Below are 288358 nucleotides of genomic sequence, written 5' to 3'. Positions count from 1 at the left end.
GAATTAACAAAATTGATAAACTCCTAGCCAGTCTGATCAAAAATAAAAAAGGACCCAAATAAATAAATAAAATCAAGAATGAAAGAGGAGAGATCACAACCAACACTGCAGAAGTACAAACAATAATAAGAGAATATTGTGAGCAATTATACACCAATAAAATGGGCAACTTGGAAGAAATGGACAAATTCCTAGAAACATATAAACAACCAAAACTGAAACAGGAAGAAATAGAAAATTTGAACAGACCCATAACCAGAAGAGAAATTGTATTAGTAATCAAAAATCTCCCAAAAAACAAGACAGGACCAGATGGGATTCCAGGGCGAATTCTGCTAAACATTTAAAGAAGAGTTAACACCTATTCTCTTGAAGCTATTTCAAAAAATAGAAATGGAAGGGAAACGTCCAAACTCTTTCTATGAAGCCAGCATTACCTTGATTCCAAAACCAGACAGAGACCCCACTTTCACTCTTCACAGATGACATGATACTCAATATGAAAAACCCAAAAGATTCCACCAAAAAGCTGCTAGAACTGATACATGAATTCAGCAAAGTCGTAGGGTGTAAAAACAATGCACAGAAATCCGTTGCATTCCTGTACACCAACAATGAAGCAACAGAAAGAGAAATCAAGATCAATCCCATTTACAATTGTCCCCAAAACCATAAAATACCTAGAGATAAATATAACCAGAGGTGAAAAATCTATACATTGAAAACTATAGAAAGCTTATGAAAGAAATCGGAGAAGACACAAAAAATAATCCATCCTCCTGGATTAGAAGGATAATCCATCCTCCTGGATTAGAAGAACAAATATTGTTAAAATGTCGATACTACCCAAAGCAATGTACATATTCAATGCAATCCCTATCAAAATAACACCAGCATTCTTCACAGAGCCAGAACAAACAATCCTAAAATTTGTATGGAACCAGAAAAGACCCCGAATAGCCAAAGCAATCTTGAGAAAGAAAACCAAAGCAGGAGGCATCACAATCCCAGACTTCAAACTGTATTACAAAGCTGTAAGCATCAAGACAGTATGGTAGTGGCATAAGAACAGACACTCAGATGAATGGAACAGAATAGAGAACCCAGAAATGGACCCAAAAATGTATGGCCAAATAATCTTTGACAAAGCAGCAAAGAATATCCAATGGAATAAAGACAGTCTCCTCAGCAAATGGTGCTGGAAAAAGTGGACACCGACATGCAGAAAAATGAACCTGGGCCACTTTCTTATACAATACACAAAAATAAACTCAAAGTGGATGAAAGACCTAAATGTACGACAGGAAGCCATCAAAATCCTTGAGGAGAAAGCAGGAAAAAACCTCTTTGACCTCAGCTGCAACAATTTCTTACTCAACATGTCTCCAGAAGCAAGGGAAACAAAAGCAAAAATGAACTATTGGGACCTCATCAAAATTAGAAGCTTCTGCACAGCGAAGGAAACAATGAGCAAAAGTAGAAGACAACTGACGGAATAGGAGAAGATATTCACAAATAACATATCAGATAAAGGGTTAGTAAGCAAAATCTATAAAGAACTTATCAAACTCAATACCCAAAAAAACAAATAATCCAGTGAAGATACGAGCAAAAGACATGAATAGACACTTCTCCAAAGAAGACATCCAGATCGCTAACATACCCATGAAAAAATGCTCAACATCAGTCATCATCAGGGAAATACAAATCAAAACCACAGTGAGATACCACCTCACACCTGTCAAAATGGCTAACATTAACAACTCAGGCAACAACAGATGTTGGTGAGGATGCAGAGAAAGAGGATCTCTTTTGCACTGCTGGCGGGAACGCAAACTGGTGCAGCCACTCTGGAAAACAGCATGAAGATTGCTCAAAAAATTAACAATAGAACTACCCTATGACCCAGCAATTGCACTACTAGGTATTTATCCAAGGGATAAAGGTATGTTGTTTCGAGGGGCACATATACCCCAATGTTTATAGCAGCACTATCAACAATAGCCAAAGTATGCAAAGAGCCCAAATGTCCATCGCCGGATGAATGGATAAAGAAGATGTGGTGTATATATACAATGGAGTATTACTCGGCAATCAAAAAGAATGAAATCTTGCCATTTACAACTATGTGGATGGAACTATAGGGTATTATGCTAAGTGAAATTAGTCAGTCAGAGAAAGACAAATATCATGACTTCACTCAAATGAGGACTTTAAGATACAAAACATATGAACATAAGGGAAGGGAAGCAAAAATAATATAAAAACAGTGAGGAGGACAAAACATAAAATACTTAAATATGGAGAACAGAGGGGTTGTGGGAGGGAGGATGGGCTACATGGATAAGGGGCATTAAGGAATCTACTCCTGAAATCATTCTTGCACCATATGCTAACTAACTTGGATGTAAATTAAACAATGAATAAATTTTTAAAAAGTACTTCACATCCCCAGTAACCTGATATGTGAAAAATAAACTATAATGAGATAGTACTACACAGCCACTCAAATGGCCAAAATAAAATACAAAGAAAAACTGACAATACCAGTTGTTGATGAGGATGTAAGTGAAACTCTCATACATTACTAATGGGAATATAAAATAATACCACTTTTCATAAGTTTTGGCAGTTTCTTATAAAATTAAATATATGCCTAAATTTCATCTAAGAATTCAATGCCTAGCTATTTCCCCAAGAGATGTGAAAATATAAATCAACAGCAATAGCTTATATAATGTTCATACCAGATTTATTTATAGAAGTCAAAAACTAGAAACAATTTTGCTCTCAACAAGAAAATATATAAATAGTAAACTGTACTGTATTCACCTCATGGAATATTACTTAGCAAGATGTTATAGATGTTAACAGACTTTACTTAACTATACTGTATATATACTTGAAAATTACTAAGAGAGTAGATATTAAAAATTCTCATCACACACAGAAAAAGGCAGCTATGTGAGGTGATGGATGTGTTAACTAACCTTATTGTAGTAATCATTTTGAAAATCATCACATTGTGCATCTTCAGCTTATGTAAAGTTATATGTCAATTATGTCTCAAGAAATCTGGATATAATGGCACTAGAGAAGAAAAAAAAGATACTGGTAAAATTTGTAGACAATATACCAGGAGAAAGAAATGAAAAACAAAAGAATACATTCTCTATGATCCCATTTATATGCAGTGTTACAGTGAGTACAGATATTCAAGGGAGAGAAATAATTACAAAAGCAGGGAAGAGAAAACACACTGGGAAAGGAGATGAAGAAAACTTCCAAGGTGAGGAAAATTTCTAGAGCTTGAAAAATTTGTGTGTCACAATGCAATGTATATACATATCACCTTAAAAACTATAAAAATAATAACCAAGTGGGTGGAGGATATAGATGAAACAAGAATGGTATAGTATCAATAGTTGTTGAAGTTGGGTAGATATATAGGGGTTCCTTACACCATTCTGATTTTTTTTGTTTAAAATTTCTGTCAGCCAAAGTGGTTTTTTTCTATTGTTTTCTTTGTATATATGTGTATCTTTCAAAGAAAGGCTGAAAATTTCCTTGAAGTTACAAATCAAATTTGTCCAATTTTGAGTAAGAATTTGAGTTTTTATGCATCTGAACTCCACTTAGATTATAATATTTTGTACATAAATTTTCCACTGCAATTAAATAGATAATATCATAATTCAAATTTATAAAGCATGACTGATGTTTAAGAATTTTTGACCCATTCACAAAACCATGAAAGAGCTCAAGTTTTTGAGTTAAGACTTGAATTTTTAATCCTAACTAGTGACCTTGGATAAAGCCACTTCATGACTCTGAGTATCAGTTTCCCTGTTTGTAAAATTGAGGTGGGACTATCATTAGTGCTCTCATTTAATATTCCCAATGTCTCTGCATAGAAAGTAAGTGAAATAAATATTCAATGTGTTGGGAACATTATAAATACTTAACAAATTTTGTTTTTTCAAAATTATCAGTGTTTCCATCATTAACTTATTTTCATTTTAACAATATACATTATGCTCAATTATATATATTGTATTATATATTTACAAAATATTATATTTTGAGATGGGAAGTTCTTGACATGACCCTGATTTTTATCAGTTATATTATATATTCCATTTCTCCAAGTGGTAAAAGAAAATTTTCATGATTTACTTTTTCTGTACCTGATTAAAAATATATATCCATGTATCATTTATAGGTATTTTCCTTTTAATAAACAAGATCCTTGAATTTTAAATTATAAATATCTATTTTTATACTTTACTGTATTTACATATGCAGTTTATGAAAGATGTTGACCCGAAAATATAAACTCATTTTTCCAATTTAATAAGATAATTGATAAAGATAATTTGAGGAGATATATAAATGATAAAAGTAAGTGTTATTTGGGATATGTTAAAGAACTGCTTCTCTTTTAAACAAAATCTTATGCTGTAGAATAAGAAATTTATTGTCTATAAAAATGTGGTCTATTTGAATATTAATAAAGTTAAATATTTAATTTAATTTGTAATAATTTAAAAAAATCTTTTAAATGGCATGAAAAAATTTCCCTAAGGTGTGGCAAATTTTGGAAAATATAAATCAGATCATGTTGATAGCTTAGAATTATTTTAATAATATATGTAAGTGATGAATATATTTCCAGTGTTTAATCTTCTGCAAAATCAACTATTTTCAAGTTTCTGTTACCATGAATATTTATCTTCATAAGTAAATGATGCACTGTCTATAATATCTGCTGAAATAATTTTATATGCACTTTTTCTTTTCCTTCTAATAATAACTTCATAAATCATTACCACCATATTATTTAGCATTTCACTGTTTTTCTAACTTTATATTATTTTTATTTTTTATTTTTGAGTTCATCGCTATTACTGATCATTTTCTTCTTAAGGATATCTTTTTCAGAGGAAATGTACAGTTTATGATTTTGACAGCTGTGGCAAAATCAGTAAATAGTGGTAGAAAACTTCTGAAATGATGGCCAATGATCTCTGCCTTCTGGTAAGTAATGCCTTATGTAATATTTGTTATTTAAGTGTGGGCTAGACCTAGTGACTCTCTTCTAAGGAACACAATACAGCAAAAGTGATGTAATGCCACGTTTTAGATAGGGCTAAAAACAACCAGGACATCCATTTTGCTTGGTCATTTTGTATCAGTATATTTATGTCTTAGAATACAATCCATGGGGAAAGTTGCTATACTATAGATGGTCCTATAAAGATCATATAGATGTCTTTGGCCAATAACCAGTAAGGACCTGAGGACTGTCAATAGCCACATGAATGACTACAGCATCTGCAGACACCTGGATTACAGCCTCATGAAAGACTCTGAGACCGAGGCAGCCAGCTAAGTCACCACAGATATTTCGAGATAACAAAGTGTGATGTTTTCCTCAGCTGTGTCTTACAGTAATTTATTATGAGACTAAATAGATAACTGAGACAAAGGATAAGAAAGTTGTATTGACATGCAATGGTGATAAATCAAGTACTCTCAATCACTAGCTGGTGACTAACTTCTAACACTAGCCTCTAGTATCTCCCACTCAAAAGTAAGTGTGGAGAAACAAATTAAAGTTTGAGTAAATTTACAAACTACCTCAGTTATTAACTTTTAGAAAACATAAGAAAAACATTTAGTTAGGAGTACCTGGGTGGCTCAGGCGGTTAAATGTCCGACTTCTGCTCAGGTCATGATCTCATGGTTTGTGCTGACAACTCAGAGTCTGGAGCCTGCTTCAGATTCTGTGTCTCCCATTCTCTCTGCCCCTCCCCCACTTGCGATCTGTCCCTCTCTGTCTCAAAAAATGAATAAAAACTATTTTTTTTAATTTAAACCATTAAAATATTTAACTATCACATGTCTAGCTTATTCAAAAAAAGTATAAATCTTTTCTCATATTTGTTTTTAGAATACTAAATATAAATGATAAAAATGGAACTCAAATAACTTTCTCATATCATAAATAGTTCCTCAACTTCAGCTATGATACATTTTAACTACAATGCCACATATTGGGATTAAAGTCTTTTTATCAAGATTTATTGGCTACTAAAAGTGAATTAGGATGTTCTGTTCAATCTCACTTGTCTGTGCTTCCTTCAGTCATGGATACTGGTTATCATTTACTGCAAGCATAATGCTCTGTGCTTCATGTGTTTCTGGTATGCTTGCCTTTAAAACAGAATAACCGCACTACAAGTAGTTGTATCATGATGAACGAGGAAATTTCCTTCAGTGTTTGCTTTGCTCATGCATTCTCTATCCCTGGGAGTGTTACCACATGCAATAATTTCATGCAAATGACCTTAACCCAAAAGATATACTTTTTTTCCAGAAGGATTACAATATTATAATTGTCAAAACTAATTTAAAAATCAAAACAAAAACAAATTACAACAAATATTTGAAAGTAGAATGGTTTTGACATTAAAATACTTGAAGTTTTTTGTTATTGTAGAAAAACAACAGAACAGGTTTAGGCATTAATGCAATTTTTCCACCAAGCAAATTCCAAATTCTTCTCTGTGTGGTACTGCCATCTAGTGGGCATTTCGGTGGGGCTAGCTAATAAATCCTTAGTTTGGATTGGTATTGGTGAGCAGAACCAGTTCCTTCCACATTTATTGAGCATCTGCTATGGGCAAGACACTGTCTTATTAACTGTGGGAGTTTTCTTTAATGATTAAAATTAAAAACTTAGACCTTGAGTTCAAATATTCATTTACTATTTTATCTAGAATTTTATTTTTTTAATTTTTTTTAATGTTTATTTTTGAGAGACAGAGCACTAGCAGAGGAGGGACAGAGAGAGGAGATACAGAATTCAAAGCAGGCTCCAGGCTCTGAGCTGTCAGCACAGAGCCCAATGTGGGGCTCAAACTCACAAACCATGAGATCATGACCTGAGCTGAAGTCAAACGCTTAACCTACTGAGTCACCCAGATGTCCCATATGACTTTAAAACCACAAGTCAACACAGTTATGTTTTGTCTCAGGGAACTGATATTATTTTAAAGGGACTGTTATATTAAAAAAGCCTCTGTTGCCTTTCAAACCCTATTCCCTCCTTCTATCACCTAGTCTGTCATGAATTTAAAAGAAATGAGAGAAAACAAAGAGTTACTTTGAATCAAACCAGAGTTTTGGAGAATTAGTGTGTAATGTAAATGCTACTAACATTGTAATTTCTACTGATATCTTTCATCAATGATTAACAAATTTCCTCAAGCTAGTTTTTCCCTAAGCAAAAAATCAGACATGATATTTATTGTGTATGCTCAAGATTCATTTTTATCTACAGAGTTTAAATATATTAAAGAAAATTCAGACACCTGGGAAGATGGCACCATAGGAGGACTCTGGGCTCACCTCATCCTGCTGATCGCTTAGATTCCACCCACATTTGCCTAAATAACCAAGAAAAATGCCAGAAGACTAGCAGAACGGACTCTCCAGAGCCAGGCCCACAGAAGAGGGTAGGAAGGGCAGAGAGACGGTGCGTGCTACACGGACTGGTGGGAGGGAGTCAGGGCGGTGGATGGGCAGCCCGCTGGGCAAGGCAGAGCCCCCGAAGTCTGGCTTGCAAAAGCAGTGGGGCCGGACTCCATGAGTTCTGACAGCCAGCAGGACTTAACATCTGGAAAGTTAAAAGTCAACAGCTCTATGCTTGGAGAGCAGGGAGGGCAAGAGGACGCAGCGAGGGAGAGCTGTTGAGCCCCGGGAGACAGAGCTCAGCTCAGCAGCACTGGCAAGTACCGTCTCCCTCTCCCATTCCCCAGCCAAAATTCCAAAGGGAACCAGTTCCTGTCACCAAACTTGCACCATGAAAACACCCAATGCTTTGCTTCTGTGGATCCATCCCTCTAATGGGCCTGCCTCCCTCCTGGTGCTGCAGGAGCCCTCCTGCAGATGACCACCTATGGCAAAGCAAGTTAAGCCTGCCCATCTCACCACTGTGCACCTTGCGGATCCACCCTGGCTAATACGCCCTTGGCCAGATCCCAACAAAGCAGCACCACAAGCCTGGCAGTGTGTAAGCAGCCCAGACAGGGACCACACCACTCCACAATGAGTCCTGCTCCTGGGAGAGGGGAAGATAAGGTACACACCAGTCTGACTGTGGCCCCAGTGGTGGGCTGGGGGCAGACATCTGGTCTGACTGTGGCCCCGCCCACCAACACAAGTTACTCTGGACAGCACAGTGGAAGCGCCCTGCAGTTTGGAGCTACCACTAGGACTACCTAAAATGACAAAACGGAAGAATTCTCCTCAAAAGAAACTCAAGGACATAGCAACAGCTAATGAATTGATAAAAAACGATTTAAGCAATATAATGGAACAAGAATTTAGAATAATAGTCATAAAATTAATTGCTGGGCTTGAAAAAAGCATAGAGGAAAAGAGAGAATCTATTGCTACAGAGATGAGGGGACTAAAAAATAGTCATGAGGAGCTAAAAAATACTATAAATGAGGCAAAATAAATGGAGGCAGCCATAGCACGGATACAGAGGCAGAGGAAAGAATAGGTGAAATAGAAGATAACATTATGGAAAAAGAGGAAGCTGAGAAAAAGAGAGATAAAAAAAAAAATCCAGGAGTATGAGGGGAGAATTAGAGAACTAAGTGATGCAATCAAACGGAACAATATCCATATCATAGGAATTCCAGAAGAAGAAGAGGGAGAGAAAGGGGATGAAGGTGTACTTGAACAAATCATAGCTGAGAACTTGCCTGATCTAGAGAAGGAAAAAGGCATTGAAATCCAAGAGGAACAGAGAACTCCCATCAGACGTAACTTGAATGGATCTTCTGCAAAACATATCATAATGAAACTGGCAAAATACAAGGATAAAGAGAAAATTCTGAAAGCAGCTAGGGATAAACATGCTCTAACATATAAAGGGAGACCAATAAGACTAGTGACGGATCTATCTACTGAAATTTGGCAGGCCGGAAAGGAATGGCAGGAAATCTTCAATGTGATGAAGAGGAAAAATATGCAGCCGAGAATCCTTTATCCAGCAAGTCTGTCATTCAGAATAGAAGGAAAGGTTAAGGTTTTCCCAAACAAACAAAAACTGAAGGAATTCATCACCACTAAACCAGCCTTACAAGAGGTCCTAAGGGGGACTCTGTGATTGAAATGTTGCAAGGACTACAAAGTACCAGAGACACCACTACAAGCATGAAACCCACAGATATCATAATGACTCTAAACCCATATCATTCAATGATAACACTGAATGTAAATGGACTAAATGTGCCAACCAAAAGACATAGGGTATCAGAATGGATACAAAAACAAGACCCATCTATTTGCTGTCTACAAGAGACTCATTTTAGACCTGACGACACCTTCACATTGAAAGTGAGGGGATGGAGAATGATTTATCATGCCACTGGAAGTCAAAAGAAAGCTGGAGTAGCCATACTTACATCAGACAAACTAGACTTTAAATTAAAGGCTGTAACAAGAGATGAAGAAGGGCATTATATAATAATTACAGGGTCTATCCATCAGGAAGAGCTAACAATTATAAATGTCTATGCGCCAAATACCGGAGCCCCCAAATATATAAAACAATTACTCATAAACATAAGCAACCTTATTGATAAGAATGTGGTCATTGCAGGGGACTTTAACACTCCACTTACAGAAATGGATAGATCATCTAGACACACGGTCAATAAAGAAACAAAGGCCCTTAATGATACATTGGATCAGATGGACTTGACAGATATATTTAGAACTCTGCTTCCCAAAGCAACAGAATATACTTTCTTCTCAAGTGCACATGGAACATTCTCCAAGATAGATCATATACTGTGTCACAAAACAGCCCTTCATAAGTATAAAAGAACTGAGATCATACCATGCACACTTTCAGACCACAATGTTATGAAACTTGAAATCAACCACAGAAAAAAGTTTGGAAAACCTTCAAAAGCATGGAGGTTAAAGAACACACTACTAAAGAATGAATGGGTCAACCAGGCAATTAGAGAAGAAATTAAAAAATATATGGAAACAAATGAAAATGAAAATACAACAATCCAAATGCTTTGCGATGCAGCAAAGGCAGTCTTGAGAGGAAAATGCATTGCAATCCAGGCCTATCTCCAGAAACAAGAAAAATCCCAAATACAAAATCTGACAGCACACCTAAAGGAAATAGAAAGCAGAACAGCAAAGACACCCCAAACCCAGCAGAAGAAGAGAAATAATAAAGACCAGAGCAGAAATAAACAATATAGAATCAAAAACAAAACAAAACAAAACAAAACAAAACAAAACAAAACAAAACTGTAGAGCAGATCAATGAAGCCAAAAGTTGGTTTTTTGAAAAAATAAACAAAATTGACAAACCTCTAACCAGGCTTCTCAAAAAGAAAAGGGAGATGACTCAAATAGATAAAATCATGAATGAAAATGGAATTATTACAACAAATCCCTTGGAAATACAAGCAATTATCAGAGAATACTATAAAAAATTATATGCCAACAAACTGGACAACCTGGAAGAAATGAACAAATTCCTAAGCACCCACACACTTCCAAAACTCAAACAGGAAGAAATAGAAAACCTAAACAGACCCATAACCAGCAAAGAAATTGAATCAGTTATCAAAAATCTCCCAACAAATAAGAGTCCAGGACCAGATGGCTTCCCTGGGGAATTCTACCAGACATTTAAAGTAGAGATAATACCTATCCTTCTCAAGATGTTCCAAAAAATAAAAAGGGAAGGAAAACTTCCAGACTCATTCTATGAAGCCAGTATTACTTTGATTCCTAAACCAGATAGAGACCCGGCAAAAAAAGAGAACTACAGGCCAATATCCCTGATGAACATAGATGCGAAAATTCTCAACAAGATACTAGCAAATCAAATTCAACAGCATGTAAAAAGAATTATTCACCATGATCAAGTGGGATTCATACCTGGACTGCAGGACTGGTTCAACATTAGCAAATCAATCAATGTGATACATCACATTAATAAAAGAAAAGAACCATGTGATCCTGCCAATTGATGCATAAAAAACATTTGACAAAATTCAGCATCCTTTCTTAAAAAACCCTCAAGAAAGTCGGGATAGAAGGAACATACTTAAAGATCATAAAAGCCATTTATGAACAGCCCACAGCTCATATCATCCTCAAAGGGGAAAAACTGAGGGCTTTCCCCCTGATATCGGGAACATGACAGGGATGTCCACTCATACCGCTGGTTTAACGTAGTGTTGGAAGTGCTAGCATCAGCAATCAGACAACAAAAGGAAATCAAAGGCATCAAAATTGGCAAAGATGAAGTCAAGCTTTCACTTTTTGCAGATGACATGATACTATACATGGAAAACCAGACGGACTCCACCAAAAGTCTGCTAGAAGTGATACATGAATTTGGCAAAGTCGCAGGATACAAAATCAAAGTACAGAAATCAGTTGCATTCTTATACACTAGTAATGAAGCAACAGATAGACAAATAAAGAAACTGATTCCATTCACAATTGCACCAAGAATCATAAAATACCTATGAATAAACCTAAAGATGTAAAAGATCTGTATGCTGAAAACTGTAGAAAGCTTATGAAGGAAATTGAAGAAGATATAAAGAAATGGAAAAATATTCCATGCTCATGGATTGGAAGAATAAATATTGTTAAAATGTCAATGCTACCCAAAGCTATCTACACACTCAATGCAATCCCAATCAGAACTGCACCAGCATTCTTCTCGAAGCTAGAACAAGCAATCTTAATATCTGTATGCAACCACAAAAGATTCTGAATAGCCAAAGTAATATTGAAGAAGACCAAAGCGAGAGTCATCACAATCCCAGACTTTAGCCTCTACTATAGCTGTAATTATCAAGACAGCATGGTATTGGCACAAATACAGACACATAGACCAAATACAATACAGACTCCAGAATACAATAGAGACTCCAGAATTGGACCCACAAATGTATGGCCAACTAATCTTTGACAAAGCAGGAAAGAATATCCAATGGAAAAAAGACAATCTCTTTAACAAATGGTGCTGGGAGAACTGGACAGCCAACATGCAGAAAGATGAAACTAGACAATTTTCTTACACCATTCACAAAAATAAACTCAAAATGAATGAAGGACCTGAATGTGAGTCAGGAAACCATCAAAACCCTAGAGGAGAAAGCAGGAAAAAACCTCTCTGACCTCAGCCATAGCAATTTCTTACTTGACACATCTCCAAAGGCAAGGGAATTAAAAGTAAAAATGAACTTTTGGGACCTCATGAAGATAAAAAGTTTCTGCACTTCAAAGGAAACAATCAACAAAACTAAAAGGCAACCGATGGAATGGGAAAAGATATTTGCAAATGACATATCGGACAAAGGGCTAGTATCCAAAATCTATAAAGAACTCACCAAACTCCACACCCGAAAAACAAATAATCCAGTGAAGAAATGGGTAGAAAAACATGGATAGACACTTCTCTAAAGAAGACATCCGGATGGCCAACAGGCACATGAGAAGATGCTCAACATCACTCCTCATCAGGGAAATACAAATCAAAACCACACTCAGATATCACCTCACGCCAGTCAGAGTGGCCAAAATGAACAAATCAGGAGACTATAGATGCTGGCAAGGATGTGGAGAAACAGGAACCCTCTTGCACTGTTGGTGGGAATGCAAACTGGTGCAGCCACTCTGGAAAACAGTGTGGAGGTTCCTCAGAAAATTAAAACAGACCTACCTTATGACCCAGCAGTAGCACTGCTAGGAATTTACCCAAGGGGTACAGGAGTACTGATGCCTAGGGGCACTTGTACCCCAATGTTTATAGCAGCACTCTCAACAATAGCCAAATTATGGAAAGAGCCTAAATTCCATCAGCTGATGAATGGATAAAGAAATTGTGGTTTATATACCCAATGGAGTACTACATGGCAATGAGAAAGAATGAAATATGACCTTTTGTAGCAACATGGGTGGAACTGGAGAGTGTTATGCTAAGTGAAATAAGCCATACATATGTTTGTTGGCTTATACCATATGTTTTCACTCTTATGTGGATCCTGAGAAACTTAACAGAAGACCATGGGGGAGGGGAAGGAAAAAAAAAGTTAGGGAGGGGGCCAAATCATAAGAGACTCTTAAAAACTGAGAATAAACTGGGGGTGGGATTGGGGGTGGGAGGGAGGGGAAAATGTGTGATGAGCACTGAGGAGGGCACCTGTTGGGATGAGCACTGGGTGTTGTATGGAAACCAATTTGACAATAAATTTCATATTAAAAAAAAGGAAGAAAATTCTAACTAGACCACCTTATATGAAAACGTACATAAACCTTGCAAATGTAGTAAATGCTAAAAGATGAAATAAATGTATACGTGGGTTCAACATAGTGATAATGTTGAAGAACCATTAAAAAGCAGATATTTAAGCTAACATCTTAGGGAAAGCATTGTCCCTGGTGATTTTTGTAACAGCCTGCTAGATTACAAAAAATCATACATTTTTAAGACAGACATAGACACACATTTAAAATTAACATAATTATAAAAACAGTATGGCATACATTTCTTTAATTGTATTTGTTGCAGTTTTAAGACTGTCAGTGGCAGAAATAAAAACCTCCTAAAGACCAAAAATAAGAATACTTAATGGACTCAGAATGAATAACTAAAAATCATTGCATTTATTCATGAGATTATAATGATATATTTCTGAAGAGAACATTAGAAAAACTTAATTTCTAATATATCTCCATATCACAGCTAACTGAAAACAATAGCAATGGATATGTATAGTGCTTTGTGGGTCATAAAATGATTTTACAAACCTCATTTTATTGACGCATATGTGAACAGATATTTGTTTCTAATTTGACACAGGTGATATTTAGATTTTACAAAGCTGGCAGACCAGTACTTCTCTTTTGGTCAATCATAGGTTATTATCTGGAAAGCTGTTGCAAGATTTTCACTAAAAGATGTGATTAATCCTCTTTTTAGTATAATCAATGGCCTTATCCAAGAATCAGAGGGAAAATCTAAATCTAATTATAAGTACATCCTTCTTTATATTTGATAAAAAATCAAGCTTTACTGTCCGAAGCTGTATATATTGTATAGAAGAGAAAAGCTAGCTTTGGCAATTTACTTCTTATTGCAAATCCCTCTTTTCATCTATCCTTGTTTAGTTCATCGTGTGTGCTGGAAAATTTGTATAAATACATTTCACCTGAATTTCCTGAAATAGTTCTGTGATCTCAAACCCACCAAGTCTTGCCTTTGAAAGGCTTTATTTAGATTTTCATTCAAGTGCATGCACAGTTAAATTCAGCTCATCAATTAGTAGCAATTTGCTAACATAACTACATTGCGGTGTTTGCTTGTTTTGGTTTTGGTTCATTGGGCTTTTTGCTTCTTGGGTTTTAGTCCCATGCATGTTCCAACATGAATTTTAGGTGGCACATGACCTGGATTACTTTTCTACTGTACTATCAGCCAGTTTTTCTCCTCACTACCACTATCACTAGAAGCACTACAAGTTTTATGAAAACATCATAAAATATTGCAATCAAAGATCTTTCGAATACAAATATAGTAATAATAATGCAGCATTTTCTTTTTCATTGGCCCTGTTTATTTGTAAGTTTGGTGCCAGGAGACACACTCACTGTCTGTGTGGCCTCTTGTAAGTTATTTTCTCCTCTTCTACTCACAGGTTCCTCATTTACAAATAGAAGATGATAATAGAACATAGGACTTCTAGGAGAGAAAACTTAAATTATGTCTCAATGCTTAAAATGGTATACAAAACTTGGCCTAACAAAATAGTTGATATAAGGTGTATACCTTTCAGATTATTCATGTATAAGTTTTGGAAATATTTACCACACTTACATTGTGATTTGGGGGAAAATGGGGAGTTCCAAAGTATGCATAAGTACCTTTATTTTTCATTCTTTTGAATTATTCTTAAGGTATAATGTTTGCTTGTTAAGAGTCAAGCATTCCTTTCTTCTTGCTTAAAAATGATAGTCCACTTTGAAAGTAAAGATTTATACAACAGACTCTTCATTTAAACCTTATGTAAAGAAATAAAATCTTTATGTCCACACATTTTGAACTCCTACCTTCATGCATTTATAGTGTGTTACATTTCCCAGCTTTCTCATATTTAATGTTTTATGGCCTGTTCTCCAGATTCAGGTAGTAAAAGGTTAGAAGGTACATTTAAATAGACAGAAGGCCTACAGAAACATATTTTAATTAAAAATAGCTTGGAATAGAAATCTTTGCCTGGTTTCAAAATAGTTTGCACCAAAAGCTAATGAGCAAATAAGAAATCTGATCTGTTCTCCAATGAAACCCCAAGTGATATGCCTGTGCAGTCACATATTGACTTAAAAATGGCTGCCTGGAATTCAGCCAACTTCAACCAAGTTTGTCTAATCACTGATGAGCAGTTTTTCATTTGCACAGGTGGCAATAAGTTTGGGAAAATAAAGGCTGAACATTGGAAGAATAATATCTGAAAAATCTTTAGCAGAAGTTGTATACCAAACTAGGATATTTTCTCTCCTTTAATAAATCAACCTTCCTTTGTGCTCAGATATCTTGTGGCAAGTTTCAAAAGTGATTGTACAAACAAATTAGAAGTATATCTCAGAGTGGGCATAGGGCTAGATAGTTTGCATGCCTTGGCCCACAGTGACCTGTATTAGATGCTTAAAGATCAAAATATTAGGTACTTAAATGTCCCAGCCCCATGCCCATATCCCTTTTCTCTACTTACAAAATAAGAAGGCTGCAACTTCCCAATAGCCAGTTAGAGCCAGCTAGCAAATGAAGAAAAGGCATTTCAATATGAAACTATATCACGCTTTGGGCAGTTAGTCCAAACTCTCCAAGACTATCTCCTGTCCTGAAAGATGGATTGGTGACTCACTCATGGGTGAGAGTAAGTTTAAGTTAGATAGCAAGTTTAAGCAGGATACTTACCAAGTTTATCTCCTGGATGGTGGCAATCTAAAAACTTAGGATTTGGGGGCAGCCATTTGCTGCCATGTAAACCAAGTAATAGAGAAAACTCATCTGCAGGGAGAAAATTAAGCAGCAATGAGAGAGAGAACATAGATGAGAATCAGGGGGTGTTCATTTTACATTCCACATGGTTTTTTCATTCCTGTTCCTAGTTCCACTTCCTGTCGGTAATGTCTACGTCTGTACTTGAGTTTCATGTAAGAACTTCACAAAAACTCAACATCCTTAAAGCAGATTTCTTTGTTGGTCTGTTGAAGCTGGCTTGAGTTGACCTCTGATATTTACAACTAGGAAACATTCATACAGCAAACCATGAGGTAGAATTGTAAAGGGCTGGGGAATGAAACAGCCTGTTCTACAATGTAAAGTTCCATTGTAAAAGAAAATCATCCATAACACAAGGTATTTAAAAAAACACAATATTTTCTCAGGAAATTGATATTAGTTTAAGAGATGCATCTTCCCACTATTGTATTTTTTAACCTATTTTGTGGAAGCTCTGCTTTCCTCTCATTCTCATTCCACCAAAACCCCATTGAACATTTCTACTTCATAAGTAGCACATTTTAAATTATTAAATAGTTGATGTAATATTAATTATTATTATAATATGTTAATTAGATTTGGGTTAAACAGAGCAAATCATTCACTTACATTACCAGTAATACTGGCAAAGTTTTTGGTATCTATGTGGCCTGTATAGTAACTAGATGTGATATAGGCTTTTTCAAACACAGGAACATGATTTGACAATACTGCATAATGCAATCTTTTGTAAAAGGACATTAAAAAGTAATGGGATTTGCTTGAACTTAATGCCCAAGGAGACCGAATACCCAGTGCTCCAAGGTTTGATATTTACATTTTGTTTTAATCTGAATATCAATTATGCATGTGTCTTATGCAGTGTCAAACTTAATTGAAGAATGTGCATAATTTATTAATATAACCTTTAGAATTTTCAAATGACCAATATTCTCAATAATATAATTCACTCTTTAAGAAATATAAAGCCTTCTTTTATTTAAAACATTACTACATCTACATCATCTGGCAAGGGAAGTTGAGTCCTGTTCTTTAAGTAGGACACTGGATTTTTTTTTTCAAATAATCAAGAATTCTAGAAACATTCTGAGAAATAATTATATTGCTTAAGTTTACTTTCTACTACATAACCATTTTTAATATTACCTTACTTATTTCAATTTTGTTTTCTATAATTGTCCCTTTTCAGATTTCAAAATATATGTTTAATAACACATTTTAGAATTTTTACAATGAGGTTTTCAGTAATGTGCTCCTACATACAGAAACACACACATAAATATTCTTTGTTATTGAAATAAATTTGAGGTAATATGAATATTTTGTTTTCACATTCATGAAAATATATTTCTGGAGAATTATTAATTCCAGAGTAATGTGTTCTATATTCAGTAATAAACGCATATTTCATATAAAAAATCAAATTTTTCATTCATGAAATGTCACTTGAAAATTGGTCTTATCCAGTGCTAAGAATTTTCCATTGTGATGGAAATTCTCCCTCTGTGCTGTCCAGTGTATAGCCAGTAGCCACATTTAGCTATTAAGCATTTGAAATATACCTGGTGTGACTGACAAGCTGAATTTTAGTTTCATATAATTTTAAATAATTTAAATGTAAAGTTAGATAGCTACAATCTAATGAGAAGTGGGGACACAGAATGAATGCAGGACGTCTAATCAAGAATATTAGTTAATTTTGGGTGCCTGGGTGGCTCAGTCGGTTGAGCATCCCACTTTGGCTCAAATCATGATCTCATGGTTGGTGAGTTCAGCCCTGCATCGGGCTCTGTGCTGACAGCTCAGAGCCTGGAGCCTGCTTCAGATTCTGTGTCCCCCTCTCTCTCCGCCCCACCCCTGCTTGTGTTGTGTCTCTCTCTGTCTTCCAAAAATGAATAAAACATTTAAAAAAAAAGAATACTAGTTAATTCAAAAGAAAAAAGTTTGGAAAGAACTTTGGAAGGCAAAGCCCATGGTCTACAAAGAGTGTGTGTATGTGTGTGTGAGTGTGAAAGATGATCGTACTTGAAATATTCAGAGGAAGGAAGAATATGAAGACATTCATTGGAAAAAAATATTTTAGGTATAAAAATACACTCTTTTTTAAAAGATTGTTCTAACGTTTATTTATTTTTGAAAGCAAGAAAGTGCACAAGCAGGGGAGAGGCACAGAAAGAGGGGGACAGAAGATCTGAAGCGGGCTCTGTACTGACAGCTGAGAGGCAGATAGAGAGCTGGAACTCACAAACCATGAAATCATGACCTGAGCCAAAGGCAGACACTCACCCACATGCCCCAAAAAGACACTATTTCTGATGTGGCAAAAATCTAAAATCACTAGGGAGGAACAAAATCTATAGTAAAATAAATTATTTCCCTTGGAATTGTCTGAACTTTTCTTAATGCATCGAAGAGTTAGAATAATTAAGGCATGTGGTTTTGAAGATAGAGGGAAGGTCATGGAAGAGAACTAATGTTGGGTTCTTCTACCTTCTTATCTCCTAAAAGTAAGGAAACTAAGGCTAGCATTAAAGATTTAAGACTAGTATTCCATAGACATGTTGGTGCCTGTATTCTAGGAATTGCATATGAAGATGGATCATAAAGAAAACCTTTTTACTGCCCTTCAGGGACTTGTGGTCCAATGACGAGACAGATACCACACAGCAAAATACACTGGGAATCACAATAGGAAATCATATAGAGTGTGAGATGGGCAGAGAGGAAGATGAAATTTACTTTCTTTTGGGGAAGTAAGATTAGGTTAATAGTTAAAATTAAGAAGTTTAACAGAAGAGGAAACATAAACCTCCAGGAAAGACAAATCAAGAAAAGCAATTCTTACAGTATTAAATAATATGTACAAAGGCATGGTATAAAGGTTCTTAAATTTTGTATAATAATAAATATCTGTGAAGTTTGTAAAAACATGGGTATTCCCAAGCTTTGACGAGATTTAGTTTAGTATTTGTATAATTAAAACTGAATATAGCAATCACCATTGATATTTACTAAATAAGCCCTCACAATATTTTGACATGTACTGTTATTATATTCATTTTACAGATTCATAAATTTCTCCAATCCTGATTCAGTAGATCAAAGATGAGGCCTAGTCAGTGGTAGTTTTTTTAAAGCTCCCTGTGTAATTGTGCTATATATACCAATTGGGATTTTTTTTTTAATCAAAGGAAAAATTATAGCTGGCTGTTTCAGTAAAAAAATTAGGGAGCTGCTCTAAATTCAGGAAAATGAGTGGACCTCAGGAACCTCTAAATCATGCTATCATTGATTCATTCAATCATTCTTCCACTGACATACTATGTGCTTGTTCGGCTACAAAACTAGGCAAGACATTAGCAGAAAATCAAAAGAAATAAAATGCTATCTTTGGTTTCCATGCATGTATATTACACTTTAAAAGAAAACATTACAAAGTTTCCAAGAATTCGTCTGCCAATATGTGCCCAAGTGGGTACATGATACAACCCAGCATTTAAATTACAGAAAATAAGAGATGTCTGAATATTCATGATGGAGACAGTTGGACTTGGGGAAGACCTTAAAAAAAATCAATGGACTTTAAGCAAACTGATATATATGTGCAGGCCATTTCATTCATTGCAAGGAATGATAACAAGAGCCATGAAGAAACTGGTTTGGTAAAATAACGGATTACTTAAAATAAGAAATATATATACCTAAAAATGGGAGATAATTTTAGGTTGATAGATTGGGACCACATTGTGGGGTGCCTTGAGTGTGGGGCTGAAGAATTAGGATTTATCTTCTAGACGATCACACACAAACACATAGAACAGGATCACAGAACCATAGCTACAACACAATTTTTCAGAGTGTTGGTTTAGAGTTAACAAAATATTAAAAATATCATTGGAAGTATACACTTACTTTGGTACACTGCCCATATTCAACCTACAATCAGTCTACACTCTAAGTCTTCACCTTCCTAGGTGAAGAATTTGTGATTCTGAGGGTTTTTTTTCTGACAACCAATCTTTGCTAGCCTTTCGCATGGAATAGGCCACAATGCCAAGGAGTCAATACCCAAGAGCAACTCTCAGCCAATTACAAAAAGTGGTAGATGAAAACCCCAGCTTCCACAATCCTCCAGAAGAACAATTTTGTGTCGCACTCAGTACAGTTTCAACAGAAGGCCCCAGAAAGACGGATGTTTTTAGTACTACTAGTAGTAACCCCCTCAATGATGTATCCTGTATTGGATTTCATCTCTAACCTGCTTCACTTCCCCACCCCACTACAGATGCCTTCTGGGACAAACTACAAAAAAAAAAGCTATCTTTCACTCAAGCTCTTATCTCACGGGCAGTTTCTGGGACCAACGAGCCTACCATAATTATTACCAGAAGCATTTCCCAGAAGCAGATCGTGGAATGAGGGTGAGGAATTGAATTGCTTATCACTCATATGGCCACAAGTACCCGATTGCTGGTGATAAGTAGGGTAGAAAACACAGAGCCATTTTTTAACCATTTCTGTTAAGTCATAAAGTATTACACACCATAGATTTTTGTATGAAGTCTTATGTGTTAGGTTAGGCTAGATTTTGCTATGGTAACAATCTCAAATCACAGTGGCTTAAAAGAACAAAAGTTTGTTTTCCACTCATGCTACAGGTCTACAACTAGGTGTCTTCATTTTGGAAGTTAGATTAATAGTTAGAGCAATATAGGAAGTAGAGTAATAGAGCATTCAGCATCCCAAATGTTGCTGGTCACCATGACATAGGGAAAGGAAGAATGGAAAAATACTCAGTGGCTCTTAAAGCTTTCTCTCTAACAACAAATATTACTTGTATTCACATCTCATTGACCAAATTAATTCATCTGTCCATCACTAACTTCAAGAAGGTATGAAAATGCAATCGTACCTTGTGCCTTATGGAAAAGCCAAAACTATTTTTTTTCTATGACTCCAGTGACCATCACACCTCACTCCTGACTATATTATCTTTTCTTTTTGTTTAATCCCTCTCTGCCTCTATTTAATCATTCACTTATTTTTCCATCTTTAAAAGTTCTTTTTTTAATCTTTACTTTCAGACAGTTCCCAGTTGAGATTTATTCCTTTCCAGAATGAGGCTTAGTAAAAAATATATATATTTAAAGAGAGACATCAAACGTATTACTTAGATATTCATCTAGTTTTTCCATCCATTAAAAATGATCAAAAATATTTAATTATTTTTTTTCCATATACATTTCAACATTCTTTTCCAAGTCCAGTCGTGAGCAGTAAATATAAGAGGTTCTTTTTCACTTAGGAATTGACCTTCTTTGTGAGCAAATGTCAAGCAGCAATGCCAGTACAGCAGTATTACCATTACAATAGGGTTTGCTCACATAATTTGACAATCTTTTGTCATAATATTGAGATCTATTAACTCGAGACTTTTTATTTCTTGACTTTGCTCAACCCCGGGAGAATAAGTTTAGATATAGTTTTCTGAAAGTAATAACACAATGGTTTGCATTTGTGTTACTAATAAATACATTGCTCAGAGGGGAAAAGAACAGGCACCCTCTTCATATTTATGCTTTGTTATGTTTTTTTGTTCACTTGGAATCCATTTTATTCATTTTTACTAAAGTAATTCAAATGAAAATTTCAAATTGCAGCTGGCTAGCTGTCTCTCTTAAAAGGTGGCTTTATTCCATGCCTAGGTGCATAAAGAACTTGAGGTGATAAAAATTTGGAGCACTTACTATGATGGGTATGAGTAGATGATCCCATTTTAGCCTTAAGACATATGAGGTGGACACTAATCAATGTTGGAATCACAACTCAAACCAATGTTATGACTCCTGCCTCTTCTCACATTCATATCACTTTCCTTCACCTGTTTCCAATGCATATGTTAATTCATTGGCTGCATACCAGTGGGGTATTATCATAATGCATTTTTGTATTTTTGGACAAAACATTTCTAAGAATAGGAAAGAAAAGGAAGCGATGGCTTGGTACAGGAAAGAACCATGCAAATTGCCATCACTATCCACAGCTTAAGATTTAAATGATAAAATAGAAATTGTCACTCTGCAGATGTTTGTAATGTCATTACTGCTATAAGCTAGAAGGATGATTGCAAAGACTGTAGTTATCATTCAAAGGATAAACACGCACAATAGGGTTGAATGTATATGGTGACAATTACAAAAAAATAAAAAGTGTGTGTTGAGTTGGGATGGAGCTGAGGAGCTAGAAATAAGCAATCAAGGAACGAATGCATTATGCTGACAGTAATGGCTACACTTTGAAGTTTAAAAAAAAACACATTTTTCCAGAACATAGAAATGCCCGTAAGGACTGCTGTTTACCGGTTGATTAAACAACAAGCACATGAAGACAAGTGATGGAGAAAGGCGAGCTCCCAAACTCTAAGAAGACTCTCACACATGAAAGGTAAAGCATTCCAGAAAATCATTTTGAAATCATATTTTAGTTTTTATCTGTAGTTCTGTTCTCTTGGGTACTTTTTGAAAATTGCATAGGGATTTTTATAGGTCAACCATTACTTGATACAGTTACGTTCAGTTGGATCACAGTGAAACATAAATGAAAGTGGTTATTAGGATTTCACAGGCAAACTCAGGGTTCTAAGAGAGGCAGCTGTGTACCAGGAACTTTATATTCCTAAAAGAATGGAACTCCACCTGCTCCAATCAAGTGTCCAAGTAGTATGCACAAAAGAAATCCAAAAGAAAGCACATTAAGTTTAAATGTTTTGAATATTTTATTTTTGTTTGATGATCTCAAGTATCCATTCATGTCTTCAGAGTAATTCCGTATGCTGTTTCATCCCTGACTGAAATAAATCTTCAAAGGAACAAATTATTTGTAAAATCATACTTTTAGTTAATCTTATGGCTTTTACAGTATCCTACCTTTCCTGTGTGTGTGAACTAGACACATACAAGAAACTCCAATGCAAGTAATTATTTAAATAACAACACATAAACTATTTGCTACTGTCTTCTGGGTTAATATGCATAATATTCCTTTCTAAGCTGAGTATGCTTCTGCTTTTCTTTGAGATTCACACATACTTAATTTCTAGCAAAGATTTTTTTTTCACACATATGGCGATCTGTCCACTTTAGTTAGGGTCTTTCTAAGCCTCCAGAAAAAATTTTAATAATGGCATTTTAAAACTAAAATTTCTATCATAAAATTCTGCAATGTTTATAGAGAGACAGGATATCTGCTGAATTGATGAATACCCTTGTTAAGTATGATGAGGCAATTATATGAATTCTAACTAAGTCAAATGTCAAATACAAATATAGTTTTGTATCTGGTCAGTCAAGCCTGTGTGTGTGTGTGTGTGTGTGTGTGTGTGTGTGTATTCTTATGAAAGTTAATAGAGAACACTGAATGCATGCACTGAGGGCATTAACTCTGTTCTGACTTAGCTTGGGCTGGCTAACTACACCCCACGCTGTATTTCTTCAATAAATTCCCAGATGCTTACATTGTGTACTTTCAGACTTTTAAACACGGAGTGGTAACAAAGACTCTGCTATCCACTACAAAAACAGAAAAGATGTTCAGTTTGCTCCTCTCTGCCAAAAATAAATAAATAAATAAATAAATAAATAAATAAATAAATAAATAAATAAAAATTTTTAAAAAAGAGTTCATGGACTAATAACTAAAAACCTCCTCTTATCTTTCAATTGCACACTGGTTTACATAGTTAAAAAATGTAAAGCACTTAAAAATGCTTGGTGCATAGTGAGCATTCAGTGTTTCTTAGCATTATTAAAGTAGCTGTACCTAGTTTATAGAAATAAATCCATCAGAAATTAAAATGGTGAATTCCTCCACAGTACACAACTATCTCTTCCGAGCCAAGGCTGTGTATTATCTATACTAGAGGTGTCTCTTCATCAGGGCCTGGCATAATTTCAACAAATCTTCAATGGATGGTAATGGAGATAATTCATAGTCATATTGTGTTTCTCTTTTTCCAACCTTCATCAGAGGGTGGTGAAAAGAAATTCCTGGTTGTGCTCCAGACTGTTCCAGGTATGCAAGGTGAAACTGGTGGGTATTTCCCTAGGCCTACCCCAAAGGGCATGGCAATGTCTACCAAAAGGACATCTTTATACTATTACATGATTCCACCTAGGAAATGTTCAAAACAGGCAAAGAAAAATAATACTTTAATGATGTATATGTAGATGTTAAAACTATTTTAAAAACAAAATGATTTTACAAGAGCCACTAGAAGGGTTGGGATCCTGGAGAATTTGATATTCTTTATATATTTTTTTATTTAGTTTTTGTTGTTGTTTTGTTTTGTTTTTATCCTTGAGAGAGAGAGAGAGACATAGCGTGAGCCAGGGAGGGGCAGAGCGACAGAGGGACACAGAATCTTAAGCAGGATCCAGGCTCTGAGCTGTCAGCGCAGAGCCCGACTCAGGGCTCGAAGTCACAAGCTGTGAGATCATGACCTAAGCTGAAGTCAGATGTGTAACCAACTGAGCCACCCAGGCACCCCTTTTTAATGTAATATTTTTAATGTCAGTGGTAGTTAGATAGATATTTTCTCTATAATTATCTTTCAAGTATACATATATGTTTCATGCAATCTTCAATTTCTATGTTATATTTCACTGTAAAAAAAAAAACAATGTGGAGATAAAAAACACATTACTTAAACATCAGTAATGTTTAAGTATTAAACATTTGCCTATTTGCCAGAAAGATTAGCCAGTTCTTCTAATGTGTAACCATAATCTTTGTCTATACCCCCACCACAAAGCCCTCACCTTGTAGTTTATTCTATGTCTTCTCCACTAGACTGTAAGCTTCTTCTAGGAAACAATTATATTTTGACACCTTTGTAACTCTGCAGGCTAAAGAATAGCATCTTGTAGCCATTAAATAAATGCTTCTTGTAAAGTGCATTAATCAATCAAGCAATCATTCAGTTTAAAGGAAAAACCGTGATAAAGGTTTAGTGGAAATATTATAGAGTCAATACTTCCACCACCCGTACTCCAATTTATAATAAATACCTTACAGCTTTTGGCAAGTTATTTATTGTCTATGAGTATTAATTTTCCCACAAGTAAAATATATGTAATATGTTTACCTCATTGCATCTAGCCATTTTAAATAAAAATATTTCCATATTTTATAAATATAAGATACTTTAAGAGTAAAATGAGACATTTTTAAAAATATTAAATTATATACTTTTGAAATATTGATTTACAAGATATTTACTACATTGTTGGTGTTACACAATAGTCCCATTTTAAACTAATTCCAAATTAATGTTGCATGTAAATATGTACACTACAGTAAAAAATTTAAAAACCTATTTTTATTTTAACACAAAATAGAAGAAAAAGTTATCCCTTAAATGTATTTATGTATTTTAATAAGTTTCTTAGCCACCTGTCATTAATACTGTCACCAGTACTGTTTGGAAGAATGTATTACTTCCAGGCAACAATACACAATGGAGAAAAGATAGTCCCTTTAATAAATGGTGTTGGGAAAACTGGACAGCTATACACAAAAGTATGAAACTGAACCACTTTCTTACACTGTACACAAAAAATAAACTCAAAATGGATGAAAGACATAATATGAGACATGAAACCATAAAACTCCCAGAAGAAAACATAGGCAGTAACTTATTTGACAGGGGCCTTAGCAACATTTTTCTAGGTATGTCTCCTCAACCAAGGGAAATGAAAGCAAAAATAAACTATTGGGACTATACCAAATAAAAAGCTTTTGCCCAGAAAGAAGCCATCAACAAAACAAAAAGACAACCTACTGAATGGGAGAAGACATTTGCAAATGATATGTCCAATAGGGGGTTAATATACAACATATACATATATATATATATATATATATATATATATAACTTAACACCAAAACAACAACAACATTAAATCATGACCAAATATTCTGATTAAAAAATGGGCAGAGGACCTGAATAGACATTTTTCCAAAGACACACAGATAGCCAACAGACCCATGAAAAGATGCTCAACATCACTAGTCATAAGGAAAATACAAACCAAGACCACAATGAGCTATCACCTTACACCTGTCAGAATGGCTAGAATAAAGAAAAAAGGTATTAGCAAGGATGTGGAGAAAAATGAACACTCATGCACTATTGATGGGAGTGTAAGTTGGTACAACCACTGTGAACAACAGTATGGAGTTTCCTCAAAGAATTAAAAACAGAAATACCATTTGATTCAGTAATTCCACCACTGGGTATCTACCCAAGGAAAATGAAAACACATATTCAAAAAGATACTTGTACCCCTAAGTTTCTTGTAGCATTATTTAAAATAGCCAAAATATGAAAGCAACCCTAGTGTCCATTGATAGACGAATGGTAAAGAAGATGTGGTGTGCACACACACACACACACACACACACACACACACACAAATATGGACTATTACTCACCCATAAAAAGGGATGAGCTCTTGCCATGTGCAACAACATGGGTGGACCTAGAGGGTATTATGCTAAGTGAAATACATCAGACTGAAAAAGACAAACACTATGTGATTTCACTTATATGCAGAATCTAAAAAATAAAACAACCAAATAAAAAAACAAAAGGCAGAAACAGACCCATAAATACACAGAATTAATGGTTGCCACAGAGGAAAAGTTTGGGCAAAGTAGGTGAAAGAGGTGGGGGAGATACAGGCTTCTAGGTATGGAGAAAAAAAGTCACAGGGAAAAAACATATGGCATACAAAATATATTTGATGATATTGTGGCGGTGTCATATGGTAAAAGATGGTAGCTACACTTGTGTTAAGCTTCACATAATATACAGATTCGTTGAATCATTATGTATCAATTATAGTTCAATTTTTAAAAAGTGTATTACTTCCTTTTAGAAATGTCATTTTTTATCAAATGATGTGAATGTATTTTCATATAACACCTTTTTTTTTTTAAATTTATGTTTATTTTATTTTTGAGAGAGAGACAGAGCACAAGCAGGGGAGGGGCAGAGAGAGAGGGAGACACAGAATTTGAAGCAGGCTCCAGGCTCTGAACTGTCAGCACAGAGCCCAACGTGGGGCTCAAACTCACGAACTGTGAGATCATGACCTGAATCGAAGTTGGTGTTTAACCAACTGAGCCACTCAGGCATCCCTCATATAAACCGCATCTATTGAACATTTAATATTTTATTTTTATGTGCCAATATCAATTGTACATCCCAATACTGATACACACACACACACACACACACACACACACACACACACACCATATGTAACCTCCTCCTCATCAAGATACAGAATATTCCCATCACCCACTTTGTCTGTTCCTACTCAACTGACCTTTCAACCCAGATGCAGATACTATTCTATTTATATCACCATAAATTAGTGCTATCTGATCTTGAGCTTCCTAACAAGGAAATCATACTCTTTTATGTCTGTCTGTATTGTTTTTATGTTTGGTTCCCTTCATTCAGAATTATGTGTGTGACATTCATTCATATTGTTACTTATACCATTCACTCATCTTTTTTTAATTGCAGGAAGGAATTTCTCTGTTTGATGGATCACATTTTTCTTTTTACCCATTTTCTTGTTGACTGACATTTAAGTTGTTTGCAGTTTCAGCCTTTAAGAATAAAGCTGCTGTAAATGTTATTTTGAAAGTCTTTTAGGGAACATATTACATTCAATTATTTCTCTTAGATATACACTTAGAGTAGAATTACTGGGTCAGGGGGCAAGTGTTTAACATTATTAGAAACTGCAAACAAATTTTTACAATGTGATGGAATCATTTTATACTCCACACACAGTATATGGGAATGCCTGTTGTGCCACATTTTTAAAACAACTATGCTTAACAAAATCATATTTTGTCTAAATGTTTATATAATATTTATACAGTTTGAAAACTAGAGCCTTTTTCTGATTGGTAGAATATTACAACTTGTTTGACAATAATTACAAATTATGTATATACTGAAACTGATTCCAAGTCTTCCAGTTGAGTAAGAACATGATTATTTTACCACAACATCATGCTCTGCTATCAACGTACCTGCACTATCACTGCAAACACATGTCATTTGTCCTAATGTGAAATCTTTAACTAGATTTATGATAGCACATACAATAATGTGATATTTTACAAAAGTAAAGGCTTGATTCTATGATTTGGAATTGGAAAATTTTAATTATTGTTTTAATTAATGATCTGATTTCTACTGGAAGCATCTAACGATGCGGGTGTAAAACTTGGCAAGTTCTCCTGTTAATGAGTTCACAACTGTGGCATCAATTTATGTATATCCACACATAAAATCTTTAAATAGAAAATGAGTAAAATTAATTTAAAAAAGTTATTTTATCTACACCAAAAGTCATGCAGACAGAATGCTACTTAAATATACCTTCTGAAGCAGGCCATGTTAAATTGTTGCTATGATCTTCTCTAAATAATTACTAGCATTTAAAGGGCTGGCTCCTGCCTCTTAGGAAGCATCTAGATTTTTATGTTGTTCAGTATAGCCCCTCTATTGGTTGATTAGCATCAACAAATATTTTGTCAAGTTATACAAATAATTATCAACTTCCTTAAAAACCTGAATTTCATTATTGTGTTTTTCATTACATAGGCATTTAGATTTTGAGCATTTTATTGGGGAAAAGATTTATTGCAATATTAAAAAATGCTACTAAGTAATAAATACACACATATACATATATTACAAAGGGGGATGGGGAGTACTGGTCAGTTCACATATATTTATGTGTTAAAATAAGAAACCTGTTTATTGCCTATACATCTCACATTTTACCAGTTGAAATTATGACAGAAGCTCAAAGAACAATGTGGTAGTTACCAAGCCTATTCTTTTTAATGTTTATTTATTTTTGAGAGAGAGAGAGAGAATGAGCTAGAATGCACACATGTGGGGGAGGGGCAGAGAGGGAGACAGAGAATCTGAAGTGGGCTCTGCACTGACAGCAGAGAGCCCGACATGGGGCTTGAACTCACGAACCATGAGATCATGACCTGAGCTAAAGTCAGACACTTGACCAACTAAGCCACTCAGGCACCCCTACCAACCCCCACCAAGCCTACTTTAATACAAATTAATTCTTTGTTAAGACTGAAAAATCTAGGACAAATGATAAATACCAGGATAATTAGCAAAAATATGGAATACCAGAGCATACCCAGTTGTAAAGTTACTACGTGTGTGTACATATATGTGTGTGTGTGTGTATGTATGTATATATATATATATATATATATATATATATATATATATATGTTTATGTATATATATGTACACGCACTACTACAGGTTTACCTAATACAAAATATAAGCATATGACTACAGCAAGAATGTTCAAAATATTATTTGTGAGTTAGACAGCAGAACTGCTCAACCCCCATTTATCACACATATTCTTATATACTTAACCTGTAATTTCCCACACTTCCCTTCATTATGATTACTGGCAACTGATGCCTTCATGATTTCTCAGTCAATAGCACATGCTCATATTCTCAAGGGTTGCCTTTATATCATGTTCTTTAGAAATTAAATACTGAGTGTCTTGGCAGCCCAGGCCCTTTATCCTGGACCCTTCATTACTAGAGTGTCCTGGCTTTTCCTCCCCATACATCTGGATGGGACTATTTACCCCCCTGCTAGTGCTCTTCATCCCCACATACCCTCTCCATGTGATCCCAGCCTCAAGACTAGGGAGGCATTTTAATGACCACAACAGCCTCACCAGTGCTTTGACTCAGACACCATAACCCTGTGTTGGTGGGGGATTGAGGACTGTGACAGTATACAGGTGTCACTTTCTCACCTTGGGTTAGTTACCCTGGACTAAAAGGTGACCAGGACATCTAACAGTCTGGGTTCCAGTCTTCCTACAAGAGCACAAATCCCAAGTTACCTTGACCTGTCTTATTCCCTCTTCTCTTCAACCCACTTATGAGGGGCTGCCTACCTCCCTCCAACCCACCAACAGGTATACATATTTTTGTAGATATTAGAGAAGTTTTCCAGTCTCAATCACTGTGAAGGCGAAGGGACATTTGTTGTTTTCTCTTTATTTGTTTTTGTCTAACCAATGTCACATCTTGTTGACTGTAAATAGTTTGTCTTTTTTTTTTTTTTTTTGGTAGCAAATGCTCCCTCCCCATACTTTATGGGTTCCTGCAGCAACAAGGAACTCCAGGTTCTCTGTATTTGGAGGTGTGTGGAAGGACTGTATATAAGAGCAAGTCCTGCTTAGCTGTCAATATAGGACACATTTTTGGTGATGTGCTAAAAATAAACAGTACAATAGGGTTTATTTTTGTGGTCTAAGGAGGAAGGAATCCACGTGGCAGTATTGGGTGTGATAAATGGATTTCTGGCATTTTTCCATCAGGAGTGCCTGTCAGGCAGCTGGGGTCCTCAGTTCTTTCCTTCCTAATAAAATAAAAACAGATCACCAACAAACAAAACACACCTCTCACAACCACCAGGAATCAGAAGGGTTAACTATCTCTAGCCACCTGCAGCTGAGCGCACTTAATTTTATCAGCAAATATTCAGCGTTTCCTTTGAAATAGGTCAGTTACTTTGTATCTACAAAGGGCTGGGGGAGGGGGAGTGAGACTGGTCAACTGCACAAGTTAACTACACATTAAAACAAGAACTCTGTTTACTGCCAATGCATCTCAAAATTACCATTTGAAACTGTAACAGAAGCTCAAAGAATAATTTGGGAATTACTAAATCCATCCAAGCTAACCTTAATACAAATTAATACTTTGAGGTTGAAAAATATAGGAAAAATGATAAGCTAATAGGATACCAGGGTAAGGGACAAAAGTAGGGATCACCAGGGCAAACAAATACAGTTGTAAACTTACTCTATGCATATATCCTCTAGCTTCTGCCTGGTAAAAAGCTCATACTTTCTTTCCATTTCCTATAAAGACAAAAAATAGTCCTCATTAATGAAAGCCTATTTTGACTATCTCCTCTAATACCCCCAAGACAAATGTATGCTAAATAGCTTGTCTTAAAATACACAATTTGAGTTAAGGTAACTACTAAGTCAAAATAAGCCTAACTAGCCAGTTCAGTGTCTGACCACTACAATGGATTGCTTGGATGGACATTCTCAGAGACAGATTAAAAACTAATGATAAATAGATTGTTGCATGTTTTAAAATGACCTCGGTATAGAACATGAGGTCCATGAAGACTAGAGGTGGAATGATATCTGGCCATTTTCAACATTAGCTTGAATTGCGTAACCCTTTTTTGTTGAACAGAGCCACAAAGGAAAGTTTGCCATTTGCCAGAAGTTACACCAGTTAAGAAAATCATTTTGAATGTTCTAATGTTGCAAGGAATTTGTTACACAGAAAAAAAAAGTTATTTTCGACTACTCCTTCCAACTAGCCAAGGAGCTCTGTGATGCATCAGCACTGCCCCATCATGTCTGGGATGTGCAGACAGCTCTCTGTAAGTCTTTGGCAGCAGGCTGCAAATCTGTGCTGAAGGGGGATTGTTTCAAAGTAGCTTTCTCTTTATTTTTGTTGTTGTTTCTCCAAATACTCAGTTTGCAGCAGCGTCTGCTATCTCAGCTTAGACAGTCCAAACAGATGTGCCATTACCTCATGTGATGAGCAAGCCCTCTGAACAAAAGCATTGCTCCTCCTTGGCAGGTAGTCCTGGATGCTCTGTTGAAACCCAGTTGTAAAAATAGCCTGAATCCACCAGGGAATGGGAACGAATGAGAGGCAATTTCTCTGCAAACTTGGTGAGGAGGATAATGGACTCCTTCTGAGTCCCTAGTTTTATTAGTATTTCCATTTCAACAAAATGTGCTTTCGACACAGCTTTCAAATTATCACTGAATTTATCAAGCCCGTTTTACTTGATGTGGATGCTCTTGGTGAAGCAGATCATGAGATGACTTCAATGGCTCTAAATACATAGTGAGTGTGAAGTGTGAGCCGTCAGACTGTGGTATCTTCAGTCTCTGTATCCTGTTGCATAAAGTAAGCAAGCAAGCAGGGCTCCAGACACATGCACTAGGTATAAGATGCAGCTCTACACCGAAGGTGCTGTATTGCCCATGGAATGTCACTTCTCCTGGAGAACAACGCTGTCAATGAGTGCAGTAAAAACCTTGGTTTGCGAGCAGGATTCATTCTGGAAACATGCTTGTAATCCAAAGCACTTGTATATCAAAGTGAATATCCCCATAAGAAATTATAGAAACTCAGATGATTAGCTCCATAACCCAAAAATATTCATATAAAAATGATTACAACACTGTAATAGAATACAAAGTAATAAATAAAATACAAAATATAAATATGAAAAATACACAAATTAACCTGCACTTACCTTTGAAAAGGGAGACGAGAGGAGGGTTATTGTGTAGGACGACTTTCACTATCACTAACAGAATCACTGCTATCTATTGGCTTAACGGAATCTTTTTCTGCATGGGGGCCATTGTATACGCTTGCACAGATGTTGACTACAGTACAGTATTGATAAACTCTTGTCATGTACTGTATTTAATGTAACTGGCAACAAGGCAGCAGAGGAAAGGGCCTATATCTGCAGGCAGCGTGACCTAGAATGAAGCAAAGCATTCTGAAGCTTACTCTTGTATGGAAAAACAAAGGGCTGTCCATAGGTGCTTTGCAGTGACAAAAACACACTAGCGCCAGTTGTGAGCACCTTCCAACATTCTGAAAAATACTGATTTCTGCAGAAAATTGTGGCCTGAGACCAAGTATCCAAGCATGGGAGAAAATTACCAACAATACCGCAGCAACAGAGAGAGAGAGAGAGAAGGAGAGAGAAAGAGAGAGAGAGGAAACACCAGTAGCTCGGTGGTGATCAGGTGACATTTGGGGCCATGTACTACTCATATTGCAAGACATCACTCATTTATCAAGTTAAAATTTATTAGAAATGTTTGCTCTTCTTGTGGGACACTCACAGACCACGTTACTCACAATCCAAGGTTTTACTGTACAATGATAACTTTCCACATAAACTAACTGTTGAGGAATTAATTTATTACCACCACTGTTCTATCTGGCTGTAAGCCTTTGCTACAAATGTCCTGAGTATACTGAGAAGATAAACTTATTTGCTCATCCTTTTGAAGGCAGAGTAGTTGGACTTGGGCAATGTGGGAAAAATGTTTACTCTCTGTAGGCAATGTACTATGTGATTTTATATAGATTTTGTCACTTAAATTTTATACAACCTAACCAAGTTATATATTAAAAGTTTTACTAATGTGGAAACTGATATTAAGTGTCTTCTATAAGTTCATATTAGAAAATGGCAGAGAAATATTAAAATTCACTTATATCTAACTTCAAATTACATTTTTTTTCCTAACATGCCATCAGGTAGGCAAGGAAGTTCTGGCATAGTACTTACAAATTCTGTGTTCTATTTTTTTTCCTCTATGAACTGGTTATTTATAGACAGAATGAAAATACAAACATTCACACAGACACATGTACACACAAATGCAAAAAACACAGGCTCACACTCATGCATAAAACATATTGCTTAGCATAGAATCTGAGGCATAAGTGATCGATATATGGTAGCTAATTTCATGTTTATAGTATTTGTAAAGTGTTAATGACTACGAACCACCTAACATTTACCCATCCTAATGGTTATCTGAACTTAAAACAAGTGACCTAAAAAGAGAACTATTTATCTCCAAATAATAATACTACTTTAATGATGGTCTCTTTGGTCACTTGGTTATTGAGTACCCAAGATTTTTGGAATAAGGATGCTGACCTCTAGGGGGTCCACTGAATACTCACCACGACTGCCTTCACATTGGCACAGCACCAACAACGGACCTAAGCAGTGAGGCTCATTCCGGACAGATGAACTGAGGTTGCCTCCAGTTGATGGGATAGTGGAAAACTTTCTCGTTTTGTTTCTTTAGCATGGTGGTGTTGATCATGGACTCTAAAGCAATTTAGTTGCTGTATAATCTTGAAGAGGTTATTTAACAATGCTAAGCTAAAACTTCTCTTTTTTACATTGATAGCAGAAAACTACTTGTCCATATAAAATGTCTAACATAATAGTACCTCAAACATAACCAGTATTCAATAAATGTTACCTATTATTTTTGTTTACTAATACAATTATCACTATTACTAACAATGATGAAATGATTATTTTAATGATACTTGTTCCTCTTACAGCTGTGGAGATTTCAAAGTAGGTCAATATTTACAATAATTCAGTTTAAATTACCCACAAAAGACAGAAATAAGGATTTTTTTTATGATAGCAGGCATAATTGAGACATAATTGTTTGTAATATTTTAAAAGTATATATCCTATGGCAAAAGGCCTAAACATTGCTGGAAGCAACAAAAATCATATAATAACACATATTCAATAATGAGAGTTTTAAAAATTAAAGTTATTGAATGTGAAGATTTTTCCTTCACTTGGTCAATGAGAGTATGCTAGAATAAAAATAAGGAAGGAGGGAAGGAAGGAAGGAAGGAAGGAAGGAAGGAAGGAAGGAAAGAAGGAAGGAAGGAAATACAATTAACTTTTTTCTTCGGTTTCTTTGATGTCTTGACAATGTGTTTTGAATGATTTGAAGTTGTGTCTTCTAGAACTTCAGACACCTCTGGAAGGTATCTGAGTAATTATTCAGTTTAAGATCATCTTTTTATGAAATATGACATAACCGAAGCCCAAGGAATTAATTGATTTTCCCAAGATATTTGTTGAAGGTATGGGAAAGGCAAAGAGATTTAGCAGGGTGAAGAGATTTGGGCTAAATCTAATTTTTAAAATTATTTTCAAAATAATGTATTTTTTTTTTCTGTTTTCATTACCAAAGAGTGACACACATACCCAGTTTAAATATACATTTATACCCACACTACTGAGATATTTTGAGTTAAATTGAGAAAATACAGTTTTTTTGATTGATATAATATGATACATATTTCACTATCAAGAATTTGATTTTGTGTAGAGAACAGTATGAAGCCAGTGTTTTAGGTTTTGTTTTATAACATGTCTGGGGCAAGTTTTCTTCCACATACAGTAAATAGAAGCATTGTCAAAATTTATCAGTAGTCAATAGACAATTTCACACTTCAAAAATATTTTTTAGCTAAAAAAGCCACCTACATTACATTTTCCTCCATTGAATATACCCATTTATTGTTTTGTTTCTTTGAGCCACAGTGTTGTGCTGAGTTATGGACATGGAATATAATCACAACTTTTTAAAAAAAAAATTATTGTGTTTGGGCACTTGGGTGGCTCAGTGCATTAAGCATCCCACTTAGGTTCAGGACATGATCTCATGGTTCATGAGGTTGAGCCCTATGTGTGCTCTGTGCTGACAACTCAGAGCCTGGGGCTTGCTTCAGATTCTGCCCCTTTCCCGCTTGTGCTCTCTCTCAAAAATAAATAAGCATTAAAAAAATTATTGTGTGAAATGAATGAAATCTTACAAAGCACGTTTTTCCTTATTGTAATATGTGAAGAAAAAACTGCCACCCCCACCCCTCAGAAATAAGAGAAAAGTAGTCAATAAATAGTATGGTTTTTACAAAGAATCCTGACATAAACAGTTCCACCAATTATTATTTCATGATGAATTTTGTTTGACTTGATTTTTCCATTTTCCATTTAGTAGAGTTTTAAAGATGAAGAATTTGTCACCTTAGAAAATATGGCATTTTGTCCCTACATTTCAGTATGCAAGATTAACAGCCTCTATTTTGGCTCCTTATAAACTTTTTCCGTAATGCAATAACAAAAACATATTTAATATACGTATTCATATTTGTAAATGTAACACTTCTCTTCCTTTAAAGATCACACAGAATTCCAAAACCTGGTTTGGTCATGGGTCTCACTCATTATGAGCAAAAATAAAAAGGAAAAACTTGTACTCAATTCAGAACAAAAATAAAAACATTTAACATTAAATGATCTGTATCACTTTCTCCAAGAAATTTAAAAGGAAAATATGGGGTAAATAATTGTAATGGATAAACATGGTAGAAATGAAAAAAATAAATAAAAGAAGGAGAGATAAGGAAATTCAAGTCTTGGTCAAAGTTAAGAAAGGGAAAAGGCCTGGCCGAACTTGTAGCAGCAAATTCATGGATACAGGACAAGTTTTCTAAATAGTCTTTATTATGAGGAATAAAGCTTGAAAGAGATTTTTCCTTTCTGGTACTTGATGGTGGCAGAAAACTTTCCTTCTCCTTGAAGTTTGCTGGAATAGTCATGAAAATAATTTGTTTCCAGTCATCACACAGAGTATTTTCTTTCTAAAAAGAGCACAAGACTCTCTGCTCCATTTTGACCTGAATAGTTTGATTTTTTCTTCTTTAACTGATCTTTCCTAGGGCTCTGCTTTGTCTTCCATAAATAAGTGCCCTCCTCCAACAAGCAAGGATCCCTTCCTGGCAATACACCATTTTCTATAACAGCTTCTAATAAGCTACCAAGATTTTCCTTTAGAGTAAATACAGGCTAGAACAAACTTATCATGATATAATGGGAAGTCAGCAAGACTTTTGTTGAAGTTCCACTTCCAGACTTGTCATTTGTATGATTGTGGGCTAGCTATTTAAGCTGTTTCATTTTTCTCATCTGAAAGTTAAAAATTCTACATTAAAATATATATAAAGGCTAAGACCAGTGTACATCACACAGTGTGTATCATAATATAGCTCCCGAAAAGCAGTAATTGCTAGTAATAATGCATTACTACCACCATCACAAACATAGCAATTAAAAACAAAATTCTCTTGCCCATGCATTGAAAAAGAGAAATAATATTTTTCTGGTTAACTACAAGAATTAAGTGGTTTATACAACACACCTGAAATTATTCGTTGTCCCATAAGTTTTGTTTTTATTTTAAAGTATGTTATAGCTACTATTAGTATTACTTTCCAGTAATATTTCTCTAAAAAATTACTTTATTCTCCATGAAAACTTCTCCTAGGAGGGAGGAAAAAATGTAGGCAAAATCTTAGTCCTCCTCTTATTGAGCTCCCAACAGCAGATAGCCAGTGTTCCTTGCTTTCCTAGCTTCACTCATTAATAAAAATTAACCACATTCATACTTCACTTTAAGAACCAAAAATAATGTCTTTCTCATGCACCATGCTCTACAATTGTCTCAATAACTCAAAGGTAGTTATCTTAATTTTTTGAGATTGTTTTAACAACTTACCATAGACTTGGTAGTATAAAAACAAGAGAAATTTATTATCTTAAAGTTGTAAAGGCCATAAATCTAAAGTCAAGGTGTTGGTAGGACCATGGTCCTTCTGGATACTCTAGGAGAGAATCTTTCCTTGCTTTCTTTCAGCTTCTAGTGATTCCAGGCATTCTTTGGTTTGTGACTACATAACTCTAATCTCTGTCCCCTTTTACACATGACCTTCTCCTCCAGGTCTATATTTTCTCTTTTCTGTTTCTTATAAGGACACTCCTTATTGTATTTTAGACCCACTTGGGTAATCCAGGATGATCTTATCTCAAGATGCTTAACTCAATTATATCTGAAAAGATCCTATTTCCAAATAAGATCACATTCATAGATGCTGGGAGTATGGCATAGATCCGTTAAAAAGCCACCATTCGACCCATTACTGCAGGTCAGGTAATATTGCAGAAGACAACTGATCACATAGAAGTTTCATAAATTTTCATAGTTTAAGGTAACATGGTTAGTAAAATGGTAGAAATTGAGTTATATACCTGTCAGAATGGCTAACATTAACAACTCAGGAAACAAAGATGTTGGTGAGGATGCAGAGAGAGGGGAACATTTTTTTCACTGTTGGTGGGAATGCAAACTGGTGCAGTCACTCTGGAGAAAGAACAGTATGGAGGTTCCTCAAAAAAATTAAAAATAAAGCTACTCTACAACCTAGCAATTGCACTACTAGATATTTGTCCTAAGGATAAAAAAATGGTGATTCGAAGGGGCACATGCACCCCAATGTTTATAGCAGTGCTATCAACAATAGCCAAATTATGGAAAGAGCCCAAATGTCTATCAACTGATAAATGGATAAAGAGGGGATATATATATATATATATATATATATATATATATATATATATATATAATGGAAGATTACTCGGCAAACAAAAAGGATGAAATCTTGCCATTTGCAACAACCTGGATGAAACAAAGTATATTATGCTAAGCAAAATAAGTCAGAGAAAGACAAATATCATATGAGTTCAGTTATATGTGGAATTTAAGCAACAGAACGATGAACATAGGGGAAGGGAAGGAAAAAGAAGATAAAAACAGAAAAGGAGACTTAAATATTGTGAACAGAATAGGTAATTAATAAATATTTGTTGCATTGTCTGTAGCGAGATCCTCTTCTCTCTTTTCTCACTGGGGACTTCTCTTTCCTACATGGCCTTAGTGAGGCCATAAGAGACTTAAATACTGAGAACAAATTGAGGATTGCTGGAGGGGTGTTGGGTAGGGGGATGGGCTAAATGGGTGATAGGCATTAAGGAGGGCATTTGTTGGGATGAGCACTGGGTGTCATATATATATGATGAATCACTAAACTCTACTCCTGAAAACATTATTACACTATATGTTAACTAACTTGGATTTAAATTAAAAAAAAAAAAAAGAAATGGGATTAGTATCTAGATTGTGATTACTAGATACTTATGTGTGCTGATGGGAAAGATTCTGGATCCAAATAGGTAAATGATGTTGTTTAACTCAACCTTTCTCCAAAATGATGTTTTGTGACATAATTCTTCTGTAATATGTTACGAAGAACTCATGGAGAATGGGTTTTCAGTGTAATAAGCCTATAAAATGGTGGACTAAATGTTCAGTGGTTTTCTTTATTTCAGAATGTAGAGAGTTTGACAGCTTAAAGTACATTTTATATTAAAAAAAATTCTAGCTAATACGCAATGTTTTCCATACCTATTTAGCCCTGGAATTGTTTTTTCTTCCCAGAATATCTTTTAAGACTATTTTTGTAGTACATATTTTTTGGACAAGTTGGTCTAACCAAAACAAACAAACAAAACGAATTGTAGGATTGCAATGTCTGAAATTTTGGGCCACGTAGGAAACAGAAATCCTCAGTGAGAAAAGAGAGAAGAGCATCCCACTACAGACAATGCAACAAATGTTTATTGATCACCTACTCTGTTTGGTAAAGGGCCTTCTTGAGGCTTAAAATGTATAAAGAACAATCATCAAGCAATCAATTTAAAAGAAGTATGATGAACTTTATGCCAACAAAAATACATTGCAGTATGGGTATATATAACTGGGAACATTACCTACTTTGGGAATTAAAGAAGTGACATTTAGACTGATCACCTGAGTGGCTCAGTTGGTTAAGCATCTTACTTTTGCTCAGGTCATGATTTCACGGTTCGTGAGTTTGAGCCCCACATCAGGTTCTGTGCTGACAGTTCAGAGCTTGGAGCCTGGAGCCTGCTTTGGATTCTGTGTCTCCCTTTCTCTCTCTCTGCCCCTCCCCTGCTTGCGCTCTGACTCTCTCTCAAAAATAAATAAACATTAATTTTTTTTAATTAAATAAACAAACAAATTGATCCCCGGGGTGGGGGAAAGGACTTCTGGTCATGTCATGACCTTGTGGTTCATGAGTTCAAGCTCCACATTGGGCTCTGCTGACAGTGCAGAGCCTGCTTGGGATTCTCTCTCTCTCTCACTCGCTCCCTCTTTCTCTCTGCCCCTCTTCTGCTTGCTCTCTCTTTCCTATGAGCAAATAAACTTTAAAAAATAAATAAACTGATCCCTGGAAAAGGATAGGATACAACAAAGTGAAAAGGAAAGAAAATCAAGTTCCTATTTGCCAAAATTCAAAGTTAAAATAGGCATTTATATTCTCAGCCAAACCCAGGAGAAAATAAAATTTAATTGTTACTCATTCGACTTGGGGGATGTTAATAAACCTTAAACTAAAACTTTAAATTCACTTTTACTGTAAGTAAGGAATGAAACACAATTTCACTCCAACTTTGGGCCATCACCCCTTCCTGACTGCCATGCCCTTGCTCCCCATTTCTGTGCTTCAGATTATCCTTCACCACATTCCTAAACCTTGTCCTTCCTTCCTCAACTCTCATTCCTCTATTACTATAGTGGAAGACGCCACTGTTTGCTTAAGTAAAACAAAAGGTTTTTGTAAAAAATTACTAAGAATTTGCATTACAATTTACACTCAAAGTTGCCACTCCAATCTTTATGTCCACACAAATTGTTGTAAACAACAGAAATGGCTACATTTCTAAAAGAATGACATAGTTATAAGCATTTTGTTAGAATATTTTCCTTAGAGGTAGCCAGGGTGAAAAGATATAAGGCATAAAAGGTTTAGAACTCACAACTAAATAAGAATTTTAAATGACTTTTTTCTATGTCAGATTATAAATATGTAAGTCAACAATCAGATCTATATTAAATCTATCATAATTTCATGATTTTTTTTAAAAACTCTAAAATGGCCCAGTTTGCCTATTTCTCATTCTTTCACTGCACTCTGCTTACTCTATTCTCTATTATGCCATCATGGTTTACTGCCTACATATTTTTCTACCAGATTCATAAACAGTACTGCTGAGCAAATTAGACTTTCCTACCATTAGCATAAGCCAAGAATTAAAAACAATAAGAACAACTTTGGGCCAAAAGTATGATTCCCCGGTGAAAGTAATACCCAAATGATATTTTCCAAAAATTCTCAGCTTGGAAAACCAAGAAAAATGCAAAGTAATTTATGGAAAGAAGAATCTCTAGTACTTGACATTGAACATTTTAATTAGAAATGCACATGGGCCATATGTTAAAACTATATTTCAGTGTCTATCCAGAGAAACCACAGTATCTACCAGGATATAAGTTGAAAAGAGGGATAAATTGTCTTTGCATCTTTTAAAAATTCTTTAGGATCTCTAGAGAGGACATATACAATCCAAGCAGATTTGAGTTGATATAGTTAGACCCTTACATCTATATATTATCTCAAGCTTTCATGTTTCAAGTAAGGCTCTTCTATTCATATCTCCAAGAGGTTACTAAAGAATACATGCAGCAAGATTTTTTTCACATACAAAATTCTATGGAGACATGTAATGATATTTCTACCTATCAAAGTATCTCTTAGAAAATTAAGAATCTATGTTAATATGTTTATACCAACATAACCACACAGTAATTACAGATTTAAACCTTTTTAATATTTATTTATTTTTGAGAGATAGAGTGCGCACGAGAGAGTGAGCAAGCAGGGGAGGGGCAGAGAGAGAGAGAGGGAGACACAGAATCCAAAGCAGGCTCCAGGCTCTGAGATGTCAGCATAACTCCTGACGCTGGGCTCGAACACAGGAACTATGAGATCATGATCCAAGCTGAAGTTGGACATTTAACTGATGAAGCTACCCGGGCACCCCATAATCACACAATAATTAAGGTGAAAAGGATTCAAATTTTTCATCATCATCATAGTAAAACTTATGGAATTCAGCAAAGTTTTTGGATCTGAATTCTGTCAAACCAACCTTGCATCTATTTGATGACATGCTACTTACAAGGTGATTATGGAAAGAACGTTGGCTTGGGTCCTGGCAGTGACTTCAAGGGGAAGGACTTTGAGATTCTCATTTATCATCTTTGAGATTATGATGTTATACACAGTTGTTTGCCAAAATTCCTTTCTTCTAACAATATCAACCAACTTATGAACATAAAAGTTTTTTTGTCATAACTCTCTAAGTGATGACTGCTCACCACTTGCATCAAAATTATGTAGTGTGGTTTCTAAAAATACCAATTCTTGAACCCCACCCAATCCTACTGAATTGGAGTCTTGAGAAATAGGTTCAAAAAAATCTACATTATATAAACACTCCAGGGGATTCTTCCCTATAGTTCAATAACTACAAATATATGGCAGATTATTTTGATACTTATAGAGCATTCCATTAACAGTTTTATGTTTATTTTATAAATCTAAACAATAAGAAAAAAGAAACTTTCATTTATATAGAGATTTATAATTGTAACTTCATGGGTTTTTTTCACCTCAATGCCAGGAACTCTTTTCTACTTCATATTAGAAGAGAAACTGAAAAGAAGAAACAGGCCACAGGACTCCTTGAAGTCCATCAGAAATATTTATATTAGGAAATTAGGAACAAATGTTTTTAGAATAATAGAAGCTCAGGTGAGAAAAATTCTGTTCTTGGCATCTAATGTTGAAGTAGTTATTGTCAGGGAAAATTAGTTTGTGTTGTTAGTATAAAATATTTGATCCATCAAATATTCATTGTGATGCAAACCAGGACAGTGTAAAAATGATAAGTGGACAGGAAAGAAGAGAGTGGATCACAACCAAGCACAGAACAGAGACTCTTCCATTCATCATGTTTGGTTAAAAGTTCTACCTGCATCATAGTGAAATGATAGATCTCCAAAATTTATTCTATATTAACAATAGGTTTTGCATTGTATCCATTTTATGGCTAGTGTATGGAAAGAGATGTAATATCCTAATCTTCAAAATCAGACAATAGTTCCCCCTAGTGTTTTTGTCATTGCTCTGGACAAAAAAAGCCTACTACATGTCAGAAAATCTTTAGGATTCATAACTGTCATGAAATATTGGAGAACACATAACTCAGGTATCTGGTCATGGTCTGTGATTTCAAACTGCCATAATAAAATTAAAAAAATAAACAAACACTAGGGGCACCTAGGTGGTTTAGTAGAGCATCCAACTCTTGATTTCAGTTCAAATCATGATCTCACAGTCATGAGATTGAGCCACACCTAGGGCTCCGTGAGGAGTGTGGAGCCTGCTTGGCATTCTCTTTCTCCCTCTGCCCTCTCCCCCCAGACTCATGCTCGCTCACTACTCTCTCATAATAAATAAACATTTAAAACCACAAATAACAAACACTGAACCCACAAATGGAGGTTTAGTTCTCCTACAAACATGATAGAGTACATTGGTATATGTATATTTTGGAGAGATAGTAGGAGAGCAGTTTGCAAAACCAGACAACATATGAGCCAAATCTCCATCAGGGAGCCAGTGAGAGAAGCCAGACATATTTGGTTCAGCTGATAGAAGGGTTAAGCCAGGATGTCAAAATGAACTATGGTTGTTTGACACCTGCTTAACCTTCACACATAAGCACGCACACACACACACACACACACACACACACACACACACAGGAACACATGCCCAACTACACAGGTGTATGCTAAAATGAAGCCTGTGTGCTCTGAGAATTAATGTGTTGAGAGGGCTATGGTACATGCTAAAAGCTCATGCCTAATGAAATCCAGTCATCTTCTTTATGTTCCTCCACTTTGAAAGTCCTGGACTCTAGAGGGAAAGCTATTTCCTTTCTTGATAGAGAGAGAGGTTCAAGAATATTGAGGATTCAGTGCAGAGATGAACATATTAAAAGATGTTGGTAGTGGTGTGAGCAATAGCTCAAGCCTCCAAAGTGCATACTTTATGAGAAAACAGAAACAAAAACAAAAACAAACAAACTCCTAAGTAGAGAGTAGCGAGACCGCATGTCAGAAGATACCCATGGAATGATGAGGTGCATGAATCCATGGGATGTAGCCACTCGCCTCCCTTCATGCCTCTTCCTCAGGACAATTTCCACAGTTGAGTACCAGAGTGAACCCCAGACCAAAGAGGCCCTCTTCCTTGTATTGACTTCAGAAGGCCTAGCTTGTTGCAGCAAGAATTTCAGCAGCCACATAGCTGCAGCTACCTCAGTCAGTAGCCACACCAGCAGCGCTCACACTCTCATGGCTGCTCAGTTTTGGGAACCCTTGACAATGAATCCGTCTTGCCAGCCTCTTTGCCACACGGCTACCAAGCAGAGGCCTTCCCCCACCCACCTCACTACTGCCTTACTACTACTAGGAAGGTAAAGAAACACACAACTTGCTCTCCCAGCCTCCTGGACCCCAGGCCAAGTCGATCTGGGAGAGAACAGTATGGGGCTCTCACTGCAGAAGTCACATGGTAGAGCCTTCTGATCCTAGGAGGCCTCAAGTGAGGAGATGCCTAGTCTCTGGGTCTTGGACTTATTCTCAGAAATTTCCATGAGCATAAGAGACCACTCAGAGAACATCACATCACATCAGGATCAGAAGTGCTGGGTCATATGATCATGATCAAGGTGTGGTTACCCATGACTCAATACCTGTGCCAGTTGGGCACAGGTAAATCCTAAAGATTACGGAGTCATCCCTACTTTATGTTTTGTACTGATTGTTCATTAAAATGACCGATGTGAAGAGGGGGGGAAAAACCTCTGGAATACTTATTGGTAACCTATGATAATGACAATAGTTTTGATGGACAAAAAGAAGGACTTTCAAAATCTCATTTCATGGACGAATTTGTTTCCCTGGCTGCAGGGACTGCTATCAGCAGACATCCTTCATCTGTCAATCCTTTTAGGGATTGCCTCAGCTACAGAGAGCTGTCTTATCCAAGGTCACATCATTGTGAAGGTGAACTACATCCAGTGACTGCTGGAGCCAAGAGTAAAAATATCCAGCCATCTGAACTAATGAGTCATTAAAATGACTAATGTAAAGATCAAATAAATCTCTGCTTACCTAGGACGTATTCTGTGGTAGCCAATAGTAATCAATGATAGCTGCTTTGGTGGATACTCTAAATGGCCACTTGTATCTTCAGAGCTCCAGCTTGTCGGGCTGAGCTATCAGACTTTTGTTACTGCTCATCTTCTTCTGCCCAACACTGCTTCTTTTGCCTACCTTCCAAAAGTATTAATTTCTAGGACTGTTCCCTAGAAAATATCTGCACATTTCATTTCATCTCAGAGTCTAGTTCCTACAGTTCCAAACCCAGACCATTGATAACAAGAGTGGTCCAAGTAAGCAGGCAGTCAGATGGGTTTCAGAGCTGGATCGTTTGTCACCAGTTGGCATCAAAGACCCATCACTTAAGATAGGTAAGCACAGGATATTCCTTGGCTCAAGGCATTGGTCCAAGTTGTTAAAAATTCACTGTGAATCAGAATTAAATGCCAAAAGAATGCACAATTTTTCAGTTGTTTGAAACATATGCAGAAAATAGTAAAATAAACAAAAATAGCACTGAGTTGGGCTAAACTCAATGTATCCTTTAAGGGAAAATAATAAAAAGCTGGAATCAACTAACAGTCACCTAAAAGCCAGTGACAGCATCAGAAACTGCCCAAATACACCCTCAGGCCATAGAGTATATCAAAAACAGTACTGCCTTAGAGGAGGAGGAGAGTGGTGGAAATTTGTGCTACCATTAAGGATTTTAAAAATTCAGGAGTGTAGGTTCCTACACATCTCTATTTCACCTATTTCCTACTTACATTAGGAAGATACTGTATAATAAAAATAGACCACTTCAAACTTAACCAGTAATAGCTACAATTACAGCCACCTAATCAAGTATATTTTCTAGACAGACAGAGTCTTCTGGAAATGGCATATAACCATTGATTTGGTGAATGTATTCTTTTCTATCTATAAATCTATCAGTAACAGAGCCTCACTAAAACTTCATAATACCAGGGAAGAGACAACAGACTACATTTAGAGTTCTGCCCCAGAGCAACATTAACTTCCCAGCAGTGTGCCATAATCTAGTCCAAAGAGATCTGAACTACCTGGACAGTAGACTATTACATTGATCCACTAATAGGGGCTCTGTTGGGACACGTGTATTAACAGAGGTGAGACATATAAACATGATGACAATTCAGGGTCTGCCACATCAATAATATTTTTTTTAATATACATCCAAATTAGTTAGCATATGGTGCAACAATGATTTCAGGAGTAGATTCCTTAATGCCCCTTACCCATTTAGCCCATGTCCCCTCCCACAAACCCTCCAGTTACCCTCAGTTGGTTCTCCATATTTATGAGTCTCTTCTGTTTCATCCCCCTTCCTGTTTTTATATTGATTTTGTTTCCCTTCCCTTAAGTTCGTCTCTTTTATCTCTTAAAGTCCTCATATGAATGAAGTCATATGATTTTTGTCTTTCTCTGACTGACTGATTTCACATAGCATAATACCCACCAGTTCCATCCACATAGTTGCAAATGGCAAGATTTCATTCTTTATGATGGCCGAGTAATGCTCCATTGTATATTTATACCACATTTTCCTTATCTATTCATCCATCGATGGACATTTGGGCTCTTTCATACTTTGACTATTGTTGATAGTGCTGCTATAAACATGGGGGTGCACGTGTCCCTTCAAAACAACACACCTGTACATCGTGGATAAATGCCTAGTAGTGCAATAGCTGGGTCATAGGGTAGTTCTATTTTCAGTTTTTTGAGGAACCTCCATACTGTTCTCCAGAGTGGCGGCACCAGTTTGCATTCCCACCAACAATGCAAGAGATCTTCTTTCTCCACATCCTCGCTAACATCTTCTGTTGCCTGAGTTGTTAATGTTAGCCATTCTGACAGGTGTAAACTGATATCTCATTGTGGTTTTGATTTTGTATTTCCCTGGTGTTGAGTGATGTTGAGCATATTTTCATGTGTCAGCTGGCCATCTGGATGTCTTCTTTGGAGAAGTGTCTATTCATGTCTTTTGCCCATTTCGTCACTGGATTATTTGTTTTTTGGGTGTTGACTTTGATAAGTTCTTTACAGACTTTGGATACTAACCCTTTATTTGATATGTCATTTGCAAATATCTTCTCCCCTTCTGTCAGTTGCCTTTTAGTTTTGCTGATTGTTTCCTTTGCTGTGCAGAAGCTTTTTATTTTGTTGAGGTCCCAATAGTTCATTTTTGCTTTTGTTTCCCTTGCCTCCAGAGACGTGTTGAGTAAGAAGTTGCTGCAGCCAAGATCAAAGAGGTTTTGGCTTGCTTTCTCCTCGAGGATTTTGATGTCTTCCTATTTTACATTTAGGTCTTTGATCCATTTTGAGTTTGTTTTTATGTATGGTGTAAGAAAGTGGTCCAGTTTTCCCAGCACCACTTGCTGAAGAGACTGTCTTTATTCCATTGGATATTCTTTCCTGCTTTGTCAAAGATTTTTTGGCCATACGTTTTTGGGTCCATTTCTGGGTTCTCTATTCTGTTCCATTCATCTGAGTGTCTGTTCTTATGCCACTACCATACTGTCTTGATGCTTACAGGTTTGTAATACAGCTTGAAGTCCAGGATTGTGATGCCTCCTGCTTTAGTTTTCTTTCTCAAGATTGCTTTGGCTATTTGGGGTATTTTCTGGTTCCATACAAATTTTTGGATTATTTGTTCTAGCTCTGTGAAGAATGCTGGTGTTGTTTTGATAGGGATTGCATTGAATATGTAGATTGCTTTGGGTAGTATCGACATTTTAACAATATTTGTTCTTCCTATCTGGGATCATGGAATCTTTTTCCGTTTTTTTTGTGTCTTCTTCAATTTCTTTCATAATCTTTCTAAAGTTTTCAGTGTGTAGATTTTTCACCTCTTTTTTAGGTTTATTCCTAGGTATTTTATGGGTTTTTTGTGCAACTGTAAATGGGATCAATTCCTTGATTTCTCTTTCTGTGGCTTCATTGTTGGTGTATAGGAATGCAACCGATTTCTGTGCATTGATTTTATATCCTGCAACTTTGCTGAATTCATGGATCAGTTCTAGAAGTTTTTTGGTGGAATCTTTTGGGTTTTCCATATAGAGTATCATGCCATCTGCGAAGAAAGTTTGACCTCCTCCTAGCCGATTTGGATGCCTTTTATTTCTTTGTGTTGTCTGATTGCAGAGGCTAAGACTTCTAATACTATACTGAATAACAGTGGCGAGAGTGGATATCCCTGTCTTGTTCCTGACCTTAGGGGGAAAGCTCTCAGTTTTTCCCCACTGAGGATGATATTAGCGTTGGGTCGTTCATATATGGCTTTTATGATCTTGAGGTATGCTCCTTCTATCCCTACTTCCTTGAGGGTTTTTATCAAGAAAGGATGCTGAATTTGGTCAAATGCTTTCTCTGCATCTGTTGAAAGGATCATATGGTCCTTGTCCTTTCTTTTATTGATGTGATGAATCACATTGTTGCGGATATTGAACCATTCTTGTATCCTTAGGTATAAATCCCACTTGGTCATAGTGAATAATTTTTTAATGTATAGTTGGATCCGGTTGGCTAATTTCTTTTTGAGGATTTTTGCCTCCATGTTCATCATGGAAATGGGTCTATAGTTCTCTTTTTTAGTGGGGTCTCTGTCTGGTTTTGGAATCAAGGTCATGCTGGCTTCAGAGAAAGAGTTTGGAAGTTTTCCTTCCATTTCTATTTTTTGGAACACCTTCAAGAGAATAGGTGTTAACTCTTCCTTAAATGTTTGGGAGAATTCCCCTGGACAACCATCTGGCCCTGGACTCTTGCTTTTTTGGCAGATTTTTGATTACTAATTCAATTTTCTTACTAGTTATGGGTCTGTTCAAATTGTCTTTTTCTTCCTGTTTCAGTTTTGGTAGTGTATATGTTTGTAGGAATTTGTCCATTTCTTCCAGATTGCCCATTTTATTAGCTTATAATTGCTCATAATATTCTCTTATTATTGTTTTTATTTCTGCTGTGTTGGTTGTGATCTCTCCTCCTTCATTCTTGATACTATTTATTTGGGTCCTTTCCTTTTTCTTTTGATCCAACTGGCTAGTGGTTTATCAATGTTGTTAATTCTTTCAAAGAACCAGCTTCTGGTTTCATTGATCTGTTCTACTGTTTTGTTTTTTTTTTTTTAACTTTTTTTTTTTTTTTTTTTTTTTGAGACCGGGAGAGACAGAGCATGAACAGGGGAGGGTCAGAGAGAGGGAGACACAGAATCTGAAACAGGCTCCAGGCTCTGAGCTGTCAGCACAGAGCCCAACACAGGGCTCGAACTCATGGACCGCGAGATCATGACCTGAGCCGAAGTGGGCCGCTTAACCGACTGAGCCACCCAGGCGCCCCAACTACTGGTTTTTGTTGTTGTTGTTTTTGGTTTTGATAGCATTAATTTCTGCTCTAATCTTTATTATTTCCTGTCTTCTGCTGGTTTGGGGTTTTATTTGCTATTCGTTTTCCAGCTCCTTAAGGCATAAGGGTTGGTTGTATATCTGAAATATTTCTTCCTTCTTAAGGTAGGTCTGGATTGCTATATACTTTCTTCTTATGACTACCTTTGCTGTGTCCCAGAGGTTTTGGGTTGTGGTGTTATCATTTTCATTGACTTCCATATACTTTTTAATTTCCTCTTTAACTGCTTGGTTAGCCCATTCATTCTTTAGTAGGATGTTCCTCAGTCTCCAAGTATTTGTTACCTGTCCAAATTTTTTCTTGTGGTTGATTTCGAGTTTCATAGCGTTGTGGTCTGAAACTATGCATGGTATGATCTCGATCTTTTGGTACTTACTTAGGGCTGATTTGTGTCCCAGTATATAGTCTATTCTGGAGAACGTTCCATGTGCACTGGAGAAGAATGTATATTCTGCTTCTTTAGGATGAAATGTTCTGAATATATCTGTTAAGTCCATCTGGTCCAGTGTGTCATTCAAAGCCATTGTTTCCTTGTTGATTTTTTGAATAGATGATCTGTCCATTGCTGTGAGTGGGGTGTTGAAGTCTCCTGCCATTATGTTTTTACTATTGATGAATTTCTTTATGTTTGTGATTAATTGATGTATATATTTGGGTGCTGCCACATTCGGCGCATAAATATTCACAATTGTTAGGTCTTCTTGATGGATAGACCCCTTGATTATGATATAATGCCCTTCTGCATCTCTTGATACAGTCTTTATTTTAAAGTCTAAATCGTCTAAGTATGGCTACTCCAGCTTTCTTTTGTTGACCATTAGCATGATAGATGGTTCTCCATCCCCTTATTTTCAACCTGAAGGTGTCTTTAGGTTCTAAAATGGGTCTCTTGTAAACAGCATATAGATGGATCTTCTTTTCTTATCCATTCTGTCTTTTGATTGGAGCATTGAGTCCTTTGATGTTTAGAGTGAGTACTGGAAGATATGAATTTATTGCCATTATGTTGCTTGGTTGCTTGTAGAGTTGGAGTTTCTGGTGGTGTTCTCTGGTCCTTTCTAATTTTTGTTGCTTTTGGTATATATATATATATATATACACACAAATATATATATATATATATATACAAATATATATATATATATATATTTCTATTTGGCATATAGATATATATACCACATATACCAAATATATATATTATATATATATTTATTACATATACAATATTTAAATATATTTAATTATATATAATGATATAAATTATATATAAATATATACAATAATTTTATATTTATATATATAAATTATATATTATTATATATAAATATATATAATAAATATTATAAATTATATATAAATATATAATAATTAATATATATTTAATGTTTGTAATAGAATATAATATACATATTTATATGTATATAAATATATTTAAATATATTTAATATATTTATATACATATACAATATTTAAATATATTATATTTATATACATTCATTATATATATATATATATTCATTTTTTCTCCCCTCAGATATATATATATATATTCATCTTTTCTCCCCTCAGATAGTCCCCCTCAAAATTTCTTGCAGGGCTGGTCTAGTGGTCACAAACTCTTAATTTTTGTTTGTCTGGGAAACTTTTCATCTCTCCTTTCTATTTTGAATGACAGCCTTGCTGGATAAAGAATTCCTGGCTGCATATTTTTCTGATTCCGCACACTGAATATATCCTGCCGCTCCTTTCTGGCCTGCCAAGTTTCTGTGGATAGGTCTGTTGTAAACCTGATCTATCTTCCCTTGTAGATTAGGGACTTTTTTTTCCCTTGCTGCTTTCATGATTCTCTCCTTGCCTGAGTATTTTGTGAATTTGACTATGATATGCCTTGTTGATAGTCGGTTTTTGTTGAATCTAATGGGGGTCCTCTGTGCTTCCTGGATTTTGATGTCTGTGTCTTTCCCCAGGTTAAGAAAGTTTTGTGCTATGATATGCTCACATAACCCTTCTATCCCTATTTCTCCCTCTTCCTCTTCTGGGACCCCTATGATTCTGATGTTCCTTCTTCATGTGTCACTGATTTCTCTAATTCTTAAATTGTGCTCTTTTCCCTTAATCTCCCTCTTTTTTTCTGCTTCATTATTCTCTATAGGTTTTTCCTCTATATTGCTGATTCTCTATTCTGCCTCATCCATCCTTGTCACCACGTCATCCATTCAAGATTGCAGTTCAGTTATGGCATTTTTAATATCATTCTGACTACTTTTTACTTCTTTTATCTCTGCAGAAAGGGATTCTAATCTTTTTTGACTCCAGCTAGTATTCTTATTATGGTGATTCTAAATTCTGGTTCAGACATCTTGCTTGTATCTGTGTTGGTTAAATCCCTGGCTGTCGTTTCTTCATGCTCTTTCTTTTGGGGTGAATTCCTGCTGAATTCTGTGGCTCACTTTGTGCAGATTGTTGTGTTAATCCTCGAATTCTAGGTGTGTATGATGATTTAGTGCTGGTCTGGCTGTATTTCATGGACGGGAGACACACAAAAAACGTCCATGCTGTTCCGCCATCTTGGCCCCTCCCCCTCATCAGTAGTATTTTTAAGGATCCAGTGGTCATGGGCATACCAGCAAAAATATTTCATCTTGTACCTCTCAGTTTAAAATAATATTTTATCTTCTTCTAGCAATGAGAATAAAACCCAAACTCCTTCTTCTGATGTAAAAAACAAAACCAAAAACTACATGATCTAGAGCCTGCCTCTTCTCTGAATTTCTCTTAAAAACTTCTTGCTTCAGGAGACTATATTAGTGTAACAATTTACCACAAACTTAGGTGCTTAAAACAATACCCTTGTGTTACCTTACCATTTCAGTAGATCAGAAGTCTTGGCATGGCATAACTGGGCTCACAGCTCAGGTCTTCACAAAGCTGAAATCATGGTGTCAGCTAGGGTTGTGTTCTCATCTGGAGCTTGAACCTTTTATCAAATTCATTCAAATTGTTGGCAGAATTTAGACTCTGGTTGTAGGACTCGGTTCCCCATTTGTTGCTGGTGTTGCTCTCAATTGCTAGAAGCCACTCTTAGCTCCTATCCATGGGACTCCTGCATAGGCAGTTCAAAACATGGCTGCTTGCTGGCTTTTGCTTGCTCACTCTCTTCCTTTAAATTTGGCAAGAAAACCTGTGTTGCTTGAAATCTTTCTAGATTCTTTTAAGAGGCCAATGAATTGGTTCAGGCTTTTCTAAGGTACTCCTCTTTAGAGTCAACTGATTAGGGAGTTCACAACATCACCTACTTTAGTGTTTGATTGAATAATTGACAGAAGGCGTGTGTACACCACGGGGTGTGAATCTTGGGAGATATCTTAGAATTCTGCCTATCACAGTGACCATGACCAAGGTTTGCCTGAGACTGTTCTCATTTTAAGGCCTGAAGAAAGTGCACATTCCAAAAACCCTCTCACTCCTGAGCAAACCTTGTCCTACTAACTCCCATCATGTTGACCTTCTTGGATTCCTCAAAAACAGCTAGCCCATTTTCCTTAAGGATTTTACATTGGAATTTTTGCCTGTAATGCATTTTTTTTCTTGTCATTCACATTTCATATCAATGGTCATCTTCAGAGCTTATATTCTCTTCAGAGTGGGCAGCAAATAAATAATACTTGTAATCAATTAGTAAAGTGTATCATATGTTAGAAAATGAAAAGTCTTATGGGAAAAAGATGAAACAAGCTAATGCTGAGAATGTTGTTACAATTCTAAATGGAGTGTCAGAATGTATCTTTATGAAAAGGTGACATTTGAACAAATATAGGAAGGGAATGAGGGGAGGATATTCCACATGGAGGGAACAGCTGGCTTTAATTCTTAAGGTAGATGCTTGACATAATCAGGAATATGCAAAGGAGAAAATGCAACAGAAGTAGAGTGAGGCAAGGCATACTAGGAGATTAGTTCAGAGGTGTAATGGGCCACCACATCATGGAAGTCCTTGCAGAGCATTGTAAGATTTTGGCTACTGAGATGGGAGACACTGGAGAACTTAGATCAGAAGAGTGCCATGATCTGACTCAAATTTTATAAGATTCCCTCTGTATTCTGTGTTGAGAATAGATTGAGGATGGTGGGAAGGAAGAAATAGGGAGAGCATTTAGGAGGCTTTGCAGCCATCTGAGTATTTATGGTGATTGAGTGTAGTCTGTTTACAATGTAAGCAATGAAAAGTGATGAATGCAGATATGGTAACAAATTGATGATGCAAGATAGATAAGATGCTGGAGTGCTATCTAAGGAGGAGAGAGGGGATAGAATCTAGACAAACTTAAGGATTGGCTTTACTTAGAAGCCCTTGGATGTTCCTATAGAGTAAAAAGTAGAAAGAGTATATGTATGCCATTGCTGATCATAGATATATAAAGGTTATGGGTAGGAACATGGGAAAGCTCTTGATAAAACAGAAAGCAGGCAATAAGATGGGGATTTGGAACTGGCCCACTCGCCACTGAGCAGATAAGAGGATTCCATCCTGGTTGGCAGGTTAGGGCACAGATAGTCTCTAGCAAAATGGTGTCATCTCAGTGACTAAAGATTTTATGTAGAAAGGCAAATATAGCTGAGAAGGAGGCTAAATAATTATAACAGAATCCAAAGAGTTTTTGAATGTTCAGTGTGATGGTTAATTTTGTATGTTGACTAGATTGGCCACAGGGTGCCCAGATTATCCATCATTTCTAGGTGTCTCTGTGGGGATGTTTCTGAAAGAGGTTAGCATTTGAATTAGTAGATTGTCCTGCCAGTGTGGGTGGATATCATCCAATCTGTTGAGGTCCTGAATGGAACAAAAGGTCGAGGAAGGAGTATTTTGCCCTTTCCTGCCTGATTGCTTCAGCTGAGACATTGACTGCTTTCATCCAGCATCCTTGCTTGTCAGGCTTTCATACCTGTACTGGAACCTATATCATTGGCTCACCTGGTTCTCAGGACTCAAAACAAAGTAACTGGCTCTCCTATGTCTCCAGCCTGCAGACAGCAGATGCTGGGACTTCTCTTACTCCATAACTGCATGAATTGATTTGTCATAATAAATTTCTCTATTCATATAGATAGACATATATATCTAAACATATAGATAGACATATTAGAACCCTTACTAATAGGCTCAAAGTGTTATGTAAAGGTCAAAATCTTGCTAGAAAAAAAATGTAGGATCCTGCAACATAAGATGGGAGGTCTGGATGTATGCACCTGGGGATGTTTGCAGACCCCTTCAAACCCCCTAGGTTTACAGAGGTGGCCCACCCTCATCCCATTAAGAGTTAGCATTTCTACCACACTGAATGATGTTTCAGGTCACCCTCCACCCCTTGCCATGTAACAGATGAACCCCTCAGGAGCTTCTCTTAATACCTTTTCTGGCTTCCTCCAGTGCCATAACCTTTCCTAACCTGTCTGGAGAGGTGCTGGGCCCATAAGTGATGAAACAGACTATGCAACCAAATAGTTTTAAGAATTTTTAGCTTGTACAAACAGGATCCAAGAAAACACTCAGGGTTGGAATTTGAGCATGGTTACTTAAGGGAGCTAGAATGTGAGACTGGACAAAAGAATTTATTCACTTGGGCTCATTGTCTTGGGGACAAAGAGTCTAACACCTGGAAAGAACCCTAGGGAATGGAGCAAACTCCCTACTAGGGTGATTTTCAGAGTCCTGGAAGAAATAATGCCTGTTCTCAGTGTCGTGAAAATGCCTGAGTTACCTAACAGATGACAGAGAAAGAAATAAAGGCGCCGAGGTCAGTGGATATGCTAGAATTGATGTATATGAAAGGCAAGGAGACCCACCTGAAGGCTAGGTTCCATAGGAGGGATGCAAAGACATACCATTCACCAAGGGCATTAGGCATGCTGTGCAGAGAGGTGAAATTCATCTCATTCTCATGAAGAAGCTCAGGATCTCAAAGAAGTTCACTGGCAGCTTTTCTCTCCAGGCTGGGGCTGAAGATAGTTGCACTGCCACAGAGCTGAGCTCATTAACTTCTATGGGGATGATACTCCCCACCAACAGAAGCCAGGTGGCACTATTTAATCACCAGAAGCCAGGAGGCTGCAATTATAATAATTGCAAGGCAAGGTCAGAAGAGAGGCCAAGGGGGTGTTATCTTCAGGGAGTTGTGGAGATGGTTAATAGAGCATAGCATCCCTAGGGACAAAACAGATAAGCTGTCAAGAAGGGTGCTGTTTAGCATCTATAACCAAAAAAGGCAAAAATGCAGGAGCAGAGGGATGAGGACAATTGTTTCAATAAAAAGTAACGAGCTCTTGGTTCATTTTCCTGAGGCAGTTTTCAAATCTGGAACCCATTGACTAACATAACAGCCTGGTCCCTAGAAAAAAGAACCTTGCAGCAATTACATACTGTAATGATTCCCTCAGTCCTTCTCTCAAAGGGAGCTCTGACCATTTACTCAGGTCACTGTACAGGGAGGTAGGAGGAATACCGAACATCTGGATAACTGGAGTCTGAGTAGACATTAAGGCATCATCATGGCATAAGTGGGAGCTTACTGGAACCTTATAATAAATGGAGTCCTGGCTAAAGTCCAGATCACAGGGACAACTAGGACTAACCAAATGTTCCTTTCTCTGATACCTAAGTGTATAATTTGAATTCTTATATTTTGGAATTAGAATAATTCCCCACATCCTTAGCCTTTAGGGAAGAGTACTCACAGTAATTTAGGCCAAGGGGAAACCTAGCAAACTGCCCTCCTCCAACCAAGATAGTAAAGAAAATTTAATATTACATCTCAGGGATAGAGAAGGAGGTGGGATGGCGGAAGTTAACACCACTATTAATGAATTAAAGAAAGTAGAGAATTCAGAGGTGATGGTCCCAATCACACCTGCATTTAATTTGCCAGTCTGGCCCCTGGAAAAAATGGATATATCGTGGAGAATGATTTTGGACTACTGAAGGCTTAATCAAGGAACATCTCTGATTGCTGCTGTTGTACCAAATATAGCACATTTACAGTCTTCCTCAGAGCTGTGTTAATGCTCTGCCCTCCATCACAAAATAGTACAAAGAGATCTGAACCATCTGAATATTGCCAGAGTATTCACATTGATGACATCATACCAATTAAGCAGAACAAGCAAGAGATGGCTACTACATGTGAGACCTTGATAAGACATGTGTGCTTCATGAATTGAATGTTAAGACCTATAAATATTCAGAGGTATGCCATTGTAGTTAAAATTATAAGTGCAATCGTCAGGGGCCTTCCCAGGTATCTCCTCCAAAATAAGAGGCAAATTATTGCATCTTACGCCTCCTAACACAAAGAAGAAAGCGGAGTGCCTAGTAGCCTTCTTTGGATCTTGAAGTTTCACACCTAGGAATACTGTTCCAGCTCATATACTAGGTAAAATGTGAGGTTGCCAAATTTAAGGCTGGTCCCAGAGTAGTAAAAAGCTCTGGAGCTGGTCCAGGATATAGAGCAAGGAGCCCTGCTTCTTAAGCCAAACAATTAAGCAAACCCTATTGTGTGGAGGAAACAGTGGTGGGAAAAGATGCAAGACAGTATAGAGCTTACAGCAAACAAGAGGATCACAAAGCAGGCCCTCGGGAAACTGGAGTGAGGCCATAGGAGTGAACTATAGACCTTGTGAAAAACAGCCCCAGGCACCCTATTGATCCTTAGTAGAGATGGGATACTTGACCATGGGAAAGCCTGCCCTGACAAACCTTATGTTCTGATGGGCCCAGCAATTCATCATAAAATGGAAATGGTACATCTGAGATTAAGCCCAGCTGTCAGATTTTGTTACAGTGTAAAAGCCTTAGTTGTTATTTTCTTCCACATGCAACAAATATTACAAATTCTTTATTGATAATGATCAGGTCATTATCTTTTAGAAGCAGTTGTTAAAACACAGCTATATTAATTAATCTAATGAAATTTTAAAATTATCTCTAATATGTGGGACATTTTTGTAGTATTATTTGTCAAAATAAACTAGACACATTTTTCTAGGGTATTTGTCAATCAATACTTAAAAAATACACAATAGTTCTCAATGTATTGTTTTATATTGATAGATTATAAATCTGGTGCTTTGACCAATCTCATAATAGCTCTGTTAAGAGCTAAGTATTTGTGGGACACCTGGGTGGCTCAGTCGGTTAAGCGACCGACTTCTGCTTAGGTCATGATCTTGCGGTTTGTGGGTTCGAGCCCAGCATCAGGCTCTGTGCTGACAGCTCAGAGCCTGGACCCTCCTTCGGATTCTGTGTCTTCCTCTCTCTCTGCCCCTCCCCTACTCACACTCTGTCTCTCTCTCCTCCAAAAATAAATAAACATTACAAAAAATTTAAAAAAAGAGCTAAGTTATTTGTTAAAAAAAAATCATTCTCCAAAATTCCAAGCTATTCGAGAGGAAATAAATACTTTTACTTTAGTAGAGATTATATAATGAAATGTTATGTAACTATTTGAAAATATGTTTTTAAAGAAAATTAAATGGTATGAATAATTCTCATGGGATAATATAAATTAAAATAATCTAGATATACAACTTACATAATTATATTTATTGTGTTTAAATATCTTTCTTTTTAATATATTCTAAAATGAATATTATTTTATAATATGAAAAACAAATATATATTATGTAAATATAAGATGAATGACTTTTTTCAAAGTTACTATTGAATTATTGAAGCTATATTATATCATCTCTTATATTCACATATCATAAGGTTTTATCTATCTAGAAGCTGATAGCAAATGGCATCATAACTTTCTCCACAGTTTTATCAAGTATCCATTTTGCTCAAATTGTGTTCATTATAATAATGTATAATATATAATAATAACACTATGTATAGTTACTCAAACAGAAGCCCTGTGCTAAGAACACTCAAAACATTGTGATCAGACTAAGGACATCACCAAGAATCTATTGCTAAATGATATGTACTTCCTGCCCAAAAACAAAATGACAAAATGCCATAAATGAAGTCAATCTCCAGAAAATAAAATGTAAATATATTTTCATATATATATACTTTGCAACTCTCTGCCTAACATGTTCAATCTCCTAGGTTTTAGTACTTCTGTAATACAACTATAATGCCTATTTTAATATTCTTGTCTATTAATTCTAATATCTGTGGCAGTTCTGCATTGTTTCAAATGTTTAATTTTTCTCCTTGGTATGTTTCATATTTTCCTGCCCTTTTTTCATGCCTGGCAATTTTAACTGGATGCCAGACATTGTAAATTTAACCTTGTTTGGTGCTAGATGTTTTTTTATTTCCCTATAAATATTCTTGAGTTTTGTTCTGGGACACAGCTAAGTTACTGGAAACAGTTTGATTCTTTCTGACATTTCTTTTAAGATTTTTTTAAAGTAGAACTAGAGGTGCATTTCTTCTAAAGCTGATCATTCCCATTAACTGAGGTTTAATTGTGTCCCCTCTGGAAAAGAGATGTGGAAGTTCGTCAGAATGTGACATCATTTGGACATATGGCCGTTGCAGCTGGAAACAAGTGAAAATGAAGTCACTTTTGTGGGCCCTAATATGACTGGTATCATTATAAAAAGGGGGACTTTGGAGGCAGACACACACAGGAATAAGATGGCCGTTTCAAAATATGGGCGGGGATGGGAACTATGCTGCTGACTCAACACCTGGGGCCAACAAAAGCTAGGAAAGTGATAAGGCACAGATTCTCTTTCAAACCTTCATAAGGAACCAACTCTGCCAACACCTTGATTTCAGACTTCTAACCTCCAGATCCAGGAGACAATGCATTTCTTTTGTTTAAACCATGCAATCTGTGGAAGTTTCTTGCTACTGTTCTAGGAAATTACTACAGGACACAAAACTTTCTGAGCACTCTACCCCATGTGAACAATGAGGTTTTCCAGTCTGACTGTGATAATAGCCACTTTCTTTAACTATAGAGAACAAACACGGTTGCTGGAGGGGAGGTGGGTAAAATGTTAAATGTGTTAAATGGGTAATGGCCATTAAGGAGGGCACTTGCGATGAGCACTGCGTATTATATGTGATGAATCACTAAATTCTACTCCTGAAACTAATATTACACTATATGTTAACTAACTAGAAGTTTAAATGAAAACTTGAAACAAACAAATAGGCATTATTTTTGGCTCTCCATGAGGGCTGGCTATTGTTATTTCAAATCCTTTGAGGTGATTCTTCCTATAGCCTTGAGTAGTTTCCTCTTTCTTATATACTGATTTGGGCTCTGCTGAATATTTGAGTGTACCCTCTGTAAACATCGAGAGTTTTCTCTCTGTCCACTTTTGTTTTCCTTTGCACTCTGTCCTGCTAGTTGTAATAAGCTTGTTCTTCCCATCTCAGCTCTCTCTCCTTAACCAGTGGAATCCACGGTGCCCCACCTGCTTTCTCTCTGCGCTGAAGCCTTCTCAAGACTGTAAACTTAGCATGAGCAATTATAGGGCTTACCCCGTTATCTCTCAGGGATGACTGCCCTTCATTACCTCATGTCCAATGTCTTGAAAACCATTGCTTCCTATATTTTGTCTGGTTTTTTCATTGTTCCAGTATGGATATGGTATGGGTAAATCCACTCTCTGTTACTCCGCCTTGAGCACAGAAGTATTCTCATATATGCATTATTTGTTTTTATTGTGGCATATTTTTATACAATTCTCCTCAATAATTTCTCCACAGTATCCAGAATGAAACTTTAAAGCTATACTTTAGGACATACCACCTCTCTACTTTTAGAGACTCTTAGAATAAAATCCAAAAACTATTCTATAGTATGTAAGCTCTCTTCCTTGGTCTGCTTCATGCCTATTGTTTTGACCTCATCTCCACGTCAGCTGCTATGCATCACCTATTGGCCTTCTTTGATTTCCTCACAGGCATAAGTTTATCCTGAGTGTTTACACTTGCCTGTAAACAACTTACACTTGCCTGTTCTCTGTGCCTGAAAATGCATTTTCCAGAGATTTTCTCAGAGTTGCCTATTATTCATCATTCAGAACTCAGCCCAAATATCTTTTTCTCAGAAAGTATTTCCCAATCCTATCTAAACTAATACACCTACCTACTGGCTCTATTGCCCAGTTTTATTTATACCATGTTTCTTTATCTGAAGTTAATTAGCTGCCCATATTCCCTTAGAAAATAAATTCCAAGAGATATATGAGTTCTACTTTCTTGTTCAAAGCTACATCTTCAGTGTTTAGATCAATGTCTATGGAATAGTAGTGCTCACTAAATGCTGTTGAGCACTGGATAAATTACTTTCATAAAAGAATGTAGACAGCTAAATATGTAGAAATAGCATTTTATATTGCATACCTCACACAAAAATAATATATTATTGTAAAATAATTATGTTTATGTTATCTGTTCATATTACAGTAAAAAGGAAATACAGTAACATGAATATTCTATAGGTATTTAAAATAGCATTTCCTTTTGCAGTGCCTAAAATACATTCCTGGCATTAAAGAGTGGAATACTCAGAAAGTTCATATTTGTATTAGAGTAAGTATTTATTATCCCCCATAATCTCTCATTCCCATAACTATAATATCTATAATTGCTCTGTGAACAAACTTATCTTCCAACATGACACCTAAGAAACGTAGCTATATTCTTTTGTTGATTTAAAAATGGTAATGATTGAAAAACTACAGGAAAATACTTAGAAAATGAAATCCTTAGTATTATATAAAAGACCTGTAAATACAGTATATCAGTCTTAGAAAAATATTATTGTTATCTCGTGGGAAATAAGGGAAATGTGAAACAAGAAAATAGAAAGAGCTATATATGTAAATATGTGCTTTTAGTCAGAGATTTGAGTTGAAAAGTCTCTCCTAATATAGAATAATGGTTTTTATATTGGGAGAGGGAAGCACTGTTCTATCCTTTTATGTAAATCAGGTTCTGTAATGCAGACAGGCGTCAATTGAATAAGCCTTCTTTCAACTCTTATTACAAAGCGACATTAGTGGGGTCATAAAAAAGTAACTTCAGACACTATAGGCTGGAAAAAGAATTCCATTACAACCAGCCCGGGTTATCTTTATCCTCCAGTTCTGTTAAGCATCAGCCTTGAATTTAATGTATGGTGCATAATTTTCTATATGTTGGATATTGCATGTTTCATGTTTAGTAAAAAGTATACATATGTTCACTGACAATTTCATTGTATATATTCACATTTGATTATTTTCTCAAAGGAACCATTTACTTTTCCAGAGGAGGAAAATGGTATAGATGGAAATATTTCTTGGTGTAGACAGATAATGATGTTCACACTTAACAAATGTTGCAACTGGAGTTTCAGAAAGGGGAAACCCACATACAAACATATTAAGTATACGGACAACCTAGTTATTTGAGGAAGAGGCTAATTGCTGTGGGCAAGTATTTCTAAATACTGAACTTCAGACTTATACATGCTTACATAAGCAAGGCTGAGAAACCACTGTCTTCCCTGGCTAACTGATTAGGACAAATTAGAATATTTTCTCTGTGGGTAAGCCCACTCCCAAGAAGGAAGAAGAGGAAGGAGCTATACTACTTAAAGATCTGAGATGGTGAACAGCTCAAGTAGAGAGGATAAAACCTTCTCCATTTAGGGACACAGGCATATTTCATCTGTGACTCCTAAATATCCTATGATATTTTCCTCATTGTCATAGTCAAAGATGGTTTACCAACACTGTGTCTTTATTCTAAACTATTGGAATGAGAAATGGTGGATAAGCAAGTTCCTTTTAATAGTATAATCCAGAATTTACATACATTATTTTGTTCACATTTCTTTTCATTACAGCTTAGTTGCATGGCCATAAATAGTCATAAAGGAGGCTTGGTGATTGTGATATTGTGAAACAGATATTTGGTCTTTGTCCCTTGTTCCTGGCACAGAGCACCTAAAACACTTGGAATTTCCTAAGTGTTGAGACAAACAAAGGTGTCTTTTGTTATGTTAATGAGGTGAATTTTGGACCCTGTATTAGGATAGGGGCTGGTTGCCAGGAGAACCAACAATGTGATTAGAGGGTTGGAACTTCCAATCCCATCCCCCTGACCTCTGGGGAGGGGAGGGGGCTAGAGGTTGAATCAGTTTCCTGTGGCCAATTATTTAAGCCTCCATAATAACCCAAAGGATGAGGTTTAGAGAGCTTTAGCACTGCTAAACATGTGGTGATTTGGGGAAAGTGGAGCACCGTGAGAGCACATGGATACCTCACACCATTTTCTCATACCTTGACCTGTGCATCTCTTCCATCTGGCTGTTCATGAGCTGTATCTTTTCATAATAAACTGGTACTCCAGTAGGTAAAATGTTTCTCTGAGTTCTGTGAACTGTTCTAGCAAATTAATGGAACCCAAAGAGGGGATCATTGGAATCTCCCTCCAGTCTATAGCCAGTTGGTCAGAAGCACAGGTGACAATCTGGACTTATAATTAACATTTGAAATTGGTGGGGGAAGGGGCAGATTCCTTTCCAGGTAGATAGTGTCAGAATTCTAGGACACCCTGCTGATGTCTGGAGAATTGCTTGTTTGGTGCAAGGAAATCTTTCCCTCACCTGCAAATGGAAATTAGGAGCAAAAACTTTTAGTGGGCTTTTAATTTTATTTTATGAAAATTTGAAAAATAAAATTTGGTTCCATGTGAATTTACAACTTATAATTTAGACTACCCACTATGGTATATTATACTTATTTATTTTGGGTATGTAATATGTATAATTTTGGGTATGTGACTAGTATAACCTACAAGTCTACAAAATCCCTATTTCAAGTTCAAATAGCAAATGATGTATGTTTACTTCCTCAGAATTAGTTGTCTTTCCTCAGAATGGGTTTTTGCATATCTCTATCATTTCTCTTACCAAACAATTTTAATTACATATAAATAGTTTTTTTTCCTGCTTCTGTGATTGTGATCATCCCAAGTCAGAAATTATCTTTATCTCTTCAGTTCAGCGCCTGGCATATAATAAGCACTCAATGAATGTTTAGTGACTTGGTAAAAACCAGAATGTCAATTTATTACTTGTTACTTAAAAATAATAATTAAAAGAGAAAGAGCCAAGTTTCCTGACAAGCTATATAGGAGGATATATTAGGATAAACTAGGCCTTTTTGCAGTGACCTGTAACTCAAATTTTATGGGTTAACACAGAAAAAGTTTATCATTCACACATCATTCACCATAGGTCTGGACTCCCCAGGGCAGCTTTCTGCTGTGAGTAACTCTAGGATCTAAGATGTTTTGATTCTATCCTAGTGGCTTTGCATCTCAATATGAAATCAACACTTTTGTTACAGTAGAGGAAGAAAGGAAACTACAAACTCTATGGGGGGTTATATTGCCCTATTCAAGAAGTGCCTTATATCATGTTTGTTCATGTTTCATTGGCCTAAACTGGTCACACTGTCCACCTAACTATAAAGAGACCAGAAAGTATAGTCTTCATTTATATCCAAGAAGGAAAAGGAAACCAAATATTACTGTGTTTTGATTACTAGTAGTGTCTACAATAAAGAGTAAATGATAATAACTTAGACACACTGAAGCAAATTTTGAAATTAGGATTTTACAGTTTTCATAAAAAAAAGCCTTTACTCCACATTCATCAAAGAAATGAATGGCATTAAAAAGAGAGTATTTACTCACTACAGTTAACGTTCAGAGATTATAATTTCAACTGTTATGTTGATAAAAAATGATTATGGGGAACTGAAATTGAGACATTTTTCTAGAAATACAAACTTTCTACTTTTATGAGAATAAACTATCTGAGAAGAACATAAATGGACAAGATTGTTTCACATCTTTATACATTCATTCTCTTGTGTCTTACATCAACATTATTCTATGGACCTACATTGAGTCATGTCAGAAGAAAGCATCATATAAACTCACTCACCAGAATACGTACTTTAGGGATATTAAAAACCTGTAGTTTCCTCTTTATCATATTACATGGGGAAAATTGACTCCAGATCTTAGAAACAGAAAAACAAATAAAACAAAAACAGACTTCCAAACAACCAGTTTGCTTATTCTTTTGAGTGATATAAAATGATTGCACTTTGTTCTTTGTTTTGATCACATCCTCATGCCATGATGTTACATCCTCACTTCCGTCTGGTATATGGGCCATGTGGTTGCGTTTTTGTGCATTGATATATTTCTGGCTTTATCATTTTCCAGGCCATATTGTCTTTTCATGTGACTCTAAGAATTTTTTATCTTTTAGAATTTTACATTTTTATAATTCTCTGAAATAGTGAAAGATGGTAAATAGATAACCAAGTTACTCCTATATTCATTTTTAGGAACAAATAAAACTACTAAAAGAGTTGACCCTTATATCCTCTAGTTAACCATTTCTTTTCTTGTAGGCTTATGAGGAAAAACTTGTGTTTCTCCTCTATTACTCATTCAGAACACTTCTGTGACTAGATATGTTTTGTTTTGTTTTGCTTTTCCTATACTGACCAATTCTGATATTACCTGGGTGTCCTAAAATTCAATTAAGTTCTACACTATTATAGACGATACTATCTACTTGGAGTTAGTCACCAGATTCCATAGGTTAAGGGCTTAGCCCCATAAGACTGACCCCACTTCACACACCAGTTACAAATCCTAGGTGGTCACCTGTACTTCTGACCACCAGACTATCAGTTATGGTTCCCATGAGTCTTTCCTTGGGTTTGATAGTTTTCTAGAAAGGCTCAGAGAACTCAGGAAAATACATTCACTGGATTATTATATAGTAAAGAATATGATAAAGGATACAAATGAGTGGTCAGATAAAGAGCCACATAGGGCAAGGTCTGGAAGAGTCCCAAGCATAGGAGCTTATGGCCCCCTGGAGTTGGGATGCACCACCCTCCCAGTTTGTGAATGTATTCAACAACCCAGAATCTCTCCAAATTCCATACCTTCAGGATTTTAAAGAGGCTTCATCATGTAGGCATGATTAACTCATTTTCCAACCCTTCTTCCTCTATGGAGGATGGCAGGGGACTAGGAGTGGGGTGGGTAGGACTGAAAGTTCCAAGCTTCTAATCTTGGTCTTTCTAGTGATCAGCACTTATCCAGCAGCCTGCCAACAGTCACCTCATTACAACAAAACATGTTCCTATCACCCAGGAAATTGCAAGGGATTTAGGAGCTCTGTGTCAGACACTCCTATCACTCAGGAAATTACAGTGGTTTTGAAGCTCTGTGTCAGGAACCAGAGTCAAATACCAAATATTAATAGGAACTGGGGATATATATTTCTTATTATTTCAAAAAGGTACATAGGAAGCTAAATCAAAATCAAATGGTATTTGGTGATTGTAAAATGTGACTTGGAAAGATTGGTATATGATTTAAAATGTTAAAAGGCATCAGGTTAAAACAACCTAATGCCTAAGTCCTTCAGTTATGGACATAGACCATCAGGATGAACACATTTGGTTCTTGGGCTTCATCAGGCAAGCTTCTTCCTAGATAGGTTTAAGAAGGGATGGGGCACACCAATATTTATATCTGTAATAATTTTCCAAGGTTCTCTTCCTAAATAGATTTTAGATTTGTTTATTTGCTATATTCTTTCTTCAGTATGTTAGAATTCTTCACTCACATTATGATCTAGCATTCTGGTATGGAAACTACTTTTTCTCAAGTGGCTTAGAGATTATCTTTGTCTCTATTCTCTCCCAAGATGAACTGAATCTATGTTTTAACTCAGTGATGATAATCTTTTTGCTTATGTGAGCATTCCATTGATGTGTTTCCCTAAGAAAGTGGTCTTGATTCAAACATTGCTGGAAAATATTGTCAAATTCTTTCCCTATATAACCTTAAACTTTCTTTTTCATATTTCTTATGGAAAGCACAACTGAAAAAATTAATAATCATAACAGTTTCTTGAAAAATTGTAGTTTAATTTTCAGCTGACGTTTGGAAGGGGAATTTGATAAAGGCCTTTGTCATTTCCTAAGAAAACCACATATCATACATGTGTTAGCACATGATTTCAAAGATATGCTCCCGTCATAATACTAAGTACTATATATCCAAAAGGCTTCTCAACTATATTTTCTCTAACAAAATCTCTTTTTTTGGCAATCTTTTATCTCTTACCTCTATGCAAATAGCTTCAAAATCTTAGTCTCAATTCTTCACCTTTTTGATTTGCTTGCAAACATCTCTTACATGATATCAGGTATCAATTCCTCTGTTTCCTCTGAATCCCTATAGTTTTATTCTTTACCTTCTTGTGGGGCACACCACATTCAACATTGTATTTGTGTCATCTCATCCAATAGACTTAGACTATCTGTGGGCAAATTTAAGGATGGGAATTTCCTGTTCAAGTTTACAAAGAAATTCCTAACTGGGGGTAAAAAAGGAAAAAAAAAGCCAGGGGGTGGGGGATGAAACCTCTTTTAAACTTATTTTTTTAGCCAGGAAAATGTATATTTCATAATCAAGCAAAACTTCCAACCAGGTTCCAGAACTGTAACTAAGACATCAGAAGGTAGCCCCACATTAGAATGTTAAATGCTTAAAACATTTCTTCCTGAGCATCAGTTAAGATGGCTTTGTATAGAGTAATGACCTTTCTTAGTACCAGCCACATCTGAGATGGACATTCCCACTTTTGACATTGGACATGCTTTTGAAAATGTCCACACATGACTCTAATAGTCTGTTGGTTGAATTTATTTATTTTATTTATTTTTAATTTTCTTAACATTTATTTATTACTGAGAGACAGAGAGACACAGAGCGTGAGCAGGAGAGGGGTAGAGAGAGGGGGAGACACAGAATCTGAAGTAGGCTCCAGGCTCTGAGCTGTCAGCACAGAGCCCAACGTGAGGCTCAAACTCAAAAACTGCAAGATCATGACCTGAGCCGAAGTCGGTCACTTAACCAATTTAGCCACCCAGGTGCCCTAGTCTATTGGCTGAATTTAGAATGTAACTCTAGAATTTATTCTTACACATAATTTTGTTAAATATATAGATAGATAGATAGATAGATAGATATAGATATAGATGATATAGATATAGATGATATATAGATATATAGATATAGATACAGATAGATATAGATATAGATGTATTTGTGTGTGTGTGTGTGTGTGTGTGTGTGTATATATATATATATATATATATATATATATATATATAAATCACTTGGGAATAATAAATATTTTTCTCTATAGATATAGATATATTTGTGTGTGTGTGTATATATATATATATATGTGTAAAATTTTGGTATTAAAAATAAAGAGGTATATCAGGGAAAAGGTTAAACAGGGAGAATTTCTGCTAACATTCTTTCAGTCACAGTTAATAGGAACTAACTTGAGGTAGTATAATTAAGAAAATTATTTAAAGAATATTGGGTAACCTCACAGAATCCAAGGATGAGCTGATCTACTAAGTCTCCAAAAGGGTAGGAATAAGAGTCATTTTAGAGATCTTGGCTGCAGAATGTCCCATATTTGCTTATCATAGAAGGATCATAGTCCTGTTTTAGCCACAAATCAGAACCCAGATATTGCTCTGCAGATCAAAACTCCAAACCTTTGGGATAAAGCATCTGATTGGCTCTTCTTGATTCAGGTGTGCTGCTGCTAGGCAAATCAACTTGGGCTGGGAAAAATCAGTAGATAAAGCTGGCTGCTTAGGGACCACCTATATGGGTCCATATGGGTAGTTCTTAGATTCAGGAGGTTTAGCATAACAATGCCAAAGCTTTTCTCTATTACCTGTATCTGATTCATTTATAAATCAATGGGTGTGGGGGATGGAATTTATTTTCCACTACTGAACCTAGCCTAAGTGCATGTACATAGTAGACATATGATGAATTCATATAATTTCCTTTGAGTCTACATTTTTTTCCCAAAGATCTGTGATATATCACACAATCACTACTCAAAGCACAGAACTTGAAAACATTTATTATGATGTTTTCATTTCAGAAAATCCCTAAATTCAATTTAAATTAAATTAATCCAATGCATTTTGATGCCAATGTTATTCAAAGAAAGTGTTGAGTTTATTTTTCAAGTTAAAGTAAGTTGAAGTCATTGGAGTAAGCTTCTTACAGAATTATTAAAATAATGCTATCGGACTGACAGGCAGTGAAATTTAGCTTAACTGCTATGAAAAGAGTTTGTTCTTTGTTTTGTTTTGTTGTGTTTTGTGTATGAAAAGATTATAATTACACCCATTCAGTTCTCCTTGTCTGCTTCTTTACAGGAATTCCCTAAGTTGTATGAAATATGGATGAGGTCTATAACATCTGACTTAAAATACACAAATATTTTGAAAAATTCTCAAATATCTTTCTTTGGCTTTCATGGTTTTAAAATTCTAAATCTGTTGGGAAATATACTTTTTCTAAAAGCTGACGTGCTAATAAAGCATAGCTCAGATCAAATATAAAGTATAATCTGATTGGAAAACCTTTATTATAATATTTGCTAAAGAATATGCAAAATTATATAGCTTCATGAATACCAACAGCAATATTATTACTAATGGCAAATTTGGAACTTTATTCCCGCCTTCCCTGTCTGTCTTCCCCAAACCACAACACTCTATATTTTCAAAGTGAAATGGTTTGATTTGAATTGCAAATCTTATCACATATATAGTTTTATTCTTTTCTATCTGGATGAGTGACAGTGGTATATAAGAGTTAACAAACCTTATCCAGTTTTAAATACATTTCTGGTATTGAAAACTAACAGAGCTGAAAGTTGAATGGGAGAAAGCTCAGCTCCTGTATTCATTCTTTTATTTGTGTTCTGAAAGGGCCTTATGGAGGAAACCTGATAGAAATGTCATGGCATTACTAAATAGATCGAAGTCCAAGGTGGGAAAATAAAAGGTTGGCTTTGCTGCTTCTTTTGTCATTGTATAAGGAGTGGATAGTGCTTTCAGAATGAGGGCCTGAGGCTATGCATGTCCTTTAATTTCTCAGACCCTGAGAAGAAGCGAATCCATCCCTCAATGGTCTACTGAAAGAAGCTTTTAAAGAAACTCCATGTCCCAAGAACACACATCGCTTGTAAAGATGACAACAAAATGGGGGGAAATCTAAATGAAGGAGGCATATATCCCTGCACACAGGGATAGACAACACCCACTTGAGTAGTGATCTGGGAGGATTATCAGCATGACTGCATTGGAACTTGTTTTCTGTGATTTGTTGTGCTCCGTTTCACTGGAATATGGGCTCATCTTTAAATTGTGTGTGAAGTAGAGTGATAATTTGGGCGTCACGCGTCACAGGAGCTTACAGCTAGCTACATTGTTAACATATGACAGCCAAACAAGTAAAAACACTACACTGAGAAATTCCTAGAAAACTTTGCAATTTGTTTCTCATCTGAAGCCACAAAGTATTGTGGAAAAGTAACGTCTTTGGAGTGATGCATTCTTGAGTTTATATACTCACTTTATTTCTTTCTGCTTTTTGGCAGATTACTTAAATTTTGGGCCTCTGTTTCTAGCATTCTTACATGAGGATAGTAATATAGACAATATTATGATCTCTGAAGGATTAGCTGAAATAACAATGGTAAAAACATCGGTACAAATTAAACTTATGGTAGGGGTTAATTTGCTTTCCCCCACTGAAATTAATTTGGCTCTAAAGTGGATGGTTGTATTTACTCTTTTTTTAACTGGTGACAAGAGTTACAGAAGAATATCAAGAATGATATAGAATCTCTGCCATTTAGAGTATAATTGTTAGTGATTATGTGAAAATAAAGATCTGGAACTCAACTCTTGGGCAGAATAAATGCATGCTACACCTCACCTTTCCTTAATCGGTGAAGCTTTAAACGGCAGAACATGCATAATACATATTTGTCCTGCAATATGATATCTGAAAATATAGCAAATTTTTGCCTAACAGTGTAGTACTGCCATTTATAAGAGAATTATCAAATATTTTAGTTGAGAAAGCAGAACAGCTATAGCTTTATCCTAAAGTTAAGTAAGAAAATAAAGTAAATGACATAGATGTTAGTTCTTTAGTTTAAACACGATAGTACCCATAAACAAGTAACTATATTTCCCTGTTTTCCTGGGACAGTCCTGAGTTACATTTGGAATGCCATCTGTATTATTAAAAGGGCCTATTCCACTTTCAAAGGAGCATTGTTAATATAAGTATTAGAAGAAAACACATTTTTTAAATAAACTGATTTTTGGAAAACCTTTCTAATTATGACTTAAAATCTAGATTCAATAAGAGAACATATTGGTAAATTCAACTACATTGAAAAGGAATAACAATCATATGGAAAAATACCATGAACAAAGTCAAAAGAAAACCAAAAAACTGGGAAAAAAATGTATGTAACATATATCACAGATAAAGGTCTAATATATAAGGGACTCTTAAAAACTGGAAAATAAAAAGACCAAATCCTCAATTTATTAAAAGGACAAAGTACTGATCAATAAAGCTGGTCAGACTCACCAAGAAAAAAAGAAGAGGATTCTAATAAATAACATCAGAAATGAAAAACTTACAACTGACACCACAGAAATATAAAGAATCAAAAGAGACTACTACACTATGCCAAAAAATTGGAAAACATAGAAGAAATGGATAAATTCCTAGAAAAATAAGACCTTCTAATACTGAATCACAAAGAAATACAAAATCTGAATAGATAGATTATAAGTAATGAAATTGAATCAGTAATTTAAAAATTTCCCAAAACAACGATCCAGAACCCAGCAGCTTCACAGGTGTATTTTATGAAATATTTAAAGAAGGATTGGTACCTATCCTTTTCAAATTATTCCAAAATATTGAGGAGGTGATACTTCCAAACTCATTTTACAAGGCCAAACTTACCCTAATAACAAAACCATAAAGAAAGACACCATAAAGACACCATAAAGAAAAATTATAGGCCAATATCCCTGATGAACTTAGATGCAAAAATCCCCAATAAAACATTAGCAAATCAAATTAAACATTATGTTAAAAGAATTATACACCACAATTACGTGGGATTTATTCCAGGGATGCAAGAATGGTTCAACATCCATAAATCAATCAATGTGACATACCACATTAACAGAACAAAGGATAAAAAACATATAATTATCTCAATAGAGGCAGAAAGAGCGTTTGACTAAATTGAACCATGATTTATGATAAAAACTCAACAAAGTGGATATAGAAGAAATGTATCTCGACATAATGAAAGCTATATATAACAAACCCACAGCTTACATCATACTCAATGGTGAAGAACTGAAAGCTTTTCCTCTAAGATTAGAACAAGATAAAGATGAGCATCCTTGCCACTTTTATTCAACATAGTATTGGAAATCCTAGCCACAGCAATTAGAATAAGAAATAAAAGGCATCCAAATCAGAGAGAAATAAGTAAAACTGTCTCTATTTACAGATGACATGATAATATATATATAAAATTATAAAAACTCCTCTAAGTCTATTAAAACTAATAATTAAATTCAGTAAAGTTACAGGACACAAAATAACATACAGAAATTCATTGTATTTCTATACACTAAAAGAGAGCTATCAGAAAGATAAATTAAGAAAATAATCTCATTTACATTTGCATCAAAAGAATAAAATAGCTAATATTATAACAAAAGAGGTGAAATACCCATACACTAAAAACTATGAGACATTAATGAAAGAAATTGAAGATAACACAAAAACTGTAAAGATATAGCATGCTCATGGATTAGAAGGATTAATACCATTAAAATGTCCATACCACCCAAAGTAATCTACAGATTAAATCCACCTTCCGTGAAAATACCAATGGCATTTTCCACAGAACTACAACAAAAAAATCATAAAATTTGTATGGAACCACAAAAAATTGTAAATAGCCAAAGCAATCTTGAGAAGGAATAAAGCAAGAGGTATTATCTCTCTGATTTCAAACTGTACTACAAAGCCATAGTAACCAAAACAATATGATACAAGCATTAAAACAGACTCAAAGAGAAGAGAGAGACCAGAAATAAACTCGAGCATATATGGTCAATTAAGCAATGACAAAGGAGGTAAGATTATATAGTGTGGAAAATACAGTCTCTTCAATAACTGGTGCTAGAAAAACTGCATGGCTACATGCAAAAGAATGAGACTAGATTACTATCTTACAACATATAGAAAAATAAATTCAAAATGGATTAAAGACTTGAATGTAAGACCTAAAGTCATAAAACTCCTAGAAATCATAGGCAGTAAATTCTCTGACGTGGGTCTTAATATTTTTTTTTCTGACCAGTCTCCTCAAGCAAGGGCAAAAAAAGCTAAAATTAAAAAAAAAAAAAAAAAAAAAAAAAGGATTACATTAAATTGAACAGCTTTTTCACAGTGAAAGAAATCATTAACAAAACAAAAAGGCAACTTACTGAATGGGAGAAGATATTTGCAAATCTTTCATCTGATAAGAGTTTAATCTAAAATATATAAACCTGGGGCACCTAGGTGGCTCAGTTGGTTTAGCATCTGACTCTCGATTTGGCTCAGGTCATGATCCCAGGGTTGTTGGATTGAGCCCCAATCTGGGCTCTGCACTGAATATAGAACTTGCTTAAGATTCTCTCCCTCTCCCTATCTCTCTCCTCTCTCTCTCTCTCTCTCTCTCTCTCACCTACTGGTGCTCTCCCTCTCTAAAAAGAAAATAAATAATACATTAAAATATATATAGGAGGATCCAAGATGGCGGAACAGCATGGAAGTTTTTGTGTGTCTCACATCCATGAAATACAGCCAGACCAACACTAAACCATCCTGCACACCTAGAAAACTGATGTGAGGATTAACACAATCTGCACAACCTGAACCACAGAATTCAGCAGGTATGCGGCGCAGAGAGGTGAACTTGGGGAGAAAGAAGCTGCTGCGGGCAGAGGGCAGCTTTTGCAGGCGGAGAGAGGACAGAAACGGGGAGAATACAGGAAAAGCACTCCTCCCCATAAGCAGCTGGAGAGAAAGTGGAAAATTAAAAACAGCCGCAGGGACTAAACTAAAAAGGAAGAAAGGAGAAAGGAGAGGGCTTAAATTCCATTAAGACTGTAAACAAGGGGAGCGCAAAGGCTGCAACTCCACGGCTCAATACCTGGTGGTGCTCTGGTGGGAAGGGCGAATCCCCAGGAACAGAGTGGGGTCCGGGAGGTTCTCGAGCCATACGGAGAAAAGCTGTCCCACTGCTTTGGTAGAGACTGTTGAAGCCACCTGGTCCCAGCAGACCCCAGAGAATGGTCACATTTGCTGTGCTGGGGTAAGGTTGTTAAAGGTGAAGCCTGGTGCCAGATGTGTGTTGTGATTTTCCACAATCCCTGAAACACTGCTGCTATACTATCTTGCAGACTTTTTCTGGGGCAGGCTGGCACCTGGCCACAGTCTTGGGGCACCGACAGCAGCAGGGTCCAGAAAGGGTTCCTGGGTGCAGCCGACATTCGGCCACTGCTGGGTGAGACCCTCGCACAGAGGGACGGAACGGGTCAAAACCTCAGTTCTTCAGAAGTAAGGGGCTGGGGAAAACAGCCACATCAGAGACAAAACTCAGGAGAGAGGTACTGCCTGGGGCTTGGTCACGGGGAGTGACCAAGTGAAGGGGGGAGTGGACGAAAGCTGAAGACAGAGGACGGGTGCGCAATTGCTGATTGCTATTCAGAGAGAAAAGTTCCCATACTAGACACTGTGTAGGTGGGTGACACATTTTCACCCCTCCTGTGCATTCGCATACGCACCTATGAGCGCCACAACAACCCACGCAGGTAGGCTAGCAGCGTCATCTATCGGAGAACGGAGTCATTACACTGAGCCCCGCCCAGCTAGGCCATCCTCGCTCTTCAAGAACACAAGTCTCATTGCCTGCTTAGTTTATGGACCATAAAGTGCTTCACAGTCTGAATTCTGGGCCAAAACGAAGTAATTTCAGTCCTATTTCAATCTGTTAGCAAGTCCATCTATTGAATTTTCTTTCTTTCTTTTTTCTCTTTTTCACTTCTTGAATACAGAAAGAGGAAAAAAATTCATTTTTATTTTCAATTTTTATTAAAAATATTTTTCTTTAGTTTTTTAACTATATGTTTTTCTTTTGTGTAAATTTTCTCAAATTCTATTTTACTTCCATCATTTTACTTAAGTCTTCTTCAGTGTATTCACTTTTTCAAATTTTCAAACAATTTCCTTTTTTTTCATTTTTCTCTTTTTCATTTCTTTACTTTTGTCTTGAATACAGAAATATATAAACCTCATTTTTATTTTCAACTTCTATTAAAAATATTTTTCTTTAATTTTTACTATATTTTTCCTTTTATGTAAATTTTTCCAAATTCTATTTTACTTCCATCATTTTATTTTAGTCTACTACAGTGTATTAACTTTTTCAAATTATCAAATGATTTCCTTTTTTTCTTTTTTCTCTTTTTCATTTCTTTTCTTTTTCTAGAATACAGAAAGAGAAAAAATTCATTTTTAGTTTCAATTTTTATTAAAAATATTTTTCATTACTTTTTTCTACTATATTCTTTACTTTTGTGTAAATTTTTTCAAATTTTATTTTACTCCTATCATTTCATTTTAGTCTACTTCAGTGTATTCATTTTTTCAAATTCTCAAACGATTTCATTTCCGCCCCCCCCCTTGCTTTTTTTCTCTAATCTATCAAACCACTTTCAACACCCAGAACAAAACACACCTAGGATCTAGCATCCTGTATTCAATTTTTTTTTGTTTGTGTGTCCTTTTAATTTTTTAATTTTAACATTTTTTAAATTTAAATTTTAATTTTTCTACCTCATTAATTCCTTTTCTCCCTTCAAAATGATGAAACGAAAGAATTCACCACAAAAGAAAGAGCCGGAAGAAACAATAGCCAGGGAAGTAACCAACACAGAAACAAGTAAGATGTCTGAATCAGAATTTAGAATCACAATAATAAGAATACTAGCTAGAGTCAAAAATACATTAGAATCCCTTTCTGCGGAGATAAAAGAAGTAAAACTAGTCAGGATGAAATAAAAAAAATGCTGTAACTGAGCTGCAGTCTTGAATGGATGACACGGCGGCAAGGACAGAGAGGCAGAACAGAAAATCAGTGATATAGAGGACAAACTTATGGAGAAAAATGAAGCAGAAAATAAGAGGGAGATTAAGGGAAAAGAGCACGATCTAAGAATTAGAGAAATCAGTGACTCACTAAAAAGGAACAACATCAGAAGCATAGGGGTCCCAGAAGAGGAAGAGAGAGAAATAGAGATAGAAGGGTTATGTGAGCAAATCATAAAGAAAAACTTTCCTAACCCAGGTAAAGACACAGACATCAAAATCCAGGAAGCACAGAGGACCCCCATTAGATTCAACAAAAACCGACCATCAACAAGGCATATCATAGTCAAATTCACAAAGTACTCAGGCAAGGGGAGAATCGCGAAAGCAGCGAGGGACAAAAAAGTCCCTAATCTACAAGGGAAGACAGATCAGGTTCATAGTAGACCTATCCACAGAAACTTGGCAGGCCAGAAAGGAGTGGCAGGATATATTCAGTGTGCGGAATCAGAAAAATATGCAGCCAATAATTCTTTATCTAGCAAAGCTGTCATTCAAAATAGAAGGAGAGATAAAAAGTTTCCCAAACAAAAATTAAAGGAGTTTGTGACCACTAAAGAAGCCCTGCAAGAAATTTTAAGGGGGACTCTCTGAGGGGAGAAAAGATGAAAATATATATAAATAAATAAATAACAAAAGCAACAAAGATTAGAAAGGACCACCAGAAACTCCAACTCTACAAGCATCAAAATGGCAATACATTCATATCTTTCAGTACTCACTCTAAACGTCAATGGACTAGGGGCTCCTAGGTGGCTCAGTCGGTTGAGCGTCCGAATTCGGCTCAGGTCATGATCTCACAGTCTGTGAGTTCAAGCCCCATGGCATGCTCTGTGCTGACAGCTCAGAGCCTGGAGCTTCTTCAGATTATGTGTCTCCCTCTCTCTGCTCCTTCCCTGCTCATGCTCTGTCTCTCTCTGTCTCAAAAATAATAAAAACTTTAAAAAAAAATTAAAAAAAATAAAAATAAACATCAATGGACTCAATGCTCCAATCAAAAGACATAGGGTAACAGAATGGATGAGAAAACAAGATCCATCTATATGCTGTTTACAAGATACCCACTTTAGAACCTAAGACACCTTCAGATTGAAAATAAGGGGATGGAGAAACCTCTGTCATGCTAATGGTCAACAAAAGAAAGCTGGAGTAGCCATACTTAGACGATTTAGACTTTAAAATAAAGACTGTATCAAGAGATGCAGAAGGGCATTATATCATAATCAAGGGGTCTATCCATCAAGAAGACCTAACAATTGTGAATATTTATGCACCGAATGTGGCAGCACCCAAACATATACATCAATTAATCACAAACATAAAGAAATTCATCAATAGTAAAAACATAATAGTCGGAGACTTCAACACCCCACTCACAGCAATGGACAGATCATCTATTCAAAAAATCAACAAGGAAACAATGGCTTTGAATGACACACTGGACCAGATGGACTTAACAGATATATTCAGAACATTTCATCCTAAAGAAGCAGAATATACATTCTTCTCCAGTGTACATGGAACGTTCTCCAGAATAGACTATATACTGGGACACAAATCAGCCCTAAGTAAGTACAAAAAGACCAAGATCATACCATGCATATTTTCAGACCACAACGCTATGAAACTCGAAATCAACCACAAGAAAAAATTTGGACAGGTAACAAATACTTGGAGACTGAGGAACATCCTACTAAAGAATGAATGGGCTAACCAAGCAGTTAAAGAGGAAATTAAAAAGTATATGGAAGTCAATGAAAATGATAACACCACAACCCAAAACCTCTGGGACACAGCAAAGGTAGTCATAAGAAGAAAGTATATAGCAATCCAGACCTACCTTAAGAAGGAAGAAATATTTCAGATATACAACCAACCCTTATGCCTTAAGGAGCTGGAAAACGAATAGCAAATAAAACCCCAAACCAGCAGAAGACAGGAAATAATAAAGATTAGAGCAGAAATTAATGCTATCAAAACCAAAAACAACAACAACAAAAACCAGTAGTTGGGGCGCCTGGGTGGCTCAGTCGGTTAAGCGGCCCACTTCGGCTCAGGTCATGATCTCGCGGTCCATGAGTTCGAGCCCTGTGTTGGGCTCTGTGCTGACAGCTCAGAGCCTGGAGCCTGTTTCAGATTCTGTGTCTCCCTCTCTCTGACCCTCCCCTGTTCATGCTCTGTCTCTCCCGGTCTCAAAAAAAAAAAAAAAAAAAAAAGTTAAAAAAAAAAAAACAAAACAGTAGAACAGATCAATGAAACCAGAAGCTGGTTCTTTGAAAGAATTAACAACATTGATAAACCACTAGCCAGTTGGATCAAAAGAAAAAGGAAAGGACCCAAATAAATAGTATCAAGAATGAAGGAGGAGAGATCACAACCAACACAGCAGAAATAAAAACAATAATAAGAGAATATTATGAGCAATTATAAGCTAATAAAATGGGCAATCTGGAAGAAATGGACAAATTCCTACAAACATATACACTACCAAAACTGAAACAGGAAGAAAAAGACAATTTGAACAGACCCATAACTAGTAAGAAAATTGAATTAGTAATCAAAAATCTGCCAAAAAAGCAAGAGTCCAGGGCCAGATGGTTGTCCAGGGGAATTCTCCCAAACATTTAAGGAAGAGTTAACACCTATTCTCTTGAAGGTGTTCCAAAAAATAGAAATGGAAGGAAAACTTCCAAACTCTTTCTCTGAAGCCAGCATGACCTTGATTCCAAAACCAGACAGAGACCCCACTAAAAAAGAGAACTATAGACCCATTTCCATGATGAACATGGAGGCAAAAATCCTCAAAAAGAAATTAGCCAACCGGATCCAACTATACATTAAAAAATTATTCACTATGACCAAGTGGGATTTATACCTAAGGATACAAGAATGGTTCAATATCCGCAACAATGTGATTCATCACATCAATAAAAGAAAGGACAAGGACCATATGATCCTTTCAACAGATGCAGAGAAAGCATTTGACCAAATTCAGCATCCTTTCTTGATAAAAACCCTCAAGGAAGTAGGGATAGAAGGAGCATACCTCAAGATCATAAAAGCCATATATGAACGACCCAACGCTAATATCATCCTCAGTGGGGAAAAACTGAGAGCTTTCCCCCTAAGGTCAGAAACAAGACAGGGATATCCATTCTCACCACTGTTATTCAGTATAGTATTGGAAGTCTTAGCCTCTGCAATCAGACAACACAAAGAAATAAAAGGCATCCAAATCGGCCAGGAGGAGGTCAAACTTTCTTCGCAGATGACATGATACTCTATATGGAAAACACAAAAGATTCCACCAAAAAACTTCTAGAACTGATCCATGAATTCAGCAAAGTTGCAGGATATAAAATCAATGCACAGAAATCGGTTGCATTCCTATACATCAACAATGAAGAGACAGAGAAATCAAGGAATCAATCCCATTTATAGTTGCACCAAAAACTATAAAATACCTAGGAATAAATCTAACCAAAGAGGTAAAAAATCTATACACTGAAAACTATAGAAAGCTTATAAAAGAAATTGAAGAAGACACAAAAAAATGGAAAAAAGATTCCATGCTCCTGGATAGGAAGAACAAATATTGTTAAAGTGTCGATACTACCCAAAGCAATCTACATATTCAATGCAATCCCTATCAAAACAACACCAGCATTCTTCACAGAGCTAGAACAAATAATCCAAAAATTTGTATGGAAACAGAAAAGACCCTGAATAGCCAAAGCAATCTTGAAAAAGAAAACCAAAGCAGGAGGCATCACAATCCCAGAGTTCAAGCTATACTACAAAACTGTAAGTATCAAGACAGTATGGTAGTGGCACAAGAACACACTCAGATGAATGGAACCGAATAGAGAACCCATAAATGGACCCACAAACATATAGCCAAGCAATTGTTGACAAAGCAGGAAAGAATATCCAATGGAATAAAGACAGTCTCTTCAGCAAGTGGTGCTGGGAAAACTGGACAGCAACATGTAGAAGAATGATCCTGGACCACTTTCTTACACCACGCACAAAGACCTAAATGTAAAATAGGAAAACATCAAAATCCTCGAGGAGAAAGCAGGAAAAACCTCTTTGATCTTGGCCACAGCAACTTCTTACTCAACACATCTCCAGAGGCAAGGGAAACAAAAGCAAAAATGAACTACTAGGACCTCATCCAAATAAAAAGCTTCTGCACAGTGAAGGAAACAGTCAGCAAAACTAAAAGGCAACTGACAGAAGGGGAGAAGATATTTGCAAATGACATATCAGATAAAGGGTTAGTATCCAAAATCTATAAAGAACTTATCAAACTCAACACCCAAAAAACAAATAATCCAGTGACGAAATGGGCAAAAGACATGAATAGACGCTTCTCCAAAGAAGACATCCAGATGGCCAACTGACACATGGAAAAATGCTCAACATCACTCATCATCAGGGAAATACAAATCAAAACCACCATGAGATAACACCTTACACTTGTCAGAATGGCTAACATTAACAACTCAGGCAACAACAGATGTTGGCGAGGATGGGGAGAAAGAGGATCTCTTTTGCATTGTTGGTGGCAATGCAGGCTGGTGCAGCCACCCTGGCAAACAGTATGGAGGTTCTTCAAAAAACTAAAAATAGAACTACCCTATGACCCAGAAATTGCACCACTTGGCATTTATCCATGGGATACATGTGTGGTCTTTTGAAGGGACACATGCACCCCAATGTTTATAGCAGCACTATCAACAATAGCCAAAGTATGGATAGAGCCCAAAATGAATGGATAAAGAAGATGTGGTATACACACACACACACACACACACACACACACACACACACAATGGAGTATTACTCGGCAATCAAAAAGAATGAAATCTTGCCATTTGCAATGACGTGGATGGAACTAGAGGTTATTGTGTTAAGTGAAATCAGTCAGTCAGAGAAAGACAAAAATCATATGACTTCACTCGTGTGAGGACTTTAAGATACAAAACAGATGAACATAAGGGAAGGGAAACAAAAATAATATAAAAAAGGGAGGGGGACAAAGCAGAAGAGACTCATAAATATGGAGAAAAAACTGAGGGTTACTGGAGGGGCTGTGAGAGGGAGGATGGGCTAAATGGGAAGGGGCACTACGGAATCTGCTTTTGAAATCATTGTACTATATGCTAACTAATTTGTATGTAAATGTAAAAAAACTTTAAAAAATAAAATTAAAAAAATATATATATTAAACAAATTAATATTTTAAAAAAAGCAGCCCAATTAAAAAAATTGGCAGAAGACTTCTTTTCTAAAGAAGACCTACGGATGGCAAACAGACACATGAAAAGATGCTCAACGTCACTCATCATCAGAGAAATGCAAATAAAAACCATAATTTCACACCTGTCAGAATGGCTATTACCAAAAACACAAGAAATAACAAGTGTTAGTAAGAATGTGGAGAAAAGGGAACCCTCGTACAATGTCAGTGAGAATGTAAATTGGTGCAGCCCCTTGGGAAAACAGTACGGAAGGTCCTCAAAATATTTAAAATAGAACTACCATGGTGCATGTGTGTCTTTGGTGGTTGAGGTTCCAACTCTTGGTCTCGGCTCTGGTCATGACCTTACAGATAGTAGGATTGAGCCCCATGTCAGTACAGGGTCTGCTTGGAATTCTCTCTCTCCCTCTCCCTCTGTCCTTCCCCTATGCTCTCCCTCTTTCTTTCTCAAAATAAATAAATAAACATTTCTAAAAAAATAAAACTGCCATACAGTCCAGCAATTCCACTTATGGATATTTACCCAAAGGAAGTGAAACACCAATAGCACCCTATGTTTATTGAAGAATTGTTTACAATAGCCAAGATATGAAAGCACTACCTAAGTGTCTATTGCTAGATGAATGGGTAAAGAAGATGTGCTATTACTCAGTCCTAAAAAAAGAATGAAATCTTGTCATTTGTGACAACATGGAGAGATATGGATGGACGTAGAGGGCATTATGCTAAGTGAAATAAGCCAGAGAAAGTAAAAAACTGTATTATTTCATTTTTTGTGGAATCCGAAACCAATAAAACAAAACCAAATAGCAACGCACTCATAGATACAGGAAACAAACTTCTGGTTGGGGGACAGGCATAATAGGTGAAGAGGATTAAGAACTATAAACTTCCAGTTATAAAATACATAGGTCATAGGGATGTAGTATGCAGCATAGGTAATACAGTAATTATATTGTAATGACTTTGAATGGTGACAGAGGTAACTAGACTTACCATGGGGATCCTTTTGTAATGTACAAAAATGTCAAATCACTATGATGTACACCTGAAACTAATATGATATTGTATGTCAATTATACTTCAATATAAAAGTGCAAATTAATGAATGACACATAGAAAAAATGATCTGTAAAACATCTTAAACATTTTAAAATACGCTCATTTTCACTCTTATTAAGAGAAATGCAAGTTAAAACTACCACAAGATAGCACCTACAAAGTGTGTAAAAATTTAAAAGCCTGTTGCGACACTCTGTAGGTAAAACTGTGGGGAAACAGACCTCCTACACTGCTAGTGAGAGGGCCAAGTGGCACAATCCCATTTCTAGGGTTTAACTAAAGATACGATGACAAACATAAAATATCACATAAACAAATTTATTCACTGAGTTATTATTTGTGTGACAAAATATTGAAAGCAACCTAACATAATGTATTTGTATGGCAGCATAAACAAACAAGTGTATGGAATCTCTATAACCTGCTATGGAATGGTTTTTGAGACATAATAGGTGAAAAATATAAAGGGCAAATAATGCTTCATGCCCCATTGTTTTATAAGAAAGAAAAAGAAATCCTGAAGGCAATGTATGCACTTGTTATTTTTGTGGAAAGAAAGCTAGAAAAATAAGATAATAAAACTCATACTCAGAGAGAGTGGGAAGTAATGTTATTATTGGGATAGTGCTGGGAGTGAGAATTAACTGAGTTGAACTTTTTATATGGTTTGACTTTTGAACCATATTAATACTTCACATATTCAAAAATAAAATTATACAGGATAAAATAATCACTCCAATTGCATCTAAAGAAAAACAAACCAAACTTTATTTCAAATTAATACAATATATAAGAAATAGAATAAACTAAGGTAACTTTCAGACACAGTCCTCTGACAGAACACACTTAGTGGTAGATAGATATTCTAAGGACAAAAAATAACCACAAAGGAATTACAGTTGACCCTTGAACAACATGAGAGGTTTGGGGAACTTACCCCCTGTACAGTTGAAAATCATAGGGGCGCCTGGGTGGCTCAGTCGGTTAAGCTTCAGACTCTTGGTTTCCGCTCAGGTCATGATTTGGAAGTTTTGTGAATTCAAGCCTCACATCGGGCTCTGTGCTGTGTGGAGTCTGCTTGGGATTCTCTCTCCTCTCTCTGCCCCTCCCACATGCACAGTCTCTGTCTCTCTCAAATAAAATTAAAAAAAAAAGAAAGAAAATCATATAACTATTGTGTCCCCCCAAAACTTAACTGCTATTGGCATACTGTTAACTGGAAGCCTTACCAATAACATAAACAATCAACACATATTTTGTATGATATATGCATTATATACTGTACTCTTACAATAAATAAGCTAGAGGAAAGAGATCATTATTAGGACAATCATAAGGAAGAGAAAATACATTTACAGTACTATAACTGTGTTGAGAAAAATCTTGTGTATGAGCGGACCTGCACACTTCAGACTGTGTTGTTCAAGGGTCATCTATATTTAGTTGGTTTATTGTTGTGGTATGAATGTAGTTAAATCTAAAACTTCTCTCTGTGTGGTATAGAATAGAGGACATATGTAAATATAGTGATATTCTCAGGAACTAGAAGGCTTAGTGTGGAATAAAGAAGACATGAATATCTAATGTGCAAAGTGAGGAACAACTCTGTGGAAGAGAATGTGTGTGTGTTCCATCTAGTTCTTTAGAAAGTACTGGAAGAGCCTGGAGAAGTCTAGAAGCAGGGAAACAACACTAGCAATGTGTACATCTTGAGCTCAGATCTTGATTTTTAAGTATCATTTCCCATTAAAGAGAACTAGGACTCTTTGAAGAAAGAGTCTTAAGTAAGGCTTTAAGTAATTAAGTATAGCCTATCAGCTTGAGTTTGTATTTAGGTACATACACATTTTCAGCATTATATAATATATCCCTGCCACATTTTCCTCCATTATAAAAATGAGAATCATTGCAATAGCTAATACTTAACTAGCCTTTACTACTTGCCAGGCACTAAGATCATTTCTGTTGTATTGGTTTCTTGTGAGAAAGTTGGTAACATGAAATGCAGGAACTATATATTTAAAATGATATATTTTACGTATATATTTAACTATATTATAAAACTAATTTATGGAAAAATATAAAAATCATGACAGATAATATATTTACTTCCTCACACTTCAAAGAGATTTTTCAAATTAAGAAAATACTATTAATGTCACAGAAGGAAAATAGCAAAGAAGATGAAAAGACCTTTACATAAAATAAATAAAAATGACTGAAATAAGTAGGGGGAAAGTTTAAACTGACCAAAAATCAAAGGAATACAATGAAAAATGAGTTATAATGTATCATTTTCAATTTAACAAATATTAAAACAAAATAATTAAAATTAAAAGCTAGTCAGTGTTATTGAGGGTTCACGCTAACAGCATGTTAAATATTAGACAGAACTTTAAATTGGTACAGATTCTCAAGCAATTCATATAAGGACCACAAAAATATGCATAAGTTTTTGTTTCAGTAATTCCGTTTCTTAGAATTTATCCTAAGTAAATAATTGTGGTTTGTAGGAAGACATTGCCTTCCACAATGAAGGCAAATTAATTACTAAACATCCATATAGTGAAACACTATGCAAGCATCACCAACCACATTAAAGGAAATTACACTCATTGTACATTTTTACACTTTAAAATATTATATTGTTTTTAAAATATAATCCAATTTTTAAAATATGTGTTCTATAATAATACAAAAACACTAGAAATCTGTACATCACAAAGTCACAAGCACTTATCTCTAGCCTAGTTTTAGGATGACTTTTATTTTCTATCTAGGTGTGTGCATTTTTAAGGTTTTTATGGTATTCTTCTGTTATTATAATGGATATTAACATTTGACATAAAGAAAAGAAGATACAAAAATAGATTCAAATTATTACAAACTATTTTGGAAACAAGATCGTCTTCAGAAAAACACACGTGAGATTCTCACATTTCCTGTTCTTAATCATAATACAATTCATTTGCTCAATCAATTTTAAGTTGTATTAGCACATCCTTTCAGAGACCTGCCTTAATTAAAGAAAAGTAACCGGGTAATTTGAAACCAATTTTCAGGTATTCTAAGGAGAAATCTATTTGAGTGTTTTGAGCCAAACAAAACTGATCTTGAAGATTAGAGAAAGAATTTTGGGGTTGCTATTTTCTAAACCCTACAATCATGATATGCCATTAGTCTTGCATCATTAGAAACTGCCTTTAATAAGAAATTTTATGAATAAGCAAATGATGAGTTTTAAAATAAGTAACAAATGAGCATAGAAAGTCAGACCACATTACTAGTTTTCTGAAAAACTGTGCTAATGACTGACGTATTTAGCTCAGCATAAAGAAAATTTATAATCCAGAATAAGAATTTGGGGTTTTTTTTTAGAAAAAATGAATTTGCATTGCTTAATTATGGAACTTATCAAAAGGATTGAATAACTGGAAAAACAAATATAAATAAAGGTATGATAAATAGCAATGTAATAAACTGGGCTGGGCGAGATTATAGAGAGAGCCAGAAGTCTTATGGAAGATCTTAAGAGATTACTTAGTCTCTTCAGTAACTATATGAATCCAATAATAAATAGAGTATATCTGCAAGTTTCTAAGAATATTCAAGTGTTTTAAAATGTATCTATAAACATGTGTATATAAGGGTGTGTGTGTGTGTGTGTGTGTGTGTGTGCTGAGATATTAAGAAGAGGCTTTGAATTTTAAATGAAACAAAGTAGTTTTAAGGTATATGACTAAAGCCTCAATAAAAATGCCACATTGTAGGTGGGGAAGTTTGAACATTTAATCATCCTAATAAATGATATCTTATTATAACTTGAGGTTTGCTTTTAAATATCTTGTCTTAAGCTTTCTTTTGCTGCTTAAAGAGATAGCTGTCTTATTTGAGAAATTTTTCTCCTATTTTTTAAAAGTTTATTTATTTATTTTGAGATAGAAACAGAAAAAAAGTGAGTGAGCAGGGGAGGGGCAGAGAGAGAGGATGAGAGAGAGAATCCCAAGCAGGTCCCTCGGTGTCAGCACAGAACCCGATAAGGGACTGGAACTCACAAACTGTGAGATCAAGACGTGAGTCGAAACCAGGAGTTGGACACAACTGACTGAGCCACCCAGGCACCCCTTTCCTATTTTTATAAGGCAACATATCAGATGTCTTAGGTAACAGATTGTTTCACTGAGAAAATACCAAAGTTCATGGTCATCAATTCTAAATTCCTGATCTGATTCTTCCATTGAAATACTTAGGAATTCCAAGCAGGATTTTTTATATGTACCAGATTATTAGCTCCATGAGGGCAGAGTTTTTGGCTTTTGCTCACTGTTGTATACCTAGTGAAATTTAAAATCTACTTTATATATTATTTTATGGCATTAATTTTCTTCCAGATTGTTGTGTTATTCTCTTATCCTACAGCTTATATTTCTTTGTTGTTTTTGTTACAAAGTGAAAGAATCAAATATAAAAGAAGCAATTTAAATTTCAATGTTTTAATACCCTTTAGTCCTAAAATACTTCTAAACATGTAATAATTAAAGGCCACCTAATATTTTCACGGAGGATTTAATAGTTTTAATAATGCCTACAGGTTTCAAAATACCTGAATGATGAAAATAATGAGTAGCAGCATTTTGGGCAAGTTCAACAGATGATTACTGATGTTCCAAACTGTACCCCATTAGTGATACTTTTGATTAAAGAAATTACAGCTAGGGTGGACTTTTACATTATCTAGGGGGGGAAAAAGGCTATCACCTAGAAAACCAACATCTCTCAGTCTGTGAGAAAATGACAAACTTCATCATCAAGAATGATGATGTCAATAGGAATGCAAACCATAGCATCCATATATGGTGGTGCTTCTATGTTCTGGGCATTCCAAGACTCAGTGCTGGTACCATCCCTAGTCCCCCCAACAGTTCTGGAGCCTGGGGACAATTAATCGCATTTTTTAAAGATTTTATTTATTATTATTATTATTATTATTATTATTATTATTATTTAAAGATTTATTTTGTAAGACTCTCTACACCCAACATGGGGCTCGAACTCACAACCCCAAGACAAAGAAGCATGTTCTCCACCGATGGAGCCCACCAGGTGCCCTCAATTAATCCCATTTTGAATATGAGTAACCAAGTAGAGATTATGTAATTCACTCAGGTATGAAGTGGAGACAGGAATCAAATTTAGACATGTTTAATTCCAAATCCCATATCCTTCTCGCTCGTTTTCTCTTTAGCAAAATTAAGGACATTAGATGAGAAGTAGAGCGGTACTTCCAAGTTTGGCAAAATGTACAATAATAAAAATAATAGCTAAAAATAAATTAAGGGAAGCTTGTAGTTTTGTCGGATAAAGTTCTGCTGTATGCGTTCTGATTGTTTGGGTAGTGTTCTGTAATATTCTAGGAAGATAAACTAGACATTCAATATCGTGTAGAGAAATCACATATTTTTGATTTAGGAACTTCCTGACTTCAGAAACAATGATTACTCATATTTCAGTTTATTCACATAATCTTTATTTACTTTTAGTAATTAAATGAAAATTCCTTATAGAAAAACAAGTCTTAGTTTGAAATAATTCTTAAAGTTTCTCCATCTAGGCATATAGTCTCTAATCTTGACCTCATAATAGTTTATGCAGCTGCTGATCAATAATTATAATTAATATGGAGTAAATTATCTTTAAGACATCTGTATACTCTTTATTTTATACAAAGGACCTCTTCCACAATAAATAAAAATGTTTTATGACATTCATGATTAGTTTCTCTAACTATTGAATACTAGTTTTACAAAGCTGTAAAAAAAGATGTTAAGTGTATCTTGAAAAGTAGTTAAAATTTATGAAATATTTAAAAATATTGTTCTTTCAGGGTGCCTAGGTGGCTCAGTCAACTGAGTCTGACTTCGGCTCAGGTCATGATCTCATGGCTTGTGAGTTCGATCCCCGCATCCAGCTCTGTGCTGACAGCTCAGAGCCTGGAGCCTGCTTCCAATTCTGTGTCCCTCTCTCGCTCTGCCCCTCTCCCACTCATGCTCTCTCAATCTCTCAAGAATAAATAAAACATTTTAAAAAATTCACAATATTGTTCTTTCAAAATTCATTAAGTTTCTAATATCTTATACTTTCCCATAATATGAGCCTGAATTTATTATAATAAAAATATAATTTATTATTAATCAGATCAGAAAAACAAACCAAATAATCTGGTCTGAGTGTTTCTTTTTACTCTGTACTTTTGTGTCCATTTCAGTAAAATGCTGCTGGATAAAAACTCTAAAATCAGTCACACTATCATTTATACACACACACACACACACACACACACACACAGAGGAAATATAATAAATCTTTAAAGAACTAGTTGTTTGTAGAGGCACCTGGGTGGCTCAGTCAGTTAAGCGATCAGCTCATGTGGCTTGTGAGTTCGAGCCCCACGTCGGGCTCTGTGCTGACAGCTCAGTGCCTGGAACCTCTTCAGAATCTGTGACTTTCTCTCTCTCTCTCTCTGCCCCTCCCCCCCACTCACAGTCTGTCTCTCTCTGTCTCTCAAAAATAAATAAACATTAAAAAAAAGAACTAGCTGTTTGTTGAAAGTTTGATTTTAGGTTTTGGTGTACTCTCACAATTTGGCTCTAATTATAAACACTTATAATTTACTTTAGATTTCAAAATAACATTAAAAATTGATCACACACTATGATTAGTTGGTTTACAATGTCCCAGGCTTAGGAAATTTTGAGTAAAATCCCTTTCACAATAAATGAAGACCATCCAAGTGATGCTTCTGATACACCATAGGAAGAGTAGTCTTGTGGTTCTCTGTAAACACAGGTGTAGTGCATTGAGGAAGAGGACTCTCCAGAAAGTTCTGCCAACTTTTGATTAGCCTACAGTAACCAGATGTTGCCAGGATAAAATCTCCAGCTTCCTTTGCACATTTCTCTGGTGAATCACAAAGCGGCTCTAACTATACAGACATGAGATGTCACATCATAAGTATATAATTTTCCCTAGCTCCATTAGCTCTTAAGTGGCTCCATTACCTCTAGAGTAAATATAAACATTTACATCATTCTTAATGCAGTGAAAATTTGCAACCCCAGTAACTGATTAAACTTTAAAATGCACTTTACCTTGCTTTTATTGTTAATATTAATCAATTCCATAAAGAAAAAAATTGGCATCATTATAAACTGTTCCTGATTTATTATATGGTCATATTTTGGATTTCTGATTCTTCTGGTTTGGTCCTAGATATGAAAAATTACAATGACACAGGTTTCTATTTCTCTGCTTTCTGATGTCTTGGATGATAAGATTGGCTTGCTTTGTGCATTACATGTCTCACTTTAAAATGATGATGTGCCCAACCACATGCTCCAAGAAAATGATCTTATAAAGCAGACCACGTGCAATATTTTAAAAATAATGTTTGTTTCTTCTAACATAAAATGTAATGATATTTTGATCAATCTTTCAGATGAAAAGAAGTTGAAATACATTCCAACATTTCCTTTTCCAAGTTAAAATGTAAAATAATTTTTTACATTTTATATTTTACTTGTTTTAATAATGCTGTAGAGTGGGTGAAAATAAGAATGGCTTCTTAGTAATATAGATCCACATTATGTGACAGGAAATAACCCTGGATGAGATTTTCCCAAGAGACACCAAAAAGCTCCCAAAAGTCTAAAGTAAGGTAAATCTAGTAGGAAGTATTTATAGCACAGAATCTACCACTTCCTAGCTTGTGATACTTTGGGAAAATTAATCTCTTGGTGCTTCAGCTTCTTTATTAACAAAATAGGAGTGCATACTCTATTAGTTTTGTATTGTTGTGAAGCAAATAACCACAAATTTAGCAGCTTAAAACAATACCCATTTTAGTATATTTAATCTGGCACATATTAAGTGATGCATAAATATAGATAGATACTATTTCTATTATTATTAACGGTTTATATCAATTTACATAATGAATAAAGAAGAAAAATTATAATTAATCAGTCAGTGATTAAGTATGATTCATGTGATCAAAGATGTGGTGTGAGATTTATTTTCTAAAACAGGGGTTTGGAAACTTTTTCTCTAAAGCACCAGATAGTATAGTAAATATTTTTAAGCTTTGTAGGCCATATGGTCTTTATTGGGACTCCTTAACTCTGCTACAGTGGAAGCATGAAAACAGTCTTAGTAAATACATAAAAATGAATAGGGGTGGCTGTGCTCCAACAAAATTTTATTTACAAAAACAGGCAGCAGACCAGATTTGGCGCTATGACTGTAGTTTCCCCATCTCTCTTCTTGAATAAGAGATAACTGGGGAAAGTCTCCACTGCTTCCTAATTTTATCTGTACTAATTGATTTTTTCTTTTTTTTTTAAAGACTATCCTATTGGTACATCTTCACCACATAACCACTTAATTATATAAACAGTACAGGCTTTATAATTCATGTTTCTGTCATAATTAGTGTGGGGGAGGGGATAGTTTTTGACAAGAAAAAAAGAAAAGGGGAAGTTTAGAGATGTTGGTTTTTCTCCTTTTTCCGGACAGAAATAAATCCCTAAATTTCACTAAGGCATTTTTTTCCCACCTAGAAGCTGTATATAAAAAGTTACCTTTTATATTTCTTCCTGAGGTGTTGTGACAATGATTCATTGTAACTGTTTGACATCTATACAAGAACAAAATTACACACACACACACACACAGACCCAAAGCCATGCTTTCCTTAGAAATTAGAATCCTCTGTGGTTCCCAGGCCACTTCTTAAGTACTCTTGAATATTCTTGGTTATGAACTCTAATTGGATGATATTCAAAATCAAAATTAAAAATCCAAAATAGGATCACTCACTTATATTATTATCAGTTTATATTACTTTATTGACATATAGTATTTCTTGGTTTTATATATTTGACTAAAGCTATTTGATTAGTTTTTTTCCTGTTCCTTTCTTAGTATTTGGCGAACTCCAAGGCAGAGTGAGGATAATGAAAACTGAAGTGATCATTAAACTTAATTTAGTCAGATGTTTGCAACAGTTGTCTGTGTTTAGAATATGGAAAAAAAACCTGGGGCTAAAGTCCATCATGTTTAAAAATCACTAAATACAGTATACTGGTTTGTTCTGAAGGAATATGTAACTTTTAGTAGACAGGGTGTTAAAGTTAGCACTCTCTTACAATTCTTTATGTGTTTATTAATTGTAAAAAAAGGAACTTTTTCAGAAATCGATTTTTTCAAAACATGTTGATTGATACAAACTTGTTAGTATGTGTTTGCAGACATTTTAATCATAAACACAGTAGATTTTTATTTATGCGTTATATTTATTCTAAAGCTGTCCTTTTACTATAATTTGTGTAATTAAAATACTTATTTGTTAACCATATATAAAACGGTAGTGCCCTACATATCACAGGCTCTCAACATGGGAAACAGTTCTTTGGTACAAACACTGAAAAGTGCTAGAAAATGATAGTGAGGAGTGAAAAATAACCCTAGGAAGTGAGACCTGGAAGGCAAAGATCAAAGGGCTATTTTCATTTATTTTTCTAAGAAACACAAAGCAAGGATACACTGACAATGGCATTATATGGGACCAGGGATCAAGAGAACAAAGGGAAGACCCAGACCTGTTAGCAAAACAGCTAACAGCTACGTGCATTATTCTTAGGCACGATTCCTCTACTTTTTGCTTGTTTTGTTTTTATCTCTGACACTCAAATAAAATGCATCACATTCAATCCCTCTAACCCTTCAGCTACATACCCAAATGCTGTAGAGACACTTTGAAAAATGATATGAAGTGGCCTGTGCAACCCACCACTTGAAAGGACTGTTATTTCAAAATGTTTTCTTTTGTTCTAAGCTAAAAATAATAAAATAATGGGCTGAGCACAGTTTCAAACTGAACTGAAGTTCAGGAGACTGTTTCAAATTAAACATGAACCACTCCAAACGCAGCCGGCATGAAGAGATAAGAGTTCATGCATGTCTGTGAGAGCGTTCACACACAACAAACCCCTTCTTGTTTACATGCCTATTAAGAGTTCCCAGCAGCTGAAATTATTTCACTCAATTTGATTCCATCCTCATTCTCCATGGCTCATTTACCAATTCCCATACAGAGCTATTCATGTTCCTTGGGAGAGAGTGAAGGTGAATATTGTATTTACAAAGGCTAAAGCCAGACAAAAAAAGGATTTCAACAATTGCTGCTACAATTCAGATTCCACAGTTCCCCTTAAGACTATCTTCTCTATCTGGAGCTAAGCATTTGAGTTCCTTACTTCAAACTCCCAATGGCCAACGTCAACATAGGTTGAGGATAAAGTTTCAAACAGGGCACAGAGGCTAGATTCCCAGGCCTGAGGTTCTATTATCAAAAGTAAAGCCTATGAAGAATAGTATCAGTACTTTCAGTTACATGATAAGAATATTTAGCATTTTTAATATTTCTTCAAACTTTTATAATTTAGTTCTTACTTGCATCATTCATTGGCTTTAATTGATGAAGAAATTGCTTTATAACTAAAGAATAAGTCTATCTAAAACATAAATGTAGCTGCTTTTGGCAAAACAATAGATGGTATTAAAAGTCAAGGTAGTATGTAAACTTTGGGGTGAGAAGTACCTAGAAAGGAACACCAGGGAGACTTCTGAGGAGTTGGTTGTATTTTATTTCTTCTTTTTTAAATTTTTTAAAAAAATTTGACAGAGAGAGAGAGAGAGAGAGAGAATCCCAAACAGGTTTCATGCTCAGTGTGGAACCATAATGCAGGGTTCAATCCCGTGACCATGGGATCATGACTTGAGCCGAAAATCAAAAGTCAAACACTCAACTGACTGATCCACCCACGCGTCCAAGTAATATTTTCTTTCTTAAACAGAGTGCTGTCATCACAGGTATACTTTAAGAAAATCAGCATTCTGGACGCCCAGATTTGTGCATTTACTGCATTATATTTTACCTTGATAAAAATTTTACTTAAAAATTAATAACTCTTTTTGGCTTATGTCACAGCAGATTATGTGATATGCTGAGAAACTAAAACCATGACTGTATATTGTAACCCGCAGTCCACTGCTTAAGTTGTTATGGTGACAGCAGACATGCCTGTCTCTTCAGGGAAGTCCTTCTAATGCTTTGCCTTTAAGTAGGATGTAGACTTCTGCATTAAGACAGATTGTTTGACTGAAGAATTATTCTTTTATTATTATATTCAAAAAAGAGAGATAGGATGTTACAAATGAATCAAGATGGCTTATAGATGCCATGTATGTTATAGAAATTACATATTTTAAATTCGTATTTTTATATGTAACATTTGTATATGTAACAATTTATATGTGACATATAAACATATGTATACAATGTATATGTATGCTATATATATATATATATATATATATATAGTGTGTGTGTGTGTGTATATATATATATATATATATAGAGAGAGAGAGAGAGAGAGAGAGAGAGAGAGATAAGTTCCTGTAATTCTGGTAAAATCTTAACAGGTAGAAATGTAATATATTCTTGTCTGCTATACTTATTGACATCGCTATAACTACTGAGAAGAAACTATAAAGTAAAAATGACAAAAGTTCACTGTTCTGATGTATGACATAAGTTGGCCCAGAGTTTAGCAAACCAGATAAAATATTCCCCAAATTATTCTCCTTGTTACTACTAGTACTGGAAAGTTCAGTCTTATGCAGAAACGAGAGACAAACAGAAAATTAACATTATTAATGCATGAATTAATCCTTGTTAAGTATAACATTCAAATTTTCTCCATGTTCTTATATATTTGATCTGATGAACACTGTCAAATGTTCAAATGATCAAGGTATGTAAAAATTTTCAACAATTGTTTTGTTTCTACCAATTTTGTGTATGTATTTTTGAAGCAGCATAGCACGCTATAAATGTTTATAATGGACATATCTTCATTAGGGATTATAACCTTCCTCAAAATAAAAATACCCATCTGTCCCAGTTAAAGCTAATTGCCTTCAATTTTGCTTAACTCTCACTCATTCTGGCATAGTTAGAAACTAAGATATTAAACAGAACAGAAGCAGAAATTAAGACTGAAGTCATTAGTGACCTGGGACAGCATTGAGAGACAGTTGATGTCTAGAAGCCCCTTGAAAGGGACTTCCCTGTAAACTTCAAGGGAATATGATAAAATATACAACTTTTCTCCCAGAAAAATAGTTATAGAAATATAATGATTTTCAAAGAATGTTTATCTCCTAGATAACAAAAAGTAGTCATACTGTTAATTGTGAATCCTTTGTATCCCTATGTTCTATTTAATTTCTCTAACATTTAAAATTTCTTTTAAAAATGGAATAAACTTGTTCGGATCTTATAAATCATTCTTTTCTGAAATTTAATTTCTCTAACATTTAAAATTTCTTTTAAAAATGTCATAAACTTGTTAAGATCTTATAACTCATTTTTTCTGAAATAGAAGAAAATTTGTAAATCATGCCTTGCACAATGAAACAATTGCTTGAATTTAAATTTTTAAAAATGCCTTCTTTATTACTTGATTTATATTCCTTGAATGTAGAATATCCAGAATCACTGTGACAAAAATAATGCTGAAAATGTACTTGCTAATTGAATACATTTATTCATTTAATATGAGAATAAAACATAATGAAACCACCATGAAAGGAAATGTGAATGAAAAGTGAAATTATAGCTCTAAAATTGTATATATTTAATTTGGAAAAAAAGCTAATTCCTATTACTCCAACCTCTAACGAAGAGAGCTGTTGTACTGAATATTCTACAATAGAACTTTTTTCCCAAAATTCTCATTTGTATTGAAGGTTAATTTGGTATTTTCATGATGGTAAGGCTATGTATCCAATAAAGTCTAAAATGTACTGAGAAAGGTCCTTGGCTACTCAAAAGTAAAAAAAAAAAAGTCCCAATGTGACCGACTTATGAATGGAAAAGCATCTCTAGGTTTTGCTTCTGTTAGGTAAAATAATGCACGCAGCAATGGGGGGGCAGAGGTAACAAATATTTAGAACCACTGAATTACTGAAACTCAATAAATGATGTCTTTTAAATCAATCTGTGAAGATGGTATGAATTTAATCACAACTTAAAGAAAAAATAAATTTAAAGAATAAATTTAAAGAATAAATTTAAATATAAAAAACCCCAACATTTGCTGAGTGTTCACAAATTGTTAGATACCTTGTTGGTCATTTTGCATGGATCATGAATCTCCTCACAATGAACTGTGAGTTTGGCACTATTTCCTCCCATATTCTAAGTGAGGCCTCATTAACAGATAATCCTAAAAACTTGGTTAGTGTTTTACACATTTTATTCTGGCTTTTCATGATATATATAGCACAGGAAGAACTTTCTCAAATAATCAGCATGTTTCTTACCTATTTTCAAATTCATAAACTGATGAAAGTAAATTAAATATAGCTTGCGGCCTTTTTCAGAATTTCTAAATCTAGAGGAGGGCTTGAATTACATCAGAAAATTGAGGGTTACAAAGACTAGGAAATTTACTCATGTTTCCAGAGCCAGTAATTTTTAGTGTCTGGATTTGAACCTAGGTGGTCAGACCTTGCAACTTTTCCTTTCACCTCTATTTCAAGATGTATGTCGATTTCATTATGACAAGATCAGGTGTTCTTCAAAATAAGACAGTATTTACACACTTAGCGATAGAAATGCTTTAGAAAAATTTTGTCTGGTTTTATGATTTTGGTCCAATAAATATTTAATCGTGAGGAAACCTGGAGACATAGAATTCAGCACCTGTCCTATGTAAACTTTGTAAATTAATGCAACAAAATATTTATGTCCATTTTATTTTTGAAAATGATGTAAGATTGTCCAGTCCTTTCTCTGTGGCATACACCGGGTCACCATTGCTTTATACATTTTCACTCACCACAGTTATGCATGTAATAAAGCACAGTCTTATCCAAATAAAGTAAAATAAGAATAATGTACTGGAAAAGAAAAAAAATAATACTTGAAAGCACATATTTTCTAGCTTTTAATTCTGTGGAAAGAAAAATAAAGACAAATAAGCTAAACAGAAAAAAAAAGAGAGAGAGACAAACCAAGAAACAGACTCTTGACTATACAGAACAAATTGATGGTTACCAGAGGTGAAGTGGGGTGGGGGAATGGATGAAATAGGTGTTGGGGATGAAGCACTTGTGATGAGCACCGGGTGATGTATGGAAGCGTTGAATCACTATATCATACACCTGAAACTAATACAACGCTGGCTGTTAACTGGAATTAAAATAAAAATTTTTTAAAAACACTGAAAAAATAAATAAAACTTCTTTCTTAGCATGAAAAAAAAAAAGAAAATAAAGAATGAAGATATTTTAAAGACTCAAGTCATCCTATGATTCCATGAGAGCTGAATTAAGAATAACACATGGAAGAAATTCCTTCTTAGAAGAAAGAAGCTGATTCAAAAGGACTATTTATAAATGTTTCCAAATATCACCTAACATTTCAGTCAGTGAAAATCAATGTTTGCAGGGAAACACAATCAACAAAAAAACTCTGTGCATAATCTTTCAAGCTGTTTATCATTATTAATAAATAACGTAATGGAATATAATGAATGATAAAAATTTAATTAATATTTGAACTATTTCTTCTGATGTCTTATAAATGCAGCTTAAATGGAAACTGAACGAGAAAAAGAAAAATTGGAAGTATGAAAGAAAAATGATTTGAGACTTGAACCTATTAAGCAGCATTACATTCCTGCTTTACCTTATATGGTAAAATTCATGTATTTTTCTACATCTATTTTTCTGTTCTGAAAAACATTTCTCAAATAAACCTGACCTCCATCACAGTCCACTCCCATAAAATGAAGACTTAACTGTAATGAGCCAACCATATGATGGCAGAGTAATGCTAATCATGTAAGGGCAGGTGAATTGAATTTGATAAAGAATTAAGCATTCACATAATGATTTTTGTTCCCGTTAAACACTCCCTGACAGCTTTCAAAATTAAAACATTGTGAAGGGCAAAGCATGCTTTATTTCAAATCTAAGTATAGAAGCCAGACTCCAGCTCATCAGTAACACTTTCCAGATAATTTAATTGGTATTTTGTTTCGAGGGGTAGGGGTGGGGGACTGTACTGTGTACCTTTTTCACTTAGTATTAGCAGTACAATGGCTGAGGTATCAAATAGGGATTTTTTGGTCACATACTGGACACAGATGTGCCTGATTTAGTTTAATTAAAAAATAATGACTTACAAATGTAAACATCTTAGAAAAGAAGACTCCTTAATGAGGCCTCATTAACAGATAATCCTAAAAACTTGGTTAATGTTTTACACATTTTATTCTGGCTTTTCATGATATATATAGCACATTTAAGAACTTTCTCAAGTAATCAGCATGTTTCTTACCTATTTTCAAATTCATAAACTGATGAAAGTAAAATAAATATAGCTTGCTGCCTTTTTCAGAATTTCTAAATATAGAAGATGGCTTAAATTTATTTTCCAGTGAAGTAAAGAATAACCATATGGACTGACAGTTTTACAGGTTGATTAGGTACTTATTTTAATAAATTACATGGAAATTAATTTGGCACGGCTGATTTTTTTTATGAAATGAGTTCCTGAGAATTAACGGCTAAAAATATTAATATTTAGCAAAAGAGTACAACATAAGATAAATGATGTAAAGACTTTTATATTTATCCAAATTGGCATGCACTGTTTAAACCCAAACCAAAACCTGTATAATTAACGAGAATCACAGAAAATGTTAAAATATGTCTCAAAATCATTTTTCATTTAGGAAAAGTTTATCTTCTTACACTAAAAAAAAGCGCGTATATGAAAGAGAATAAGAACATTTAAATGGTAGTTCTTCCTTTGTAAAACTCAAACACTGATTAAGAATTGGTAATTACCTAGTAAACTCAAACTGATAACTGAGCATCTCTGTTTTATATACATTTTTAGATTAAACGTTGTAAGTTGCAGCGGCTGTGAATAAATGTAAAACTGTTCATTTAAGTTTGCCTTTGGTGTAAATAAGTCTTAGCCTGTTATTCGAAGAGGACCTGAAGTGGGAATACAAAAGCAGGGTTCACTTGGTAAGAAGTGAGCTCTTTCAAGTAAATTTTCAATAAGGTAAAATTTTCAAATAATACTGCTCCTTAAAGAGTGGTACCAATCTAGTCTGCTCATTTAGGTACATGGCAGTAGCAACACTAAAATGTCACAGACTGCATTTGTCTTTGTATCCCTCAAAGAGAATGGAATGCCAGGGACCCATTCCTCAAGGAAAATATATTTTCAACTTACCCATATTAAAGATGCTCATTTAACTCAACATTTATAAAGATCATAAAATGGATTATTTTGAATATTCAACCTCCATAATATGAATTATGTGTGATTTGCTAGACTACTCCAAACACAGCAAACTGTAGTTTGTATACATTAGTACACAATGTAGATACGACACCAACTCCTAATTTGTTTTTAAGAAAAACATCGGTGTGGCCAAGGGAAATGTTTCTTCCTTCTTTCATTGTCTTCCTTTGTTCTCTCTTGTCTATACCATTCCCTTTCTACTCTATTAGCAGATTATTACTAGTTTGTTAGGGCTGCCAGAACAAAATACCACAGATGGGTGGCTGAAACGAAAGAAGCTAATGGTCTCACAGTTCTAGAGGTTAGAGGTCCAAAATCAAGATGTTTCCAGGGCTGTGAGAGAAGGATCTGTTCCAGGCCTCTACTTGGCTTGTAGGCAGTCTTCTTTCTGTGTCTCTTAACATACTCTTCCCTCTATGAGTATGTCTATGGCCAAATTCCTCCTTTTAAGAGGATGCCAGTCATATTGGATTAGAGCTCACCCTACTGAACTCATTTTCACTAGATTACTTCTTTACCTTCACTAGACTTTTTTTTTTTTTTTTTCCCAAATAAGGTCACATTCTGAGTTATTGGGGATTAGGACTTCAACATATACATTTTGAGAACACACAATTCAACCCATGACACTAGCTGGCCATCTAATGCTTGAAAGAAACTTTTGTATGAGAAGGTTGTTCATGCTGATGCAAAAAAATTAAAAACTCTGTTCACAATTATTTTGTGTATAATAAATACAAAGTATGTACATATGTATGTATGTATTTTTATAGAGTTCCATCCCTGTTCTTCTCCCATGTTGAGCTCTCTCTGAAACCCAGGTCTCAGCTGCTTTCCAGAAATGGAAAAGTTCTAGCAGATCTTCCCACCTCTAGGTATAACTCTGTACTTCTTTCTTAGCTGTGCTGTGGGGAAGTACATGGTATTTCAGAGGTTGAAGTGTTTATATTGAGTATGACCTGCGTCAGACTCCATTACTGAAAATAAGTCATGGAACTTGTATATCCCATCACACTATTAAGAATTCTTCCTTGCTTAAATTGTTTGGTGATATATTGTTTTCATGCCAATGTTACAACATTAAATAAAAGTATTGTATCATCAAATCAACATTGGCCAGCTAAGAATTAATAGAATCTCATATACAATGTAGATCATATACCATAAGTTTGGAAAATAGCCATTGATTTTGTAAATGTATTTGTCAAGGGCTTAAAAATTTTCAAATAATTTCTAAATTTATATCAACCTTATTAACTTTAATAATAAAAATTGTGTTTTCTTTGAAATAAAGTGTGGTGGTTTTGTCCTTCCTCTCCGTTTCCTGCTTCACATTTTTATAATCAAATATTATAATCTCTATTGTTTTTGTATAATGAACACAGTTTAAAATATATATTTTTTGTTTTTCTTAAGAATACTTTTTTGGTCTTCACCTGCTTGTAATCCCTCTTTTTCCTCAAATGACAACACTCTTGCTCTGTTTGAAGAACAACCTCTTCTATTCTCATTGCATATTGTTCTAGATAATCTCACCCATTCACATAGTTCTAAAGCTTTGGTCAAAGTATTCCATAGTACTTAAGTCAAGAATGAGCACACACCTCAAGGCAGTTCAATAATACCTAATTCTAGAATTTTTTTTAGAGTTTTTAGGGGAAAAACTTCTCTTTCTGATAAGGTTACTGCTTTAGGGATAAGACTTGAGGTAATGGTAGCCAATCATGTGGAGAAAGCCTGACTGAGAATCAAGCCAATATAACAGGAGCAGACTGGGGACATAATGATAGGGCAAATAAATTTTCAAAATATTTGTAGTGTACATAGATTCAGCCATGTCTGAAGTTTGTCTTATCGCTGGAATTTTCACTTGTATGAACCAATAAATTCATTTAACTATTTTTTTAATCTTTAATGGATTCAGTATTTAATGTTGTTCTTTGTGGTCCCATTATACTCATTTTTAAAAATTATTTATTTATTTTTTAATTTTCCAGAGACTTGGAATGTGTATTTAGATGACTTTTTCAGGAACACTACTGGATGTTATTGTTGTTGTTGATGTTGTTGTTCTGTTGTTGTTGTTTTGCCCTGACATTTCTTACCTGAGCTTGCTCTCTTTATTTGGAGATTTGCATGAGAAGTTTTGATGAGACTCTTAGATAAGAATTTATAACTACAATATGGCAATTCAGTAGTAAACAAAACAAACATAAAACTTACATTTGAATGAGTAAAACATAATAAATAAGCAAGTAGAGCAATTGACTTCTGGTAGTAAGAATTCACATGAAGAGAATAATATATGGCAGTACTCTGGAAAGTGACTGAGGGGCTGCTTTATATTTGAAAGTCTTAAGAATGCTCTCTGGAGAAGTGACAGACCTAAAGGAGAAAGTGGTCATGACAAAATCCAGGCAAGGAGTTTCTCAGGCCAAAGTAATAGCTAGTGCAAAGGGGCTAGGCAAGAAGTGTAAAGGGGAAGAAAGAGATCAACATATTTAAAGTTCAGAATGTACATTAATGAGATAAAGTGTTCAAAGGTAGGAGCTAGGCTTTATTATTTAAACCATATTCTTTAAGTCATCTGAGTTTTTTTTTTGTAGTAAAATAACACAATCTCAACTTCACAAAGATCCTTCTTTGTGGAGAATATTAAAAGAGTAGCAAGAGGGGAAATAGGGAGACCAGATAGCAGGTTATTGACTCCATACTTTTTTCTTCATTCCTTCTGTCCTTCTTTTTTTCTTCTGTCCTGTGCATCTTTTTAGAGACAAAGTAAAAGGAAGGTCCCAAAGAAGAAAATCCTATCAAACAGTAATAAAAGCTTTTGAGAACAGGGACCTTACTTTTTCATTTCTCTATAGCTAAGACCTAGCACAGTACCTGGCATATAACTGATGTGGACGAGCTAATTTTAAATGATGAAACCAAGTTGAATGAGTGTCCAAGCATGAGTTAAGTCAAATATACAATTTTCTACAATTTCGGAGTTTATCATACTTTCTTTATATATTACTTATTAAAAATACAATGAGAAAAATTATGTAAAAGGGTTTCTACCCTGACTTGCCCTGGGTCACAGATAACAACTGAAAAGACCTTTTCTTTAGCCTCACCCCTAATCACTCTGCAGATACTCCAGCTCACATAATAACCCTTCAAAGCCTAAGGATGAGATCTGAGGACTATGCCTCAGCATCGTCTAATAGCATTGTTGAAGTCTGGGGATTTCCCCTTTCCAATGAGGGTAAGACCAATTGTGTCCCTAATATCTTTTGAGAAAGAGCTATTCTGTCGAGCTCCTAGCCCAGGACCAAGACTTGAATTCATGGAGACAGATTAGGTCACTACCACATCATACTGAGGACCACCTTTTTCTGCTTACCCTTGTGTAGTTTTCTGAACCTAATTTTTGTGCCTCAACTGTCTTTCCTGTTATATTTGCTAAATTCTTTCACAAGAGGCTATTTGGTTTTCTCCCAATTCTCTAGACATACCTGATTTGTAACATTCAAAATCTGTATGTCACGCTCCATTCTACTTTACATAAGCTACACCTCAGTTTCCTTCTACTGTTTGATGCATACTGAAAATAATTTATATCCAACTACTATGACTCGTTCACTCTTATTTTCCCTACTGTCTGGACAGCATTTTCTTCTCATCCAATGCTATATATACTTTTTATTGGATATAAAAATTTCAAGAATTTCACAGACAAATGAAAACATGGCCAATTAATTTGAGTAGTAAAAGAAAAAAAATCATCCTTAAGTATGCTATGAAGAATAGATTAACAATATTTTATGTTTATCCATTATAGTACCTTAAAACTTTAGAAATCCTTGAAACATCTTGAAAAATATTTTCTCCTTTGTAACATTAAATAACAAAAATTTGATTGCTCCATTTTTAAATCAAGAAACATTCCATGGAAACAGATAAAAAGTATCACAGTTATCATTACTGTTCTTGTCTTAATTGGAAAATAAATGTGAGGTTGTGGTCAGATATTTTACAACCTCTTCTCCTCTTCTGTTCTGAAATATTCTTGGATACAGTTAAAAAGAAAATGGCAACATATGGTCCATTAGTTTAAATGAGGTGGGGGAAGAACAGTATTAATGATAATAATTTACACTTCCCTTTGTATCTATATGCTATTGTCTTGATGAAAACTTGGCAGGCCTTGCAGTCAAATGAAATAGAAGGTTAAAGGCTAAAATACGACAGAAGAATTTCAGGGGCAAAGGGAAAGCAACAACAACAAAAATATGCATTGGCTTTTTATGAATGTCCTATCTGTTCTTCTGCAATACAATTCATCTGCTTGCAAGTTAACATTTCTTGTATGACTGTGCAAATACTGAACTAAATTATTTTTTGGAATTTCTTCACTTTGCCTTATTTTAATTCAGTGGTTGCCCCAAGCTTTAGGAATTTAAGATGAAAATATGGTATTTTATTCTGGGTATTTGGAAGCAAATAGTCTTTCAGCTATAGGGAACACTTAAGTGCCATCTAGGTATTTGTACCTTTTGAACAACAATTCTTTTTTTTCTAATTTTTTTAAATGTTTTTATTTATTTATGAGACAGAGAGAGGCAGAGCATGAGCAGGGGAGGGGCAGAGAGAAAGAGGGAGACACAGAATCTGAAGTAGGCTCCAGTCTCTGCGCTGTCAGCACAGAGCCCCACGCGGGGCTCGAACTCACGGACTATGAGATCATGACCTGAGCCGAAGCCGGACGCTTAACCGACTGAGCCACCCAGGCACCCCTAAACAACAATTCTTAAAAATAATGACCAACTGGGTGTTCATAGACTGCCCTGCAGAATAGAAATTCCAATGTACTTACACCCTCAAATTACATAAAATATATGAAATCATCTGTTCCTTTTATGAATTCTCGGCCTTATCATTTTCCTCAAAATTGTATTCCCTGTTAAAAATTCTTAAAGTCTATACTTAAGTCATTACACTTATTTTTAATATTGTTTCTGGACACGGTATACCCCAACAGCAATCCTTGAAAAACATTGTTGGACAAAATATCCTTGTAAAAACCTAGGGACCTTCAAATATGTTTTATTTTAGCAGAAGATTCCTTGTTTCCCTAATGATGAAGTAGAATATTATAAATAACCTCTACTCAGGTTCGGGGGTGGGGGGAGCAGAAAATGAATAATACCAAAACTTGTTACCTGCCCCCTCCAGTTCTATCCCTGCCCCCTGCAGTAGCCCGGAGGCATTTACCAACAACCCCAGAACCCTGGGAATTCATTTTAAATTTGCTGTTTTCATGAATGCAGCCATCCTTTAGAGAATCAATAACTATTTTCAACAATTAATTGAGAAAAATAAAACATCACTAGATCTTATAGGGAGATTTTTTGTTGTTGTTTCTTTTAAAAAATTGCACTGTGAATGAAAATATGTGGAGGTGTTTTGTCAGTACAAAAAGACAACAAAACAAAAACAAAAACAAACAAAAAACCTGGTCAATAACTTGGACTGTGTTCAGCAAGCCCTAACAATAGTTTAATTTGTCTGTTTACAAAGCTATGAAAAATTCCTAGTTGTGTACCGTAAAATAAAATGTATGTATTTCATACTGCCAGAAAATAGTGTTTATTATTCAGAAGGGCTGGTGACACAACCGAACATTTTCCTTGTTAGAACTATGAATTCCTCCAAATATATTAAAGTGGATAAGAATGCTTAATCACTGAATTAATGCCATATTCAGAGGCAATTAATAATTTAAACAGTAGTAGAGAATACTGCTCTTAAACTATTTTTCTTAACTTTTTACTTATTTTGAGAGAGAGAGAATGCAGAGGGCAAGCAGAGAGAGAGGGAGAGAGAGAATCCCAAGCAGGTTCTGCACTGTCAGCACAGAGCCCAATGTGTGGGGCCCAATCCCTAAAACCATGAGATCTTGACTTGAGACATGATCAAGAACTCAACCCACTGAACCACCCAGGTGCCCCCAGAGTATACTGCTCCTAAAACATATAAAGCAGCTTAAGTTGCAAAAATAGACTTATTAACAAGTTTATAAAAATAAAATAAATGTTCCATAGCTCCTTCTGTAATTTAATAAATTCCTTATTCCATGCAATAATTACTTTCTTCATCAACTTCAAAATCTACCATAGCTGGATGCTAACTTGTAGAATGATGACAGTAGACACAGCAAAACATTTGGTAACAAAAGTAGACATAAAATGTAGAATATTATAAACTGTTGACAATAAAATGGTACTAGAAAATAAGAAGCAATTACAACGCACTACAGCTATGCATTAATTCTAATGTCATACTTGTAGAATCTTCAGTGATTCTATGTAGCGTTATAAATTTAAAATGAAGTGAGAATTGAGATAATCATATAGTAACTCAGTTTCCTTCAAAATATTCACCCTGATATCTCTTGGTATTATGAACATAAATGCTGATTAGAATTGCATTTTCTGTATAATACCATAATTTTATGAATGTTGATATCTTAAAGGTATATTACAATAAGAAAAACAAAAATATTATTAAAACATGGCTTTGCACAGAGCATGTTATATTCGCAGGTGAAAAGGAAAATAATTTTTAATTCTCATTTTTCTAAAAGAAAATGGGACACTGATTATACTACAACTTGAATTCATTAAAATCTGCTGAGATAGTACGTGATAGGTTACAATAACTATACTAAGAATCAGAAGGCATAAACTCAAGTTCTAGCACAGTTTAGTTACTGGTGATAATTTCACAATACAATGAAGTCCCTGTAAAACGAGAAAGGCAAAGTTTCCCCAATCTATCTTGGAGGATTCTGAAGATCAGAATAAAAAGTAGTGTTGGACATCAGTATAATGGCCTTATAGACCATTCTTGTAGAATATTGTTTGGAGAATTTACAAAGTCAGGGTATTATTCACTGATTATTCAAAGTGAAGATTTGAAATAAGGTAACTGATGGACACATATAATAAGTTATCTTCATTGTAGACTACTTATTTAATATTATACATTGAGCACTTAACTATGTTCCAGCCACTAATCAAAGAGTTTGCTGTTATTCAATTTATTAATGTGATAAAATCCTACTTTTATCTCCATACCACAAATGTGAGGACTAAGGCAGAGACTGGATAGGTGAGTTGCTCAAAGGCTTAGCCTCTAGTAAGTAAGGGAGTTAGCTTTCAAACACAGGCAGCTTGACTACAGAGTTTATGCCCAAAGCATCTCATATCTTCCCTGCATCACTAAAGAGGTAACTTCTAAGAGGACACCTAAAAATAAGAAGGGAATGGTGAAGAGAATTAGGGGAAAAGAGAAACCAGAAACAAATATCCTGAGATGAGAAGACATCTCTATACTATTCGTGAACTATAGGCACTTTAAAAACTTTCCTTAAACTTTTCTGATTGTTTTTTTTTAAAGGAGCAGGTTTTAGCTCTGATTTGTAAAGAGCTTGTGAATCATCACTCCTGTTTATACAACAACAACAACAACAACAAAGCTGGACAAACTAAAAATTAATGAGGACTGGACTCATTAAGAATAGACTCATCAAGAAATGAGGTTGTACAGCCAACTGTCACCCTGGAAAGTGGAGAGACAGGCTTACCCACAGAGACACAGCCAAGGATTAAGATTTTGAAATGTCCCAAACATTCTTCATCATAATTGCCTATTCTTCAAAGAAAAATACTTGGCTTCAGCCTTCTCCAAAGTGGAAAAAAAAAAGTCATCGTCCCACCCTTGCCCCCTCCAGCCTTTTTGTCTTACATAAGGGAAGAAGAAAAACAAAACATAGAGAGATGGAAACTCAAATAATTTATAATTGCTGGAAATCAAAAACACTGTAAAAGAAATGAAGAATTATTTTTTAAATTTACTTATTTTGAGAGAGAGAGAGAGCACCAGCAAGCGAGGGGCAAAAAGAGAAGGAAAGAGAGAATCCCTCGCAGTCTCTGTGCTGTCAGTGAGGAGACCAACATGGGGCTTGAACTCACGGATTATGAGATCATGACCTGAACAGAAACCAAAAGTTGGACGCTTAACTGACTGAGACACCCAGGTGCCCTGAACAATTCTTTTGATAGGCTCATCAGCAGACTTGACATGCCTGCAGAAGGAGTCAGTAGCTTGAAGATAGATCAGTAGAAATTTCCCAACTAAAATAAAAACAGAGGAAAATAATGGGGGGAAAAAACCAGAACAGAACATCTAAATTAGACAATTTCAAACGATGGAACATACACAAAATTGAATACTAACAAAAGAAGGGAACAAAAAATATATATATATATATAAAGTCATATAATGAAGAGTTTCAAATATTTTTTCAATTTAGAACTCAATTTTTTATGTTTGATTTTTGACATCTTTTCAGCCTCACCCCTCTGTCTGTCCCTTCTTTCCTGTATCTGAACAAGCCTAGGTGCTCCTTCTTTTGGAGCTGGTAGAAAGTTCAAACCATGCTCAGAAACTGTCATCCTGGACCTATTCCCTAACCACCATAAAAACTCCAAGGCAATCTCTTTCTCTACTCTTTCAAGGACATTTTAGCATTTACTTGGGAGATTCCTGCTCTTTGCAAAAAAAAAAAAATTTAAACATTTATTTACTATTGAGAAACAGAGAGAGACAGAGCATGAGCATGGGACGGGCAGAGATAAGGGGAGACACAGAATCTGAAGCAGACTCCAGGCTCTGAGCTGTCAGCACCAAGCCCAACGCGGGGCTCAAACTCACAAACGTTGAGATCATGACCTGAGCCGAAGTTGGATGCTTAACTGACTGGAGCCACCAGGTGCCCCATTCCTGCTCTTTCTGGAAAGCCTCACTATGTGACTAATAAATTTTTCTTATTCTTTTGGTTGTGTGTATGTGACCATCAGGATCACATCCCATGTTTAATTTTCAGTTGGCTCCAATGCGGTCATTGAAAATTGATCACAACAAGTAATGATGGCTGAGAATTTTCTGCAATTAAGACAGACACTAAATAAAGTCCAGGAAGCCTTAAAGAATACCTAGTGGTATACATACCTAAAAAGCTACACCTAAGCATATCCTGCTCAAACTTATGAAAGACAAAGACAAAAAGAAAATCTTGAAAAAAGCCAAAGAGAGAAAAAAATATCTTACTCTATCAAGGAACAAGGATGAGAATCAGAGTAGTATTCTCATACCATAAAAGCAAGAGAGTAAAACAAAGTATTTAAAGTGTTGAAAGAAAATAAGCCATTAATCTAAAATTCTACATCCAGCAAAATTATCCTTCAAAGTGGAAGAATAAATAAAACTTCTACCTACAAAAAAAAAAAAAAAAAAAAAAAGGAATTCATGACCAGCATAATTGCCTTGCAATCTTGCAAGAAATGCTTTAAAAGAGAATGAAATGATACGGAAACTTAGACCTGTATAAAAAAATTAAAAGCATTAGAGAAGAATAAATGATGATAATCATACAAAATCGCTCATTTTTTATTCTTAATTGATCAAAAGTATAATTATTTATTTGAAGTAAAAATGGTAATGGTGTATTGGATGATTATACCATATGGATAAATGAGATGAGTAACAGTCTTATCACAAGGTATGGGTAGATGAAATGTGAAAACTCTTTCATAAGCAATCTGTAATACCTAGAAGTGGTAAAAGATTATCTGAAAATTGACTTAGATTAGTTTAAAATGTATATTTTAAAGTCTAGGGTCTCCCGCTGCCACAGGGCCCCTCCTGAAGTGGATCACCTAAGGAGAAGCGAGCTAAGCCTGCCCCTCCTGCCCCCCGTGCACCTTGCCTACCCACCCCAGCTAATACGCCAGATCCCCAACACCACAAGCCTGGCAGTGTGCAAGTAGCCCAGATGGGCCACACCACCCCACAGTAAATCCCGCCCCTAGGAGAGGGGAAGAGAAGGCACACACCAGTCTGACTGTGGCCCCAGCGGTGGGCTGGGGACAGACATCAGGCTGGACTGCAGCCCCACCCACCAACTCCAGTTATACACCACAGCACGGGGGAAGTGCCCTACAGGTCCCCACCACTCCAGGGACTATCCAAAATGACCAAACGGAAGAATTCCCCTCAGAAGAATCTCCAGGAAATAACAACAGCTAATGAACTGATCAAAAAGGATTTAAATAATATAACAGAAAGTGAATTTAGAATAATAGTCATAAAATTAATCGCTGGGCTTGAAAACAGTATACAGGACAGCAGAGAATCTCTTGCTACAGAGATCAAGGGACTAAGGAACAGTCACGAGGAGCTGAAAAGCTCTTTAAACGAAATGCAAAGCAAAATGGAAACGACGACAGCTCAGATTGAAGAGGCAGAGTAGAGAATAGGTGAACCAGAAGATAAAGTTATGGAAAAAGAGGAAGCTGAGAAAAAGAGAGATAAAAAAATCCAGGAGTATGAGGGGAAAATTAGAGAACTAAGTGATACACTAAAAAGAAATAATATACCCATAATTGGTATCCCAGAGGAGGAAGAGAGAGGGAAAGGTGCTGAAGGGGTACTTGAAGAAGTAATAGCTGAGAACTTCCCTGAACTGGGGAAGGAAAAAGGCATTGAAATCCAAGAGGCACAGAGAACTCCCTTCAGACGTAACTTGAATCGATCTTCAGCACGACATATCATAGTGAAACTGGCAAAATACAAGGATAAAGAGAAAATTCTGAAAGCAGCAAGGAATAAACGTGCCCTCACATATAAAGGGAGACCTATAAGACTCGTGACTGATCTCTCTTTTGAAACTTGGCAGGCCAGAAAGGATTGGCACGAGATCTTCAGTGTACTAAACAGAAAAAATATGCAGCCAAGAATCCTTTATCCAGCAAGTCTGTCATTTAGAATAGAAGGAGAGATAAAGGTCTTCCCAAACAAACAAAAACTGAAGGAATTCATCGCCACTAAACCAGCCCTACAAGAGATCCTAAGGGGGATCCTGTGAGACAAAGTATCAGAGACATCACTACAAGCATAATATATACAGACATCACAATGACTCTAAACCAGTATCTTTCTATAATAACACTGAATGTAAATGGATTAAATGCAGCAACCAAAAGACATAGGGTATCAGAATGGATAAAAAAACAAGACCCATCTATTTGCTGTCTACAAGAGACTCATTTTAGACCTGAGGACACCTTTAGATTGAGAGTGAGGGGATGGAGAACTATTTATCATGCTACTGGAAGCCAAAAGAAAGCTGGAGTAGCCATACTTATATCAGACAAACTAGACTTTAAATTAAAGGCTGGAACAAGAGATGAAGAAGGGCATTATATAATAATTACAGGGTCTATCCATCAGGAAGAGCTAACAATTATAAATGTCTATGCGCCGAATACCGGAGCCCCCAAATATATAAAACAATTACTCATAAACATAAGCAACCTTATTGATAAGAATGTGGTCATTGCAGGGGACTTTAACACTCCACCTACAGAAATGGATAGATCATCTAGACACACGGTCAATAAAGAAACAAGGGCCCTGAATGATACATTGGATCAGATGGACTTGACAGATATATTTAGAACTCTGCTTCCCAAAGCAACAGAATATACTTTCTTCTCAAGTGCACATGGAACATTCTCCAAGATAGATCATATACTGGGTCACAAAACAGCCCTTCATAAGTATACAAGAATTGAAATTATACCATGCATACGTTCAGACCACAATGCTATGAAGCTTGAAATCAACCACAGGAAAAAGTCTGGAAAACCTCCAAAAGCATGGAGGTTAAAGAACACCCTACTAACGAATGAGTGGGTCAACCAGGCAATTAGAGAAGAAATTAAAAAATATATGGAAACAAACGAAAATGAAAATACAACAATCTGGACGCTTTGGGATGCAGCGAAGGCAGTCCTGAGAGGAAAATACATCGCAATCCAGGCCTATCTCAAGAAACAAGAAAAATCCCAAATACAAAATCTAACAGCACACCTAAAGGAAATAGAAGCAGAACAGCAAAGGCAGACTAAACCCAGCAGAAGAAGAGAAATCATAAAGATCAGAGCAGAAATAAACAATATAGAATCTAAAAAAACGGTAGAGCAGATCAACGAAACCAAGAGTTGGTTTTTTGAAAAAATAAACAAAATTGACAAACCTTTAGCCAGGCTTCTCAAAAAGAAAAGGGAGAAGACCCAAATAGATAAAATCATGAATGAAAATGGAATGATTACAACCAATCCCTCAGAGATACAAACAATTATCAGGGAATACTATGAAAAATTATATGCCAACAAATTGGACAACCTGGAAGAAATGGACAAATTCCTAAACACCCACACTCTTCCAAAACTCAATCAGGAGGAAATAGAAAGCTTGAACAGACCCATAACCAGCGAAGAAACTGAATCGGTTATCAAAAATCTCCCAACAAATAAGAGTCCAGGACCAGAGGGCTTCCCAGGGGAGTTCTACCAGACATTTAAAGCAGAGATAATACCTATCCTTCTCAAGCTATTCCAAGAAATAGAAAGGGAAGGAAAACTTCCAGACTTATTCTATGAAGCCAGTATTACTTTGATTCCTAAACCAGACAGAGACCCAGTAAAAAAAGAGAACTACAGGCCAATATCCCTGATGAATATGGATGCAAAAATTCTCAATAAGATACTAGCAAATCGAATTCAACAGCATATAAAAAGAATTATCACCATGATCAAGTGGGATTCATTCCTGGAATGCAGGGCTGGTTCAACATTCGCAAATCAATCAACGTGATACATCACATTAATAAAAGAAAAGATAAGAACCATATGATCCTGTCAATCGATGCAGAAAAGGCCTTTGACAAATTCAGCAACTTTTCTTAATAAAAACCCTTGAGAAAGTCGGGATAGAAGGAACATACTTAAAGATCATAAAAGCCATTTATGAAAAGCCTACAGCTAACATCATCCTCAATGGGGAAAAACTGAGATCTTTTTCCTTGAGATCAGGAACACGACAGGGATGCCCACTCTTACCGCTGTTGCTTAACATAGTGTTGGAAGTTTTAGCATCAGCAATCAGACAACAAGAGAAAATCAAAGGCATCAAAATTGGCAAAGATGAAGTCAAGCTTTCGCTTTTTGCAGATGACATGATATTATACATGGAAAATCCAATAGACTCCACCAAAAGTCTGCTAGAACTGATACATGAATTCAGCAAAGTTGCAGGATACAAAATCAATGTGCAGAAATCAGTTGCATTCTTATACTCTAACAATGAAGCAACAGAAAGACAAATAAAGAAACTGATCCCACTCACAATTGCACCAAGAAGCATAAAATACCTAGGAATAAACCTAACCAAAGACGTAAAAGATCTGTATGCTGAAAACTATAGAAAGCTTATGAAGGTAATTGAAGAAGATATAAAGAAATGGAAAGACATTCCCTGCTCATGGATTGGAAGAATAAATATTGTCAAAATGTCAATACTACCCAAAGCTATCTACACATTCAATGCAATCCCAATCAAAATTGCACCAGCATTCTTCTCGAAACTAGAACAAGCAATCCTAAAATTCATATGGAACCACAAAAGGCCCCAAATAGCCAAAGTAATTTTGAAGAAGAAGACCAAAGCAGGAGGCATCACAATCCCAGACTTTAGCCTCTACTACAAAGCTGTCATCATCAAGACAGCATGGTATTGGCACAAAAACAGACACACAGACCAATGGAATAGAATAGAAACCCCAGAACTAGACCCACAAATGTATGGCCAACTCATCTTTGACAAAGCAGGAAAGAACATCCAATGGCAAAAAAGACAGTCTCTTTAACAAATGGTGCTGGGAGAACTGGACAGCAACATGCAGAAGGTTGAAACTAGACCACTTTCTCACACCATTCACAAAAATAAACTCAAAATGGATAAAGGACCTGAATGTGAGACAGGAAACCATCAAAACCCTAGAGGACAAAGCAGGAAATGACCTCTCTGACCTCAGCCGTAGCAATCTCTTACTTGACACATCCCCAAAGGCAAGGGAATTAAAAGCAAAAATGAATTACTGGGACCTTATGAAGATAAAAAGCTTCTGCACAGCAAAGGAAACAACCAACAAAACTAAAAGGCAACCAACGGAATGGGAAAAGATATTTGCAAATGACACATCGGACAAAGGGCTAGTATCCAAAATCTATAAAGAGCTCACCAAACTCCACACCCGAGAAACAAATAACCCAGTGAAGAAATGGGCACAAAACATGAATAGACACTTCTCTAAAGAAGACATCCGGATGGCCAACAGGCACATGAAAAGATGTTCAACGTCGCTCCTTATCAGGGAAATACAAATCAAAACCACACTCAGATACCACCTCACGCCAGTCAGAGTGGCCAAAATGAACAAATCAGGAGACTATAGATGCTGGAGAGGATGTGGAGAAACGGGAACCCTCTTGCACTGTTGGTGGGAATGCAAATTGGTGCAGCCACTCTGGAAAACAGTGTGGAGGTTCCTCAAAAAATTAAAAATAGATCTACCCTATGACCCAGCAGTAGCACTGCTAGGAATTTACCCAAGGGATACAGGAGTACTGATGCATAGGGGCACTTGTACCCCAATGTTTATAGCAGCACTCTCAACAATAGCCAAATTATGGAAAGAGCCTAAATGTCCATCAACTGATGAATGGATAAAGAAATTGTGGTTTATATACACAATGGAGTACTACGCGGCAATGAGAAAGAATGAAATATGGCCTTTTGTAGCAACGTGGATGGAACTGGAGAGTGTGATGCTAAGTGAAATAAGCCATACAGAGAAAGATAGATATCATATGGTTTCACTCTTATGTGGATCCTGAGAAACTAACAGAAACCCATGGGGGAGGCGAAGGAAAAAAAAAAAAAAAAGAGGTTAGAGTGGGAGAGAGCCAAAGCATGAGACTGTTAAAAACTGAGAACAAACTGCGGGTTGATGGGGGGTGGGACGGAGGGGAGGGTGGGTGATGGGTATTGAGGAGGACACATTTTGGGATGAGCACTGGGTGTTGTATGGAAACCAATTTGACAATAAACTTCATATATTGAAAAAAAAAAAGTCTAGGGTCACCACCAAAAATTGTAGAAAGAGAAATATAATTTATATGTTCTGAGAAATCAAAAAATGAAATGGAATTATATAAAATGCTCAATTTAAAAAGCAAGAAAATAGTGAGGAGGGTAAAAATAAAGTACAAAGGTAATGAATAGAGAATGGCTACAAACAAGTTAGATATTAACCTAAATATTTCAAAAATCATTTTAAATGTAAAAGATCTTGCAAAAGCGACAAAATCAAAACTAGACATCTGGGACTCCATTGAACTAAAAAGCTTTCTCTGCACAGCAACAGAAGCCATCAACAAAAGACAACCTACAAAATGGGAAAAGAATTCTGCAAACCATATACCTGACAAGGGTTAATATTCAAAATATATGAAGAACTTATACAACCCAATAGAAAAGAAAAAAAAAGGTAATTCAACTAAAAACTAGGCAAAGGATCTGAAAGACATTTTTCCAAAGAAGATACATAAATGGCCAAAGGTACATGAAAAGATGTTCAACATCACTAGGCATTAAAGAAATGTACATTAAGACTAAAATGAGATGTCACCTCACACCTGTTAGAATGGCCGTCATCAAAATGGTAAGTGCTAACAAAAGCCAGTGTGGATGTGGAGAAAAGGGAATCCTTGGACTCTGTTGGTAGCATCGTAAATTGGTCCAGCCACGTATGGAAAACAGTATGGATGATCTTCAAAAAGTTAAAAATAGAGCTACCATAGGGGCACCTGGGTGGCTCAGTCGGTTGAGCTTCCGACTTCGGCTCAGGTCATGATCTCATGGTCTGTGAGTTTGAGCCCCACGTAGGGCTCTGTGCTGACAGCTCAGAGCCAGGAGCCTGCTTCAGATTCTGTGTCTCCCTCTCTCTCGGATCCTCCCCCATTCATGCTCTGTCTCTTTCTGTCTCAAAAATAAACATTAAAAAAAATTAAAAAAAAATAGAGCTACCATATGATCCAGCAATTCCACTTTTGGAAATATATCCAAAGAAAACAAAAACATTCAGAAGATACCTGCACCTTCATGTTCACAGCAGCGTATTTTTTAATAGCCAAGACACGGAAACAATCTGTGTCCACAGATGGATGAATGGATAAAGAAGATGTGGTACATAATGGAATATCATTTAGCCACAAAAAATAAGGAAACCCTACCATTTTCAACAACACAAATGGACCTTCAAGGCATTATGCCAAGTGAAATAAGTCAGAGAATGACAAATACCATATGATCTCATTTATATGTGGAATATAAAACAAAACAAAAAGAAAACACACAGAACTCATAGAAAAAAAGATCAGATTTGTGATAACTGGAGGGGAGGGTGGGAGAAGGGGCAATTGAATGAAGGTCGTCAAAAGATACAAACTTGCAGTTATAAAATAAGTAAGTACTAAGGATCTAATGTACTAGATGATGACTAGAGTTTAATACTGCTGTATAATGCACAGGAAAGCTATTAAGACAGTAGATCCTAAGAGTTCTCATTCACAAGGAGAATTTTCTTCTCTTTCCTTTTTATTGTATATGTATGAGATGATAGATGTTAACTAAACCTGCTGTGGTAATCGTTCTACAATATGTAAATCTAACCATCATGCTGTACATCTTAAAATTATACAGTGATGTATGTCAATTATTTCTCAATAAAATTGGAAAAAGGTGAATAATCTTTATATACCAATTAAACAATACAGATTGTCAGAGTGGATTAAAAGGCAAAACCCAATTATATGGGTTATTTTTGCATTTCTTTTTTTTTAAATTGGAGTATAATTGACATACTAACAATATATTAGTTTCAGGTATACAGCATAATGATTCGATATTTGTATATACTGGAAAATGGTCACCATAATAAGTCTAATTACTATGTCTCAACTATTTGTTACCTACAAGAAACTGACTTTATATAGGTTAAAAGTAGGGGCACCTGGATTTCTCAGTTAAGTGTCCAACTTTGGCTCAGGTCACGATCTTGCAGTTTATGGGTTCAAGCCCTGTGTCAGGCTCTGTGCTGACAGCTCAGAGCCTGGAGCCTGCTTCAGATTCTATGTCCCTCTCTCTCTCTGCCCCTCATCCCACTCACTCTCTCTCTCTCTCAAAATAAATAAACATTTAAATTTTTTAAATAGACTAAAAATGAACAGATGGAGAAAAATATACCATTGATAACATTAATCAAAAGAAAGTTGGAGTAACTATTTTAATTTCAGACAAAGCTGACTTCAACACAAGGAAGATAAAGTCAGGGATGATATAATGACAAAGTGGACAAAGACTTATCAACAAGCTGTAATAATTCTATACCTGCATGCATCTAATAAGTGAGCATCAAAGTACATGACTCAAAACCTTAAAGCACTAAAATGAGAACTACACTAATTCATGATTACAGTTGGGAGATTTCAACATCCCTCTGTCAGTAGTTGATAGATAAAGCAGTCAGGAAATCAGTTAAGAATGTAAATGATTTTATTTTTTTTATTTTTATTTTTTTAAAATTTTTTTTTCAACGTTTTTTATTTATTTTTGGGACAGAGAGAGACAGAGCATGAATGGGGGAGGGGCAGAGAGAGAGGGAGACACAGAATCGGAAGCAGGCTCCAGGCTCCGAGCCATCAGCCCAGAGCCTGACGCGGGGCTCGAACTCACGGACCGTGAGATCGTGACCTGGCTGAAGTCGGACGCTTAACCGACTGCGCCACCCAGGCGCCCCGTAAATGATTTTAAACATCACTACCAATCAACCTGGTCTAATTGCCCAGGTCTAGCCAGTAACAGCAGAATATAAATTCTTCTCAAACTCACATGGGACTGTCACCAAGACAAACCACATTCTGGGCCAGAAAACATACCTTAACAAATTAAAAAAAAAAAAAAAAGAAAGAAAAGAAAAGAGAAAAGAAAAGAAAAGAAAAGAAAAGAAAAGAAAAGAAAAGAAAAGAAAAGAAAAGAAAGAAACCTTGCAAAATATGTTCTCATACCACAAAGGGAAATACCTCACAATCTCACAAAGTGTTTCTTCGAATTTTTGGATCATCCTAATTTTACACATATCATTTTTTAAATGAAAATCTGTTTCCCTGTGTATTTCCTTTATTCTTGGTTCCCTCAGCCTTTCAGAGCTGTAAACAGTAAGTCTAATCTTCACTTTAAATGGCAGCCCTCCATATATTTCAAGACATGTTTACTTCACAAGCAGTTTAATCAAAAGAAATGTGCCCATGTCCTTTGATCATTACATATAATCTAGTCTCTAAAGTCCTCAACCTCTTGGTTGTTCCTCATACATTTTCAAATTTGTTCATACTCTCTTAAAATATTATAAATGTTTAGCACACTTGATGGAGATTTCCTGTTAAGACGGCAACTGAAGCTGAGTCTACAACTCTGCTAACCAATAACAGAAATAGTTCAAAATAATAGTCCTATATTGTCCAAAGAGATTATTTTTGATAAATTTAAACTGAATACACCTATATGGCATCTCAGAAGGTGTATGATGATTTAATGCTAAAGCCAAAGGAAAGCATGTTCAGTACTTTATTCACCTAAGTACTCATCAAAAGTTTTCTTAATTATCACATGTAGTTTTCATAAAATTTCAAGATCCCATTTAAACATGAGGCACACAGTACGTTATCAGAACTTAATGCATAAAAAGGGAACCACAGTACTTGTTTATGGTATATCAATGTAGATTCATCAAGTGTAAGAAATGTATCTTTTGGTAAGGAATATTGATAATGGGGGAGGCCATGCATGTGCGGGCAGGAGGTAGATGGGAAATCTCTGTACATTTTGCTCAATTTTGTTGCAAACCTAAAACCAATCTAAAATATAATAATAAATCTTAAAACATAGAAAAAAATCTGAACCACTCTAAGAACTCAGGTTTCATTTATACACACATGGTTTGAACATTTTGATAAAATTAGTAGACTATAATAAATAGCAAAAAAAAAAAAAATCTGGAAAAAAAACCCTATTTTTCCTGATGAATATTCTCCCTTTTCATCTTGGGTTAATCCAGTGAATATGGCCTCATCAGCTATACATTTAGATACGTGCACACCTGATTCTTCTGTTCCAAATAAGAAAGGTAAAGCACAGAAAAGAAAAGTAAGGTGTCTAATGCAGATTTGATGACAAAGAAGATTTTGGCTGCTTTTCCAAATCATTTTTAAATTCCAAGCATGTAAGACTTTTCCTGGTAATTTAATCATAATATCTTCAGAGAAATTCCCAGTTACTTTGTAGTTACTGAAAATTTCATGCAGATGAAATTCTTAAGATAACTTTAAAAAATTAACTTGTGGATGGAAATGGAATGTGTTTTGCAGAACAGCAGATGAAAAAACAAAACCTAAGAATGTATGGGTGTTAAATTTTATTTTAAGACACACGTTTTCCCTTTCAAGGCCATATTTATCTGGAGCATAAAATAGAATTATAGAATTTAAGAAAGCCAAATTTAAATTAACAAAATAATCTGAATTTTTAGGCCCTCTAGTAATTGTCATTAATATCTGTGTGCAAAACTAAACATTTCTCTGAAATATATCTAGGTGCTAGAAAGACCCAAACAGAAGTTTTAGCTGTATAATTGAGCATTATGTGTTCTAGGAAATTTAACCAGAGTTTATATAAAATATCTGTGTGTGCATTTAAATTTCACACTGAGTGTAAAAATATTATTGTTTTGTTTATCCTAAGCAAAAGCGTTTTTAACCCTTTAGCCTGAAAACAAGTTTTTTAAAGGAAATCATCTCTGTGAGAGTGCTATAATAAAAAAGAAGACTAACCCAGAAAAGTCACTGGCATAATTACTTTGAGCCCATTCATCCCTCATCACACTACATCCATCCACTTCTCTTTAAGGTTTGAGGATGTATTCAAACATGGCAAACCTACCCTCGTTGTCTAAAGCTCAACCCCAAGGCACAGTGAGAATGTGTCTGAACCAGAATGTTATATCAGATTCCTGAAAAATTTAGTATTTCTACTCACTGTGAGGTAGTAATATGTTTCTCCACCTCACACAGAAGTTTCTCCCCTTTCCTTGCTTACCATGGACAGTGCAGATTTCACATTTTGCAGACTTCACATGACAGATCTAACACCTTTGACTGAATATTCTATAAACAATGATCATGGTGACTTGGACACTGGGTTAGGCAACAAATATTTAATGAGTTAATATTAGGTATTTAGAAGCAAATGAATACCTCATTTCTGACACATTTGAAATCAGTCATTGATAAGAACAATGTAAATGGAAATTAAACTGGAAATCATAAAAATAGTGATGTAGTCATAGCATAAACATTTATTTTTAACTTACAACATAGAAATGCTTGCTCATTCTTTACTAAGGGTATAAGGCCATTTCCTAAAGAATAGGTCTACAATTTTTAGGTTTTCATAATTTTTCTTGCATCAATTATATGCAAAATGTACCATCTACTATTGCCAGTTTGAGTTTAAGGAGAAATTAGAATTTATAAAAAGAGATGCAAAGCAATTTAAATGCAAAAGCCTCTCAGCACTTCATAATCCCCTCCCTCAACAATCTTATAAATATTCAGATCCACACTTAATTTTGCAACTAACCTGTATTTAATCTTCAAACCATGCCATTTAGTTTTCATAGAAATAATCATTTTTGTTTGATTTCATCTTTCACTGACTTATGAAATATTCAATAACATTACATTAATACAACAGATGTAACTGATACAAACAGTTTTGAAAAGACACTAATGATGCACACTCAGTATACAATTAAGGTAACAAGAGTAGAAATACAGAGGTTTCATGTGCTATGGGTCTAATCAATATGTTTACAGAGTAAATGGAGAGCTTCAGTTAATCTGGCAGTTGATTAAGATAAAGCCATGTAAGCCAATTTCTATTGCACTTATCAAAATCACCAGTTTATGTAAAGATGTGAAAAGGGCTTAAGTTGTTTGCAATATGATCAGATCTCCTAGGGTAGAATCTGATCTATTTTTCAACCTCTGGATTGAAGTAACTATTATTTTTTGAATTCTGAATTGAAGGAAAGGTAGTGAAGTGTAGCAGAAAGAAAACTAAAACAGAAAATAGGGAAAAAAAAGCCTATATCCATCCCTTACCAGCCTTGGGAATAATAAAATAAAAATAATGATCTAGCTCTCAATGTTGATGTGAAAATACAATATAATATATGCTAAAGTGCTTTTTAATCTACTAAATATTGTCCATACACATTTAAAAAATATTATTATCCTGCTAACTTGTGTGTTACTTAAGTTTGCTAGCAGAATATAGTAAATGGTCAATTTAAAAATACTTATTATAATATAGCTAACAAACAATTTGAAATATGGTATTCTCTACATATGAAAATTATTCCATAGTAGGGAAGAATTTGAAAACCAATTCTAAAAACATACTTAGTATAAACATTGTGAGAAATATTTTTAATGGATATTGTTATTACAGTCAAATATAAGAAATAAGCAAAACTTAGTAAGACATATTTCTGTCCAAGTGTCTGACTTTTGGTTATTTGGAATTTACAATTGTATTAACGATTATGTATTTCAGTCATAACATTTGCCTTACTTCTTTGCCAACAATGGATTTATACTCATTCACTATAAGGAGGAACATTCGCTTCCATTGCATTATACGTGTTGGTAAACTCTAAGGCACAAATATCAAGTTAACAGCACTTCCACTCTAAGTCTTTTATCACATATCTGTACATCAGATTTCAAAACCCAAAGACCCATGTTGAAATTGGCTAATAACCAAAACACTCACTGTCAAATTAACTGTTCCCATCTGAGGTGATAAATGGAGAATTCATAACTGTAAACCATGGCATATGAAAAATAATTCATTGACATCTGTTCTTAACATCTGGCTTTTTAATCAATGCACCAAAGCAAACAGGATGTAATTCTATTTTACTTCTCAAAAATTAGCCTTTGTGATCAGTAATGTCTGAATTAAATAGTCACATAGGTTTAGAAAATGAAAAGATTTAGTTTAGTGTTCTATTAATAAAGTCCAAGCATTCTGGACCAAGCACAATTTACCACTATCCTTTAGCTGGCAATTATATGTATGTATGTATGTATACTACCAGCAACATCGTAAGACAATGCTAATACAAGTCCTGTTTCCCAGGAAAAACAAAACAAACATCATAGTCTTTCTAGTCTCTCTACCCAGCACCTCAGGAGAAACACTACCTCAGTAATGAAAGAAGGTAAGGAAGAAAGAAAGAAAGAAAGAAAGAAAGAAAGAAAGAAAGAAAGAAAGAAAGAAAGAAAGAAAATATACATGCGCATGCTTAGTTCCTCAAAGAGTTATTTATAGAGACAGCTTTAAACTAATTTGTATTTGTTTACAAAAACACTGAATGACTTTTCCATAAGGTTTTTCAAACTCACTTAATATAAAATAGGCATAAAAAACAAATAAATGCATATTGGTTAGTTTTACCACAATACTTATTACAAATGCAACAACAAAGTGACATACAGACATATGAAAATAAAAGCAAATTAAAGAAAGTGCTGAAAATGATTATATTGGTGACTAACATGCATGAGCCAGGCAAACACTCAGAGTATGGGACAATGCTTAAAGAACCAAAAATAACACTTGGTTTATATGATTCACTAATAATGTAATTAATCCATCGAGAATAATTTATGTAAAATTTTGTAGAATGGTTTAATGAATCAAATTGTCTGAAGTTTGCAAAATTATGTATGTATCCCTGGGAAGCAGACTACAGAGGATTCAAACCATAACTTTTAGGTTTATAAGTATGAGTGAATGGTCAAAGTGGTTGATAGCTTGGGGTCTTTACTAGGCCTATTTAGACTAGTCTTATTTTACTAGTCTATTTCACTAGTGCCATTTTAGAGAGACTGATATAAGTTAAATGAAGTTATTCATTTAAGAAGTTGCATACACACAACTTGCCACAGTACACACAACTTGCCAGACCACCTGCACAAACATATGTAAAAATTCAGTAAGTGAATTTGCAGGGCACTCTATCTGATAGAGTTAAACAAACTAACAATCACTTACACTGTAATAACTGATAGTAAGAGGAAGTACTCTGTCCTAAATGAAGGAGGACCTAACTCAAACTAGGAGGTCATGGTAGGCTTCCCAAAGGAACTGATTTCTAAGCTGAAAATGGAAAAATACATAATAAATAGGCAAAAAATGGAGTGGTGTCTGCCCTGGGTGGAAGTGACAGTGTGCAGAAAGGCAAAGGGATCAGAAAGAGAGCACCTGGGAAGAAAGAAATGAAAGGACGTGTAGTATGGCAGAAGAATAGCATGCAGAAGAGGAAGAAGCAGGATAGAAAATAAAGCTGGGAAGTTAAGCTGGTTGTAGAAGATATGTGAGACCTTGTACACCATGTTAAGAATTGTAAACTGTATCCAAAGAGCAAATGAAATATTTTAGCAGGAAATTGACAAGATAAAATGAGTGGTTTAGAATGATTACTATGGCTCATGTATGGCTAGGGAATTGGAGAACGACAAGAAAAACTAGAAGCAATGATGATCTTTGAGAATTACAATACTGTCAACACTTGTATTACTGCATATATGTGGTACCAGTCATTTGCCTGGAATGAAACTAAATTTGGCAAACTTGGTGTTATATTGATTTGTTTTACATACATCACTAGTTTCTTTAGAGGAAAATAATGAGTTAGTATACAGAAAATTACTGTGTAAAGCTTATTTAACTGTAATCCTCATTTTGCCTTCTGAGATGGTCCTATGAGGAGTTTTCAAGACTTTTGTACCAATTAGCTATTGTTGATTAACAAACCACTCCAAAACTCGGGGACTGAATGCAATAATAATTTGCTAATTGCTCACATTTTTCCATTGGGATTATGGGCCTAACACGGGCATGTCTTCTCAATTCAACAGCAGATATGCAAGCCCAATCAAAAAAGTATGTTTCAAGACTCTGCTTGTATCATATACATTAATATACAATTGGCCAAATAACATGGCTGAATCCAGAGGGGAGGAATAGCAAAGAATGTTAGCCCAGAATGAAAAGGCTCTATAAAGTTACTAGATAAAGAGCGTAGTTACAGGAACCATAAAGAATGAGGTGAAGAACTGGGGTTAAAGATGCAGTTCACTAATGATGCAATTTAACACCAGGAAACGTTTCTTGTCTTGTGTGTATTATGAACATATTCACTATAATAACTATTTTATTTTCTTTGTTTTCGCCACTACAAGAAGCTGGCATGTATTTTTGTAGCCATCATTAGTAATTGTGTAAAATTTTATCACATTGTAATCATTGATTCCTAGCATAATATCTGGTATATAGATGATACTCAGCATATTTTTAATGTTGTTAAAGGTATTTGGGGGGATTTTTTGTACTTAATCAAGGTAAATGTAAGCTTAAAAATATATAAAAGTCCAGATCACTGCTGAAGTGTAAAGAAATAATTTCAATAAATGCAAAAGAAAAATATTAATTAAATTTACTGTCAAGCTTTAAAAAAAAAAATACCCCCCACTGCACTGGATCATGATGAGGATGAAATGAGAAAGTCTCTAAAACATTTAGCATGGAGCCTGGCATGTGATCAAAAATAGGGGAATGTTACTCAACTTTATGATTTGGGTCCTTACTACCCTTCTCTTCTTTTAGAACAATGTTAGAGTTAGAAAGAAACTCAGAGGTAACAGAATGCTACCCAATGCAAAACAAATTATTTGTCCCTATGATTTTTACTGCTTGCAGCATAGAGCAACAGGCAACAAATATACAGTAGAGGATAGAGAAATTAGCTTTTTAATTTACTTTACAATTAGCTTATTTTTACTCTTCACACCCATATATGCCATTACCTTGGTTACAAAAATAGAAAAGCAGAATCTTACGAACATACTCTTTTTATTTGAAAACAATACTATAATAATTAAAGACAATTTTAGTATTTATTCATTTTATTATTAACTTTATTATTAGAAGAGGGAAATAAGGGAAGAGTATTGAAAACTGTAAGTAAAGAAAGAAAGAATGGCTATAGATTTGCTGTGAAGATTAATTATTTTGTACCTTTGCTACCATTTAATTGAATATGCAATGAAAGTTATTTTATATTCTATTCTTTCTCAATATCTGTTCAGATGTGGATATAATGGAAAGAAAATTGGATTATGTTACAATTTTGAGAAACTATTTTTGAATTAGGTTTTCTAACATTAGTAACTGATATCCAAACCCATGAACAGACTTTGATAGGCATCTTCCCAAAATGAACTTTTGCCAGGAATTTTGTGCCTTCAGATATTGACAGAGACTTAATTTGGGTTGGAGACTAGTCAATAAGAAGTCTCTGTTGTGCACATTTTGGTGCAGTAGATTAGATCTACAATAAATAGTTTACCATTTACATTAATTTTTACTAAAATATAACTGTATAAATAATTTATAAACCACAAGCAGTGAAGAACCAAAAAAATAAATAAAAATAAAAAAGATATATTAAGGAGTAATTTCAAGGAGACAGAATCTTAAGCTCACTGGATGCTACTCTGACCACATTCTCACACACAAGCACTACTCTACATTATGCATGATGTGTTCTTGAGCTAGTCTGTTGAGAGTAGAAGAAAGCCAACCAATAGACTTACATGAAATAAGTGATTTTGCTATCAGAATAATAAATTTTGAACATAAATTAAAAAAAATTGTTTATTTATTTTTGAGTGAGAGACAGAGTACAAGCAGGGGAGGGGCAGAGAGAGAGGGAGACACAGAATCTAAAGCAGGCTACAGGTTCTCAGCTGGAGCAGAGCCTGATGAGAAGCTTGAATTCACAAACTGTGAGATCATGGCCTGAGCCGAAGTCAGACACTTAACCGACCAAGCCACCCAGGTGTCCCTATTTTGGACATAATTTTTAATAATATATTTATACTATCTCTTAATGCTCTAAATTTTGCTACTTTATTTTATATTCTTTTAGTTCAGTGTTCATCTCAACAAGGCTAACTATTCACCAAATAGGCTGAAACAGGGAATTGCTGTTTCTCAAAGTCAAAACCATTCCATAAGGTTTAGCCTACTTCATGTCCATTTTATCTTTAATCAGTATTTTATTCTTCTCCATACTTCACACTAAAACTCTTAATTAACCCTTAATGCTAATAGTTATCAGAACTTTAACCTCTATGACTCGCTCATTTGTATGTAAACTAGTAACAAAATTATATAATTAGTTATATAAATATGTGGGTTCTCTAGACAAAGATACTGAAACCATTACTTCTAAATAATTAGCTGGAAGGCATCACACAAGGCAATATTTTAAAACATTCCTTTATTAGCTGTTGTAAAAAGGGTGGGCCCAGTACAGGAAAAACGATTTAGGTGTAATACTTAATAATATGTAGGTACTATGGAAACGAACCATACATGACTCGATTATTTTTGAGAAATCACATTATTTCACACTCACACTGAAGTTCCCAGATTCTGGGACTCAGTCTCTGGCTTGGACCATACACAGCTGATCACGTAAGTATCGAGGAGTTTTGGCGTTAGAAGGCCTCAGGCTGCCTTGGATCTAGGTATTTGAAAGTGTCCAGGCTTTTATGCCAAAATGTCTCAGCCTTCTGTCTTTTTTTTAGCAGAATGTGTGAACATTAATGCCTAAGCCTGGTCCCTCATGCTTCAGGCATCAAACTTTTAACAAGGTGTTTCCTTGGGTGTCGTCCCACACGCACTTTCATATACTGCTTAGAAGAATGCAAGTGAAATCAACATTTTGGAAAGCAATTTGGCAATTTTTATTAACAACCTTAGGTATTTTCTTGAATTTTGACCTAAGTATATTCATTTGTAAGATTCTATTGGGGGTTGGGGGGGAAATATTTTATATTATGTAAGATATTATGGGTTCAGTTCCAGACTATCATAAAGTGGATATCACAACAAAGCAAGTCAAAGTAGTTTTGCTTTCCCTCTGCATATATAAGTTATGTTTACACTATACTCCAGTCTATTAAGTACACAATGGTATTATGTCTAAAAAAATGTATGTATCTTTTTTGTTTGTTTCAAGTTTTTATTTAAATTTTAGTTAAAATATGGTAATATGGTTTCAGTGTAATATTAGTTTCAGGAGTAGAATTTCATGATTCATCACTTACATATAACACCCAGTGTTCATCACAACACGTGCCCTCCTTAAAGCCCATCACCCATTTAGCCCATTACCCACCTACCTCCCTTCAAGCAACCTTCAGTTTTTTCTCTATAGTTAAGTGTCTCTTATGGTTTGCCTTCCTCCCTTTGTTTTTTCACTTCCTTCTCCTATGTTCATCTGTTTGTTTCTTAAATTCTACATATGAGTGAAATCAGGTGGTATTTGTCTTCTTATAAATGACTTATTTCACCTAGCATAAGACACTCTTGCTCCATCCATGTCATTGCAAATGGCAAGATTTAATTCTTTTTCATGGCTGAGTAATATTTCATTGTGTATGTGTTTGTGTGCTGGTTGTCTGCAGCAATTTTTATTTTTTTTATTTTATTTTTTTTATTTTTTAATATATGAAATTTACTGTCAAATTGGTTTCCATACAACACCCAGTGCTCATCCCAAAAGGTGCCCTCCTCAATACCCATCACCCACCCTGCCCTCCCTCCCACCCTGCCCTCCCTCCCACCCCCCATCAACCCTCAGTTTGTTCTCAGTTTTTAACAGTCTCTAATGCTTTGGCTCTCTCCCACTCTAACCTCTTTTTTTTTTTTTTTTTTTTCCTTCCCCTCCCCCATGGGTTTCTGTTATGTTTCTCAGGATCCACATAAGAGTGAAACCATATGGTATCTGTCTTTCTCTGTATGGCTTATTTCACTTAGCATCACACTCTCCAGTTCCATCCATGTTGCTACAAAAGGCCATATTTCATTTTTTCTCATTGCCACGTAGTATTCCATTGTGTATATAAACCACAATTTCTTTATCCATTCATCAGTTGATGGACATTTAGGCTCTTTCCATAATTTGGCTATTGTTGAGAGTGCCGCTATAAACATTGAGGTACAGGTGCCCCTATGCATCAGTACTCCTGTATCCCTTGGATAAATTCCTAGCAGTGCTATTGCTGGGTCATAGGGTAGGTCTATTTTTAATTTTCTGAGGAGCCTCCACACTGCTTTCCAGAGCGGCTGCACCAATTTGCATTCCCACCAACAGTGCAAGAGGGTTCCTGTTTCTCCACATCCTCTCCAGCATCTATAGTCTCCTGATTTCTTCATTTTGGCCACTCTGACTGGCGTGAGGTGGTATCTGAGTGTGGTTTTGATTTGTATTTCCCTGATAAGGAGCGACGTTGAACATCTTTTCATGTGCCTGTTGGCCATCCGGATGTCTTCTTTAGAGAAGTGTCTATTCATGTTTTCTGCCCATTTCTTCACTGGGTTATTTGTTTTTCGGGTGTGGAGTTTGATGAGCTCTTTATAGATTTTGGATACTAGCCCTTTGTCCGATGTGTCATTTGCAAATATCTTTTCCCATTCCGTTGGTTGCCTTTTAGTTTTGTTGGTTGTTTCCTTTGCTGTGCAGAAGCTTTTTATCTTCATAAGGTCCCAGTAATTCACTTTTGCTTTTAATTCCCTTGCCTTTGGGGATGTGCCGAGTAAGAGATTGCTACGGCTGAGGTCAGAGAGGTCTTTTCCTGCTTTCTCCTCTAAGGTTTTGATGGTTTCCTGTCTCACATTCAGGTCCTTTATCCATTTTGAGTTTATTTTTGTGAATGGTGTGAGAAAGTGGTCTAGTTTCAACCTTCTGCATGTTGCTGTCCAGTTCTCCCAGCACCATTTGTTAAAGAGACGGTCTTTTTTCCATTGGATGTTCTTTCCTGCTTTGTCAAAGATGAGTTGGCCATACGTTTGTGGGTCTAGTTCTGGGGTTTCTATTCTATTCCATTGGTCTATGTGTCTGTTTTTATGCCAATACCATGCTGTCTTGATGATGACAGCTTTGTAGTAGAGGCTAAAGTCTGGGATTGTGATGCCTCCTGCTTTGGTCTTCTTCTTCAAAATTACTTTGGCTATTCGGGGCCTTTTGTGGTTCCATATGAATTTTAGGATTGCTTGTTCTAGTTTCGAGAAGAATGCTGGTGCAATTTTGATTGGGATTGCATTGAATGTGTAGATAGCTTTGGGTAGTATTGACATTTTGACAATATTTATTCTTCCAATCCATGAGCAGGGAATGTCTTTCCATTTCTTTATATCTTCTTCAATTACCTGCATAAGCTTTCTATAGTTTTCAGCATACAGATCTTTTACATCTTTGGTTAGATTTATTCCTAGGTATTTTATGCTTCTTGGTGCAATTGTGAATGGGATCAGTTTCTTCATTTGTCTTTCTGTTGCTTCATTGTTAGTGTATAAGAATGCAACTGATTTCTGCACATTGATTTTGTATCCTGCAACTTTGCTGAATTCATGTATCAGTTCTAGCAGACTTTTGGTGGAGTCTATCGGATTTTCCATATATAATATCATGTCATCTGCAAAAAGCGAAAGCTTGACTTCATCTTTGCCAATTTTGATGCCTTTGATTTCCTTTTGTTGTCTGATTGCTGATGCTAGAACTTCCAGCACTATATTAAAAAGCAGCGGTGACAGTGGGCATCCCTGTCGTGTTCCTGATCTCAGGGAAAAAGCTCTCAGTTTTTCCCCGTTGAGGATGATGTTAGCTGTGGGCTTTTCATAAATGGCCTTTATGATCTTTAAGTATGTTCCTTCTATCCCGACTTTCTCAAGGTTTTTATTAAGAAAGGGTGCTGGATTTTGTCAAAGGCCTTTTCTGCATCGATTGACAGCATCATATGGTTCTTCTCTTTTTTTTTGTTAATGTGATGTATCACGTTGATCGATTTGCGAATGTTGAACCAGCCCTGCATCCCAGGAATGAATCCCACTTGATCATGGTGAAAAATAAGACAACAATGAAGTTTGCTGAATCTGTTGCCTCTTCCATTCCTGAACAATTTCTCTGTAGCATTGATGCTGTTTGATAGTATTTTACCCACAGTAGAACTTCTTTCAAAATAGGGACCAATCCCCTCAAACTCTGCAGCTGTTTTATCAACTAAATTTATGTAATAATCTAAATCCTTGGTTTTAATTTCAATAATCTTCACAGCAACTTCATTAGGTACAGATTCATCTAAAGAAACCACTACCTTTGCTCATCTCTAAGAAGCAACTACTCATCCATTTAAGATTTACCATGAGATTTCAGCAATTCAGTCACATCTTAAAGCTCCACTTCTGATTCCAGTACTCTTGCTGTTTCTATCGTATCTGTGGTAACTTCCTCCACTGATGTCTTGCACCCCTCAAAGTCATCCATAAGGGTTGGAATCAACTTCTTCCAAACTCTTGTGAATCTTGATATTTTGACCTCTTCCCATGAATCAAAAATGTTTTTAATGGGATCTAGAATGATGAATCCTTTCCAGAAGGTTTTGATTTACTTTGCCTAGATCCATCAGAGGAATCACTATCTATGGCAATGTATTTGAAATGTAATTTGTCAATAATAAGACTTGAAAGTCAAAATTCCTCTTTGAACCATGGGCTGCAGAAGGTATACTGTGTTAGCAGGCATGAAAACAACAATCTTATTTATTGACCACTAAATTATCTTCATAACGCAATAAAATGAAGTGTAATAAAATGGGGTATGCCTGTATATGCAAAGATTTCCTCACAACAATGCTTGTTAAAAGCATATTCATACTAAGAAAAAAGTAAAAAGTTAATCTAAATCCCTTAAAATAAAGAAAAGATTAAAATTAATCAAACATATATGTACTAGCATATCATGCATGCAATCAAAATGAAAAATTATAAGGCTCATTAAAAAGTATATATTATAAACATAAAATAAAGAATAATTTCAACTACTTTAACCATATAAAGGAAAACATGCTGGAAGTAAATTACTTAAAAATATTATAAAAGATACATCCAGGCCATGGCAGTATGTTTGATGGCTTATTTATTTCTTTATGATTATTTATTTTACAAAGATATATAAAGAGTGACAAATGTGACCAGAGACCAGTCATATGTTATTAGATTTTCTCCCAATTCCTGTCATCAGAAGTAGGGGAAAAAAGGGTTGCCTTGTTATTCCCTGATCTATCTTGCCCACAGAGGATGCTTCTGAAGGTTGACAGTTGAACTCCATGTCTTATCTGCCCCTAAGGGTCACCTATTAGGTGACATGCAGAAGTGAATTAATATCAGCATATCTGATGTATCTTGCTCAGAGTAAAAAATTAGTGACACTCAGAACTGAATTACTCTTGTAATCAGCACTGATAGATCAGGGCAAAGTTGCTATTTATCCCCAGTACCACAACATTTGGGCTAAATCATCTTGATTTCTGTTCTCTTTCCAAGGAAATTTAGTTGCAGAAGTAATTTCAAGAAAACCTTCAGGTAATCATGTGTGAACATTATAAATACATAGATAATAGGCCTTAAAAATTAAATAAATGCCTACTCAATCAGGACCTCATATGTCAGAGTTTCAGAAAGTTTCAAGAACATTTTCTGGAAAGTACAGGGCTGCTCTGCCTTCCACACCTTGGATTCTGTGAGTTGATTTTTCATGGTTGCTTCCAGTAGTAGAAAGTTTCTGCATACAGTACACTCATCTGGCCTCTTCCAGAGACTGAGGGCTCCTGCGGGCTCCAGCTCTGACTCCAACTTACACCCTCCAAAAGGACATTTCCCCTTGTATGGTTACTTCTTTACCTCAGGCATGTCATACATTTATATGTATATGAATTGTTTGTTTTTAAAGAAGCTGAATGTCTTTCTTTTAAAGAATATTTTAAAACTTCATTACACAACCTAACAAGCTGATTAATTTTCCTCCATGACAGATGTCATTAATAGAGTCAATTAAAAAGCACTTACAAACAGATAAAGGTAAAGCAGCCCTGACAGACATTTGTTATACCTTACTTCCCCTTTGTTCTGTGGTTATCATCTGCACTCTGTATCCTAGCCATCTTGCACATGTATGCTCCTCTTCACAATGAGAATTGGATGAAAGGGTGTGGATGAGTCAGTGTAAATCCATTACAATTATTGGAAAAACAACTAAAGACACATGGCTAACCGATGGTGGGTCAATAAAATCTTCTCCATATGTGCAGGGTATCCCACTTTTAACCTGATTTTTTTCTTTAGTAAAAACACATATTCATTTTAGGGCTCACATTTATTAATTACTAGGGAAACTTTAGTGGTAATACATTAAACACCAATATCCAATGGTTAAAGATTGCAAAGGCAAAGTTTCACAATTACATTAAAGGTGTAAAAGGTAATATTATTATTCAGAAAGTCATGTGAGTAACTTTTTATATATAAAGTAAATTAAAACTGACATCTTTAACAAAGGAGGTTTTATTCCACATGAAAATTCACCATAGAATACATTAAAAATAGCCTTTATAATTTTCATGTTCTGGTAAATCCATGTAACTAAAAATACCATTAAAGGGCATCATCATGGAAATGAATGACTGATGATCTTTTTTTGATGGCATAAAACTTTAGTAGTTTGAAGTATGTTTGATCTCATATACTAGTAAACTTAACAAGACCTTGAAACTTCAAAGATTAACTTTACAGGGAAAAAAACATGAAATAAAAGGAAAAATGAAATATATAAAGTATTTCAAGGCTGCAAAGAGTCATGGATTTTTGTTCTTGGGAGGGACAAACATAATACAACAGATGTTGTATTTCAAAATAAGATAAAATGATTTTGTTTCAGCATATGTCTAAAGTCACAAGGACTGATGAATATCTTGAATCCCCTAACTACCAAGAACATAAATAAAAGGAGCCCAGAGTAATTAACTTAAGTCCCTGCCTAATTTTCTTTTAAATTTAAATAATTGTAGTTCATGTACTTATTTGCATATTTATAATGAAGTTGAGGGTTAAAAACTCATGAGACCAATTTCTGTATTTTAGAAACAAACTTGTAATAACCAAGCTCTTATATACAAATAAATTATGTGCTATTAATCAATATTTTTATTCCACTATGTAGTATTACATATAGCATTTGCATATGACTTGTAGAATTGGAATTTTTAATTTTTTTTAATGTTTATTTTTTTTTTTGAGAGAGACAGAGACAGAATGCAAGTGGGTTAGGGGCAGAGAGAGAGGGAGACACAGAATCCAAAGCAGGCTCCAGGCTCTGAGCTGTCAGCACAGAGCCCGACGCGGGGCTCGAACTCACGAGCTGCAAGATCATGACCTGAGCCAAAGTCGGACACTCAACCAACTGAGCTACCCAGCAGCCCCTAAAATTGGAATGTTAATAATGCTGTTTTATGATGTCTTATGAAAAAACAGTGACAAACTTCATTTTATCAATGAAGGAATTAGTTATTCTAAAGAAAACAGATTAAATAGAAAAGTAAACAGGCATGATAAAAAATATTTGTAATTTATCTAGTCAATAAAAATTATTTCTATGTAGTGCTTATCAGTATCAAGTTTTATATTATTATGTACCTGTTTACTTTTTTTCTTTCTCCTTCCTTTATTCCTTCACACAAACATATATTCAGTGCAAGCTCCATGAGAGTATGCAAATACTCTGCTTACTGTGTTTTTGGTTTAATCTATAGTCTATGAACCTAAAAAGAGGGACAGGAATGTAACAGATATCAGTAGCTACCCCAAAAATTGCAAAAAAGGTTAAGATTTTTAAAAATACACATATAAAATACACATAAATGTTGACATAGAAGATATTTCTAGTCTTTATTTTATAATAATTGGCACTTTTGGGGCTTAATTTTGTAGATGAATCATTTTCCTCTTTAGATATAATGTGACATCAGTTGTAATCAAGAATATTATAGTGATTAAGAAAGAAGGTACCAATATAAAAAGGATAAATATTATCTAAATATTTAGACAAACAACATCTGTATATGTTTCAAACAATTTGAAGTATTTAAGATATTGATTCTTTTACTCCATGAATATATATATATATTTATTTCTTAATAAAAATATATTTCTACTGTTAGCTAAATATACAAATGATGACAATCAAACTACCTTTACTGATAACTGTTAAGAAATCTCATAGTAGACTACTTTGGAATTATAGCATTAAATATAATCAAATTATAAATACGTAGAGAGTACGTAACATGCTCAAAGAAGGCAAATACCATATCACTGAAACATTTCACAGTCAACCCATTTAAAGATATATGTATTTAACTGTAATATCTTTGAAAATAAACATTTCAAATAAAATGAAATGATTTCAAGGCCAGTTATATCAGTATTGCCACCATCCTCCATCCACAGAAGTTATATTATTTAAAATGGAATTTAGGGGTTTCTGGGTGACTCAGTCAGTGGACCATCTGGCTCAGGTAATGATCTCATGGTTCATGGGTTCAGCCCCACGTCAGCTCAGAGCCTGAAGCCTCCTTCAGATTCTGTGTCTCCCTCTCTCTATGCCACTCCTCTACTCATACTCAGTCTCTCTTCCTCTCAAAAAGAAATAAACATTAAAAAAAATTAACTGTAATTTAATGTCATTCTTTAAAATGCCCTTGAAATTTAGAAGATTCACTAGTTGCACATTTTAATGTTGCTGGTGAAATTTCACAAGAAAATCCCATAAATAAAAATTAGCAAATTGAAGGAAATTTGCAACACCAGGAGATGTACAGAATATTTGCATATCTTCCAGAGAAAATAAAATTAGCAAGATTTGGAAATACCAGCATTAACAATGAAGAAAACCTGGTCTTGAGCAAAATGAAAGTGTATTAAATGCTAAAATATAAAGTTGATTTTCTCTAAATTTCTCACTTCCTATACTTATTTAACATTTTAAACTAAAACAACAGTGTATCAACACAGCAAAGAAAAACTGCGAGATAAAAATTGCTTATAATCTAATCACCTTAATAATGCTTCAACTTCTTAAATATTCCAAATTGCCATTGTTAAATGCCATCTTATGTGTATTCTCTCTTCATTTCTCATATAAATATTACTTCCAAAAATAATATCTGTTTTCATAAAAGAAAACTGAGGGATTTTTACTTCTTTATGGATAATTTTTAAATTAAGTATTGTAATTTACACACATATACATATGTGTGTGTATACATATATCAGCACAACTAGTCTCCTCTGTAGCAATTTCCCTGAAGTCTTTCTTTTACCCCCAATTCTTGAAATTACTGTCCCATGTCTATTTGTCTTTGGACATTTTGACTCTCCTTCTTTCTTTGGAGTGAAGGAATTATCTGGTGTTTTATGTGGCCTAACACGTCTCACGTGTCTGTGATTTGGTAGGTCTGGGAAGTACTACTAATATTCACTTCACATTGTCTCATATCTCCGTTGGTTGTAATGGCTGGTGGTGAGGACAGCTAGGGCCTGACCAAGCATTAATTCTTCTTCACATCATGTCAGGGCTGCTTTGAATGTTCACTCGATAGGGTCTTTTCAACCTGGTGGCCTAAGGGTAGCCAAATGTCCTATGTCATCTAGAGTTCCAAGAGATAGTGTCCCTAAAGGCCTAGCAGAAAGCTGAAAATGTTCCAGTGACCTTGTTTATGAATTTCCAGAAAGTCATTTCTGCTTTAGCCTATTGATTATATGTCACTGATGTCATCCCAGGTTAAGGGGAGACACTAGCACAGTCCTCATCACAATTATAGACTCTGGTTTAATTTATTGAGCATTCCATCCAGAATATTCCAAAACTGACCAGTGCATCCATCTAGTATTTATTTATGTTTTTAAATTTTTTTAACGTTTATTTATTATTGAGAGACAGAGAAACAGAGCATGAGCATGGGAGGGGCAGAGAGAGAGACACACACAGAAACTGAAGCAGGCTCCAGGCTCTGAGCTGTCAGCACAGAGCCTGATGTGGGGCTTGAAATCACAAACCGCGAGATCACGAACTGAGCTGAAGTCAGACGATAAACCGACTGAAGCCACCCAGGCGCCCCTCCATCTAGCATTTAAAACACATTATTTTATTTATTATATGATCTTCAGTGTTAGGGGCTTTTTCATTTTTCTTTATTGTCATAGTGTCTAGGAAAGAGTGGGCATTTCATAAATGTGTATTTATTGAATGAATGATATTAAAAGTAACTGCTTCAGACACAAAATTGATTTTGAAATTCTTCAGAATAAACAACACCATTAGGCTCATGTTGCACATAAAATGATTTTGAGACTCCATAACGCTCATGTTCCTTCATAATCAGGATCCTCATGTTTCCAGTATCAATATCCATAATCCCTTGACGACTTCTCCTCCCTCATCACTTAGTGAGGCCAATCTACCCACAATTTTGCCCATACAATAATTGTCCCACCTCTGTTCCTTCATTTAACATATACTTGGGATTCCCTCTTTCTCTTTTCGTTAGGGAAATCTTTTAACCTCAAGCCCAAATATCACCTTTCTGGGAGGACTTTACCTAACTACTCAGATGATCACTCCTACTTTTGTTTCTACATGTCTTATTGATTATTATACCTCTGCATTTTAGTTGTTTACTTAATAACTGCCATAGAGTCATACTTCACTGCAGGTGTAATTCCAAGAAGTATTCACCAGAGGCCCAAAGGATGAACTGACTTGGCTGTGAAATCTGGCAGAAAAGCTAAGCTAATTGAGTTCCGTATCTAGCTCAGATTAGCTTTGGCTAAATTCCAAGCTACAGTTCCTCTCTAATAAGGCCTGTGGATTGAAATGGGATGCTCCTGAAGTACAGTAGGTGCAAGTGGACTAAGACCTGACAGAAGGCTACATGGGTGCTGGTACATCAAGGATTATTTCCAGTTCACAGATCCCCAGTCACTTAAGCTGAAAACACATTATCATCAGAGATCCATTTGGAAGACTAATTCAGATAATCATTATCCTATATCACCCACTTCCTGGCTTTCCACTGTATTTTGGTCTTACTTGGTAGTAAATCCACGCCCCTATTAATAGATCTTCTAGAAAACACTCCAATTCATTCATCTAATAATCTTATAGTAAGCTAGTTCTATATGCAGGAATTTCTCAGTGAATGATTTAAACAGATTTTCTGGTCAATAGCTTACACATCTCTTACATATTGAAATATAGGAGACAGAAAACAAGTAAACAAACATAGCATAAAAAAGTGCTAAGTGCTTTGAATAAAGCAAAATATAGAAAGTGATGGAATAGAAAGTATTTTAGAAAGGGTAAACAAGAGATCAAGATGAAGACATTCATGAAGAGATGAAGACATTACATTTGAAATGCATCCCAGCCAAGGGTAGGCCTGCCTGAGAAAAGAGCATTCTAGGCAGAGGTAATAGTGAGTAAAAAAAGACAAGAGATAGAAATGAGCTTAATATGTTCCATGAATACCAGTGTAATGGGATATTAGAAAGTATTAGAACATTAGAACATTAGAAACGTACAGTAGTAGATATTGTCAGTCCTTGTCAGTATGGCTGATTTTAGAAAATGTAATGGGCTAAACAAACAAAAAAATGACATGATCTAAATCATATTTTTAAAAGATCCCTTTGGCAACTATACACAAAATGGATCATAGGAAATGGATTATAGAGAAAGTATAAAAAATAAGTGTAGTATTTAAAGTCATGAACATGGGCAAATCCCTAGCAAAAGAACCTCCAGCCCACTTCTAATAAGTATAACTAAATTTTTGAGAAAATAATCAGCTAGGGTTTTGTTTGAAACCCAACTAAAAATCCATTCTATTTTGAGTTGTCAAATTTGAGTGACAACTGCTTTGTATCATTAAGATTTCCTATTACAGTGCACTCCAGGGTGGAAACAATGTCATAGAGTTATACTTACAGTGAACTCCACTTATTGCATACCACACTGTATAACTACACATAACTAGACATTCAAAGATCCTTAAATGATAAGTAATAATAATTAAGGAATATTTTCTTCTACAGAAGAATTCACTTCTACAGTGTTTTATGGGACAGAACTCTAGGGCCTTACACAAGTGCTTGTCTCTCATTTCAGTAAACACAGAGTCCACCTAATATTTTTGAGAAAAATATTTTTGCTCTTTCCACAGACATGGTACTTCCTTAGGCAGAAGTAGTATAAATCTTCTTCCAACATATAAAGTATCAGTCCAGATCCAGACACAAGCCCCTGATTAATGAACCAAACTTCCTGAATTAATTGCATATCATTTCTCTGCATCTCCAGCCATAAATCCAACTGACTACACTGTGGTTATGCCTCGGTATTATCTTTTGAGTTTTCTGTTTCTTACCACTAAAACCTAGAGTACTAAGCTATAATTATCATTGAGAGTTCTTGGCAGTTAGGAATAGATATTAATTCTGTTTATATCTCAAGCAAAAAAAAATAAATTTATTTGAAAAATATCAGGATTCACAGAAATAATAGAAACCTGGAATATCAGCTTTGGAAAACTGACAAAAACTAAGAACTTCTGAGAAGTTCATAGTTTGAGAACATAGTTCTGAGAACATAGCAAATGCTACACAGATGAAAGACGCTGGTCCAATACAGTTGCTGCTACTGAATAAAATATGACTTCCATCCATCTCCATGCCTTTCCCTGGTCATGAGGCCTGGAAGACCAAGCCTACACTAACTGTTTACCCTGGATTTATGGGAATGGAAAGAGAATCTGGCCCTTTTTGTTTCCAGGGGAATCACATATTACCTCTTACCAACGCGACACTCTAAATATAGTTTTCCTGATGTGAGAACAGAATACTAATGGAAAGAAAGGAAAAGTGGAGTGGTATACAGCCAAAATATGACAAATCCATCTATTCTTTCATATGTTAGTTCGTTTAACAGACATTTATTGAACCATGTACTGGACAGTGTTTTAATCATAAGGAATAGCTCTGAAAAACACTGAGATATTAGTGCAAGACTAGGTAAGAATAGTAAATAAGAGGGTAAATATTGTTACAATATTTGTAAGTTCATTAGCCCTGGTATGGAGTTTGCATTTTATGCTCAGTGCAATTTTGAGTTTTTAATGAGAAGAATAATATCAATTAACCTTTTTAAAAGACTGCTCTGACTGCCAAGGGGAGGATAGAATGCAAATGGATCAAGGGTGTAAGCTGTTAAACTATTAACATTCTTGGCTGCAAGCATCAAAAGCAGACTTTAACTTGCACAAAAAAGGAACTATTTAGAAAAATATCAAGCAATCTACAGAATCATCCAGAAGACTGGAAGGAACAGATATTGAAGCCAAACAGAAAATAAGAATGGGTGGACAACAGAAAATATAGAGCAAAGAAGATAAAAACAAAATATGGTGAATTGTCTTCACAAATGCCACTGTCATTGGTTACTCAACAATGTATGTGTTAAACTCTCAAAATCTCTTCTAGATTATTTCATGTTGTCATAAATATTTTCCTAATTCTTCCTCCTTCTGTACATCATTCTCTTCAAATTCAAACTCATGAGTAGTATCAATCAAAGATCTGAACTCTGTCATATGCCCACCTGGACCTTTTGGTTTCTGTAGTGAAAACCAAAGGAGTGACTCCAACCAATTCCCAATGGTAGAGAACTCTCTAAAACTAAGCAGGGATATTAAGGCAAAGCATATCCCTAGATAAGTGTTCAATACTAGGAAACTAGTATTGGTGCTTCAGTGAGACATGAAGGTGCCTTAGACCTGGACTTGGAAGAGATTATAATGGGATGTTTGAGTGAGGTTATGGAAAGAGATAATCAAACCACTTCGCTGCCACTTACTCCTTGTGTGACATTGAGCAAGTTATTAGACCCTTCACTTCTCTAGATTCTTTACCATTTCAAAATTAGGGATAATAGGATGATTATAAGAACTAATTCATGAATGTGCTTAGTAATAAGCACAATATAAATTTTATCTATCATTTTTTAGAGTGGTAGCAGTGAGAATGGATAGACATAATGAATGGAATGATTAATATTGTAAAGAGAATCTATAGGATTTGCTTATTGTTTGATATGAGAGAAAGGGAAGGGGGTCATGGCTGACCTCTAAATTATGGCCTGACAAGTATGTGGGTTGTAGTACCATATACTAAGATGATGCAAATCTCTATTCCACCAGTTTTCTGAGTTTGATACACCCACTCCAGCATGTCCTTGAACTACTTTGTATAAAACCTTGCTTCTATCCAGTTCCAGGAATTCCCCAACTCATCATCCCAACCTTGAAGGCAGTTTCACACCTACCCTAAACACAGATAGGACATAAAATTTTGATTTTATATTTGTTTGTCTAATATCCCTATCCATCTAGTATCAATAACAATGGCTACAAAATATTGGCATTTCAAGGACTTTCCAGAGCATTCTATGTTTAAATGGCTACCATCCAGCTCTTCCCAAAATATAAATAGGCTAAGTAGTACTTGATAGATATAATCTAATAGTCTATCTTAAGGTTTGAATTTGCCTGATTTTTGCCATGTAATGTCAAATAGTCACAGGTTCCATAAATTAGAATGTGGACATCTTTTGGAGACCATTCTACCTACCATGTCTTCTAAAGAGCACTGTAAGTAAAATATGATTAGAAAAGCCAAAAAATGCCCTAATAATATTTCAGAATGTTCTTTTAGTCTCTATAGTAATAACAAAGTGCCATATGCATGATCCATATAGCTTCAGTACTTCTGTAGTTTACCCATCACATTTCTTTATTCAAATGTTTACTTAGAGAAGGATAAAGTTCTCAAAAGTAAAAAGAATCTTTAAAAGTTAATCGAACAAAATCATAATGTGAGAAAAGATAAGAATCAAAATTCATCAGAAGAAATTTTCTTAGATTGTACCCTAGATAAATATGTCACAAATCTAGAAAAAAAAAAGAACAACTTTCTTAAAAACTAAGTCACCCAGTAAAATTTAAAAAAAAATAATGTGGTCAACACAAATAGTTAATTGACAGAGAATTATTTTTTAATCACATGTGTAATCTAAACAAAGATAAAATAATTGCAAATTATTTAAAATTTAGGCTACAAAAATATGATTAAAATTTCAGGAAAGCCTCTCTTTCTCTTTCCTTTGGCTTTTAAAAGAAGACTTTTTTCTTCCCACAATGTGTATCTGCCAAATGAAAACAGGAAAAGCAATGGAAATAGCCCAAACTTTCCCAAGCTTCATGATAGTGAAGAGGGCTGATAAAAGTCACTGTAAAAACAAGTCCAACCTCGAAAACCAAGACTAAACAGGACTCTCTTTTATTTCTCCAAGTTACATTTTCTTTTCTGATTTAATATCTAATGAAGATTGCATGGAACAAAATTTTGGCATCTATTTATCACATGAGGACATTTTGTGAAAACCATATATTAAATGCTTAATTCTTCCACTGAAATAGTGAAGGAAACATTGGACCATCATTAATCATATCAAAGCAGTATATTATTCCAAAACAGAAAAGAATGTTCTTATAAAGGCAATATTAGAGTAGAAGCCAAACTAATTATAATATGCTTTGAAGTATAAAACCTGCAGCAGAGGACCTACATGACCTTGTTGGAGACAATTTCAAATACTAAGCTGCACTGTGAATAAATGAAAACTTTGTTTTGTGGATATGTGTGTGTATGTTTGATTGTGTGTGTATAAAGGTCATGAAGGAACAGAAAGTTCTAAACATAGTCAATTCAATTCATACTTTGTTGTTAAGGAGGGAGTTCTTCAAGTGACCCCACTATAAAATGTACTACTACTTTTGCTCCAGTAAGCAAGAACCAAAATAATAATATCTATTCACAAACTTGAATTCAAGAATGAGTGTGGCAATATTTGAATAGGATCCTTATAGCCGCAGTACCTAGTTCATCATCTTAAACCAATAGGTAGTCAGAAATACTTGTTGAAGAACAATGTAAGAAAAATTATTCATCAAAAATGACTCTGGGTGTTTCACAGTTAATTTATCACCTTTGTATTGTATTGCAATATAGCTATCTGTATCATCACATTTGTATGTTTCACATAAATGTACTTGCTGTCATCTTAGTTTGGTATGCCCTTCCCCTGACGTTGCATGGCTAACACCTTGTCTTTCAGATAAATCGGCCAATGTCCCAGAAGGAGAGAGAGGCAAATTCAGAGCAAATGGGGAGACTTTAATGTGGGGATATTTGCAAAGACGGAGACTTTAATGAGAAGATTATTGACAAAGATTATTTGCAGGGCAAAGGGACACCAAAAACTGGAGCTAGCAACAATACGAGAGTCACAACCTCTAGGTTAGGTAGGGCAAGAGGGAAAGCAGCAGCTATTAGATCAAAGAGAGATTAGTTTAGCTACAGTTGTGAGAGAGGATCCCCATCAAAGCTGTGGCCACAGGTAGAGGAGCATATATCCAAACAACCAAATTCTCAATTTCCTCTTAGTATCACCTCTTGAAAGACACTTTCTTGAGCCACTAATCTGAAGTAGTAATCTAACATACTCATGATTTATCATGCCACACCAACAGAGTTTTCAATTGTGCTCTACACATTACAAGAACCATCTTTCTTGTTTTAACTAAAATTTCTAGATTGTCCTGAAGAAGCATCTAAATATTATAATCATTACTATAGACAGTGTATTTTTCACACAAGGCGTTAAGACTAAAAACAGACATTCGGAAATCTAACAATGGGCTGTTATGTAAGCATCTGTTAGGGCTTTAGGGCTTCTAACACAATGAGGGTTAAGGTGGGCATCTACCCTGAAAAATAAAAAGGTTGTTCTTGGTGCTAGTTTTTTGGTAAGGATGTCATGAAGTTTTATTGCTGTAGTCTACTCTAAATGGCCATGGCATTCTCTATCACTGATGGAATTATTGCTGGTCTCCTCAACCCACAGAAATGAGTGAGATTTTGAGGAACTCCCTTCCTCAGCAAGATTCTAATTTTCTTCCCTGAGAACTACCATCCAGACCTCTGTAAATCATCTGACATCATATCAATGACTGCAGAGTCATTGATAATCAGGGAGGGTTCTGCATGAATGTTCTTGCAGATGGAGACTCTGGATTTCAACACTGTTTCCAGGCCTCCTATTAAGCAATAGCAACAATGCAGGGCCTAAAATGACATTTATTAGGCAGGGCCCTTCTGGAAACTAGCAGCTGTCTATATAAGCATCAAAGAAAACATGGGAGTTCTTTCCCTACAGCAGGTAAACAAGACAATGGACTTCAGTTTTTAGTGTAACCCCCAAATCCTGAGGAAATTTGTCATGGGAGGTAGGGAAACAAACACACAGCTGGACTTCCTTCTCATGGGAATAGATGAGAGTTAGAATTGCAGAAATTTGCAGCTTAAAGTAGAATGAGGAGTCTGACTCCATTTCTTTGATGTTTCACTGCCAACAGCTTTGCAACCTTAAAGCCCCCTCTTCCCCTTCTGCTCTACATCTGGAAAGCTGATATGAAAGCCTGGCTTATCCCTCTTTTAGCACCTGATGCAAGTCCCCACCCATCATGGGAACTGTTAACTCTAGCCCCACCCCCAAACAACACCACAATTAAAACCCAAGCCAGGCTCCTCTCCTCATGTTCTCCCCAGGAACCTCAATTACGTAGGAAATAAATCTTTTCATACCTTGTTGGTATGTGTGCGTGTGGCATCATCAACATGAACCAAATTTGGGGTGGAGGTCTCCCCTGCTTTTGCAGCGAGACCATAACACAAATGAAACCTGCCCTCCTTTTCTATTTCCAACTAGTGAAGAAATCAGACTGGTTACCCACAATCCTCAATTTTCTTTTTCCTTAAATGGGTGTTACATTTTCTTCCCAATTCCTAATCTAGCCTACCTTCCATTCCTTGCCAGTTTATCAAACACCTTAAACTCTTTTCAATTATACCAGGTTTAAGGAGTCTTATGGTGGGCAGAGTGGTCATTACCAGAACCTAAACAAAACTGAAGTGAGGAAAATGAAGTCAGTGTGTCCAAAGTCAATGGATTTGACTCAATGTGTAGTTGCAGCATTAGTGAGATGTGAAGTTTTACTAGGTGAATTTGTACATGCAAATATCTTTCCAGGATTCTCTGCTCTAATTCCACCCATTTTAATTTCTCACCTCTTTCAAGATGTCTGTTATTAACTGGAAATTGCTTAAAACTTTATTCTATATGCTCAGTGATCTTATGTAACTCATTTGTTAATACTAGTTTGAATATATTAAGCTTGATGTTGAATTGAAAATTAAGAATGTTACATTTCATCAAATAGGATAGGGGTGCCTCGGTGGCTCAGTCAGGTAAGCATCTGACTTTGGCTCAGCTCATGATCTCATGGTTTGTGAGTTTGAGACCCACCTCGGGCTCTCTGCTGTCAGTGCAGAGCCTGCTTTGGATCCTCTATCCCCTTCTCTCTCTGCCCTTCTCCTACTCACTTGTGTGCACTCTTTCTCTTTCTCCCAAAAATAAATAATAGGATAATTTATTGTGGTGATTTATACTAGATAATTCTGTTCACTGAAAAACTTTCCAGATTAACTACAACTTATTTTAAATTTCTTGATGATTCTTCTACTTTCAAAGAAAATGGCAATTTAAAGAAATAATGGGCATTACAGCAACAAATTTTGCTTTTTATTTATTTTTCTTTAGAGGCTTTTATAAAAAATGGAGTAAAATTCTCCAATATTGGGTAAAGAAATTATTTTGGGCAAATTGATGTATTGGGACATATGTAAAATGAAGGAGAAAGAAAAAAACAGTGGTACGATGCAATTCATTTTTTTAAGCGAAAAGTTGGTTTTTATTTTCAGAGGCTACCTTTGTCAAACAGCAAATACAGTAAGCTACATACAAACCTCCTGGTTTCTCACTTCATCACTCCATAATAAGGCTTCATTGCAGATTCCTTTTAGGTACCAATGTTTTCAGTTCATTTGGCTCTAACCCATGGCCCTTATCTGACCCAAAAAGCCCTCAAGCACTTATGACTCAAAAAGAGGATCTATTTCTGCAGAGAGCCAGACCAGCCTAGAGCTAGTAACAGGTTGTTAACATTTAACAAGGAAAAATAAGGGACCCATTAGAAGGTTGAAATGGCTTGGCTGGAAGAGGATAGAGAGGAGACCTAATCCAAAGTCTGAACAGATTGAAAATATCCACGTTAAAAATCATTTTAACCATCGAGTTTAAAAATAGACCCTATTAAAACGTTTAATAAAGTGTAATGCAGAAGCAAAAATGAAAAATCCAAAATCATTCATTTAATACTGTGAAAGTGAAACATACAGAAGATAATTTTACACCACCCGGTTAATGCAGTCCCCTGTATTCAAGCATCTGTGTGCAAGTCTGTGTACATAGTCATGGAAAATAATTGCTTATTAATGTCACAGGAATAGAATATTTAAATAGCGTGTAAAATTTTTATGACAAAGATTTCCATTGTCATCTCATTTGCCTCTTTTTAAAAATGGAGGTGAAATACAGGTTTTTGGAGGAACACGAATAAAACTCAAGCAGTTACATCAAAACATTTCTATTTTGTGCTAAATTCATCTATTGTGTTATTTCATTTCAATTTAACTTTTTCCTATAGATGTTCTCGATCTCAGCATTAGCTGTAAGCATACTTCTTGTACTATTTAATTCAATAAATTATACAATTAATATGTTTTAGTAACAGTTAACTTCCGAGATGTTAAGAACAATCATCTCTCAGCAGTCTAAAATACGTAGAGCAATTTTCTTACCAAGGTTTAATTTACTAGAGTGAAATTCACCCATTTTAGAGTACAGTTTTGACAAATGCTATATAATGCTATGTAATCACAACCAAGATATAGAGCAATTCTATCACTCCCCAAATATTCCTATATGTGTAGCAATTTAATAGCAGCTACTTTTTAAAACCCTGATCCATGACAAAAATGCAGTATCTTCCTTTGTTTTCTTTGGCTCTGATTTATAGAGGGCATTAAACTATAGGATTATCAGACATAAAATCAAATATAATTAATTGAGCACCTCAACTTTTTTGTCCTTCAAAATACGTGACATGTATTATGCATCTGTCTCTCTACCTCTCTCTCTGTCTCTCCTTTTCCCTCCTTTTTAAACAGTTCCTCCAATATCCTTCTTTACTTCTTCCCAGTATTAATCAGGATGTTCTATTTTTATTTTTGTTTTTCTTTCCTTTATACATACAGCTAGCCTTCTGATTTGTATTAACAGGAAAGAAAATATCACCAAAATGACATTACCTCACAAGCAAGAATGTAGCACTACATTAGTTTTTCAAGATTGGATAAAGCACGTTTAGGTTAAATGTGGACATCAGCAGTTTTAAAACCCAAATCTGATGCATCTGGCACTCTTTATTGTCTTAGAGGTTTCATCAGTTGGATGCTTAAAATCTGTCTCCTGGCAGCAAAAGTCTCCAGTGAGGTTTTTATGTGATTTGCTAAGAAATGACTGCTTTCAGAAGTCATTCTTCCAATCCCCAGGGAAGCATGGCTGCTAGAGTAACTCTGCCCTTGAGCTACCTGCTAGATGGCTTTGGAAAATCTTATACAGAAGCAATATTTAAATTAAAAAAGACAGTTTGAAAACCTGTTTTTAATTTGTGTGTAAGAGTTCAAACTCCCTCAGTTTTGTTAGCTGATAACTGTTTCTTTTTTCTTTTCCTTTTTTTCTTTTTCTTTTACTTTGTTTTGTTTTAGTTATATTTTAAAATAAGAGTGGGGAAACAAAGGGACCCCTTTTGGGATGTAATAAAACACTCCCTTTACCATAATAGCTTTGGGGTGGTCACAAAACCTGTCACAACCCCATGCTCCTTCAGGGTAAGATGCTATTCATGAGTTGATAAAGGGTTAATGCAGGGAAACTAAGAATTGATCAAACACAACAGAAGCCACCCAAAGCTCTGCATTGTTGCTCAGGATGCATGAATTTTGAGGACTACCATGGAACTGGACTGACCATTTAGCTGATTTGATCAGTGGCACACACTCATTCATTTTTACACAGCGTGTGTATAAAAATGACAATCATTTACACTGATTCCTTTTAATACATTTTTGTCATAAGTGCCAACTCATTTTGCAGTAACTCAGGCACAGACCTTCCCACTCTTACACTAATACTACGTCAAATACAAAATTCAGCTGCCTTGTTTACTTTTAATTTCTAGCCCTACCCAGATATTCTTGGACAGAATCTCAGTCATTTTAGCCTCTAATGAGAGTTTATAAAGCTTCAAGTATTCTTTTCAAGCTGCAAGCAGACTTTACCCTTCCTAGAATCAAAATAATACTCATGGGATATTCTTTTCAGAAACTCTACCAGTGGTTCTCAAAATTTAGTGTGTGCCAGAAATATCTGGTGCACTTATTATTAAAACAAGGATTCCTAGGCCCCATCTCCAGACTTTCTGATTCAGTTTGTCTGGGGTAGCCCAAGATTTTGCATTTCTAAAAATTCTCAGGTGATGTTTCTGCTGAGCTGGGAACCATATTTTAAGAACCTTTGGTTTATATGATGCTTTCTGGTAACTGATTATCCCAAGTAGTGGGATAAGGAACACCATTGTTTCTTTGTAATTTTTTTGTCCTTTCTCTGAATACCATCCATTCACTACTCAATACAACTGCCTCTTTACAAAATTCTACTTGTTACCTGTACAATTCAGGTACACTAGACGTCTGTTGACACTCAGGTTTTATCTCTTCTAAGCTTGCTCTTAGATTTCAGACCCTTAAAGTCCACAGATATTTTACAGACTCACTTGCAGGTTTTTTTGGACTTGAGACACAGAATCCGAAACAGACTCCAGCTGTCAGCACAGAGCCCGACACGGGGCTCGAACTCACAAACCACGAGATCAGGACCTGAGCATAAGTTGGATGCTTAACCAACTGAGCCACACAGGTGCCCCTGATCCTGGAAGATTTTTAAGGAAGACAAGAAAACACCATTATCTTCTGGTAGGCAATGTGGAAAGGCATGCAAGCACTATAAGATGACGGATGTGGTGTTTTGCCCTCAGTTTGGGGAGTTTTCTCACATATACATTGGTGTCAGTAGTGGCTTCCTTGTGACCCTTACACTTCCAAAGGCCTTGAAGGCATCAGTCTTCCTAACATTTGCTCCCCCAGGATTCCTACCATGAATAAGCTGCTATTAATTTCATTCTAAATTTATCCCCCCTAGAATACCAGGGTGGCTGCTGCCTTACTGAGCAAAAAGAAAGTGACTCTGTAGAAGGTACCATACCTAGAGGAAAGATGCAAGTGTAAGAGAGACAGTTCCTGATTTGACTTCATTATGCCTTTCCATGATAGCAGGGATTCTAGAGTAATGAGACTTCATTATTTTTTCTCTCCACAAAACAAAGGGCAGACTTATCTGTGTAATGGAATTCCATTGTAAATACAATGGACCTTTGAAGAACTGTTTGGATTATTCCAGAATTGATGGTTGATATTGCCTGAGTATTTTGGAAGCTAGAAGGAAATACATTTACTATTCTTGTGTACATGAAATGTACCTTTTCAGGTTATTGAAGAAAAAAAGTGTTACCGGCATAACAATACTCTTCAGTTGAAAAATTTAAACACGAAAACAAAAAAGCAAAAAGACCTTCTGTAGTTAAATGGTCTGGGGAAATGCTCAATATTCTTTCTCATCTTAGAGTTTCCTCACATGTCAGTTTACCAAAATCTCTGAAGATTCTTTCAGTACCTATGCTGGAGCATTGACCCAACTTAGATCCCCAGAGAATTCTTCTTTTATATAATATTCACTAACATTGTCAGACATATTGTTCAACGAAGCCCCCTATGGAAAATTTTAGCCCTAAAAAAAAAGCGTTAGTGTTGCTAATGTCAGACAGGGAGACTGGCGCAATAAAGGAAGGTCCCTAATCTAATCAAAAGGAAGTCTGAAGACATATTGATTGAGATTCTTAATAACAAAGATGCGATCATTATGTGAAAACGATCAGAGCTCAGTTCTATTAATATATTCTAATAAGTAATAGCGAGAAACTTTATTAAAAATCTTTAACATTTTAGCATCTATATCTTCATGTTACTCTCAGGAAAAATTATTAGGTATCTGCAAAAGGCTCTGTACCAACTTTGTAATCACAAGTGTGTGAATGAAACTAGATTCTATCCCACAGGGAAATGGGGGGAGGGGCTTCAAAGGAAAATAATCAGCCTATTCCATGGAAACAAAGCAGGAATTCAATTCTCGAGACAAAATAAGGAAAGAGAAGATGTAGCCAAAAAAGCAGATTAAAAAAGAAATCCAAGGATTTTATAAGAAGGGGGATCTGGATATCCCAACAAATCCTCATTATGCCTCTACTTGCAGTGCCATGTGAATTCTCCATGGTTTTACCTTATCCCGTCTTCTCACCAGTACTGTCCCTGCTGGAATTTTACACCAACTATTATAGCTACCAGTAGTGACTTGGAGCAAAGAAAATATATAGGATTTCTATATACAAGTCAGAATGATCTTTTAACTTTTTATCCTAAATTAAGATATAGTTTCAACAAAATCTCTCTTAAAAGTCAAAACTGATAAGTACTTAACTATTAATTAAATATCCTAAGCTTTAATTAATCTCATTTTTCATATTCCATCATTCTTTCTTTTTTGTCTAGATTTTCGAAATTGCCAATAAATTGTTTTTGAATTTTTAATTTATTTTTTATTTTATTTTTTAATATAATTTATTGTCAAATTGGCTAACATACAGTGTGTAAAGTGTGTTCTTGGTTTTTGGGGTAGATTCCCATGGTTCATCGCTTACATACAACACCCAGTGCTCATCCCAACAAGTGCCCACCTCAATGCCCATCACCCATATTCCCCCTCCCCCACCCCCCAATTCACCCTCAGTTTGGTCTCTGTATTTAAGAGTCTCTTGCACCATAAGAGTGTCTTGCAGACACTTTGCCAACAGTTAAAGAAAAAGAAAATCCCAAAACACTTTATGAAAGATCTGATTGACATTCCATGATAAAATGTATACTAAAAGAGAGCTTTTTTAATGTGGTGAATTTAGGGGCCCAAAACAAAGAGAATTAAGTTGTCCCCAAGTGGTTAGATGCTAGAAGCAATAGTCATATTACCATTCCTTAAAAACAAGAATCTTTCTGTTGAGATTTGTTCCTCCTTGAGGCTAATTAAATTTGGAGGCTATAATCAAAAGGAATGAAAACATGTTTCTTTAACAAATTGTTGGTCAGTTCATCTCTATTGAGACTCATCTAAGTACAAAATTAATATCATAAGTTAGAAAAGACAAAGTATGTGTTAGCGGTAATGAAAGGTTTAGGCAGAAATGTCAAGATCAAGTGCATGTTTTTTCATATACTTATTCAATTAATTCGTCAGTGAGTACTCATTAGACACCTGCTAGGAACAGCCCTGTGCATTTGCTCAAGTCCATAAAGCAAGTGTTTAGAACTTGATGCTTCTTTGTTTACACTTTTGCATATTTTTCCCCAGTGCTAACCACTGAGGACCTAAATTACACAGCCTCTACCCCACCAAAAACTCCTGTACTGAAGAACTCTTTTTGTGTCACATGCCCCAGAATTGTCCTATCCCTAGCTCTAAAATACTCTGTCCATTGTTATTCTCTTCATTATTCACAGCCATCATTTAATAAACATTTACTGAGAAACTAAAATGTGCCAGATGCTGATTAAATAATTATTAACAATAGGGGTGCCTGGGCAGCTTAGTAGATTAAGCATCTGACTTTGGTTCAGGTCATGATCTCACAGCTCATGAGTTCAAGCCTCACATCCAGCTGAATGCTGTCAGGGAGGAGCCCTCTTCAGATCCTCTGCCCCCCTCTCTCTTTGCCTCTCCCCTGTTTATGCTCTTTCTCTCTCTCTCAAAAATAAATAAACATTTAAAAATAATTAACATACAATTAGCAATAATAAAGACACTATTCCTGCCTTCATTGAGACAGAGAAGTTAAAAAGGAACTATAAAATATGTGGTAAGTACTTAGTACAGAATTATACATTGGTAGGAAAGTGAGTGTAGTCAGAGAATATTTCCTGAAGAGATGTTTCCTGGCCAAGCTCTTGAAACAGGTATTATTTACAGGAATAGGGTAAAAGACAACCAGACATTTGGATAATATTGTACAAACCCAATGCAAGTGTAAGCAAAGATCAGGTGGCTTCTGCTCTCCCACCAGTCCACTGCCACCACTGCCTCGTCTCCATAAAGGAGGTGGAGGTGACCAGACGTGAATGTGGAGCCCTGCCATCACACTCACCACCATATCCAACATTGCTTGTCAGTTGCCACTGCAGAAGAAAGATGGTCTCAGACTCACTCCTATGTTCAAAGTCTCGTGCTAGGATGTCTCTGGGTAATGAAAGTTTATTCCTTCAAATCTGAAATCCAGGAAATAAAGAACAGATTGGGGATCAACACCACATTCCTAGCAGGCTACACTGCCCAAAGTGGTATCTGTTAGCCACATGTGGCTACTGAACATTGGACTGTGGCTACTTTGAAATAAGAAATGTCTTAAGTGGAAATTATGTACCAGACTTTAAAGACTTAGTGTATAGAAGAGAATATGCAATATTTGACAAATTATTTTCATGCTGATCATATATTAAGTACTAAATATATAATCAATACACAGTATAATCAGTCAATACATATTACATGGTAATATTTGCATATATTGCATTATATAAAATATCATTAACATTATTTTCACCTTTCTTTTAAACTTTTTTAAATGTAGCTACTAGGAAATCTTTAAGTGCATATGTGGTTTGCATTATATTTCTATTGGAGAGCTCTGCCATAGACCAATTTCAGCATAGTAGGAACTAAGCGTTAAATTAGAAGTAAAGAGGTACCGAATATTATGTGCGACTGATGTGGCAAAAAAAGTCGGAAGTCAAAGGCCTTACATTTTAGATACTGACTAATGAAAACAGGGATTAGGGACACATTAGATTTAGTCTTAACAGTGTTAGAGTAGGGTAAACTCTGGGCCTAGTGGCAGAGAACTTGATGCACTTGGTTTACTGATGAGAGTGATAGTTTTTCAAGCTGTACAAGCTGATCAGACCACAGGGATTGATTGATTCAGACCTTACCTGAAGGAGGGACACAGAATTGTTTTTTTCAAATCTAGGTTTCCTATACTATAAATGAAAACAAAAATATTGCATTCTGTTCAAGTAAACTTTGAATAATTTCCTTTGAAAAAGCACATATTAATTTCTGTACATTTTTGAGTCTGAGTCTAAACCCCATAGAAAGGCAAGATTTTAAAATGGCAAAACAGATGTCATGAGAAGATAAATGTACTTCATAATAGGAGGTGGAGTATCCAATCATAATACTAAAGATGAAATTAAGCCTGCCTCAGTTATTTGCATGGTGAATTTTTCTTCTGAGGAAAAAAAAAATCCATAGTCAGAGCAAGCATATTTAAAAAAAATAAAATGTGTCACAAATTCATCTATTCTTAATCATAATCAGGAATCCAGAAATGTGTCAGTTATTCACATAGATATATTTCAATAATAACATTTCAATAATAATAAAATCAAATAATATCCATCTGATACCAGATTCACCCTGCTACATCATTCTACTGAAAAAAAGCAAAGTTGGGAATTATCAAAGTAGCTTTCATCAAGATTAACCATACAAGAAAAGATGGGTAAAAAAAAACTAAAATCTTGAGGGTGATTAAGATGAGATACATATTCCTTCTGGATTCTGAAAGAGCAATCAGTATGGCAACAAGGAATATGCCTAGAGATGAGTGGATTAATAGATTAGTGCTGACAAGATTGGAGGAGAGCTGAAGGTGATTCTGAGACTAATAGCCTAAGCAACAAGAAATTAGATTTTGAAAAATTCTCTATCTGTAATTAAGTCACTCTTAATCAATTGAATCCCCATACACTTTCTTGAATGATAGAAAAAACAGAATAGAGTTAAAAAGAAGGAATCACTTAGAATCTTGGGATTATACAAAGAAATTGTAATATTAGTTCTTTTTGATACAATAGTTATATGTGTGTAAAGAATCATAAGTGGGATTAATTAATTAGTTTAACTGAATTTCATCAGAAAACAGAACCCTAGTAATTTCTGTTTTATTGGTTGGAATTGATTTTGTCAATAAAGATCGCCAACTTGTAAATATTAAATAGGTACATAAATATAAAGCATATCATACATCTGCAAAATGTGCTATGTGATACATTTTATTCTACCTGTACTTTAATCAATTTCCTTATTGATTCTGTTGATGACTTGATCTGGCATACTAATAATAGTGTTCACGATATTCTAATTAAGTATTTACTTATATAATTTCTTGTTGGTTGTTTAACAATACTTTTTCTGCTGTTTCTTTTTTTACCTAAAAGATGTAATAATAAATAGTAAACTTATATTTTAATATGCCATAATAAAATGGCTTTCTTTAATTTTAGACTTTACCCAACTTAAATTTTGTTTTAAAATTAATATGAAATCCACCTTTTTATTTGAGTTCAATTTATATATGGTTTTTCTTTTTAGCACTTAAAGTAATTTGAATTTTTGCTGCCTCTTACAATTGGTAGATAAATATACTCTATTAAATACTACCATATTCTATTTAAAAGAGAATTACATTTTACATCACTGCCAAATTTACTAAACTTGATGAGTACATCTTTAGCTTATCCCCTCCACATCATATTTAATCTAGGTTTTATAATATTTTATGTTTTCAATGTTTTATCACTAATATTTATAAAAAGACTTATCTAATGATACCAATACAAAATTTAATAAAATATTTTTCCAAAAAAATATACATATATATTTTTCCACTATGATTAGTACAAAATAAATATTTAGCCTTTGCTTTCCACACTTTTCTGTCCCTCCCTTATGATTTTTGTTTCTTTAATCTTTTAAGCATCTTTTTTTTTTAATTTGTTTATATTTTGTATTATTTTATTTTTATTCATCAATACCATCCTCTTTCCTGCTAGGGGATAATATTTTTTTATTAACCAGTGATGGCAAACTTTTTCTAATATAACTTGCTACTTTGTACTTTAACTCTTGTTTGGAATAATGCTCTTTTTTTTAAGCAATGACTCCAGAAGTGTTACCTGAACAGTGCATTTTTTTAAATGTTCTAGATCTAAAAATTGTTTTTTAAATGTTTTTTCATATGTGTGTATCTTCATGGAACGACATATGAGTTTCTTTTCCTATTTTAAAGAATTATGTTGACCAATATGTTCCCACTGTCTTTAGTGATTTATTATTAAATATATTATTTTAAATTTTTTTATAAATAATATGCTTTCTTACTTTGAATTCTTGTATAATTAATTTCTTTTAGTAAAAGTTATTTTCTAGGACCTCTGTTAAAATCATCATCATTCACGGGGCGCCTGGGTGGCTCAGTCGGTTGAGCGCCGACTTCGGCTCAGGTCACGATCTCACGGCCCGTGAGTTCGAGCCCCGCATCGGGCCCCTGTGCTGACAGCCCGGAGCCCGTTTCAATTCTGTGTCTCCCTCTCTCTGACCTTCCCCCACTCATGCTCTGTCTCTCTCTGTCTCAAAAATAAATAAACGTTAAAAAAAAAAAAATCATCATCATTCACTTTATTTGCTTGTAAATAAAGACTCCTCTAAATCTTCCATCTCATGTTTTATTTTTCAAGTTTGGTAAGTGTCTTTCTAGTACACTGTAATTTTTTTTCATTTTTTAAATTCATTTGAACTGTATTTTGGGCAAGTTATTACTATTTGTCAGTTGGAAACCTGTGGCTTGCCTTCAATGCCTGCTTTCTCTTTGTTTCTTTGATTTATATAAATTGAATTCTTGGAGCACTTCCCCACATCTATCCTATGTAAGTGATTCAGTTTTCTGTAGTGTCAAATCTGCTTTTGACCACTCTAGCAGAGCTTTAATTCTGTGCATTCATTTTTCAAATCACTGTTTTCCTTTGTCAGCCATGTATGTTTTCATCTCAACTCAGACCATTCTTATTGTTGTACATAATATCTTTCTGTGGAGAAACAAATTTCCTTTAAAAACTTCTTGGTTTTTAGTAATAATAATAAACTAATCTATGAGGTTTTCTCTCTTTGCTCATATACTTTATTTTGCTCATAAACCAGATTATACTGTTTTTCTGTTTACTAATTTTTCACAATGATTTAACGTTCTTTTGCTGTCATCTTGATGTTTTGAGCCTCCCCCAGATTTTCCATATTCATTGTGAGAATGAAGACAAGAAAAGTGAAGATAATATTTTACTCTTAATTTTCCACTGTCTGCCTAAGTATTGGCAAATGGCTTCTTCCCAGACCTGAGGCAAAGTCATATTGTATTAAGCACCCCAGGCTCCAAATCATAGCTGGTATGCAACAAATGCCAAACCTACTGTACATCCAGTTCTCATTCAAAAGCCCTTGGCATTTGATAAGAGACCCAAAACATGACAAGATCAAAGTTAAAAAAAAAAAAAAAAAAAAAAAAGAAAGAAAGAAAGAAAGAAAAGTAGCTAGAGGAAATGTACATTGAAACCTGACTAGGATGCACCATCATTAAGCTAAATGGGCCAACAAGCATTTATTCATTGCATATCAGAAAGGTCAGTGTGACATTGACCCAGAGAGTGTTACAAAACCTTATCAATTACAAAAAAAAAAAAAAGTACATTAAAAAAAAAGTAACATGGTTGGTTAATTATGGTACCTGAGACAGCAAAATAATAAGGTACTAAGCTTCTGAGATAAGTGGATAAGAAGACTGTATATATTTCTTTCAGAATCTGAACTATGTATGCCCTGTTTTCCTTTTCTGTTCAAGTAACACAAAGATCCTTTTCCTACAGACTTTTTTTCCCTCTTTTCCATGGTTTAACAAAGCTGAATGTCATACATGTAAAACCATATAAATTATGGTAGAGAAATGAAAAAGTAGAATTCAATTATCTATTTCTCAGAAATGAATTCTTTTTAATATGTGACGTGCAAGTGAGAAAAGAGAGAATTTAAAACGGAAACAAAAGATCCAAACCCTGTGCTTTAATTTCAACCTGAAAAAAAAGGATATCACATGCTACATTTTGGGCTGATAAGCAAAAGCATTGGAAAGGGAAAAGAAGTCTATATTTTTCATGTGTTCTTTGCTCAATTATTTTTGGAAATTCATGTTGATGTGTTATCTTTATCTTTAGGGTGGCCTAATCTTAAAACCCTCAGTTCTCTGTTTAATATTTCCTATTCATGGTTCACATGAAAAGCAGTCATGGGGAAAAAGAACATGTTTTCCATCATCTAGCTGTTGTCTGTGTCGACGTATAAAAACTGAAAACATCTTGAATTTCATAAGGTAAGATAATCATGTAGGGCTGATGATAAAGTATTGTTTTAACTGCTAGTAATAAGTTACAAAATTAATAAACTATTATTAATCAATATCAAAAATAATTTTACTCCAAACATATACATTTTAACTGTACAATAAATAGATCTTGGACTACCTTATCTGTTTTAAAGTAAAATGTTTGCAGACGCGATGATTCAACTTGAAAGTATTTTAAGTATAGATGGCTAAAGACGTAAAGATTAGAAGATGGTCAGCTAATAGTACGCTATAATTGAGTTTCTATTGGCTATGCATAGAGCAGTTAATTCACTCCAGACTAAGTAGTGCTTAGATAAAGTGAAAGCAACTTTTATTTCAGTGTGGGCAACATAAATTCTTTTTGCCTTTTTGCCTCTAACTGAAGCTATTTTGGATTGCCTGCCACTTTGGAAATACCACTTTTACTCTATCACCCAAAATTATCAAACATAATACCTTAGATGTGTAATTTCTACATAGACAACTTTTTCTTAACATTTAAGCTTGCCAGCCCAAAGTAAAAGTAAGTGTTGAGAAAGAAGTTCTCCATACTATCACATCATTTGTCCACTAATAATATATAATTTTCTTCCACTCAACCAGTACCCCCCTAATGTACCATTGAGACCCCAGGCAAATCACTCTTGGTATAGTGAGATATCCAGTTAACCAGACATGCACGCAGGTTCAAAACTGCAACCATAAAAATAATAAAGCTTTACCTCTTTAAGGTACCTCTGAGGTTAAAAATGTAAAATAATACAGAGATTTTTTAATACATTAAAAATAATTTCCCTATTCACCTACCTAAAAATAAAATTCATTGCCAGTGAATTTATGAAACTAATATAGTTTATAGGATGTTGATGAATTAGTATTTTAGAGACAGGAGGGTGGTGGGAACTCAAATTAAGATATCAACTCTCTGACTCACCAACACAGCTCCAGAATGTATGCTTCCAGTATATAAATCTATATTAACCTAGTTTCCTTGGTGAGATCATGGTGGACTGCCTCAAGTCTGTAATCTATTATGGTAATTCATATAGACATCATAACGCTCTATTGTCATCTGACATCATCCCTTCTGTGACTAAAGGACACAAATAAACGCCAGTACAAAACATAAGTAAGTAAAAGACAGAAAGAGAGAAAAAAAATTATAGATTTAAAAAATGGTTTGGTGTAAAATTCATTTTTAAAATCGTCTTAAACACTCTGTACCTCTAGATCTATAATGATGCCTTTAATTTCGCTTTCCTGCCACACATTCCAAATTTAGAGTCGACAATTACTAAAAAATATAGTGAAAGTTCAGATTAAAAGTCCACAAACAATAGCAACATTAACTTTCTTAATGAAATTTGGAAATAAGTACCAACCCAGATGCCAAGGATGATAAGGTAAATCTAATGAAGACCTGAGGAAAATCAGAGAGCAGCTCATGGGAAATGCAAAACTACCCTGCCTCTCTTCTATTATTCTTGTTTAATCTTCCTCAGAATTAAGTCCTTAGGGTAATATCAAGTATGTACTCTAAATTTAATTGCTCTTTATTTTTTTAGACTTCATGATTGGAGGGTAGTAAGAAAAATAGAAATTAAAAATGTGTAGAAAGTATTCAAATAATTCACATTTAAAGGTTGTTTTCATGCACACTTAATGGTTTTAGTAAAAGCACATTTGGATGATGAAGGTAATCTATTGAATTCAATTTTACTTCCAGAGCCATTATCCACTACCAAGATAACATCAGAGTTATAGTGTATGCTTCATTTTATGGAATGTTCTAAATTAATGCTTAATTTTATCCATGTTAATAATGCAAAGCTAGCGAAAGTCTTGGAGAATGTAATGTACATGGTAAAGACTAAAATTTCAATTCAATGAATAAATAATGTAATTGCACAATGACATACAATAATGTTATAGAGCAAGCTTAGTAGCTTGAAAGAATTTGCTGACCGAAAATTATGAGGACCAACTTCTATGTTTCTGAATATCTCCCCCACCAAAATAATTTAAATTAGAATTATCTCTAAATTATTTGAAAAAAGTTTAATTTAGAAACCATGCATGAAGCAATTTAGATAGATAAGGTCACTTATCGTAGTGCATTAGTAGAATGCAAACAAGTCTAGATCAGATTCAAATACTGGGTTCTAATGCTTTGGATAAATTTTGTAAGTGCCCTAAGACTCATCTTCCTCTTGAAAGTCAAGACTTGGGATAGATGGTTTTCAAGGTCCTTTCTAGCATTAGAAATGTTTAGATATTAAAGGAAAATTCCCATACCCCACCTATCAGATTGAGGATAACAAAACTCCTGCCAAGTGTTTGGAGAAAATTTCATAAAATAGCTCTCATGCACTGCTTATAAAAATGTAAATTTGTAAGACCATGTTGGAGAGGAATTTCGTAATATCTACTATTCAAGTACTATATGTATATTATATATTAAATGAATAAATTTTATGTGTACATAATTATTATATATACACATAAATGTATTATATAATTATTAGACTAAATAGATGAATTTATTTATTAAAACTGATTCCTCTGGAAGAGCAGAATTTACTGTATTAACAATGAGAAAAAATTCATAATTTAAAACCATTTTCATAGTTATCTACCACTCAGTGACTCAGTTTCCTCATCTGTAAAACATGTATCTTTATACCTGATATAAAAGTTAGAACACATAAAGTGCCTAGCAAACTCGGCTCTATAAAGAGAGACAGCAACTTGGGGTGGGGGGAATAGACCTCCAAACTAACTCATTAAGGATGATCCATTCTTTATTTTTATTCTTACTTTTTGTCTTTATCTTTAAATATAGATGTTCCTCATTCTTGTCTTCAAAGTATGAATATCTTAGCTAATTTTCCACTAGCACACACCAATTCGGTTCAACCTGCCATTGAGCACTTGGCTACTGATCTCACAGGCCAGCCTACAGGACAGTAAGTGTCTGTTTTCATCAGCCAGTGCCTGAACCTTACTCCCTGTTGAGTACTTAGATATTCTTTATATCATCCATTCTTAATCAATATTGGTATAATTAACTTTTTATCATCTTGGGGTGGAAAAATAGTTTATGGATAAGTAAGGTTAAAAATAAAAAATAATAAACCATGCGAAGAAGTAAAAATTTCTATACGTCAGTGGAAACATTCACACATTTAAAGGAATTCACTTGGGGTGCCCATATAAATAAAGCATAGACATCACATAAGGGGATGACTCTACCCTTGCCAAAGACCAGTGGACTAAAGGGACATCCTCCCCTCTCCCTCTGCAAACCACAAAACATCCCTCCCCCCTTCTTAGAAAAAGAGGGGCTCATAAGACATGAAGCCCATTAGAGGAGGAAAAGGGAGAAGTCAGTTGCAGATGAAGTGGAAAAATACAGCTTGGAACAAACAAATATTTGTTGTTGTTATTAACTATTTTTCTCAGAAACAAAAACTTTTTACTCAAATTCAAATTTACATATAAGTTGCAAAAATTTTTAAAAATGACAAAATAAATAGTTACAAAAACTTTGCTTTAATTCACCTATAATTAGTACTTTCCCCCATTCACTTTTTCATTCTCTACCTAACTATACATGTTTATATTGTGCTATGTGTGTCTGTGTGAATCTGTACATACACACACAATTTTTTTCTGAACCACTTAAGAGTGATTTCCATATATCATTGTCCTTTACTCCTAAGAACTTCAATGTGTATTTCCTAAAATAAGGATATTCTATTTCATAGCCACAGTGCCAAAGTGAATTTATTTTCTCAATTTAAATTTTGTTTAACACCCATATAATACTTAGTCTGTATTAGGCACCACTTGAAATTTGGTTCCACTGAGTATTCACTATATAATCGTGTACAGATGACAACTCTCTGTGCCTCAGTTTGCTCATATGTAAAATCAGGATAATTATAGTACCTACTTTGAGTGGTGCCTGAAGTATAGCATAATATAAATGTAGCTAAATACAATTTAAATTAAAAATATTTTAACATTTATTCATTTTTGAGAGACAGAGAAAGAGCACGAGTGGGGAAGGGGCTGAGAGAGAGAGAGAGAGAGGGAGACACAGAATCTAAAGCAGGCTCTAGGCTCTGGGCTGTCAGTACAGAGCCTGATGCAGGGCCTGGACCCATGAACTGTGAGATCATGACCTGAGCCAAAGTTGGACCCTTAACTGACTGAGACCACTCAGGCGCCCTGATACAATTTAAACTTTAAGAATAGATACACTTTTTACTGTGCTTGCAATTAATAGTTATTTGGAGTTGTCCATGATCTCCTTCACCTGATTACCAAATTCCAAAGCTACTGTCTACTCTCAACCCCCAAGTCAGAAAGCATTACTGGAGAGGGGTGCCTGAGTGACTCAGTTGGTTAGGCACCTGACTCTTGATTTCAGCTCAGGTCATGATCTCAAGGTTTGTGAGTTTGAGCCCCATGTTGACCCCCACATTGGGCTCCAAGCTGACAGTGCAGAACCTGCTTGGGATTCTCTCTCTCTCTCTCTCTCTCTCTCTCTCTGCCCTTCCCCTGTTTATGCTCTCTCTAGCTCTCTCAAAATAAATAAGTAAAACTTTGAAAATAGAAAAAGAAAGCATTACTGGAGAAAATATCCAAAATCCAGTGTTCCAAGGCTCTTCCCACTCACTATGCTTCTGCCTATAAATTGTGGGTTTATTTATACTCTTCTGGCATTCATCTCCGTGTTTTTATAATGGCATGCAATGAATCACATGTCTCTTTTTAAGTAACTTTGGAAGAAAACTAAATTTGTTAAATATGCATGTAATTATAGAGATTGAAATAGTAAAGGCAGCAAGATGTGAAGATTGAGGAAGTCATCTTACAACTTTGTTTTTGATCTTTAAAAACGTCTTTCGAGTGGTACCTGGTGGCTTAGTTAAGTGCCTGACTTTGGCTCAGGTCATGATCTCATGGTTCATGAGTTCATGCCCCATGTCAGTCTCTCTGCTGACAACTCAGAGCCTGGAGCCTGCTTCAGATTCTATGTCTCCCTCTCTCTCTGCCCCGCCCCTGCTCACACTCTGTCTCTCTCTCTCTCAAAAATACATAGACCTTAAAAAAATATTTAAAAAGCTCTATTGAAATATCATTTGTCTCATTCAATAAATTAATCATTATTTGTTATTATTATTAGTTTATATAATCTATAGACCCTATTAATTAGCAACTGTTCTGAAGAGAAGGAGGATGCCTTATTTATTGTTAAACCTAATAGAACCACCTTTGAACAATATCTGTCATACAAAGATAGAAAGGGATAGACATCCTGATGAACCCAAGCTAGGCGTCAATTCAAATAAAGGGACAGGCTTGAATTTGTGTAGAATTTGGTAAATCATAGGATAAGCTGGGAAGTAAGAGATGGAATGAAAAATTCTCATGTTATCTGGCAAGGGTTACTGATGATGCCATTGAAATCAAGAATACAAGCCAGATATGACCTTGATTAAATAGCTGCTGGCCCTTCCAAATGGGCAAGTACAACAAAGAGTTATATGTATGTACATGGAAAAGCCAAGGATAGGTATATAAGTTTAGGAACACTCAGCATGGAAGAATAATACAAACCCAGGAAAAAAAGAAATATATCAAACAAGTCTAAAAGAAAATGCCAGCTATATATGAACACAGGCTAATAAAGAAGAGAAATAGTTAGAAAAAGAAAACAAGAAAGAAAGGCAGATTGAAAAGGATAGTAAGTGCAAATGTAAGTGCAAATACCATTTAAGAAAAAAGTGAGCCAGGGAGACAATTTAGGGAGCTGTTAGGTCATGGGCCACAGTGTCAGGGCCATGGAGAAATAGGTCTACCCAGAGACTAATGCTCCATTGAAAAAGAAATGCCACACACGAAATGTGTTTGTGTTTTTATAGTTTAGGATGTTGTAAAACATTTCTCATTACATTAATTTCCAGTGGAAAAAGTAATATACCTTTCAAAACACTAGATTTGTAAGTGCTCAGGAAAGTCTAATTTTTGCCATCCTCATAATGTCCTGTAATAAAAGATGAAAAAGAGGTCTTTATAAGCTGTTTAGAAATAGAATAAGCAGTGAGGAGAAAATTTCCTTTTCCTTTTAGACAAATTTGAAAGTGGGCATGCTTCCAACTAATAAAAGGAATGTTTACTTCCAGCAGGCCTATTGAGAAGACCATGGTTGTTGCCCTTGGCAAGCCTGGCAAGCGATCCCTTGTCTCAGGAATACTTCTTGTCAATCCATGCCACTAGTAAGATACAGGAAAATATGCATGCAGATAAGCACACAACACTCAAAAATATGATCAAGTATTGGTATGTGCTCCACATCCATTATTATCCCAAGAAGAGCTACTTCTACTTACGAGAAGTGAATTCATCAAAAGCAGTCTCATTCGTATAGGTGATTTGTCCACAAATAAGAATTGAGGATATGGGGGAAAAAAGGGGACAGGGCTCACGCTTAATTCATAATAAATACATCTTAAGTCATCCACTGTATCAGTTAGTATTAGCCATGAATTTTGGAAATTAAAAGAGATGGACTGAGTAAGCAAAAATGAGAAAGCATGCTTTCTATATTGCAGGCTAACACATTTTGTTAATTAAAAAAGCTGATACCCACATGCAATGATCATATGGTAGGAGTGCAGGGTGGAGTGTAAAGGATATGGGGTTAGAAAATAAGCCATCCAGGGTCACAGCCTGGTTTTACTTTAATCTGTGTAACCCTGAGCTAAGCCCTCTGTGGACACTGTGTTTTTAATGCTGAGAAAAACTAATTCATTCATTTTTCTTCTTCTTTAAAAAAAAGAATTTTTTCAAGTAAATATTACATGCAGCCTTAATTACTAAGATAGAGATTCCCTCCTCTACCCAGCACACCATGTTGACCCCAAAAGCTCCTCCACAGAACATAAGAATTTCTGAAAAAGCAATTCTTTCATTTGCTCATTTATTCACGAAATCCTTATGAGGACATCGCTTATTAATCACAAGGAACAAATGGCAGTGAGAAAACACACCTTGACCTTAGAAATCACTGGGTTATTCACTCTTATGTGGATGCTGAGAAACTTAACAGAAACCCATGGGGGAGGGGAAGGAAAAAAAAAAAAAAAGAGGTTAGAGTGGAAGAGAGCCAAAGCATAAGAGACTCTTAAAAACTGAGAACAAACTGAGGGTTGATGGGGGGGGTGGGAGGGTGGAGGGTGGGTGATGGGTATTGAGGAGGGCACCTTTTGGGATGAGCACTGGGTGTTGTATGGAAACAAATTTGACAATAAACTTCATATATTGAAAAAAAAGAAATAAAAAAAAAAGAAATCACTGGGTTAAATGATTTCTGAGTTCTAACTGGCTGTTGACATTTTATTTATTTATTTATTTTTAATTTCATTTATTTATTTTTGAGAGACAGCACAAGCAGGGGAGGGGCAGAGAGAGAGAGAGAGGGAAACACAGAATCTCAAACAGGTTCCAGCTCTGAGCTGTCAGCACAGAGCCTGAGACTGGGCTTAAACCCACGAACTGTGAGATCATGACCTGAGCTGAAGTCAGATGCTTAACCAACTGAGCCACCCAGGTGCCCTGGCTATTGATTTCTGGATGTTACTCAGGTACCAAAGTAGTCAGAGGCTGGTGTAAGTTTAAGTGTGTGATAGGCCCAGAGCCTTGGTGCTTTCTTCTTCAAGGGGGCAAAATTGCTCTGCAGACAAGTAAGCAATGCTTCTGTAAACTTTTATTACAAAGCTCATCTCATCACAGCTAATTCTAAGGGATTGTCCAGATAGTTGTAATTGTGTTAACATTTTGTTGATTAAATTTAGACTTGGAACCAGTGTGCAATTAGCTGTTTCCAGATCAAAGTTTTTCCTTAATTGCTCTTTAATACACTTTTATTTTTTTTAATGTCTTTATTTATTTTTGAGAGGGGGAGAGAGAGAGAGAGAGAACTGGGGAGGGGCAGAGAGAGAGGGAGACAGAGGATCTTAAGCAGGCTCTGTGCTGACAGAGAGCCCCATGTGGGGCTCAAACTCATGAACCATGAGATCATGACCTGAAGCAAAGTTGGACACCTAACTGACTGAGTCACCTAGGCACCCCAATACACTTCTAAATTTTAAAAACCTGGTCCCCTCCTCCCATGCCCTGGTAGTGAGACTTCTATTATTGCTCTCAACTTCAGCCTGTCTTTTTGAAATCTCCAAGTTTCCTACACCTGCTTTTATCACATAGAATATATGTGTTCTGATTCTTGTTTCCTTTCAACCATGCTGTCTCTTAGACAACAGTCAAATAGGCTGACAGACTACTCCAGGCTAATGAAGTCATATGTTCGTATATAACTCTTTTAGGGAGATATGAGAGCATTTTAAAATGAGCTTCAAGAGTCATAAGTGACTAAAAAGTGAAAATTCCAGAAATCTTGGAAATCCAGTTGCACCGGTCTTTTGAGCCATCAACAACGTTGGAAACCTCCCTCAAATTTCATCACGTATGTAATCCTGGTTTCTTCTTAAGTACCCCGCTACCTTGGGGCTCGATGATGTTTATATGAAAATCTTTTTTCTTGGTATTTTTTGTAAGGGAATTCAAACAGTCCCACAGCTTTTCTGCTTTCTTGATATCCCAAAATACACAGGACTTGAACTTTCATCCTTAAATGGACTTTTGTATGTCTACATTCTCTCGTATCTTCTCTATGACAACTTACTATTAACTAGGTTTGCCTAATTGCTATTCATATTAAACTGAGAGAGGAATCAATTAAGAAGAGAAAACATATTGATACTGTCTATAGCAGTGATAAATCATCTATAGTGAAGTCAACCAGGAATTTTAAGTGATCTTCACTATCACATACTACATACATTTACAGGATAGAGCAAGATCAGCCATACTTCTATCTAATTATTACAAACCTGTAGACTTCACCAAAAAAGATTCAGTACTGTTAGATATTAGTCACATGGTTTTAAATTTCTTGATGGCTATATTGTACTTTGATTTCCATTCTCATCATTGTTGATCTCTTTGCCATATGCTCATATGTGACCATCACATTCTCCTACTTAAAACTCATTAACACAAGTTATGAGAGCCTTCATGATGTACACCTCACCTTTTTCTCCAGCTATATCACTTTCTACACCCTCCTTCTACTTCCTCTGGCCCTCAGATAAACGTCCCCTTCTGCTCTGCTTTGCTTTCTCAACTTCACCTTATCCCTCACTTCCTTTGTCTATCGAAGGACAATTCAGTTTTTCAGGTATCAGCGGATAGGCACTTCCTCAAGGAAGTCTTCTGTACCTTCTCAACTGATTTAGATTCCTCTTCTAATACTTTCTCCTTGCTCTATCAGTATTTTCACAGGCTATTGCAATGGCCTATTTATTTGTCTGTAACTCCCCTATAGTGTAAATAACCTGAAAGGAAAGCCATATTTTAATAGGCCATTTTGTATCACAGCACTGAGTGCCATAACTACTGCGCATTAAGGAATTAAAAACAAATATTGCATAAGTTAATGAATGAGATGAATTACATCCTACTTAGTTTTCCCTGAATTTTAGACATTTCATGCATTATGTGTCTATATACAAATGTATATATTCACAAACACACACAAACATATATATACATACATACATATTGATATACAATATATATTCATAATTCATGGATACTTACATACTTATACATGCATATGCATTCAGTACACACATATAAATACTAATGAGTAATTTGTACATATACATATATGTATGTGTGGATATATATATATGTGTGTGTGTGTGTGTGTGGATGTATGTGTGCATATATATATGTATATATATACACATACACATGCAAGAAATGTCACCTTCTTACCCTAGGTTTTACAAAAGTTTCTGTTTATTTTGCACATAGCTCTAGCCTTTGTGTTTTATAGCTTATATTATAGCCAAAGCAAAATGAAACTATAAAACAGCCTTAGTTATATGTTTATAAGGGAAAAGTTTCAATTAAAAAACACAATTGGCCCCTGAAAGAATGGAAATACAATTTTGTTAAAGTTTGTCCCCTATGATGTCTTTTAAATTAAAACTCATCTGTATGCATTCATTTAAAAATGTTTAGATCATCCTAAAGAGATACCACAGAAACATCTAAAGGGCAGAGAAAATAATGAACCATGGCTTGCCCAGAGTGCCTTAGTTTGGAGCTCTTCATGAAGAAATCGAAGAAAGAGGCACTGCCTACAAAGCAGGCAGAGTGAAGTTTTCCACCATGTTACGTTGTTTCTGTGTGTAGGTCACTAGATCACAAGAAAGCCAGCTTCGGAAATTACTAATCAGTGCCAAAAGTACACTGTTCCAAAATTAATAATAAATTGCTTTAATATTTCTCCTTTGTATAAATTTATATTCATGCTGTAGATCTGAACCTATTTTTGAAACACTCCTGCAAAGGAAAGTTACCAACCCCACAAACTGTTTGTGAGAGTATTAGAAGTGCCAATTGAAACAGGAATGCAATAACTTTGTGAAATCGCATTATCTGTCAAGTTCTAAAGCTTATTCAGGTGCTTATTTAAACCCTTGGAACCCATAGGGAAATGAACATGGGATGACTTTTCATTCAGTTTGCCACAACATTTCAGTACTAAAACTCCATAGTGGTCTACCAGACACCAAAAATAAAGTTTCAGCAGTAAAACAAGTGTCAACAAACCTCATGCTTCTGTGCAGAAATAGCAGGTACTAATAAGGTAACATCAGTACATTATAAATAATCCCTGGGACAGTCTCAAAAGGGGTCTACAGTATCAAATGTGTGCAGCAGAAATAGAGTAAAGGCACCTTCGAGGCCCTCCAGAAATGGCAAAACAGAGTAGTTTATAGCACAGGTTGTCTGAAATATGCCCTTCAGCTCCAGGTGCCAACATCCACACTTTGGAGGAAATCACCAAGACCTTTCATTATTTGATGGAACAAGCAGACAACAGGAATGTCTCAGTGTCAGAGCTTTTAGTGAAAGAAATTAATATTCATCAACACATCTTAACTCAGTCGACAGTTTAAAAGTTGGAATGAAGCATGTCATTCAGGCTAGGAGGTCCTTGGTCCAAGTTAAACAAACTGAAGGAGAATGTCTGGTTTTAAGAATGCTTGTTCTATACCCTAATAGGACTATGCTTTCAACATTAGAAATACCCAGGTGTTAAATTAATCTTGTTATTTTATTTGAATGATTTAGTCAATGGGTAAATTTATTCAGATTAGAAAAATGTAATATCAATATTTAGTGGCAAAAATGTATAAATGATCATGCTATTTAGATACTTGCTTATCCCACTAGACTTTAGGTGACTTAACTGTATATCCTGTGTCTGGTAAGACATGTGCCTCACAGATAACATGCATTCAATTAATGTTTGGTGAATAAATAGAGGTTGGACAAACACATTTATAAATCTTATCAGAATAGCTAATTATACATGAGACTGTCAAAAAGAAAGTTTTCATCAGTTAACAAAAAAAATAAAAGAATATTATCAATTGTTAATCAAATACCCTTTATCAAAGGATAAAGACTCTTCTTTTAAAATTTTTAATGTTTATTTATTTTTGAAGGAGAGAGAGACAGAGTGTGAACAAGGGAGGGGCAGAAGAGAGGGAGACACAGAATCCGAAGCAGGTTCCAGGCTCTGGGCTGTCAGCCCAGAGCCCGATGTGGGGCTCGAACTCACAGACCATGAGATGATGACCTGAGCCAAAGTCAGATGCTCAACTGACTGAGCCACCCAGGCGTCCCAGGATAAAGACTCTTTTTAATATGAATTAGTATATAGTGATGTCAGCACATCAACAGAAATGGCAGAATAAGGAATTGAGAATTCTGCTTCTTCCTAAAGCAATTTTCAAAAATGGGCAGAAGCTGTCAGAATCAACTTTTGTTTGACACCTTGAAATTAACCAAAGTCTTGAAGTTCCCAGTACCAGAGAAAGCAAAATGGACCTCATTCACAAAGAATCATCATTATCTGTTCCAACCTGATGACTGCCTAGGACCAGCACAAATGTTTGTCGTTATTTCACTTATTGGAACTAACTAGCTTATTTCTAAAGCCTATTGGTACTTCTGAGGGAATTTGTCAAAAATATTTACAGCTGAGGTGATAAATAACACTTGGGGCAAACCATAGCCTAAACATAAAGCTCGGAGGAAAGACTGGGGAATGAGATGGCTGTAAGGGCTTTGAAAAGCTTCAACATTTTCCCGGAAATCTAGAAGTTCGTGCACAATCTCATGGCTGTGCATGTGCTCAGGAAAGACCTGAGAAGGACTTAGGTTGTCACATCATAATAACCTTAAAAAAAAAAAAAAAAAAAGCAAAGAAGCAGGACGTGCAGGCTAAGGCACAATTTTAAATGGCCCAGATGAGCACTGATAGTGTGCCCAACACACACAGAGCCCCTGGTGAACTAATGGAAGATATTTTTGGTTCTAGATGTTTAAATAAATCTCAAAAATAAAATTAACCTAGGAAGAACAAGACTTGTACACTAAAACCACAAAACATTGAAAGAAATTAATTAGAAGTAATCTAGATAAGTGGAAAGAGCTTCCATGTTTATGAATTGGTAGAGTTTAATCTTGTTAAGATGGCAAGACTCCCCAAATAGCTGGCTTTGCAGATCCACGGTAATCCACATCAAAATTCCAAGTGATTCTTATTCAGAAATGCATGAGCTGATCCTAAATGCATAAGGAAAAGGACACAATATAGCCAAAACAATCTTTAAAAAGAAATCACTGTGAATGATGGTTATCCCTCACACTGAGTGCTTTTTTATTTTTATTTTTTTAAATGTTCATCTTCTTTTAATTTGTTGAAACAGGTGATTCTTTTGCTATCGACTTAACTTTATTTTCATAAATTTGTATATTAGATAATTTTTTACATTACAGTTTTTCAATAAACACTTTAAAACAAAATATTCTTTGAATACATTTAACATTGGAAATGTTTCCTACAAACACTATAACTTCTGCCCTGTTTTCATTTTCATTTGATTACATTAGAAATAAAAATCTCTTCTTTTTTTCCTTTGTTCTTTTGGTAAAATGTGTGATTTAAAACAATTTTCTGGAGGGGAGGAGCCAAGATGGCCGAATAGCATGGAAGTTTTTTTTGTGTCTCACATCCATGAAATACAGCCAGAACAAGACTAAACCATCCTGCACACCTAGAAAACTAATCTGAGGATTAACACAACAATCCGTACAACCGGAACCACAGAATTCAGCAGGTACGAGGCACAGAGAGGTGAACTGGGGGAGAGAGAAACCACGGAGGGCAGGGAGCTGCTTTTGCGTGTGGAAAGAGGACAGAGACAGGGGTGGGATGGGGTGGGGGGTGGGGAGGGATAATATGGGAAAAGCACCCTCCCCCAAAAGCAGCTGGAGAGAAAGTGGAAAAGTGGAAACAGCTGCAGGGACTGAACTAAAAAGGGAGAAAGAAGAAATGAGAGGGTTTAAATTCCATTAAGACTCTATAAACAGAGGAAGTGCAGAGTCTGAAACTCTGCAGTTCGATACTTGGCAGTGCTCTGGTGAGAAGGGTGAATCTCCAGGAGCAGAGTGAAGTCCAAAGGTCTTTGAGCCACATGGGGAGGGCCAGTTCCCCTGCTGGGAGGACACCTGGTAGAGGCTGTGTGACTTCCCCAAGGGCAAAGGCCCCAGTGGACCCAGGAGATCAACCATATTCACTGGTGCTGGAGCAAGGTTGCTGGGGGTGAAGCCTGATGCCAGATGTGTGTTGTGATTTGCCATAATCTCTGATTTGCCATGAATCACTCTACATGATTGAGTGAACTTTTTCTGGGGCAGCCTGGCACCTGGCCACAGTCTCTGGGTGTCGGCAGCAGCACAGTCCCACAAGCGTTCCTGGGTGCAGCCAGCACCCAGCCATTGCTCAGTGAGACCCTCCCGCAGAGGGACAGAACAGGTCAAAGCCACAGTCCCTCAGAAATGAGGGGTTGGGAAAAACAGCCATGTCTGAGATAAAACTCAGGTGGGAGGATCTGCCTGGTGCTTGGTCATGGACAATGTAAAAGTGGGGAGTGGACCGAAGCCAAAGACAAAGGAGGGGTGCATGATTGCTGACTGGGGAGAACAGTGTTCCATACTAGAGAATGGATAGCTGGGTGACGCCATTTTCCTGCTCCTGAGCATGCATATATGCACCTATAAGCACCACAACAATCCACCCCCGTAAGCTAAGCAGTGCTATCTACTGAGTGGAGAACGGAGTCATTACACTAAGCCCTGCCCAACTAGGCCAACATTGCTCTTCAGGAACACAAGTCTCTCTGTCTGCTTAGTTTATGGACTATAAAGCACTTCATATTTTGCCTTCTAGGGGAAAAGGAAGTAATTTCAGTCGTATTTCAGTCAGTTTGCAGGTCCATCTATTCAAATTTCTTTCTTTTTTTTCCTTTTTTCTATTTTTCATTTCTTTTCTTTTTCTTGAATACAGAAAGAGAAAAAATTCATTTTTATTCTCAATTTTTAAAATATTTTTCTTAGTTTTTTCTACTATATTTTTTACTTTTGTGTAAATTTTTTCAAATTCTATTTTACTTCTATCATTTCATTTGAGTCTACTTCAGTGTATTCATTTTATCAAATTTTCAAACGATTTCCTTTTTTTTCTTTCCCCATTTTTTTAATCTATCAAGCCCCTTTCAACACCCAGACCAAAACACACCTAGGATCTAGCACCATTTATTCAATTTGTGTGTGTGTGTTTGTTTTTAATTTTTTTAATTTTATTTTTTTAACCTCATTAATTCCTTTTCTCCCTTCAAAATCATGAAATGAAGGAATTCACCCCAAAAGAAAGAGCATGAAGAAACGACAGCCAGGGACTTAACCAACACACATACAAGCAAGATGTCTGAACCAGAATTTAGAATCACGATAATAGGAGTACTAGCTAGAGTCAAAAATAGATTAGAATCCCTTTCTGCAGAGATAAAAGAAGTAAAAAATGGCCAGAATGAAATTAAAAATGCTATAACTGAGCTACAATCTCGAATGGATGACGCAGCGGCATAGATGGATGAGGCAGAACAGAGAATCAGTGACATAGAGGACGAACTTATGGAGAATAATGAAGCAGAAAAAAAGATGGACATTATGGTAAAAGAGCATGATTTAAGAATTAGAGAAATCAGTGACTCATTAAAAAGGAACAACATCAGAATCATAGAGGTCCCAGAAGAGGAAGAGAGAGAAATAGAGATAGAAGGGTTATGTGAGCAAATCATAGCAGAAAACTTTCCTAACCTGGGGAAATACACAGACAACAAAATCCAGGAAGCACAGAAGTCTCCCAGTAGATTCAACAAAAACCGACCATCAACAAGGCATATCATAGTCAAATTCACAAAATACTCAGGCAAGGAGAGAATCATGAAAGCAGCAAGGGAAAAAAAGTCCCTAACCTACAAGGGAAGACAGATCAGGTTTGCAGCAGAACTATCCACAGAAATTTGGCAGGCCAGAAAGGAGTGGCAGGATGTATTCAGTGTGCAGAATCAGAAAAATATGCAGCCAAGAATTCTCTATCCAGCAGGGCTGTCATTCAAAATAGAAGGAGAGATAAAAAGTTTCCCAGACAAACCAAAATTAAAGGAGTTTGTGACTGCTAAACCAGACCTGCAAAAATTCTAAGGGGGCCTCTTCGAGGGGAGAAAAGACGGAAATAAACAAATAAATAAATAAATAAATAAATAAATAAATAAATATCAAAAGCAACAAAGATCAGAAAGGGCCAGAGAACACCACCAGAAATTCCAACTTTATAAGCAACATAATGACAATAAATTCACATCTTTCAGCACTCACCCTAAACGTCAATGGACTCAATGCTCCAATCAAAAGACATAGGGTAACAGGACGGATAAGAAAACAAGATTCATCTATATGCTATTTAAAAGATACCCACTTTAGACCTAAAGACACCTTCAGATTGAAAGTAAGGGGATGGAGAACTATCTATCATGCTAATGGTCAACAAAAGAAAGTCAGAGTAGCCATACTTATATAAGGCAATCTAGACTTTAAAATAAAGACTGTTATCAAGAGATGAAGCAGGGCATTATTTCATAATCAAGGGGTCTATCTACCTAAAGACCTAACAATTGTAAACATTTATGTGCCAAATGTGGAGGCACCCAAATATATACATCAATTAATCACAAACAGAAAGAAACTCATTGATAATAACACCATAATAGCAGGGGACTTCAACACCCAACTCACAGCAATGGACGGATCATCTAATCAAAAAATCAACAAGGAAACAATGTCTTTGAATGACACACTGGACCGGATGGACTTAACAAATATATTCAGAACATTTCATCCTAAAGCAGTGGAATATACATCTTCTCCAGTGCACATGGAACATTCTCCAGAATAGACTACATACTGGGACACAAAGCCCTCAACAAGTACAAAAATATCGAGATAATATCGTGCATATTGTCAGACCACAATGCTATGAAAATTGAAATCAACCACCAGAAAAAAATTTGGAAAGGTAACAAGTACTTGGAGACTAAAGAACATCCTATTAAAGAATGAAGGAGCTAACCAAGAAGTTAAAGAGGAAACTAAAAGTTCATGGAAGCCAATGAAAATGGTAACACCACAACCCAAAACCTCTGGGATGCAAGAATGGCAGTCATAAGAGGAAAGTATATAGCAATCCAGGCCTTCCTAAAGAAGGAATAAAGATCTCAGATACACAACCTAACCTTATGCCTTAAAGAGCTGGAAAAGAAGAGCAAATAAAACCTCAAACCAGCAGAAGACAGGAAATAATAAAGATTAGAGCAGAAATCAATGCTATCAAAACCAAAAAAAAAACAAAAAACAAAAAAAAAAAAAAAAAAAACAGTAGAACAGATCAATGAAACCAGGAACTGGTTTTTGAAAGAATTAACAAAATTGATAAACTCCTAGCCAGTCTGATCAAAAGAAAAAAGGACCCAAATAAATAAATAAAATCAAGAATGAAAGAGGAGAGATCACAACCAACACAGCAGAAATAAAAACAATAAGAGAATATTATGAGCAATTATATGCCAATAAAATGGGGAATCTGGAAGAAATGGACAAATTCCTAGGAACATATATACTACTAAAACTGAAACACAAAGAAATAGCAAATTTGAACAGACCCATAGCCAGGAAGGAAATCAAATTAGTAATGAAAAATCTGCCAAAAAACAAAAGTACAGGGCCAGATGGCTTTCCACGAGAATTCTACCAAACGTTTAAGGAAGAGTTAACACCTATTCTCTTGAAGGTGTTCCAAAAAACAGAAATGGAAGGAAAACTTCCAAACTCTTTATCTGAAGGCAGCATTCCTTGATTCTAAAACCAGACAGAGACCCAACTAAAAAGGAGACCTCTAGACCAATTTCCCTGATGAACATGGATGCAAAAGTCCTCAACAAGATATTAGCCAACGGGATCCAACATTGCATTAAAAAAAAATTATTCACCACGACCAAGTGGGATTTATATCTGGGATGCAGGGCTGGTTCGATATCTGCAAAACAATTAACATGATTCATCACATCATTAAAAGAAAGGACAAGAACCACATGATCCTCTCAATAGATGCAGAGAAAGCATTTGACAAAATACAGCATCCTTTCTTGATAAAAACACTCAAGAAAGTAGGGAGAGAAGGATCATATGTCAAGATCATAAAAGCCATATACGAAAGACCCAACGCTAATATCATCCTCAATGGGGAAAAACTGAGAGCTTTCCCCCTAAGGTCAGGAACAAGATAGGGATGTCCACTCTAGCCACTGCTATTCAACATAGTATTGGAAGTCTTAGCGTCTGCAATCAGATATAACACAATGGAATAAAAGGCATCCAAATCGGCCAGGAGGAGATCAAACTTTCACTCTTCACAGATGACATGATACTCTATATGGAAAACCCAAAAGATTCCACCAAAAAACTACTAGAACTGTTTCATAAATTCAGCAAAGTTACACGATATAAAAATCAATGCACAGAAATCGGTTGCATTCCTGTACATCAACAATGAAGCAACAGAAAGAGAAATCAAGGAATCAATCCCATTTACAATTGCACCAGAAACCATAAAATACCTAGGAATAAATCTAACCAAAGAGCTGAAAAATCTATACACTGAAAACTATAGAAAGCATATGAAAGAAATTGAAGAAGACACAAAAAAATGGAAAAAGATTCTATGCTCCCAGATAGGAAGAACAAATACTGTTAAAATGTCAATACTACCCAAAGCAATCTACATATTCAATGCAATCCCTACCAAAATAACACCAGCATTCTTCACAGACCTAGAAGAAACAATCCTAAAATTTGTATGGAACCAGAAAAGTCCCCGAATAGCAAAGCGATCTTGAGAAAGAAAACCAAAGCAGGAGTTGCTGGAAGCCAAGCCACCCAGCCTGAGTGGCAGGGCCCGGGCTGTGGACGGATTGGTGACTGCAAGGCAGACCACTGACAGTGAAGCTTCTTGTACTGCCGCTTTTAGGTAATTTGGCCTTAAAAGTACCTGGGGTATTGTCTGTTGGGGAATTGCCCTCGGCAGGCCCCCTGGGAAAAGAACAACTAGGGAAGAAAATAAGGTTCCGCAAGAAATTGTGCGGCCTTACGTTTAGCCCTTGCCATTCCCTATGGAGACTCCTCTACTTGCAGGAAGGATAGCCTCATGCATTTGCCAGCAAAAGCGGCCAACGAAGGAGAGACATATGGATCCGAAAGCCCCACTCCGGTAACTAAGGAGTGTATCTATGGACACAGGTCATTCTGACCCCTAGGCCCACCTGGCCCCGCGGAGGCATTCCAGATGATGATTGAACCTAGTCGGTTAAAGTACAGAATGGTTCATTGGTTCCTAGGTGCATTGTCTCTCTGAGAATGTATAAGGCGTGGATTTCTAAGGCCCTCTTGGTCCCCTTCCTGGCACCTTGGACCCAGGTGAACACTTTTGTTCTTCAAAGCCATGAATGGTTCAGGGAAACAACTAACAGGTCGTGTCCCTGTAACTGTTCCACTTAAGGTGTTGAGAGATAAATGACCTTTCGTGAGAACAGCAAATACTTTATAAATTATAGATAAACATAGATACATAATAAAAACAATAAAAGAAATTAATCAATAAGCAAAGGGCAGGAGGGAACGTTATGACAAAACAATCATGTCATTCCTAATTGGGTGATTATACAAAGAAACAATTTTAGAATTGGGTAATGTTAGAAAAACATAGATGATGTATGTTACAAGGAAATCACTAGCAAATATAATGCCACGCTTGCTACAATAAATCGGCCAGTTCAACACACTGCTGTTGTCTGCGTCCATTTTTATTTCAGTTTTAGTTTTATATTTTAGTTTTTTATTTTCCAGTTTTTTATTTTAGTTTTATTTTATTTTCACTGACACCGTTCTTCCTTCGGGAACCCCTGGACCTGCTGGAGCTGGACTCTGGCAAGGATTCATCACAATCCCGGAATTCAAGCTGTACTACAAAGCTGTAATCATCAAGAGAATGTGGTAGTGGCACAAAAACACTTAGATCAATGGAACAGAATACAGAACCCAGAAATGGACCCACAAACATATGGCCAACTAATCTTTGACAAAGCAGGAAAGAATATCCAATGGAATAAAGACAATCTCTTCAGCAAGTGGTACTGGGAAAACTGGACAGAGACATGCAAGAAAAGGAACCTGGACCACTTTCTTACACCATACACAAAAATAAACTCAAAATGGATCAAAGACCTAAATGTAAGACAGGAAGCCATCAAAATCCTCGAGGAGAAAGCAGGCAAAAAACCTTTGATCTCAGCTGCAGCAACTTTTTATTCAACAAGTCTCCGGAGGCAAGGGAAATAAAAGCAAAAATGAACTATTGGGGCCTCAACAAAATAAAAACCTTCTACACAGCAAAGGAAACAATCAGCAAAACTAAAAGGCAACCAATGGAATAAGCGAAGATATCTGCAAATGACATATCAGATAAAGGGTTAGTAACCAAAATCTATAAAGAACTTATCAAACCCAGAACTTATCCAACCCCAAAACCAAATAATCCAGTGAAGAAATGGGCAAAAGACATGAATAGACCCTTCTCCAAGGAAGACATTCAAATGGCCAACTGACACATGAAAAAATGTTCCACATCACTCATCACCAGGGAAATACAAATCAAAACCACAGTTAGATACCACCTCACACCTGTCAGAATAGCTAACATTAACAACTCAGGCAGCAACAGATGTTGGCAAGCATGTGGAGAAAGAGGATCTCTTTTGCATTATTGGTGGGAATGCAAGCTGGTGCAATTGCTCTGGAAAAGAGTATGGAGGTTCCTCAAAAAACTAAAAATAGAACTACCCTATGACCAAGTAATTGCACTACTAGGTATTTATCCAAGGGATACAGGTATGCTGTTTTGAAGGGGCACATGCACCCTAATGTTTATAGCAGCACTATCAACGATAGCCAAAGTATGGAAAGAGCCCAAATATCCATCGATGGATGAATCCATAAAGAAGATGTGGTGTATACATACAATGGAGTATTACTTGGCAATCAAAAAGAATGAAATCTTGCAATTTGTAACTACGTGGATGGAACCAGAGGGTATTATGCTAAGCGAAATTAGTCAGTCAGAGAAGGACAAATATATGACCTCACTCATATGAGGACTTTAAGACACAGAACAGATAAACATAAGGAAAGGGAAGCAAAAATAATATAAAAACAGGGAGGGGGAAAAATATAAGAGACTCTTAAATCTGGAGACAAACACAGGGTTACTGGAGGGGTTGTGGGAGGCTGGATGGGTAAATGGGTAAGGGTCATCAAGGAATCTACTCCTGAAATCGTTGTTGCACTATATGCTATCTAATTAGGATGCAAATTTTAAAAATAATAGTAATTTAAAAAAATTTTCTGTCCCAAGACTCTGGTCATTTTTTGTAATCTAATTGAATGTTTTTATTGATTATATGAATTTTCATTCTTACCTTCATTTCTTATTTGCATAGGTAATAAATTGAGGGTTGGTGGAGGGAGGTGGGTGGTGGATGAGTTAAACGGACAATGGGCATTAAGGAGGGCACTTTTCAGGATGAACATTGGGTGTAATATGTAAGAGATGAATCACTGGGTTCTACTCCTGAAGCCAAGACTACACTGTATGTTAACTAAAACTTGGATTTAAGTGAAAGAAAGAAAGAAAGAAAGAAAGAAAGAAAGAAAGAAAGAAAGAAAGAAGAAGGAAGGAAGGAAGGAAGGAAGGAAGGAAGGAAGGAAGGAAGGAAGGGATAGAGAGAGAAAGAAAGGCAAAGAATAAAGATGGGAGAAGAGACTTTTCATTTCATTTATTTCTGTGCCATTTAAATCGACAAAGGGCACTTGTTACTGAGTAACGAAAAATATCAGCTATGCAAATAAGAAGTGAATGTAAACCTACAGTCAATGTTTAAAATATCTTACATAAGTCAGCAGGGAATAACAATAAGGTGCAATGGCTAAAACGATTACAGTACTGTCTTTTATATGTAGATTTTGCTTTCCCTTTTAAATGAAAAAGTGAAATTATAAACCAGTTCTATTATAGATATAAAGTTAATCTGTTCAAATACCCATTTATCCCCATTTTTCCTTCTGAAGATAGTACAGGTATTATTGCATATGGTACATATTCGTGCTCTGCATTTTGCTGATTGGTACTGATGTTTTCTTAATATTTCTACATAAAAATACAAATAATCATAGATTCTCAAAATGAAAGTAGAGAGAATAGATAATTCCATTCAGTAGAATGGCAAAAATTAGTAGTGAGAACTTCATACATCTCTGTTTTCAGAATATGATTGTATATATTTTTTTTTTCCCTGTGGGAACAAAGCAAAACGAAAATGTTGTATGGATGTTTACTATGGTAATAGGAAGGGCAGCTATGCCTATGAAATGTCTTCACTGTTTAAATATTGGTGTTTCACAATCAACTTAAAACAAAATTAGAGTTATTGTGAGGTTAATGTCTATTTATTATAATATTTAGGTCATATGAGCGATAACTTCTTATACTACAATGATGATGCCATAACATGTTTAAAGTGAAAGAAAGTTATAAATTAAATGCTTAAAAGTTGGGAACATCAATTATTAATTCAATGTACCTGTATATGTTTATTTTTCCCTTGGTCAGGGCCTTAAAGATCAGTTGCAAATGGATTTCAGTTTTCTACATCCCCACTTATCCAGGTTGATTTCTTATAAAACTGAGATTGCACCTTTCTTGGAACCATCCTGATCCCACTTTTGAGGGGTACATTTGGCAATATCTTTTGTACATTATATTCGTCTAAAGTAGCACACACTCTGTGAGCTGGTAACATTTCACTGGGTAGAGAGGGTATTTTTTATGCCTACCAACCTAAATTACCAAGAAATTATGGAATCAAGCAAAGGTGTGAGGTTGCGGAAATTTCCATTTTTAGTCACATCATCATCTAAAGGCTTTCAAAATTATCAACTTATATACCTCTATCTGAGTTCTACTTGTTCCCATACCCGCATCAGCATACGTCCTGTCAGGTAAGATGAAACACAAGTATGGAAAATTAAGTGATGAGAGTTGGAAAAATCTTATGAGAAATAAATCATGTTTTTCACAACTTTTTTTTTTTTTTTTTTTTTTTTTTTTTCCTGCTCTCCTTACCACTTCCCTGCATCCACTGTCCAGGGCCACTAGACTTTAATTTTATACAAACAGAAGTTTCTTCTGGAAGAGAAATCTGTTTTTTTGTTATGTTTGGTTCTGTGATAATATGAAGATTTTGTTGAAACCATGAAAAATAAGTAAAGGATAAATATTGTAATAAAAAAACCCAGAATGACTTTCAATAGTAGATTAAGAGAACAGAGGAAGTAAAGCTGTGTCATAACTTAAGAGAAAGAAAAATTAAGAAACATATTACATTTGCCATATTCAGAAGCTATTCTGACTTCTAGCAAACAAACAACTAGTTAAAAGGAAGAATATTTTCCAGCAAATTCTTAGTGCCTGGGCAAAAATTCTGAAAAAGAACTAAGAGTTATTTGCTTTAAGACTTGATTCTAATAGTCAGTAATAATAGCTACAATAATTGAGGAAAACTCAAAAACATATTGTGTTTATTTTTGAAATAAATTTTTCAGTCATTATTGAATCCTTTTAAATCATCTTTTGTTTTAAAACATCTGGTGAATACAGGCAAGTGTCCTGTAGATTTCAAATGAATTACCCATAGCAGATACATTTAAATGGGAAAGTCAATGTTCAATGTGCTGTTTTTCCTCTCAAAATGTGACTATAAGTTATGGTCATAGTGTAATGATTTAATTATTAGTTAACATACCAAAGCTTGCCAGCTTGTCTGTTCACAATTACTCATTGCCTGACTTGCTCTCCCCTGAGTCACAGGTCTGGACACCTTGGATACACATTTCCTAGGCAGCCTTGCTGGAAGAGAAATCGGATGTAGATTCAGCCAGTGACAAGAACGAAAGCCAACTCCTCACTTTCTGCCTGCAGTCCTTCTGGCATTCTCATGGTATTCAGCACACCTGGGGCTATGCAGTAGCCTCTGTTCTCCTAGAAATCATCTACCCACTGATTTGCTTCAGAAAGCTATGGGTAACAGCAGCTGTTACTTCTAGAGACAGACTGGGACAGCAACATTACAGTCCTGATTACCTGAAACCTGAGCAAACCTGAGAGCTACCTGTCGTGTTCATATACATTTGATTCTCTAGCCCTCCCATCAACTTTAGAAGTACCTAACTCTCTTTGTTAATTAATTACCTGTATTAAACATCTTCCTTCTTGAAAGTGTTTTTCTGTTAATATGACCAAACTTTGAGTAATAATAGTTACATGCAAATGAATACTCATCTTGAGAGATTTCTGCCCTTATTCTAATGAGATGGCATTGTTCAAAATAATTTTTAGAATGACAGTCTAAATAAGTATCTCAATCTTTGAATAACCTTGATTGGAGTTTTAAAATTCCATCATTTGAGGATAGATTTGATTTTTGGAAAAGCTATAAGCTGCTTGAATTTAAGTGTTAAGTAAGGTAAGTCCTTCTTCTGGATTGAATCATGTCCCCTCCAAATTCGTATGTTAAAGTCCTAACCCCTGGTATCTTGACATGTAAGTGGATTTGGAGATAAAGTCTTTAAAGAGGTAATTAAAAATGGGATTATTTGGGTGGATCTAATCCAATATGACTGGTGTCCTTGTAAGAAGAGATTTGGACACAGACAAATACAGAGGGAAGACCACATTAAGGTAGGAGACAGCCATCTGTAACCCAAAAGAGAGAAACCTCAGAACATACCTACCCTGCCATAACCCTGATCTCAGAGTTGTAGCCTCAGGAGCTGTGAGAAAATGAATTTCTGTTGTTAGTTACCCAATGTATGGTAGTTTGTTATGGCACCTCTAGCAAACTAATCCAGTTAGCAGCAGAATACTATTTTGGATGTGAAATATATGTGACTATAAGATGTTAAACCCCATTCTTAAGAGTCTCATAAGATGTCTCTAAGGATAATTCTAAGAGAAGGCTATAGGTATGCATTCAGGAAAGACCATAATATATATGTAAACCTCCCAAGGTGGAGTATTTTGGCAGGAATAACATTCATTTAAGTGCCATCACCCAAAATTTATTTTTAAAGTCCTATAAACTATACATTTAGGTGAAAAATATACATGTAAATAAGATTTACATACACATCTAGATAGATAGATAAATAGATAGATAGATAGATAGATAGATATAATATAAATTATCATATCACCATTCATGGAATACAGAGATAAGGATTAAACCAACATGTTTAAATTAGTTAATCATATTAGGGAACTGGGAAAAAGATTAGACAGAATCCTGAGAGCTGCTCCATGATTGAAAAAATGTAATTCGAATGGTCATAGCTATCTTTGTTTTTCAACTGATGATGCAAAAAGTGTGTCATGCTGTCCTCCAGTATATCATTTGATACTACACTAAAGACAGAGCACTGAAAAATACAGTGTTCTGATCATGTATGTTCTTATGAAGAAAAAGCAGAGAACTTGATCTTCGTTAGGATTTGGTCAGCATTGCAATTTGTGAGATATGAATATATCTTGAAGACAAGATAGATAATCCATCAGATCCATCAAGTATGGAAGGGTGAAAAATAACTAATACTTTGGCACAACTCAAAATCAATCTAATCATTGTTGTTAGATTTCTTATAAATAAATTATAGTTGGTCTTTCCTCTGTGGCTGCAATTTAAATACTATTTTTGGAATAAGTACCATATTTGCATGATTAAAAAAGAAAGTATAAAAAAGTATGTAGAGCTTCTCTACCATCACTGTGCCACCATCACTCTTGTCCCCACCTTGGGAAGTCATTCTCCTGAATTTCTAATTCTCCATCAATAATTTCTCTATACATACAGATATGCATATGGAATTCTTAATATACATGAAGGAACATGTTATAAAGTTTAAGGATTACTTCTCAGTACATAATAATCACCCTTTTACAGATACGTCTTATATATATCATATTTAATCAATGAACTGTTGCTGGAAATTTGTACTTTATCTAGTAAATTTCTATCAATAAAGCTTCAGTGAATAACTTTTTACAATTGTCATTTTTAGAGTGGATAAGAATATCTGTAGGTTGTTTGAAAAAAATAAAATTGTTTAAAATATACATATGTGGGTGTATGCATGTATATGTATATTTTTTTAAATATAGTGAACTCCTATAATAATATATTAGGGTCCAAAAATTCAACTGTATAAAATATAGTGTTGTGTTTTTGTGAGTTAATGAAAACCAGTAGTTTTCAGTCTTTCAGTTAGCATAAACAAAAACAAAAACAAAAAAGGTGTTTCTATGTAATTGTTTTGTATATGTGGAAAACAGAACAATTACCACAAAAAGCATGAAGTTATAAAGTAGTCCTCTTAGCCATGGTTTTAGTTACCCATGGTCATCTGTGGTCCAGAAGCAGATGATCCTCTTTCTGACACACTGTCAGAGGTCAATCAATAGTAGTCCTGTGCTACATCACAATGCCTAAGCATTCACCCTATTTCATCTAATCATGTAGGCATTTTATCATCTTACATTATCACAACAAGAAGGTGAGTACAATACAGTAAGATTTTTGGGGGGTGGGGAGGGAGAGAGGGACCACATTGACACAATTCTCATTACAGTATATTGTTATAACTGTTCTATTTTGTTATTAGTTATTGCTATTAATCTCTTACTATGCCTACCTTATAAATCAAACTTTATCATAGGTATTTATGTATAGGAAAAACCATACTATTTATAGGGTTTGGCATTATCTGCAGTTTCAGGCATCCACTGGGGGTCTTGGAACATATCCTCCCATGGATGTGAAGGGACTACTGATCTTCCCTGATAATCCCAAGTGACTATTAGACTTTTCATTCCTAATCTCACTCTATTTCTCATGCAGAAGATAACATTGTTCAGTCCACTCACATCTGAAAATAGAGCCAATGGTCAATAGGATTATGTTTCATTCCACATAACGTCCCAGATGTTATGGAGGGAGGTTACTTCATTGTCAAATTGCTATCTGTTGGGCTGTGCAACTTGATTCTTCAATCATCCAGGAAAGTTCCTATTTCCCCAGTTTTGCCAACTGAGTCACAACTGCATTTTGAAACACTCTTAGTATTGTACCAAAGAGAAGAATAGAGAATTTGATGAATTTATCTGTACCTAAGTTTTAATGTAATAGGTCTTCCTAGAGGTATATAGTGATTAGCCTTTATTTTAGATCATTGTTGGCCTACATGGCAACTCTCCTCCTCCTTCCCTTTGTAAAGCACTACTTGGTGAGGTAACTATGTGACCTTATACTTCACCAGACACAGGAATTTTCAATGAAGACAGCTATGTCTCTGCTCCAATGTAGTTAATCTAAAAGTCCCTCAAGTCGTAGGTGTTAGTGATGGCAAAACCCCATATTAGGTCATCCAGACCATCCCTTGGCAGGACTCATTTCAGCAGTATTTGATGTTTGCTTTTCTACTTGGTACAGTCCTATTGACTTCAACATTTTAAAATTTAAAAGGCACACTGGGGAATCTCAAAATTTTCTTCTCAAAGCAAATCAGCAGATTATAAAACCCTGAAAAATGTAAGAACCTTATTTTTCAAAATCTCAAGAGAAAAAATGTTCTGTTTCAAGGAAAGTAGAATGTTTATATTTCTCCTAGAGACTTCAATCTGATATGTCTAATTGCTGAATATTTGGGGTACTAATTATAATATCCATTACTTGTTATATGTATTATTTGACATCAATATTCTGGGAATTATTATGTTGACAAACCTATCTGAAATGGCCCTTTTGGTATCACCCGGAGAAAACAGTCAATACAGCTAGAATGCAACAATGAAACCAAGCTCTTGCATTTAAGGCAGAGCACTGAACTGCTGGAATAGCCAGCACGCAATAGCAGTCACACTCTCAAAGATCACAGACCCAACATCCCGCCCAACATCCCGTGGATGCTGTAAAACAATCAGACTGGATGGAAGTTGACTTGGAATCCCTGAGAAAGCCGAAAATCCTGACCACGCAGTTTTTATTAGTGCTGATATTATACAGAAGGCACATGTAAATTAAGTCAGAATTCAGAAACTCTGCATTTATATCTACAGACTTACAGCAGTGAAAGCTGCTTTATTTCTAACTACAACTTAATGATCCCAACTTGATGATTTAGGACTAGATATGTGAAACAACATACATAATATGACTTCAAGATTTTTGCTTCTGATAATGGCCGTGTGTTGCAGACTAATCCTCTGCCAAGAGTAACTAGAAAAACTGCAAAGTATCTAAATCTGTTTGGAAAGATTGGACCACTACTAATGCAGTAGCAATTTGAGGGACCATGATTATGGGGGGGGGGGGGGGGAAGGAAACCTCAGAGAAGTGAGGCTGACATTTTGGCCCATCCTAAACAGTTTTCATATGCCCTTTGGTAAAAATATATGTGTATTTCTCTCAAGTGTAGACCTAGGATTAGAATGATGTGCCACAGAGTATTTATATCTTTATTTTGGTAAAGTGTGCCAAAGTTTTCAAAAATGGTTGTATAAATTTATAGTCTCACCAGCAATGTGAGAGAGTTCTGTTTGCTCTATATTCAGCTAACATTTGGCATTCAGAATCTTGTATTTATCAAAAGAAACCATTAAGAGAGTAAAAACAAACAACAACAGAAGAACGGAAGAAGATAGTTGCAATGCATATATCTGATGAAAATCTCTCACACAGAATATATAAGGAATTCCTAAAACTCAAGAAAATAGTTGCAATGCATATATCTTATGAAAAACTTGCACACACAATATATAAGGAATTCCCTCAAATCAAAAAGGAAAAGTCAGATAACAATTTAAAAAGTACAAAAGGCGTGAATAGGCACTTCACAAAATAAAATACCCAAATGGGTATTTTTCATACTAAAAAGTGCTCAATTTCATTACCCATCAGAGAAATGTAAATTAAATCCACAGTAAGAGATCTCGACACATGTATCAGAATCCTTAATATTACATAAATGCAAGAAATACCAAGTTTTTTTTTTTTTTATCAAAATAGCAAGTATATCTTCAAAATGGGGATGTATAAACTCTAATCCATTATTTCACTAGCCATATATATGGGACATTTTTCAGCATTATAAAATACTGACGAAGTACATCACAACATTTTTTTAATTAAGTGACAGAGAAATGGTAAAAATGAATTTAATAAAGGATCATCAAACATGTGAATGCCATTCGATGAAAGTTTGTTGGGGAAGAGAGTATGTGGGGAACACAATTTCAATGTATCATTTTATAGATAACTTAATGAATTCCTTTTACAATTGAAAGAGCTGTCAAGCACTATTTTAACCAAGTAATCAAACTTAGCATCACCAAAAAGTGGAATAAAGGAATGTTCATGTAATGGAACAAGAAGTACACAGTATTACATATGCAAAATTCTTGACAAAACTCTTCAATCTGAATCTAATCATTAGGATACAATTCATCAAGTAAAAGTATAAGACTTTTTATAACACATCTAACTTTTTAAAATAACAAAGTCATGAAAGACATACAAAGGTAGATCACTGTTCCAAACTAAAGCAGGGACATGAAAAACAAATGCAATGTATCAACATTGGCTATATTCTAAAATGGAACGTTTTTGGGAAAAACCACAGATAATGTAGAATAGACCATATTTTAAACTATATTACTGAAACAATGATAAAATAATTAATATTCCTGGTTATATCAATGTTATAGTTACAAAGGAGAATGTTCTTGTTCTTCAGATATGCAAGATGAAATATTTAGAGTGAAATGTCATGATATCTGTAAATTACTTTCAAATGGTTCAGCAAGAAATGCAAAAGCATAGGTGGATAGAAAGACAAGCAGACAGGCAAACATCAGTACAGAAAGAAAGTAATTGCAGCGAAATGTTAAAAACAGGTCAACCTAGGTGAAAAATATATTTTGTTGGTACTATTTTTTTGAATTTTCTCTAGGTTTGAATATTTTCAAAATAAAGTTGGACAAGAAATGAAGAGGGAAAAGACATTTTATTTTACATAACAGCAACAGAAACTTGAGAGGATTCAGTACCACAAGATAAGCATTAAAGCAAATATTAAAAGGAGTTCTTCAATTAGAAGGAAAATGAATCACAATTGGAAGTACAGAGGTAAAGAAACAGATACAAAACAATAAAAAGGGTGAATATTTGGTAATTACAAATGAATACTGATAGTGAAAAACTATGACAGTAATAAGTTGTAGAATTCAAATTATTAGAGTTAAATACAAGAAAAAATAACACAAAAGGCAGGAGGTGAAAATGAACTTAAAGTGTTCTGAAGTCCTCACATTGTCCAAAAAATTTATATAAGTTGTGATGTGTTTTGTACACCCACTGGTAACCACAAAAAGAATACCTAGAGAATGTAAAATGTTCAGCCAAATAAAGAGAAAAAAATGGAATAACAACAACAACAACAACAATAATAAATAATCCAAACAGAAGGGGAAAAAAAAGAAAAAAAGAAAAAGATCAGATGGGACAAATAGAAAACAAATAGTTATATGGTAGCTTTAAACCTTTTAACTAAGAAAAGAAAAAATCTTTTCTTTTTCCTTCCCTTCCCTTCCCTTCCCTTCCCTTCCCTTCCCTTCCCTTCCCTTCCCCTCCCCTCCCCTCCCCTCCCCTCCCCTCCCCTCCCCTCCCCTCCCCTCCCCTCCCCTCCCCTCCCCTCCCCTCCCCTCCCTTCCCTTCCCTTCCCTTCCCTTCCCTTCCCTTCCCTTCCCTTTCAAAAGAACACATGTAATTAGGGGAGGGGCAGAAGGAGAGTGAGAGACTCTTAAGTAGGCTCCACATCCAGCATGGAGCCTGACACAGAGCTCTTGATCTCACAAGGCTGAGATGGTGACCTAAGTCAAATTAAAGAGTCAGATGTTTAACCTACTGAGCCATCCAGGTGCCCCTAAACCCTAATATTTAAAAATTTTAAAAATCTTTTTATTTATTTTTGAGAGAGACAGAGAGAGAGATGGAGAATGAGAGAGACAGCATGCTAGCAGGAGAGGGGCAGAGAGAGGGAAACACAGAATCTGAAGCAGGCTCTGGGCTCTGAGCTGTCAGCACAGAGCCCAATGTGGGGCTCAAACCCACGAACTGCGAGATCATGACTTGAGCCTAAGTCGGACGCTTAACCAACTGAGCCACCCAGGTGAACCCATAACTGAGCCAGCCCCATAAACCCAAATATTTTAAATGTAAACAGTTTAAGGACTCCAAATAAAAAGGCATGATTTTCAGTCTGGATAACATTAGTTTTAGGAAGTCCTATATAGAAAATCAAAGTCTAATTTACAGACCTTCCTTGTAGTACTCACAACAAGAATGAGAAAAAAGAGGTAGGATGGTCAGAAGAAAAAGAGATTGTGTTGTCTTTAATATTTCTTATAATAGATTTTCCAATGACATTTGTACAATTTTATAACTTTCTAGAATAATGAGTATGTCTGCTTAAAGGTCATCGGTTAAAATAAAAAACAGAAAGACAATTTATTTTAGTCTCTTGAATTTGGAAATGGCACATATTCTTCTGTAGAAAGTCTGAGGCCTTCAGATAGAAATCTTGGGAGACTTTTTAAAAATATGAAATAACAGGTTTCATATGAAATAACAGGTTTCGTATGAAATGCTCAACAGTTTTAATGTCTTTGAACTGATAACATTCCAGTTATATTTAAATAGTACAAAAGTGGTGACATTTAATAAAAAATACCCCTTAAAAATGTACTTTTTTTTTAAATAAATACCACAGCTAATTATGAAAGTTTTATAACTAATTAGTTAAGTCACAGATGATCATCTATACTTTATATTTATCACTAGAAAAAAATGAGATACTCTTAGCAATAACAAACTTTCCCCTATAAAAAATGTAGGGGCGCCTGGGTGGCTCAGTCAGTTAAGCATCTGACTTCGGCTCAGGTCATGATCTTGCGGTCCATGGGTTTGAGCCCCACATCGGGCTCTGTGCTGACAGCTCAGAACCTGGAGCCTGCTTCAGATTCTGTGTCTCCTCTCTCTCTGCCCCTCCCCTGCTCATGCTCTATCTCTCTCTGTCTCTCAAAAATAAATAAACGTTAAAAAATTTTTTCTTAATGTAATAATACTCCAGATGAACTGTTTTAAATTCCAACGTTACTATGTAGAGAAAATTTCAGTAATTTTCACTTAAACGTAGAAGCATAGAAAATTCTACCTTGTTAATCCAAAAAGACCAAACAAATTTAAAGAAATGCTTTCTTTTTAGTCAATAGTATCTTGAACCACATTTTCCATTTTCCTCCTATTTCCCTCAATTTCCTTGTTGCAACTTAGTATGTTTGGTGAGCACAACTCATCTAGAAAACTTCCCTCAAAATAGAATGGAAAATAATATAACCCAGAATTAAATTGCTATTGACCACAATTCCACATTTTCTGTTATTTACACATATATATCATATATATCATATTATATAATATATATGATATATCACATATATATCATATATATTACTATATAATATATATGATATATATATAGTGTAATGTGTGTATATGTATATATAAAGTGTTAAAACTATTTTTAGAAATGGTGACCTTTAAGATAAATAATGAAGAACTATTTTACCTCAAAGCTTCCAGACTTACTCTAAAATTCATGTTATAAAGTACATCTTTTATTTCAAATCATTTTTTTATAAAGTTTATTTTTAAGTTAACTCTACACCCAATGTGGGGCTTGTAGTCATGACCCCTAGAGCCAGCCAGACATCACCTACATTTTAAAATTTCACATTTAAGTCACTATAAAGTAAAAGGCATCAGGAGTTAAAATGTAATTTTTGGTCTTGTTTTCAAATTAAGCAGGCTATTACCCACTCAGTTACATATGGGCCTACAATGAGTAGAACTAAATTTCTTCCTTATAATTATGATAATGATAATAATTAGTTTCATATAATACTGGACACTTTTAAAAATATTTCTCACTATTGTATTTGATACTCACAAAAACCTTGTGACTAGGAAGTAACAAAAGACAATTGCCATAATTTTCTAGATTAAAAAACAAAGCTCTAAGAAATTTAAGTAAGCCCAAATTGGATGGTGATTGATGGATTAACTTGAAGTAAGACAGTAATTTATTTATTATCCAACATATATTAAGTATTTCCAGTGTTTAAGCTCTATTGATACATTGTTTGGAAATATTTCTTACAGCTTCATGTTTTGTTGTTGCTATTATTGATGGTGATAATGATGGTAGGGTATGGTATGTGCGTGCACATATGCCCACATAGGAAGACAAAGGAAGGAAATAGGAGTCAGATAAAGATGATAAAACTAAATATTACAAAAAGGAATGAATTTCTAAGAAATCCAATTTTCATAGCCAAGAATAGATAGGTCTTCTTGAAGAAATAAAATCAGTTAACTGAAAATTCTAGAAACCAGAAAATTTATGTTTTTGCTAATAGAGTCCACTTTGCTAAACCATGAAAAAATAGTATTTGTAGAAACTGAGACAATTTTGTTACCAATAAAAATATTTTGTAGATAATCAGTTACTATTAATGGGAAATGCATAACCACGGATTTTAACCCTGGAATGTAAATGGAATATTAGATGGAATTTTTGAAGTAGATGTAAGATATGAAAAGCAGTTATTAAAAAAAACACATGCTGAGACCAAGTTTGGAATATATTTCTACATTAACATACAATTTTTCATACAACCTATTTATTATCCAATGTAATGATAACATGAAGACTATTAAACAGGTTTACGTAAATAGATCTTAGCTATATAGATACATTTTTCAATCCAAATTCACTTACAGTCTTCCAGTCTCGTTAATATGTTTCAATTCCATGATAATCTCAAAACACAATTCAGGAAATTTTGACTAAATTTCTCTGTGAAATTATCCCTCATTTACCTTGCATATGGGCCAATGAAGTTGGGCCAAGAAAATATTACTGAGCCTACTGATGCTAATGCGTTTGGTCTCAGTTGCATAGGCTGTGACTGTTCAAGTGGATTGTCACCAGGAACTGAGTTCAATTTTGGAAGAGCTCGTTAATGGATTATATCATACAATAGAGGTTCAGAGAATCATTTTGCTGCAGTGGTAACATATAAAAGGACATGCTTCATTTGCAGAAAAATGCAAAGGGATGGATAAAAATAATGATGAGGATCATACTAAAAATAGCACCTAATTTCTTTCATTGATTTTAGGCCCTATCAGGTCATCCTAGCAACTCTGACAGTCTCTTAGCAAAAGGCTCAGGTAGCAAGCTACCCTCTCACATCTTACTTAATGTTCTTTATTTGGTTTCTCCATCTCATGGCCCTAGATATAACCAAGATTTTCACTGGTGGTAACTTCTTTTTCTATTATTACTAGACTCAAATAAACTATATTTTTCCAGACCACAAAGATCATATAATTATCAACACCTTTGAGCTAACTGTGCCTAAGCATTATGTCTATACTATATATCTTTCTAGATTTATATCTAAATTTAAAAAAAATTAATGTTTATTTTTGAGAGAGAGAGACGGAGTGCAAGCAGGAGAGAGGCAAAGAGAGAGGGAGACACAGAAACTGAAGCATGCGCTAGGCTCTGAACTGTCAGCACAGAGTTGGACACGGGGCTCGAACCCATGTACTGTGAGATCATAACCTGAGCTGAAGTCGCACGCTTAACTGACTGAGCCACTCAGGCACCCCTATATCTAAATTTAGACTATAAGCAAATGTCAAGCTAATAAATGATTTCTAATCAGGTTAAGTTTTTCTCTTAAATGTGTGGTCTTTGTCCAAAAGAAAAAGCAAGAGTGTGGGGAGGGACACATACATTAAAGATGAGGGAAACACATTATATAGGGATTATCCAGATGAAAGAAAATAAGAAATAATGAAAACTTCATCTCTTAGAGTGTCAGATATAGGGTTTTACAATTTAATACCTTGAGCATCTGTTCTTTGTGTGTGAATATGTGTTAAATGAATATCAAATGGCATATCATATCAAGAAACAATAGTGACTATTATTGAAGAACCTGTGAGAAAGGGAAAATTGTATATTTATATATTCATATTATATACATATTCATTTATTTTACAGTATCATTAAGTTTATCTATGTCAATGATGAACACCTAACTTCAAAAATATCATAATTATATATATCATGACACATGTCAGATTAAAATACACATATTTCATCTGACTTACCACCAAAATATGCCCTTTATTGATATGCATGTAACATGATCTACAATTCATAAATTTTGTTATAGTTATGAACACTGCCAATGTCCGTATTTCATTTGTTGAACACTTGAGTTTTGGCTTTCTTTTTGTTTGGTGTTTTTGAGGATTTATTGATTATGTATCAGTTTTAAGCCACTGAAATTTAAGTAATTGTTTTGTTTTGTTTTCTTCTCAAGAATACTGTATAGTGGTGCCTGGGGTCAGTTAAGCATCTGACTTTACCTCAAGTCATGATGGTTCTTGAGTTCAAGCCCCACATCAGGCTCTGCACTAATAGTGCACAGCCTGCTTTGGATCCTCTGTCTCTACCTCTCTCTTCCCCTCCACTGCTCATGCCTGTGTTCTCTCTCTCTCAAAAATAAACATTAAAAAATATTCTATAAAATATGTGGTATAAAAATATAGCTGTTCCTTTTAATCATTGATTTCAAAAATTTTTAAATCATATTATCAATCCCTACTTTACAAGGGAGAAACATATTAATCACAGAATACAAGTAATAGTAGAGTTCTAACTAATCAATGTAGAAAGAATGAGAAAATAGATATTCATTATTTGGTAACCATCATAGTAGTAGTTGACCAACCTAATGGTTATCAATGGATGCTACAGCCAGTGGCTGAAAGTTTAATGAGGTATAGTATATTAGAAAATATTGGACAATCACCCCCCCAAAAATATTAGTCAAATATAAAAGGGAAAATTATGAATTTATACTGGAGTAAAAGATGGATTGTAACTAGTATAGTTAATAAAATTTAGTATCACAGGTTGTGGGACAAGCTGACATCATGTACCTCCATCATTTCTGTGATATTCCTGCCAAGAAAGTATGGCCTGAGAAAACATCTGGTCATGAGGAAACATTAGATGGACACAGGTTGAGGTCACCTGGTACAATGAAATGACTGCATTCTTTAAGACTATGAAGGATATGAGAGGCAAGGAAAGACTAAGGAGCTATTCAAAAAAATTGATTAGACCAGACAGCTAATTGCAGCATGACTTTCTTTTTTTTTTTTTTTTTAACGTTTATTTATTTTTGAGACAGAGAGAGACAAAGCATGAACGGGGGAGGGTCAGAGAGAGGGAGACACAGAATCTGAAACAGGCTCCAGGCTCTGAGCTGTCAGCACAGAGCCCCACGCGGGGCTGGAACTCACGGACCGTGAGATCATGACCTGAGCCGAAGTCGGCCATTTAACAGACTGAGCCACCCAGGCGCCCCGCAGCATGACTTTCTGAGTAAGATCTTGGACAAGAAAGGAAAAAGAGACAGTGATGAAACATTTGGTGAAATCTGAATGACAATGTCACATCAATGTCAACTTCTTGATTGGGGGAATTGTATGATAAAAATGTAGGAAAATTTTATTTGTGGGGAAGAAAGAGTAAGAAGGAGAACAAGTGCAGTACTGTGTTAATCACAGACTCTAGAATGGGAGAGGTTGGAGCACTTTGTACTGTCTGGAAAACTGAATATAAATCTTAAACTATTTCAAAATATAAATAAAAATAAAGAAGCAAATTTAAAGTAATAAATGAGGGGTGCCTGGGTGGCTCACTTAGGTAAGCATCTGACTTTGGCTCAGATCATGATCTCGCAGTTCATGGGTTTGAGCCCTACGTCAGGCTCTGTGCTCAGAGCCTGGAGCCTGCTTCGGATTCTGTGTCTCCCTGTCTCTCTCTCTGCCCCTCCCCTATTCATGCTCTGTCTCTCTCTCTCAAAAATAAACAATAAAATTTTTTTTTAAAATATAATAAATGAATATAATAAAAAATTCAACCATATTTTTTGTCCTGTGAGACTCAGAGTATGATTACACCATTATTGATCAGGATATTTGGCAAACAGAATAATGTCTTTGAATTTTGTTTCATATTTTTACCTTCCCCACACAGATGAAAAGGACATAATTTCTGCCATATATGTAATGTTCTTCAGAATTTGGCTCCAGAATGGAGTGATTAGTTGGAAGGCCCTTTGGAACTTAAGGAAGAAGCAGGTCATCTCTCTCCTAAGATGGAACTCAGCAGAATGAGGCTGACTGAAGCTAGTAGCTGAGTTCATTTGTTTATCAAACATTGGCTGACTGATGGCTGACCTCTTGGAACTAGCTGAGTCCCCCTGGCTGACTGGTTGGCTGAACTCTTGGTCCCTCTTCCCTCAACCCTCCCCACCAACTCCTGTTTCTGCCTTTGCTCTTTTAACTGGTTGGCTGCCTTCCCTGAGGCTATGAGATGTTGCCAAAAGATTGAGAGTACTGGTAATGATAATAAAATTGACTCAATACAGGCAGAGACTTCAGATAAAAACAAGAAAAACTCAGAGTAAAAAAGCATTACTACACACTGAAATGTGTAGCAGTAAATCTTTTTGATTATTTGAACCAGTTGAACATGTGCCACTTACTATGAAGTAGGAGAGCAGTGGCATAATTTCATGTATAAATCTTTTTGGCCAATGGGATTATTACTTTCAATCTAGTAGTAAATTAACAAAATGGAGTAAGAGTAAAATATAGAGGTAAGAAAAGATTTAAATCTAATAAGTAGTTTCTAGGTCAAGGCACTATGCTATGCTTTTGAAATATTCTTAGCCTTAAATCTCATGTATGTAGTGAGGGAACAAAGGGCCAAAGGAGAAGAGCCCAAATTGTGCATAGGACATGTCACACTAAAAGCCTTCACCTAGCTTGGCAACTTGGCAAGTTTAACTCTCTTGAAAGAAGCAACTTATGATACCTTTCATCCAGGACAAAAATAATGCTACCACCAGTGAATCCTAGGCATGTTTACTTTCCAAGCTGAACAACCAATTAGTTATACTTTCCACTTCATTTCATGAGATTATCAATATTTTTTATACAACCTGTTAGTTTAGCCAATACCATATGACTACCCTTATTAATAGTACATATGTATGTGTGTTTGTAATGAGGAGAGAATCAGGGTCCTCCATAAAACTATTGACTTACTACCTCCCCTAAATAGATATTTCACATTTCCTTTTCCTTAAAACCTTATGTAGTTGTTTATCTGCTGAAGATAATAACTAGCAAAGTATTTGATCATCCTTTACTAATGGGACATTTGCATTTTAATAAGTCAATTGGAAAACTCAGATTGAAATCATTTTAAGCCTTTGGGTTAAAATGAAAAACAAAAATGTTCTTTTCAGATGGGGAGTCACATTTTTTTAAGTTTATTTATTTATTTTTAGAGACAGAAGTGCATGAGTGGGAGAGGGACAGAGAGAGAGGAAGAGAGAACCACAAGCAGGCCCTGAACTGTCAGCATTCAGCCCAACACACAGCTCAAACTCATGAACCCTGAGCTCATGACCTGAGCCGAAATCAAAGTTGGAGACTGAACTGACTGAGCCACCCAGGACCCCTTGATGTGGAGTCACTTTAAATCAAAATATGTCAGCCAGGGGTGCCTGGGTGGCTCAGTGAGTTGAGCATCTGGCTCTTGATTTCAGCTCAGGTCATGATCCCAGGGTCATGGGATAGAGCTCTGCATCAGATTCCATGTTGAGCACAGAGCCTGCTTAAGATTCTTTCTTTCTCTACTTCTGCCCCTCCCCCATTTATGCTCTCTCTCTCTCTCTCTCTCTCTCTCTCTCTGTATCTCTCTGTCTCTCTCTCTCTGTCAAAAATAAAAGCAAATGTCAACCATACCAGCTACTTTCAGTGGAGAATAATTCAGACATTTGCTTGGCAAACTGGTTCACTGAAGTGCCTGTAATGATAACAAAAGAGAGAAGTCTTCTGAGATGGACTGTGAAAGTCAGAAAATTTATTTGAAGTCATAAGTTTATATGTTAAGATTGCAATAAGTTTTGAATTATATCTATACACAAGTCAGTAGTTAAAACTAAACTTACTTTTTATAAAATTAACATTTTAGAAGACTGTCATGGTTACCTAGTGCTTCTCCTACCCTACCACACACTATACCATCAACCAAGTTCGTGATCTACTTTGAGGAGTTTTATACAACAACAGGAGAATTAAAATAATTAGTGAATATTTGAAAAGCTAATGTGATGTAGCACCTACCCAATGACATTATTTTGTTTCTGCATAAGGTTTTCCCTCTTATTATTTTCCCATGCAATTCAACTTTTAACAAGACTTGACTTTGTCAAACATAGAGAAATCTCGGCACTTTCTTGGGAAGATGGCAGCGTAGGAGGACGCTGGGCTCACCACATCCTGCTGATCACTTAGATTCCACCTACACCTGCCTAAATAACCCAGAAAACCGCCAGAGGATTAGCAGAACGGATTCTCTGGAGCCAAGTGCAGAGGAGAGGCCCACGGAAGAGGGTAGGAAGGGCAGACAGGGGGTGCGCACTGCACGGACTGGCGGGAGGGAGCCAAGGTGGAGGGGCAGGGGCGGCCCGCCAGCCAAGCAGAGGCCCCGAGTCTGGCTTGCAAAAGCGGAGGGGCCAGACGGAGTGTGTTCTGACAGCAAGTGGGACTTAACATCTGGAAGGTTATAAGTTAACAGCTCTGCTCAGAGAGCAGGAAGGCTGGAGGACAATGGGAGGGAGAGTTGTTGAGCCCCTGACACAGAGCTCAGCTTGGCAGGGAACAAAGGCACTCACCAGCACCATCTCACTCACCCATCCCACTCGCCCATCCCCCAGCTGAAATCCCAAAGGGAACCAGTTCCTGCCAGGGAACTTGCTTGCACCACGCAAACACCTAATGCTGTGCTTCTGGGATCCATCCCTCTGGCGGCGGGTCTGACTCCCCCTCCTGGTGCCGCAGGGCTCCTCCTGAAGCAGATCACCAAAGGATAAGCGAGCTGAGACTGCCCCTCACGCCCCTGTGCACCTTGCCGAACCACCCTGGCTAATACACCAGATCCCCAGCAACACAAGCCTGGCAGTGTGCAAGTAGCTAAGATGGGCCACGCCACCCCACACTGAATCCTGCCCCTAGGAGAGGGGAAGAGAAGGAACACACCAGTCGGACTGTGGCCCCAGTGGTGGGCTGGGGGCAGACATCAGGTCTGACTGCGGCCCCGCCCACCAATGCAAGTTATTCAAGACAGCACAGGGGAAGTGCCCTGCAGGTCCGCACCACTCCAGGGACTATCCAAAATGACCAAACAGAAGAATTCCCCTCAGAAAAACGTCCCGGAAATAACGACAGCTAACAAACTGATCAAAAATGATTTAAACAATATAACAGAAAGTGAATTTAGAATAATAGTCATAAAATTGATCGCTGGGCTTGAAAACAGTATAAAGGACAGCAGAGAATCTATTGCTACAGAGATCAAGGGACTAAGGAACAGCCAGGAGGAGCTAAAAAATGCTATTAATGAGCTGCAAATTAAAATGGAGACAACCACGGCCCGGATTGAAGAGGCAGAGGACAGTTTGCTTTAACTAGAAGATAAAATTATGGAAAAAGAAGCTGAGAAAAAGAGAGATAAAAAAATCCAAGAGTATTAGGGGAAAATTAGAGAACTAAGTGATGCACTAAAGAGAAATAATCTACGCATAATTGGTATTCCAGAGGAGGAAGAGAGAGGGAAAGGTGCTGAAGGTGTACTTGAAGAAATAATAGCTAAGAACTTCCCTGAACTGGGGAAGGAAAAAAGGCATTGAAATCCAAGAGGCACAGAGAACTCCCTTCAGACGTAACTTGAATCGATCTTCTGCACGACATATCATAGTCAAACTGGCAAAACACAAGGAAAAAGAGAAAATTCTGAAAGCAGCTAGGGATAAACGTGCTCTAACATATAAAGGGAGACTGATAAGACTCATCATGGATCTCTCTACTGAAACTTGGCAGGCCAGAAAGGAATGGCAGGAAATCTTCAAAGTGATGAACAGAAAAAATATGCAGCCTAGAATCCTTTATCCAACAAGTCTGTCATTTAGAATAGAAGGAGAGATAAAGGTCTTCCCAAACAAACAAAAACTGAAGGAATTCATCAGCACTAAACCAGTCCTACAAGAGATCCTAAGGGGGATCCTGTGAGACAAAGTACCAGAGACATCGCTATAAGCATTAAACCTACAGACATCACAATGACTCTAAAACCATATCTTTCTATAATAACACTGAACATAAATGGACTAAATGTGCCAACCAAAAGACATAGGGTATCAGAATGGATAAAAAAACAAGACCCATCTATTTGCTGTCTACAAGAGACTCATTTTAGACCTGAGGACACCTTCAGATTGAAAGTGAGGGGATGGAAAGTTAGGGGGAACTATTTATCATGCTACTGGAAGTCAAAAGAAAGCTGGAGTAGCCATACTTTTATCAGACAAACTAGACTTTAAATTAAAGGCTGTAACAAGAGATGAAGAAGAGCATTATATAATAATTACAAGGTCTATCCATCAGGAAGAGCTAACAATTATAAATGTCTATGTGCTGAATACAGGTGCCCCCAAATATATAAAACAATTACTCACAAATATAGGCAACCTTATTGATAAGAATGTGGTAATTGCAGGGGACTTTAACACTCCACTTACAGAAATGGATAGATCATCTAGACACATGGTCAATAAAGAAACAAGGGCCCTGAATGATACATTGGATCAGATGGACTTGACAGATATATTTAGAACTCTGCATCCCAAAGCAACAGAATATACTTTCTTCTCGAGTGCACATGGAACATTCTCCAAGATAGATCATATACTGGGTCACAAAACAGCCCTTCATAAGTATACAAGAATTGAAATTATACCATGCATACGTTCAGACCACAATGCTATGAAGCTTGAAATCAACCACAAGAAAAAGTCTGGAAAACCTCCAAAAGCATGGAGGTTAAAGAACACCCTACTAAAGAATGAATGGGTCAACCAGGCAATTAGACAAGAAGTTAAAAAATATATGAAAACAAATGAAAATGAAAATACAACAATCCGAACGCTTTGGGATGCAGCGAAGGCAGTCCTGGGGGGAAAATACATGGCAATCCAGGCCTATCTCAAGAAACAAGAAAAATCCCAAATACAAAATCTAACAGCACACCTAAAGGAAATAGAAGCAGAACAGCAAAGATGGCCTAAACCCAGCAGAAGAAGAGAAATAATAAAGATCAGAGCATAAATACACAATATAGAATCTAAAAAAACTGTAGAGCAGATCAATGAAACCAAGAGTTGGTTTTTTGAAAAAATAAACACAATTGATAAACCTCTAGCCAGGCTTCTCAAAAGAAAAGGGAGATGACACAAATAGATAAAATCATGAATGAAAATGGAATTATTACAACCAATCCCTCAGAGATACAAGCAATTATCAGGGAATACTATGAAAAATTTTATGCCAACAAACTGGACAACCTGGAAGAAATGCACAAATTCCTAAACACCCACACACTTCCAAAACTCAATCAGGAGGAAATAGAAAGCTTGAACAGACCCATAACCAGCGAAGAAACTGAATCTGTTATCAAAAATCTCCCAACAAATAAGAGTCCAGGACCAGATGGCTTCCCAGGGGAGTTCTATCAGACGTTTAAAGCAGAGATAATACCTATCTTTCTCAAGCTATTCCAAAAAATAGAAAGGGAAGGAAACCTTCCAGACTCATTCTATGAAGCCAGTATTACTTTGATTCCTAAACCAGACAGAGACCCAGTAAAAAAAGAGAACTACAGGCCAATATCCCTGATGAATATGGATGCAAAAATTCTCAATAAGATACTAGCAAATTGAATTCAACAGCATATAAAAAGAATTATTCACCATGATCAAGTGGGATTCATTCCTGGGATGCAGGGCTGGTTCAACATTCGCAAATCAATCAACGTGATACATCACATTAATAAAAGAAAAGATAAGAACCATATGATCCTGTCAATCGATGCAGAAAAGGTCTTTGACAAAATTCAGCGACTTTCTTAATAAAAACCCTTGAGAAAGTCGGGATAGAAGGAACATACTTAAACATCATAAAAGCCATTTATGAAAAGCCTACAGCTAACATCATCCTCAATGGGGAAAAACTGAGAGCTTTTTCCTTGAGATCAGGAAAACGACAGGGATGTCCACTCTCACTGCTGTAGTTTAAAATAGTGTTGGAAGTTCTAGCATCAGCAGACAACAAGAGGAAATCAAAGGCATCAAAATTGGCAAAGATGAAGTTAAGCTTAACTTTTTGCAGATGACATGATATTATACATGGAAAACCCGACAGACTCCACCAAAAGTCTGCTAGAACTGATACATGAATTCAGCAAAGTTGCAGGATACAAAATCAATGTACAGAAATCAGTTGCATTCTTATACACTAACAATGAAGCAACAGAAAGGCAAATAAAGAAACTGATCCCATTCACAATTGCACCAAGAAGCATAAAATACCTAGGAATAAATCTAACCAAAGATGTAAAAGATCTGTATGCTGAAAACTATAGAACGCTTATGAAGGTAATTGAAGAAGATATAAAGAAATGGAAAGACATTCCCTGCTCATGGATTGGAAGAATATTGTCAAAATGTCAATACTACCCAAAGCTATCTACACACTCAATGCAATCCCAATCAAAACTGCACCAGCATTCTTCTCGAAGCTAGAACAAGCAATCCTAAAATTAATATGGAACCACAAAAGGCCCCGAATAGCCAAAGTAATTTTGAAGAAGACCAAAGCAGGAGGCATCACAATCCCAGACTTTAGCCTCTACTACAAAGCTGTAATCAACAAGACAGCATGGTATTGGCACAAAAACAGACACATAGACCCATGGAATAGAATAGAAACCCCAGAACTAGACCCACAAACGTATGGTCAACTAATCTTTGACAAAGCAGGAAAGAACATCTAACGGAAAAAAAACAGTCTCTTTAACAAATGGTGCTGGGAGAACTGGACAGTAACATGCAGAAGGTTGAAACTAGACCACTTTCTCACACCATTCACAAAAACAAACTCAAAATGGATAAAGGACCTGAATGTGAGACAGGAAACCATCAATACCCTAGATGAGAATGCAGAAAAGACCTTTCTTACCTCAGTCGTAGCAATTTCTTACTTGACACATCCCCAAAGGCAAGGGAATTAAAAGCAAAAATGAATTACTGGGACCTTATGAAGATAAAAAGCTTCTGCACAACAAAGGAAACAACCAACAAAACTAAAAGGCAACCAACAGAATGGGAAAAGATATTTGCAAATGACATATTGGACAAAGGGCTAGTATCCAAAATCTATAAAGAACTCACCAAACTCCACACCCGAAAAACAAATAACCCAGTGAAGAAATGGGCAGAAAGCATGAATAGACACTTCTCAAAAAAAGACATCCGGATGGCCAAGAGGCACATGAAAAGATGCTCAACGTCGCTCCTCATCAGGGAAATACAAATCAAAACCACACTCAGATATCACCTCACGCCAGTCAGAGTGGCTAAAATGAACAAATCAGGAGACTATAGATGCTGGAGAGGATGTGGAGAAACGGGAAGCCTCTTGCACTGTTGGTGGGAATGCAAATTGGTGCAGCCACTCTGGAAAACAGTGTGAAGTTCCTCAAAAATTAAAAATAGATCTACCCTATGACCCAGCAGTAGCACTGCTAGGAATTTACCCAAGGGATACAGGAGTACTGATGCATAGGGGCACTTGTACCCCAATGTTTATAGCAGCACTCTCAACAATAGCCAAATTATGGAAAGAGCCTAAATGTCCATCAACTGATGAATGGATAAAGAAATTGTGGTTTATATACACAATGGAGTACTACATGGCAATGAGAAAGAACGAAATATGGCCCTTTGTAGCAACGTGGATGGAACTGGAGAGTGTTATGCTAAGTGAAATAAGCCATACAGAGAAAGACAGATACCATATGTTTTCACTCTTATGTGGATCCTGAGAAACTTAACAGAAACCCATGGGGGAGGGGTACAAAAAAAAAAGAGGTTAGAGTGGAAGAGAACCAAAGCATAAGAGACTCTTAAAAACTGAGAACAAACTGAGGGTTGATGAGTGGTGGGATGGAGGGGATGGTGGGTGATGGGTATTGAGGAGGGCACTTTTTGGGATGAGCACTGGGTGTTGTATGGAAACCAATCTGACAATAAATTTCATATATTGAAAAAACATAGAGAAATCTAAATAATTTAGTTTAGGCATGCATGGGTGGCTCAGTCGGTTAGCCATCCAACTCTTGATATCAGCTCAGGTCATTATCTCATGGTTTGTGAGACCAATATCTGCTTCGTGTTCCATGCTGACAATGTGGACCCTGTTTGGGATTCTCGCTCTACCTGTTTCTCTGCCCCTCCTGCTCTTGCTGCCTCTCTCAAAGTAAATAAACACATAAAAATAAAAATTCAGTTTAAATCATGAAACAGTAAAATAATCTATATATATATCAGTATTGAGAATAGTCTAACTACCTAATGCCCTTAGAATGAAGAATAGCTTACTTCTTCAACAATTTTGTAGAAATCTTGTCTTTTTCATATTATTATAAATAGTGGATAAAGGCATTGCTGAATTAAAAAAAATCATTCAATAATCTCCGAATAGAAGTCTAAACCAAACATAGAAAATAGGTCAACCAAAATAACAAGTTCAGAATATTAAAGCAGTAGCATTCAGTGCTGCTTTTATATATGACTGAACTATACATATATAGCCATTTTCAACAACCAGTTGTAAAACTGTTAGCATAAGGAACTGAGCCAGGAGAAATAAATTAAAACTTTTATATAGTCCAAGAAGTTGAAAGATGCAAAATTCCACAAAAGCCATTTCCAGTGATGTCTTAATTGTTGGAAAACAAAGAAATGGCCTTCTTAAGTTAACTTGTGAGAAGGGTGGGAGACTCTCTTTATATCCTATTCAAGAAGGATGTACTACAGAATTCTTTAAATTAATCAAGACTATGAAAAGATAGTGGGGGGAAAGTCTCTGCTTCACAATGCTTTATAAAAATGTTATATAAGATGTATATTGGGTCATCACTCTAAAATGTCTCCAATAATTTATAGAGACATACTGGTGAGTGGAGTGTTTACAGAAAAGGTTGGCTCCAGATGAGGATGGAGAAGAGATGCTTGCTTAAATTGGAGAGATTTGGGAAGTTCCTGGCTGTACCCAAATCAGTTTGCAAATAGTCTCAGCAAGGATGAAAGAATGAACACAGTGGTAAGGGCAAGATGTTCACAGAAGAAGGGTTTTATTCCAGCCCAGGAAAAGAAATACAATGTCAGTGTTTGTCAGTAAATTAAATTGATTTTGCAAACTAAGCTCAAGTTTGATGTTTGATATATCCACTATATAGTATTTTGATTTCTTAATAGAATTCAATGTTGTCCCATATTTTAACTATTCCTAGGAATGCTATGAAAAGGAAATACATATTGGACACGACTTATGTTATTTCCTGCTTTCACACCTGGTTTGTTAGTATTGTTTTAAAAGGTACCATTCTTGAAGAGAATCAAAAGCCTACAACACTCTGAGTCTTATGTTTTTAAATTAGTGAAATGCTTACAAAGTCAAATGAATTTTCTTGTTATGTTGCCTACTTCAGCAAAGATATTCAGTAGTAGGAGAAGCCTGGATGTCCATGATCACAAAATATGAAGTGACACAAGGAAAAGAAAGAAAAGTACAATAGTATAAGTGTTCTGTCAGGTACAGAGTTCAATTTAAGCTAGTTTTCAGCAAAATGCAATGGACAGGATACATAATTTTAAAAAATATATTCCATAATTCATCTGGAATTTCTATGGCACTGGATCCAGGAGTTTGTAAGATGTCATTCACAGTTCAGTTTCTCTACCAATCAAGCCCATTTTCATCAGGCAATGGGCAAGTCATTGATTGAAACTCAAGATATATAAGACAGATATATACTTACAGCTTTGCAATATTTGTGATGAAAGTCAGTCTTATAAGCAAGACTTTCTCAATGGCTAAAAAAAAAAAAAAGGCCTCCCTGGATTCAGGAGCCCATACCTGAAACACTTTGTAGAAAATCAGCACCTTTATAAGAATGAGGAGTTTGTTTCTTAGCAGCAGGAAAATAAAAGAACTTAGACCCTGAGAATATTACCCTGGCCCACAAAAGGAATTTTTTCTGAACTTCATAAAGGAGGGGTCAGGTAGAACAGAGTTTTTTATCTGAGTGTAAAGAGGATTATAAGTGTTGTGGGATGGTAGGTGGTATTCCAAAAATGTAAATCAAGTGGCCAAGAATGTGTTTTAATATTTTTAATAGCCCTAGGCTTTATAATAAATTTTTGTAGGGTGAGAAGGTTTTTGTGTTGTTTTTTTTTTTTAAATATATATGAGACTTTTCTCTTTAAAACCAGTCACTGTAATTTAATACTTAATGACTATGGGCTATAAGTAGTATGGTTTACAATTTAATTGATTATTTTTCATGTCCTTTGGGGAATGTATTTTCAATTATTAACAGTGTAAAATATTGCCTATTCTTCCTCTCATTAACACATTCCATCAAAAATGGAAAATGGAGACTCCTGTTAAAGTCCAATGTGATAAATTGACATTTTTCTTGCCAATTCTTTCCATAGTCGGGATACCAGAATTTTTAGAACCTGTTTAAAATGTAAATACTTAAATTAATAATTTTGAGATACAAAGAGTTAACATTTATATCTTCATGAAATCCAAATCATTCCAATGTTCTAAAAGAAATCTTTTGGAGAATTTCTATATTACCCATAATATTACACTTAGTAGATATACACGACTTTCAATAATCCACTAAAATTTTTACTCCTTATAATTCATATGAGAAATTAAAAGAGCATTACATAATCATCAAAGTGCTTTTCAAATATAAACCAATATGAAAATTAAATGTTTTTAAATTGTATTTTCAAGTCATTTTTCAGTTTTACAAATACATGTTGAGTCCAGCTAAGTTCAAAAGTCATAATCTTTGTTTAGTTCAAAGTTTTGCTAAATGTTCATGTTCTAACACATGAATTAATTCAAAATTCAAAATTAACACATACGTATTTAATGTTGATTTGTTTAAAGTTATGCATCTTTCCACAATTGCCTGATTTCAAATACCTAAGAAGTTAGATCGATTTATAAAATGAATGTTAAAATTAGATATTTTTTGATATGAGTTTACATGGTCCACCAGGGAAAAGAAGAATAAAGTATATTAATATTGTAGAGATTATGTCATCATGTCTCTACCAAGTCCTGTTGCTATGTAAAACTCTACAATAGTGTCCATAATTTCATTTGGCTCCCTTTTCAACTAAAATGGCAGTTCTTCCTCCTTGGTATATTTCCTTTGTCACAAATCTTTATATTTTTTCTTGAAAATAAAACTTCTTTTGGTTTGGCTTTGTGGAATTCAGGAAATCTAAAAGTCAGATTAAAAATGTTAACTAAAAACCAAAAAAATACCCTGTAACTTTAAGGGTACAGAATTTATTGTACCCATGATATTATTTGTCCATTAGAATTCATTTTCTCTGAAGCGATAAAAAGCTTTTCTGCTTTTTCTGAAGACACATGTCTAGAGATATATATGTTAACCAGAGAACTCTTTTCTCTAATTTTTTTTCTTTAAAATTAGTAGTCTAACTGATTATTTTTTCTAAATGAACTCAAAACTGTCTGACTTATGACTCCAATTGCAACCTGTTTTAAATAATTTCTTGACTACACAGGTTTATAGTTGAATCAGTGAAGGACATTGCATGTAAGATTCATGTTTGCTGGCGTGTTTCTCCTTAATGTTTTTGGATTTCACATTCAGCAAACTGAGAAGGACTACTAATACCATAATTTAGACTTGAGAACTGTGAAATATAATGCAGAGTTTTATTTTATTTTTTTGTTTTGATTTTGACCCCAGGTACTTAGCAGTCATAACCTTGAGTATAATGAAATATATAAAACAAAAATTCAAGTCTTGAGAGGGAAAAAGAAGAAGACAGAGCCTGAATAAAACGCTTGCTGTCATAGTTTAGATCAAATTTTAGAAAGCAATGTGAACACAGTTCTATGTACGTTTCATTCAAGGAACTTGAAAACAGAATCAGTCACTGCAGACTAAGTATAATTGATTCACTCATTCATCTATTCAATCATTCCTTTATTCAACAGGTAAATTATTCAGTGCTATGAAGTGCCTGGTTCTATGCTAGGCAATATATACAGCAGTGGGAAAGAGATGTGTCTGCTATCCAGGAGTTTAAAGTCTAATAAAAGAAATAGATATTAAACAAATAATGCTACAAATAAGTATACAATTACAATTGTGAGATATACTGTGAGGGGAAATGTTGACTGCTATTAAAGAACACAGACAGGAACATAAACAATTTGCTTATTCTTTGACTAACAGACCAAGGAAGGTCACCCCAAGGAAGCAGCATTTAAGCCAGGGCATGATAGGAAAGTAGAAGAGGAAAAATATAGTTGGTCACATATAGACCAACTCTTAAAAAAGCCCTACAGCATAAGAAGCTTAAAATCTTTAAACAACTTCAAAAAGTTAAGTGGAATACCAACATGCAGAGTACAGGGTATGGGAGGTTGAAGGTAATGCAAAAAACTAAACCTGGAGAGAAAGAGAAAAAGTGAAAGGGGGGGGCATCAAATTATGCACAACCTTACAGGACCTGTTAAAGATTTTGAGCATTATTCTAAGAGTCAAAAGTAACTATTGCCCTATTTTCACAGGGGATGAGGAGATTTGCATTTGAGCTAAATTATTCTGTTTGTTCTTCAGAGAATGGGTTATAGACAGGAATTGTGAAGAAGGAGAAGAAGGAGAAGAAGAAGAAGGAGAAGAAGAAGAAGAAGAAGAAGAAGAAGAAGAAGAAGAAGAAGAAGAGGAAGAAGAAAGAAGAACAGAAGGAGAAGGATAAAGACTAATTAGAAAACTTCTGGGGGTGCCTCACTGGCTCAGAAGAGCATGTGACTCTTGATCTCAGCGTCATGAGTTTGAACCCCACATTGGGCGCAGATTACTTAAAAAGAAGGAAAGAAAGAAAGAAAGAAAGAAAGAAAGAAAGAAAGAAAGAAAGAAAAGAAAGAAATCTTCTGTAGTACTCAGGCAATAAATAACAATAGCCAAGACTAATAATATCAGCAGAAAGAAGAAATGTGAGACACATTATGGATGTAGACTTTTCAGGACTTGCTAACTTAGTAGACATGAGGAAAAAAGAAAATAAGTCCAAGATTGAAACCAACCCAGTACAAACGAAGGCACAGAAAAACCTTGGATTGTGAGTTACTTGTTTTGCGAGTGTTCCCCAAAATGAGCAAACATTTCTAATAAAGTTTAACTTGATAAACAAGCGATTTCTCAAGCCACCCAGGCTATGGTACTTTGCTACAGCAGTCTGAATTGTCCAAGGCAGAGATGCTTATGAGACAACCAATAAGAGAATTTGGGTAGGGGGTCAGTAGAATAAGGTGTATGGTAATCAAAAACAAGTTTGTGCTGCTGTTGTAAACATACAAGTTGTAAAAGCCACACCTGTGGATGTAATCATCTAGGATTCTCCAGGACCAGCAAAGGGAACAAATGTACTGTACCTGCTGTCACCTTGATATGGGCCCAGTGAAACCCATTTTGGATTTCTGACTTCAAGATCTATAAGATAATACATTTGTGTTTTTGAGGCCACTATATTTGTAGTAATTTGTTACAGCAGCAGTAGGAAACTAATGCAATCCCAGTTACCATAAATACAACAGAAGTTTATCCCTCTCTTCACCCTATAAGCAGAGGGAGGATATAGGTGTGAGAAGATAGATAGTGTTGTGAATAACATAAACAACAACAAAAGATACGGTTTACTGACTATAAAATATAAAACAGTTTTGTATCTCACTATCTAACAGCAATTTTATAATGTTTATTACATCAACTATACACGCAAAAACATATATACACACATTTCTACCTTTCTAAAAAACATTCTGAACCAACTGTAACATCTTATTTGTTCTCTCATTAATTCATAAGTTGAATATTTGATGAGTATTCATTTTATATTTGTATTAGAGTTATATATATATTTTAACCATTTTGAAAGTATACTTTAACAGAAGAAAAGTCATTAAAGCAGTCTCAGGAAAAAAAGCTATAGAAATAATAGCAGAGAGAGAATGGTGTCATGCAAGCCAGAGGATAATAACTATAAGAAGTATAAGAAGTATGTGCAAAAACAGCAAGCAGGTTGAGGATTGGGATGACTGATTGGGATATAACTAGCAGGAAGAGGGAAGTATTAGTCAATAAGGCTTAAAATAATTAAATGAATTAAAAAATCAGTGGGAGATAAGAAAAGGAGACAGAAGAACCACAGATTCTTTTCTTTTCTTTTGTTTTAATGTTTATTTATTTTTGAGGGGGGGTGGGGACAGAGAGACAGGGAGACAGAGATCCCAAGAAGGCTCCACACTGTGAGCACAGCCCAATGCGGGGCTCAAACCTACTAACCATGAGATCATGACCTGAGTAGAATTAAAGAGTTGGTTGCTAAACTGACTGAGCCACCCAGGCGCCCCATACCAGTAATTCTTATACGAATTAGGGTAATGATGGGTAGCTAGTGAAGAAAACAGCACTGTGAGAAATAGTCTCTTCAGGGTAATAAGGAAGGAGCTAGCAAAGAGGAAAAAGATGACAGTTCAAATTACAGGGACTAGGAGAGGGAGGAAAATTGCTGAAGAAAAGTCCTAAGAACATGCTTAAAGCACAGCTGAAGAAACTTCCTTGTGAAAGAAAAAGAAACTGTCTTCCACGTCACTAGAAAGGAAAGAGAGAGATAAACTGGAGGTTTTAGAGTGATTTTACACTCAATAAAACTTGTTTCCTTATTGGCTTCTGAAACAAGATTTGACCTAGGACTGTGGTAATAAAAAGACTCAAGCTAGGAATGGGTGAGGATTTTAATAGAAAATATAAAAAATACAAAGAAAGGTCAGTAAAATAACCATTAACCATCACTGGGGAAGAAAACTGGGGTTGAAAATCTGTATTAAAATCAGACTAATCTGGTTCTCTCTCATATTCTCACATCTTCTCTTCAACATCTCATAAACATACAATGGTCTTCAGCATCTACTTATTTCTAATGTTTATTCAAGGTCAGATGTTCAATCTTTTAGTTTTTTGTTTGTTTTTAGAATTTATCTTTTAGAGAAGTTTTGGCTCATAGTATATTGAGCAGAAGGAGAGATTTCTCATACACTCCCTACCCTGACACATGCATAGCCTCCCTCATTATAACATGTATATACTCTGGTAGATATATGGCATTATAAATTTGTCCAAACGAATTGAATATAAACCAAGGGTGAAATTTAATGGAAACCATAGACTTTGGGAGATAATGATGTGTTAATGTGTAGGCTCATTAATTTTAACAAAGGCTTTAGCTTTTTAAAGGCAAATTATTTCTAAAATTCACCAACAGACCATGGGAATCTGTCACTGCTTCCTCACTCCAGACCTACTGAACCAGAAGCATCAAACCAGAGGGCCTGAGAAGTACCAGATAGGTCTTTGATAAGACAATTAAGAGAAACACATTCTGCCCCACCAGGATTTTGTAAGAGTCCCAAACTTCCTTGCAACATATCTTGAAATGTCTAAGAAGGTCAGAATTCTAAAACTGAAAATATTTCCCGCAGTTATAAATTCTCATATACCACAAAAGCCTAAAAGGAAAATTTGGTCATCTATAACAATGTCACTCCTAGAGGCAGTGCCTAAGGTTCTTTAGCAGTTAGTAAACAGAACAGCAGTCCTGGAGAGTCCTCACTCTCCATTTCCTTTTTCTTTATCATGGGCTGTGGCACAAACTCACAGAGTCCACCCCTGTGATCAGGTAGGTACTGTAGTCATAGCAATTGTGTTATACTAAGTGAGGTAAGCCAGGAAAAGATAAGTACTGTATAATATCACTTACATGTGGAATTCAAAAAGCCCAACTTATAAAAACAGAGAGTAAAATGGTGGTTATTAGGGGCTCTGGGAGGGAGGATAGTACAAATACTGTTTAAGGGCATGAACTTACAAGGAGTAGTGAATAAGTCAAGAGATCTAATGAACGGTATAGCAAATATACACAATATTGTATTATAATCATCAAACTTGTTAAGAGACTAGAACTTAACTATTCCAACCACTAAAAAACAATAATTTTCTGACAAGATAGAAGTGCTAACTATTGCCACAATGGCAATCACATTACAGTATATAAATGAATCAAATCAGCATGTTGTACACTTGAAATTTATACAATGTTAAATCTCAAATATAGTTCAATATTATTTTAAAAAAGAAAATGTTGAGAAACACTTATAATTACAAACAATGTGTATGGATTTAAATATAACAGAGGATTTAAAATACATTTATTATATATATATTTTTCCTTTTAGCTTCTGAAATGCCCTTCTTTTGTATATTTGGATTTTGAAAAATGTATAGTAAGGACAAATGCATATACTTTCTCATGTGGTAATGTGAAACTCTACTTCCAGTCTATGATGTTTTATGATATTTTTTCAGCTGTCATGTGATTCACCTATGAAAATCATTGGCATCTGAAACAACTTACTGTCTATATTATTTTTCAGTATGACTTTGGGATACTGAATTAGTGTATAAGATAAATAAACCTACCTATGGTATCCATGTATACAAAACCTATCACCTACTTTAAAATTTTAAAAAAATACAACTTTATATGAACAATAGAAAATATGGATGAAAAGTATCTAGAAAGTACAAATATGAAAATAAGCAGAGTGGAAAAATAAAAGCAGGGTCGCCTTGAAGATCTTCTTTCATTTGGTCTTCAAATTCTGACTTCTTACAAAAATACCTGTAGCTATAAAATATAAATTAATGTAAAAAATGTAAACAAAACTCCTATTTTTAATTCAGATTGTGTTACTTGAAATTATGTTAATTCATTTTAAGTTACAACTACAGAAAATTAAATAATGTCCACATGTTTAGATAATTATCAGTAATAAACACCATTTCTTCAAGGATAGGAAATCCAGGGTTCTGTAATCTAAATTCCTAGCCTGTTTCTGTAGCCATAGCTCTCTATGTGATAAAGAAGTCACACACACATTTTAGAGGATACATCAACCCAATTCACAAATGTAACCAACTGGGTCTTTGGTCCCAAGCTTCTTTGCTCTCTTCTCCCCTGCTGAACTAGTATTAGCATATTGACTTGAAGAGAAGTCTCCATGTTTTCATATGTAATAATAAGATAGTAATAGCTAAACATTATAAGTATTGTCTGTGAGCCTGACCCTACATTAGCCACTTTTCATGAATTAATCTAAATTTCACAACAACCTTAATATACTCATTTTTTCAGATGATAAAACTAAGGCACAGAGGAGTATAGTAACTTGCCTAAAGTGACCTAGTGGGTGTGACACAGCTAGGATTTGGATCCAGACAGTTGAATTTCAGAGATTACATTCTTAACCATTGTACTCCACTGTTTCTCTCAAGGTAGTAACAAAGACTACAAGAGGGGAAGACACAAAGCAATTCAAAGGAAGAAGGGTCAAGAGTGCATTTCATAGAGAAAAGGGTACTGGGTACTTATACTTCCTTTCTCTGAAAAAACCCTAACTATAGCATATTAGACCTTCTTCTCTTTGGGAATCTAGTCTCTGCTAGATTACTCATGAGCATCAGATAAAAATAACAAAATGTTGCTAATAATGCAGTGTCGCCTCACTATGCTCATGATGTTTATACAATTTGGCACTAGTCAAAGTCAATACTCGAGGAGCTATGGAAATCAAAGTCCACATGTTACTGCCTTATCACATATTCAACCAAGTAGAGATTTAGATTTTTTTTTTTACAGAAAAAATGTTCACAAGATTTTTATTTACAGTGTATAAATAGGGACTTGCAAAGGTAGCTATGTGAAGGTCTTAAAAACTTTTGTGTTCTCAATATTTAATAAAAATCAGTTTGGTTTTTCCTTTACAAAAAAATCACTGCCTTCACTTAATATGCATATCTTGCTAATCTAGTAAACATTTTTGTTTGATTTTTGTTCACTTATAATTCTCATTTAGTGAATTTACACTTGCTCTTTGCTCATTTTTACATTATCATGTTCATACTTTTCTTATTAACTAATAAGATCTCTAATTACTAATGTCATTAGCTCTATGTTCATTGATTAGCTTTTTAATTTTAATTATGGTAATTAGCCATACTAAATTTTAACGTTTTTATGTACTCAAATTTATGAATGTTTTTTCTTTAGGTACTGGGTCTTAGAAAATCTCTGAGTATATAAATATTCAGTTATATTTTGTTCTAGTAGATTTATAAGTTCAGTTTTTCCATATAAATATTTTACTCATCTGGAATTCAGTTTGGTATAAGGTGTGAGGTTGTTTCCAATTGGCTTCAACACCATTTATTTAATTATCCATTCTTTCCTCACTAGTTTGAAATGTCATCTCTATCATATGCTAAAATTCCATATATAGTTGTTCTGCTTCTGCATTTGTCTTCTGTTTCACAGATCTTTTTGTCTAGTCTGGCTCAAACCTACTGCATATTATTTTTATAGTTTAATAGTATATTTTACAATCTGGTGGGTACACTGTTCTTCTTTAAAAATAAAAGTTCTGGCTATTCATTAACTTTTTTCCAGATAAACTTTAGAATCACTTGACAAGTTCCAAGAAAGTCCCACTGGGAGTTTGATTAGAAATGTGTTAAGTTTATAGCTTAACTTGGAAAGAGTGGACTTCTTCCTCTCCAGAAACATCTCTCTCACCATTTAGTCAAAAATTTGTCTATTCCCCTCAGTAAAATTGGGCCATTTTCTTCAAATAGGCATGCATATTTCTTACTAAATTTATCCATATATAGTTCTATTCTTAAGTAACTATTTTCCTAATATATTTCCTAACTATTTGTATTGTATATTTTGTAACAGATGTGTTAAAATGGAAAGAATACAGATTCTCAGTAGTGCTTGTCTCCATTGTCTCCATATCTTCTTGTCTCCATTCTTTAATGGCCTCATGAACTTCAGCAAATTCTAAGTATTTCTGGCCTTTCATTTACTAAGGGGAAAGAACCTACCTTGCCCTTATTCCAGGTTTATTACAAGGTTCAAGTAAAATAATGCAATTAATACCATATTATTATATAATACTAAGCTATGTAAATGTCATGATATATTATGTATAAAGAAACACTAACTGTACCTCCAAAAAATAAAATTAAGAATCAAGATTTAAAACATCTAAATAATTGAGCTAAATTATTTGTATTGAGGTTAACCAGATGAAAGTTTGTGCATTCCACTTTCCTTTATATATATGTTCAATTCTTTTAAAATGAATAAGAACTATAGAATAATGAAAAATAATCTGATTTATATTTTACTCTAATATATTATATTTTGTATCCATATTAGGCTAAAATCCCATCACAAAAACATAAAACCTATGAATTCTTCAACTCTTCCAAAAATGGGACCAAAAACGGTATCAACAATACAAATACTTTTGTTTTTATTTAATTTGAAAATTCAGTTTGTTTTTTTTATTTAATTTACATTATACATAGAATATATACACATAAAAGACAAATGTCTCATCATTAAAAATGACATTTTGTCAGGGCACCTGGGTGACTCAGTCAGTTAAGCATCCGACTTTGGCTCAGGTCATGATCTTACAGTTCATGAGTTTGAACCCCGCATCTGGCTCTGTGCTGACAGCTCAGAGCCTGGTGCCTGCTTCGGATTCTGTCTCCCTCTGTCTCTCTGCCCCTCCCTTGCTTGCACTCTGTCTCTCTCTCAAAAATAAACATTAAAAAAATTTTTTTAAATGACATTTTGTCACATGCACAGTGCCATAAAAAATTGTATAATCATTTTAAATGGATATGATGAACCACACTTTCATATATCTAGGACAGTTACTACAATCATGTAAGTGGTATAAGCATTTAACTGCAAATACACACATTACCTATACATAAATAAAAATATCTTATAAAAATGCTAAACAACCATATGGTTAATTTATAAAATACACCGAGTACTAGTACCTCGCAGATACATTACAATGCTGCAAAATATGCAGAGGCTCTGAATTAAAACTAGTTTATAACCAACATAGAATTTACTAGAAAGACTAAGGGCCAATCTACATAGAAAGGAATTGGTCCAATAATCTGGAAAAAAATAGCCTTGCATTTTATTCTTGTGAGCTTTAGCAATTTGTAAAAATTTTAATTTTTTCTATCTCCTTGAGACTAAAAGTACCTAATATCTCTCTCAGTACACATGCAAATATAACAAAATTGTTTGTTAAAAAAATTTTTAAAAAGCCACCAAGCACATATGAAGGCCATCAAAATACTGTGCATTTTAATTGGCGACTTCTTGACTATATAATATAGGCTGTTGCCATACTTTTCAAATAGTCATGAAACCCTTAGTAAAGATCATTGTTAGTTTTTCAAGGACACAATGATAAAAAGTTCTTTCCTCTTTGCTGTTCAACACAAACACAAGCAACAAATGATTTATCTGAGGAAGTTGAACAACGCACCATAAACATGAACTACAAGGGGAAAAAAGTAGGCTTGCAGAACACAGGGGCATCTTCAAAAAACTCTACTACCCAGTGATCCCAACTCCAACACACTATATCCAACCATATTACTGCTCTGAAGACTTTTCCATATTAAAACTTCAGATCTACCAATTAGATTGAGAGTAAGATCTTCCCATTTTTCACTTAATTGAATCGATGCCAAAAATTGTTTATATGAGGGAGGAAATTATTTTCTTTAAATACCTAATAAAATTTGTTATTATTATTTTGATTTAAATGTTTGAAGTGATCAAACTTATAATTTTATTTGATTTGCATAAACAGAAACATTTCAAATATCCAGACTTTTCCTTTCATCTGGCTATAGAAAAGTCTACATGTTAGTCATTACTAATCAGTGCTCTCTAAAGGTATAAAGAATTACTGAGTCTAACAATTTTACATAATTGAATCAATTCTACAGTATATTCCATTTTTCAGATACAGATGAATTGTCCCTATGTCTTACCACATAACTCAAAGTGTTTCTGACCCATGTAAATTTTTACTATGATGCCTTCACAGGAGTCATTAAGCTTGGTCTGATAATCAAAATATGTATAATATTCATTGTGGGCATTTCAGTGTAATTGTTCTCTGGAGAATGATTTTACTTACTGAATTTTTACTCTGAAAAATTTGTCAAAATTTCAGTGTCTCATGAATCATTCTTGTAAGTTTTAAGTCACTGAGAAATTTTAAGTGAAAAAAAATATTTTAAGTTAAAATAAAAGCCTTTGCAAGCAAGATGCAACAATACATCTAATTTAAAAGGGATTAATCATTACCAATTTAGCATCAAAAGAACTGTCAAACAAAAGCAGTTCCACATGGGCTATGTCATGGAAGGCTAAAAAAGGATGGGCCACTTACCTCCCCCCTTCTACCCAACTACAGAGGAAAAGAAATAAGCAAATAAATTAGAGTCTCAAAAGAACATGTGGATTTCTTTTATAACCATGCCTCTATAAGTAGAATCCACACTATCAGAGTCCCTGAAAAACATGGGGATTCATCTATAATCCATGTTTTCACCATGGAACATTGAGGAAGTCACTTTCAACATGTCCATTCTGCTATCCACATGTGCTTACTCTTTAGAATTTATTGGATTGATTTGATCTATTCCAGCAGTGACTCTGGCCATAGAGAAACTCTATTCCTCCTTCCTTCTGTCCCACTTTCCTCTCTAGTTTGCTCACAAAAAGCATTCTAGGGAAGACTAAAATTCTTTTTACACGCACGTGGGCAAGCACTGAGAGAAAAAGACAGAGGATGGGAGAATTATGGAACCTGAAAATGCAATGAGTAAATTAAGTGACTCTAGAGTCATATAGGTCTAGGTTATAAACACTCCTGAAGCTACTTAGTAACTGTGTAATATTGGGTATGAGGCTAGGTCTATCTGAATCCCAATTGTCTAATCTACAAAATGGGTTGGTATACCTACCTATTAGCAGAATTAGAAGGATTGAAACTATAAGAAAATCTATGGCACATAGTAAGTCTTTAATTAATAATATTTTACCATGAAGTATTTTGGAGGAAGAGAGTAAGGATTTATCTACTTATAAAACAGACCAAAACCAAATATTCAAGAATAACTTAATTGCAGTGTTGACATAATAATGTATAATGAAACTATACCCCTCTATATTTTTCACCTAAGAGTACATACAGAATATCTGAAGTTCTTAATTATTATATTAGATACAAGGTAGAAAATAGCTAGTCTTGCATTTGTATAATATTTTCATGTCCAGGAGATATAAAATAATTATAATAAAGATAAATCAGAAGAATTATAGAAGCATATCATGGTAAATATTTTATTTTATTTATATTTATCTCATTTTATGCCTGAGCTCTATGCTGTAGAGCCCTTGGAAAATTTTAATCCATTAAAATAATTTATTTCACATATTAAACACATTGTCTAGATGTGACAGATAAAAGTAACCTATAAAATATGTGATCAGGAAAAGTGGAAAAAGAGAAGAACTGACAATGCAGGATCAAAGTAGATATACTGGAATTAATTCAATGAATTTTAAACAGGCTAAAGCTTCCTTATTCACAATTATATTAATCTGTTTGAGTACTTTGAATTGCTGATAATAGAAAATGCAATTCAAAGTAACTTAACCCAATAAGAGAATTAATGTAGCATATTACCGAAACGTCCTGAGGTAGGTTTCATGTGGGATGAGATAAAGATTCTAGGTGCATATCTCTCATATTTCTCACCTCTGCCTTCATACGTGAGCCTTGCTTTTAGATCAGCTTCTCTTGGGGTCACAATATGATGTCATGAATAACTGGTGTCATACTTCCTCATTTACATTAAGGAAAAGGAGCAGGATATCATCCCATAATAATCTAAAAAAAGCTCTGGGTGTTGCACTGATTAGACTACCACTGTGCTGATTTCTATGGCCAAGGGGTATCATTTGTTGGTTGGATGAAGTCTTTCTTACTTGAACTAACCACTTAGGGTAAGATAGTCAAAATTCACCACTAGGGTTTGGGATGGGATCAATTGCTACCAAATTACATGGCTGCTACTAAGAACAAGTATAGTAAAAAGGACGTTGGAGAGGCAGCCACGATACAGTATTCACTATGTATATATACCACAGCTGAAGCTTTTTATGAAAACCAAAATTTCACGACAGAATGAAGAGACTGTTTATCACATGGTACACATGGTATAGTTCAAGTTTTATTGAGTGTGCCAGTTCCATAGCTGGCTATAATAATTAAAATTAGGCACACATAAGTGAAAAGTCTTACTGTGATGCCATAGTTGATTTAATATAAACGGGTAATATGAAAAGTATTATTTGTATCTTAGTAGTGATTGTGCCAAGGTTGTTTTGGGAAGAAAAGAGGGTGTGTCCAGAAAAACAGTATAAAAGTAGAGAAAATAATTTTATGGGCTCAGAAATGTCAAATCTCAGAACTCTTTTTTTTTAAAGAGTGTAAGGAAACTCATGATTGGTTAAATAATAAGAAATCAAAGAGAATAAAGAAAACAGCCAATAGTGCTCTGCAGGCTAGCATATTTAGTCATTGTTGTATAAATTTATATTTTTAAAATGCATTTTCAGGGATGAGAGTAAGAACAGAGGTTGAATAGGTAAAGTACAGATAATTTTTCAGTTGGTGAAACTATCATATATGATACTGTAATGATGGATACCTAACACGAGCAGGACAGAGTGAAACTCCATGTATGAAACTTAAAAAAAAAATCACTTAGGAGGTCAGGGGATCCCAGGATAGAATGCAGAATGTGACAGAATAACCTTTATTATGAATGCATTAATTAACCTTCCTAAAGGGAGTGAGGAAGAAAGTTGCTGACCTAAGCAACTTTGGAAATGTGTGGAGTTTAGAAGACTAAAGGCAAAAGGACTGCACATAGCACTATAAAGCTGTTTCCTGTCCAGGTTTGGGTTATCAATTCAGAAGCCACTATAATGTATATTGGAAGTGAATAATTAAATAAGTGGATAGTAGATGGTGAGGGCAAGTCTCTCTCTTGGTTTCTAATACTATTTTCTAGTAAAAGGAACCAAGAATCATTGGAGGAAAAATGGCTGATTCTAGGAATGAGGAAGAAAATATACAAGATGAATCTGGAGCACTGTACAGTGCCAGAAAATTAGGAAGTAGTCAAACAAAACCACAATAATGGTATATGTCAAAGGGACACAAGAATCAAATAAAACAGTTCTCAATTGCCAAACCTGAAACAATTTGAGCGGCAAAATAAAGTAGTATTGGATTATGATGCACGTATAAAGTAAATATCCATCATTCTATACTGATACAAATAAATGATTGAATGAATAAATATATGAGAGATAATAGGCAAATATCCCATGTAGAATTCTAAATAGTTTATGTAGATATTTTACCCTTGGGGAGGTAGAACACAACTCCTCACTCCAAGAGTGTGGCCTGTACAGAGAACATAGTGAGAAAAAGAATAGCATTCCTTCTTTTCAAAGAGTGTAGTAAGAGAGAAAAAGAATATCACAGTTCAGAAACCTTACAAACCTTCACTACATTATCAAGATTAACACTGTGATAAGTCAGGTTGATAGTATGGACCCTTGATATACTTTTTCTCTGTGGTATTCCTCCTCAAAACTCATAACCCCAGTCTAATCATAAGGGAACACTAACATAAAAATACCAATAGAGAGAATCCACAAAATACTGACTAGTACTGTCCCTCTCCACCATACACACACACACACACACACACACACACACACACACACACGTAAAACCTATCAAGGTCATAGAAAAGGTTTGGAAAACTGTCACAGCCAAGTGTAGCTGAAGGCAACATGATGATGAATATAACATGGGATCCTGGATGGGATCCTGACACAGAAAAAAATATGTGAGATGAAAGTTAAATCTGAAAAAAGTATGGATTTTACTTAATAATAATGTATCAGTACTTGTATAGTAATTTCATGTGACAAATGTACCATACTAATGAAAAATGTTAATAACAAGGGAGAATGGATGTGGGATATATGTATTATTTTAACTTTTTTCTGTATATCTAAATATATTCTAAAATTAAAAGTTCATTAATTTTTGAAAAATCCTAGTAAAGTAGGAAAATAAAGGAACTTCATTAAGTTTATGAAAGTTACCAATAAAAAGCCTCCATAGATGTTAAAAGTGAAATGTCAGATTCACTGTATTTAAAATTAGGAATGAAACAAACAAACAAACAGAATTCCCATCCCTGTTCCAAGATTGCTGAGGAGGGTCTAGTGAGTATATTAGAATGAGACCAAAAAATAAAATATATATGAATCACAAAGAAAGAATAAAATCATTCTTATTCTCTTTAAAAAAAATGTTATCAGGAGCCATGTTCGATATTGGAAGGTGTAATGACTTACATCATGAACAGTGGCCAAAAGAATAATTTTGATATACAACATAAGCAAATAATCAGTTGAATTACCTATGTTCAGTTGCTGGAAAAGAGAGAAAGTTTTCATATTTAATTGTTCAAAAATGAATCAAAGTAGTCAGTAGTTTCATTTGATTGATTGATTGATTGATTGACTGATTTTTAAATGTTTGTTTATTTTTGAGAGACAGAGGGAGACACAGAATCTGAATCAGGCTCCAGCCTCTGAGCTGTCAGCACAGAGCCCTACACGAGGCTCGAACCCACAAACCGTGAGATCATGACCTGAGCCGAAGTTTGATGCTTAAACCGATTGAACCACCCAGGTGCTCCACTTTCATTCTCTTCAAATGACAAAACCATATGATAATAAAACTATTAAAGTAAACCCTGGGGGAAAAAATTCTCAACTATACTGTGATTTTAATTACTTTTCACTATTGGATAAGTTGTTTTCAATGCAACAGTCAACTTCAAATTTGTCTGAATATTTAAGACAAAATAACACTGTAGTAGTTACTGTGAGTTTAAATTAAGATATAAAAATACAGTAACACTTGGTTTATTAACATTGTTGGAATATATTTAACAAAGGAAAGCTTTCCAAAAAGAGAAGTTTCTTGCTTTGTACACTGACTCTTTTTATTCTAGTCATTTTTTGAATTTTCTAAAAGGTAAAAATTCTCCACATTTTTTAAAGTTCTGTTTATTTATTTATTTATTTATTTATTTATTTATTTATTTATTTAGAGAGTGCATTCGCAAGCAGGTGAGGGGCAGAGAGAGAGAGGGAGAAAAAAAATCCCAAGCAGGCTCCATGCTGTCCCTGCAGAGCCTGAGGTGGGGCTCAAACTCAAACACACACTGTGAGATCATGACCTGAGCCAAAACATGAGTCAGACACTTAACCAACTAGCCACCCAGGGACCCCAAAAATTCTCTACATTTTATTATTTGCTATGATTTAAACGTTTCTATTTAGGATCTTCATTCAGAACATTATAGGTTATATATTGTTTCTATACACATGGCTACAGAAGTTCATTTCTGCCACCAACAATTTTGTTCTAAATGATTACCAATGGGTATGTTTTTATGTTAGTTGTTTCTGTAAGTTTTCTTCACACCTGGTTGTTATATCACTCAAAAACATTCAACAAATATTTATTATGCCCCCACAACTTGCCGGGAATATTCTAGAACCACAGATGTAGCAGTGAACAAAACAGACAAAATTCCTGTCCTCATAAAGTTTAGATCCAATCATTTCATAGCATCGTCAGGGTTTCTGTTTCTGCTGATTTCCCTCCTCTCCAACTGCAGTATTTGCTATCCATTGCAAATTCATAAGATTTCTTTTAAATGTGATAAGAAATTAAGGTCATTTATTTCATCAGATGCATATCACCTTAATCTGATGCACAAGAAATTCTAAATCTATGGCCTCTGAACAGCAAATAATTATGTATATTTCTTTAGAGCTAAATGCTTTCTCCACTAATTTCTGGCAGTGCCACTGTTTTTAAATATAAAAAGGAATTAGAACTCTGTAAGGAGGCTGGTATTAAATCTCAGCAAGTAGATAGAAAAATATGAAGCAACTCAATTTCCTGGTCAAGTAAAATACTTTTCTGAAATTTACACCTGCAAGCCTTCCCACATTCTGTTTACTCATCTGCAGGGTTCTCCCAACAACTTTCCCCAAACATTTTCTACTGGTTCTTTAAGATACAGCACAGATATTACTTTCTCTGGGATGCCTTCTCTACTTTCACCAGGCAAATGCACTGCTCCCTCTTCTGGCCTCCTGTGGACATTGGTATGTACATCTACTGTGATACACATCACAACGTTTGAATTATTTAGTTGGATATCTGGTTACACTTGTGACTATGAACTCCAAAAGAATGGGGTGATGTGATCCCTGCTTCTACTCTCTGGACATTTACAGCTTAAGACATGGAATGGGTTTCCAAAACTTTGTTAGAGCAGTGTAGTGTAGTGGTGAGGAATATGAGCTCTTAAGACCAGGCTCTTGTCCTGACTCCACCACTCTGTCCAAAGTAAGTGCTGCCTGCAGTAGGACCTTAATACTCCCCTACCCCAGTCTTAGTGTTTATAAAGCTTAGTGAATGACTCCTATCTCTTAGAGTTATTATATAATAAAAGAAATAACTTATCTAAAATATCTAATAGAGTGTTTTGGAAAGCTTCATTAACATTAATAGTATTATCCTTAATTTTAACTAAACTTACCATATTTGGTATGTAGTTGGTAAGACAACAATATTTACTGAACCACCATTGTAGATGGAGAAATAAATTCCATTGAGAAAAACTTAAAACACCAAATTCCTGTCCAAGATGAGTTCATAAACCTATAATTAACTATATGTAATTGTTGTAAATGCTGTGTACATATCTCTTGGTAGTTATACAGACATATTAACTTAGGTAACATTGTATAGAATCTTACAAAATTTTATTAACAATCTATATTATGTGCAAACATTTTTTGGAATGGGTTTAAATTAGACAGATGTGTTTTGACAGGCAGAATTAGAAAAAATCATTGTCTCCCAAATTTTACCACTTAGTAGATGAAATTTATATGTACTCTCAGGTGAAGATAGTAAAATAAATAGAAAAATTCCTCACATTAAGATCATATATATTTGCTAGAATAAAGGGAATAGCTAAGGACATTTAGCCCCTAGATAAAATAAAAGCACAAAGGATTAATGTAAACATGATTGTATTTGAATTATCAGAAAACAAATACACCTCTGAACTTTATTTTGCTTATGAATGACCTAATGAAAAGATAAGTTTTTTAGTATAGGGTAAACATGTCAGTTAGGGGAACAAATTTTAAAACCAAATTTTGGTTATGGGGCTAACGCTTAAATATTTGGTACTGAAATTTTAATATTCTTGTGCCAAACCTTTCTTATATATATTGTGAAACTGTGCAGTGGTGCTGAGAGCTCTTCCTTTTAAAATAATAAAATATGAAAGCTTTTAATTTATTGTTGAATTCAGTGTGCCAGCTAAATTTATCATAAACTCTTGAAAAAATGAAATAATGGTTTGCAGTTTCACTTTCCCAGATGATTAAGCAGGTTTATGGCAAGAACCAGAAGTTGATCTCCCATCAGTCCTGATCAGGCTAAATCAGCCAGGGATGAGCAAAGGCTGCCTGGAGCTCAGCTTTTAAAACAATGTGACAATGTAATAATTAATTCCTTCCATCACAATGTTTCCTATCAAGAAAAAAAAAAGATGATTCCCAAATAATAATTGATCCCAGCATCCTGAGGCATAAACCAGCCAAAACTTGTCTGATCTTTTTAATACAAAAATCACTATATATCAAGAATTCAAGTCCAGGTGTCTAGGGCTTTAAAATAATGTGCAAAACATACTGAAGCCTCTGTGTTATGGTCTCATCTTTTGATTGGCTGGCCGAAGATTTGGAAATCCTTGGTCATGTTTATCTATTTCTGGTATCCCACTAGGAGTTCAATAATCTAGACCTCTCTGCAACTTGCCAGCCAATCAGTACTCAAGGAGAGTCATGCATTTGATGAAATGGGTGTGGAGAAAATCCCAGCCCCACAATCACCCCCTAAAATCTGGGGAGAGTACATACTTTTCAACACTTTCCATTTTCCCTCAACAGAGAGTTTGGGCAAAAGCAACAGTGATGAAGAGTAAGACAAGTAATGTCCTCAGTGGGGCCTGTACACCCAGGGAAAGTTATGGGACTCCCACAGACAGACAGTGATGGCAATTTTACTGCTCACTTACAGGAAAGCTTGAAGGATAATGAAGACAAAAAAACATATATCATGAGCATGAGCAGCAAAGAAAGGATGAAAGAGCAACTATGTTATTTTTCCCAGATAAAAAAAAAAATTCTGCCATTTATAATTTAAAATTTTGGTATTATTCAATTGCACTGGAAGAATTTGTATTTATTTTTATTTTTTATCTTTTAAGTTTTTTATTTAAATTCTGGTTAGTTAACACATAGCATAATATTCGTTTCAGTAGTAGAATTTAGTGATTCATCACATACAACACCCACTGCTCATCACAACCAACACCCTCCTTAATGCTCATCACTCATTAAGCCCATCCCCCCAACCACCTCCCCTCCAGCAACCCTCAGTTTGTTCTCTATAGTTGGTAGTATCTTATGATTTACCATCCTCTCTGTTTTCTATCTTATTTCATTTTTCCTCCCTTTCCCTATATTCATCTTTTTTGTTTCTTAAATTCCATATATGTGTGAAATCATATGGTATTTGTCTTTTTCTGACTTGTTTTGCTTAGCATACTACACTCTAGTTCCATCCACATCATTGCAAATGGCAAGATTTCATTCTTTTTGATGGCTGAACATATACATATACATATATATACATATACAGCACATTTTCTTTATCTATTCATCATTCAATGGACATTTGGGCTCTTTCCATAATTTGGCTATTTGATAATGCTGCTATAAACATTGGTGTGCATGTGCCCCATTCAAATCAGTATTTTTGTATCCTTTGGATAAATACTTAGTAGTGCAATTGCTAGATTATAAGGTAGTTATATTTTTAACTTTTTGAATAACCTCCACACTGTTTTTCACAGTGGCTGCATCAGTTTGCATTCCCACCAACAGTGTGAGAGGGTTCCCTTTTGCACTAGAAGAAACTTTAAAAGCTAAACACAGATAAAAGTATAGAGTGTGAAGTCAAGGAGAAAATTATCTAAGAGTTCTAATGCCCTTAAAGCGTCATCATTTCCCCATGAACAATAGAACTATTACAGCATATAAACCCCACTTGAATCCCTTATTTCTTTGTTTTTTTTTTCAATAACATTCCAGCAGCTGAAAAACTACCTTCACTTTCTACACTGTACCAGAGTATATAGTAACCATCACAAATTATCTTAAACTGACAATAAATTCTAAGCACTAATATAAAGCATGGCTTCAAATACTAATTTTCGTTCAAAATGTACATCATATGTTCTTTACGGATCAAGAATGTCTCTTTCCCATGTTGCAATCTGTATTTTAAATAGAACATTTTTTTAAAGTTTTTTCTATTGCTATAATATTCCTGATAAAAGAGACTGGATGGTTTTATTCATGGGACTTAGAATATTATAATAAACTGATCAAGAGAAAATGTTTTTGAAAACACACATAATAAAACACAGGGGCACATATATAAAGTAAGGCATCTGAATTACATTAAAAGACAAATATGGAAACTCAATAGTCTAGAAGCTATAATTTTAAAAGAAAGCATGAATGACTGGAAAACTCAAGAAGGTGCAGACAAGAGCTTTGATTGTTTGGACATTTTCTGTAAACTTTCTAAAATGTTCTTAGATAGCATCACCACAAAATTTTCTTTAAATATCATTATAAATCTTATCCCTACAATTGTTCAGAAAAAAATATGAAAGCATAGAATTCTAACTTTAAAAATAATTCAGTATGTGTGCATTCATACTGATCCATATACTATAGTAATAAAATCAGACTGACAAATATTAATAGAGTTTCTTGCCTGTATGTGCAAGAAACAATACAAGTCCTCAGCTTCTGTGGGGATCTATCTGGTATGCCCCATAGTCTAATGGCCCAATGGAACCATCCCAGGCATTCAGTCTGGCACTATAGTCAAATCTGATATCAAGGCTTATCAGTGAAACGATTTGCATCACAATGAGAAAATATTTTACATTTATGCTGAATTCAGTACATTATACTTTTCCTAAAGCAGCATTCAAGGCATATTATTAAGCCAAACTTGAACATAAATACTTACTAGATTCATATTTCACACTATTCCAATGTAGGTTCATATTGCAATAATAATACTTGTTCATTTATTTCCTTCAAGGAGTGTGAAAATCCAACTGAATTGATGAAGTAAACATCAATTTGAGTTTAGAGGCTGGGGAAATTATGTGCCCCAGTTACTTTGGGGCTAAGGCAATGAATAGGAAACATGGGCATTTCTTAGAAGATCAGCATCATAGAACTATAATTTTAGATAAATATTGTTCAGCTAAATGTCTCACTTCTGGGGTATAGTTGAAAGCCATTTCAAATGCCTCCTTTTTTAAAATTTTTTAACGTTTTTATTTATTATTGAGAGAGCGTGAGCAGGGAACGGGCAGAGAGAGAGGGATACATGGAAACCAAAGCAGGTTCCAGGCTCTGAGCTGTCAGCACAGAGCCCTATATGGGGCTCAAACTCACAAACCGCGAGATCATAACCTGAGCTGAAGTCGGATGCTTAATCAACTGAGTCACCCAGCCTCCCCTCAAATGCCTGCTTCTTACCAGATACTCCTTTTCCTGCTAAAAGAGTGCATATGTAAGACAAGTCACCATCAGATATTGATAGCTTTCATTAGAAACTTAAACAATTTCCAGGTAATAAGGTATTAAATGGCTTAAATAGAACAGATAAAGTCCGTGGAATCTTTCAAGTTTAGGGATCCTGGTTTGCTGCTTATAGCTTCCATTTTGCTTCCTTGCTTTTGCTCTTATTTTAATTTGATCTATCATTATTAGTAATAATACCCAATGTATAATATTTCACAATATTCTTTGAAACAGTGCTGTACCAGAAGAACAAGGACATAAATTTAGAAAGTTCAAATGTATTAATTTTATAAATGTATAAATTACTGTGAGCTGAGCTCTGTCTTTGCATCATTCCAGTTAAATAAATACTAACACTGGAGAGAGCATGAGAGAAATCTATTTAACTTCACATATTCTAATGTTGCTTATGTTTTACTTTTCTTATTTTATTCTTCCTGGTGATTCTAGTGAATGTATACAAGAATAGTAAGTAGTCTTAATCAGAAATATCAAAAACATAAATTAAAGATTACAACTTAGGAATTTATAAGTTTAAACCAGGATGTTTTTTCTTATATAATGTAGAGTTGACCCTGAACAACATGGGTTTGAACTGTGCAGTCTGCTTGCATGTGGGCGTTTTTTTCCCCTGAAATACAGTAGAGTACTGTAAATGTTTTTTTCTCTTCATTATGATTTTCTTAATACTTTCTTTTCTCTAGTTTACCTTACTGTGAGAATACAGCATATAATACACATAACATACAAAATATGTGTTAATCAAATGTTTAATGCATAAGGCTTCTAGTCATGCAGGAAATTATTAAGTTATTCCTACCAGAGTCTCAGTACATTATTAATCTATCAACCCTAAAAAACATAATTTCTGAAGTTGATGTACACCATGAAAGAAAACTTTAAAAATTAGACAATAAAATACCTTTATGTTTTACCTTGTATTTCACAACAGCATACAAATATAAAATATATAAACTAAATTTGTGATATGTCACAAACATATAGTATCATTAATGTTCCATATACTCTCTTAAATACTAAAATAATAACAATAAAAACATCACAATATATAATAATTATCAAGGCTTATTATCTGCTAGGTACTATACAAAGCTATGTATGTAGATTATGTCAAACAATTTCCATTACAACCCTTCAAGTTAAACTCTTAATATTCTCTTTATAAATGAAGAAACTGTGGCATAGAGAAGACAAGCAATTTGTTGGAGATAACAAATTACAAGGGTTAGAATCAAATTAAAGCTGAATTTTATTTTAAGGCATTTTTTAGCCTATTCATCACTACTTTAGGGAAAAAATAAAAGGATGAATATCCTTACAATTCACTTATGAAGAAGAACTTAAAAAGAAACATAGTAAGATGTGGTAAATTCTGCTAGAGAAGTTTACAGAAGTTGCCACTGAATACCTGGCCAGGTAGGTCACAAGAAGTTGCAAAGTTAAGAAAGACTTCACAGAGAATCCAATTCTCAAAACTTTCAAAAGATAAATCATGTGTACCAAAGAAACACCAAGGAGAAATGGAAAGTAGACTCCGTGATGTGAAAATATAGTAAGTCAAGAAACACTATTTATCATAAATAGATATTTCATGTTATAAAATGTTAGTACAAGTTCAAGCAGATGTGTCATAATACTCAAGTAATCACTTATTTAAAAAGTTTATACCAAGAAATTTGCAACAATATAGTTTATCTAATGTATCTAGAACTCACTTTCTGAAAACCAAACCCTGAAATATAACACAACTATATGGTCCCCTTATACACGTTTTCTAGTTTTAATCTCATAACAACTCTTTGAAGTATATATTATTATTATCCTATTTTATAGATAACAAAACTAAAAATCTGAAAATGTGTCATTTTCCCAAGACCACAGAGTTTATAGTTTGACTGTCACCAAGCCCATGCTATTCACCACGTTGTTATGCAGCAAAAAAAAAAAAGAAAGAAAGAAAGAAAAAAGAAAAGACAAAAAAGAAAAAAAGAAAAGAAAAAAGTGTGTTTATGTGAATACAAAGTCTGTGTTAGTCCTCCAACACAGAGATGGAGTTCTCACTCCATCTGAGTTCAAATGTTCAGCAAACTACAGTCCAAGGTCAAATCCAGCCAGTCACCAATTTTTGTAAAGAAAGGGTTGTTGTTGTTGTTGTTGGTGGTGGTGGTGGTGGTGGTGGGGTGTGTGTGTGTGTGTTTTGGAACATAGCTATTCTCATTCTTTCACATATGCATGGCTGCCTTCACAGGACAACAGCAATTAAGTAGTTGCAACAGACACCCTCTGTCCTGCAAAACCTAAAATACTATACGACTCTTTACAGAAAATATTAGCTGACCTCTAAATTACTTGACTGCCAAATATAGGGAAGTGGTGATATAAAACTGTTTTGACAGGTGGAGTGTCTTTGCCATATATTAGCTTGCAGATAGGAAGCATGTCAAGAAGAACAGGACTTATGCATAAAGCAAGGGAATTAGGAAGGATGGAAATTAAGGCAAAGGTAAACAATTCATTCACAGAGCACTCAGAAGAGCACCTTGATCAGGCCAAGAGGCCTGATGACTTTCAATCTACTGAATGAAATAGACACCCTGATGTGATTTTTTTTTTACCAGCTTGCGTATGCATGAAATCCTTCTGTTAGCAGCCTGTAGTTGTTGCTCTGCAAAGGTATTCATACTTTTTATGTAAACTGAAATTGTACAGGGTATCAGGAAAGAAAAGGTCCCTATGTTACTAGAAAGCTAATTATTATTTTTTTATTATTCTTTACTTTCTTAATGTTTATTTCTTTTTGAGGGAGTAGAGAGAACATGCGTGGAGGTGGGACAGAGAGACTGGGAGACAGAAGATCCGAAGCGGGCTTGGTGGGCGCAGAGAGAGCCCCATGCGGGGCTTGGACCCACAAACCATGAGATCATGACGTGAGCGAAGTGGGCCGCTTAACCGACTGGGCCACCCAGGCGCCGCTATTTTCCAATTTTAAATAATAAGTGTTCTTGTCTGAAAATTTTTCAGGTAGGTTTAGAATTAAGTCACTCTCCATTATTAATTCGATCACATGATTTTGATCATTAGCTCTAATGACTGACTTGCACAGCAGTCAGCCCCTAGAAGTAACTCTAAAAGTGAAAGTCCAATGGAATATTTATTTGCCCTAATAAGGTATATGCATTCAATGGAATTTAAACATTTCCAGCTTTAAAGGGGACTTGAGCTTAGATAATATGATTGTGTGTATGCGGATACACATCCTCCCCACACATATACACACCATCATACATACCAAGAAGCTTTCTGAAATTTTTAGCATCCTACATTATTGGCACATATCCGATGAATTTTAAAAAGCAGCAAAATTCCTAGTTGATGATACAGTTTCCCAAATCACATCCAAGCTGTTCCCTCAGCCACTAGTTCTTAAAACATGAAAGAAGAGGGCACTTTTAATTTGAAAAATGGGCTATAAAGTTCATATGGGAGGGAGAGAGAATTTGCCAAAGTGATTAAGTCCATGTGTGAAGGACTAAGCAAAACCTTCAGGCATTCCGTCGCACGTTATTTTCACTTTTTTTTTTTTTTTAATTTACACAACCATGTGGGTGGCCACATGTCTATTTGTTTTCCTTGTTTTTCAACAAGTGAAACTAGAGGTTGAGAAGGGGAGGTTAGAGGGGCATGTTTTTTAACTCATAGAAGTCATGGTTTTATTATTTTCAGATTGAGCCAATGTGCAATTGAACAAAGTTCTCTCATTAGCTGAGCCCAAAAACATATGGTAATTGTGCCTATGAGGTTACTTATGTGCAGCTTATATATTTCAGACATTTCTACCTTTCATTTTACTTATACAATATTACACTTACACAGCTTACATTCTAAACCAACCAGAATAAGAATACCAATCTTTACATGAGAATTTCAGAGAGAAAAAACAGAATCTTTATCATGTTGATGATAAAAACTGTTGCTTCTAAAAGAGCATTCATATAACTTTCTTAATTTACATTATTCAAGATAAAGTAAATATTAAGTTGGCTTTTTGAATGGTCTTGCATGTTAAGTGTGGTTAACAATAAACAATGTGTAGAAGAAATTTTTGAGAATTTTGAGAATCCTTCTGTAATATACCTTGTTAAGCTCCTATGATGCACTTAGTAGAAAAACCTGGCCTGAGAATTTAGCAATTGGAACAAAATGTATGATAGGTTATTAACAAACTAGTATTCAGTATCAGTGTGTTTCTTATTTTAAACATCATATTTCGGTATAAGTTTTACATGACTTCAATAATTCATTCTGGCAAGAAACTCCAACCAAAAATTTCTACTATTTTACTCAGCTCAATTTCACTTTTACAAATCTATATGAAGAAGAATAAAGTGGTGTAAACCATAAGATAAAAGCCTTACATCTCACAATGTAAAAATAGTGGCATGTGATCTATCTCAATGCAATTTTCCCTTTTGCAGATACGTGGTTTTATTTTGTCCTAATGTGTTTATCATAACTTCTCTGTTCATGGAACAGCATCATGATCAGTCCTGCCAAAAGCCTTCCTTTGTTTTATATTACTTTTCTCCTTCATTTATCCTCACAAATTTCACATCTCTCTCCCATATATACCTTTTAATATGCTTCATCAATTTTCTTGCATATTCAGCTACCCTCACAAAAGATAGATTTCCTGTGTATATGCTATGCATTTTAATATACAGGAATGATACTTTGATATAATTATACTGCCTTTTAATTTTTTATTGTTTATTTGAGGTGGGGGAGGGACAGAGAGACAGAGAGGGAGACACAGAATCTGAAGGAGGCTCCAGGCTCTGAGCTGTTAACACAGAGCCTGATGCGGGGCTCGAACTCACAAACCATGAGATCATGACCTGAGCCGAAGTCCGATGCTCAGCCAACTGAGCCACCCAGGGGCCACTAATTACACCGGTTTTTAAATTCTTACTCAAAAACCAATGTTGAGCACCAAGTCATGTTTCTTGAGGATACTTATATTTCAATTGTTTTTAATGGTTCAAAACATTTTGTGTATATGCCCACTATATTTAATCTATGTGCTCCCATAATGATAAACACCTGGATTATCACTACATACTCACTACCATACACACAGAAAACTGCATTGACATCCTTCATGATTTTGACTTTATGGACCTGTGCAGATAATTCTCTGGCATATATGCTTAGGATTTCCATAGAAATGTATAATTTCATTGTTCTCTCAATTGCTCTACAGAATGACTATACTGCTTTACTCCTATAAGCAGATCATGAGGCTTGTTGCTTCCACACATCTATACATTCACTTGGTGTTATTTGACATGTTCATAGTTTCCAATCTGATAGATTTAAACTGTCAAACAAAACCTTCTTTTTCCTCCCTCTGGTTACTAGTGAGATTGAAAATCACCCATTTTTTGGTGACTATTAGCCAATTTATGTATTCTTTCTTGTCAATTATCTATTCACATACTTTGTCTATTTTTATTCAAGGTTTCTCACCTTTTTGTTATCGTAGATTTGCAGAAGTTCCCTTGTGCTTTCTAGATTTTAAACCTATATTAATTTTAAATATTCTCTAAATCCATCATTCATGTCTTTCAACATAGTTACATCCATAAATTTTAATTCAGAGTTGGAATTTTCTCTCTTAAGAAGTCTTTATCCATCTCAAGGTACAATATTTTGTCTGTATGTGTGTGTGTATACACACATATGTATTTCACTGTATTACTTTTCATATTTAAGCCTTAGTTATTTGGATTCTATCTTTATAAACACTCTGATGTATAGATTCAATTTTATTTATTTTTTTATTTTGTATTCTTTATTTAGTAGGCTGGTTTCCCAAGACAATCACACAGGTCATCTTTGCTCAACTTTGCTTAATGATTTATGATGCTATCTTTGCCACAGATCAGTTTCTCCTATACCTATGACTCTGCATATCAACTCTGTAATTTTTTCCTTTGGTCTATTTAAATGTTACTATTTTTATACATATACTTTTTTTATTTATCCATTTTGAGAGTGAGAGAGAGAGAGAAGAGGGAGGGAGAGATGAAGAGGAGAATACCAAGCAGGCTCTGCACTGTCAGCATGGAGCCTGATGCCACACTTGAACCCATGAACTGTGAGATCATGACCTGAAGCAAAACGAAGAGTCAGAGAGATGCTTAACCAATTGAGCCACCCAGGTGCCCCTTACTTATACACATACTTTTATTTTTCATTTGAAGTTTGAGAATAGAAACTCTATTGATAAAATAACAAAAACTCTCCTGATCTTTAACACTATGATTATTTTGAAATGTTTTGGTTAATTATCAAACATGTGGTAAGTTTTGGTAACTACTTATTTATAGCTTAATTCTACTGTGGTAGAGAACATACTCTGTATGATATCATTCTTTTGAAATATGTTGACACATCTATTGTTCCCTGGCTGAAGGTTAATTTTTACAAATGTTTCATGTACACTTTTATATACTACAAAGCTAAAGTAATCACAACAGTATGTAATTGGCACAGATCAATAAAACACAGATCAAATGGACAAATGGATCAAATGCACAAAATAGACACAGATCAATGGAATGGGATAGAGATCCCAGAAACAAACCCATGCTCATATTATCAATTAATCTACAACAAATGAGGCAAGAATATACAACAGGGAAAAGACAGTCTCTTCAGTAAATGGCGCTGGAAAAACTTCATAGCTGAATGAAAAAGAATGAAACTGGATGACTTTCTTACACCATATACAAAAATAAACTCAAAATAGGTTAAAAACCTAAATGTAAGACCTGAAACCATAAAACTCCAAAAAGAAAACATAGGCAGTAAACTCTCAGACATCAGTCTTAGCAATATCTTCTTTCGGGGATCTGTCTTCTCAGGCAAAAGCAACAAAAACAAAAATAAGCAATTGAAACCCATCAACTAAAAAGCTTTTGCACAACAAAGGAAATCATCAACAAAACCAAAAGACAACCTACTAAATGGGAGTAGGTATTTGCAAATGATATATTCAATAAGGGGTTAATATCCAAAATACAGAAAGAACTCCTCCAACTCAAGACCAAAAAAACAAATAATACAATTTAAATATGGGCAGAGAACATGGTAGACTTTTTTCCAAAAAAAGACATATAGATAGCCAATAGACACATGAAAAGTTGTTCAACATTGATAATCATCAGAGAAATGCAGATCAAAACCACAATGAGATACACCAGTCAGAATTGCTAGTATCAAAAAGACAAGAAATAACAAGTGTCAGTGAGGATGTGGAGAAAAGGCAACCCTCATGTGCTGCTGCTGGGAATGTAAATTGGTGCGGCAATAAGGGAAAACTGTATGGAGCTTCTTCCAAAAATTAAAACAATAAAAACCCATAAAATCCACCAATTCCACTTCTGGGTATTTATCCAGAAAACAAAAAAATGTGAAAAAATATATGCATCCCTATGCTTATTTGTAGCAATATTTATAGTAGCCAAGATACAGAAGCAACCATGTCCAATGGTAGATGAATGAATAAAGAAGATGTAGTGTGTGTGTGTGTGTGTGTGTGTGTGTGTGTGTGTGTGTGTATATATATATATATGAATATTATCCATAAAAAAGATTAAACTCTTGTCCTTTGTGACAACATGGATGGACCTAGCGGGTATTATACCAAGCGAAGTAAGTCAGAGAAAAAAAAAAAGATAACTTCTATATGATTTCACTCCTATGTATAATCTAAAAAAACAAAACAAATGAACCAACAAAACAGAAATAGACTCATAGATTCAGGAAACCAACAGGTGGTTGCCAGAGGGAAGTGGGGATGGGGAGATGGGTGAAATAAGGGAAAGAGATTAAGAGGTACAAGCTCCCAATGATAAAATAAATAAGTCATGGGATATAAAATACAGCATAGGAAATAGTCAATAATATTGTAATAAATTTGTATGGCTACAGATGGTACCTATACTTATCATGGTGAGCATGTCATAATGTATATAAATGTTGAATCACTATGCTGTACACCTGAAAATGTAATTATTGTATGTCAACTCTACTTCAATTAAAAATATATTAAAATTGGGGCGCCTGGGTGGCTCAGTCGGTTAAGCATCTGAATTCAGCTCAGGTCATGATCGCGTGGTCTGTGAGTTTGAGCCCCACATTGGGCTCTGTGATGACAGCTCAGAGCCTGGAGCCTACTTCAGATTCTGTGTCTCCCTCTCTCTCTGCCCCTCCCCTGCTCACACAAACACTCTCCCTCTCTCTCTCTCAAAAATAAAACATTAAAATAAATAAATTAAAATTTTAAAATATAAAAAGGTGTCTATCTGCTATTTGTTTCTCTGCTTGCTCAATCTTCTATATGATTTTTTTGCTTATTTTATCAGTTTCCAATTATTAAAATTTCTCACTAAATGTGTGACATTGTCTTTTTTAATTTCAAATCCCCTTATTTTTGCATATTTTAAGAATAAGCTATTACATACATATGCATTTTGAATTCATACATCTTCTTGGTAAATTAGTCTTTAATTGTTATGAAATACTCATCTTTACTGCTAAACATTGATTTTGGTCTTCCATTTTACCATTTGCTTTCTGTTTGTAATTGCTATCTTATGTTTGCTTGTCTCTCATTTCATAGTTTATTTTGAATTGGATGTTTATTTTTGATTCAGTTATTCTATTATTAATCTCATATTTCCTTTATAGTTATCCTAGAGATTATAACATGCACCCAGGCATGCATTTATAGATGAATATCCATGACTACATAAATTAGCCCCTTATTTCCTCCAGAAAAATGCAAGGATTTTAAAATGTTTTAACTCTATTACTATCTTCCTCCTTCTTACTTTTGTACCTTTGTCATAATGTACTTTACCTTTGAAAATATTTTAAATTCATAAGTCATTAATGTTTCTAGAGAAGTCAAAATTCATTTAAATTTATCCATATATTTGCCTTTACTATTTGTTATCATTACTTCTTGATATTTGAGATTCTATCTAGAATTATTTTCTTTCTATTTGAAGGAACACATTCTATTATCTTCTTTGCTTTAGGTCTAATAATGATGAATCCTTACATTTTCTGTTTATTTAAAAATATCTTTAGAGAGGACTGAAAGAGAATGAATCCCACTCTAAAAATCCAGATCAGCTATAAAATAAGGTTTTTTGACCTCGTGAGAGAGGTAATCACACAGAAGCAAAAAGCATGAATTCCACAGAGGTCAGGTCCCTTTGAGAAAAGACAGAAAGCACAGATTAGCTCTTCTGTGGCAAAGCATAGAAGAGCTATAGTCGCCATACAACTGAGTAAGGAAAAATAAGTTGAAATTGTAATTTATTTCTAGAGTCTAGGTGTAGGACAACATATAGAACCCCAGGGTACCCCAGACATGGACTGAGGTCACACACACTCACAGCTTTCCATGGATCTCTACCATGTATGCATATGAAAATGGGAGAAAGTCTTGCTCAGTGGTCAAGCATGCAGTTACAGCATGATCACTGCCGTGAGAGAGGCAAAAGACATCACTGCTTACGCTCATTGCTCATAGGGAGCACAAGACCCAAATTGTTGGGGGGAAAAGCAGGAATCCCTGCTGTTCCCACAGCTTAGGTAAGAACTCATTGCTGGGGGGACAGTAGAGCAAAAATGTCTATTTCACATTCATTTTTGAAGGATGTATCTCAATGACCAAGTTGACAATTATTATTTCTTTAATTGTTTTTAAAATATAATTTTGTGATTTTTCTGGCTTCTACTATTTCTGTCAGTCTTATTTTTGCTCCTTTGATAGTAGTTTCTCTTATAAATTTTATTAATTTTTAATGTTTATTTATTTTTGAGACAGAGAGAGAGCATGAGCAGGGGAGGGGCAAAGAGAGAGGGAGACACAGAATCTGAAGCAGGCTCCAGGTTCCCAGCTGTCAGCACAGAGCCCGACATGGGGCTTGAATCCATGAACCAAGGCTCCAACCCACCATGAGATCATGACCTGAGCCAAAGTCAGATGCTTGACCGAGTGAGCCACCCAGGTGCCTCTCTCATAAATTTTTAAAGTTGTATTGCTATCTTTGGTGTTCAAAAGGTTTACTACATTTTTAATCATTCTATTTTCTCCTATTTCTTAAAAAATGATTTTTAAAGCTAAGTTTTCCATTAAGTACAGCTTTAAATGTAGTTCACAAGTTTTTATATATAGTATTTTTATTGACATTCCATTCAAAGTATATCAAAATATTATTTGTGGTACTCATTGTTTGTTTGTTTCCTAATCAGAGAGAATATTTTAGCTATTCTCTATTGTTTCATTGTTATTGTGATAAAATCAGATTTCATAATGCAAATACAATGTCAACACATCATAATGTAAATATCCACACATCATAAATTTTTCTTTTGCATACACATACTTTCAATTTGCAGAAATTAAGTAAAGTCTAGTTCTAGTCATTTATTCTTTCAGTCACTGACATCACAGATTCATTAACAGAAATATTAAAATAAAAAATTGCTAAATTAACAGATTGATTGATTTTGGCTGGTTTCCTTTCACTCTTTTATGTATAAATAATCCTGAAGAAGGATGAAGGTTTTGTTTTGTTTTGTTTTTTAAAGTAGTCTTCATGTCGAGGGCAGAGCAATTGTGATCTCACAACTGTGAGATCAAGACCTGAACTGAGATAAAGAATTGGATGCTTAACCAACTGAGTCACCCAGGCACCCTGAAGGATGAAGTCTTATTACTGGTATCCCAGTCTTCAGTCTCATTCAGTTCTTCCCACCACAGCCAGTGTTATAATTATAACATATAAATTAGTTCAAGTTATTTACATGCTCAAAACCCTTCAATATCATTCCATCGAACACAACCTAGAATCCAGATTTCTACAAGGCCCTATTATCTTCTTGCCTGGCCATTCTTCACTCACTTGTCACATATCCTCATTGCACAGGTCAAGATCATTTCTGTTTCAGTGATTTTACTATTTGTTGTTCTCTCTAGACAACTCTGTAAGACTTGCTGTGGGAAGGTCTTGAGATCTTCCAAGGCTGGCCTCTTCTTACTACTCAGGTTTCAGCTCAGCTGTCACCATCTCACAGTATCCTATTGTGCTCATTCATTCTAAAATATATATCCATACCACTCACTACTCATTTATCAACTTTTAATTTTGTAGGTAGCATTTTTGGAAATGCTTTGGAAATACTTTGTAAAATATTATATGTTCCACCTCAACAATATAATATACCAAAGAATAAGCGTCATTTCTGTCTCATTCCATAACATATATACTTAATCCATCACAGAAAATTGTGCTTGATATATAATAAATGCTCAGCTAATATTTAACACTTGTGAATACACACAAATTTATTTTCTGCTATGTATTGAATATATTCTGTCTATATTAGACAGAACATAATCAAGGAATTATTATAGGCATTTCTTGAAAGTCCATATGTTTCTAGTTATTTTTGTCCTGTCACTTTTCCCAATTACCATCTGGAAATACTCTCTCATAGAATTCTTCCCCAGGATAATAAAAATGCCTGTGATTCTTCAATGCCTACATGATAAACTCTGAATCCCATTTCTACATTAACATTCTTCATAGCACTGATTGGATGTTTTATATTATGAAGGAATTACTATTATTTTTAGGTGTGATAATATGTTATGGTTTTTAAAAAGGATGAAAGCTAGTTATCTCTTAGAGAAACATACTGAATTATTTATATATAAAGTTATATGATGGCTCATATTTGCCTCAAAATAATCCAGGGATTATAGGTGGGGGAACAAGATGGGCCCTATGCTGATAATTAATCTCTTCACCCTACTTTTGTAAATGTCTAAAATTTTTAATAATGAAAAAAAAAAGTCTTCAAAGCCTAACTCCATTTAACCGAACCAACTTTATTTTTGAATATTAATATGTGCTTTACTCCAGCATGTTAGCCTTCTCTGTGTTTTCTGAAGATACACATTCATTTCCCTTTCAACTGCAATATGTTATTTCAAGACCTACATGCAGCATGAACCCTCTATTTTGGCTTAGGTGATGTGCAACTCCACTTTCCTACAGGATGCACTTGCACATCCATTTTGACAGTTAGTTAGCTAGTGTTCTAACACTTATTTAATTCTATTTCTTTAACAAGTCTCTTTTTTGTATGCTTATATACAATTCAATACAAAATAAACTGAATTTGAAACATCCCATATATCATCATCTGCTTATCAGTTGACCCAAATAAAATTTTATGAACACAAATAACTTTAGATGAGAATAAAATGTCTGTTAAATAAACAATATTCAAATTATATTAATTCTAAAGTATTTTAGATATAGAGGGTACATATCTATGGGCCATGGATTTTTGATAGTTTTACTGATGTATCATTGACTTATAAAAATTATGTATTTTTAAGGTGTATTATTGTAAAAACCATGTATATTTAAGGTATACTGTTTGATGTTTTAGTATACATATCCTTGTGAAACGAGCACCACAGTCAGGTGATTAATGTGTCTATCATCTCCATATCATTACCATGTGACAGTATGTGGGTGTGTGTGTTAAGAAGATTTAAATATAGCCTCTTAGCAAATGTCAAGTATACATAACAATATTGCTAACTATCATCACCATGTTGTACATTAGATCCAAAATTTTTTAATCCCACATAACTGAACTTTTGTTTTTTCCCATCCCCCAGCCTCTGTTAGCCACCATTTTACTTTCTGCTTTTATGAGTTCAACTTTTTTAGATTCCATATTTAAATGATATCATGTAGTATTTGTTTTTCTGTGTCTGGCTTATTCACTTAGTATAATGTCCTCCCTGTTTATCCATGTTGTCACAAATGGCAGGATTTCCTTCTTTTGTAATGCTGAATAATATTTAATTGCATGTATATAGCAACTTTTGCTTCTCATCCATCAAAGGACATTTAGGTTGTTTCCACATCTGGCTATGATGAATAATATGGCAGTTAACATAAAATGCACATATCCCTTTGTAATTTGGTTATCAGCTCCTTTGGTTATATCCAGAATTGGGATTCCTAGATCACATAGTTCTACACTAAATTTTTTTGAGGATGCTCCATCTATTTTCCATAACAACAGTACTAATTTACTTTTCAATTAACACTGTACAGGGCTTACCCTTTCTTCACATCCTCACCAACACTTGTTATTTTTTGTCTTTTTGATAATAGCCATTCTAACAGCTTTGAAGTGATATTTCATTTTGGTTTCATTTGCATTCCCTTAAAGATTAGAAAAGTTGCATGGCTTTTCATGTACCAGCTGGCCACTTGGATTTCTTCTTTGAAAGTGTCTATTTAGGTCTTTAACTCATTTTTCAACTGGGTTATTTGTATTTTTGGGTATTGAGTTGTATGAGTTATTTATATAATTTGGATGGTTTGGAAATATTTTTCCCATTCCACAGGTTACCTTTCCATTCTATTGATTATTTTCTTTGCTGTGGAAAAGATTTTTTGGTTGATGTAATCCCAGTTGTCTATTTTTGCTTTTGTTGCCCATGCACTTGGTGTCATAACCAAAAAATCATTACCAAAATCAATGTCTAGAAGGTTTTGCTCTGTTTTCTTCAGGAGTTTTATAGTTTAAAGTTTTATACATAAGTCTTTAATATGTTTTAAGTTGTTTTTTTTTGTGTGTATGGTGTAATATAGGGATCCAATTTCATTCTTTTTGCATGTGTATATCCATCTTTTTGAAATATCATTTATTAAACAGACTATCTTTTATGTGTTATTATATGTTATAGATTAGTTGACCATAAATGTGTGGGTTTATTTCTGGGTTCTCTGTTCCATTAGTCTACATGTCTTCTTTTACGCTGTTATCATGTTTTGATTACAATAGCTTTGTAACATAGGCGTACTCTGGAGATACTGCAAATTTGGTTCCAGATTGAGGCAATAAAATGACTCAATAATCTTTTTTGGTTTCCCAATGCACATAAAAATTATGTTTACACAATACTGTAGTCTATTAAGCATGCAACAGCATTATGTCAAAACACAATGTACACACCTTAGTTAAAAATACTTCATTGGCGGAGCACCTGGGTGGCTAGTTGGTTAAGCATCCAACTCTGGATTTCCACTCAGGGCATGATCTCATGGTTTGTGGGACTGAGCCCTGCATTGGGCTCTGTGCTTAAAATGTGAACTGCTTGGGATTTGCTCTCTGCCTCTCTCTGCCCCTTCCTAGCTCACACTATCTCTCTCAAAATAAATAAGCTTAAAAAAATACTTTAGTGGCTAAAATCATACTAACCATAATTTGAGCTTTCAGTGAGTCACAATCTTCTTGCAGGTGGAGGGTCTTTTCTCATTGTTGATGGCTGCTGACTGATAGGGTGGTAGTTGCTAAGGTTGGGGAGGCTGTAACAATTTCATAAAATAACATCAATGAAGTTTGCTGCATCAATTGACTTCCTTTCATGAATGATTTCTCTGTAACATGGACTACCTACCGTTGATACTATTTTACACACAAACATTTTTTTTTTTCAGAATTGGAGTCAACTCTCTCAAACCTTGCTGCTGCTTTATCAACTATGTAACATTATAAATTCTTTTCTGTCATTTCAACAATTTTCACAGCATCTTCATCAGGAATAGATGCCATCTCAAGAAATTACTTTCTCTGTTCGTCCATAAGAAGCAAGTCCTTATCTGTTACTGTCATCATGAGATTTTAACACTTCAGTCACATCTTCAGGCTCTACTTCTGATTTCTGTTACTATTTCTACCACATCTGCACTTCCACTGATGTCTTAAAATACTCAAAGTCATTTATGAAGGCTGGATCAACTTCTTCCAAACTCTTGTTAAAGTTGATATTTTGACCTCATGATTCACAAATGTTCTTAATGGGATCTAGAATGGTGAGACTTTTCCAGAAGGTTTGCAATTTACTGCCCAGATCCATCAGTAGAATCCTTATCTGTGGGCAACTATAGCCTTACAAATATTTCTTAAATAATAAGACTTGAAAGTCAAAATTACTTTTTGACTCATGGGCTACAGACTGGATGTTGTATTAGGAAGCATGAAAACAACAATCTCATTGTCCATCTTCATCAGAGCTCTTAGGTAACCAGGTACATTGTCAAGGAGCAATAATATTTTGAAAGGATTCTTTTTTTTTATGATCATTAGATCTCAACAGTGAGCTCAAAATATTCAGTAAACGATATTGTAAAGAGATACACTGTCATCCAGGCTTTGTTGCTCCATTATAGAACACAGGCAGAATAGATTTATCATAATTCTTAAGGGCCCTGGGATTTCTAGAATAATGAGCATTGGCTCTAGGTTAAAGTCACCAGCTTCATAAGCCCCTAACAAGAATCAGCCTTTCCTTTGAAGCTTTGAAGCCAGCTATTGACTTCTCTCAAGCTATGAAAGTCCAAGAAGGCATCTTATTCCAATATAAAGCTATGTCATCTACATTGAAAATCTGTTGTTTATTGTAGTCACCTTCATTAATTACCTTAGCTAGATCTTCTGGAGAACTTGCTGCCCCTTCTACATCAGCGCTTCCTGCTTCACCTTGTACATTTCTGTTATGAACACAGTTTCTTTTCTTAAACCTAATAAACCAACCTCTGCTAGCTTCTTCACCTTCCTCGCATCTCTCAACCTTCATAGAACTGAAGAGAGTTAGGGCCTTGTTCTGGATTAGGCTTCAGCCAAATGAAATGTTGTGGCTGGTTTTATCTTCTAATCAGACCACTAGAACTTTTTCTGTATCAGCAAGAAGGCTGTTTTGCTTTCCTAGCAATAGTGTATTCAATGAAGTAGCACTTTTAATTTCCTTCAAGAACTTTTCATTTGCATTCATAACTTGGCTATTTGCTACAATAGGCTCAGTTTTCAGCCTGTCTTGGCTTTTGACCTGCTTTCCTCACTAAGCTTCCATCTTTTCTAGGTTTTGATTTCAAGTTAGAGATGGGCAATTCTTCCTTTCACTTGAATACTTTGTTTCACTTGAGCCCATTATAGGGCTATTAATTGATTTAAGTTCAAATTTGTTTTGTCTTAGGTAGCAAGTAGGCTTGAGGAGAGGGATAAAGACAGGCAAAAAAGCTGGTTGGTGGGGCAGTCAGATACACACATTTAAATTCACTGTCCTATAAGGCATGGCTCATGGAGCCCCCAAACAATTAAAACAGTAACATCAAAGATCACTGATCACCACAATAAATAACAAAGGAAAAGTTTGGAATATTGGGAGAACTACCTAAATGTGAAACAGAGACATGAACTGAGTAAATACTGTTGGAAAAAAAGGCACTGATAGACTTACTTGATGCAGGGTTTTCACAAATCTTCAATTTGTAAGAAACACAAATATCTGTGCTGCTTTTAAACTAAAGTGCAATAAAATGAGGTATGTCTATATAGTATTAAGTCAAGAAGTGTGATGACTCCATATTTGTCATATTTAGGTTTGTCATATTTAGTCAAGACTGCTCTGGCTCTTCAGGATCTTTTGTTGTTCTATATGAATTTTAGGATTTTTTTTCTCTATTTCTGTAAAAAATGTCATTGAGATTTTGGTAGGGATCGGATAGAATGTATAGAAGCTTTAATTAGTATGGCCATTTTAACTATGTTACTTATCCAATCCAGAACATGGAATGTCTTTCCATTTAATTGTCTTTTAAAATTACTTTCATCAGTGTTTTATGATTTTCAGTGTACAATTCTTTCACTTCTTTGGTTAATTCTTAAGTATTTTATTTTTTGTTATTGTTGTAAATGCAAATATAGCATTTAATTTTTTTGATTTCCTGTTCAGATAGTTCATTGTCAGTGTATAAAAATGCCCCTGATATTTGCATTTAGATTTAATATCCTGCAACTTGACTGACTTTATCAGTTCTAATAGTTTTTTGTTGTTGTTGTCATTGAGTCCTTAGGGTTTTCTATATATAGGATCATGCCATTAACAGACATAACATTACCTCCTCCCTTTCAATTTGGGTGTCTTTCATTTCTTTTTCTTGCCTGACTGTGTGGCTAGGACTTCCAATACTATGTTGAATAGCAGTATCAAGAATGGGCATCTTTGCCTTCTTTTGCATCTTAAAGGAAAATCTTTGTTTTACCCATTGATAATAATGTTACCTACAGATATTCCATATATGGCCTTTATTGTGTTGAGATAAGTTCTTTTCATACCTATTTTATTGAGGGTTTTGAATCATAAAAAGTATTTTTAATTTAGTCAAACAATTTTCTACATCTATTGACATGATCACGTGGTTTTTGTATTTTATTCTGTCAACGTGGTTTATTATCACATTAATGATTTTCATATATTGAACCATCCTTGCAACCCAGGATAAATCCCTCTGTCATTTGTATGATCCTTTTTGTGTATCATTGAATTTGGTTTGTTCCTATTTTATCAAGGATTTTTTAATCTTTGTGCATCAGACATATTGGCATGTTGTGGGGGGTGCTTTTTTGTTTCTGTTTTTTTGTTTTTGTCTGGCTTGGAATCAGCATTCTGACTTTGTAAAATGCATGTGGAAGTGTTCCTTCTTATTCTATTTTTTTGAAGAGTTTAAGAGTTTGTATTAATTGTTTGAATGTTTGATAGTATTTAGCTGTGAAGCAATCTAGTCCTGGGCTTTTCTTTGTTAGACAATTTTTGATAACTGATTCAATCTCTTGTTTTTTATTGGTCTGTTCAGGCTTTCTATTACTTCTTGATTCAGTTCTTAGTAGGTTGTATGTTTCGAGGCATTTATCTATTTCATTTAGGTTATCCAATTTGTTGGCATAGAATTGTTCATAATAGTAATATGATTTATTATCAGTTATCAGTTATATTATTTCCTATTTCTTTTCTTACTTTTATTTACTAAAGTCTTCCCTCTTTTCTTCTTGGTCTAACTAAAAGTTTGTCCATTTTGTTTATCTTTTCATAAAAATCAATTCCATTTTACTGATTTTTCTATTTTTTCTCTAATCTCTCTTTTTAATAAATAAATTAAATAACTAATTAATTAATTAATCTTTATTATTTTCTTATGGGTTAGTTTTTACTTCTTTTTCTAGTTCTTTGAATTATAAAGTTAGGTTGTTTAATTGATGATATTTTATCTTTTCTAATGTAGGTATTTAATACTATATACTTACCTGTCAATAGTTTTTGCTGCATCTCATAAGTTTTGGTAAGTTGTATTTTCATTTTAATTTGTCTCAAAGTATTTTTTAAATTCCCTTTTGATTTCCTCTGTTACCCAATTGTTGTTTAAGAGTGTGTTGCTTAGTTTCCATGTGTTTGTAAATTTTCCTGTTTCATTCTGTTACTGATTTCTAGTTTCATTTCACTGTGTTCTAAGAAGACACATAATATGATTTCAATCTTCTTAAATCTGTTAAGACTTATTTTGTGACCTAACGTGATGTATTTTTGAGGATTTTTTGTGTGTACATGAGAAGAATGTATGTTCTGCTACTCTTGGGTGGGAAGTTCTGCATATGTCCATTAGGTTCATTTAGTTTATAGTGTTGCTCAAATAAGTTGTTACCTCATTGACTTTCTGACTGGGTGTTCTATTATTAGAAGTAGGATTATGAAGTCTCCTACTATTTTTTGTATTCTTGGCAATTTCTTCCTTCAGCTCTGAAAATATTTGTCCACATATTTAGATGCTGTAAACTTGAGTATATATATTTTTAAGTTGTTATTTCTTCTTACATGAATTAACCATTTATCTCTACAAAATGACTTTTGACTCTTGGAACAGTTTTGACTTAAAGTCTATTTCATTTTATATAATTATATCTAACTCTGCTCTTTTTTAGTTACCATTTGAATGGAATACTTTTTTTTTTAATCCCTTAACTTTCAGTCTCTGTTTATCCTTACATCTAAAGTGAGTTTCTTGTGGACAGCATTTCACTGGATCTTACCCACTCAGCTACTCAATGCCTTTTGATTGGGAAGTTTAATCCATTTGAAGTGATTTCTGATAAATGAGGATTTACTATTGCCATTTTGTTAACTGTTTTTGTCTGTTTGCAATTCCTTTATTCCTCTCTTGCTGTCTTATTTTGTTATTTGATTATTTTTAAACAGTTTGATTCCTCTCTCTTTATCTATTTATCTTTATTTATTTATCTTTATTTATTTATGTATTGTGATAGATAGATAGGAAAGAACTATAGTTCTTTCCTCTATGTTATTTGAGATGTGTATAGGTCTTCTTGCAAAATTATAACCATCTATTTTAATTTGATAACAACTTAAGTTTAATTGAATACAAAACCTCTGTACTTTTACCCCCCTCACACACACACACACTTTCTTGTGTCAGAGTTTACTTATGTATGCATCTGTTACCAAATTTTTGTGATTTTAGTTATTCTTAAACTTTTGTCTTTTAACTTTTATATCAGAGATACAAGTAATTTGCATACCACATTACAATATTAAATTATTCTGTATTTGACTATATATATTTACCTTTGCCAGTGAGATTTATATTTTCATATGTATTATGTGTCTTCTATCCCATTTAAAGAAGTTCTTTAGCTATTTCTTATAAGTAAGATAAGTCTAATGGTGACAAAGTCCCTAAGTTTTTATTCTGGGAAAACACTTTATGTCCCTTCATTTTTAAAGGATAGCTTTGCAGAGTAGAGTACTCTTTAGTTGATAATGTTTTTCTTTCAGTACTTTGAATATACCATCCCACTCTTGACTGGCCTGCAAGGTTTATATTGATATAATCCATTGGCAGTGTTATGAGGAGGATTTCCTTATATGTAACAAGTTGCTTTTCTTTTGCTGCTTTCAAATTTCTCTATCTTTGACTTTTGATAGTGTAATTATAGTGTGTCTTGGGGTCAATCTCCTGAGTCTGGATATCCATTTTTGAGGGATTCTTGAGTCTGGGTATCTATTTTTTCCCCACATTAGGAAAGTTTTTTGTTACTATTTTTTTTTTATGTTCCTTTATCTTTTGAGGGGAGGGGGGCAGAGAGAGAAGGATAAAGAGAATCCCAAGCTCAATGGGGCTCAATCCCATCACCATGACATAATGACCTGAGCCGAAGTCAAAAGTCGGAAGTTTCACTGACTGAACCACGCAGGTACCCTGGTTATTGTCCCTTCCTCTCTCTCTTCTCTTTCTAGGACCCCCATAATGTGTATATTGGTTCCTCTGATGGTGTCCCATTAATCGTGTAGTCATTCTTCACTATTTTTTAATTCTTTTTTTTTCTTTTCCTCCTGTGACTAGATAATTTCAAATGACCTACATTTGAGTTTACAGATTCTTCTTCTTAAGTCTGCTGTTGAAGCTCTCTAGTGCATTATTTAGTTCAGGGTTTGTATCCTTCAGCTCCAGGTTTTCTGTTTGATTTTTTTTTTTTTTTTAATGTTTTCTCTCTGTTGAATTTCTCATTTTGTTTTTAGGTTGTTTCCTGATTTTATTAAATTATCTGTGTTCCCTTGTAGCTTGCTGAGCTTCTCTAGAACAATCATTTTGAAATATTTGTCAGGCCCCTCACAGATATCCATTTCTTTGGTGTCAGTTACTGAAAGTTTATTGTATTCTTTTGGTGGTATCACATCTCCTTGATTTACTGTGTTCCTTACATACTTACATTGGTACTTGCACATTTGGAGAAGGAATCACCACTTCCAGACTCTCTATACTATCTTCATTAAGGAAAGACCTTCACCTGAGGGGAGGGACTACAGAGACACTGACTAGGAGACTATACCGGAGCATGCTGTGGCACCATGTCTGGTGGAATGCAGGTTTCTAAATGTGAGGAGTGGTAGCTCTGGGTCTTAGGGTCACAGTGACTTGGTGGCTCAGATTGTTATGGTCTGCACTGTAAACAACTCTGTGGATCCTTTGTGGTATACAATGACTGTGTGGGTCCTCAGAAATCCTTCCAGGCCCATTATTGAGCACACTTAAGTAGGCAACAAGATTTCAAGACTAGTGGCATAAATGTGTGTGGCTACTAAGGATAGCTGTGAGCATGTGTGCGGTAGTGGGGACCAACAGTAAGGATTGGGGCTACATGTGTGTGCATACATGACCACACTGGTTAGACATGGGCTTACACATAGCAGTAGGAGCCAGAGCTGGTGGCAGGGGCTCAGGCAAACTGAGTGCACACATGCTGGCCACACTGTTTCCTGGGGCCAGGGCTCCTGCAGTAGCATTAGGTGGACTGGCTCCAGGGGAGGTGGCATCTCAGGCAGCTGTAGTCTGTAAAGGCAAAAAACGTAGGATTTTCACTGGCGAAACTGCAGAAGGTCCATGGTGGCTGCAATCACTGTTCACTGGCATTGGCAAAGGCTCACTAGCAAAAGCTACTGGCATTCTCTATAGAGCAGGTTGGTGTGGTCCACAATACTCAACACTGCAGGGTCCTCAGTGGTGAAAGTTACTGGATGTCCATGGCAGTCACAAGGGCTGTGAGGTCCTCAGTGGCAAAGGCCAGTAAGATTATCTGCAGAGCAGGCCATTATGGATCCTGTTACACCCAACACATGGCTAAAGTGATGGTCCCCACCCTTCTTTGTTCCTAGCAGTCTCCAGACATCTCAGCTATGCCAATTTCCCCAGCAGCCTGGGTGGGATAAAATCAAAGCAGATTCTTCAGGCAATATCCCATAAGACTAGGGAAGGTGATCATTCATCCTGCTCTCCTTTTTCCCTATCAGAGGAACTCATGGTGTTGGAACTGTACCAGCATAGGGGATGGGATGATGCAGGCAAGATGAAATTGTCCCACCTACACTTTCTGTGTATTCTTAGGGTTTGGGGTTTTTTTGTTTTGTTTCCTCCACTGTGTTGCTGCAGCTCATTAACTGGACTCCTGAGCTTTCCCAGAGCTATTTTCATTCATGAATAAGCTATCTAACTGCTTTCTGTGAGGAGATGAAGGCTGGGATATATACTCTTCTATCTTGCTGATGCCCATTTTTCTCTCTGAAATAGGTGTTTTGTTTTTTTAAAAAAGCAAGGTACCTGGGTGGCTCAGTCGGTTAGGTGTCTGACTTCTACTCAGGTCCTGATCTCATAGTTCATGGTTTGAGCCCCGCGTCAGGCTCTGTGCTGACAGTGCAGAGCCTTGGAGTTCTGTGTCTCCCTCTCTATTGGCCCCTCCCCCTCTCTCTCTCTCTCTCTCTCTCTCTCTCTCTCTCTGTCAAAAATAAATAAACATTTAAAAAACAATTAATTCAAGTGAAAGTAAAGTTTAGTGGCTATTTCCCATTCTGCTTGTACCCTTCTAACAAGAAATTATTTTTCACCAACTTCAATCACATTGAAATCTGTTTTGTTTGATTGACAGAATAAAGTTCAAATCCATGTGGCATTCCTAACATATTCTATACATATTCTATTAATAGAACAAATTAAAATGTCTATATTAAAAAATTATGGAGTTGGCTTCTGTGTATTTCAGCAAGAAAGACACATTTTCTATCAAATTTTAATGATATAAACAAAAAGAACCTTAATAACTATTTAATGAAGAAAACAAGTTTTTATATTCTGTGCCTAAGGCAACATGGAATAAATCTAGATTAAAAAATAAATTAAAAAATCAGTAATCTTCCTAGTATTTCTAAATATCTCTATATTTTGTATTCTTCAGATGTTTGACTTTTTAAATAATGTGTTTTGTTCATATAACAAAATGACTAGGGATTTATTTCCTTGGAATTCTTTAGGCTTAAAGATAATTTTCTGTTACTTCCAGGTGCATTTTTTACTTCCACTATAAGAGTTACTACTACATAATGCAGAGCCTTGACACTTGCAAAAATATTTTTAAAAAATAAAAACATCTTCAGTACTTTTGAATCATTAAATGTAAAATCTAGTAAAGAGATGGGAAAATTAAATTATTGAATGTCAATTAATAATAGTGCTATTTCCTAATACTTTTAATACTCAATTTCTCAAATGATTACATAGGAATGATTCTCTTTGTTTCAGCAAGTTAAAGTGCTCTAGAAGTCATTTAATGCACTGTCTGCCTCTCTGAACACTTTCATACGCTTTCAATTTCTTTAATAAAAACATACGGAATCTAGTATTCCTCTAAATTGACAAGGGAGAAGCAAGGAAGACAGTGAAATAGAAAGGCAACATGAAAGGAACTGGAATGAGACAAACTCTGACAGGAAGATGAAAGGAATAACATAGTTGAGTATATTTAGATGTAGGATCTTAGTATTTTTAAGTACCTACTGAATTTCTTGAATATTATTTTGACTTCTTCCTCTTTAGTTTTCTTATCAAAAGGTAATGTAGTGCTGTGTAGTACCTTTTTGTTAAAACTTTGTATTTCGTTTGGAAATTTGAGCTACTTAGTTTCACATATGCTAGATAGTACAGTTGGATACTACTCATGAAGTCATAGCAGTTTATTGACTCTGATTCCATGCACTATGTCTCTTTGCATGCCTGAAGATATGCTACACAACAAAGTAAATAACACATGCATGACAGTCTCAAGGACAGATGCTCAGTGGGAAAAACTGTTCAACATCCAAGCCCTCCACTGTGCCCTAAAGCACCGCTATATAAAAAAGAGTGACAAGTGGATGGTAAAAGAAAAGGATCAGTAGGACTCCATCAGCTGTGACATGCAGCATAAGGAGATGACTGTTTACCAGTGTTGTGCTGAACTCCTGACACTATTTTATGCTTTGGCTTGATAAATTTGATCTCTATAGCTCAGATTTTTCCAACTAGCAAGGGGTTTTCAAACACTGCCAGATATTTTTGTTGTGAGAAAATGCTGTGATTTCAAATGAAATTGTCCTTAAGGGAAAACTGACCTGAAGAAACCTTTTGTAAATTATGTCATGGAAAGAAAATAAACTATTAGGGAAAGATGTGTTTCTTCACTATTTCTTGCGCTATTGTGAGAGTGATAGATTTTTCATGGTGGCATTACCTGCAGGTTAGATTCATAATTATCTTTGGAGAAAAATTTGAATTATAATTATTTTTGGGCAAGGTGGAACTGTTTACATATTTGATTTATATCTTACTGGGATTTGTAATTTCTTATCACTACAATATAAATAGGAATGATACCTTAGTAAGTGTATGTTTATAGTAATAAGCTGGATCTCTTATAGTTGGTCTATATTTAATACATTATGTGCTTCTTACTGCAATATTCCATTACTGGATTAAATAAAAAATAATAAATATGAAACAATTGTTTACATATAAGTTTCTACTAATAAAAAAAACTGCTTAATTTATAATTAATTCTTATTTTTGTAGTCAAGAAGTTGGTGAAACTGAATCAGATTCAAATTCAATATTCTCCTAAATTAAATAAGATATTTTATGAAGTTTCTAGTTACCATTTTTTCCAATATATCTTACATAATTTAATAAACTCTATGGAATCAAAATAGTTTCAAAGACCTAATAAATAACTTTAGTGAAAGAAGATGGGGTCTCATAAATTAAGAAAAGACATGTCAGAACATGGGAGGAAAATTTAGAAGTAAAAGTCAAACAAAAATAAACAAAAAATTCCAGATCCAAGATGCTGCATAGTTTCTATGTAGACTCTAGATATCTCATAAAGGTTACAGTTAATAACATAAATATACACTATTCTTAAAACGTTATATTGAAACATTTTTAAATACCCTGTTTTTCTAATTAACTTTTTATTTCACCATGCGAGATGATACTTGACTCATGAAAGCAATTTAATACTTTCAGTATGCATCACATAATAATATAAATGCTAGAATTCATGAAGATCAATAACTGTAATGAAAAATTTCATATAAATGAACAGGCAAGCACATACTTTTTAGCCTAATACAGACACATTCTTTTCAAAGATAATGGCAGTTAGAAAACATGTAGATAACATTAAGAAAAATGTATATTTAAACAATATGCTAAATAAATTTATTCAATAATTTATGTTTTCTGATAAACATTTATAATTAAACTAAAATTTGTCATTTATATCCAAAGTACCATAATGTGAGCTCAGAGCCCCAGTGTGGAAAAAAACTCATAGATTAATATACAAATTCTCCATTCAAATTAATTTTTGACAAAATTATAGCAACATCTATAATATCTTTCTTAGACCATATATTATTTTAGAAGTTAGGAAAACCCAAAAGATAAATGTATTATATCTTTTTATACATATATACATTTTTAGACATATGTATATATGTATATACAGTAAAATCTTGGATTGCGAGTAACTTGTTTTGCAAAGTGTTCTGCAAGGTGAGCAAACGTTTCTAATAGATTTTAACTTGATAAATGAACGATGCCTTGCAATACGAGTATTACACGACACTGAATGTCACATGATCACAACTGAGTCAATGGTCTTCTCTCTCTCTCGCTGTGGGATTATGGGTGATTAACAATGCGATATCACATTTCTGTGAAATCCTCAAAAGAAGGCAAAAGTAAGTGTCATTGAATAGTCCCCTTGTTAAAATTGCACAAAAAGAAAAGATTCCGTTGAGCCAACAGATAGCAGTGATTCAGTTAGTGATAGTGAAAGTCGTCCTACACAATAACCCTCCTCTCTCTTGTCTCTCACACACCAGCCAGAAGGTTTTCTAAGGTAAGTGCAGGTTAACTTGTTTATTTTTCTTTATATTTTGTATTTTATTTATTATTTTGTATTATATTACAGTATTGTAATCATTTTTATATGAACAATTTTGGTTTGTGGAACAAATCATCTGAGTTTCGATTATTTTTTTATGGGGAAATTCGCTTTGATACACAAGTGCTTTGGATTACAAGTATGCTTCCAGGATAAATTATGCTCACAAACCAAGGTTTTAATGTACATGAAAAGGGTTGCAAGAAAAAAAGTACTATTAGTTATGACATTTAACTAAGGCTTAATTCATATGTTTTTTCTTAATAAAATCTCAGACACTCAAAACACCAATAACATTTGTCAAGAATTAGAACAAATAATAGTAAACTGTGCATAGAACAATACAAGACTTCAGAGCAAAAGCAGTCTTGAAAAAGAAAAGCAAAACTGAAGGTATCACAATCCCAGATTCTAAGATACACTACAATGCTGTAGTAATCAATAAGCAGTGTTGAGAAACTAACAGCTACATGCAAAAAGATCAAACTGAACCACCTTCTTACACTATACACAAAAAATAAATTCAAAGTAGATTAATGACCTAAATGTAAGACCTGAAACCATAAAATTCCTATAAAACAACATAGGCAGTAATTCCTTTGACTTTGGACTTAGCAATATTTATTTAGATATGTCTCCTGAGGCAAGGGAAATAAAAGCAAACATAAACTATATGTTTATAACAAAATATAAACTATATGTTTATATTAAACTATATGTTTATATATAAACATATATATAAAACATATATGTTTTATATATATGTTTATATATATATTTATATATGTTTATATATAAACTATATGTTTATAACAAAATAAAAAGCTTCTTCACAGCAAAGTAATCAATCAACTAAACAAAAAAAAAATAAAAACCTGTGGATGGGAAAAGATATTTCCAAATGATATATCTGATAAGTTGTTAATATCCAAAATATATCAAGAACTTATACAACTCAACACCCAAAAAACAAATAATCCAATTAAAAATGCACAGAAGACACAAACAGACATTTCTCCAAAGAAGGCATACAGATGGCCAACAGACACATGAAAAGATGATTAACATCACTAATCATCAAAGAAATGTGAATCAAAACTCTAATGACATATTGCCTTACACCTGTCACAATGGCTAGAATCAAAACGACAAGAAAGAAGTAACAAGTGTTGGCAAGGATACGGAGAAAAAGGAACCCTTGTGCACTATTGTTAAGAATTTAAATTGGTGCAGTCACTGTGCAAAACAGTATAGAAGTTCCTCAAAAGAGTAAAAATAGGAATGCCGTATGATCCAGTAATTCCACTACTGGGTATTTACCCAAAGAAAATAAAAACATTATAATAAAAAAAATACATGCACTCTGTATTTATTGCAACATTATTTGCAATAGCAAGATATGGAAACAACCTAAGTGTCCATTGATAGATGAATGAATAAAAGTGTGGCATATATACACAAATGGATTATTACTCAGCCAAACAAAAGGTGAGATTTTGCTATTTGTGACAACAGTAAGTCAAACGGAGAAAGACAAATACCATATGATTTCACTTACATGTGGAATCTAAAAACAAAACAAATGAATAAACAAATAAAAAGCAGAAACAGACCCATAAATACAGAAAACAAATTGATGGTTGCCAGAAGGGAGGGGATGGAGGGATGGCTTGAAGGGGAGTGGGAGATACAGGCTTCCAGTAATGGAATGAATAAGTCAAAGAGATAAAAAGTACATCATACAGAATATAGTCAATGGTATTGTAATAGTATTGTATGATAAAACATGGCAGCTACACTGTATTGTGACAAACGGTGCCTACACCTACAGAGGAGTAGAAACAGTATGTTGTACATCTAAAATTAATGTAACATTGTATATCAACTATACAATTTTAAAAAAAGGTCCCTATTTGGAAGACCTTAGAGTCAGGAAGAAATGGATCAAGTTGCATAATTTTTAAAAATGCATATTTAAATATATCTTGTGTTCCAAAATTAATTAATTTATTAATTAATTAAAATTAAAAAACGAAGACGGTCTGTTCTCAGATTGACAAAAGAAATAGAATTTCTTATAAAGTGAGGTAAATCCATGGAATGATGATTATATATCTAAGGTATATACTAATAAATCTGTTTTAGCTTTTTGTTGTTTTCAACATAACCATATTTTCAAAAATATGGTTACATAGATATATAAATACTGGGTATTTATGGTCTCCAATACATTCCTTCAATTTAATAAAGGATGGAAAAAAAAAATAAAATCTCAGTTGCTAATATTGTGCTATATTCAACTAGATACAAATATACCAAAATAGAAATCTTCTAGCTTCATCCAACAGTTGGTTATTATATTTAACAACAACCAAAAAATCTGCATTGTGACAAGGTTTGTTTAAGATCTTTTTACGTAATTTTTCTTTGTTGAATTAATTAATCAAAGGAACATTTTATTGTTTATTATATGATTAGTCTGGTGTTCAGAGATCAACAATTAAAACGCTAGGATCCTTAAAAACCTACAACTACAACTGTATAACTCATACACAGAAGAAAACAAACTTCAATGAAATTCTGGGTTACAACATTTCTGTTCCTTGAGAATTTTTTTTAATGTTTATTCATTTTTGAGAGAAAGACAGAACGCAAGCAGGGGAGGAGCAGAGATGAGGAGACACAGAATCCCAAGCAGGCTCCAGGTTCCATGCTGTCACCACAGAGCTGGATGTGGGGCTCGAACCCTCCTACTGGGAGATCATGACCTAGCCAAAGTCAGACGCTTAACCGACTGAGCCACCCAGGTGCTCCACCTTGAGATTTTTTTTTTTTTTTAATTTCCACAAACTCTTAAACTTAATGAAAATAATTAGTAAAACTCAGTGTGAAAAAAAACCTTTTTTAAAAATGATTATTCCTTATATATCAAGCACAGACGTATAATTACAAAAGTAATGGATTTAGTGTTAGAAAACCTGGAGTCAAATCCCACTTCCAACTCTTACAGAGAAATTTACTTAATTAGGCTAAAGCTAAATTTACCTACTTGTAAAGTAAGTATAATGGTATCTGTCATACCTCTTTTAGAATTTCAAAACTTTTCTAAAGATCAAATGAACTGCTTCTACAGAAGCACTATGTGAACTGCCAAATAATAAATATAAATTATTTGATTACCACATTCACTAATAATATGATAAATGCATATATTAATATAAACTCTGGCATTTATACACATCAAATGCTAGTTTATTTCTGTATGTTTTCAGTTCCTAGAAGCATAGATCATAGAAATAATTTTCTTAATTACTAAAACATATTAGGACAACCCCTCTCAAAATTATACAGCACACTACTTTTAGTTAAATATCCTAATTCAGCACTGTAAAGGAGTATTTATAATACTTTCATCACGTATAACTCTTCCCATGTTATCACTCAGAATTCTCAGATAACCCATACACTTTTTTAAAAGAAATAATATGCAAATTTTACAGTTTATCAGTGCAGTGTTCTTCTGCTGGGCCAATTTACTATATGTCATAGAGCAGAGGATAAAGAGAAGTTTAGTCACAGATCTACCATGAAATAGGATACATTTAAAAATATTTGTTGTTTGGATAGGGATCAATGCAAACAGAAAAATTAACAATAAAATGAGTCCCTGGTAGAAGTAAATCAAATAAATCCTCCCTCAGGCTTCCCAGGATTGCCATAGTAAAAGGTATGCTAAAAAGAAGCATTCTAATTACAATTCCAAAATTATAAAACACCATAAGCAAAAGTCAGCAGACATAACACCAACAGACCACCAGAGCTTCAAATAGTAATCCTCTCAGATAAAACTATACAATAAGTATATTTAAAATAATTAACAACATAAGGAAAAGAAACAAAACATAAAAAGCTTTGTGATTTGGGAGTAAAATATAAGCATAGTTTAGAATACAGGAAGACAAAAAATAGAAAATAGGAGAAAAAAAAAAAGCATCAAGGACAGAATGAGGAAACCCAAATAAGATTTCAAAAATGAAAGACTAGGGGCTGGGTGGCTCAGTTGGTTAGTGTTCAACTCTTGATCTTGGCTCAGGTTGTGATCTCGCGGCTCCTGAGATGGACATAAGGTTGACACACAGCCTGATTGGATTCTCTCTCCTTCTCTCTCTGCCCCTCACCCACTCACACATTCTCTCTCTTTCCATTTCTCTCAAAATAAATAAATAAACTTAAAAAAAAAAAGACTAGACAGAATACAGAGGCAAAATTTGAAAAGATAACACATTTAAGAGATTGCTTCATAAAACAACACAAACTGAATGAAATAAATGAAAAAAATCCAAGGCTAAATTTAGAGCAGCAAAAACTACAGAACCCAAGATACAAAAGGACTTCAAAGCAACTAAAGAAAAAACACAAATTATTAGGAAAGAATTATAACAAATAAAATGACTCTGATAGCAGGCTTCTCAAAAGGACAGAGAAGCCAGAAAAAAAAGGAATAATACATTTGAAGTGCTAAAAAAAATATATTTTGACAATTAATACATACCCAGAAACATAATCAATCAAGATGATAATGAAATTAAGGTACTTTCAAGTAAACAAAAATTGAGACAATTTGCCATTAATGTATTGTTACTCAAAAAACCACTAAAATGTACATAGGAATAAAAAAACAGAAAAAAAAAACAATATTAAGAAAGGAAAATTAAGGGATGCCTGGGTGGCTCAGTTGGTTAAGCATCAGACTCTTGATTTTGGGTCAGGTCATGAACTCACAATTCATGAGCTCAAGCCCCATGTCGAGCTCCCTGCTGACAGTGTGGAGCCTGCTTTGGATTTTCTGTCTTCCTCTCTCTCTCTCTCTGCCCCTATCCTGTTCATTCTCTCTCTCTCTCTCTCTCTCTCTCTCTCTCTCTCTCTCCCTCTCTCTCTCTCAATGAATAAATAAATAAGCATCTAAAAAGGAAGGAAAATTAAAATCCATATTGCTCATTAATATAAATCTAAAAATTCAAAAAGGCAATTTAAATTCCACACTATATCTAAAAACAATAATTAAAAAATGACTACATTTTCTTTATTCTAGGAATTTAAAGATTGATTTTAGTTAGAAATTCTAGAAATACCCTTTATAACACTGGGATATTAAAAAAAGGGAAATATGTTTATCCCATTAAATATACTTAAGACTCTGATAAAATTAAACACTCATTCATGACAATAACTCTTAGTAAACTAATGATATAAAAAATACTTTAACTTAATAAATTTGATAAACCTAGGGTACCTGGATGGCTCAGTCAGTTAAGCATCTGACTCTTGATTTTGGCCCAAGTCATGATCTCACAGTTCAAGAGTTCAAGCCCCACATCAGGCTCTGTGCTCACAGTGTGCAGCCTGCTTGGGAACCTATCTCTCCTTCTCTCTTTGCCCCTCACCTCAAAAATAAATAAATAAAAATAAAGTTAAAAAATGAAAATAAGGGTTGCTTGGGTGGCTCAGTCAGTTAAGTGTCTGACTTGGACTCAGGTCATGATCTCATGGTTCAAGCCCCACAACAGGCTCTGTGCTGATAGCTCAGAGCCTATGCTGATAGCTCTGTGCTGATAGCTCAGAGCCTGGAGCTGGCTTCAGTTTCTGTGTCTCTCTCTCTTTCTCTGCCCCTCTCCAGCTTGCACGCTGTTTTTCTCTCAAAAATAAATAAACATTAAAATTTTTTAAAATATATATAAATAAAATAATAAACTTGATAAACTTATAATCATATTATTTAAAGTAAGAAACATTAGAAACTACCTTTTAAAATTAGGAATAAGAAAAGTGGACACACTCACCATTTCTAGTCAACACTGTAATACACTGAAGGGGCAACAGAATAAAACTTCACACCAGATGGAAATTCAAATCTGTAACAAAAAGTAAAGCAATAAAAAAATGACAATTATGTAGACAAATATGAGTTATATGTTTTCCCCTTCTCTCTTTTTAAATTTTTAAAAAGACAAATGACTGAAGCAAAATTATAAAGCTTTCCTATTTAATTTTTAACAAAGATAAAAATATATATATATTCTCAAATATATATGAGAACATGTCACAAAGGAGGGAAGGCACTGTTAGATGGAATTAAACTGTTATAAGCTTCTCACACTTTACATAAGTCCATTATGAACACTAATTGGACTGTGGTAACTTACAGATGCATTGTATAATTTCCAGAGAAAATACTTTAAAATAATGTAGAGTTGTAGGGGCACCTGGGTGGCTCAGTCAGTTGGGCGTCCTACCTCGGCTCAGGTCATGATCTCATGGCTCATGAATTTGAGCCCCATATTGGGCTCTGTGCTGACAGCTCAGAGCCTGGAGCCTGCTTCAGATTCTGTGTCTCCCTCTCTCTCTGCCCCTCCCCCACTTGCACTCTGTCTCTCTCTCTCTCCCTCAAAAATAAATAAACATTAAAAAAATAATAATTAAAAAATAATGCAGAGTTGTAGCTAAAATAAAGAGAAGAGGAATATTAAAAATATTTAATTAACATAAATGAAAATAAAAAATGATCAGAGGTACCAAAAACAGAAGACAGCATAAAGAACAAATTATAAGATTAGACCTATATCTAATCATATCAGCAATTACATTAAATACAAATGGACTACATTTCCCAATTAACATGCAAATTATCATGCTGAATTAAAAAAGCAAGACCCATATGCTATGTGTCTTTTGATATAAAGACACAAAGGGGGTCCTGGGTGGTTCAGTTGTTTAAGCTTCCAGCTTCAGCTCAGGTCATGATCTCATGGTTGGTGAATTCAAGACTTAGTCAGGCTCTGCTCTGACAGTACAGAGCCTGCTTGGGATTCTCTCTCTCTTTCTCTCTGTTACCCCAATTGTGGTCTCTCAAAATAAATAAACAACAACAAAAAAGAAGCAGTTGATATAGATGCACAAAAACGTTAAAAATAAAAAGATAGAAAAAAGATAAACTATGCAAAAAATAAAGCTAAGAAGTCTGGAGTGGCAATATAAATTCAGGCAAAAACAAACTATCATAAGAAGTACTGCCAAAATTGTAAAAGGATATCTCATAATGACAAAAAGGCAAAGTACACACAATTAAACATGCAAACACACAAAACAATGTAACATTATTTCTAGATACATATATATGAATTAAAGTGCAAATAGTGTCACTGGTCATAACATCACCAAGAAGAACAGAAAGGATGACATGTGGAGGATTAAAAAAATAAAAGGCTTCCACTTTATTTGTAATAATTGATCAAAGAAGATCTGAGGCTAACAGAACTCCTTTTTCATCTTGGCTAAACTTCAAAAGCAATATTGGACTAAAAGAAATAAGCAAGTTTTGGGGTGCCTGGGTGGCTCAGTAGGTTGGGCGTCTGACTTCAGCTCAGCGAGTTCGAGCCCCACATCAGGCTCTGTGCTGACAGCTCAGGGCCTGGAGCCTACTTTGTTCATGAGATTGACCTCACAGTTCATGAGATTGAGCTCTATATCAGGCTCTGTGCTGTCAGAACTCTGTGCTTGGGATTCTCTTTCTACCTCTCTCTATGCACCCCCCCCAACTTGTGCTCTCTCTCTCCCTCCCTCTCTTTCTGAAAGTAAATAAATAAACTTTTTAAAAAGTTTGAAATATTTGTTAGATGATAAATACAAAATTCAAAAGAGATTCCCTCTGGACAGGATAAATTTTAGAATAGGAAAAGGTACAAAGGTAATTTCAATCATAAAAACAATTGTTTATTACTTAAAAATAATCCTAAAAAATGCAAATACTATATACCATTCAGATGTCACCAGCCTAGAAAAGTATGCATTAGTACTCAATGTATTATTCTTTATACTTTCCAATTTGCTTGAAGTATGTGTGTTTATTTATATTACATTACAAAGAGTAAAAATTAGCCCACCTTTCAGCTCTGTCAGGTCTTCACCAGGAATAGCGTAAGCTACATTAATCTATTTTCTAGTTTCCAGAACATTTTGCATTTCTGTTTTACCAGCCTCATAATCAAACAAAACATCATTAAGATTGAGAATAAAATATAAAAACTACCCTCCCAAGGCCCATCAATGTTCCAGATAAAAGTTTTCATCATCTAAAAATGCAAAACATCTGTTTGTGGTTCTACTTCCTCTAAGCATCAAAACCATTACTATGTCTAATGCAGTTATGATCTTTAAAGTAATCACCTCCTACAGGAAAGTACAAGCATGACTTCTCCAGCAAATAAGTTAAACAATTCTGTCCAATTGTTTCCAAAGCAAAATAGTTTGTTGGTCAGTTCATACTGCTAATTATTATCCTCATGATAATGAAATAATCACATCACAGGAGAGAGGAAATCCCAAAATCACCATCATCCTTTCTAAATAACTGAATTAGACGAAAATCAAATGTGCTGGCAAACCAAGGAAGACTTTGACTATAATATTATTAAATCAGTCTTTTTCAATACAATACATATATTATCCTAATTTTGATATTTTACTATCTAGAATTAATGCTAATGCTCCAATCTGTGGCCAGTCACTAAGATAGGTGTATTATTCATGCATTCTTTCAACTCCATTATTACTCTGTCTCCCTTTTTATGCTAAATAAAAGAGAGTAGAATCACATACACCTGTATTATAAATTAGCTATTTCATGCTCTGTATCTTTGTGGGTGGTGGGTTCATGGATTAATACATAGGTCAAAAATCACCAGGCTGGACAAGTTGAATTCATGAAACAAAAAAAGTTCTCCCTGATTACCAACTGTCAACCCAAATTTCTCTCCCAGAAGTAACTATGGTTATCAATTTACCATGTATATTTCTAGATCATTTTATACACACATGGATATTGTTTCCTTCCTCTCCCTTTCTCTCTCCCTCTCTCAGTGTCTCTTCCTGTCCCCCCTCTCCTTCCCTTCCTCTCTCTCTCTCTAATTACCTAAGTGGCATGATGTTGTAGATATTAGCCTACAGTTTACAATTTCCACTATAATTTGAGGATATTTAACTGTCAGTAGTATTCCACATTTTATCTACCCATTCCTTTATTGACTATTTTGTTTATTCTTATGTTGTATCAGGGCAAATAATATTTCAATAGTTTTTTTGTACATGGCTCCTTGGGAATATACAAAATGTTTCTCTAGAGTAAATATAAAAAAAAATATTATTGATTCTTGAGGTATGTGAATATTAAATTTGAATAGAAACTGCCAAACTACCTTCTAAAGTAACTATAATGAGTTATACCTCTACTAATAGTGTATGGAATTACATGCTTTCCTATGTTCTCAGAAACATTTATTTGGTTATCAAACTGAAAGATTAAAAACATAAAACATGAATTTTACTTCCAGTAAAATTAAGAACTTTTAAAATTTATTACTGGTATTTTATACTTCTTTTTTTATTATTATTTTAGAGAAAGAGAGAGAGAGAGAGAGAGAGAGCGAGCACAATTGGGTTAAGAAGGAATGAGAGAGAGAATTCTAAGCAGACTTCATGCTCAGCATGGAGCCCAAGGCAGAGCTCAATCCCATGACCCTGGGATCATGACCTGAGCTGAAACCAAGAGTCAGACATTCAACCAACTGAGCCACACAGGCACCCCTATATTTTGTATTTCTTATGTAAATATCCTGACCATAACTTTTGCTCATACTATATTACCTTGTTTTGCTTTTTTTTTTTTTTTTTTAATATTGCTTGGAGGAAACTTGTATATATCCTGGATAGTAACCGTTGCCAGTTATTAGGGTATTGCCATACCATATTTTCAATAATACCATAATTTTCCAGTATTAATAATATATTTAATTTCTCCAATTCTGTTATTTATAATTTACTTTGTACTAAAATTCAAAAATTATTATGTAATTACATTTATAAATGTTTTCTTTCTTTTCTAAGAAAAGAACTTGTCACCTGTTTAGAAGAACTGCCTTACCATAAGGTCAAAAACATTTCTGCTTTATTTTATTCAAAAACATTTACAATATCACTTACTCATTGCCTTATTTATTTAAACACTTTTATCTTTAACTGACCTGGTGATTATCTTCTACATGTATGAATGACTTGAGTAGGTATTGGGAGACAATTCTCTAAAGGTTTCTAATAGATGCATGTTATGTGAGAAAAGCATAACTGCCTTTTTTCCCAGACTATCATCAAGGATGCTAGTACAGTGAACAGTCTTGACATATAAAGATAATGCTTCTGTCAAGATTAAACGACAAGCATGCTTACTCCCCATTATTAAAGAATAATTTCCTTAAGAAGAGGATCTCTCTCTGTAATGTAACCCACTTTATGGCACATGGCCTCTGGCCCCAAACCTGTGAACATCTAGAAAACATGAAGAACAGAATGATGTCAAAAAAATAAGTGAGAGAAGGCTTAACAGTTCTATATTCAAATAAGATGCATATCTAAATAATATAATTTATATTGACTTTAAATTCATTTCTAGAAAAAATGGAAAACAGAATAGGTAAATTTCATTCTCAAAATATAATCTGCTACTCTGGTCACATCTTTTTCCTAGTATCTGCTTCTAATAGGAAATTGGTGAAAGGCTTTGGAAAATTAGAATGACTACATATTTCAATTACATCCCATTGTGCTTTGAATATATAGATGCTGCCTAATTTATCTTTATTTAAAGGGCATTAAATCTTTGTCTCTACCACACTCCAATATTTGTTTTGATTCTGCCTTTAAGGATTTGAATATGCTGAGATGAACAGTAATTGGATAATATCTGAGACCAAGCATTCAAAATTGCAACCCAAGAAAGAAAGTTCTGAGTAAAGACAGCATACAGTAATGGAAAAAAGAGTAATATCCTTAATTCTAGTGTGTGCTACCACAAATGCAGGAGTTCATGTGACATACATAACTAATCTTGTTTTTAAATAGAGAGAGCCAAAAGCATTTTAAATCATCAAATACTGATGGCCAGCCATGAACTATGAATCCAAGCAGAAAACATGGTAAAAACTGACCTGATTTTCTTCAAAGAAGAAATAAGATTTCTAGAGGTTTCTATTTAATCCTTTGATCACTGTCTTCCCGCACATCTTACTTCTTGGGAGTTGAGGAAGTTGAAACTTATTTTAACTGGGCAATGGAGTCAAGAGGGAAATTTTATAGGAAGCTAATTAAAATTATAAACTTACAGTAGAGTGCTGGGTATGACTGATTCTACACATCATAGCCAAACACAACAAGGAAAGCTAAAATCTTTTTTCTTTAATTTAAGAGTAGGGGATTAAGGAAGTTGAGACAAAAGACCTCATGGAGGCAAAAACAAGCATATGGAAAAAGTTACTTAAAACATAAATGCTAAACTATACCAGAATGTTCCACAAGCAACTTAGTTTTGCAGTCAAAGACATGAGAAAGGAGAATGTAAATGAAACAAGAAAAAAAAATGAAGATGATAAAAACAAAATCAAGTCAAATAAGCCTTGTGAATTCTTGTCTAACTCTTACATTTATGTAAAAGAAGAATTTTTTGACTTAGAAAAAGTAAACTATTTTCAATAATTTTAAAAACACTCTATCCATTATAAAATCCAGTGCACTAACTGATTTCATTTTGAAGTGTGACTGCAAACATAGTGTCTTAAAGATTTGCATAGCTTACTAGATGAATTAAAAATAAACACAGCTTTGATCCTTAAATCTTTTTAAAAGCTGGTAAGTATTTTAGTGAGCAAATTCTGTTTTTTTAAAATTCTTTAAGTATTTAAGTGAGCTATGATTTTGATGACAGCACTCTGCTACAAACACCTAGATATAAAGTGACTTTAAAAAAAAAAGAAAGAGTTAATATAATGCATACTAAAAGTTTTCATTTTGACCTGAATACAATGTAGCAGTATTTTTCACATAGATTGTTTATGGTTTCCAATTTGGTGTGCACATCCTGACTGATTTTTAAAACCTAAATGAATAAAATGAACTCTTTATGGATCATTTTATATAGTTCCATGGCCTTTGACAGATACATGGATTTGACTAACCACTACCACAGTCACAATGCCGAACATTTCCATTACTCCAAAATTCCTTTATGACGTCCTTTTATAATCAACCTGGGAATGTTTTTGAAACTCAATACCAATCCAGTTGTGTAGCTGGCCCTAATTTTAGATATTTTGGTTGTGTAAGAAAATAAATTCCTTTTTGGTTTTGTTTTTAGTTTGGGTCATGTTTTTTGTCAGTTGGATATTAAAAATCCCTAACTGATGTAAAACACTGAGAAGAATAATCAATAAAGTTAAGATTATCTAGCCTACAAAAGTGAGGTTTTAGAAAGTTAAATTTATCTTTGAGTACTAAAAGAACAAACATTTGATAGCTTAATATTCAAGAAAAAGTAGAATATAAATCCAGGATTTTGTGAAAATAATTAAAACATTCTTCGGACTAAAGTCTGTGCCTTCTAAGATTAATGACCTAGGATTTTATAAGTCTATGAAGGGATGATAATAGAAGTTATAAATGGAGAATTTAAAATACTGACTAAGAAGCTACTATACAAAGATCAAGTATCAAGGTGACTGAAAACTATGGACAATATGAACAATATTAAAAAACAAAGTTAAGAAAAAGAATCATTGAGGAAAGAATGTGAGCACGGCATGGTTGAAGTAGTTCTGATTTTTGCAGTTACAAGACCTGGACTTCAATACCATTTTTCCTACAACCTGTTACCATGTTTTTACATGACAATGAAAAATATTTAAATCCTATGGTATCCCAACCAAAAAATGAATAATAAAAATTAAAATTATTCCTTAATTCACGTTTCAAAATCAAACAAGATAATCTATTTGATAGAATATTTCTGAATTATGAAGCGTTTTTGAACATATTATTTTTCCTTACACTGTTATTATAATAAGTGGAATTTAAAGTATTGCTTATATATACAATATTGGAAGTAGAAACGTGCATCAAAGCTTAGAATAATTGGGGCGCCTGGGTGGCTCAGCCGGTTAAGCATCCGACTTAGGCTCAGGTCATGATCTCACAGTTTGAGAGTTTGAGCCCCACATTGAGCTCTGTGTTGATGGCTCAGAGCCTGGAGCCTGCTTTGGATTCTGTGTCTCCTTCTCTCTCTGCCCCTCCCCAACTTGTGCTCTGTCTCTCTGTGTCTCTCAATAAATAAATAAATGTAAAAAAAGTTATAGAATAACTATCAAAATAGAAGACAAAGTTTCGGGAGTTGTGTGTAGGAATAAGAGAACTTTTTTTAAAGCTAAAGTTATCCCTATGTATACTGGTCTTTTTGTATAACCCAGTCTTGAGTGAAATTATATCCTAGTGTTTAGTTCATCTTTCCTCTATTTTCCCCAAATCCCCATTAGTCTTAGGAGTAGTGAAATGGTGTCAAACATCTCAGGAGTTTTATTTACATCCATCTTCCCTGAAAGCCGGGGTAGATTTTCACATAATAGCAGAAAACTCTCCAGTTGGATGAGAATGTCCTTAGTAGTGAGAAGACTGTATGGATGACTGACAATCCCAGAGCTGTGCTCCAATGGCAGCTGTCTTACTCTTCTTAAGAGGCAAGGAAAACAAGACATTTGGAAGAAGAATCTCCCTTCATAGCTAGGGAGCTTAATTGTCCAAAAATATGTTAATAAAAGTCTATTAGCAAACCGGAGAGGAGGTTGGGTATTCTATAGCCGGGATCATTTCCTATTCAGTGGCAAAATTAATAGTGTGTTTTGTTTGGATTGGAGATACATGAAACATGAATATCAGGAAAATTCATTAAAACTCTAGGTCTGAGAATATATATATAATACTATAGCTGAGCAGCTAAAAGTTTTATATATCCAGGAAATGGTAAATTGAGACAGGACATGTGATTCAAAATATATGTGTATCCTAAATAGTTGTACATAGAACCACTAGCAAACACACACACACACACACACACACACACACACACACACACACAATCCAGGCTCCCCTGAAATATATTTATAAGAATGAGGATGTTATCGGGGCGCCTGGGTGGCGCAGTCGGTTAAGCGTCCGACTTCAGCCAGGTCACGATCTCGCGGTCTGTGAGTTCGAGCCCCGCGTCAGGCTCTGGGCTGATGGCTCGGAGCCTGGAGCCTGTTTCAGATTCTGTGTCTCCCTCTCTCTCTGCCCGTCCCCCGTTCATGCTCTGTCTGTCTCTCTCTGTCCCAAAAATAAATAAAAAACGTTGAAAAAAAAAATTAAAAAAAAAAAAAAAAAAAAGAATGAGGATGTTATAAACGGCAACTCTCCAAAAGGTCTAAAAAACGAATTTTATAACCCACCCATCTCTCTAACATTGTGACACTGGGGTAAAAGACACACAGGTTTTGATGAAGAAAATATAGGAAAAAATCTATCACTGAGTGGAATAGAAAACTCAAATGATGATGGGACACTAACAAAATCTAATTAAACAAATTAAAAAGATAAGTCAAACACTTAAATGCAGTCACCTCACACCTTTCTATCCAATGTTCCCAGCACCCTTCCCATATAATACACATGTGCCTATACATGCAGCTAGAGGTACAGGGGTCATCGTTCTTATTTTGAATGAGTAAAATAACAATGTGGTGGTGACATGTTGCAGAACACATTCAAAACCAAGCTGTATTTTGTTTTGTTTAGCTATAGAGGTTGTGTTGTAATACTTGTTTGCAATCACAATACATTCTGGTGACTTTACTGATTTGCTCAGATTTTACTTAAAAGTGTATTACCAGTCACTGTTTATTAAAACTCTACTAAGTAGGACAACTTAGCCTTGAGACCACAGAAAAGCAGCCACATCTGACTTTTGTGGATGTATAGGAGGAATGGGAAGAAGAGACCCTTGTTTCCTGGTCTCTCCGGCACCAAATGAACATCATCAAAATGGTTTCAAAAAAATGGCTACAACTCACATTGTCTCAATGTCAACAACCTGTGTGTACTCCAAAGGTTACTCTGGTTTATGTGACAAATGTGCTTATTACCAAGTTCTTCCCATCACTGCTCTTGCTGGCCATCTTTGCTAATGTTCCATCAGGAAGAACAAAGGAAAAGTTCTGGCTGCTGCTGGCATCATCTGGGAGTGCTGAAGGATTCGGATGGAGCCAAAGCCACAAATTTCTGCAAGAATGGCTGGTGTGAAATCAGGGTTAGTGTACCCTTACGTTTTATTCAGAGTAGGGAAATGCATCTTTTAAGTATTACTTCAACTCTCTCTCTTACCAGTATCTAAGCATAGACCCCAGCCAAGAAGAAAGTCTATTCACTGCCATTCTTCCCACTCAGCATATAAAGCTCTCTGCAGAAACAGTTTGTCATCATCTTCATCATTGTCACTTTTATTGTGTTGTTTTGCTGATAGATTCCTCAAAAGTACCTTCCTGCCACTTTGTCAGTTTGCCAGATATGGCCAAAGCACGAAGTCTTTTCTAAGAGATTCCTTAACCCAGTGAAATGATCTAGCTCCCACAAGTTCACCAAATATGCCCAGATGTGCCTGTGCCTCAGGATAGGCTAAAGGCTTGGACATAGGCTGAGATCCTTACTATGCATATTTATGTCTTGAAGCAGATGACTGGACTCAACTCTTACCAAGGTTGATCTTTTCATGTCCATCCATACTAAAAACACCTCTCGGCAACCAACTGCTTCCATTAGTGTTTAATAAATTATATTTCTTGGAACTTATGTCAACCAAAAGTTCCATGAAAAAAAGTCAGATAAAATTGAGAAAAGCTATATTCTATATTTCCCTACTGGACTGTTCAAATTAGCATATTAAAACCTTTGCTCAGCTAGATAATTTTAATTTTTTCCAAAACCAATTAACTTATACCTTCCTTAATGAATCTTTCTCTGACAATAATTTGAACAAATTATTCCCACATGCAGTTGTGTTAATTTTGAATATATATATATATATATATATATATATATATATATATATATATATATACCACAATGTAAGCTTTGTTTTTTTGGATATTCATTTTGAAATCCTGTCAGACTTACAAATGGTTGCAAAAATAAAGCAAATAATTTCCAATTACTCTTCACTAAACTTCTCTAAAAGGTAAGATACTACACAATAGGAAAGTATCAGAATCAGAAAAGTAACAGATTAAATAATAAATAGATTCTATAGATTAAATAATCTAGAGAAACTACTTTTTTATGATCTGGGATACAAATGAGGATCTTATATTACATTTAAATGCTATGTCTCCTTAATTTTCTATAATCTGCTACAGTATTTCTTTCTTTGTTGAGGTTTCATCAAGACTCTGTCACTTTTGAAAAGAACAGCCAGTTATAGAAGAGCCCTAATTGTTAAGTTTCACTGTTTCCCCAAAAGCTGATCAAACTCAAATTTTGCATTTTTTGGGGTAAGAATTCCACATAAGTAACGCTATGTTCATTTCAGTGCATCAAATCAGGAGACAGGGCATGGCAATACATCTGTTACTGGTAATAACTTAAATCACTTGATCGAGATGGTATCCAGCAGGTGACTCCATTGTAAAATTATTAATTTTACTGTATAGTTAATAAGTATCTTTCAGGTATATATTTGGAGCCTACACAATAATCCTGTATGCCACACTTCCCCTAATTATAGCATCAATTGATGCTACAATTATAACTATAGTGTAGTGATTTCAATTTCCATCCTCCCTTCTCCATTTATTATTTAGAATTTTACTCCAAGAAAGAGCCCTTATTTTACTTATTTATTAATTTATCTACATCACTGTGAATTCACAGATTTTTATTTGGTTCTATAAATTACATTTATCACTGTACATATTTATTTTGTTCTTCTAATTGTCCCAGATTTGGCCATTAGGAGCTCCTTCAAGCTGGCTCCTGTGTCATTTCAACATGAAGGCTTATCTGTAACCAAGACCTGGATCAAACACTTCACCATATTGGTTCTATTCCTTTAACTGGAGAATGAGATTTAGAAACCAAAATGTGAAAGCTAGATGATCTCACTGCTACTGGGGTTTTATTGCTTTTCAGTGAGCAAAGATAGGAAACATTATGTATGTCCATATACAGACACTCCCCAATTACAATGATTTGACTTATGATTTTTCTTAATTTTATGACAGTGTGAAAGTGATATGTATTCAGTAGCAACCACACTTCAGATTTTGAATTTTGGTCTTTTCCCAGGCTAGCGACATGAGGTGGTATGATACTCTCTGTTATGATGCTGGGCAGTGGCAGCCAGTTGCAGCTCCCAGCCAGCCATGTGATCACAAGGGTAAACAACCAATACACTTACAACCATTATACATTCATAAAACCCAGTCCCTTTCATTTTCAATATTCAATGAATTAAATATTCAACGCCTTAATATAAAATAGGCTTTGTGTTAGATGATTTTGCTCAACTGTAGGCTAACATAAACATGCTGAGCACACTTAAGGTAGGCTAGCTATGATGTTTGGTAGGTTAAGTGTATTAAATGAATTTTGACTTAGGATAATTTCAACTTATGATGGTTTTATCAGGATGTAACATCATCATCAGTTGAGGAATATCTGTATACATATGTCTGTCAGTATTTCTACATACACATATGTGACTCTAATCCAACACCACAAAGTTGATTCTAGTATTTCCCCTTTCCATTTGTAACACTTTTCTCTGATAGCATGGAACCTAGTTTTCATTATCCACAATATCTTTACACATAAAGTAGCCTCAGAATTGCAAACCCATAACCTTATGAAGAAAAATTTACCAACTATAGCACAATATTTGTATACATTCAACCGTGTCTTTGGCTTTAAAATATCAAGTCAAAATGCTATTTTCCAAAGTTAATTAGGTTAATTATTTTTCTTTCCTAATCCCTTAGTGTAATTGTCTGTAATACAGTTACGCTTATTACTTACTATTTTTATTCTAGTTTGGATTTGCCCCCATGTCCTGCTTGATTTTAGTTATTTATTTATATTTTAATTATGCAAAATATAACCAATGTACTAAAAGTCAAACTAAGCAAAAATGTATGCTCGGAGTATCACTACTTCATCATTCCTTCTATACCATTCCCTTCTTCCCATTCTTTCCAACTCTTTCAGTCATCTCTTGTAGCCAGCCAATCTCATCATTTTTGGTTTAAACTTATTGTATTTATTTTTTGTTCAAATAAGCATATATCTATATTTTTTCAAAACCTAGGATTTTTATTTAATGATTAGATCTACTGTTTTTTAATCTCTAGCTCATTAACTTCTAATTTCATCTATATTATTTTTGTGTGTTTTATTTTGATTTACATTATCTTTTAAATGCTTATTGAGAGAGAGAGAGAGAGAGAGAGAGAGAGAGAGAATGCACATGCACAAGCAAGCTACGGGCAAAAACAGAGGGAGAGAGAGAATCCCAAGCAGGCTCTGCACTAGAGCACAGATTCTGATGTGGGGCTCAGTCCAAAGAACAGTGAGATCATGACCTGAATCAAAATTAAGAAATGGGTGCTCCAACCGACTGAGCCACCCAGGCACCCCAGATTTATGTTATTATTATTCTAGTTTTTAATTGAGTAATTAATTCATTTTAAATACTTAATTTTATTACTAAAGTGTTTAGTGATAGGAATTTTTTAATGCACCCTACATATTCTGTACTTTAAAAACAATAATATCATTTGTAACTTTCCTTTAACCTAAAAGTTTACTAAGTGTTTTTAAATTTCAAGGTTAAAGCTTTGTTGGTTTATGATTTTATTAAAAATTTCTAGTTTTGTTGTATAGTGATTAAGCAGCATTGCTTATAATAGTTCTATTTTATGGGACTTACTGAAGTTTCTGTGTGTATATATGAGTGTGACCTAATAAATGTATATTTAGGCAATGTTACATAGACATATATAGACAAACATCGATGTATTCTCTTATAAGGGTATAAAGTTTGATGTATATTTATAGAATTTACCTTACTAATTATGTTTCTTAGTAACTCTACCTTCTTACTTACTTTGTGTGCATTTAGTCTAAAAAAGAGGAAAGCAGACCCTGATGACCAGAAACTAGGCCTCAGTGTTGTAGCTCATCTAGCATTCTCATCTAGGCCTGTTGTTCTCTTCTTGAACAAAACAACCTGATACTGACAAGGTCACTTTGTGACTATGATAAAGACAAAAACAAGACAATTACACATTTTTTTTCTAAGCACAAACTTAAAAACAAGCTCACTATTTAAACCATAAAATGGTAAATATTTCCCTATCAAGTTAATATGAGTGGCATCTGCCCTTTGACCATTTACCAGTTACTGCTGTAGCCTCACTCCTATTGCCCTCCTTCTGGATAAGACTTATTACTACAACAAAATACAATAAACTACAAATATAATTACCCCCACTTTCCAATAGTACTCTTCTATAAACTCTTCCCATATCTCCTAAATAAGCCCAACATTTAAAATAAGTCTTTTCTAAGACCCTCTTATTGGCTCACTCTATGTTTCTCCTGGTGTGCAGTTTTCCTCCATGCAATGAGCACTAATGTGACTTGTTCAGCTACAGGTGTTATGGTGGTCTTTGATTGGAGGACTTCATATGTGTTATACTGAGAGTGGTATGTTAAAGTCTCATACTGTCTGTTTCTATGTATTTTGTTTCATAGAAATGGTTGCTATGTTATTGGGTGAATATTGGGTGAATTTATAAGTATTAATACATCATTATGATTTGTGATTTTTAGTACAAGTGCCCTTGATAACCTTAAATGATTTTTGGCTTGTATTCCATATTGGCTAATAAGAGGATTGCTATCCTTCGATCTTACGGTTTCCATTGCCCTGGTAGACTTTTTCTTTATTTTGAGCATTCCTAAACAATTTTATGAGAGATGAATCTCTATATACAGCATATAGTTGAGTCTTGCTTCATGAGCCAGATTGAAATCCGTTTTTTTCTTTTAACGTGTCAAGTATATATATATATGTAACTGATATAACTGATATATTCACCTTAACCTTTTCATAATGTTTTATAAACTATATGTCTTATGCTTGCTATATTTCTTTCTCTACCAGATAAATATATTCATACACACACACAATAAGACTATATACACACAGTATTTAGAAAGGTTTGACTTTTTTCTCTGGTGGACATATTTGTTTTTATTTTTTTCTATTTTTGTATATTTTATTTATTTTACTTATTTATTTTTTAATATGAAATTTATTGTCAAATTGGTTTCCATACAACACCCAGTGCTCATCCCAACAGGTTCCCTCCTCAATACCCATCACCCACCCTCCGCTCCCTCCCTCCGCCCATCAACCCTCAGTTTGTTCTCAGTTTTTAAGAGTCTCTTATGTTTTTGCTCCCTCCCTCTCTAACCTTTTTTTTCCTTCCCCTCTTCCATGGTCTTCTGTTAGGTTTCTCAGGATCCACATAAGAGTGAAAACATATGGTATCTATCTTTCTCTGTATGACTTATTTCACTTAGCATAACACTCTCCAGTTCCATCCACATTGCTACAAAAGGCCATATTTCATTCTTTCTCATTGCCACGTAGTATTCCATTGTGTATATAAACCACAATTTCTTTATCCATTCATCAGTTGATGGACATTTAGGCTCTTTCCATAATTTGGCTATTGTTGAAGGTGCTGCTGTAAACATGGGGTACAAGTGCCCCTATGCATCAGCACTCCTGTATCCGTTGGGTAAATTCCTAGCAGTGCTATTGCTGGGTCATAGGGTAGATCTATTTTTAATTTTTTGAGGAACCTTCACACTGTTTTTCAGAGCAGCTGCACCCATTTGCATTCCCACCAACAGTGCAAGAGGGTTCCCATTTCTCCACATCCTCTCCAGCATCTATAGTCTCCTGATTTGTTCATTTTAGCCACCCTGACTGGCGTGAGGTGGTATCTGAGTGTGGTTTTGATTTGTATTTCCCTGATGAGAAGCGACGTTGAGCATCTTCTCATGTGCCTGTTGGCCATCTGGATGTCTTCTTTAGAGAAGTGTCTATTCATGTTTTCTACCCATTTCTTCACTGGATTATTTGTTTTTCAGGCGTGGAGTTTGGTGAGCTCTTTATAGATTTTGGATACTAGCCCTTTGTCCGATATGTCATTTGCAAATACCTTTTCCCATTCTGTTGGCTGCCTTTTAGTTTTGTTGATTGTTTCCTTTGCTGTGCAGAAGCTTTTTATCTTCATGAGGTCCCAGTAATTCATTTTTGCTTTTAATTCCCTTGCCTTTGGGGATGTGTCAAGTAAGAAATTGCTGCGGCTGAGGTCAGAGAGGTTTTTTCCTGCTTTCACCTCTAGGGTTTTGATGGTTTCCTGTCTCACATTCAGGTCCTTTATCCATTTTGAGTTTATTTTTGTGAATGGTGTGAGAAAGTGGTCTAGTTTCATCCATCTGCATGTTGGCTGTCCAGTTCTCCCAGCACCATTTGTTAAAGAGACTGTCTTTTTTCCATTGGATATTCTTTCCTGCTTTGTCAAAGATTAGTTGGCCATACTTTTGTGGGTCTAATTCTGGGGTTTCTATTCAATCAGACAACAAAAGGAAATCAAAGGCATCAAAATTGGCAAAGATGAAGTCAAGCTTTCAGTTTTTTCAGATGACATGATATTATACATGGAAAACCCAACAGACTCCACCAAAAGTCTGCTAGAACTGATACATGAATTCAGCAAAGTCGCAGGATACAAAATCAATGTACAGAAATCAGTTGAATTCTTATACACTAATAATGAAGCAACAGAAAGACAAATAAAGAAACTGATCCCATCCACAATTGCACCAAGAAGCATAAAATACCTAGGAATAAACCTAACCAAAGATGTAAAAGATCTGTATTCTGAAAACTATAGAAAGCTTATGAAGGAAACTGAAGAAGATATAAAGAAATGGAAAAACACTCCGTGCTAATGGATTGGAAGAATAAATATTGTTAAAATGTCAATAATACCCGAAGCTATCTACACATTCAGTGCAATCTCAATCAAAACTGCACCAGCATTCTCGAAGCTAGAACAAGCAATCCTAAAATTTGTATGGAACCACAAAAGACCTCGAATTGCCAAAGTAATTTTGAAGAAGAAGACCAAAGTGGGAGGCATCACAATCCCAGACTTTAGCCTCTACTACAAAGCTGTAATCATCAAGACAGCATGGTATTGGCACAAAAACAGACACATAGACCAATGTAATAGAATAGAAACCCCAGAATTAGACTCTGGTGGACATATTTGTACACATACATTTTTGATGTCTGTAATCCAATGTTTCCTCATTTCATCTTTTACTATCTAGTTTGTCTAGCTTTTAATGGGATCCTTAATTACCAACGATTGCTTATACAACAATAAATGAGCTTATTCTATTTTTATTTTACCTTTCCCTAACTCCCCATTTTAAGCTATACTTTTCTGCTTTATTACAAATAGTATTTGGTCATTATTATTTAATACTCATTTCTTTGTTTTAAACTTCGATGTGTATGTACATACGTGTCTGTGTGTATGTGTATGCCTCACCATTAGTCCTTTTACTGTAGTATTCCAAGTCATCTCTTAAAGAATGAAACTCATCTGCTAGTAAATTTTAAAAGAAAAGTTCATGTATGTAGAATTTTCTAAGTTTTGTATGTTAACAGCTTATTTTAAAGCCTTGATGCTTGAAGGATAGTTAAGCTTGATAGAAAATCCTTGGTTAACATTTTTTTGAGTTTTATTTTAAAAACTGCTTCTTTACTGCTGTCTTGCTTTGTATGAAGCTTTTGGAAACCATGATGCCAGTCTAATTATTTTGCCCTTTTTTAATATTTGATTTTTACTTTGTCTTTGAAATCTAATAGTTTTATAAGGATGTGTTGGCATTGAACATTCCAATTTACTTTTCTCATATACTTCATAGAAACTTATAATTTGTAGATTCGGGCTTATATTTATTTCCTGAAATTTTTCTTAGATTATACCTTTAATTATGAGGCCTGCTAAATTATTTTATTCTTCTTTTCATCAGAGATATCAATTTTATAAATTTTATCCTTCCTTTCTGTATCTTCCATTTCCAACACTTTTTCTCTTTTTTAAAAGTATTTCCTTTATTACATTTATATTCCTTTGATTGTTTTCTTCACTAACTTCAAAGTTCCTCATGAAATTTTTATTTGAGTCTATTCTCTCATGCACACTTTGTACCTTAATCTTCATACCCAGGAGAATTTTCCTAAATTAACTGTTCTTTTCACTTTTTCCACTTTTGTTTTTATTTGGCCTATAGTTTTTGAAGTTCTGATTCAAAATATTTCTTTATATACCTAAATGTTTATTCCAATATATTTACTTCAGTTTGGAATGCTGTCTTACAGGTTTTTTCTGTTTCATAATTTTAGGGTGGGGATAAAATTTTATTCAATCAAATGTGTGGGATCACATTTTATGATTTTTTGGTAACAGCTCTGTAAGGATCTAGTTATCAATATCTTATGGCACTGGGGAAACATTCCTAGTTCAGTAAGTCCTCTTCTATCAGTCCAAATATTTAAGTGGATTTTGTCTGGTGAAGAGTAAAGTTGCGTGTATTTCAATTACTTGCTTGCCTTTTATTTTGCAAGACCTAAGTTTCCCCTTGTGCTGCTCGTTCTCTTTGACACCCAGTTTCTAAAGGGTGCTTCCTCCCTCCTATTTGCCTTTTCTCTTCATCAAAAGCTATGCATCTCAATCTCCTACTTCATATCATGAATATTTTAAAGTCCCTTCTCTCTGTAGTTTTTCCCTCACCAAGACATCTTAAAAATATTTTCATACTGAGCACGGACTAATTTTTTTTTTTTTTAGAATACAAATTTTATTAGTGTTATTACATAGCTACTTTTTGGTTTTCTTTATTATTTTCAATTTTTTATTTAAATTCTAGTCAGTTAACATACAGTATTGTACTGGGTTCAGGAGTAGAATTCAGTGATTCATCACTTACCAGTGATTCATCAATACCCAGTGCTCATCACATGTGCCCTCCTTAATAACAATCACCCAACCACACCATCCTCCACCCACATCCCTCCATCAGCTTGTTCTCTACTGATAAGAGCATCTTATGGTTTCTTTCCCTCTCTCTCTCTTTTTTTTCTTCCCATATGTTCATCTGTTTTGTTTCTTAAATATCACATATGGGTGAAATTATACAATATTTGTCTTTCTCTGGCTGACTTATTTTGCTTAGCATAATACACCCTAACTCCATCCACATCATTGCTAATGGCAAGAGTTCATTCTGTCCAATATTCCATTCCAATATTCTGTGTAATATTCCATTAAAAATATATGCCATTTTGGGGTGCCTGGGTGGCTCAGTAGGTTAAGCGGCTGACTTCAGTTCGGGTCATGATCTCCTGGTTTGTGATTTTGAGCCCTACGTCAGGCTTTGTGTTGACAGCTCAGAGCCTGGAGCCTGCTTCAGATTCTGTGTCTCCCTCTCTCTCTGCCCCTTGCCTGTTCATGCTCTGTCTCTGTCTCAAAAAATCAGTAAACATTAAAAAATTTTTTTTTAAATATATACCATTTCTTCTTTTTCCATTCATCAGTCAGTGGACATTTGGGCTCTTTCCATAGTTTGGCTATTGTTGATAAGGTCGCTATAAACATCAAGGTGCATGTACCACTTCAAATCTGTATTTTTGCATCCTTTGTGTAAATACCTAGTAGTGCAATTGCTGGATCATAGGGTAGTTTTATTTCTCCCTATTGATTGTTTGAGATCAATTACAAGCTGTCTCTGGTACCCTGCTTCCCATCCCTTACAATTAATCTCATTCATTCTCATTGCTTGACTCCCCACCACCACTTCCACATGAAATCGTTCACTGGGATTTGGTTTTCTTTTATTTACAGTTATATTAAAGTTTGGGCACTCTGTCTTCCACTTATGCTGAAAGTACTGTTTTTGTGTAATTTTACTTTTTCCTAATGCTATTCTATATTATTTTTGGAAGAAATATTGAGAGATGCATAACTTGGCTGCCTCTATTTTCTTCAACTATTTACCTGTGTAATATAATCTTTTGCCAGCCTATGATGACTTGCATTCATAGAGGAATCTTCGAGAAAGTATAAAACATATTTATGAATTAGAAGTTACTAGTATTTTATAGCCATACTTAACTGTTTACAAATTAGAATGAAATACATTTCAATGGATTTTCTTAACGATTTTGGTTTAATATATGTGAGGGATTATTATTTCTTCTTGTTCCTGTTCTTGTTCTTGTTCTTCTTCTTCTATAGGCTAATTGGCACATAAGTTGGTTCCCACCAGTGGTAAAGGTGGTAAGCTTCCTATTCAGTAATATTTTTCCTTTTCCATGTCTGCTATGTACTGATTTTTGTTCTGGTCTTCACCTTTCTCCCATTTGAACTGTGGGAAAAATGATGGCCTTAAGCTAAACAGGATTATCCCACTCCTTTTGATGGCCTACTGAAACCTGAAAAGAATTCTTCCAGAGAGATCTAGTGAAAATTTTATTTATTTATTTATTTATTTATTTATTTATTTAAATTTTTTTTAGTTTATTTATTTATTTTGAGAGAGAGAGAGTGTGAGTGGAGTAGGGACAGAGAGAGAGAGGAAAAGAGAGAGAATCCCAAGCAGACTCCACATTGTCAGCGTAGAGCCCAACATGGGGCTTAAACTTCTGAACCATGAGATCATGACATGAGCTGAAATCAAGTCCAACACTTTACTGACTGAACCAGCCAGATGCCCCTGGTGAAAAAAAAATGTTTTAATATAAATATTGATACAACAAAAATGTAATCTTTTTTTTTTTTGCCTTTGCATTTTAGAGTGTGAATATGACACATTTAGACCATGTGAGATAATATTGTAACTACCAGTCTTAATATTGAATGAAAAGAACCTGGACTGTTGATTGGGTGATAAGAATATTAACTTGGAATTTTAACCAACCTTGAGTCTGCCTTACCTCCAGACTTTTTATTATGTCAAGTAATAAATCCCTTAATGTTTGGGATAAGTTGAGCTAGTGTTTAGTATTATTTGAAACTGATATTGCTAATAAATTTAATTCACATTATAATTGGGTTTTATTTTTTCAGGCTTCTTTTACCAATGTAAGAGTAGAAGATCATCTATTGAAGCTTCTTTAGAGAAACATTACAAAAATCAAATCAAACTAAGGCCTAGATAAATGTTGATTTTAAAAAGGAATATAAAGCAAATAGAAAACTATTTCAAGCTTCACTTAAACTACCTGGACTGATTCCATTAATCTCTATCAAAATGAATATTCTGCAAATTTTTACAACTCAGTATATTTAAAAAGACACCAAAAAATAAGCAGGAAGTAAAATAAGACCACTCTTTCTTTTAAAGTTCATCAAATAGAAACTAAAATTTAATATCTGGATTTTCATTAAACTTGCGTTAGTCATGATAACTTAATTTTATTGCAAATGTTTACAATTGAAGTCCACTAAAAATAGCAGTCCTTCATTTATTCAAAAGATTAAAGATGTACTATATGCAAAATTCTAAAATTATTTTCTTTCCATTTTTCTGAAAGTTTGATTAAGAAGGGTTGATCAGTGGGGTGCCTGGGTGGCTCAGTATGTTAAGTGTCCCACTCTTGATTTTGACTCAGGTCATGATCTCATGGTTCCTGAGACTGAGTTCTATGTCGGGCTCTGCACACCCAGCACTGTTTGAGATTCTCTCGCCTTCTCTCTCTGCCCTTCCCTTGCTCACACATGTGCTCTCTCTCTCAAAAATAAAAAAAAGACTTAAAAAAAATTTTTTTAAAGTGTTGACCAGTGAGCTAGGAGGGAAAACGGAAGGCAAAGGAAAATAGACTTTCAAAAGAAAAAGGAGCTCGCCTGTGTCCAATGCTGTGTCCAAAGTCAAAGGAAAGAGGACCATTGGGGAGAGTTGAGGAAGATGGCAGTGGAGTAGGAGGATCCTAGGCTCACCTTGTCCCACAAATATAACTAGATAGCTATCAAATCATCCTAAATACCTTAGAAATTGATCTGAAGACTGGCAAAACAAACTCCACAACTAATGGTAGAGAAGTGGCCACATGGAAGAAGGTAGAAAGTGTGCAGGTGCAAAGAGAAGCAAATCATGGCTGCTGCAGTGTGGAGGGAGCCGTGGTCAGGAAGAAGGATGAAAGACAAACTAGTACACAGGGGAACACATGGGGAAAACAAATCCCCTGGAAACAGTGCTCTGAAGGTCACCAGGGGCACACAATAGAGAGATTAGTTGCTCATCTTGGACTATACCCAGTAGAGGCAGTGTTCACAGAGAGACCCCTCCAGGAACAAAGGAACTGTCAGACACATTTCCTCTCACACCCCTCACCATAAGCACAGGGCCACTTGTGGGAACCATTACAGCACTGACACTTGTTACCTAACTTGCTTACCCCAATCCTCACCCCACACTCCACTCTAGAAAAACTGCCCCTTCCAGTCACACTTCCCTCAGTATAAGCAGTGGGCCTCCTTCTCCAGAAGACTGGCCCAAACCACTGCCAAAACCATGTCTCCTAACTTGAGAGTTTTGCAAGGCCTTGGTTCCAGTGGTAGCAGTGCCAGTGTCGTTTTAGAGGCAGACCAGAGAATAACTAGTTAAAATTCGTCACAGACAAAACACTGCTCACAACAGCCAAAGAGAGCCTCTGGACACAACTGACCTAAAGGATAAAGCATCCAGGACACAACATCAGAGTGCATACTGTACACATTGGAAATGTTCCTGGAAGTGCAAGGCCTTGGGGAAAAGGGAAGACTACTACAGAGCACAACAGGACCTCTTCTTCATAAAGCCATTACCCTCAAGATTCAGATATGTAGCTGACTCTCCTAATGCAGAGAAATAGGCACCGAGACTTAGACAAAATGAGAAGACAGAAGAATTTTCCCAAAATGAAAGAATAGGACAAGGTGATGGCCTGGAGATCTAAGTGAAACAGATACAAGTAATGTACCCAATGGAGAATCGAAAGCAATGATCATAAGGAAACTCACTGGAATTCAGAAAAGAGTTGAGGACATCAGTGAGACCATTAACACACAGATAAGGAATGACATAGCAGAGATAAGGGGCTCAATAAATAAAATGAGAAACATGGTTAATGCAATGAACAGCAAGCTAGAAGAAGCAGAGGAAGGAATTAATGACCTAGAAGACAAACTAAGGGAAGGTAATCAAGCTGAACAAAGGAGAGAAAAAAAAAGAACTTTGTAAAATGAGAATAGACTTAGGGAACTCAGTGACTTCATCAAACATAATAACATTCATATTATAGGAATCAGAGAAGAAGGAGAGAGAAAAGGGGAAAGATAATTTATTTGAAGAAATAATAGCTGAAAATTTCCCTAATCTGGTGAAGAAAAAATATATCCAGATGCAGGAGGCACAGAGAACTTCCTACAAAATCAACAAAAGTATATCCACACCAAAATATGTTTTCTTAATGTTTATTTATTTTTGAGAGAGACAGAGATAGAATGTGAGTGGGTTGGGGCAGAGAGAGAGGGAGGCACAGAATCCAAAGCAGGCTCCAGGCTCTGAGCTGTCACCACAGAGCCTGATGTGGGGCTCAAATTCACATGCTGTGAGATCATGACCTGAGCCAAAGTTGGATGCTCAACCGACTGAGCTACCCAGGCACCCCTACACTAAAATATGTTTTAATTAAAATGGCAAAATATAATGATAAAGAAAATATTAAAAGTGGCAAGATGAAAGAAGACAGGTACATACAAAGGAAATCCCATAAGGCTATCAGCGTATTTTTCAACAGGAAATTTCAAGCCAGAAAGGAATGTCATTATATATTCAAATTGCTGAATGGGAAGAACCGACAGCCAAAAATACTCTATCCTGCAAAGCTATCATTCAGAATATAAGGAGAGATAAAGGATTTCCCAGATAAATAATACTAAAGAAGTTCATGACCACTAAACCAGGTGTGTAAGAAATATTAAGAAAGGGGAAAGAGAGACCAAAAATGACAGCACAGAGGTAGGAAAACACAAAAAAAGAGATACAGGTCAATATGTCTGATGAACATAAATCAAAAATCTTCAACAAAATATTAGCAAACTAAATCGAAAAATACATTAAGAATATCATTCAACATGATCAAGTAGGATTTAACCCTGGGTTGCAACAGTGGTTCAATATTCACAAAATCAATCAATGTGATGCACTGCATTGATAAGAGAAAGGACAAGAAGCATGTAATCATTTCAATAGATGCAGAAAAAACATACGACAAAGTCCAACATCCATTCATGATAAAAAACCCTCAACAAAGTAGGTTTAGATGGAAGATACATCAACATAATAAAGGCCATATATGAAACCCACAGTTAACATCATCCTCAATGGGGAAACACTGAGAGCCTTTCCCCTAACATCAAGAACAAGACAAAGATTTCCACTCTCACCACTTTTATTCAACATAGTCCTGAAAGTCCTAGCCACAGCAGTCAGACAACAAAAAGAAATAAAAGGGATCCAAATTGTAAGGAAGAAGTTAAACTCTCCCTTTTTGCAGATGACATGATACTATATTTAGAAAATGTGGGGGCACCTGAGTGGCCCAGTCGGTTAAATGTCCAACTTCCACTCAGGTCATGATCTCATGGTTCATGAGTTTGAGCCCCATGTCAGGCTTTGCGCTGACAGCTCAGAGCCTAGAGCTTGCTTCAGATTCTGTGTCCCTCTCTTGCCCCTGCCCTGCTCATGTTCTGTCTTTGTCTCTTTGTCTGTCTGTCTGTCTGTCTGTCCCTCTCTCTCTCTCAAGGGTAAATAAACATTAAGAAATTTTTATAAAATGTGAAATACTCCACCAAAAAACTTCTAGAACTTATAAACAAATTAAATAAAGTCTCAGGATACAAAAAGGTGTAAAGAAATCTGTGGCATTCCTATACACTACTAATGAAACAACAGAAAGTGAAATTAAGAAAACTTTCCCATTTACAATTGCATCAAAAATAATAAGATACTTGGGTATAAACCTAATCAAAGAGATGAAAGATCTATACTCTGAAAACTATAAAACACTGATGAAAGAAATTGAAGACACAAAGAAATGGAAAGACATTCCATGCTCATGGATTAGAAGAACAAATATTGTTAAAATGTTTATACTACCCAAAGCAGTCTACACATTCAAGCAATCCCTATCAAAATACCAATAGCATTTTTCACAAAACTAAAAAAAAAAAAAGTAATCCTAAAATCTGTATGCAACTACAGAAGACCTTGAATAGCCAAAGCATTCTTGAAAAAGAAAAGCAAAGCTGGAGGCATCATAATTTTGCACTTCAAGTTACATTAAAAAGCTGCAGTAATCAAAACAAGATAGTACAGGCACAAAAATAGATGCATCAATCAATGGAACAGAATAGAAAATTCAGAAATAAATCCACAATTATATGGTCAATTAATATTCAACAAAGCAGGAAAGACTATCCAATGGGAAAAAGACAATGTCTTCAAGAAATGGTGTTGGGAAAGCTGGACAGCAATATGCAAAAGAAGGAAACTGGACCACTTGCTTACACCACACATAAAAATAAATTTAAAATGGGTTAAAGACCTAATGTGAAACCTGAAACCATAAAAATCCTAGAAGAGAGCATAGGCATCAACTTCCCTGATATTGGCCATAGCAACTTTTTTTTAGATGACTCCTGAGGCAAGGAAAACAAAAGCAAAAAGAAACTATTGGGGCATCATCAAAATAAAAAGCTTCTGCACAGCAAAGGAAACAACCAACAAAACCAAAAGGCAACCTATGGAATGGTTGAAGATATTTGCAAATGATATATCCAATAAAGGGTTAGTACACAAAATATATAAAGAACTTAAAAAAGTCAATACCCCAAAAACAAATAATCCAATTTAAAAATGTACAGAAGGAATGAATGAACAAACATTTCTCCAAATAAGACACACAGATGGCCAACAAATGCATGAAAAGATGTTCCATATCACTTATCATCAGAGAAATGTGAATCAAAATTACAGTGTGATACCACTTCACACCTGTCAGAATGGCTAAAATCAATAACACAAGAAATAAAAAGTGTTGGCAAGGATGTTGAAAAAAAGGAATCCTGTTACACTACTGGTGGGAATGCAAACTGGTGCAGCCACTCTGGAAAATAGTACGGAGGTTCCTCAAAAAGTTAAAAACAGAAGTACGCTATGATCCACTAATCACACTACTGGGTATTTATCCAAAGAATACAAAAACAGTAATCCAAAGGGATATATTCACCCTTGTTTATAGCAGCATTATTTATAGTAGCCAAGATAGGGAAGCAGTCAAAGTGTCCATCGACTGACAAATGGATAAAGAAGACATGGTATGTATGTACACACACACACACACACACACACACTGAAATATTATTCAGCCACAAAAAAAAAATGAAATCTTGCCATTTGCAATACCATGGATGGACCTAGAGAATATAATGCTAAGTAAGTTAAGTCAGTCAGAGAAAGACAAGTGCCATATGATTTCACTCATATGTAGAATTTAAGAAACAAAGCAATAGAACAAAGAAAAAAAACAAAAAACAGATTCTTAACTATAGAGAACTGATGGTTACCAGAAAAAAAAAAAATAGGTGGGTGGGGCAGATGGATAAAATAGGTGAAGGGGAATAAGAATAGACTTGTCAAGATGAGCTGAGTAATGTGTAGAATTGATGAGTCACAGTATGTACACCTGAAATTTATATATAGCTCTATATATTAACTGTACTGAAATTAAAATGTTAAAAATAAAATAAAATAGAACATGGAAATAGGACAGTAGCTAAAGGGAAATGGGGAGACTAGATCAAAGAATGTTTTGGTTGTTTTGTAATTTTCAATTGGAAGACATTATAATTTTGGGGGACATTAGGGGGTGTTATTTTTTGTAGGCTGATACCAATAATCCAATAATGAGAAGGAAGTGATGAAGCAAAAGAGGGCAGAATTGGTCAAATGTGGCTTTTCAGTAAACGACAGGAAAATCATGTGATGCAAAAGTACAAATATTGGCTTGGCTATGGAAAATACATCCACAGTAACAGGCAAAGGGGCAGAGAACATGGTTACAGAGGATGGGACACTAATGTGTAGGAAATTATAAGAGCTCTTTGATTTCCTCTTTTATTTCTGTGAAACTGAAAATAAATCAGGAAGTATTGAAAGTTTGTTCAAGGGGAGAAGTTATGAAAAATCACTCAAGAAAGAAAAGGTCTAGGGTAATATATGATTGGTGTGGAGCAGTAAGGACTTGTTTTTAGCATTCATGACAGTTGAATACAAGATACCTGAAACACAGCAAAGGAGGCAAACAATGTTTCCATATAACCTACAGTGGGTATATGGTTAATAATGTATTTTCTTGTTCTGAAGGAATAGTAATATAATATTAAAATACATTTTCTTAAACTTCTCACAAAAAGTGAGGATTCACAGAACAGATTTATTCTCTGATGTGGACATGTCATTATATATCCCAGCACCTATTACCAATTTACCTATAAATATACCCATGTCTCTTTTACCTTTCCTTTGCCATCCAACCTCTATATTAAACTTTTCAGATGAATCTCTCATTTAAATCATTTTTTCTAATCCCATAGTTATTCAGTTACCACAATTTCAGGCCACAAACTTGTTTACAAAAGAAAAAAATCTTATTTAAAATAGTACCATAATTCAACCCAATTTCTTGAGCTTACATTCTCTCAGACTGCCAGAAATTAATATCATTAGCTTAAACAACCCTCTCCCAGTTCCCCTGGTTTGTATCTACATTCTCCAGAGATGACCCAGTGTCAAGATGTCATTTACCAACTAACCACACTGGCATGAGGTATACCGTCATGCCGTGAATTTCTTGCCCAACCGTCCTTGAGGATGATGTTTAGTCACCCTTTTAACCACACAGTCCTTGAGGACTGGAACCTTGAGTCATCCTGGAGCAGGAGGGGTTGGGAGAAGAGGGAGGAGGAGATAGAAAGGGAGAGGGCAGGTGGAAATAAATGCTCTGCATTTTGCTTTTCTTCTCATTCCCCATCTCCCTCCCCAATCCTAAAGAATTCATCCAAACTCAAAAATCAAAAGAATTTTCTGCCTCAACATCCATTTTTTCTGAATCCATTTTGTATTCCTCAGTTTCCCTCAGGGGCTAAAATTTTGATACTCAAACCCAGAAGATTTTTTAATTGTTTTTTTTTGTTTGTTTGTTTGTTTGTTTTGTTTTTATGTGACTAATTCCAAAGTATCTCTTTACTCAGGTACCAGGCCCAGAATTGTCAAGCTGCTAACCACACCACCATTATTGTGACCCAATTTTAAATAGCAGACTGCCCAGGTGTTACAGAAAATAGGAGGAGAGAGGGAGAACATTCAAAGTTTCAAAACTATTTTCCTGCCTTATTAATGTGATAATGATGGCACTACATTGCTGAGCTAAGAGGTGAGAGTCAGAATGCTGGAGTACAAACAGAAATAATAACACTGGAGATGACTTCCCTGTGAAAACATTACGTAAGGAAGCAGCACAAATGCAGGGCATATTTACATTTGCAGCACTGTACTGCTTTGAAAGTGTTTCAATTGTATTGACAGAATACCAATAAAAAGAAGTGTCCTCAAAATACTAGAAATATATACGTATATATTTAATGTATACATTTATATTTAATCTGGCCACTTAATGAGGGTATCCTTCACAATAAAATCAAGTCAGGAAAAAAACTATAGCTTTCAGAATTTCAATCCCTGCTTTTACTTCAGCACATCTGCAGGAAAAATAAGTTTTGTGATTTCTTGGAGGCTTGTGGTTAACCTCACAGCATGGAATAAATTATCTACAATTCCGTCCTTCATTAAAACGCCCTTTCCATGAAACGTGTCAATGAAGTCAGAACCTGGCTGGCCACAGATCAACCAGAGCACTGACCATCCACTTATTTTTTTTCCATTATATCCCTTAATTATAGCAAAATACAGTCATTAATTCTCAAGAGTCTTAACTTGTTTATATCGTGCTCTAAGTTAAGAATACCTGTAATGTTTTAATTAGAACAAAGTGAATATATACATGTATCAGAAAGTAAAATGCTATACAACACATATAAACACAAATATCTTTAACCTCAAATGAGACTGAATGGTTGATTTAATTTAATCATTTCTCAAACTGCACAAATATATTCCTTGAAGCATATATAATAATATTTAGAAAAGTCTTTATTAACCCTGCCCACAAAATCTATAGTATCTAAAGAGTGCTTAAGTTTGCGAGAAAACAAAGGAGAATGTCATTTCAAAAGTTGTTTTGGCGACATTCATTCCATATTTTCACTTCTGGGTATATGAAAATTATTCGTCTGGCATTTCCAATTCCTCCCTTTACCTTTGTTCTTCCTCAGCTTAGTAAAAAGGGGAGAATTTATATAAAGAACATTCATTCTTCCCTGTTTTATTTTTAAAGTCCATCTCTTTACTATTAGGACATAATCAACCATAAAGATCCCAAAATTAAAAACAGCATCCCTCAATTGAATACTTGGGGATATTTGTCATAGGCCATTGTTTAGACTTTAGCTGAAGACTATTCATTAGGAGTCATTACCTTCCAATAGCTATTTGAAATAAACAGATATATATTCAGTAGATAATAAAAATAACACCAGAATTTGCACCTAAATTAAAATAGAAACCCAAAATTGAACTGAGTATTTTTTATAAGAATTCCATTTTGGGTCAGTGACTGTATTATCCTTCAAAACCTTTAAAATTGTCCATAAACTAATGTAAGGACAAAATAAAAACAGTTACAAAAGGTATTTATATAACCTTTGAGTATTTGAAATATTCAAATCTCATTTCAAGAGAAATCATATAACCTAGTTACCCTTCCTCAAAAATATGACAGACTTTTTCAAGTTCTTTAATTAAAGTGAACAGCTATTAATAGCTATTAATAAATAACCCTATCCGGGGCGCCTGGGTGGCTCAGTCAGTTGTTGAGCATTTGACTTCGGCTTAGGTCGTGGTCTCACGGTTCATGGTTTGAGCCCCACATCAGGCTCCGTGCTGACAGCTCAGCGGAGCTTGGAGCCTGCTTCAGATTCTGTGTCTCCCTCTCTCTCAGCTCCTCCCCCCTTGCACTGTTTCTCTCTCAAAAATAAATAAACATTAAAAATTTTTTAAAAAATAAAAATAAAATAAAATAAATAACCCTATCCATTCTACATAAATGACATTAATAGAAAATGTATTTTTCAAGTTTGAATAATTCATTACTTTGAATAATTGTGTTGATACATGTGCCAGAAATAATTATTAGGGTGCCAAACCATATATAAAAATCATGTTTTATTTTTAACTTAATATATACTAGTCATCTCTTTTACTCTGTATATTATTCTACAATTTATTAATATGGAGTTTTATAATATTTATGATAAAATTTCTAGTCATTAAATGCAAATTTTTCTTAACTTGTTATGGTTTCTACAGCTGTCCTTGGAGGTGTAGCTTGATGAAGAAAAATAGTGGCTTTGTTGTAATAGCAACTAAGAACACTACTTAATAAGATTTACTACTATACTGGAAGAAGGATTTCTAACAGAAGCAAACAATCAAATTGTGTCACAAACTATTTTCAAACAGCTTTTAAAACTTTCTGGAATTGATTCTAGGGATTTTTATTTATTTTTTTATTTTTTTATTTTTTTACTGAGAGGAATCTTGGCTATAGAATACCATAATTTCACTCCCTTCTATTCCATAAGCATTCTTGTCACTGATATATGAAAGAATCTTTGGATACACTCCTGTTGTTCACATTCTCTTCAGAGTGGGGATTATAAGTCATCTGCATTGATAACAGATTTATGCATTACATACAACTTTCTTTATTAAGATTTCTTTTTTTTTCCACCTCTTTAAATGATGCAAAACTTACAATAGTGTTTTTGGTTAATCGTCCTTATGCTCAAGTAAATTCTTACTCATAACTGCAGTATTTGTTCAAATAATGCCTCCCTTATGATTGTGGAACTGAAATTTATAAATGAGTTTTACCTTTACTGCAAATGAATTATAACTAGGTTCAGGGAGAAGAAAAAGATAAATTTTAGGGATGATGGCTAAAATGATAGGATTTTCTTACCACCATTCTTTAATTCCCTAGGTTCACCAAGGGTTTAGTACAAAAGTAGTGAAGATGCAGATTAGGAAGTTCTTTTTTCTTCTGTAATTATGGAGTTGCCAATCAGATAAAGGTTTCAGAGGACCACATTTGAGATTAATGGAGGCATACTGATGGAACTAGGGCTCCAGACCTTCAAGAGTACATCTCTCCTCGGTAATTCTGAATCAAAGATGAATCTACCCTTGCTCAAGTATCTTAACTAAGTCTTTGTTTTATTCCTAAAAGCCGTCAAAGACCTGTACTTTCAAGAATTTACTCTGATACACTGAGATATCCTTGTATTTGATCCTAGAAATGGTCTTACCATTTTACCTGGGCTCTATTACCATCAGAATCCTACACTATTCTTGGTCAGAGCAATAATTGAAGGCAGGGTCTATAGAGATATTTGCACACTCATGTTCATAATAATACCAGTCACAACACCCAAGAGATGGAAGCAACCCAAATGTTTGTCAACAGATCAATGGATATATAAAATGTGGCACATTTACAAAACGGAGTATTATTTAGCCTTAAAAAGGAAGGAAATCCTGTCACATGCTACAACATGCATAAAACCTAACTACATTATGCTAAGTGAAATAAGCCAGTCACAAAAAGACAAATATTCTGTGATTCTGCTTTTATGAGATATCTAAAATTCATAGAAACATAAAATAGAATGGTGGTTATCAGGACATGGGAGGAAAGAGAAGAGGAAAGTTATTATTTAATGAATTACAGGGTTTCAGCTTTGCAAGATGAAAAAGCTTCAGAGATCTATTCCACAACAATGTAAGTATACTTAAGACCCCTGAATTGTACAATTAACAGTTGAGGTGGTAATTTTTATGTTATGTTTTTTTTTTAATTTTTTTTCAACGTTTTTTTATTTATTTTTGGGACAGAGAGAGACAGAGCATGAACAGGGGAGGAGCAGAGAGAGAGGGAGACACAGAATCGGAAACAGGCTCCAGGCTCCGAGCCATCAGCCCAGAGCCTGACGCGGGGCTCGAACTCATGGACCGCGAGATTGTGACCTGGCTGAAGTCGGACGCTTAACCGACTGCGCCACCCAGGCGCCCCTATGTTATGTTTTTTTTACCGCAAAAAAAAAGCTGTTTAAAAATTAGTGGACTCTGCAACAAGATCTATAAGCTTTTCACACTCTGTGGTCTATCATGCCTTTCTTTTTCTTTTTTTTTTTTAATATGAAATTTACTGTCAAATTGGTTTCCATACAACACCCAGTGCTCATCCCAACAGTTGCCCTCCTCAATGCCCATCACCCACTTTCCCCTCCCTCCCACCCCCCCATCAACCGTCAGTTTATTCTCAGTTTTTAAGAGCCTTTTATGGTTTGCCTCCTTCCCTCTCTGTAACTTCTTTTGTTTTTATCATGCCTTTCAATGGATCTTTTTTCTATGCATGATTTAGTAGCAGCATGTACTGATAAGATAGGTCAGGGGCACCTGGGTGGCTCAGTAGGTTAACATCTGACTCTTGATTTTGGCTCAACTCATGATCTCACAGTTCTTGACTTTGAGCCCCATGTTGGGCTCTGCACTGACAGTGAGGAGCCTTCTTGGGATTCTCTCTCTCTACCCCTCTCTCTGTTCCTCCCCTGCTTGTGTGCAAGTTCTCTCTCCCTTAAAATAAATAATAAATTAAACTCCTCAAATAAATCTCACAAATTCTTTTCCCCAAAGTAATCACTACACTTTTGTATATAGCAAAGGTTCTTTGCGCATACTTTCAATTTCATCCCATAGAATATTATAAAAAGTGAGCCAATGGGTCAAACACTAATAAAATTAATAATTTCTACCTCTTTTAAGTTTTTCTTAATGTTTATTTATTTTTGAGAGAGAGAGAGAGCAAGAGAGAGAGAGAGAGAGCACAAACAGGGGAGGGGCAGAGAGACGGAAAAACAGAATCAGAAGAGAGCTCCATACTCCAAGGTGTCAGCATAGAGCCTGACATGGGGCTTGAACTCACAGACCATGAGGTCTTGACCTGAGCCAAAGTCGGACGCTTAACCAACTGAGCTACCCAGGTGCCCCAATAATTTCTACTTCTTTATCAAGGACATTCCTAGATGAAACTGGTATTTAATTCTTTTTAATTATTTTTTAATTTACATCCAAGTTTTTAGCA

The sequence above is a fragment of the Panthera leo genome, chromosome B1 (genome assembly GCF_018350215.1).
Source record: "Panthera leo isolate Ple1 chromosome B1, P.leo_Ple1_pat1.1, whole genome shotgun sequence".
Lineage (NCBI taxonomy): Eukaryota > Metazoa > Chordata > Mammalia > Carnivora > Felidae > Panthera > Panthera leo.
The sequence above is the reverse complement of the archived record's forward strand: the minus strand, read 5'-3'. Positions refer to the sequence as shown.